Genomic DNA, 288,358 nt, shown 5'->3' with positions numbered 1-288,358 from the left:
CCCTTTTCTCCACACCCTCTCCAGCACTTAATGTTTATAGATTTTTTGATGATGGCCATTCTGACCAGTGTGAGATGATATTGCATTGTAGTTTTGATTTGCATTTCTCTAAGGATTAATGATGTTGAGCATTCTTTCATGTGTTTGTTGGCAATCTGTATATCTTCTTTGGAGAAATGTCTATTTAGATCTTCTGCCCATTTTTTGATTGGGTTGTTTGTTTTTTTGATATTAAGCTGCATGAGCTGCTTGTAATTTTTGGAGATTAATCCTTTGTCAGTTGCTTCATTTGCAAATATTTTCTCCCATTCTGTGGGTTGTCTTTTCGTCTTGTTTATGGTTTCCTTTGCTGTGCAAAAGCTTTGAAGTTTCATTAGGTCCCATTTGTTTATTTTTGTTTTTATTTCCATTTCACTAGGAGGTGGGCCAAAAAGGATCTTTCTGTGATTTATGTCATGGAGTGTTCTGCCTATGTTTTCCCCTAAGAGTTTGATAGTGCCTGGCCTTACATTTAGGTCTTTAATCCATTTTGAGTTTATTTTTGTGTATGGTGTTAGAGAGTGTTCTAATTTCATTCTTTTACATGTAGCTGTCCAGTTTTCCCAGCAGCACTTATTGAAGAGGCTGTCTTTTCTCCACTGTATATACTTGCCTCCTTTATCAAAGATAAGGTGACCATATTTGCGTGGGTTTATTTCTGGGCTTTCTCTCCTGTTCCATTGATCTATATTACTGTTTTTGTGCCAGTACCATACTCTCTTGATTACTGTAGCTTTGTAATATAGTCTGAAGTCAGGGAGCCTGATTCCTCCAGCTCTGTTTTTCTTTCTCAAGACTGCTTTGGCTATTCAGAGTCTTTTGTGTTTCCATTCAAATTGTGAAATTTTTTGTTCTTATTCTGTGAAAAATGCCAGTGGTAGTTTGAAAGGGATTACATTGAATCTGTAGAGTGCTTTGGGTAGTATAGTCATTTCCACAATGTTGATTCTTCCAATCCAAGAACATAGTATATCTCTCCATATATTTGTATCATCTATTTTCTTTCATCAGTGTCTTATAATTTTCTGCATACAGGTTTTTGTCTCCTTAGGTAGGTTTATTCCTAGGTATTTTACTCTTTTTGTTGCAGTGGTAAATGGGAGTGTTTCCTTAATTTCACTTTCAGATTTTTCATCATTAGTGTATAAGAATGCAAGAGATTTCTGTGCATTAATTTTGTATCCTGCTACTTTACCAAATTCATTGATTAGCTCTAGTAGTTTTCTGGTAGCATCTTTAGGATTCTCTATGTATAATATCATGTCATCTGCAAACAATAACAGCTTTACTTCTTCTTTTCTGATTTGTATTCCTTTTATTTCTTTTTCTTCTCTGATTGCTGGGGCTAAAACTTCCAAAACTATGTTGAATAATAGTGGTGAGAGTGGGCAACCTCGTCTTGTTCCTGATCTTAGTGGAAATGGTTTCAGTGTTTCACCATTGAAGATGATGTTGGCTGTGGGTTTGTCATATATGGCCTGTATTATGTTGAGGAAAGTTCCCTCTGTGCCTATTTCTGGAGGGTTTTTATCTTAAATGGGTGTTGAATTTTGTCAAAAGCTTTCTCTGCATCTATTGAGATGATCATATGGTTTTTCTCCTTCAATTTGTTAATATGGTATATCACATTGATTGATTTGCGTATAGTGCAGAATCCTTGCATTCCTGGGATAAACCCCAGTTGATCATGGTGTGTGATCCTTTTAATGTGCTGTTGGATTCTGTTTGCTAGTATTTTGTTGAGGATTTTTGCATCTATGTTCATCAGTGATATTGGCCTGTAGTTTTCTTTTTTTGTGACATCTTTGTCTGGTGTTGGTATCAGGGTGGTGGTGGCCTCGTAGAATGAGTTTGGGAGTGTTCCTCCCTCTGCAATGTTTTGGAAGTGTTTGAGAAGGATAGGTGTTAGCTCTTCTCTAAATGTTTGATAGAATTCACCTGTGAAGTCATCTGGTCCTGGGCTTTTGTTTGTTGGAAGATTTTTTTTTTAACATCTTTATTAGAGTGTAATTGCTTTACCATGGTGTGTCATTTTCTTCTTTATAACAAAGTGAATCAGTTATACATATACATATGTTCCCATATCTCTTCCCTCTTGCGTCTCCCTCCCTCCCACCCTCCCTATCCCACCCCTCTAGGTGGTCACAAAGCACCGAGCTGATCTCCCTGTGCTATGCGGCTGCTTCCCACTAGCTATCTATTTTACGTTTGGTAGTGTATATATGTCCGTGCCACTCTCTCACTTTGTCCCAGCTTACCCTCCCCCCTCTCCATATCCTCAAGTCCATTCTCTAGTAGGTCTGCATCTTTATTCCCGTCTTGCCCCTAGGTTTGTTGGAAGATTTTTAATCTCAATTTCAGTGCTTGTGATTGGTCTGTTCATATTTTCTATTCCTGGTTCAGTCTCGGAAGGTTGTACATTTCTAAGAATTTGTCCATTTCTTCCAGGTTGTCCATTTTATTGGCATATAGTTGCTTTTAGTAATCTCTTATGATCTTTTGTATTTCTGCTGTGTCAGTTGTTACTTCCCCTTTTTCATTTCTAATTCTATTGATTTGAGTCTTCTCCCTTCTTTTCTTGATGAGTCTGGCTAATGGTTTATCAATTTTGTTTCTCTTCTCAAAGAACCAGCTTTTAGTTTTATTGATCTTTGCTATCGTTTCCTTCATTTCTTTTTCATTTATTTCTGATCTGATATTTATGATTTCTTTCCTTCTGCCAACTTTGGGGTTTATTTGTTCTTCTTTCTCTAATTGCTTTAGGTGTAAGGTTAGGTTTTTATTTGAGGTGTTTCTTGTTTCTTAAGTTAAGATTGTATTACTATAAACTTCCCTCTTAGTACTGATTTTGCTGCATCCCATAGGTTTTGGGTCATTGTGTTTTCATTTTCATTTGTTTCTAGGTATTTTTTTAATTTCCTCTTTGATTTCTTTAGTGATCTCTTGGTTATTAAGTAGTGTATTGTTTAGCCTCCATGTGTTTGTATTTTTTACAGATTTTTTCCGGTAATTGATATCTAGTCTCATTGCGTTGTGTTCAGAAAAGATACTTGATACGATTTCAATTTACTTAAATTTACCAATGCTTGACTTGTGACCCAAGATATGGTCTATCCTGGAGAATGTTCCATGAGCACTTGAGAAGGAAATGTATCCTGTTGTTTTGGGATGGAATGTCCTATAAATATCAATTAAGTCCATCTTCTTTAATGTATCATTTAAAACTTGTGTTTCCTTATTTATTTTCATTTTGGATGATCTGTCCATTGGTGAAAGTGGGGTTTTAAAGTCCCCTACTATGATTGTGTTACTGTCGATTTTCCGTTTTATGGCTGTTCATATTCGCCTTATTGTATTGAGGTGCTCTTATGTTGGGTGAATAAATATTTACAATTGTTTTATCTTCTTCTTGGATTGATCCCTTGATCATTATGTAGTGTACTTCTTTTTCTCTTGTAATAGTCTTTGTTTTAAAGACTATTTTGTCTGATATGAGAATTGCTAGTGCAGCTTTCTTTTGATTTACCTTTGCATGGAATATCTTTTTCCATCCCCTCACTTTCAGTCTGTATGTGTCCGTTGGTCTGAAGTGGGTCTCTTGTTGACAGCATATAGACCGGTCTTGGTTTTGTGTCCACTCAGGCAGTCTATGTCTTTTGGTTGGAGCATTTAATCCATTTACATTTAAGCTAATTATCGACATGTATGTTCCTATTACCATTTTCTTAATTGTTTTGGGTTTGTTATTGTAGGTGTTTTCCTTCTCTTGTGTTTCCTGCCTAGGGAAGTTCCTTTAGCCTTTGTTGTAGAGCTGGTTTTGTTGTGCTGAATTCTCTTAGCTTTTGCTTGTCTGTAAATGTTTTAATTTCTCCATCAAATCTGAATGAGATCCTTGCTGGATAGAGTAATCTTGGTTGTTGGTTTTTCCCTTTCATCACTTTAAATATGTCCTGCCACTCCCTTCTGGCTTGCAGAGTTTCTGCTGAAAGATCAGCTGTTAACTTTATGGGGATTCCCTTGTATGTTATTTGTTGTTTTTCCCTTGCTGCTTTTAATATTTGTTCTTTGTATTTAATTTTTGATAGTTTGATTAATATGTGTCTTGACGTGTTTTTCCTTGGATTTATCCTGTATGGGACTCTCTGTGCTTCGTGGACTTGATTAACTATTTCCTTTCCCATATTAGGGAAGTTTTCAACTATAATCTCTTCAAATATTTTCTCAGTCCCTTTCTTTTTCTCTTCTTCTTCTGGGACCCCTATAATTCGAATGTTGGTGCTTTTAATATTGTCCCAGAGGTGTCTGAGAGTGTCCTCAATTGTTTTCATTCTTTTTTCTTTATTCTGCTCTACAGTAGTTATTTCCACTATTTTATCTTCCAGGTCACTTATCAATTCTTCTGCCTCAGGTATTCTGCTATTGACCCCTTCTAGAGAATTTTTAATTTCATTTATTGTGTTGTTCATGTTTGTTTGTTTGCGCTTTAGTTCTTCTAGGTCCTTGTTAAACGTTTCTTGTATTCTCTCCATTCTATTTCCAAGATTTTGGATCATCTTTACTATCATTATTTTGAATTCTTTTTCAGGTAGACTGCCTATTTCCTCTTCATTTGTTAGGTCTGGTGGGTTTTTGCCTTGCTCCTTCATCTGCTGTGTGTTTCTCTGTCTTCTCATTTTGCTTAACTTACTGTGTTTGGGGTCTTCTTTTCTCAGGTTGCATGTTCGTAATTCCCGTTGTTTTTGGTGACTGTCCACAGTGGCTAAGGTTGGCTCAGCGGGTTGTGTAGTCTTCTTGGTGCAGGGGACTATTGCCTGTGTTCTGGTGGATGAGGCTGGATCCTGCCTTTCTGGTGGTCAGGACCGAGTCTGGTGGTGTGTTTTGGGGTGTCTGTGACCTTATTATGATTTTAGGCAGCCTCTCTGCTAATGGGTGGGGCTGTGTTCCTGTCTTGCTAGTTTTTTGGCATAAGGTGTCCAGCACTGTAGCTTGCTGGTCATTGAGTGGAGCTGGGTCTTGGTGCTGAGATGGAGATCTCTGGGAGATTTTCACCATTTGATGTTACATGGAGCTGGGAGGTCTCTTGTGGACCAGCGTCCTGAACTTGGCTCTCCCACGTCAGAGGCACAGCCCTGACACCTGGCTGGAGCACCAAGAGCCTGTCATCCACACAGCTCAGAATAAAAGGGAGAAAGAAATAAAGAGAGAAAGGAAGGAAGGAAGCAAGGAAGGAAGGAAGCAAGGAAGGAAGGAAGGAAGAAAGAGAGCAAGAAGTAAAATAAAATTGAATTAAATTAAAAAGTTATTAAAATAAAAAACAAAAAATAATTATTAAAAAATTGTTTTAAATAATTAAATAGAAAGAGAGAAAGAAGAGAACAACCAAACCAAAAAACAATTCCACCAATGATAACAAGCACTGAAAACTATACTAAAAAAAAAAAAAAAGGAAAGAAAAAAACGGGCAGATAGAACCCTAGGATAAATTGTAAAAGCAAAGCTACACAGACAAAATCACACACAGAAGCATATGCATACACACTCACAAAAAGAGAAAAAGGGAAAAAATATATATATATCATTGTTCCCAATGTGTACCTCCTCAATTTGGGATGATTCGTTGTCTATTCAGGTATTCCACAGATGCAGGGTACATCATGTTGACTGTGGAGATTTAATCCGCTGCTCCTGAGGCTGCTGGGAGAGATTTCCCCTTCTCTTCTTTGTTCGCACAGGTCCTGAGGTTTAGCTTTAGATTTGGCCCCGCCTCTGTGTGTAGGTCGTCTGCGGGCCTCTGTTCTTCGCTCAGATGGGACGGGGTTAAAGGAGCAGCTGATTAGGGGGTTCTGGCTCACTCAGGCTGGGGGTGGGAGGGGTACGGAATGCAGGGTGAGCCTGCAGCGGCAGAGGCCGGAGTGATCTTGCAACAGCCTGAGGTGCGCTGTGTGTTCTCCCAGGTAAGTTGTCCCTGGATCACAGGACCCTGGCAGTGGCGGGCTGCACAGGCTCCCGGGAGGAGAGGTGTGGAGAGTGACCTGTGCTTGCACACAGGCTTCTTGGTGGCTGCAGCAGCAGCCTTAGCGTCTCATGCCCGTCCCTGGGGTCCGCGCTGATAGCTGCAGTTCGCGCCTGTCTCTGGAGCTCCTTTAAGCAGTGCTCTTAATCCCCTCTCCTCTTGAACCAGGAAACAAAGAGGCAAGAAAAAGTCTTTTACCTCTTTGGCAGTTCCACACCTTTTCCTGGACTCCCTCCCGGCTAGCTATAGCGCAATAACCCCTTCAGGCTGTGTTCACACCGCCAACCCCAGTCCTCTCCCTGAGATCCCACGGAAGCCGCAAGCTCAGCTCCCAGCCCCCACCCGTCCTGGTGGGTGAGCAGACAAGCCTCTCCAGCTGGTGAGTGCTGGTCGGCACCGATCCTCTGTGCGGGAATCTCTCCGCTTTGCCCTCCACACCCCTGTTGCTGCGCTCTCTTCCCTGGCTCCAAAGCTTCCCCCCTCAGCCACCTGCAGTCTCCCCCCACAAAGGGGCTTCCTAGTGTGTGGAAACCTTTCCTCCTTCACAGCTCCCTCCCACTGGTGCAGGTCCCGTCCCTATTCTTTTGTCTCTGTTTTTTCTTTTTTCTTTTGCCCTATCCCGGTACGTGGGAAGTTTGTTGCCTTTTGGGAGGTCTGAGGTCTTCTGCCAGCATTCAGTAGGTGTTCTGTAGGAGTTATTCCACATGTAGATGTATTTCTGTTATATTTGTGGGGAGGAAGGTGATCTTTACCTCTTACTCTTCCACCATTTTGAAGCTCCTCTCTCTTAAAAGTTTTTATGGAGTGCAGTGTGCTGACACTGTCCCTTCCTGATTTTGAAGTGCAGTCATACCCATGATTAAGTAGCTTCACCATGCTGCCAAACATCCCCTGACACATCTTCAATGTTTGGGTCTCTGTATTCAATAAAATAATCAATGATTTTATCAACTAATCTTTGATAATACGAAAAATCTAAAGGAAATCTTGGAGAATTGCATTTTTCTTTCCATATTTCACTTCTATGCTTTAGCTAGAGTTTTCTGCTGAAAATTGCCCTGTGTTTCAATATAGAGGAATTTTAGTCCACATATCAGAAACATCATTCCCGGAAGTCTAACTACAAAATGATAATAGGACTTTGGTGTTGCAAGTAATAGAAACCTTTTTAGAAATTTATAGTAAGTCTCATATACTTCCCAGACCCTAAAGGTATGAAATTCAAGGAGGAAGAAAACTGTGTGAGATACACATTTGTAGTAATTAGTGAATGTGTGGTATTTAAGGCCATGATACCGAATGAAAGAAGTCAAGAATGAGCACCAATATGGAAGAGAAGAGGTAAGAGCACTAAGCATGCCAACACTTTGAGGTTTCTGTGTACATTCATTAGAATGTGGTGTCCTCTTTACCAAGTGAGGAAGGATTTGGAAAGGGAGTGATCAACTGTGTCAAAGACCACTGAAGTTATCAGAGATATGGGAATTAATCAATTCATTTGGCAAAGTGGAGGTCATTCATGATCTTGTCCAGAAGTAGTTTCAGGTTTTGTTGAAGAGTGGGGAATCTGGTGGGGAGGAAAGCCTGATCACAGAGAGTTCAAGCGAGAATAGGAGTAAACAGGACACTGTAAAAGAGGGTCATTTGAGGTAGTTTGCTATTGGGAAGTAGCAGGAGGAGTATAGGGTATCAAGAGGGGCTTTTCTTTTTTCTTTTTTATAGTTAAGATGAAAGTTCTTATAGGATTGTTGGTATATTTGTTGGTTTGCAATCTCAGGAATTCCCCTGGTGAAATCTGAAACTGGCCCAACAAACAGAGGGCAAAGAGAGATTGAAGAAAGAGGCAGACCACTGCAGGTTGGGAGATGGCAGTTTTCATGAGCCAGGGAACTTACATACAAGGCTTGTCTTGGGCAGTCACAAGATGAGTAGATCTCTGCACCTGCCCACTGAAATCCTAAAAGTTTACATAGCGGCCTAACGGGGTTCAGTCATGCATACCGTCCAGAGGGTCTCAGTAACACATTGCTCTCTCTGAAGGCCGCGTTGTTGAAAACAGCACCTAGTGAGGGAATGGGAGGTGGAACATACATTCCAAGGACAGAGGAGGAGGTAAGGAGCTTCTGGTTGTCTGGGTCCAGCTTGCATTTCAACTGACAGGTTCTCTTGCTGACCTCCTTCAACACCCTCCCCCTCATTACTAGCTCTTACAATATTACACATGCCCTCTCTTCCACAGTGTGCCCTGAGCTGTGTAAGAAGTTTTGTTAGCATGAACATGGCTCGTTAGGTGACTTTCAGACAATGTTGAAGGCAGAGGCCACAGCAACAATGCAGGTACATGTAAGAGAAACACAGATTAAGCCAGCGATTCCCAAAATAAGTAATTTTCTTTTCACCAAGAGCCACATGATCCAAACCATTGATTTACTAAGTCCCCTATGTTGAGGGTCAGATCACCCAGGGCATTTACTCGTATGCTTATGTGATTTAATAAAGATGACACATTAGCAGACTCGTCAGGTATAAATACACAAATTCTGTTTGGAAAATGGCACAAGTACCTTTTTGTGGGTCAGTAATAATGTCTAAGGCTATCCTACTTTGGAGGACAGCTTTTCTCATTAGACATTTCAGTGTTCCGTAAAGAAAAGCTTTCCAGACTATTATGTAAGGTTTGTTGGGCAAATTTAGTGAGGACTTCTCTGTGTGCTCTAATGTCTTCCAAGCCAGTGGAGGGAAGAAAGATGGCATCCAAATGATCAAACCAATGGAAAACGGAATGTGCCCACCTGGCCTGAGGAGAGGGAGGTTAGCAGCTTTAGGAACTTGACCTGGTTGTGCATAACATTCATGTCGGCCAGGAGAGGCACCACTGTCAGGAGTGAGCGGATGGATTGGGGATATGCCAGGTCAGAACCCCCACCTTCTGCCTTCTTTTGGTGGTAAGTATTCTAGTCCAGATATAGTGCATTTCCACAGGTCCAGCTTGCAGTAGAACAAAGGGATCCCAGTGGAGATTGAGTAGTTTCCCCTCACCCAGGGGTGCAAATTCATTCACCCATCCTTGTGGGACATCCAATTGCAAATTCCAGTAGATAATGCCTTTCCCAGGACCGATGAGGCTTGGTGTTCTCAGCAGCATAGCACATTGACCCATGGTGAGAGCCAGGGCAATGTCTTTCCCCTGAGACTTCTATACCTTTATGATGTTGTGTGTCTCAGCAGGGGTCCCCAGTGTGGCATATGGGGCAACAAACCCTAATGGTTAATCATTCAAATGTATTAAATGCTGGGATAGTACCTTAGTTCACACAGTCAATCTGGTTTTAACTGTTAGTAATTCAATATGCTGCTTTGATATTCCGTTCTTCCTTTCTGTCAGCCCTGTTCCTTGTGGGTCATAGGGGAGATAGAACCTCCATTCAGTGTCATGTTCTGTTGTGCATTCTTGCATATCATGACCTTTGAAATATGGCCCTTAATCACTGTGTATTTGATGAGGGTACCTGTACATTGTACTCAGCTTCTCTAATCTCCTAACGGTGGCAGCCTGGTTTACACAGTGACACAGTAACTTGTGTTAGGCCAGACACAGTGTCCACACAAACCAAGGCATATTTAGAGCCCTCACTTGGAGGGAGGGGGCCGATATAAGTTTTTCAATTCCACACCAGCTGGGAACTCCAGTGAATGGCCCCAGACTCCTTTGGCATTTTCCCTGGGGATTGTTTGGAACACGCAGGACATGCTGTTATTGCATTAACCAAGTCACTGTATTTCACTGATTGATTTGCATATGTTGTACCATTCTTGTGACTCTGGAACAAATCCAATTTGATCATGGTGTATGATTCTTTTTATGCATTGCCAGATTCAGTTTGCTAATATATTGTTGAGGATTTTTGCATCTATATTCATTGAAGATTTGGCCTGTAATTTTTCTTTTTTTTAGTGTCTTTGTTTGGTTTTGGTATCAGGGTAATGGCTTCGTAGAATGAATTTGGGAGTGTTCCCTTCTCTTCAATTTTTTGGAATAGTTTGAGAATAATTTGGAATAATTTTGGAATAATTTGAGAAGGATAGGTGTTAGTTTGGTAGGATTCCTCTGCGAAGCTGGACTTTTGTTTGCTGGGAGTATTTTTATTACAAATTCAATTTCACTTCTAGTGATCAGTATGTGCAAATTGTCTGATTCTTCTTGACTCAGTCTTGGAAGGCTGTATGTTATAAGCCAGAAATCTGTTCAATTTGTTGGCATATAACTGCTCATAGTATTCTCTTATAATTTTCTGTATTTCTGTGGTATGTTTATTTCTCCTCATTCATTTCTTATTTTGTTTATTTGGGTCTTCTCTCTCTTTTTCTTGGTGAGCCTAGCTAAAGGTTTATCAACTTTTTAAATTTAATTTTTTATTTTGTATTGGAGTATAGTTGATTTACAATATTGTGTTTCAGGTGTACAGAAAAGTGATTCCATTGTACATATACATATATCTGTTCTTTTAAAGATTCTTTTCCCATATAGGTTATTACAGGCTATTGAGTAGAGTTCCCTGTGCTATACAGTAGGTCCTTGTTGATTATCTATTTTATATAGAGTAGTGTGTATATGTTAATTCCAAAATACTAATTTATCCCTCCCCCTTATCAACTTTTCTTCTTTTCTAAAAACAGCTTTTGGTTTTATTGATCTGTTCTGTTGGGGATTTTTATCTCTGTTTCTTCTCTGATCTTTATCATTTCCTTCCTTCTATTGAATTTCTGCTTTGTTTGTTCTTCTTTTTCTAATTCTTTTAGGTGGTAGGTTAGGTGTTATTTGAAATTTTTCTTGTTTCTTGAGTAAGGCCTGCATTGCTATGAACTTTACTCTTAGAAATGCTTTTGCTGAATCCCCTAGATTTTGGAAAGCTGTGTTTTCATCTTCCTTTGTCTGGAGGTATTTTCTGATTTCCTCTTTGATTTTGTTGACTAACTGCTTTTTAGTAAATTGTTCTTTATTCTTCACACGTTTGTTCTTTTCCCATTTTTGTTTCTGTAGTTGATTTCTAGTTTCATAACCTCATGGTTAGAAAAGATGCTTAATGTTATTTCTATCCTGTTACATTTCTTGAGGCTTGTTTTTTGACCTGGTATGTAATCTATCCTGGAGAACATTTCATGTGCACTTGAAAAAGAATGTGTATTCTGCTTTTTTGGGGTGTAATGTTCTGTAGATGTCAATTAAGTCCAACTAGTCTATTGTGTCATTGAAGACCTCTGTTGCCTTTTTGATTTTCTGTCTGGATGGTCTGTCCATTGATGTCAGTGGGATGTTAACGTCTCCTACTACTGTTGTATTATTGTCAATTTCTCCATTTATTTCTGTTAATATTTGCTTTGTATAATTAGATGCCCCTGTATTGGGTGTGTGTATGTTAATGAGTGTAATGCCCTCTACTTGTATTGATCCCTTTATTATTATATAATGTCCTCTTTTGTCTTTCATTATAGACTTTGTTTTAAATTCTATTTTGTCTAATATGAGTATTGCTCCACCTGAAAGTATTGCTACTTTCTTGTTTCCATTTGCATGAAGTATCTTTTTCTATCCTCTCACTTTCAGTCTCTGTATGCCTTTCACCCTGAAGTGAGTTGCAGCATATTGAAGGATTTTATTTTTTATTCAACCAGCTACCCTATGTCTTTTGATTGGGTTATCTAGTCCATTGATATTGAATGTAATTATTGATAGGTATATACTTATTGAAATCTTATTCCTTTCTACTCCCCTCCCCTACATTTTATATTTTTGATGTCATATTTTATACCTCTATGCTATCCCTTTACTGTTTATTGTAGTTATAATTACTTTTACAGTTTTTTCATTCTTTAATCTATGTACTGGCTTAAGTGATCTTCAATCCTTACTATATATTTGCCTTCCTTATTGGAATTTTCCCTTTTCTAAAGATTCTTCCTTTTTTTCCATTTAGAGGAGACCCTTCAACATTTCTTTTAGGGTAGGATTAGTATTGTATTCTTTTAGTTTGTGCTTGTCTGACAAGTTCTTTATCTCTCCTATTCTAAATAATAATCTTACTGGGTAGAGTATCCTAAGTTGAAGATTTTTTTTTCTTTCTGGTCTATGAATATATCATGTCACTCTCTTCTAGCCTGCAAAGTTTCTGTAGAGAAATCAGCTGATAGCCTTATCAGGATTCTCTTGTATGTGACTCTTTGTTTCTCTCTTGCTGTCTTTAGAATTCTCCCCTTATCTTTAGCTTTGCCATTTTAATTATAATGTCTTGGTGTGGGTCTGTCTGGGTTCATCTTGTTTGGGACCCTCTGTGTGTCCTGTACCTGGATATGTTTCCTTCTTTAGATTTGGGAAATTTTTATCCATAATTTATTCAAATACATTTTTGCTCCCCTTCTCTCTCTCTTCTCCTTCTGGAACCCCTATAATGTCTATGTTGGGATGTTTTGTGTTTTCCCATAAATCTTATATGTTGCTTTCATTTTTTTATATGTCTTTCTGCTGTTCTGATTGGGTGATTTCCATTATTCTATCTTCCAGGTCACTTATGCATTCTTCTGTGTCATTTAGTCTGCTATTCTTTGCTTCTAGAGTGCTTTTTATCTCAGAAATTGAATTACCTATTTTGGGGGGTCGTCTTTATTGTTTCTAGTTCCTTGTTAAAATGAGCTATGCATAGATCAATTCTCTTTCCTAATTTAGTTAGCAACTTTTTTTGTTGTTGTTGTTACCAACTCTTTGAATTCATTGTCTGGGAGACAGATTATCTCTGTTTAATTTGTTTTTTTCAGGGGTTGTCTCTTGCTCTTTTAATTGAAAAGGCAGAGGAACTACTCTCATCTTACTTAACTTTCTCTGTCTCTATGAATTTAGGTAAAACAGTAATCTATTGTGGTCTTGAAGGGGGTGTTTTTATGTGGGAGCATTCCTATGTAGACAACATGTGCCCAACCTCTTTGGTGTGAGGTATGGTAAGGATGCCATACACGTCTTTCCTCAGGGTGTGCTGGCCACTCTCACCTTAGTAGGGGGTGTGGCTAGTGTTGGAATAGCTAGAGCCTGTGCATTGTGTGAGATGGGACTTCCTTTCTGCTCAGTGGCAGTTGCCTACCTGTCAGGAATGGGTTCTGCTTCCAAGTTGCTAGAGCAGAAGCCCTGAAGGTCAAGCTCAAGCTGGCACTGTTCCCTTTAAGTGTGTGTATTACTTCTCCCTACACTGGGGCCTTTGCCCCAAAGGAGTGGAGTGTTGAATTAAGTGGATCCTGTGCCTTTACAGAGGTCTGATGTGCTGCTTGTGTAGGTGTCTGCAGCTCCACTCAGAAGCAGCCCAAGGTTGCATCTTTTCCTCTGTTGTGGTCATCCCAGATCTAGTGCTATGTTTTGACATGGTGTGTGTAGGGCTAGAGTGATTGCTCAGGTGGCACTGAGGATTGCAGCATGTTGGTTGTGGGAGTTCAAGCAGCTGAGCTACTGTCAGAAGTCTGGGCTGCTTTGGGGGAGCTATTTGAGTAAGTGCCAACAGTGGCCACTGCTGTACTACCTGGACAACTTCCCAGAACCCAGGTTGCCTCTGCATCCCTAGATCAAGTATCTTCCCAGGTCCTGGCTGCCCTAGATCCAGTGCCAGGCAGTGGTGTGGAGCGAGCAGGTCTGGGGTGTTTGCTCTGTTCAGTTTGGGGAGTGAAATGGCAGCTGCTAGGGGAGACCTCTTTCTGCCCTGACTGTGGCACACCAGCACCTGTGCACTCCTCACAACTGGAGTTTATGCTACTCCAGCCTTTCTGTCTGTCCTAGTGGTTCTCCGAGCAGCTAAGGGGGCTTATCTCCTCCATGTAGGTCCCTAGGGCTGGGACGCCCAGTCTGTGGCTCATCCTGGTCACTCCCCAGGGCAAGTGTCCACTGGTGCAATTTCCCTTTTCCTCTCAGTCCCCTCCCAGGGGCCCAGATCCTGACCCGATGCTTTTCTTCCTGTTCTACCTGATTACATGGGTATCTCTTGCAGTCTTGGTTGTATAAGAGTTCTTTTGCCAGTTTCCAGTTAGTTTTCCATGAGAACTGTTCCACATTTAGATGTATTTTTGATATGTTTGTGGGGGAAGGTAAGCTCCACGTCCTCTTACTCCTCCATCTTTTCACCCTAATATAAGTACACTATTGATATCAAAGTTTATTTTTCTTTAAGCCAATTAAGCAGAGCTCTTTTACAAATTATTTTAAAAATACCATCTGATGGTATAAAAATACCACATATATATATAACATTTATAGACACACACAAACATACAGATGCAGAGAACCTATGGCTCTCATCCCAAAATGTTAATCATGAATCAGGTACAACAATGCAAAACTAACTAGTTTATAAATAACATTTGAATCCAAATTGTGTCTGGCAGACAGAACAAGTTAAGGTTACCTGCTCACATGGCTAACGATTTTTACTAATATCTGTGGGAAAGATTTTAAGATTTGTATTTGCCTTTGAGTAATCTTATGGAGACTGTGGACTAGATTTTGGGCAAGGAAGTTTCTGTAGCAGTCTATATTTTAAAAAGCCTCTTTTTTCTTTCTCATTTTTTAAATAATCTCAAGCAGTCATAAGCAGTGTTTTAGGTATCTCCTGGGGTGTTTAGATTTCAAAGATGTAAGATTTCTTTCTTCAAGGGACATAGAAAGAATGTAAGCTTTTCCTAAGGAGTTTTGGGGTATATTTGTTTATTATCAGAAGTCTAGGGTAATTACTATTTAAATTTTTCTTCTGTATTAGTGGTTGGACAGCATGTGGTGCTTCATCTTTTTCTTTGTCAATCACTACAACATCCTCCCCTTTCTCTCCTCACTTTGCTAGGGGTTCCACATCTTAGTGACTCAATCAGGCTTTGCCAAAAGTGTCCGGGCTTTAATCTGTGGTAATTTGTGTCCTCCTAGCTTTGCAAAATGGCATGCCAAGGTCTCCAACTTATTATCCTACTCTCCCACCTCGTCTGCCAGCCCCAAAGCTAGCAGTCATGGATACTTGCACATTCTTCTCTAACCTCACCCCTTCTTTCAACTTTCTACCTCAAGCTTTAGTCTCTAGTTAGGCATCAGTGTCCAGCCAATCTGCCCACGAGGCCCATCCACTACACAACCCTTGGTCTCCTTTCTTTGCCACAGTGCACTCTGCACAGTTCATCAAGCAAGTGCATCAGACAAGTCCCCACTTGGGGGACATCCCCATATTCATTCAGTGGTCCATAAGCATCTCACATACAGCCTATCCCTCCCCACATAGAGGTCATTGGCCAATCAGGATTTCCCCCATGGATGCCTCTTTTCCAAGACCCATATTTTTTTTTCCTACTGAATGGCTCACAAGTTGCTGGTTCACAACTGCCAGAGTTTCCTGAGTGAAATCTGAAACTGCCCCCCCACTCCACCGCATACATAGAGGGCAAGGAGAGACCAAAGAAAGAGGCAGATCAATCCAGATTGGTAAGTGGCCAGTTTAAAAAACAAGGGAACATCCATGCAAGGCTTATCTTGTACCACCAAAAGGTGAGTGGATCTCTGCACCCACCCACGAGAATCCTAGAAGTTTATATAGAAACCTTAACTGGGTTAAGTCATGTATACTGTCCAGATGGTTTCAACAACACGTGCTCTCTCAAGGCTGCATCCTTGAAAATAGCTCTCACAGTGGGAATGGTGTGCAGAACAAGCATTCCAAGGACAGAGGAGGGGATGAGGAGCCCCTGATTGTCCGGGTCCAGCCCATGGGTCAACTGGCAATCATGTCCTCTTGATGGCCTCCTCTAACAATGTTGGTGATAATAAAAATGCAGAGACAGAAAAATTATAAAGCAAGGGAGAGGGGACAGTTGTCAGAACAATTTACAGATGAGGAAACTGAGATATGAAATGTTGAGAAATTTGCCCCCAGTTTCACTCTTAGTAAGTGGCAGACCTAGAATAAAATCTCAGGATGCCTCACTGCAGAGATTCTCCACTTCAGTTCTACTCTATGTTGCCTCTCCCTGTGGAGGGGAGGGAATGATTAATCACCTCACTGTAAACTGGGTGTATGCCCCAAAACACATCCTAGCAGCCTAAAAGTAAGGGAGTTCCTAACTAATAATATGTTATTTTATAAACCTCAGTGAGGAGAGAATTCCTATGTGGACTTTAGAAAACATTCTCATGTAGACCACAGAAAAAAAAATGTTTTTGAAGTTTTGTGGGAATGTATAGGCCATTATCCCCAAAGGTAGTGTGTGAAAGAAGTAAGCAACAATAGCAAAAGACCTAACCACAGGCCTTCCCCACAGGCATAAGAAAAACCCTCACTAATCACAATAATACAGAACAAGGAAACCAGAAAGTTTAAGCTTTCTGTCCAGGACAAAGCAGAACTAATTCATCAAGTTCAGCAAAAATCCAAAAACAGTGACTGTGAGGCATGTAGTTCATAATGCCATTAGGTCAGTAGGATGACTTTCATTAGATAGAAATATGTGAACAAAATATGTTCTGATTATATTAACATATAAGTAAACCTACAGAATACAAACGTATTTCACTTTCACATGAATAGTCAAGAAGCAGATCATTCAGGAGCCCACCTCTGGCAAATCTATCCAAGCAGGCAGCACCTTCAGAGTCTTGTGTGACTTCAGAGATACATGCTGGGAATCTCATGCCTTCCAGGTGATGTGGATCTATAGGACTTGACTTGGGATGTGCTAGTGTTTATCACCTATAGATCATGTTTCCTTCCACCAGGGTGTCTGCCTCCCAGATCAGCATGTGGAGGTCAGGTCTTCAGCTGTTCCCCTCCACACTATGTTTACGCACTCTCCAGCCAGAAATAGCTCCCCAGTGACTGCACAAGCAAAGCAGCCTTTCATTAGGGGACAAGGTGTCTCTCATCCAAGAAAATATAAGACTTCTAAGGAGGCACAATCTATTCTGGACATAGCTTACACTTGACAGGCCTAAACTCATTCTAGTGACTATATAAAAACGAATGCATTTTCCATCCTCATAGCTTTGGTAATAATCCAAATTATAAACCATTCTAGTCATCTAGTCTCTTCAATACAAGCATCCTGTTTTGTACCAATTTTAGTTTTATAGTTTCTCCAATACTAACTTATTGAAATTTCCATTGTTCTATCAGGTACCTCAATTCTGTGACTGGCTCCTTTACTCCTCAATATCTATTGACTATTTCTCTCCCTGTTGGCGTAACTGAAGTCCATCTCATTCTTGTGGATACCAGTTTCTCTCCATCTTCCTCAAGTGGGCACTGCTAATTCTCTATGAATACATAGCTTAAGACCCAGATAATAATAACAATTAATGTTTAATGAGCACACAATGTGATACATTTTATGACAATTTTCTCATGTAATCCTATCAGTATTTTGATTCTCAATTTTCAGATGAGAAAATGGAAGCAGACATGAAGTAAATTTGCAGAAGCCAAACAAATGGTAAATTATGGGACCAAAAGGCTCAAAGTGCCTGAGACCAATCCTAGTGTGCAGTCAGAATCTTCTTCAACATGTTCTTCCCTTTTATACAGACTACATTGGAATATATATTACATTAAAGATGCCCCTGAAAACTCAGTGCAAAGTGGATAAGACAGTGCATTTTTCTGGATAATGCTGTGTCTATCTGATATACATAACATACGTGAAAGTAAACTTTAATCAGAGTTTAACCAAATATATATATATATATCTGTATCTATCTATCTCTTTATCTATCTATCTAATTCAAAAATACCACACTAGGAAAACATCCATTTCCAAATAGGGGCTAGGTTCTTGGGCCAGGTCTCACCTCCCCCTTTTCTCTACTTTCATGATAGACTAACCCTTACATTGACTCACACATTCTTTGTTAGATACATAAAATACATTTTTTTCTTTTTTTAAATTGAAGTATAGTTGATTTACAATGTTGTTTTATTTCTGCTGTATAGCAAAGTGATTCAGTTATACATATATATACTTTTTTTTTAAATTTTATATTGGAGTATAGTTGATTAACAATGTTGTGTTAGTTTCAGGTGTACAAAAAAGTGATTCAGTTATACATGTATCTATTCTTTTTCAAACTCTTTTCCCATTTAGGTTACAGAATATTGAGCAGAGTTCCCTGTGCTATATAGTAGGTCCTTGTTGGTTATCTATTTTAAATATGGTAGTGTGTATATGTCAATCCCAAACTCCCAATTTATCCCTCCCCCACCATGTTTCCCCTTTGGTAACGATGTTTGTTTTCTAAGTCTGTGAGTCTGTTTCTGTTTTGTAAATAAGTTCATTTTTTAGATTCTGCATAAAAGCGTTATCATATGATATTTGTCTTTCTCTGTCTGACTTACATCACTTGGTATGATAATCTTCAAGTCCATCCATGTTGCTGCAAATGGCATTATTTCATTCTTTTAAATGGCTGAGTGATATTCCATTGTATATATGTACCACATCTTCTTTATCCATTCCTCTGTCGATGGACATTTAGGTTGCTTCCATGTCTTGGCTATTGTAAAACATAGCCAACACATGGCAATGAACATTGGGGTACATGTATCATTTCAAACCATGATTTTCTGCAGATATATGCCCAGGAGTGAGATTGTAGGATAATATGGTAATTATTGAGAGTTACCATTATTACCATTGGAGGATAATATGGTAACTCTACTTTTAGTTGTTTTAAGGAATCTCCACACTGTTCTCCATAGTGTCTGCCCCAACTTACATTCCCACCAATAGTGTAGGAGGGTTCCCTTTTCTCCGCACCTTCTCCAGCATTTGTTATTTGTAGACTTTTTGATGATGGTCATTCTGACCTCTATGAGGTGGTACTTCATTGTAGTTTTGATTTGCATTTCTCTAATAGTAATGTTCAGCATCTTTTCGTATACCTATTGGCCGTCTGTATGTCTTCTTTGGAGAAATACCTATTTAGGTCTTCTGCCCATTTTTCAATTGGGTTTTGGGGGGTTTTTTGTTGTTTTTGAGTTGTTTGAGCTGTTTGTATATTTTGGAAATTAATCCCTTGTTGGTCGCATCGTTTGCAAATATTTTCTCCCATTCTGTAGGTTGTCTTTTTGTTTTGTTTATGGTTTTCTTTTCTGTGCAAAAGCTTGTAAGTTTGAATAGGTCCCATTTGTTTATTTTTTTTTAATTTCTATTGCCTTGGGAGACTGACCTAAGAAAACATTGGTACGAATTATGTCAGAGAATGTTTTACCTATGACCTCTTTAGGAGTTTTATGGTGTCATGTCTTATGTTTAAGCCTTTAAGCCATTTTGAGTTTATTTTTGTGTATGGTGTGAGGGTGTGTGACTGTCCAACATTCCCAACACCATTTCCAGAAAAGACTGTCTTTTTCCTATTGTATATTTTTGATTCCTTTGTTGAGGATTAATTGACCATAGGTATGTGGGTTTATTTCTCAGCTCTCTATTCTGTTCCATTGATCCATATGTCTGTTTTTGTGCCAATACAATACTGTTTTGGTTACTGTAGCTCTGTAGTATTGTCTGAAGTCTGGGAGGGTTATGCCTCCTGCTTTGTTCTTTTTCTACAGGATTGCTTTAGCAATTCTGGGTCTTTCATGGTTATATATAAATTTTAGGATTAATTTTTCTAGGTCTGTGAAAAATGTCATGGGTAATTCAATAGGGATCACATTAAACCTGTAGATTGCTTTGCATAGTGTGGCCATTTTAACAATATTAATTCTTCCAATCCCAGAGCATGGGATATCTTTCCATTTCTTTCAATCCTTGTCAATTTCCTTTATTAATGATTTATCATTCTTAGCATATAAGTTATCTCCTTGGTCAGGTTTATTCCTAAGTACTTTATTTTTGGGGTTGTAGTTTTAAAAGGTATTGTCTTTTTACATTCCCTTTCTGATAGTTCATTGTTAAAGAAATGCAACCAATTTCTGTATGTTAATCTTATATCCTGCTACCTTGCTGAATTCGTTTATCAGTCCTAGTAGTTTTTGTGTGGAGTCTTTAGGGTTTTCTATATATAGTATCATGTCATCTGCATATAGTGACAATTTTACATCTTCCCTTCCAATTTGGATTCCTTTTATTTCTTTTTCTTGTCTGACTGCTGTGGCTATGACTTCCAAAACTATGTTGAATAGAAGAGGTGAGAGGGGGCGTCTTTGTCTTGTTCCAGATTTTAGCAGGAAGATTTTCAGTTTTTCACAGTTAAACATTAGATTGGTTGTGGGTTTGTCATAAATAGCTTTTATTATGTTGATATATATTCCCTTTATGCCCAATTTGGTAAGAGTTTTTATCATGGATGGATGTTGAATTTTGTCAAGTACTTTTTCTGCATCTATTGAGATGATCATATGGTTTTTGTCTTTTGTTGATGTGGTATATCACATTGATTGATTTGCATATTTTGAATCACCCTTGTGAACTTGGGATGAATCCCACTTGATTGTGGTGTATGATCTTTTTTATGTGTTGTTAGATTCAGTTTGCTAATATTTTGTTGAGAATTTTTGCATTTATATTCATCAAAGATATTGGTTTTAATTTTGTTTTTTGATGTTGTCTTTTTCTGGTTTTGATATCAGGGTGATGGTGACTTCATAGAATGTCTTTGGGCATGTTCCCTCCTCTTCAATCTTTTGAAAGAGTTTGAGAAGGGTCATTATAAGTTCTTCTTTGTATGTTTGGTAGAATTCACCTGTGAAGCTATCTGATCCTGGACTTTTGTTTGTAGAGGGTTTTTTTAAATTAAAGATTCTATTTCACTTCTAGTGACCGGTCTGTTCAAATTATCTATTTCTTCTTGATTCAATTTTGGTGTGCTCTATGTTTGCAGAAACTTGTCCATTTCTTCTAGGTTGTCAAATTTGTTGGCATATAATTGTTCATAGTTCCCTTATGGTTCTGTATTTTTGCGGAATTGGTTGTTATGTCTTTGTTTTCATTACTTATTTTGTTTATTTGAATTCTCTCTTTTCTTCTTGATAAACCTGGCCAGAGGGTTGTCAATTTTGTTTACCCTTTCAAAGAACCAGCTCTTGGTCTTATTGATTTTTTTTCTCTTCTTTTTTAAATCTCTATTTTATTTATTTCCTCCCTGATCTTTATTATTTCCTTCCTTCTACTGACTTTAGGTTTCATTTGTTCTTCTTTTTCTATTTCTTTTAAGTGGTAGGTTAGGTTGTTTATTTGAGATTTTTCTTGTTTTTTGAAGACCTGTATTGCTGTGAACTTCCCTGTAAGAACTGCTTTTGCTGCATCCCATAGATTTTGTATAATTGTGTTTTCATTGTCATTTGTCTCAAGGTATTTTTTAATTTCCTCTTTGATTTCATTGTTGACCAATTGTTTTTTTAGTAGCAAGTTGTTTAGTCTCCATGTAATCATTTTTTTCGCATTTCTTCTTCTGTGGTTGATTTCTAGTTTCATGCCACTGTGGTCAGAAAAGAAGCCTGAGATAATTTCTATACTGTTAAATTTGGGGGTGCTTGTTTTGTGCCCTAGTATGTGGTCCATCCTAGAGAATGTTCCATGTGCACTTGAAAAGAATGTGTATTTTGTTTGTTTTGGATGTAATGTCCTGAAAATATCAGTTAACTCTAACTGTTGTATCATTTAGGACCTCTGTTGCCTTATTGATTTTCTGTCTAGAAGATATGTCCATTGATGGGGTGTTAAAGTCTCCTCAATCTTCTGACTGAATGATTTTCATTATTCTATCTTCCAGATCACCTATTCATTCTTCTCCATTATTCATTCTGCTAGTCATTGCCTTTAGCTCAGTTTTTTTCTCAGCAAATAAGTTATCTAATTTTTCTTGGCTCCTCTTTATAGTTTGTTTCCTTTTTACAGTACTCTGCATTTCTGTTGATAGCCTTTCTTATTTCCTTCAATATTTTCATTATCTCATTTTTGAAACTAGTGTCTATTAGAGTGAAGTGGTCTGTTTCATTGTTTGTTCTTTCAGGGGAATTCTCTTGGTCTTTTAACTGGGGGTGGTTCCTCTGCTTCTTTGTTTTATTTATATTTCTCTTACTCTGTGAGTTTAGGGGAAACAGTTATCCACTGTGGTCTTTGAGGGCTATTTATATGTGGGAGCATCCCTGTGTAGCTTGTGTGAGTTTAATATTTTTGGTTCAAGGGCTGTTTTTTGTATGGATCCCTGCTGCCTCTTTCCTCAGAGTGTACTGGCCATTATCACCTTGATAGGGGGTGTGAAGATTCAGCAGCTGGTGCCTACTCCTGGGGTTCTTGGTGGTGTTAGCAGCTCACATGTGCCCCTGAAGCCCACGATGGCAGCACAGGCAGCTTGCACTCACCCCTGGAGCCCAGGAGCCTAGTGAGAGGGGCTCACAACTGCTTCTGCAGCCCAGGAGGGCAGTAATGGTGGCTCATGACCACTCCTGGAGTCTGTGATGGTGACCCAGAGCTTGTGTAGGTGATGTCCTGTCACCTCAGAGCATGCAGGGAAAACGGCTGCAATGGCAGGTCCCACCCCTCCCCTTACTCACCTCCCAAACAATGGCTCCTAGCCTCTAAGGCAGGCCAGGCTTCCTCCACGTACACCCTTAGTTGCGGTCACAGCAGACTCTAGCCTGTTCAGGCTGTTTCTGTGCCGCCAACCACAGTCCTCTCCTTGGGTCTGATCTCCAAAGCTGAAGCTTCAGCATCCAGCCCCTGCCCACACTAATGGACACACATCTCAGGCTGGGGAGCACAGGAGGGTGGAACTGATCGTCTTGCAGGTTTCCCTCCATTCTGGCTGCTGCAAACTGGTTGCTGCACTCTCCTCCAATGCTCCGAAGCTTCACCCTGTCCCAGCTGTTCTCCCTGCTAGTGAGGGGTTTGTCATGGTGCAGGAACCTTTTCCTCTTTCATAGCTCCCTCCCAGGGGCACAGGTCACATCCCAGTTTTTCTCTCTTTCTTTTTTCTTTATTTTTTATTTTGTCCTACCCAGTTATATGAAGATTTTCTTGCCCTTTTAGAAGTCTGAGGTCTTTTGCCAGTGTTCAGTAGATATTCTTGGAGAATCATTCCACATGTAGTTGTATTTTGAACATATTTGTGGGAGGAGGTGAGCTTCACGTTGTAATACTCCACCATCTTGATCCTCAGCCCTATAATACATTTTTTCATACCACAATTAAGGCTTGACAGATCTACCTCTAAAATATACCTCTAATCGTATTAATTTTTTTCACTGCCACTGCAATAATCTAATCCAACTCTGCATCATTTCTTTCCTAGATTACCATAATATGCTCCCTTTATTTTTCTCCCATCCCTATTCAATCCATTCTCCACCTAGCAGCTTCAGTAGTATATCCTGAAATGGGGTGCTCTAAATCCTTCATTGGTGTTCAGTTAACCTAGAGAAAAAATTCAAAAGCTTTAAATGTGTATGTCAGGATCCTTCATGATCTAGCCATTGCCTACCTTTGCCTCAGCTTTTGTAACGCTCATCATGGCTTCCTAGGCTTCAGACACATTGATATTTCAGATTCTCTAATGAAACAATTTCCCTTTCAGGAGGCATTAATCTTTGGGTTATGACAGCTACTATATTGGTATATGAAAAGAAAACATGCAAAACATATATCTCATCCTTTATTAGTACCTATTTTTGTTGAAATATAATATCTGTTTCATTAATAAATATATATATGAAACTAAGAAGAACAGAAGAAAAGAAAGAAAGGAAGGAAGGGAGGGGAGGGGAGGAAAGGAGAGGAATGAAGCTAGCTAGCTGTTGGCAATGTATGCTCACAAATATTTTACTGGTAGAAGTGTAAAATCAAACAAATTTGAAGGACATTATCCTAATGCTGCAAACTGTTTCCTACTTCTGAGATTTTGAACTTGTTATTCTCTACCTGGAATATGCTTTGCCTAATTTTTCATCAGGTTAACAGGTTGCTTGTGATTCTTTTATTGTCATTTACAGAAAATGGAAATAACTCCCTAATAAAATTTGGTCCCTCTGTTATATGCTTTCTATATCTTTTCTTCAAAGCATTTATCAGAGTGTATAAGTCTATTTATTTAGTGAGTATTATGTAATCTTCCTTGTTAAGCACTAAATTTCTTGACGGTTAAGAGGATCTATTTTGCTTATCACTGAATCCCAGCTGGCTAACTAGGACCTTGCTCAGTTACTCAACCCAGGTTCCGTGAATGGTGCTTTGTCCCTGTAAGATTTCTTTCTTTATCTCTCCTTTGATCCGTTATGTTTTAATTTCATAATTCTGTCTCTGTCTTATCTAACTTCTTGTGAGCCACTTCACAGACTCTCAAAACACTGAAAAATGCATAAAATAAACAGTCTACCACTGGGACAAACTGTAAGACCACACTTCGTATCACCAGCTTAACTTTAGGATCTAAAACTAGAAGTTAACTCTGGTGTACATCTTATATATTTAGTAACTGTGACCTTTAACCAGTTATCTCATTGCCTCACACTTTTTAAACATAATAAACTATATACTAGCTATTCTATTTTGCAAAAATAGTCACCTGGACACATGAGGGTAATGTCCAGAGAGAACTATGTCCAAGAAATCACAATTATAAAACACCTTGGTTTTCTTTTTAATTTTGATTGTTTGCATATTGTGTTTTTAATAGTGATAAATTAATCTTATGTTTAATTAAGACTTAGTTGACAAACAGTTTTTCCTGACTTTTCTAATATGATTAAAATGTTTGTTTTTCCAAAAAAAAATGTTTTCTATCATTCTTTAATATATTAAGTCCTTTGGAGTAAACCCCTTCATTTTTTTTTTTTTTTTTTTTTTTTTTTTTTTTTTTTTTAAACAGAAACATAGGTCAATGGAACAGGATAGAAAGCCCAGAGATAAACCCACACACATATGGTCACCTTATTATTATTTTTTTAAATCAGTCATCAATTTTATACACATCAGTGTATACATGTCAATCCCAATCGCCCAATTCAGCACACCACTATCCCCACCCCACTGCGGTTTTCCCCCCTTGGTGTCCATACGTTTGTTCTCTACATCTGTGTCTCAACTTCTGCCCTGCAAACCAGTTCATCTGTACCATTTTTCTAGGTTCCACGTACATGCATTAATATACGATATTTGTTTTTCTCTTTCTGACTTACTTCACTCTGTATGACAGTCTCTAAATCCATTCACGTCTCAACAAATGACTCAATTTCGTTCCTTTTTATGGCTGAGTAATATTCCATTGTATATATGTACCACAACTTCTTTATCCATTTATCTGTCGATGGGCATTTAGGTTGCTTCCATGTCCTGCCTATTGTAAATAGTGCTGCAGTGAACATTGGGGTGCATGTTTCTTTTTGAATTATGGTTTTCTCTGGGTATATGCCCAGTAGTGGGATTGCTGGATCATATGGTAATTCTATTTTTAGTTTTTTAAGGAACCTCCATATTGTTCTCCATAGTGGCTGTATCAGTTTACATTCCCACAAACAGTGCAAGAGGGTTCCCTTTTCTCCACACACTCTCCAGCATTTGTTGTTTGTAGATTTTCTGATGATGCCCATTCTAACTGGTGTGAGGTGATACCTCATTGTAGTTTTGATTTGCATTTCTCTAATAATTAGTGATGTTGAGCAGCTTTTCATGTGCTTCTTGGCCATCTGTATGTCTTCTTTGGAGAAATGTCTATTTAGGTCTTCTGCCCATTTTTGGATTGGGTTCTTTGTTTCTTTAATATTGAGCTAAATGAGCTGTTTATATATTTTGGAGATTAATCCTTTGTCCATTGATTCGTTTGCAAATATTTTCTCCCATTCTGAGGGTTGTCTTTTCATCTTGTTTATGGTTTCCATTGCTGTGCAAAAGCTTTGAAGTTTCATTAGGTCCCATTTGTTTATTTTTGTTTTTATTTCCATTACTCTAGGAGGTGGGTCAAAAAAGATCTTGCTGTGATTTATGTCAAAGAGTGTTCTTCCTATGTTTTCCTCTAAGAGTTTTATAGTGTCTGGTCTTACATTTAGGTCTCAAATCCATTTTGAGTTTATTTTTGTATATGGTGTTAGGGAGTATTCTAATTTCATTCTTTTACATGTAGCTGTCCAGTTTTCCCAGCACCACTTATTGAAGAAACTGTCTTTTCTCCATTGTATATCTTTGCCTCCTTTGTCATAGATTAGTTGACTATAGGTGCGTGGGTTTTTCTCCAGGCTTTCTATCCTGTTCCATTGATCTGTGTCTCTGTTTTTGTGCCAGTACCATATTGTCTTGATTACTGTAGCTTTGTACTATAGTCTGAAGTCAGGGAGTCTGATTCCTCCAGCTCCATTTTTTTGCCTCAAGACTGCTTTGGCTATTTGGGGTCTTTTGTGTCTCCATACAAATTTTAAGATGATTTGTTCTAGTTCCGTAAAAAATGCCATTGGTAATTTGATAGGGATTGCATTGAATCTGTAGATTGCTTTGGGTAGTATAGTCATTTTCACAATATTGATTCTTCCAATCCAAGAACATGGTATATCTCTCCATCTGTTGGTATCATCTTTAATTTCTTTCATCAGTGTCTTATAGTTTTGTGCATACAGGTCTTTTGTCTCCCTAGGTAGGTTTATTCCTAGGTATTTTATTCTGTTTGTTGCAGTGGTAAATGGGAGTGTTTCCTTAATTTCTCTTTCAGATTTTTCATCATTAGTGTATACGAATGCAAAAGATTTCTGTGCATTAATTTTGTATCATGCTACTTTACCAAATTCATTGATTGGCCCTAGTAGTTTTCTGGTGACATCTTTAGGATTCTCTATGTATAGTATCATGTCATCTGCAAACAGTGACAGTTTTACTTCTTCTTTTCCAATTTGTATTCCTTTTATTTCTTTTTCTTCTCTGATTGCCATGGCTAGGACTTCCAGAACTATGTTGAATAATAGTGGTGAGAGTGGACATCCTTGTCTCGTTCCTGATCTTAGAGGAAATGCTTTCAGTATTTCACCGTTGAGAATGATGTTTGCTGTGAGTTTGTCATATATGACCTTTAATATGTTGAGGTAGGTTCCCTCTATGCCCACTTTCTGGAGAGTTTTTTATCATAAATGGGTGTTGAATTTTGTCAAAAGCTTTTTCTGCATCTATTGAGATGATCATATGGTTTTTATTCTTCAATTTGTTAATATGGTGTATCACATTGATTGATCTGTGTATATTGAAGAATCCTTGCATCCCTGGGATAAATCCCACTTGATCATGGTGTATGATCCTTTTAATGTGGAGTAAACCCCTTCTGAAGAACTCTGAAGCAGTTGGCAAACTGCTATCCTTACTCTAGAAACTGCCTTCATGATCTGAATTCTAGGCCTTATGGAAAATGACTGCCACAGGCATCTAATAAGAGGTTGCCTTTGCTTCTTGTTATTAGGCCATTTTCTTGAAGAGAGCTAATAGCTGATTGTTATCGAGTTCCTACAGTTGTTTTAAGTAAGTCCCCACTTCAGAATTCACGCATTCAGCTATTTCAAAATACATTGCTTGATGGTTAAATTTTAAAATTTTGAAGTTTTCTTTGCCTCATAGATTGGTATTCAGCTCTAAATAAAATGAGATAGGATATGTGAAACTACATAATGCCTAGCCTAGTATACACTAGGAGCTCAAGAAATGTCCATTAAAGAGAGTTGAAAGGAAAAGGAAAACTCTTTTCAGTGTAAAAAAAAAAAATGGCTACAAGGAGCCAATGAACATGAAATATAATGCTTGACATTTCATTTGCATGCAGACAGATATGTGAATAAAATATCTTGACTTATTATAGAGTTTATCTTCAAAACTTTTCACACTTTTCTTAGAATTAATTATGCATAATTAAAACAAAGTTAATGGCGAGGAGATAATAGCATTTTTGGATTATATTTGAAACTGTAAGTTATTTGTTAGTTCATTTTTTTATTTAACACGGATTTATTCAGTGTGTATTTTATAAAAGCTTTAAAGGAGATGACCTGAGAGTTGTTTTCCACGCCTAGAAAGGAACCTCTTTCACTTGGTTCTGTAGATTGATAGAATTGCTATATTTTAGAAGTCCCTCACTTATAACTTTCACCACAACAATGTAATCATCCAACTGCTTTGTGTTGTGAACACATAGGACTGTGTTCACAAATGTTCTGACACAGAGTATCTGCAGCCAGACTCTAGGGATGTTGCTCCAGTCAGAAAGTCAGTACCGCATCACCTGAAACTCATGTCTGGTAATGTTTGTCAGGATTTTTTTTTCTTTTAGGTTTAGCCAACTGATATAAAATTAGTGTGAAGGTAATTTTGCAGTAGTTCTTTCTAATTCCCTCACAAAATGAGGGCACTTCCAGATGAAGCACATGAACCTAAAACAACATATGGAATATGGAATATTCCTTGTCTCTGAATAAGGATGGTATGAGTTCGCATGTGATACTCTCTCATCCTGGAATTCTCTCTTCATTCTAATCAGATGCTGCTCCATGAGCACTTACAGGTGTTTCAAGAAACAATGATTTTATTAGTTATTATTTAAGATCTGCTTATCCTCTATATTTTTCTTTAGAGGATCACAAAAAAGTAGTTCTTTATGTATTTCATTACTGAAGTGAAATCTAGAAAAACCGTAAATTGGGACACAATTGAAATATGGGTATTTTCATCCAACTGAATACTGTACCTTCTGCACTTGTTTGTTCAGATCTTCTGGCAATTTATTTTTGTCTGCCAATTAAATGCATTTATGTTTGTTTGTCATGTATTACTCCAGCCCTCTACTACAGGAAGAACAAGTCTTTGTTCAATTCTTTTTGGTTTTCATGTCTTTCACTCAAAAAAGACTTCTAAAAATTTATAATTTATGTTAGTAAAATTTTGTAAAGTACAATATTAAGTATCAAATGACTTTTAAAATCCCATTTAAAAATTGCAGCGATTTGTCTTAATTTTCTCCATGTTTAAAAAGTCTTGTTCCCATGAAGACTTTATACTATCATTAGTTAATATCTCAAGACATGAAAATTCCCTTAGGTCTAAATTCATCATTAATGGTAGTGAATATAATTTCTAATAGTCTTCTTCTTGATAACTACAGTTTTAGGTGACTTTTGGTCAGATCACTTTAGGGCATCATCTTTATTGCATAATGAGGCTCTGAAATGCTCCAATTTTGTGGTCAGGAAGATAAGTTGGTTTTGTCATTTTCTCTTATGTTCACATTATTAGTATTACTTTCATTTCACATATCATTTTTCCTTTCTTTCTTCATTTCTTGCCTGCTTTTTAAAAAATCTTTTAAACCAAGTGTCCTTGTCTAAGAGTTTTCTTAATTAAAATTAGTAAATATTTACAAATCCACGTACACAGTCAAGTATGAACTACAATATAAGACAAAGAACATAACTGCTAACTCTCCCACATTGCATATCACTCTTTCTTGAAGACCAAGTGAGCATGTCCTGGTCAATCTGTAGATTAAATATGAATAAAGTTTTTAAATAAAATTCAGGTAGTAGTTTTCATATGTTCTTTGGACACCTTCAATGAACCTAACCATTTTCTGGACCATTACCTAGTGCATCCTATTAGAACAGTTCATATCTGAAAAATAGGGCATGTTAGACTTATGAACTATGAATTTTTTAAAAAAAGTTAAATGTTGAACATCCAAGTAGAGTCATTAAACTCTTAAACAGAAATAACAAATGATAAAATCTCACATTTATTAGGAAATATATACATTTCAGTAATATGGTAATTTGAATATGAATGTAAAAATAAAATTGCCAGGAAATACAAACATTAATAGCTTTTAATTAGAACACATTGGAAAGGAAGTAGGAATGAAAGGAGCATGTGATTGAACTTATTCATAAAGAGCAAACACTAATTCTAAGTCGTTAGTGTTAATATAGTCTGCAGCAATGGACAAATCAATGTTAATTGAGTTCTAAAAGGAAAACATGCAGGAAGCAGCTTTCACTATTACGAACTGTGGGTACATATGAAAAGGCAGAATTGAAATTAAATACAATTTAATTCAGTCCCAAATACTTTTATTAACATTAAAAATGCTAGACAGAGTGAAAAATTATATGTGCCTTTTATGCTGCATTTTCCAATACTTTATTATGAAACCACATGAACATGCAGCAGAGTTGAAAAAAATGTTTCACTGAACCCCCTGAAATCTACCACCTAGATTCTACCCTTTACATTTTACTGTACTTGCTCAACTATCCTATCTGCACCTCTCTATTCATCCATTAATTCATACTAGTTTCCACCCATTTAAAGAATGTTGCAGACATCACAACAACTTCCTCAAATACTTTAGCATGCACTTTTATATAAAATTTACATAAAATGGAATGCACATATATTAAGTATATCTTCCCTGAGTTCTGATAAATGCATACGCCTGTGTGGCCCAAACCTCTATCAAGACTACCGAACATTATGATTCATCCATTCCAGAAAGTTACCTCATTATCAGTCCAGTCAATTGCTGTCCCCACCCAACACAACTACTGTAATATTATGATTTATAATAAATATATATTTGATATTTGTCCCCATTTCTGGCACAAAGCTCCTAAAACCCTTGGAGATTTTTCTGATGAAGAAATAACGGTATTTTTTGTTACGTAAAGAAGGTGACTTTTGGAAGTGCCTAAGCATGGAGATGACCATGTGATTAGAGGGTTGGAAATCTCAGTCCCATCCTTCTGACCTCTGGGGAGGAAAGAGGGGCTAGAGATTGAGTTCAGTCACCAGTAGCCAATGATTTAATCAGTCATACCTGTATAAAGAAACCTCTGTAAAAATCACAAAGGAGAGCTTCCAGGTTGGTGAACATATGCAGATTTGGGGAGAGCAGTGCTCCCAGAGAGCATGGAAGCTCTGTGCCCTTTTTCCATACCTTGTCCTAGGCATCTCTTCCATATGGATCTTCCTGGGTTATATCATTTTATAATAAACCTAATCTAGTAAATAAGTAATCTAGATTACTAGTGATTTAGTAAGTAAAATATGTCTGAGTTTGGTGAGGCACTCTAGTAAATTAATGGAACCCAGGAAAGGGGGTCATTTGAACTTTGAATCTTTAGCCCATGGTGATAACGCAGAAGCACAGGTGATAATCTGAACTTGCGACTGGCATCTGAAGCGGAGAGTGGGGAGCAGTCTTGTGGGACTCAATGTATGGGGTCTGATGATATCTTCTTTGGCTAGATAGTGTCATAATTGAGTTGAATTGCAGGACACCCAGCTGGTGTTGGAGAATTGCCTGTTGGTGTGGGGGAAAGCCCCCCAACACACACACACATTGGAAATTGGCACTCAGAACCCATTTGATTTATGATGTTTTTCCACTACAATGCTGTATATTTCTAAAACTGATCCACCAATTAAAAAGGAATTACCATACATTCAACTACCTGGGTGTCCATTTTTCAAAGACATTAACAATAGTGTCTCTCTCTTGAAAAGAAAAATATTTCAAATTTTACTCGTAAAATACTTATGCACCTTTCAAATAGTTGAGTAAAACTTGAAGACTATTTAAAGTAAAAATTATTTAAAGGGAGACTGAGTGAAGCATTAGGCAACTTCCATTAAATCTCAGAGAGCTGGCAAGTTATAAGCACTGTGGATGAACCTTGGTCCCATTTCTTGTTCTTCACCTGGTTGATTATCTTACACATTTAGATCCAATTATGAAATTGCTAACTAGCTCAATACCAGCCATAAAGAAGGTACGCAATAAATCGTTGTTAAGTGGAATAAAAGAGTGAAAGAAAACAATGAATGAGGAGGGAACTAGCATTGGCCAAGTATTTGGGAACATGACTAGCAAAATGCTACACGTTTTAAATATATTATCTTGTGTTTTCTTAAAGCAATCATGCAAGTTAGGTACACTTTGCTAATGCTTTGTACATGGTAAATGCTCAATACATCACTATAACTGCTAGTATGCATCACTGTAACTGCTGAAATGTGCAGGCTCTAATTTACTAAGGGGTTTTAATCCCCAGGAACATCAGAGCAACAACTGGATTACTCACCTGCAATAGGCTTAACACTAACCTTTTCATATTCCCAAATTCTCTTTGTCTGGACCAGAAAGGAGTAGCTCAGTAAATTGTATATCAAATGCCAGTGGTTTATATTCATAATCAGTTATTGCTCTATTATTCTAAAAACTGGAAAAATTAGCAACTTTATTTCAGGGTCAAATTTTTTCTATTACAGTTGGTAAGTAGAAAAAGCCACAGAATTTCTGATAAGTGGGAAATTTAAATACTCCATGCTAAAGGCAATTTAATCTATTTCAGAAGTACAACAGGAATTTATAAGGATATATATCTTCAAAAACCAAGCTGGAAAGTGAATTTTAATCGAAACTGAGACCAGATCTAGACTTCCAGTATAAAATGACATTTATATAAAACAAATGAAAATTTCTATTTAAATACCATTAACAAAAGGAGGAAAAAAGCAAACAAAAAGGCAAAATAAGCAAATGAATGGGCAAATAACACTAACCAAAAAATCATTACACCATTACCACAAACTGTTAGATAAACATCTAACAAAATCTGGAAATAATTTTCACCAAGTCTAAGGCTGATTACTACTCTTATCTGTGCAGTCATCCAAGAAATATTTATTAAACACTTTGTCCTGCGGCAAAATAGGAAATCTCCCAAGGGCCTATAGGCTACTTATAGGATATTTTATAATGATTGTTGATTACCGATGAGGACAGGAGTTTGTTTTGCAGTAGTAATTTAAAATGTATATTGCCAGGAATTTAGTATTCAAGTTTAATGACTTTAGCTGATTGACAGGTTATACCTTTTAAAATATGCAATAACTCCTGGTGTTGATTTTGTCGTTTGAACAGTCAACTGATATAAATGATTTAAATGTTTCTGGTATTTAAATTGTATTAATTGTATACGACCACATTCAAAATATTTAAAGTGATTGAATCCCTCTCCAGACATGAGTACAACATCTGCCACTAAATTAGTCTTATTATTCCACTAAAATCCTATAAAGAAGCCTCAATTCTGGTAATTTTGTAAGATGATTTTAAAATCTTAGGTACCTGGAATGAGTGTATAGCATTCTCTGTGTGCATGCACTATTCTTCATGAGATGGAGTAAAATAGAAGGTCATTATGTTTTGTAAAATCAGACTTATAATAACCATCACATCTTTAGAAATTTGATCTAGCATGTCAAATGTATAATTTCTAACTTGTTCTAAAATACAGTACTAGTTAGATGTCTAATTTCCTTATTCAACTGGGTAATTCTATATAGTTGAAAGATTACTGATTAAATCATTCTATTTCATTTACTTGTGTAATTTCACAGTTCTATTTCATGAGCAGACAAGAATTGGTGTATAGTTAGAATAATGCATAAGAAAACACAAGCCAGACAAATCCCTTGGAAGCAAAGGCTAGGTTCATCTGCTGAGGAAGAAATGTATCTCACTAAAGGATTCTTAGTCTTTTTATTAAGTAACTGAGCAGTTGGGCAGAAAATGATTAAGAAATATTAGGAATAATACAAATTTACTCAAGCATACTGGTTATAGGTACCATTTTCAATATAAAAATATAAATATAAAAATATTTTCATTGGTGTAACCATTTGTAGAAAGTATGTGTAGGTACAAATGCTTGCACTGGAGCCAGGGCACATTTGCAGAGCTTGACTTGTGTTGTAGTCAGCACTTGCAGGAACAAGAGCCATGGATACTCCCCCATAGGAGCTATGAGACCTGATAAAGGAGCCAACATTTAGAATGAAGTCTAAGTGGACTGCTGAATAGTGTTGCCTTATGTTGCTGGGATTTGGTAAATAAAAGGAATTCAACAGAAATGAGCTGAAGGTCCATGGTTTTGGTGATGGTTTATAGCTTTGAGTGTTGCAACAAGTCCTTTCCATTTTGGGAATGGAAATTTTCATGTTTCTGGAGTGGGAAATCATGCTTAGCCTCTAAAGGCAAGTGTGTGTTTGGGAAGAAGTGTGTGTCAACCACTGAGGTCATTGGTTATTGCAATGATGGATGATCTCAATAGTTGTTAGGTGGTAAGTCTTTTCCTCAAAAGAAGAGAGTTAATTTGCTTAATTGTTCTGTCTTTATTCAGGTGGGTCCCTAGTAAAATCTTGTATAACTGTTAGGAAAGTGTTTCTAAGACATTTTCTGTCAGTGGAGAGGTTAACAGTACAACTATTGATACTTTCTTTATCATTGTAATCTCTTGTCCTTGTTTATGAGTTGATCCAAAGAGACTTTTGTGAGAGCAAGTGCCAAGAGGAGAAAATTTGTAGACTTACTGCAGTGTCTTCAGTCATGTAACAGTTACATGCAATAGGTGTATGGAGCTCTTAGCTATCCAGATAGCACCTTCCAGGGAAATGTGATCTTGGACTGTGAACCTTGAAGATTACAAATATATGGTAGATATAAAGATTTTATTCATTTATATTCTCCTGTATAAGAAATGTCTCTTTTTATCTGAAGTAATGCTTCCTCCTTTAAAGTCAAATTTGTTCTGTATTAGTATGGGGGCACTAGCTTTCTTTGGATTAGTGTCTGCAGAGTATATTTTTTCTTCAACATTTACTTTCAGTATCTGTGTTTATATTTAAGGTGTTTCTTAGAAGCAGCATATAGGTTTTGTTGCTGTTTGCTTTTAATCAAAATTTAGTTATTTTAAATTTGAGGTAGTTACTGATATATTTGGCCTTATAGCTACCACCTTAGTATTTGTTTTTGGCTTGTTCTGTTATGCTCATTTTTCTTTTTGTTCTTTTGGATAATTTAAATAGATTTTACTTTTCTGTTTTTCTTCTCTATAAACATGAGTCATACATTCTTTTACTATTCTCTTATTAGGTACTCTAGAGATTACAACACGCATACTTAATTTATTAAAATTTATTACATTCACTTCTCTCATATGCGTGGAACTTTAAGTCCATGTAGCCCCTAACACATCTTTGGTATAGTTATTACTTATTCTACGTATATCAACCAAGACAGTATATCATTATTTTGTACAGTTGATATTGATTTATGTTTATCTGCATTTTTCCCCTTCTTTTGTTCTTTAGTTTTCCTGCATTTTGGCACTTTATCTGGGACCAACTTCTTTTTGCCTAAACTCTCTTTTGTATTCCTTTCAGTATAGATCTCTAGGGAAGCATATATATTTATCTGAAGTAGTATTTATTTTATCATCTTTTCATTTCTATTAAGGTATGGTTGATGTACAATATTGTATAAGTTTCAGGTGTACAAGAGTGATTCACAATTTTTAAAGGTTATATTCCATTTATAGTTACTATAAAATATTGGCTATATTCCCCATGTTATACAACATATCATTGTTGCTTATTTACTTTATGCATAGTAGTTTGTACCTCTTGATCCCCTACTACTATCTTGCCCCTTCCCTCCTTCCTTCTCCTCACTGGTAATCACTAGTTTGTTTTCTATATCTGTGAGTCTGTTTCTTTTTTGTTATATTCACTAGTCTGTTTTATTTTTTAGATTCCACATATAAGAGGTATCATACAGTATTTCTCTGCCTAACTTATTTCACTTAGCATAATACCCTCCAAGTCCATCCATGTTGCAAATGCCAAAATTTCATTCATTTTTATGGCTGAGTAGTATTCCATTGTGTATGAGTGTGTGTGTGTCTGTATATACATACACACACACACACACACACATATGTACATATACATACATACATCTTGATCCATTCATCTATTGGCCACTTAGATTGCTTGAATTTCTTGACTATTGTAAATGATGCTGCTATGAACATTGGGGTGCATGAATCTTTACTTTTTCTCTTTTTTTTAATTGAAGTATACTTGATTTACAATGTTGTGTTAATTTCTGCTGTACAACAAAGTGATTCAGCTATACAATATATACATTATTTTTAATTTTTCATTATGGTTTATCATAGGATATTGAATGTAGTTCTCTCTGCTATATAGTAGGACCTTGTTGTTTATCCATTCTATATATAATAGCCTACATCTCCTAAACCCAGCTTCCCACTCCATCCCTCCCCCAACACCCTCCCCACTGGCAACCACAAATCTGTTCTCTATGTCCATGAGTCAGTTTTGTAGATAGGTTCATTTGTGTCCTATTTTAGATTCCACATATAAGTGATATCATATGCTATTTGTCATTCTCTTTCTGACTTACTTCACTTAGTATGATAATCTCTAGTTGCATCCATGTTGCTACAAATGGCATTATTTCATTCTTTTTTATGGCTGAGTAGTATTCCATTGTGTATATGTACCACATCTTCTTTATCCATTCATCTGTCTATGGACATTTAGGTTGTTTCCATGTCTTGGCTATTGTGAATAGTGCTGCTATGAACATAGGGGTGTTCTTTTTGAATTACAGTTTTGTCTGGATATATGCCTAGGAGTGGGATTACTGGATCACATGGCAACTCTATTTTTTGTTTTTTGAGGAACCTCCATGCTGTTTTGCATAGTGTCTGTACCAACTTACATTCCCACCAACAATGTAGGAGGGTTCCCTTTTCTCCACACCCTCTCCAGCATTTGTTATTTGTAGACTTTTTATTGATGGCCATTCTCACTGGTGTGAGGTGGTACCTTGTTGTAGTTTTGATTTGCATTTCTCTGATAATTAGCAATGTTGAGCATCTTTTCATGTGAATATTGGCTCTCTGTCTGTATTCTTTGGAGAAATGTCTGCTTAGGTCTTCTGCCCATTTCTTGATTGGGTTGTTTGCTTTTTTTTGTTATTAAGTTGTATAAGCTGTTTATACACTTTGGAAATTAAGCCCTTGTCATTCACTTCATTTGCAAATATTTTGTCCCATTCTGTCAATTGTCTTTTTGTTTATGGTTTCCTTTGCTGTGCAAAATCTTGTAAGTTTGATTACGTTTCATTTGTTTATTTTTGTTTTTATTTCTAATGCCTCAGGAGACTGACCTAAGAAAATATTGGTACGACTTATGTCAGAGAATGTTTTGCCTATGATCTCTTCTAGGAGTTTTATGGTGTCATGTTTAAGTCTTTAAGCCATCTTGAGTTTATTTTTGTGTATGGTGAGAGGGTGTATTCTAACTTAATTGATTTACATGCAAATGTCCAAATTTCCCAGCACCACTTGAAGAGATGGTCATTTTCCTATTTTATATTCTTCCCTCCTTTGTTGAAGATTAATCACAGGCACATGGGTTTATTTCTGGACTCTCTATTCTGTTCCATTGATCCGTATGGCTGTTTTGTGTCAATACCATGCTGTTTTGATTACTGTAGCTTTGTAGAATTGTCTGAAGTCTGGGAGGGTTATGCTTCCTGCTTTGTTCATTTTCTTCCAGATTGCTTTGGAAATTCTGGGTCTTTTATGGTTCCATATAAACTTTAGGGTTATTTCTTCTAGTTCTGTGAAAAATGTCATGAGTAATTTAACACATTATTGACCAGAGACATATTAATACGTCTTTTGTTACCCAAACATTATTGACCAAAGACATATCAATACATTTTTAGAGAGTGATACAACTAACATCACTGTGTGAAGTTGTTAGAGCTTAAAATTGATCAAGGGTTCATTATACAACTTATGATTGTCATTATCATATACATTTTGCTCCATTAGGTTTTTGTTCCAAGCTTGCATATATTATAAATGCAAGTTTATTATGTAAAATTTTCAAAAATGACACATCGTGAAATTTTGAGTGAAGAAGAATTTTTGGTGAATGTTATGCAGATAATTTCTGTTATTGTCTGAGTGACATATATACTAGGGTCTCAGAAAATGATAGTTCTTCAGAATATAGTTCTGATTCAGACAATGTGAACATGAGGCCAACAAAAAGACAAAAAAGAGTAGTGATTGATTCTGATACAGAAATTGAAAATTAAACTCACAGAGCTGGAGATTGCTCCTTTGTTTCTACAGAAGAGTGGATTGAAGACAACATTTCACGAAAATGAGGACTTTACACGTGTGTCAGGTGTCATTATTGAATGTAATAACCCACAAAGTGTTTGTGAAATAACAGAATTAATTTTTGGTAATGACTTTCTTGAGTTGGTCGCTTCTCAAACAAACTTGTATCATCACCAACAGAATGAAAAATCATATAAAAAGTATGATAAGGCTTTAAAATGGACTGATGTAACCAATACTGACATGAAGAAGTTTCTTGGATTAATAACTTCGATGGGACAGATAAGAAAGTCACAGTGGAAAGAATATTGGTGGACTGATCCCTTACTTGAAACCCCTATCTTTCCAAAGGTTATGATGAGAAGAAGGTTTGAACAAATAATGATATTTCTTCACTTTAACGATAACTCAGAAACTCCACTTCCTGTAGACAGAATTTCAAAGTTCTTTTGGATTATTTTCTACCAAAATTTCAATTGATCTGTATATAAAAACGAGAGCTATCACTTGATGAGGCAATGATAAAGTGGAGAGGATGACTCGGATTCAAAACCTGTAATCCAAGAAAACTTACAAAATATGGAACTTTGGTCAGGATGGTTAGCAAAAGTGAAACTGGATATATATGCAACCTTGAGATTTACATGGGTGAAGGAAAGAAACTGCAAGAAACAATACTATCAGTCCTACCACCTTATCTTGGTTCATGGCACCATATTTACCAAGACAATTATTACAACAGTGTGTTCACATCTGAAATATTGTTGAAAAATAAAACCAGAGTTTGTGGGACTATAAGAGAGAATCGTGGTCTACCAAACCAATTAAAGGAGAAATATAAAAATCTACAGAGGGGAGAAATGGCATTCTAACAGAAGGGAGAAGTGGTTCTTCTTATATGGAAAGATAAGAAGCTAGTCCACATGGTGACAGCTATTCATGACACCACCATAGCATCTACAGGAAAGGAAGACAGGAGGACTGACCATCAGATAACTAAGCCCACTTGTATATTAGAGTATAATAAATATATGAAAGGAGTTGATCGATCCAATCAATATCTGGCAAACTTCAATATCCTTCAGAAAACTCGAAAATGGTATAAGAAAGAGGGTTTCTATTTGAGCAATTGCGGTTTATTCAATGTGTTTAAAATATATTGTAGCCTTAATGCGCAGAATAAAATGACTTATAAGCAATTTTTGTTAGCAGTAGCTAGAGAATGGGTAACTGACCATTCTGGTGAATGTAGTGGTAGTCCCACACCTGGTCCTTCTTGTGGCGTTTCTAAAAGAGCCCCCTGCAAAGATCCACCTTGTTGACCATCAGGTAAACTAAAAGAATATATTCTAGAGGAAATAATACCCACAGGACTAAACAAAAAGTGCTGTTAGAAAGTGTAGTCTGCTCTTCCAGGGGAAAGAGCGGTGAAACACAGTATAGATGTAATAGATGTTCTGTTCCCCTGCACAGAGGTGCCTGCTATACTGCCTATCACACTCTAAAAATATTAGAATGCTTTAGTAATACATGTACAAAGTTTCAAATAAATACATTAAATGAAAAAAACGGTTTTTGATATTTATTCAAATGTGGGTGTTTCAATATTCACTTACATAACAAATCGCCAACCACAGATGTTAGTTTCTGCCAAAATCCCCTGGTCAATAATGTGTTAATAAGGGTTGCATTAAATCTGTAGATTGCTTTGGATAGTTGTGGCCATCTTAACAATATTAACTCTTCCTATCCAAGAGCATGGGATATCTATCTATTTCTTTGAATCATCTTCAGTTTTCTTTATTAATGTTTTATAGTTCTCAGCATATAAGTCTTTCAACTCCTTGGTCAGGTTTATTCCTAAGTATTTTATTTTTGGGGGTGTGATTTTAAAAAGTACTTTTTATTATTTTATTTTACATTCCCTTTCAGATATTTCATTGTTAATGTAAAGAAATGCAACCAATTTTTGTATGTTAATCTTGTATCCTGCTATCTTGCTGAAATAGTTTTTCAGTTCTAGTAGTTTTTGTGTTGAATCTTAAGGATTTTCTATAAATAGTATCAAGTCTTCTGCATATAATTACAATTTTACCTCTTCCCTTCCAACTTGGATACACTTATTTCTCTTTCTTGTCTGATTGCTGTGGCTACGACTTCCAACACTATGTTGAATAGAAGAGGTGAGAGTGGGCATCCTTGTCTTGTTCCAGATTTTAGAGGTCAGGTTTTCAGCTTTTCACCATTGAGTATTATATTGGCTGTGGGTTTGTCATAAATAGCTTTTATTATGTTGAGATATGCTCCCTCTATACCCACTTTGGTAAGAGTTTTTTCATGAATGGATGTTGAATTTTGTCAGATGCTTTTTCTGCATCTATTGAGGTGATCATGTGGTTTTTGTCTTTTCTTTGGTTAATGTGGTATATTGCAGTGATTGATTTGTGTATGTTGAATGAGACATGAACTTGGGATGTATCGCACTTGGTCATGGTGTATGATCTTTTATATGTGTTGCTGAATTCAGTTTGCTAATATTTTGTTGAGAAATTTTGCATCTATATTCATCAAAGATAGTGGCCTGTAATTTTCTTTTTTGCTAGTGTCTTTGTCTGGTTTTGGTATCAGAGTGATGGTGGCTTCATAGAATGTCTTTGGGAGTGTTCCCTTCTCTTCAGTATTTTAGAAGAGTTTGAGAAGTGTTGGTATAAGTTCTTCTTTGTATGTTTAGTAGAATTCACCTGTGAAGCCATCTTGTCCTGGACTTTTGTTTGTAGGGAGCTTTTTAATTACAGATTCTATTTCATTTCTAGTGAATCAGTCTTTTCAAGTTATCTATTTCTTCTTGATTCAATTTTGTGGGCTGTGTGTTTCTAGAAAGTTGTCCATTTCTTCTAGGTTGTTGAATTTGTTAGCATATAATTGTTCATAGTATTCCCTTATGTTTTTTTGTATTTTGGTATTGGTTGTTATGTCTCCTTTTTTATATCTTATTTTGTTTATTTGGCTTCTCTCCCTCTTTTTCTTGGTGAGCCTGGCCAGAGTTTTGTCCATCTTGTTTACCCTTTCAAAGAACCAGCTCTTGGTTTTATTGATTTTTTTCTACTATTTTTTTAATCTCTATTTTATTTGTTTCCTCCCTGATCTTTATTATTTCCTTCCTTCTGCTGACTTTAGGTTTTGTTTGTTCTCCTTTTTCTAATTCTTTTAAGTGGTAGGTTAGGTTGTTTAACATTTTTCTTGTTTTTTGAAGAAGGCGGGTATCACTATGAACTTACCTCAAAGAACTGCTTTTGCTGCATTCCATATACTTTGTATGGTTGTGTTTTCATTGTCATTTGTCTCAAGGTATTTTTTAATTTCCTCTTTGATTTCATTGTTGACGCATTGGTTTTTTAGTAGCATATTGTTTAGTCTCCATGTAATCATTTTTTTCTCATTTCTTTTTCTGTGGTTGATTTCTAGTCTCATGCCATTGTGGGCAGAGAAGATGCCTGAGATAATTTCTGTACTCTTAAATTTGGGAGGCTTGTTTTGCACCCTAGTATGTGGTCCATCCTAGAGAACGTTCCATGTGCACTTGAAAAGAATGTGTATTCTGTTTGGATTTAATGTCCTGAAAATATCAATTAAGTCTAACTGTTGTATCATTTAGGATCTCTGTTGCCTTATTGATTTTCTGTCTAGAAGATCTTTCCATTGATGTGAGTGGGATGCTAAAGTCTCCTACTATTATTGTACTACTGTCAATTTCTCCCTTTATGTCTGTTAGTATTTATGTATTTGGGTGCTCCTATATTAGGTACATATATATTGACTAGTGTAAAATCCTCTTTTTGTGTTATCCTTTTATTATTATATACTGTCCTTCTTTGTCTTTCTTTATGGACTTTGTTTTAAAGTCTATTTTGTCTGAGTATTGTGAACGTGCTTTCTTGTCATTTCCATTTGCCTTAGATAATTTTTCCATGCCCTCACTTTCAATCTGTGTGTCCTTTGCCCTATTTTTTAAATCCAATCTACCACTCTGTGTCTTTTGATTGGAGCATTTAGTCCATTGACATTAAGGTAATTATTGGTTGATATGTATTTGTTGACATTTTAAACCTTGTTTTCTCATTGATTTTTACATTTTTTCTTTGTCCCATACTTTTTCTTTTTGGTTTTCCTTTTGTGGTTTGATGTTTTTCAGTTGTATTATACTTATGTTCTCTTCTTTTTGGGTTTTCTGAATCTACTGTAGGTTTTTGATTTGTGGTTACCCTGTTTTTCAAATATGTTATTCCCTTCCTATACCTATTTCCCTTAGACTGGTAGTCATATAGGCTCAAACACATTCTAAGAAATGAAAACATCTACACTTTTTTACTCTCCTCACCCACATTTTCTGATTTTGATGTCCTCTTATACATCTTCCTGTTCATCCTTTTGCTGTTCATTGTAGTTCTCATCCGTTTCACAAAAATGTTTTGATTTTTTTAAATCTGTGTACTGGTTTATTTAGGTGATTTGCTTTCCAATTGTGATTTTCTCTTTCCTATAGATTCTTACTTCTCTTCTATTTAGAGAAGACTTTTCAATATTTCTTTTAGGATAGGTTTAGTATTGTTGTATTCATTTAGTTTTTGCTTGTCTGAGAAATACTTTCTCTTTCCTTCTATTCTAAATGATAATCTTTCTGGGTAGAGTATCCTAGGTTGCACACTTTTCCCTTTCAGGACTTTGAATACATCTTGACACTGCCTTCTGGCCTGCAACATTTCTGTAGAGAAATCAGCTGAGAGTCTTACATCAGTTCCCTTGTAATTAATGCTTTGTTTTTCTCTTGCTGCCTTTAGAATCATCTCTTTAACTTTTGCCATTTTATTTATAATATGTCTTGGTGTAGGTCTGTTTGGTTTTATCTTGTTTGGGACCCTCTGTACTTCATGTACCTGGATATCTTTTGGGGAAGTTTTCAGCCGTAATTTCTTCATATACATTCTTGATCCCTTTTTCTCTTTCTTCCCCTTTTGGAATCCCTATTATGCATAGATTGACATGCTTTACATTATCCCATAGGTCTTTTATATTGCTTTTATTTGGCTTTCTGTATGCTGTCCTGATTGGGTGATTTCCATTATTGTATCTTCCAGGTCACTTATTCGTTCTTCCACATTATTCATTCTGCCATTCATTGCCTTTAGCTTGGCTTTCATCTCAACAAATGAGTTTTCTAATTTTTCTATAGTTTCTTGTTCCTTTTTATAGTACTCTGCATTTCTTTCAATCACCTTTCTTAATGCCTTCAGTATTTTCATTATATCCTTTTTGAAATCAGTGTCTATAAGACTGAAGAGGTCTGTTTCATTGTTTATTCTTTCAGGGGAATTCTCTTGGTCTTTTAACTGGGAGTGGTTCCTCTGCTTCTTCACTGTACTTATATTTCTCTTACTTTGTGAGTTTAGGAGAAAGAATTATCTACTGTGGTCTTTGAGGGCTATTTATATGTGGGAGCCTCCCTGTGTAGCTTGTGTGGGTTTAATATTTTTGGTGCAAGGGCTGTTTATAGTGTGGATGCCTATTGCCTATTTCCTCAGTGTGTGCTGGCTGTTATCCCCTTGATAGGAGGTGTGCAGATGGGGTGGCTGGTGACCGGTCCTGGGGTTCTTGGTGGTGATGGCAGCTCACGTGTTCCCCCCCAGAGCACATGATGGGAGTGGAGGTGCCTCATGACTGCTCCTGGATTTTGGGAGGGCAGCAGCAGCAGCTTGCAACTGCTCCTGGAATCCGCCAGGGTGGCTTGCAACCTCTCCTGGAGTCTGCAAGGGTGGCAGCAGCTCACGACTGCTCCCAGAATCCAGGAGGGTGGTGGTGGTGGTGGCTTGCGACCACTTCTGTAGCAGGTGCTGACAGCAGCAGTGGCAGTGGCTTGTGATTGCTCCTGGAGCTCGTGTAGTTGGTGTCCTGCCACTTGAGAGCTCACATAGGGAAAAAGACTGCAATGGAAGATCCTGCCCCCCTCCACATCCCCCAAAACAAATGGCAACTGGTTTCTAAGGCACCAGGGCTTCCTTCACGTACACCCTCAGTTGCAGTCTCACAAGATCCCAGCACATTCAGGCTGTTTTCGTGCAGCCCACCCCAGTCCTCTCCCTGGATCTGATCTCCAAAGCCACAGCCTCAGAACCCAGCCACGCCCCCCGTACTGGTGGATGCACATCTCAGGCTGGGGAATGCAGGGCAGTGGCACTGACCATCTGTGCAGGTGTCTCTCAGATCCAGCTGCTGCAAACTTGTTCATGCATTCTCTTCTGAGGCTCTGAAGCTCCTCCTTTGTCCCAGCTGATCTCCTCACTGGTGAGGGGACTTCCAGGGTGCAGGAAACTTTCTTTTTTTTTTTTTTTTTTTTAATAATATAATTCCATTTATTTGAGATACCTATAGTAGTCAAATTCATAGAGATGGAAAGTAGAATGGTGACTGTCAGGGCTGGAAGGGGGAATGGGGAGTTGTTGTTTAATTGGGGGCGGAGTTTCAGTCTGGGGGATGAAAACAGTTCTGGAGATGGATGGTAGCAACAGTGGCGCAACAGTGTGAAGATACTTAATGCTAGTGAACTGTACACTTAAAAATGGCTTAAAAGGTCTATTTTATGCATATTTTACCTTAATTAAGAAAAGATCTGAGGTGTCACTTTACGGTTTCTCCTTTCCGTGTTTCTTTTTGCAAAATAAGCAGATGCACACCCAGCCAGTCCCTCCACTCCTGCCCTCCCTCCACGTCTCACGTTCACTTAAGACAGAGCTCCCCCTCGTCACCACTCTTCCTGTAGACTTTAGGCTCCTCTAGAAACGTATCCAATGTTATACAAAGACTATGGCGACCTGGGAGTTACTTCACTGTTGGGAGGAAAATTCCCAATTTCCAAGTGTTATTTCCAAATGTTCTATAAGAGTTGAAAACATAAAATAACATCCTACAATAGGACAGCAAGGTGGCCACTGAAATGAATATGACCCAGAGGTTGTGCCTAAAAGCATTCTCAGCCTGTAACCCCTCACTCCCTTCCTACACCCTTCTTACCATTCATTTGTGGGCTGCTCCCTATTTTAGATGGAACTCTTATGTCCTCACTCAATTCCTCATCATCCCACAAATCCTACTCATTCCCCTTCCCAATGCCCATTGTCTTCCAGGAGCCAAAATGTTGTGTGCATCCCTGCTCCAGACCCCTAAGGAATGACTGGACTTTCCCTTCTGCATCGGTTTTCTCCCAGGATGCTCCTCCCAGGAATTCCTGGGAATTCCCCCAACAAATCCAAGACCAAGGCCCTTGATTCTTCATGCACCTCCTTTCTTGGGTGCAACCACTACCCTCTTAGCTTTCCCACCCCCACCCCCGGGTGCTGCCAAATTATCCTCCGAAAACGTGGCTGCAGCTCGCCATGCCTTGCCCTGCTTATCTCATCACATCCTGCATTTGCCTGGGAGCTAAGATCCTCAGACTCTTGACTCCACACAATTTCCCCTTCTCTGAGGACGGTGCTCTGGCTACTCTTGGTTCCTACTGCCTCTTCCCACATCTGCCCTCCTCTCTCAGCCCTTTCCGGTCTGCAAACACATTCCACAGACACATTCCACCGCATCCCACGTGGCGGTTACCAGAGGTAAAGGAGAAGATCTTGCGAGGGTTGGTCGCTAACAGGCATTATCACAGATCTGCTTGCTCCAGGAAGTCTTTGGCAAATCACAGCTGATGCACATAAGACTCAGTTCAGACTGGACTGTGAATTCGTCCATAAGTATGTCCTCAAATGTCATCTCCCCACTCCCTCTTCCTCCCCTACTGTGATTTCGTTCCCCACGTGGGAAACTGCTTTTGCATGCCCCCAATGTGCCGGGCACGGGGCAGGTTTCCTTCGCCTTTCTTGTGCTGGGATTCTTTTGAATCTGCACTTTAAACCTTCTTCCCGTGACATTTGTTTCCTTTCACCACTTGAAGATCTCCCATTACGTCAGACAGCCTAATCTGAGGAAAACAGTCGTCACTATCACCACTTCATGTGCTTTTTTAATGGCACTGAAGCCACGGTGTGCCCTCTCCCATACACACGTGAACACATACGTGAGTGTGCACACACGTGTTCACATAATCTCGTTTAGCCCCTCACATGCGAATTCTTTTTTTTTTTTTGGTTGGCATTATTCTTTTTTTTTTTTTTCTTTTTTCCACACACACACACACACACACACACACACTGTATTTTATTTTTACAAGAGATAAATAGACTGACACCAAGCATTGTACATGGATGACCACAACAAAAGCAACAATGATTGCAATTACCAAACATGAAACACACTCATACTATGTCATAATATTGACATTCAGTCCAGTAATCCTCCACTGTAACAGCTCCTTTACTTTGCAGTGAAAATTGATTTGTATATTCTTTGCCTCTGAGTCCTTGTGGGATTTTTTTTTTTTAATTCAGACAGAAAGTCACAAAAATTATACTCATCCTCATCAGTTCACTCAGTCCCATGTAATTAATTTTTTTTTTTCATCTTGATCTTTTGTTAGCACTTTTATGAGTTCATCAGTTTTTCATTAGAGTTCTGAAAATGCTTATTCATTCAGTTCAGCAGTACAGTCAGTTACCAGAAACCTGTACTTGTCAGAGTCTTTTCCATGAATTTCTTGAAGATGAAACCCTTTTATAGGAACATATTTGCAAAATCATCAGAGTACACCCAGAACTGTCTGTAAATGACAAAAGACTTAAAAATGACCACGGTTAAAGATTTGATGAAAGTTCATAATAATGCAGTTGACAAGAAAATTAGTTATTTCTGAGATATACATTTTAAAGTAATAACTAGGATTATTACTTATAACATTATACCAGAACATATAAGATTTTTAGAAGTTTCCTGTAATGTCTGAAACATTTATATTAACATATTTCCATACATATTTCCATACAAATACAAATATAAGATTTTTAGAAATTTCATGTAATGTCTGAAACATTTATATTAACATATTTCCATACATATTTCCATACAAATACAAATATAAGATTTTTAGAAATTTCATGTAATGTCTGAAACATTTATATTAACATATTTCCATACAAATAACCCAATGAAAGTTTAGTATTAGTTGTTTTGTTTGTTTTTTTATACTGCAGGTTCTTATTAGGCATCAGTTTTATACACATCAGTGTATACATGTCAATCCCAATCGCCCAATTCAGCACACCACCATCCCCACCTCACCACAGTTTTCCCCCCTTGGTGTCCATATGTCCATTCTCTACATCTGTGTCTCAACTTCTGCCCTGCAAACTGGCTCATCTGTACCATTTTTCTAGGTTCCACATACATGCATTAATATACGATATTTGTTATTCTCTTTCTGACTTACTTCACTCTGTATGACAGTCTCTAGATCCATCCACGTCTCAACAAATGACTCAATTTCGTTCCTTTTTATGGCTGAGTAATATTCCATTGTATATATGTACCACAACTTCTTTATCCATTCGTCTGTTGATGGGCATTTAGGTTGCTTCCATGACCTGGCTATTGTAAATAGTGCTGCAATGAACATTCGGGTGCATGTGTCTTTTTGAATTACGGTTTTCTCTGGGTATATGCCCAGTAGTGGGATTGCTGGGTCATATGGTAATTCTATTTTTAGTTTTTTAAGGAACCTCCATATTGTTCTCCATAGTGGCTGTATCAATTTACATTCCCACCAACAGTGCAAGAGGGTTCCCTTTTCTCCACACCCTCTCCAGCATTTGTTGTTTGTAGATTTTCTGATGATGCCCATTCTAACAGGAGTGAGGTGATACCTCATTGTAGTTTTGATTTGCATTTCTCTAATAATTAGTGATGTTGAGCATCTTTTCATGTGCTTCGTGGCCGTCTGTATGTCTTCTTTGGAGAAATGTCTATTTAGGTCTTCTGCCCATTTTTGGATTGGGGTGTTTGTTTCTTTGATATTGAGCTGAATGAGCTGTTTATATATTTTGGAGATTAATCCTTTGTCCGTTGATTCATTTGCAAATATTTTCTCCCATTCTGAGGGTTGTCTTTTCGTCTTGTTTATGGTTTCCTTTGCTGTGCAAAAGCTTTGAAGTTTCATTAGGTCCCATTTGTTTATTTTTGTTTTTATTTCCATTACTCTAGGAGGTGGATCAAAAAAGATCTTGCTGTGATTTATGTCAAAGAGTGTTCTTCCTATGTTTTCCTCTAAGAGTTTTATAGTGTCCAGTCTTATATTTAGGTCTCTAATCCATTTTGAGTTTATTTTTGTGTATGGTGTTAGGGAGTATTCTAATTTCATTCTTTTACATGTAGCTGTCCAGTTTTCCCAGCACCACTTATTGAAGAGACTGTCTTTTCTCCATTGTATATCTTTGCCTCCTTTGTCATAGATTAGTTGACCATAGGTGCGTGGGTTAATCTCTGGGCTTTCTATCTTATTCCATTGATCTACGTTTCTGTTTTTGTGCCAGTACCATATTGTCTTGATTACTGTAGCTTTGTAGTATAGTCTGAAGTCAGGGAGTCTGATTCCTCCAGCTCCATTTTTTTGCCTCAAGACTGCTTTGGCTATTCGGGGTCTTTTGTGTCTCCATACAAATTTTAAGATGATTTGTTCTAGTTCCGTAAAAAATGCCATTGGTAATTTGATAGGGATTGCATTGAATCTGTAGATTGCTTTGGGTAGTATACTCATTTTCACCATGTTGATTCTTCCAATCCAAGAACATGGTATATCTCTCCATCTGTTGGTATCATCTTTAATTTCTTTCATCAGTGTCTTATAGTTTTCTGCATACAGGTCTTTTGTCTCCCTAGGTAGGTTTATTCCTAGGTATTTTATTCTTTTTGTTGCAATGGTAAATGGGAGTGTTTCCATAATTTCTCTTTCAGATTTTTCATCATTAGTGTATAGGAATGCAAGAGATTTCTGTGCATTCATTTTGTAACCTGCAACTTTACCATATTCATTAATTAGCTCTAGCAGTTTTCTGGTGGCAGTTTTAGGATTCTCTATGTATAGTATCATGTCATCCGCAAACAGTGACAGTTTTACTTCTTCTTTTCCAATTTGTATTCCTTTTATTTCTTTTTCTTCTCTGATTGCCATGGCTAGGACTTCCAGAACTATGTTGAATAATAGTGGTGAGAGTGGACATCCTTGTCTCGTTCCTGATCTTAGAGGAAATGCTTTCAGTTTTTCACCATTGAGAATGATGTTTGCTGTGGGTTTGTCATATATGGCCTTTATTATGTTGAGGTAGGTTCCCTCTATGCCCACTTTCTGGAGAGTTTTTATCAGAAATGGGTGTTGAATTTTGTCAAAAGCTTTTTCTGCATCTATGAGATGATCATATGGTTTTTATTCTTCAATTTGTTAATATGGTGTATCACATTGATTGATTTGCGTATATTGAAGAATCCTTGCATCCCTGGGATAAATCCCACTTGATCGTGGTGTATGATCCTTTTAATGTGTTGTTGGATTCTGTTTGCTAGTATTTTGTTGAGGATTTTTGCATCTATATTCATCAGTGATATTGGTCTGTAATTTTCTTTTTTTGTAGTGTCTTTGTCTGGTTTTGGTATCAGGGTGATGGTGGCCTCATAGAATGAGTTTGGGAGAGTTCCTTCCTCTGCAATATTTTGGAAGAGTTTGAGAAGTATGGGTGTTAGCTCTTCTCTAAATGTTTGATAGAATTCACCTGTGAAGCCATCTGGTCCTGGACTTTTGTTTGTTGGAAGATTTTTAATCACAGTTTCAATTTCATTACTTGTGATTGGTCTGTTCATATTTTCTGTTTCTTCCTGATTCAGTCTTGGAAGGTTATACCTTTCTAAGAATTTGTCCATTTCTTCCAGGTTGTCCATTTTATTGGCATAAAGTTGCTTGTAGTAGTCTCTTAGGATGTTTTGTATTTCTGCGGTGTCTGTTGTAACTTCTCCTTTTTCATTTCTGATTTTATTGATTTGAGTCCTCTCCCTCTTTTTCTTGATGAGTCTGGCTAATGGCTTATCAATTTTGTTTATCTTCTCAAAGAACCAACTTTTAGTTTTATTGATCTTTGCTATTGTTTTCTTTGTTTCTATTTCATTTATTTCTGCTCTGATCTTTATGATTTCTTTCCTTCTGCTAACTTTGGGTTTTGTTTGTCCTTCTTTCTCTAGTTTCTTTAGGTGTAAGGTTAGATTGTTTACTTGAGATTTTTCTTGTTTCTTTAGGTAGGCTTGTATAGCTATAAACTTCCCTCTTAGAACCGCTTTTGCTGCATCCCTTAGGTTTTGGGTCGTCATGTTTTCATTGTCATTTGTCTCTAGGTATTTTTTTATTTCCTGTTTGATTTCTTCAGTGATCTCTTGGTTATTTAGTAATGTATTGTTTAGCCTCCATGTGTTTGTCTTTTTTACGTTTTTTTCCCTGTAATTCATTTCTAATCTCATAGCGTTGTGGTCAGAAAAGATGCTTGATATGATTTCAATTTTCTTAAATTTACTGAGGCTTGATTTGTGACCCAAGATGTGATCTATCCTGGAGAATGTTCCGTGCGCACTTGAGAAGAACGTGTAATCTGCCGTTTTTGGATGGAATGTCCTATATATATCAATTAAATCTATCTGGTCTATTGTGTCATTTAAAGCTTCTGTTTCCTTATTTATTTTCATTTTGGATGATCTGTCCATTGGTGTAAGTGAGGTGTTAAAGTCCCCCACTATTATTGTGTTACTGTCGATTTCCTCTTTTATAGCTGTTGGCAGTTGCCTTATGTATTGAGGTGCTCCTATGTTGGGTACATATATATTTATAATTGTTATATCTTCTTCTTGGATTGATCCCTGGATCATTATGTAGTGTCCTTCCTTGTCTCTTGTAACATTCTTTATTTTAAAGTCTATTTTATCTGATATGAGTATAGCTACTCCAGCTTTCTTTTGATTTCCATTTGCATGGAATATCTTTTTCCATCCCCTCACTTTCAGTCTGTATGTGTCCCTAGGTCTGAAGTGGGTCTCTTGTAGACAGCATATATATGGGTCTTGTTTTTGTATCCATTCAGCCAGTCTATGTCTTTTGGTTGGGGCATTTAATCCATTCACGTTTAAGGTAATTATCGATATGTATGTTCCTATGACCATTTTCTTAATTGTTTTGGGTTTGTTTTTGTAGGTCCTTTTCTTCTCTTGTGTTTCCCACTTAGAGAAGTTCCTTTAGCATTTGTTGTAGCGCTGGTTTGGTGGTGCTGAATTCTCTTAGCTTTTGCTTGTCTGTAAAGGTTTTGATTTCTCCATCAAATCTAAATGAGATCCTTGCTGGGTAGAGTAATCTTGGTTGTAGGTTCTTCCCTTTCATCACTTTAAGTATATCATGCCACTCCCTTCTGGCTTGCAGAGTTTCTGCTGAGAAATCAGCTGTTAACCTTATGGGAGTTCCCTTGTATGTTATTTGTCGTTTTTCCCTTGCTGCTTTCAGTAATTTTTCTTTGTCTTTAATTTTTGCCACTTTGATTACTATGTGTCTCGGCGTGTTTCTCCTTGGGTTTATTCTGTATGGGACTCTCTGTGCTTCCTGGACTTGGGTGGCTATTTCCTTTCCCATGTTAGGGAAGTTTTCGACTATAATCTCTTCAAATATTTTCTCTGGTCCTTTCTCTCTCTCTTCTCCTTCTGGGACCCCTATAATGCGAATGTTGTTGCGTTTAATGTTGTCCCAGAGGTCTCTTAGGCTGTCTTCATTTCTTTTCATTCTTTTTTCTTTAGTCTCTTCCGCAGCAGTGAATTCCACCATTCTGTCTTCCAGGTCACTTATCCGTTCTTCTGCCTCAGTTATTCTGCTATTGATTCCTTCTAGTGTAGTTTTCATTTCAGTTATTGTATTGGTCATCTCTGTTTGTTTGTTCTTTAATTCTTCTAGGTCTTTGTTAATCATTTCTTGCATCTTCTCAATCTTTGCCTCCATTCTTATTCCGAGGTCCTGGATCATCTTCATTATCATTATTCTGAATTCTTTTTCTGGAAGGTTGCCTATCTCCACTTCATTTAGTTGTTTTTCTGGGGTTTTTTCTTGTTCCTTCATCTGGTACACAGCCCTCTGCCTTTTCATCTTCTCTGTCTTTCTGTAACTGTGGTTTTTGGTCCACAGGCTGCAGGATTGTAGTTTTTCTTGCTTCTGTTGTCTGCCCTCTGGTGGTTGAGGCTATCTAAGAGGCTTGATGGGAGGCTCTGGTGGTGGGTAGAGCTGACTGTTGCTGTGGTGGTCAGAGCTCAGTAAAACCTTAATCCACTGGACTGTTGATGGGTGGGGCTGGGTTCCCTCCCTGTTGCGTTGTTTTGCCTGAGGCAACCTGACACTGGAGCCTACCCGTGCTCTTTGGTGGAGTTAATGGCAGACTCTGGGAGGGCTCACGCCAAGGAAAACTTCCCAGGACCTCTGCTGCCAGTGTCCTTATCCCCACGGTGAAACAGAGACACCACTTGCCTCTGCAGGACACCCCCCAACACCAGCAGGTACGTCTGGTTCAGTCTCCCCCAGGGTCACTGCTCCTTCCCCTGGGTCCCGATGCACACATTACTTTGTGTGTGCCCTCCAAGAGTGGGGTCTCTGTTTCCCCCAGTCCTGTCACAGTCCTGCAATCAATTCCCACTAGACTTCAAAGTCTGATTCTCTAGGAATTCCTCCTCCCGTTGCCAGACCCCCAGGTTGGGAAGCCTGACGTGGGGCTCAAAACCTTCACTCCAGTGGGTGGACTTCTGTGGTATAAGTGTTCTCCAGTCTGTGAGTCACCCACCCAGCAGTTATGGGATTTGATTTTACTCTGATTGCGCCCCTCCTACCGTCTCACTGTGGCTTCTCCTCTGTCCTTGGACGTGGGGTATCCTCCTTGGTGAAGTCCAGGGTCTTCCTGTCAATGATTGTCCAGCAGCCAGTTGTGATTCTGGTGCTCTCGCAAGAGGGAGTCAGGAAACTTTCCTCTTTCACAGCTCTCTCCCAGGGATGCAGGTCCATCCCAATTGCTTTCTCACTTTTTTTTTTGTTGTTGTACTACCTGGTTTCATGGGGATTTTCTTGCCCTTTCAGCTGTCTGAGGTTTTCTGCCCACATTCAGTAGGCATTCTGTGAGAATCGTTCCACATGTAGATGTATTTTTGAAGTACTTGTGGGAGAAGGTGAACTTCATGTCCTACTACTCCACCATCTTGATACTCAATTCCTATCTTTTCTAATTAGTGTTTCCATTTTTTGGACATATACTGAGGAGTGGAATTTCTGGGTCATATGGTAGTTCTATTTTTTAGTTTTTTTTTGTGGAAACTTTCATAATGCATTCCACAGTGGCTGCACCAATTACATTCCCACCAATTTACATTCCTACCATTCCCACTAGAATTCCATTTTCTCATATCCTCACCAACATTAATTATTTGTGTTCTTTTTGGTGTGAGATGATATTTCATGGATTTAATTTGCATTGCTCTGATGATTAACTATGTTGAGGATCTTTGCATGTGCCTGTTGGCAATCTGCATGTCTTCTTTGGAAAAATATCTATTTATATTTTCTGCCCATTTTAAAATTAGGTTGTGTAGGGGTTTTTTTGATGTTGAGTGTATGATCTGTTTATATATTTTGGATATTAATTCCTTACTGGTCATATCATTTGCAAATATTTTCTCCTAATCAGTAGGTTTTCCTTTTGTTTTGTCAGTGATTTCCTTTGCTGTGCAAAAGGTCCTGTTTGGGATTAACATATACACACTACTATATATGAAATATATAACAAACAAGGGCCTACTGTATAGCACAGGGTGCTATACTCAATATCTTGAAATAGCCTATAATGGAAAAATAATCTGAAAGAGAATAGTTATATATATATAGATAGATTTATCTACCTATCTCTATATATATAACTGAATTTCTTTGCTGTACACCTGAAACTAACACAACATCGTAAATCAACTATACTTCAATTTTAAAAAGTTTAATTAGGTCCCATTTGTTTATTTTTGCTTTTATTCCCTTTGCTTTAGGAGACAGATCCAAAAAATTATTGCTATGATTTACGTCAAAGACTGTTCCACCTATGTTTTTCTCCAGAAGTTTTATGATGTCCTGTCTTATATTTAGGTTTTCTATATGATGTTAGAGAAACTTCAAATTTTATTCTTTTACATGTAGTTGTCCAGTATTCCCAGCACTAGTTATTGAAGAGACTGCCTTTTCTCCATTTTATATTCTTGCTTCCTTTGTTGTAGATTAATTGACCGTAAATGTGTGGGTGTATTTCTGGGCTCTCTTTTCTGTTCCATTGACCTATATGTTTGGTTTTGTGCCAGTACCATACAGTTTGATTACTCTAGCTTTGTAATGTAGTCTGAAGTCAGGGAGCATGATTCCTCCAGTTCTGTTCTTATTTCTCAAGATCACTTTGGCTCTTTGGGGTCTTCTGTGTTTCCATACAAATTTTAAAATTATTTGTTGTAGTTCTGTGAAAAATGTAATTGGTATTTTGATAGGGATTACATTGAATCTGTAGATTACCTTGGGTAGTATGGTCATTTTAAAAATGATAATTCTTCCAATCCATGAACATAGTATATCTTTCCATCTGTTTCTGTTATATTCAATTTCTTTCATCAGTGTTATATAGATTTCCGACTACAGGTCTTTTACCTCCTTTAGTAGGTTTATTCCTAGGTTTTTTATTCTTTCTGATGCAATTGTAATTGGGATTGTTTCCTTAATTTCTCTTTCTGATAGTTCATTGTTACTGTATAGAAATGCAACACATTTGTGTATTAATGTTCTGTTCTGCAACTTTACCTAATTTATTGATTAGCTCTAGTAGTTTTTTGGTGGCATTCTTAGGATTTTCTATTTATAGTATAATGTCATCTGCAAACACTGTCAGTTTTATTCTTCCTTTCCAATTTAGATTCCTTTTATTTCTTTTTCTTGTTGGATTGCTGTCACTAGGATTTCTGATTCTATGTTAAATAATAGCAGCGTGAGTAGGCATCCTGTCTTTTTCCTAATCTTAGAGGAAATGCTTTCAGCTTTTCACCATTGAGTATAATGTTAGCTGTGGGCTTGTCATATGTGACTTTTATTATGTTAAGGTATGTTTCTGCTGTGCCCACTCTCTGGAGAGTTTTTTATCATAAAAGGTTGTTGAATTTTGTCAAAAGCTTTTTCTGCATGTATTGAGATGATCACATGGTTTTTAATATTTAATTTGTTAATGTGGTGTATCACACTGATTGATCTGTGGATATTGAAAAATTCTTGCATCCCTAGGATAAATCCCACTTGATCATGGTGTATGATCCTTTTGATGTATTACTGAATTCAGTTTGCTACTGTTTTGTTGAGGATTTCTACATCTATATTCATCAGTGATTTTGGCCTGTAATTTTTTTTCTGGAGTGTCTGTGTGTGGCCTGGGTATTAGGGTGATGCTGACCTCACAGAATGTGTTTGGAAGTGTTCCTTCCTCTGTAAATTTTTGGAATAGTTTGAGAAGAGTAGCTGTTAACTTTTCTCTAAATATTTATTAGAATTCACCTGTGAAGCCATCTGATCCTGGACTTTTGTTTGTTGGGAGTTGTTTTTTTGTTGTTGTTGTTATTAATTTATATATATTTTATTACTGTTTCATTTTCATTACTGGTAATTGGTCTATTCATATTTTCTATTTCTTCCTCGTTCAGTATTGGGAGGTTGTACATGTCTAGGAATTTGTCCATTTCTTCTAGGTTGTCAATTTATTTGGTGTATAATTGCTCTTAATAGATTTTTCTGATTCTTTGTATTTCTGTGCTGGTTGTAACTTCTCCTTTTTCATTTCTGATTATATTGATTTGGGCCCTCTCTCTCCTTTTTCTTTCTTTCTTTCTTTTTTTTTTTTTTAAAGTCTGGGTAAAGGTTTATCAATTTTGTTTATCTTTTCAAAGAACCAGCTCTTAATTTCATTGAGCTTTTCTTTTTTTTAATTTCTCTTTTTCTTTTGTAAATTTCATTTAAGTTTGCCCTGATCTTTATGATTCCTTTCCTTCTAGTAACTTTGAGTTTTGTTTGTTCTTCTTTTTCTAGCTCCTTTAGGTATAAGTTTAGGGTGTTTATTTGAGATTTTTCTTGTTTCCTGAAGTAAGCTGGTATTGCTATAAACTTCCCTCTTAAAACTGCTTTTACTGCATCCCGTATATTTTGGATCATTGTGTTTTCATTTGTCTCCAGGTACATTTTGATTTCCTTTTTGATTCTTTTCAGTGATCCATTGGTTGTTTAGTAGCACATTGTTTAGCTTCCCTGTGTTTGTGTGTTTTGCAGTTTTTCTTCTTGTAGTTGATTTCTGCTCTCACAGTGTTATAATTGAAAAAGATGCTTGATTTTATTTCAGTCTTCTTAAATTTACTGAGACTTGTTTTGTGGCCTAGCATGTGATCTATCATGGAAATGTCCTATGTGCACTTGAAAAGATTGTGTATTTTTGCTGCTTTCAGATGGAATGTTCTATGTGTGTGTGTGTGTGTGTATATATATATATATATAAAATGCATCTTGTATAATGTGTCATATAATGCCAGTGTTTCCATATTGATTTTCTGTATGGATGATCTGTCCATTGATGTAAGTGGGTGTTAAAGACCCCTAGTATTATTGTGTTACTGTTGATTTCTACCTTTATGTCTGTTAATATTTGCTTTATGTATTTATGTGCTCCATGTTGAGTGCATATATATTTACAATTGTTATATCTTCTTCTTGGATTGATCCTTTACGTTATGTAATGTCTTTCTTTGTCTCTTATAACAGTCTTTATTTTAAAGTCTAATGTAAGTATTGCTACCCCAGCTTTCTTTAGGTTTCCATATTCATGGAATAGCTTTTCCATTCCCTCACTTTCAGTCTGTGTGTGTCTTTAGATCTGAAGTGAATTTCTTGTAGGCAGCATATATATATACAGGCCTTGGTTTTTATCCATTCAGCCACTCTGTGTCTTTTGATTGGAGCTTTTAGTCCATTTACATTTAAAATAATTTAAAATACATTTAAAATAATTATTGATATGTGTATTTTTATAGCCATTTTGTTAACTATTTTTGGGTTGTTTTGTTGTAGGTGCTTTTTGTTCCTTTCTTCTTCTTTTATTCTATTCTCTTGAGGTTTGATGACTACCTTTGGTGTTATGTTTGGATTCCTTTTTCTTTTTTTGTGTGTGTATCTATTATAGATTTTTGGTTTGTGGTTACCATGAGGTTTAGCAATCTATATATACACGATTGTTTTAAGTTGCTGATCTCTTAATTTCAAATGCATTTTAAAAACCCTGCATTTGTACTCTCTTCCCTCATGATTACTCTTTTTGATATATTTTACGTCTAATTGTTTTGTGTATCCCTTACCTGCTTATTGTGGACATATATGATTTTACTGCTTTTGTCAACCTTCCTACTACCTTTGTGCATGGATGATTTTCTACCTTTACTGTAAGTTTGCCTTTACTGATAAGCTTTTAGTTTTTGTGATTGTCATGTTTCTTGTTGTGTCTTTTTCTGTTTTACTTAGTGAAGTTCCTTTAACGTTTCTTGTAAAGCTTGTTTGGTGGTATTGAACCCTTGTAGCTTTTGCTTCTCTGTGAAGCTTTTGATCTCTCCATCAAATCTGAATAAGAGCCTTGCTGGGTGGAGTATTCTTGGTTGTAGGTTTTTCCCTTTCTCACTTTGAATACATTGTGCCATTCCCTTCTGGCCTACAGAGTTTCTGCTGAAAAGTCAGCTGATAGCCTTAAGGGAGTTACCTTGTACGTTATGTGTTGGTTTTACCTTGCTGCTTTAAATATGCTGTCTTTATCCTTAATTTTTGCCATTTTAGTTACAATGTGTTTTGATCTGTCTTCTTTGGGTTAATTCTGTGTGACACTCTCTGTGCCTCCTGAACTTGGGTGTCTGCTTCCTTTCCCAGGTTAGGGATGTTTTTAGCTATTCTAGCTCTAATTATGTTCTTAGCCCCTTTACCTGTCTCTTCTCCTTCTGGGACCCCTATAATGAAAATATTAGTGGACCTGATGTTTTCCCAGTGGTCTCCTATACAGTTCTCATTTCTTTTCATTCTTTCTTTCCTTTATTAGTTCAGCATCAGTGATTTCCATGACTCTGTCTTCCAGCTCGCTGATCCATTCCTCTGGATTACTTAGTCTATCATTGATTCCTTCTAGTGTATTTTTCATTTTAGTTATTTTAGTCTTCTTGTTTGGTTATTCTTTATATTTTCTAACTCTGTTAAAAACTTTTAACTTCTTGCTCTGTGCATACATTCTTCTCCCTTGTTCTTTGATCATCTTTACAATCACTACCCTGAACTCTTTCTCAGGTACATTGTCTGTATCCACTTCACTTAGTTCTTCTGGAGTTTTATCTTGTTCCTTCCTTTGGAATATGTTCCTCTATCATTTCATTTTGCCTAACTTGCTGTTTTTATTTTTATGTATCTGGTAGGTTGGTTACGTTTCCTGACCTTGGAGAATGACATTTTAAAGGAGAAGTCCTATGCATGCCAGCAGTGCAATTCTCTCTCTTCGCCAGAGCTATATGCTCTAGGGTTTCCCCCCATGAGGGTTGTATGGATCTTTGTATTGTGGCAGGCTGACTAGCCTAGAGCAGTTCCTATCTTTTGTTGGGATCATTGTCCTTCAAGCTACTTTATTATACCATGACTTCATTTATTCAACATATCCTTCAGTAGTGACTATAGGCTATGTTGTAGGCACTGTTCTAGATACTGGGAATATAGTGGTGAACCTAAGATTCTGCACTGGCTGAGTTACATTCTGGTGTAACTAATTAGACCATTAACACATATACTAATAAATATGTAAATTGTCAGGTGTTGAGTCCTATGATGTAAAAAAAAATAAGATAAAGGGGATAGAAGGTGATGATGTCATTTTATATGAGATATTCAGAGGAAGTCTGTGGTAAGGAGACATTTGATGATGCTTTAGATATGGTATATTTGAGATGACAGTTGGACACTCAAGTGGAGATGTAAATTACTCAGTCTTGAACTCAGTGAGTAGGTACAGACTGTAGTTAAACAGATGGGATAGCTGGAAGATGTACTGTATTTAAAGCTATGAGATTGGATGAGTATCCAGTAGAGGATCAGAGAAGACTGACTAGTGAAGGAGGAAAACTACAAGATAATGGTGTCCTAGAGACCAATCCTAGAATGTATTGCACAAAGGAGGGGAGACAAACTGCATAAAGTGCTACAGATAGTGATGGGTCAAGTATGATGATTCAAAACTGACCATTTAGATTGGCAATGAGGTTGTTCTGAATTTGAGAGGAGTAGTTATGGTAGAATAATGGGAAACTAAATGTTGAATGAAGAGGGTTCAAAGAAAGAATGGGAGGGAAAAAATAGAAGGCAGGAAGTGAGACAAATTTTACCAAGAGATTTGCTACAAACAGAAGTCAAATGAAGCATTAGCTGGAGGGGAAGATGAGATTCCCTCCAATGAGATATGTCACTTTTATCTGAGCAATATCAGTGTTGATCCGATCTCAGGATCATGGTTTGGCTTATCTGGGTTGATTGAAATGACTTTTTGTGTCTCCCTAGTTTAGTGAATGCTCAGTTATTTAACTGAAGACCTCTCTGTGTTGTTCTTTGAAAGGATTAACAATATTTTCTATCAATCCAGTTTTGTGAAACATCAGCATCTTCACTCTTCTGGAATAGTGGTTCTTCATGTCATAGAACTTGGATCTTTACAAGCAGCCCCAAACTATAATTTTGCTGGGCAACAATTTTGAATTGTTTGTGCTGTATTATTTCAGTATTCAAGTTATTTAGCTAGCTGACTTCTAAGTAGTTACATCTCAAAATGCTTTCTTATCCTTCATTAATCATTATGATAGGTGTAACTCTGATGTAGTATTACAAAGTTATTCTGAGATGTGGAATAACAAGAGTGCAAGAACTAGTGCTTGAAAATACCAGGGGGCATTCTGCTCATCTGACACCTATATTAACGGATTAATATAAAAGTGTAGTAGGGCTACCATTAACAAAATTCCAGACTGGGTGGCAGAAATAATAGGAATTTATTTTCTCTCAATTTTTTTTGGAGGCTAGAAGACTGAGATCAAGATGTTGGCAGATTTGGCTTTTCTCCTTGGCTTGCAGATGGCCGCCTTCTTGCAGTGTCCTCACACGTTTTTTCCCCTGTGTGTTGTGTGTCCAAATTTCCTCTTCTTATAAGGACACCAGTCAGATTTATGAGAGCCCACCCCAAAAACCTCATTTTGACTTAATCACCTCTTTAAAGGCTCTATTTCCAAATACTCCAAATTTTGGGGTACTAGGGGTTAGGGCTTCAGCTTATGGGTTTTGGGGAAACACAATTCATCCTACCACCTGTGGTAACCTGTTCTATTAGTGTATAACATATTTTTAAAGGGATGAGAAAAAAAATAAGCAATTTGAAAAACATTAGTAAGAAGTATCAACTTATGAGAGCTAGAAAATGAGAGCTAGAAAAACTAATAAATTAATAAATAACATTTACTACACCTATACTATGGGTCAGGTATGTGATATACACACACATATAAAAATATGTATACAGTCATCTCTCAGTATCTGCAGGAGATTGGTTCCAGGACCTGCTACAGATACCAAAATCTGAGGATGCTCAAGTCCCATAGTCAGCTCTTCATACTCATGGGTTTCATATCTGTAGATTCAGCCAACCATGAATAGCGTATTAAGTTTGCAGTCACAGTTGCCTGAATCTGTGAATGTGGAATGTGTGGATACTGAAGGCCAACTGAATACTTATTGAAAAAAATCCACAGATAAGTGGACCTGTGCAGTTCTTTCCCTTGAACAATCTGGGGGTTAAGGGTGCTGACCTCTGCCCAGTTGAAAATCCTCATATAACTTAGAGTTGGTTCTCCCTATCTGTGGAATCAACCAACCGTAGATCGTGTAGTACTGTAGTATTTACTGTTGAAAAAAATCCATGTATAAGTGAACTGGCACAGTTCAAACTTGTGTTGTTCAAGGGCCAACTGTATATGAGTCATACTACAACATCAGTGTTATTCCCACTTCTTGGATGAGGACATTTAGATTCTGAACTTTAATAATTCACAAAAAGTCTTAAATCTGTACAGGTATCTCAATTTTAAAAAATGTTACATTCAACATATAGTAGCCATGGCAGAGAAGATAAGGACATACAAAATAATTTAAAACATTTAACAAAAAATTGTTAAAAATAATAACTATAAAATGTAAAGCAGATAAACTTTGGTCATCTACAAGATTCATTTCTGTGATGTCTATTTCCAAATGATTAGAAATAAATGTGATGATTGTACACATGATAGGCTATCCACATTGTTGGTAATATGAAAGTCTTGGTGCAAATTTTGATGAGATAGTGAAAGTTTACATCTTCTTCTCCCCAGAGTGATTATCAAAAGTTTGAGAAAATGTGCAAATATCTGGATACTACCATCTATCCAAATAAATTTGGTGCATTTTCAAAAATATTTCCTTTTACAATATAGTTTGTTTATTTTAGGATTAAAAATTATCAAATGTAAATGCAAATTAGCAGCTAATATAGTTATGTGCACATCATATTTTTGCTTCAATTACTTTTGCTTAGTTTTATTAACTTTAGGGCTCTAGAAATGAGAGTATCATCAATCTGTTTGTGTTATGTCTGCATATATTCATCATTTAAAAAGAACAATATTCATACTGACATGTTTGAAAAAATGACAGCTAGTTTGAAGTGTATATTAAATTCAGATTTTTTTAAAAAGGCAAAAAGGAAAGGCAATCTATTTGATTTATTTCTCTATTTTGAAAAGTTGAAAGTGGTTATTTTGAAAATCAGTCACACTCAAGTGGACTTGTAAAACAATTTTAATTTTTACTCAAAATATATGGGAGGTCATCATTAGTCCTTATCTTACACTTGAAAAATGGAGACAATTGTACAGGAAGGGAAGGGAAACAGAAGTTATTAGATTTTAAGCTCAAGTTTCAAAAGTATTCAAATAAGGCAGGTTAAAAAAAAAGATACTTTCCCATTGTCCAACATAATTTTCATGTCTCCTTATTTCATAAAACATAAATATCATTTACCAGAAATAATAGTTTATTTTAGATTTTTTCCTAAATACCTTGATTTCTTGCTTTTTAAAGGAAGGCTCCCCAGTAGTGCCACCTATAAACTGACCAGCAGTTTCTCTCTTTAAAAAAATTCCAATCTATGTGGATTTAAAGAATAAATATCACACTCCCATGGTAAACTATTTTATCACCACCAGATATAAGTGATCAGTATTTTGCAATGAAGAAATTCATAGCGTTAAACAGTGTTATACTGCACTATGATTGGACTGACTGAAGTATGGGCCTCTGTATACAAATTCTGATAAGACACCTGAAAAACAGGGGGAAAAGGAAATGGAAACATACACTGCATTGAAGAGACTGTGTGCACACGACCTCGCATGGATGCCACTTGCACTGTGTGCAAGGGGAATAAAGCTAGGAATAAAGCTTGGCTACCTAAAATAATTTTGATCAAAACTCACCAGACCTAATAAAATTCTAAAGAAACTGACAAAAAGTGCCACCCCTAATGTCACCTATAACTAGATGGTATTGTCTGTCTGAGGAAAATAACCAACTCAGTAGGTGCTCTTTATGTGGAAACAAAAATAGAGGGCTTTGTCATTATTCGTCAGGCACAGGGAAGAGACTGCTGCTTTATTAAAAAAAAAAGAAAAAAAAAGACAAGGTTAAAAGTGAACTGGTAGCCCCCACAAGTATAGTATCAATAGTTAATCTAACTCCTACCCCCAGATGGCCATATGTTGTACACTTCCAGTAAACTCTGACTCAGTCTTAATAAGAAATGAACATACAAAGAAAAACAATAACAAAAAACCAACAATAAAACCCTGTGATGATGAATGTTGCTCATACCAAAATGATAGTAAGGAACTCTAAATTAAAAAAAAAAAATTGCTTGCATACAGCAACAGTGCAAGTGTCATCCATGCCAGGTCCTGTGCACACAATCTCTTCAATGCAGTGTAAGTTTCCTCTCAGCAGCCACCTGCAAAGAACTGAAGTGTAGTGAATGGATTAGCACTGCAGCTGATTCACTGACACTGTAAGGAAGAGTGGCCAGTGCCATTATTCATGTTTAGTGGCTGAATACTAATCTTGGGAAATACTTAGTCACTAGACTTTTTTCTTAACAAGCAGTTTGTCATGAACAAGGTCTGGTCAACAACAGTGAACTAGAATGAATCTCAACCTGACCTCCTTGACTTTTAGGACATTTTCAACTCTTTGCCTCTTTTTAAAGTGTGCTTTGATAGGCAGCCACTAAAATAAATCCTCCCCCTTTGCAACTTACTTCCTTTTCTTCTCCTAAGGTGGACCCTATGTAAACCTAAAAACATATGGTAACTTTATATACAAGGTTTCTCAAAGTGCAAAATGTGTTACATATAGTTTCATAGGCTTCATTTATACAGAGCATTCTATACAATACAGTACAGTTTGTGATTTCTGTTCATAAATTTACACCACTTAGATAACTACAGTTGACCCTTGAACAATGTGGGTTTGAACCGCATGGGTCCACTTATACATGGACATCTTTTGACAGTGACTCCTACAGCACTACATGATCCACAATTAGTTCAGTCCACAAATGCAGGGGAATTTCGTATACAGGGGAGGGGGTTGACTATAAATTATGCATGGATTAACACACCAACCCTTGCCCCATGTTGTTCAAGGGTCAACTGTACTTCAAAAGGTTGGCCACTCAGTAACCCAATGCCTTCCTACACAAGGTTAATATAGCTGAACTGTACAGGCTTTGTTCAGAACAAAACACAGTGAATCTTACACTTATATATACATACATAGTTTAAAATGCTCTTTAAATGGTTAAGGATAGCTAGACAAATCTCACCAACCATGAAATATATTTTGGTTTCTGGTTTGCACACATACATTGTATACAATATTTAAAAAAATAATTTGCAAGACAAGTCATTTTATTTATTTTTGCACCATCTGCTCAGCTTGTAACTCTTTTGAAAGGGTTCTTGACCGCTGTAGAACCACACTAAGCTCTTCGATGACCTTTGGTGGTAACTTATTATTAGAGTCCAAAGTAGCTTTGCCATTCCTGTCCTCAGTCTTCCTCAATGTCTTTAGGCCTTTCTGGCCTTTCTGTTGCCCTTGAAGGACCTCAGCCTCTGTGTCCTCCAGACAGTTGAAACTCCAATGTTTTCTGGTTCGATTTCGAACTTTCTCATCCTTGTGCTCCAGGCACTGGGACACGATGGAGGCTCTCTCCTTTAAGGTGCCATCCCCAGGCTCTTGGTCACGCTTTGCACTGAGCCGTAGCCTTTCAAGTTCTGCTTTTGCACTCTAAAAATAAAACAAAACATCTCACAGGGAAGCAAGATCTGGCACACTTTGTTTAAAGAATACTCTGCACATAAAAGTTGATGCTTCTTGTATTAGAATTTATTTCTATGATTTAGGTTCTAACTAACTTGACTTTGGCACAAGCAGCATGTCTGAATTTATAGACTGATCTCAGAGCTACAAAATCAACTGAAATGGAGATCACGGAAATTCATTTTAACAAGCATTTAACATACTACTTCAAAGATGTCTTTCAAGTTAGTTATTCAAATTGACTCTCATTTCAAACTTGCCTCTTCCAATTCACTGCTGCTTAGATGTGTCGCATATTCATGCATCTGTAATTCCTACAGTGTTATACCCAAAGGACAGAGGAAAAAGGGAGTCTCCGTGGCCATGAGTCCAGGAAAGGCTCTGTACTACAGACCCCTCTTTGAGATTCACAATACATATTAGCATATTAAAGAAGCTAAGAAATATTACAGCAGAAAAATCTGTTTGACTTTTTCTATTTTCTCGTCCCCAAATATTTGACTAGTGAAATCTTTTCCCCACATAATGCCCTATTAGAATGCCACAGAAATATATACCCATAGATATACTTCTGAATATACTGAAAGGTATATATAGTCATGTAGTAAAACCCACTTTTGTATCAATGGATTAAAGTACACATTCATTCAGTGAACTTGAAGTGCCTACAGGTACCAGAATTCCATTGAGACACAACTTGCATTGGGACAGAGGTGCACTTTCTTAACTAGCATCCAAGGTGTCTTGTGACTGGGCAAGTACTGGCATCCAGAACTCTCATGAGATTCTCAAAGGTGACTACAACCTCATCAAATGTAAGATGAAAGAATGAACAACAGAGAAGCAAACATCTAGTGGATACGGAGCCACAGCAAAAGCTACCCAAAAAGCTGGGTCAGGGGAGGTGGGGGCAGGAAGGCATAGTCATTTTTCTTTTCACAAACAAGAATTGAAGGAACTTCTTCAATATTTCCCTAGTAAAAATTGCAAAGCACAGAACGGAGAAATCCAAAGAAAATTTTTTTATTATATTACAAATGTTTGAGAGAGAGAAGATGAAATGAAAGGGGTAGTATAATATTAAGAATGGGACTATTTTGCAGATGGCAGAGTAGTAGGATGTGAGCTCACCCCTTCTTAGGAAGACACCAAAATCACAACTAACTGCTGAACAACCATCAACCAAAAAAAAAAAAAAAAAAAAAAAGCCAGAACCTACCAAAAAAGATACCCTACATCCAAAGACAAAGAAGAAGCCACAATGAGATGGCAGGAGGGGCACAAGTGTGATAAAATCAAATCCCATATCTGCCAGGTGGGTGACCCACAAAACTGGAAAATAATTATACTACAGAAGTTCTCCCACAGGAGTGGAAGTCCTGAGCCCCACATGAGGCTTCCCAGCCTGGGGGTCTGGCAACAGGAGGAGGAGCCCCCAGAGAATCTGGCTTTGAAGACCAGCAGAGTTTGATCACAGGAATTCCACAGGACTGGGGGAGATAGAAACTCCACTCTGGGAGGGTACACACAAGGTCTCATGCACACCAGGACCCAGGGAAAAAAAAGGAGTGAACTCCTAAAAGACTGGGCCAGACCTACCTGCTAGTATTGGAGGGTCTCCTGCAGAGGCAGGGGGGTGGCTGTGGCTCACTGTGGGGGACAAAGACACTGGCAGCAGTAGTTCTCGGGAGTACTCATTGGTGTGAGCCTTCCTGGAGGCTGCCATTTCCTCCCCAAGACCTAGCCCCACCCAACGGCCTATAGGCTCCAGTGGTGGGACGCCTCAGGCCAAACAACCAATACGGCACCACCCATCAGCAGACAGACTGCTTAAAGTCTTCCTGAGCATGGCCCTGCCCACCAGAAGGACAAGACCTAGCTTCATGCACCATTGGGCAGGAACCAGTCCCTCCCACCAGGAAGCCTGCACAAGTCCCTTAGCCTCATCTACCAGAGGGCAGACAGCAGAAGCAAGAACTACAATCCTGCAGCCTGTGGAAATGAGATGGCAGAGGAGTATGTCCCAGATGAAGGAACAAGATGAAACCCCAGAAGAACAACTAAGTGAAGTGGAGATAGGCAATCTACCAGAAAAAGAATTCAGAGTAATGATACTGCAAGATGATCCAAGATCTCAGGAAAAGAATGGATTGAGAAGTTACAAGAAAAGTTTAACAAAGACCTAGAAGAACTAAAGAACAAACAGATGAACAACACAATAACTGAAATGAAAAATACACTAGAAGGAATCAATAGCAGAATAGCTGAGGCAGAAAAATGGATAAGTGAGCTGCAAGACAGAATGGTGGAGATCAATGCTGCAAAACAGAATAAAGAAAAAAGAATGAAAAGAAATGAAAACAGTCTAAGAGACCTCTGGGACAACATTAAATGCCCCAACATTCACATTACAGGAGTCCCGGGAGGAGAAAAGAGAGAGAAAGGATCTGAGAAAATAATTGAAGAAATAGTAGCTGAAAACGTCCCTACCATGGGAAAGGAAACAGTCACCCAAGTCCAGGAAGTGCAAAGAGTCCCAGGCAGGATAACCCCAAAAAGAACATGCTGAGACACATAGTAATCAAATTGACAAAAATTAAAGACAAAGAACATTAAAAGCAACAAGGGAAAAGAGACAAATAACATACAAGGGAACTCCCATAAGGTTAACAGCTGATTTCTCAGCAGAAACTTTACAAGCCAGAAGGGAGTGGCACGATATATTTAAAGTGATGAAAGGGAAGAACCTACAACCAAGAATACTCTGTCCAGCAAGGTGCTCATTCACATTTGAGGGAGAAATCAAAAGTTTTACAGACAAGCAAAAGCTAAGAGAATTCAGCACCACCAGACCAGCTTTGCAACAAATGCTAACGGAACTTTTCAAATCAGAAAAGAAAAGGCCATAACTAGAAACAAGAAAATTACAAAGAGAAAAGTTTTCTGGTACAGGCAAACGTACAGTAAAGGTAGGAAATCATCTGCACACAAATATGATTACCAAAACCAGCAACTGTGAGATGAGGAGAGCACAAATGCAGGATATTGGAAATGCATTTGAAATGAAAAGACCAACAACTTAAAACAATCTTGTTTGTATATAGACTGCTATATCAAAACCTCATGGTAACTGCAAACTGAAAATCTACAATAGATACACTCACAGAAAAGAAAAAGGAATCCAAACACAATACTAAAGTTAGTCATCAATTCACAAGAGAAGAGAACAAAAGAGGAAGGGAAGAAAAAAGAGCTGCAAAAACAAATCCAAAACAATTAACAAAATGGCAATAAGAACATATATATTGATAATTACCTTAAAGCTAAATGGAATGAATGCTCCCACCAAAAACAGACTGGCTGAATGGATACAAAAACAAAACCCCTATATATATTCTGTCTACAAGAGATGCATTTCAGATCTAGGGACACATACAGACTAAAAGTGAGGGGATGCAAAAAGGTGTTCCATGCAAATGGAAATCAAAAGAAAGCTGGAGTAGCAATACTCATATCAGACAAAATAGGCTTTAGAATAAAGACTGTTACAAGAGACAAAGAAGGACACCATATAATGATCAAGGGATCAATCCAAGAAGAAGATACAACAATTGTAAATATATAAGCACCCAACATAGGTGCCTCAATATATAGGGCAAATACTAACAGCCATATAAGGAGAAATCGACAGTAACACAATAATAGTGAGGGACTTTTAACACCCCATTTTCATCAATGGACAGATCATCCAGACAAAAAATCAGTAAGAAAACACACTTTAAATGACACATTAGACCAGATGGACTTAATTGAGATTTATAGAGCATTACATCCCAAAGCAGCAGAATACATATTCTTCTCATGTGCACATGGAACATTCTCCAGGCCACGTGCAGGGCCATAAAGTGAGCCTCGGTAAATTTAAGAAAATTGAAATCATTATCAAGCATCTTTTCCGACCACAACGATATGAGATTAGAAATCAACTATAAGAAAAAAACCCGTAAAAAACACAAACATGTGAAGGCTAAACAATATGCTATTAAACAACCAATGGATCACTGAAGAAATCAAAGAGGAAATCAGAAGATACCCAGAGACAAATGAAAATGAAAGCACAATGATCCAAAACCTATGGATGCAGCAAAAGCAGTTCTAAGAGGGACGTGTATAGCAATGTAATCTTACCTCAGGAAACAAGAAAAATTACAAATAAATAACCTAACCTTACACTTAAAGCAACTAGAGAAAGAAGAACAAAAACCCGAAGTTAGTAGAAGGAAAGAAATCATAAAGATCAGCGCAGAAATAAATGAAATAGAAATGAAGAAAACAACAGAATATCAATGAAACTAAAAAGCTGGTTCTTTGAAAAAATAAAATCAATAAACCTTTAGCCACACTCATCAAGAAAAAAAGGGAGAAGGCTCAAATCAATAAAATTAGAAATGAAAGAGGAGAAGTTACAGCAACACCACAGAAATACAGAGGATCATAAGAAACTACTTCAAACAACTATACGCTAATAAAGTGGAAAACCTGGAAGAAATGGACAAATTCTTAGAAAGGTATGATCTCCTAAGACTGAACCAGGAAGAAATAGAAAATATGAACAGATCAGTCAGGAGTACTGAAATTGAAACTGTGATTAAAAAACTCCCAACAAACAAAAGTCCAGGACCAGATGGCTTCACAGGTGAATTCTGTTAAACATTTAGAGAAGAGCTAACACCTATCCTTTTGAAAGTGTTCCAAAAAATTGCAGAGGAAGGAAAACTCCCAAACTCATTCTATGAGGCCATCATCATCCTGGTACCAAAACCTGACAAAGATACTACAAAAAAAGAAAATTACAGGCCAATAGCACTGGTGAACGTAGATGCAAAAATCCTCAACAAAATACTAGCAATCTGAATCCAACAATACATTAAGAGGATCATACACCATGATCAAGTGGGACTCATCCCAGGGATGCAAGGATTCTTCAGTATCTGCAAATCAATCAGTGTGATACACCACATCAACAAATTGAAGAATAAAAACCATATGATCACCTCAATACATGCAGAATAAGCTTTTGACAAAATTCAACATCCATTTATGATAAAAACTCTCCAGAAAGTGCACCTAGAGGGAACATACCTCAACATAATAAAGACCATATATGACAAACCCAAAGCTAACATTATATCCAACAGTGAAAAGCTAAAAGCATTTTCTCTAAGATCAGGGACAAGAGAAGGGTGTTCAATTGCGCCACTTTTATTCAACATAGCTTTGGAAGTCCTAGCCATGGCAATCAGAGAATAGAAAGAAATAAAAGGAATGCAAATTGGAAAAGAAGAAGTAAAACTGTCACTGTTTGCAGATGACATGATACTATACATAGAAAATCCTAAAGATGCTACCAGAAAACTACTAGAGCTCATCAATGAATTCGGTAAAGTTGCAGGATACAAAATTATTACACAGAAATCTGTTGCATTTCTACACACTAACTATGAAAGATCAGAAAGAGAAATTAAAGAAACAATCTCATTTACCATCTCATCAAAAAGAATAAAATACCTAGGAATAAACCTACCTAAGGAGGCAGAAGACTTGTACTCTGAAAACTCTAAGACACTGAGGAAAGAAATCGAAGATGACACAAACCGATGGAGAGATATACCATATTCTTGCATTGTCAGAATCCACATTGTCAGAATGACTATACTACCCAAAGCACTGCTATATTTAAAATAGATAACCAACAAGGTCCTCCTGGATAGAACAGGGAACTCTGCTCAATATTCTGTAATAACCTAATGGGAAAAGAATTTGAAAAAGAATAGATACATGTATATGTATAACTGAATCACTTTGCTGTACACCTGAAACTAACACAACATTGTTAATCAACTATACTCCAATATAAAATAAAAAATTTTTTAAATACTATTTTGAAAAACAAAGAATGAAACTGAGTAGCATAAACAGTACTGTAACTAAGGATGTCTAATATAATGTTTAAAGGGCAACACCTCACCTCTTTATTTTTCTCTATAGTGCTCATCACTTTCTAATATACTAGACAAGCTACTTATATCTCTTGTGATTATCTGAATGCCCTGCTAGAAAGTCAATGCAATGCAAGGATTCTTTTGTTTGATTTGTTCATTGATGTGCAAACCTATTACAGTGCCTGCACACAGGAAGTGGTCAATAAATATTTTCTGAATAGGAAATGAAGAAAGCTTAAAAAAATTCAGATGTTTAATATTCTGTTCTATTTTCCTAAATTTCAGCAGATCGGGACATGAAATTTTATAACAGTCAAATTCAAGCTGAATAAAAACATTTTAATCAACATAATTTATAAATAATTTTGCAATTTAGAATTTTCTGATAAGCTCATGATTATACATCTCAGATAAATATTTCTTCTTTAAAACTGATAGGAAGAAATATTTAGTTATTTAGTATCTAGTTGAATTCCAAAGTTTAATTAGAATATGTTTAAGAGAGATAGTAGTAATACTTACACAACCATGTGAATGTAATTAATGTACTATGCACTTAAAATGGTTAAAATGGAAAATTTTATGTGTATTTTATCACAGTACAAAAAAAATATGAGAGATTAGTAAAATTATGGCTATGTAGCATAGGAATGTGACTGGGAGTTTATAAATATGAATCTTATTAAAAAGTTTCATATGATATTAGGGAAAATCAAGGATCAATATAGAGTGGTTTTATATATTATACAGTTCTCATTGCTTTTCAATTATCAGCAGAAAGACTTTGGGACGCTCTTAGATGCAGAATTTAGAGGCCAAATATTCATACAGGTAATGCTAAAATTTCAAGTAAAACTATAATATTAGCCTAAATGACATAACCTTATACAAAGGTGGGGAGGCATGATGAAGTGAACTGGTAGAAATCAAGAAGAGATGGCAGTGAGTGCTTTGCATGAACAATATGGTGTGTGGAGTGCCTTTGCATGTTGTGGGGAAAGAAAGCCAAGGCATCAGTACTGTGGAAAGAAGGGCATCATTTATGTGCTGCACTATCCTTAAGGTCTTAATAATTTAAAAAGAAAGACTGATAAGGTATGAAATTAGGAGAGTAAAAGGTAGGCTGGTCCAGACGATGCCAGTTTGTGTCAGAGGGCATTTAGAGACAACTGTTTGTTTAAATGGAAATGAGGATCTGAAATGGAGTGTGTCTCCCAGCAGAGAGAACACCCCGCTATGAAGTAAGGGCTTTTATTATCCCTAGGAGCTTACAGATAAAAGCTGAGCACAATGAACATGATGAAGTAGGTACCTAAGAGGAAGTAGGAGGGCCGTAGGTAGCAGCTAGCTTGTACATTCTTATGCACTATTTGCCTCTTCTTGTATGATTTCCTTTGTCAACAACTTACTTCCCCTGGCTTATTCACTAGCTCACTACTAATTTACTCAATTAATTTTGGAAGTTACTTTCTCCAGGAAGCCTTCCCTGCCTGGAGGAGGTATTCTCATACAAGTTTCAACTGAACCTCATGAAAGCAAGACAGCTCACGGAATGGGAAGTCACCAAATTCACCAATCTGTCAACAATTTGTTTGAAAAGCAACCCTTCTTGAATATATCTGTTGATATGACTATATTTTTTCCTTATGAATCTAATCTTAGTAATACTTTGTCATTTTATTAATATATTACATATTTACATAAATCTAATTCAATAACAAATATTTCATTGGTTCATATGAAAACTTGCAATTTTGTCTTAATTCTTTTTAAGAATTAAATTTTAAAATTTGTTGCATTACCACATTTACTAGATTTACAAAAAAAGCTTGGTTTAGTTTACTACCAAATTTTCTAGCAATTACTATTTCACAAAATTGCTTTCGAAGCCTTTAACGATTTTGTTACAGTTTTTGTACAGTTTTCTGGTCTCAAGTATGCTAAAAAGAAAATTGTCTCTGAAATTCTGGATTTGGGATTAAGTAAGAAATTATTATATATTCAGTCATCACCTCAGTTCTGTACTGGATACTGGTTAATGTATTTTGAGCCTAATAATTTATTTTTTGCTTTGCTCCATAATCAATCCTGAGACACTGGTCAGGAGAAGCTGGGGTCACAGCAGGACATATCTACTCCCTATGCTTCTGTGTTCCCTCATCTGGGTTCTTGGGAAACATGACTCTTAAAATTTTAAGATTCCAGATTAGCTGAGGAATCCATAGTTCTGCAAAGCAGTTTATTAGGAAGAAAAACCTGTAAGCGCAGAATGGCAGGAGGGACAAGCTCCTGAGTTCTTGCTGTCTTATTCCTCCTTTTGATCACATAAGGACTGAACAGGCAACAAAGGGAATAAACCATTATTTCAAAGCTTTTATCTTCTAGAGAAGAAGCATATTACAGTGAGATAAATGTTCAAGGAAAGACAGTCATGGAAAAACATTTTAAAAAAATCTGATCACTAAATTAAAATGGCTTTTGTCTTTCAAAAGTTATTCCTGTTACACCTGAAACTAACACAACGTAGTAAATCAACTATACTCCAGTAAAATTAAAAAACAAAACAAAAGTTATTCCTGTTTGGAAAGCAAGAAACTCACACAGCTTAATGGCCAAACCTAGGCTCCAAGAAGAAATAACAGTATCTTTTACATGCTTTTCTTTTTGCTTTGAGGGACTCATTTAAGGCCTTGAAATGCACATTAGCTGCAAATTGTCTAATGAGTTTTGAGTGCAAACAGCCTATGTCTTTTCCTGAATCAAGACTGATGCTATTTATGGTCACCCTGCCCTTCAAGGTGAGAAGGAAAGCACACAGTTTTCATGAAAGATACCAAATCTTCTTTACTGATGCTCAGGGGTCATCTTGCAGTTCCTTATATTAACTGAGACACCCCATCGGTTCCCAGCCTCTGAAATTTGATTGTGTTACTGGAAAGTCTAGTTACCATGGCTCCAGACATTCTGCCATGGGCTCATTCTAAGGAGGTTAGAAGTGAACTTGTAAGGCTAATTTGAGACTGTGGTTTTTACCACCAGAACTTCTATATACATATTTAACATTCTTGGCCACTTTAGGAATAAAAAAAAAAAAGTGGCATTGTACATATTTAATTGAGTGGTCAATGACATTATTAAAATTGATCATTTAAGAGAAGTTAATAAAATATAAAACTTCAGAGAGTGGCATAGGGTTATTCACAAAGTTTTCTTGATGGATGTGATTTTTACTGTGCTTTTCAAAGTGCTTATTACTATGCTTTTGAAACCAATGAAGTAATTAATGCATTTAATCACACTAAGACATAAGAAAACAAATGCTATGATTAATATAAAAACAAATAAAATCCTAACCTTACCTCAATATCTCTCCAGTCTTGGGTTGCATTTTTCTCATGCTGGATGGGAATTAGAGGCAAACCTCCAATTTTGGGAGTTTTGGTTATAGAACGTTTTCGTTCCTTTCCAGCTGGTGGCCATATATCATTTTCATGCTGTGGAAACACAATTTCTTGCTGTGGGTGTGTGATTTTATTATGTGGTGCACCAAATTATATAGTCACTTGGCTCCTTTCTCATATATCCAAGTCAGATGATCTGCTTTCCATGAGAAGGCTGTTTGTAATTATGATGTTCATTCTGATGGTGGCATGGCTTGAGGATGTAAAACTCTTAAGTGAACTGAGCTTTGAGGTCTCAGTTCAATTTCTAAACTTCAAATACATGCCTTCTGTACTACTTATTCAACCAAAAGGGGAAAAATATTTAAGGAAACTGGCAAATCTCTTTGTGGAAGAAAAATAATATACGTGTCTACATGTTTAGGCCCTGTAATCAAAGCAACTGTACATTCATTTTCCCTTACCAGCAAAGACAACTTTAGTGTCAAAATAATTTGACATTATATATACCCCAAGTCAACCTAAGGCATAGCTATTGGAAAAATTATCTTTTTATGACCTTTTGAAAAATGTTACTTTTTCATCTAATTGAATTCCAAAGAAACGTTACCTTGTACACAGACATTTATACTGAAAATCATTACAACAGAGTGGTGCACATTTGTTCTCAAACTATTGACTACATATTCTGGGCACTGAGCAATTATAGATATGACTGGAGAAAAGGTAATTTTGCAAAGGGGAGAAATATCCATAGGTTAAAAATATAAGCTCTTGGATGATAAATCCTTAAGATATGCATATAAAAGAAAAATCTTTAAAGAATTTTTCTATTCTTCGGGGTAGATTAACTTTTCAGAAGTTGGGAAAAACAAATTGATTTTCAGACAACAACCTGTGAAAGAATACCAACTACACACAATGAGACGCTTACAGATGTTATGATGAAATGAAAACCATTTGGTAAACTATATAGCTAAATGCCTACTCATTCTTCTCCTCTACTCTTACGAATGAACAGATTCTTATTCTTATGTTGCAATTAGTAGTTTAACGTCGTGTTTTATAGCAAAGAACTAATTTCAACAAATGTTGACTATATACTCACTATAAAATAGCAGCTAAGTTATATTGAGGGGCAGACTGCTTGGCTTTGTGCTTATCGATATACAGATATTATCTCATTTAATCCTCAATGATCCTACAGTGCAGGTCCTATTATTACTAGATTTAGTGCAGAGGCATCAGATCTACCCTTGGATTTCAGTGAAGTGCTTACTTTGGTTCAGCAAATCTACAATGGTAAATTATACAATATTTCAATCAGAGAGAAAGTTACAAGCTTCATATTATTATTTTTATGTCATGGTCTTAAACTTGGTAAAAAAAAACTTTGATATTACATAATTGGGATGTTCCCAACATGTAAAGCTGGGAGAATTACTGGCTGGGAAGGAATTAGGTAATCCTATGAATTATGCCTACACTTTTACTCACTGATGTATAATATATGTGTTAAACGGTATTTCGAGGAATCTAAGAGCAAATGTAGTTTTCAAACACATTTTTTTTCTGACATGATATACAGTGTTGTGAATACCAGCTAATTAGTTGTCACTGGATTGATCCAAGAGGTATTTTTCCCAATAACAGAAATCTTTAGATCTAAGTAATATGTTCTGATAACATTTATAGTTATGTATAAGTGACTTCAAAAGTCATATTGCATGGAGCATATAGCTGAGGATCATACTCTCATTATTATAACCAGTGATCACATCCCCAAATCTTCATTTCTGCATCCCACTTTCTTTTTCAAATTTTTCCCCCACAGCTTTACTGAGGTATAATTGACAAAACGGTAAGATATTTAAAGTGTACAACGTGATGATTTGATACATGCATACATTGTGAAAGGATTCCCCCCATCGAGTTAATCAACATATCTATCATCTCACATATTTAACCTTTCTGGGTTTCTTTTGGTGAGAACATTTAAGTTCTACTCTCTTCGCAAATTTAAATTATATAATACAGTGTTATGAACTATAGTCACCATGTCATCTATTAGATCCTTGGACCTTATTCATCTTATACCTGAAAGTATGTACCCTTTTACCAACCTCTCACTATTTCCCCCACAGCCCCTGGCAACCAACTGTTCCATTCTGTTTCTATGAGTTTGATTTTTATATGGGATACCATGCAGTAATTGTCTTTGACTGGCTTAATTCACTTAGCAAAATGCCCTCCAAGTTCATCCATGTTGTCCCAAATGACAGATTTCCTTTTTTAGGGCTGAACAATATTCCATTGTATACATGTTTGTATATATATGTGTGTGTGTATATACACACACACTACACACATCTTATTTATCCATTCATCCATCAATAGACACTTAAGGTTGTTTCCATACCTTGCCTATGATGAATAATCCTGCAATAAACATGGTTCTGCCTCTCACATTCTGACCTTGACATCTTTCCAGGTAACCTAGTTTAGTTTCATTAACCCTAAACATTCTTTAGACTCCTTGAGACCTTCAGTCCATTCTCTACCACCATTCTACTTTTCACATTTTTTCCCACTTCCTTCACAGTCTGGCTTAGATTTCATGGTCAATCAGTATACTCACCTCCTTATAAATAAGATCAAGTCCTGTGTTGCTTCTCCTTCTATCACAGTTGCTTGGCAAAGCCCCAAGCCTAGTTAAACCCACTTCTACTTACTCCATGGGTGCCTCCAAATTGATGGAGGGGAAATAAAAAATAGAAAATCAATCTGGAGATTCATCTCACTTTAAATTTACCCTTAAATTTCAAGTGAGCACTTAGCCTTCCCTTTATATTCTAGTATAGTACAACTGGCTCCCGCACTCTCTGAAGGTAATATCTCATCTTTTATTCTGCCCCTACACTTCTAATACCCACCCCTGACTCACATGTGGCGACCTCACTGATTTAATTGAAAAATTATTAGTAATCATCCAATAATTTCATTTTCCCACCATGAAAGGTACCAGTCTCTCTGCATCTATAGCCATATAAACAAGGCTCCCTTCTCTTCCAATAAGTATTTACTCTGATTATAAATAACTCTGCCCCAATCTATCTATAATCACTCAGTGGGCCAGAATATATAGTCAATAATATGAGAACAAATATGCCCCACACTCTGTTGTACAATGATTTTTTTTTCACAATGCTGAACACATGCACTTGCTCACATTGCTTCCTGTTGGCTCAGGGCTGGTTTAATATTCTATCCTCTAATTCCTTGATAGGATTCTCTACACGTATCACCTGGTTATCCTTCCTCAAAGCTTCTTATTTCTTTTGCTCAATTTTTTGCTTCTGTTTGACCTTTAACGTTCGGAATGTCCTAGGGCTTATTTGTCTGTCTTCTCTTTCTCTCTCTCTCCCTATAGCCTCCCCTCTCCAATTTTGTGTTCGAATTCTCTCTCATTCATACAGTCTCTCTCTCATCTCACCCTATCCTCCCATGGCCTTTCAATACAATCCAAACGCTGACTTCCACAAAATTTACATTTCAGCCCCAAACTTTTGCCTGAGTTTTTGATCTATACACCTAAACTGCTGCTCATCATATCCCCTTGTATGTCTAACAGGCATCTCAAATTTCATGTGGCCAAAACAGAACTCTCAATTTTCTTCTGCATCTCTGATAATGTCACCTACACTCATCAGCTGCCCAAGGCCAAACAAACAAGTAGGACTCTTCCTTGATTTCTACTCCTCTCAAACTGCTATAGCTGATCAATCTGTAAGCCTTACTGCCTCTACCTTCAAATATTCCTGGATCTGAATATGTCTTACCAGACCCACTGTTACCACCCTAGTCTGAGCTGCCATCTTCTTCCACAGAGCTGTTCTTCCTGCTTCCATCTTTGACCTCCTACAGTGCAGTTCAACAAAGGAACCAAAATTATTATTTTCCAGTAATATAAGCTGATTATATCTTTCCCTTGTTTCCCACTGAAACTCCTAAACTGGGACTACATCATCTGTCCCCTGCCTTCCTCATCTCTTACATCCTCTCTCAGATAGGCCTTCATGATAGTCATGGAATAAGTCAAGATTATAACATGTCAGGACCTTGCTGACCCCTATCCCTGCCCTGGAATGCTCTGTCTGTCCTGCATACCTGGCTCCCTCATTTCAGACAGGTCTCAGCACACCTTTCAGATACTCAGAAAGGTATTCCCTGAGAATCCTTCTCAATGTCCTCCTTATATCAGTCACACTGGCTTTCCTTTCCCTAGCTTATTTTATTTATTGTTTTATCACACTAATATCTATTTGAAATTTTATCAGATTATCCTCTATACTATTTTAGAAATACTAATCAGGCATGTACTTTGTAAGATATATTGGGTTCTGTGATGCAGATATACAATTAGTTCTAATAAGACTGACAAGGTCCTTCCTCTCATGGAGTTTACATTTTAGTAGGAAAGACAGACATAAACCTAAAGACACAAATGCTTTTTAATTAGTATGACAGTGTTGAAGTACAGAATGCTAAGGGTTCCTACAGCCTGAAGGTCTAATTGGTCTGAAGGTCAGGGAAGGTTTCTCTGAGAATGTGACATGTAAGCCAAAGACTTTTGAGGCAGGGGTAAGGATGGGGATGGATATTAGAAAAGTATTCAGGGCACCAGAAAGAATGCATTGTAAGGGGCACTCACTGTTGGATTTTGTGTGTGTACCTTAATCCTAAGAAATGGAATGAACTTAAGAAATGTAATTGGGCTGAGTCTCTGGGGCCAACACAACGAGGGACAGGTGAGTCAGGGAGAAATAACTTGGTGGTAAGAGCAATCTCTGCTTCCTGGCTATTTACACCTTGATTTTCAACTACAGAGTCTACTGACTTCAGTTATAAAAATGAAAACAATTTAGTTGTGCCATAACCAGACACTGTAACAGTTTTAGACTCGATAGTTCCAATTTTACTAATACTTCAAGCCTACTCTTTTTACAGTAGGACTTGAATATCTGGATTTTTAAACAGTCACAAAAAAGAAGCAAAGTCTCTAAAAAGTTAGCCACTGGTCTTTTTCTGGAAATGTATTCCCAGGTAGTAATAGTAGAATCGGGCTGAGAAAAGCAGTGTTTATTAACCACTGGGAAGGTTAATAAGTTAAATGAACAGAGAAAATGGTTTTCAGAACAAATAAAGACAAGATTTGGGGGTGAATTAACTTCTCACTTGTGAGAGAAACAGGGAAGCACATCCTCAGTAATAAAAAGTGGCAACTTAATTGTTACCAGTGAATTTCAATGCTCTTGTGGGGAAGCATTGCTGGGAATTCAGCCAGACAAGGTTGGGGAAGAAACCAGTCCTATTAATGGGTCTATTTAACCCTTCACTGAAAGAGTGAGTCCTCCAATAGGGAGGAGACTAAATGGGGAACTGAGTATAGACGTTGGCCTCTGGGGCCTCTGTGTTAAACCACTAACTAAATGTATGGTCCTAAGCAAATCATGGAGCCTTTGGTAACCTTTGTTCCCTCATCTATAAGCACTGCCATGCAATTTGTTGCAAGGAATACATGAGTTAACTCTTTTGAAGTATCTAGCACACAATATGTATTTAAAGAAATGTAGGTTCCTGTCCTTGTTTCTGGAAAAAGCAGGAAGCCGTGGGGAGAACAAGAAGGAAAAGAGCACATTTTCTAAACAAAGATCAATGTGGGACTCTGGGAGGACCACAGCTTAGACAAGTCCATTTCTTACACCACCATCTTGAAGCACCTCCCCAAGCTGAGGAGCTGCTGGGCTGGCAAAAAAAAAAAAAAAAGACGCAACAAAGAGTAGACTCTCTTTCAAAGAGTAATGGGTAAATCTGGGTTCTCATATATTTAAAAAAACATGAATGAGAAAATAAAAGTATACACATAAAACTCATTAAAAATTCTTTGAAAACTACTACCACATTAGCATTTGCTATAAACAGTTGTTATACTTTACTGGATAGTTGAAACAGATATGATACCTGGGCGATAAAGACATTGGCCATCCACTCCATCTGAGTTTGTGAACTATCACAACACAGGTGCCTGCAAAACAAGGTTTATAAAATATAATATTCAAGAAGACAATGGAATTCTCCAGTGCATTTATTTGGCAAGTAAGTGATCAGAAACCTCTTGGGGTTTCTCCTCTTAATGACATTAATGTAATCAAAATGGGAGTATTTCAATACAAGTTGCTTCAGGCTTCTGTTAAGTGTACAGTATCAAAATAATAGTATAAATATGCTAGTTTAACCAAAATATAGCCAAAGGCTTTGGTAACTGCTGAAAAATGATCGGTGGTATTTTTAGAAAGGTCAATATATCTTGCTTTCTCAGGTACGTGACTGTAAAACAGCTTTTTCCCCAGAAACTCTGAGCCTAAGAAGAAAAAGTATGTGCACATAAGAGCAGATTTTTGAAAAAGGCTTAATCAGCCACCTTCATTATGATTATAAACATTAATACCCACAAGGCTTATAAAAAATGAACTAAATGAAAAACCACTGCATGTCCAATAACACTGATTCAGTAACCTTTTATTGAAAACCTACACAAGACAGAGATGTTGCCCTCTAGGTTCACATCGTCTATTAGGGGAGCCAGGAATATAAACAAATAAATTATAAGATAGTGAGAAAAAGAGAAAGTACAGTTGAACACAAACATAGAAACAGAGGGAGCTTCAAGATGGTGGAAGAGTAAGACATGGAGACCACCTTCCTCCCCACAAATACATCAGAAATACAACTACATGTGGAACAACTCCTACAGAACACCTACTGAACTCTGGCAGAAGACCACAGACTTCCCAAAAGGCAGGAAACTCCCCACGTACCTGGGTAGGGCAAAAGAAAAAACAGAGACAAAAGAATAGGGACAGAACCTGCACCAGTGGGAGGGAGCTGTGAAAGAGGAAAGGTTTCCACACACTAGGAAGCCCCTTTGTGGGCGGAGACTGTGGGTGGCGGAGGGGGGAAGCTTCAGAGCCATGGAGGACAGCGCAACAACAGGGGTGCGGAGGGCAAAGCGGAGAGATTCCTGCACAGAGGATCGGTGCCGACCAGCACTCACCAGCCCGAGAGGCTTGTCTGCTCACCCGCCGGGGCGGGCAGGGGCTGGGAGGTGAGGCTCGGGCTTCCATCAGATCCAACGGAGAGGACAGGTTGGCTGTGTGAACACAGCCTGAAGGGGGCTAGTGCACCACAGCCAGCTGCGAGGGAGTCCGGGAAAAAGTCTGGAGCTGTCTAAGAGGCAAGAGACTTTTTCTTGCCTCTTTGTTACCTGGTGCACGAGGAGAGGGGATTAAGAGCGTGGCTTAAAGGAGCTCCAGAGATGGGCGCAAGCTGTGGCTATCAGCGTGGACCACAGAGACGAGCATGAGACGCTAAGGCTGCTGCTGCAGCCACCAAGGAGCCTGTGTGCAAGCACAGGTCACTATACACAACCCCCCTCCCGGGAGCCTGTGCAGCCCGCCACTGCCAGGGTCCGGTGATACAGGGACAACTTCCCCAGGAGAACACACAGTGCGCCTAAGGCTGGTGCAACGTCACACCAACCTCTGCCGCCACAGGCTTGCCCTGAAATCCGTACCCCTCACTCCCCCAGGCCTGAGTGAGCCAGAACTCCCGAATCAGCTGCTCCTTTAACCCCGTCCTGTCTGAGCGAAGAACAGACGCCCTCAGTGACCTACACGCAGAGGTGAGGCCAAATCCAAAGCTGAACCCCAGGAGATGTGCGAACAAAGAGAAAGGGAAATCTCTCCCAGCAGCCTCAGGAGCAGCGGATTAAATCTCCACAGTCAACTTGATGTACCCTGAATCTGTGGAATACCTGAATAGACAAAGAATCATCCCAAACTGAGGACGTGGACTTTGGGAGCAATGATATATATATATTTTTTCCCTGTTTCTATTTTTGTGAGTGTGTATGTGTATGCTTCTGTGTGTGATTTTGTCTGTATAGCTTCGCTTTTACCATTTGTCCTAGGGTGCTGTCTGTCCTTTTTTTTTTTTTTTTTTAAGTATAGTTTTTAGCACTTGTTATCATTGGTGGATATGTTTTTTGGTTTGTTGCTCTCTTCTTTCTTTCTATTACTTACAAAATTGTTTTTTTAATAATTATTTTTTATTTTAATAACTTTATTTTATTTTATTTTACTTTATTGTATTTTATTTTATTTTATCTTCTTCTTTCCTTCTTTTTTTTCTACATTTTATTCTGAGCCATGTGGATGACAGGCTGTTGGTGCTCCAGCCAGGCGTAACGGCTGTGTCTCTGAGGTGGGAGAGCCAAGTTCAGGACACTGGTCCACAAGAGACCTCCCAGCTCCATGTAATGTCAAATGGTGAAAATCTCCCAGAGATCTCCATCTCAACTCCAAGACCCAGCTCCACTCAACGATTAGCAAGCTACAGTGCTGGACACCCTATACCAAACAGCTAGCAAGACAGAAACACAAACCCATCCATTAGCAGAGAGGATGCCTAAAATCATAATAAGGCCACAGAAACCCCAAAACACACCACCAGATGTGGACCTGCCCACGAGAAAGACAAGATCCAGCCTCATCCACCAGAACACAGGCACTAGACCCCTCCACCAGGAAGCCTACATAACCCACAGAACCAACCTTAGCCACTGAGGACAGACACCAAAAACAACAGGAACTACGAACCTGCAGCCTGCGAAAAGGAGACCCCCAAACACAGTAAGTTAAGCAAAATGAGAAGACAGAGAAACACACAGCAGATGAAAGAGCAAGGGAAAAACCCACCAGACCAAACAAATGAAGAGGAAATAGGTAGCCTACCTGAAAAAGAATTCAGAATAATGATAGTAAAGATGATCCAAAATCTTGGAAATAGAATGGAGAGAATACAAGAAACATTTAACAAGGACATAGAAGAACTAAAGCGCAAACAAACAAACATGAACAACACAATAAATGAAATTAAAAATTCTCTAGAAGGGGTCAATAGCAGAATACCTGAGGCAGAAGAATTGATAAGTGACCTGGAAGATAAAATAGTGGAAATAACTACTGTAGAGCAGAATAAAGAAAAAAGAATGAAAAGATTGAGGACAGTCTCAGAGACCTCTGGGACAACATTAAACGCACCAACATTCGAATTATAGGGGTCCCAGAAGAAGAAGAGAAAAAGAAAGGGACTGAGAAAATATTTGAAGAGATTATAGTTGAAAACTTCCCTAATATGGGAAAGGAAATAGTTAATCAAGTCCAGGAAGCACAGAGAGTCCCATATAGGATAAATCCAAGGAGAAACACACCAAGACACATATTAATCAAACTATCGAAAAATTATTAAAAGCAGCAAGGGAAAAACAACAAATAACACACAAGGGAATCCCCATGAGGTTAACAGCTGATCTTTCAGCATAAACTCTGCAAGCCAGAAGGGAGTGGCAGGACATATTTAAAGTGATGAAGGAGAAAAACCTACAACCAAGATTACTCTACCCAGCAAGGATCTCATTCAGATTTGATGGAGAAATTAAAACCTTTACAGACAAGCAAAAGCTAAGAGAATTCAGGACCACCAAACCAGCTTTACAACAAATGCTAAAGGAACTTCTCTAGGCAGGAAACACAAGAGAAGGAAAAGACCTACAATAACAAACCCAAAACAATTAAGAAAATGGTAATAGGAACATACATATCGATAATTACCTTAAATGTAAATGGATTAAATGCTCCAACCAAAAGACACAGACTGGCTGAATGGATACAAAAACAAGACCGATATATATGCTGTCTACAAGAGACCCACTTCAGACTTAGGGACACATACATACTGAAAGTGAGGGGATGGAAAAGATATTCCATGCAAATGGAAATCAAAAGAAAGCTGGAGTAGCAATTCTCATATCAGACAAAATAGCCTTGAAAACAAAGACTATTATAAGAGACAAAGAAGAACACTACATAATGATCAAGGGATGAATCCAAAAAGAAGATATAACAATTGTAAATAATTATGCACCCAACATAGCAGCACCTCAATACATTAGGCAACTGCTAACAGATGTAAAAGGGGAAATCAATATTAACACAATCATAGTAGGGAACATTAACACCCCACTTTTACCAATGGACAGATCATCCAAAATGAAAAAAAATAAGGGAACACAAGCTTTAAATGATACATTAAACAAGATGGACTTAATTGATATTTATAGGACAACCCATCATAAAACAACAGAATACACATTCTTCTCAAGTGCTCATGGAACATTCTCCAGGATAGATCATATCTTGGGTCACAAATCAACCCTTGGTAAATTATAGTAAACTGAAATCATATCAAGTATCTTTTCCGACCACAACACTGTGAGACTAGATATCAATTACAGGAAAAAATCTGTAAAAAATACAAACACATGGAGGCTAAACAACACACTACTTAATAACCAAGAGATCACTGAAGAAATCAAAGAGGAAATCAAAAAATACCTAGAAACAAATGAGAATGAAAACACGACGGCCCAAAAACTATGGGATGCAGAAAAAGCAGTTCTAAGAGGGAAGTTTATAGCAATACAATCCTACCTTAAGAAACAAGAAACATCTCAGATAAACAACCTAACCTTACACGTAAAGCAATTAGAGAAAGAAGAACAAAAAAATGCCAAAGTTAGCAAAAGGAAAGAAATCATAAAGATCAGATCAGAAATAAATGAAAAAGAAATGAAGGAAACGATAGCAAAGATTAGTAAAACTAAAAGCTGGTTCTCTGAGACGATAAACAAAATTGATAAACCATTAGCCAGACTCATCAAGAAAAAAAGGGAAGGAGCCTGAACCAAGATGGCGGAGTAGAAGGAAGTACTCTCACTCCCTCTTGTGAGAACACCAGAATCACAACTAGCTGCTGGACAATCATAGAGAGGAAGACACCAGAACTCACCAAAAAAGATACCCCTCATCCAAAGACAAAGGAGAAGCCACAATGAGACGGTACGAGGGGTGCTATCACAGCAAAATCAAGTCCCATAACTGCTGTGTTGGTGACTCAGAGACTGGAGAGCACTTATACCACAGAAGTCCACCCACTGGAGTGAAGGTTCTGAGCCCCACGTCAGGCTTCCCAACCTGGGGTTCTAGCAACGGGAGGAGGAATTGCTAGAGAATCAAACTTTGAAGGCTAGTGGGATTTGATTGCAGGACTTAGACAGGACTGGGGGAAACAGAGACTGTACTCTTGGAGGGCACACACAAAGCAGTGTGCGCATTGGGACCCAGGGGAAGGAGCAGTGACCCCAGGGGAGACTGAACCAGACCTACCAGCTAGTGTTGGAGGGTCTCTCACAGAGGCGGGGGGTGGCTGTGGCTCACCATGGGGACAAGGACACTGGCAGCATAAGTTCTGGGAAACACTCCTTGGCGTGAGCCCTCCCAGAGTCGGCCATTAGCCCCACCAAAGAGCCCAGGTAGGCTCAAGTGTTGGGTTGCCTCAGGCCAAACAACCAACAGGGAGGGAACCCAGCCCTGCCTGTCAGCAGTCAAGCGGATTAAAGTGTTACTGAGCTCTGCCTACCAGAGCAACACCCAGTTCTACCCACCACAAGTCCCTCCCATCAGTAAACCTGCACAAGCCTCTTAGATAGCCTCATCCACCAGAGGGCAGACAGCAGAAGCAAGAAGAACTACAATCCTGCAGCCTGTGGAACAAAAACCACATTCACAGAAAGACAGACAAGATGAAAAGGCAGAGGACTATGTACAAGATGAAGGAACAAGATAAAACCCCAGAAAAACAACTAAATGAAATGGAGATAGGCAACCTTCCAGAAAAAGAATTCAGAATAATGATAGTGAAGATGATCCAGGACCTCGGAAAAAAATGGAGGCAAAGATCGAGAAGATGCAAGAAATGTTTAACAAAGACCTAGAAGAATTAAAGAACAAATAAATAGAGATGAACAATACAATAACTGAAATGAAAACTACACTAGAAGGAATCAATAGCAGAATAATTGAGGCAGAAGAATGGATAAATGACCTGGAAGACAGAATGGTGGAATTCACTGCTGCAGAATAGAATAAAGAAAAAAGAATGAAAAGAAATGAAGACAGCCTAAGAGACCTCTGGGGTCCCAAAAGGAGAAGAGAGAGAGAAAGAACATGAGAAAATATTTGAAGAGGTTATAGTCGAAACCTTCCCTAACATGGGAAAGGGAATAGCCACCCAAGTCCAGGAAGCACAGCGAGTCCCATACAGGATAAACCCAAGGAGAAACACGCCGAGACACATAGTAAAGTGGCAAAAATTAAAGACAAAGAAAAATTATTGAAAGCAGCAAGGGAAAAATGAAAAATAACATACAAGGGAACTCCCATAAGGTTAACAGCTGATTTCTCAGCAGAAACTCTACAAGCCAGAAGGGAGTGGCATGATATACTTAAAGGGATGAAAGGGAAGAACCTACAACCAAGATTACTCTACCTGGCAAAGATCTCACTCAGATTTGATGGAGAAATCAAAAGTTTTACAGACAAGCAAAAGCTGAGAGAATTCAGGACCACCAAACCAGCTCTACAACAAATGGCAAAGGAACTTCTCTAAGTGGGAAACACAAGAGAAGAAGAGGACCTACAAAAACACACCCTGAACAATTAAGAAAACGGTCATAGGAACATACATATCGATAATTACCTTAAACGTAAATGGATTAAATGCTCCAACCAAAAGACACAGGCTTTCTGAATGGATACAAAACCAAGACCCATCTATATGCTGTCTACAAGAGACCCACTTCAGACCTAGGGACACATACAGACTGAAAGTGAGGGGATGGAAAAAGATATTCCATGCAAATGGAAATAAAAAGAAAGCTGGATTAGCAATACTCATATCAGATAAAATAGACTTTAAAATAAAGAATGTTACAAGAGACAAGGAAGGACAATACATTATGATCAAGGGATCAATCCAAGAAGAAGATATAACAATTATAAATATATATGTACCCAACATAGGAGCACCTCAATACATAAGGCAACTGCTAACAGCTGTAAAAGAGAAAATCGACAATAACAGAATAATATTGGGGGACTTTAACACCTCACTTACACCAATGGACAGGCCATCCAAAATGAAAATAAATAAGGAAAGAGAAGCTTTAAATGACATGAGAGACTAGATAGCTTTATTTGATATTTATGGGACATTCCACCCCAAAGCAGCAGATTACACTTTTTCTCAAGTGTGCACAGAACATTCTCCAGGATAGATCACACCTTGGGTCACAAATCAAACCTCAGTAAATTTAGGAAAATTGAAATCATATCAAGCATCTTTTCTGACCACAACGCTATGAGATTAGAAATGAATTACAAGGAAAAAAACGTAAAAAACACAAAAACATGGAGGCTAAACACTACATTACTAAATAACCAAGAGATCGCTGAAGAAATCAAAAAGGAAATCGAAAAATAGCTAGAGACAAATGACAAAACACGACAATCCAAAACCTATGGGATGCAGCAAAAGCAGTTCTAAGAGGGAAGTTTATAGCTATACAAGCCTATCTCAAGAAACAAGAAAAATCTCAAATAAATAATCTAACCTTACACCTAAAGGAACTGGAGAAAGAAGAATAAACCAAACCCAAAGTTAGCAGAAGGAAAGAAATCATAAAGAACAGAGCAGAAATAACTGAAATAGAAACAAAGAAAAGAATAGCAAGGATTAATAAAACTAAAAGCTGGTTCTTTGAGAAGATAAACAAAATTGATAAACCATTAGCCAGACTCATCAAGAAAAAGAGGGACAGGACTCAAATCAATAAAATTAGAAATGAAAAAGGAGAAGTTACAACAGACACTGCAGAAATACAAAGCATCCAAAGAGACTACTACATGCAACTCTATGCCAATAAAATGGACAACCTGGAAGAAATGGACAAATTCTTAGAAAGGTATAACCTTCCAAGACTGAAACAGAAAGAAACAGAAAATATGAACAGACCAATCTCAAGTAATGAAATTGAACCTGTGATTAAAAATCTTCCAACAAACAAAAGTCCAGGACCAGATGGCTTCACAGGTGAATTCTATCAAACATTTAGAGAAGAGTTAACACCCATCCTTCTCAAACTCTTCCAAAAAATTGCAGAGGAAGGAACACTCCCAAACTCATTCTATGAGGCCACCATCACCCTGATACCAAAACCAGACAAAGATACTACAAAAAAAGAAAATTACAGACCAATGTCACTGATGAACATAGATGCAAAAATCCTCAACAAAATACTAGCAAACAGAATCCAACAGCACATTTAAAGGATCATACACCATGATCAAGTGGGGTCTATCCCAGGAATGCAAGGATTCTTCAATATATGCAAATCAATCAATGTGATATACCATATTAACAAATTGAAGGAGAAAAACCATATGATCATCTCAATAGATGCAGAGAAAGCTTTCAAAAAAAGTCAACACCCATTTATGATAAAAACCCTCCAGAAAGTAGGCAGAGAGGGAACTTTCCTCAACATAATAAAGGACATATATGACAAACCCACAGACAACATCGTCCTCAATGGTGAAAAACTGAAACCAATTCCACTAAGATCAGGAACAAGACAAGGTTGCCCACTCTCACCACTATTATTCAACATAGTTTTGGAAGTTCTAGCCGCAGCAATCATAGAGGAAAAATAAATAACAGGAATACAAATTGGAAAAGAAGTAAAGCTGTCACTGTTTGCAGATGACATGATACTATACATAGAGAATCCTAAAGATGCTACCAGAAAACTACTAGAGCTCATCAATGAATTTGGTAAAGTAGCAGGATACGAAATTAATGCACAGAAATCTCTTGCATTCTTATACACTAATGATGAAAAATCTGAAAGTGAAATTAAGAAAACACTCCCATTTACCACTGCAATACAAAGAATAAAATATCTAGGAGTAAACCTACCTAGGGAGACAAAAGACCTGTATGCAGAAAATTATAAGACACTGATGAAAGAAATTAAAGATGATACAAATAGATGGAGAGATATACCATGTTCTTGGCTTGGAAGAATCTACATTGTGAAAATGATTATACTACCCAAAGCAATCTACAGATTCAATGCAATCCCTATCAAACTACCACTGGCATTTTTCACAGAACTAGAACAAAAAATTTCACAATTTGTATGGAAACACGAAAGACCCTGAATAGTCAAAGCAATCTTGAGAAAGAAAATCGGAGCTGGAGGAATCAGGCTCCCTGACTTCAGACAATACTACAAAGCTACACTAATCAAGACAGTATGGTACTGGCACAAAAACAGAAATATAGATCAATGGAACAGGATAGAAAGCTCAGAGATAAACCCACGCACATATGGTCACCTTATCTTTGATAAAGGAGGCAAGCATATTCAGTGGATAAAAGACAGCCTCTTCAATAAGTGGTGTTGGGAAAACTAGACAGCTCCATGTTAAAGAATGAAATTAGAACACTCCCTAACACCATACACAAAAATAAACTCAAAATGGATTAAAGACCTTAATGTAAGGCCGGACACTATCAAACTCTCAGAGGAAAACATAGGCAGAACACTCTATGACATATATCACAGCAAGATCCTTTTTGACCCACCTCTTAGAGAAACGGAAATAAAAACATACATAAACAAATGGGACCTAATGAAACTTAACACCTTTTAAACAGCAAAGGAAACCATAAACAAGACAAGAAGACAACCCTCAGGATGGGAGCAAATGTTTGCAAATGAAGCAACTGACAAAGGATTAATCTCCAAAATTTACAAGCAGCTCATGCAGCTCAATATCAAAAAAAGAAACAACCCAATCGAGAAATGGGCAGAAGACCTAAATAGGCATTTCTCCAAAGAATATATACAGATTGCCGACAAACACATGAAAGAATGCTCAACATCATTAATCATTAAAGAAATGCAAATCAAAACTACAATAAGCTATCATCTCATATGGGTCAGAATGGCCATAATCAAAAAATCTACAAACAATAAGTGCTGGAGAGGGTGTGGAGAAAAGGGAACCAACCCTCTTGCACTGTTGGTGGGAATATAAATTCATACAGCCACTATGGAGAACAGTATGGAGGTTCCTTAAAAAACTAAAAATAGAACTACCATACAATGCAGCAATCCCACTACTGGGCATATACTCTGAGAAAACCATAATTCAAAAAGAGTCATGTACCAAAATGTTCATTGCAGCTCTATTTACAATAGCCAGGACATGGAAGCAACCTAAGTGTCCATCAACAGATGAATGGATAAAGAAGATGTGGCACATATATACAATGGAATATTACTCAGCCATAAAAAGAAACGAAATTGAGTTATCTGTAGTGAGGTGGATGAACATAGAGTCTGTCATACAGAGTGAAGTAAGTCAGAAAGAGAAAAACAAATACCGTATGCTAACACATATATATCGAATCTAAAAAAAAAAAAAAAAAGAAAAAAGAAATGGTCATGAAGAACCTAAGGGCAAGACGGGAATAAAGACACCGACCTACCAGAGAATGGACTTGAGGATACGGGGAGGGGGAAGGGTAAGCTGGCACAAAGTGAGAGAGTGGCATGGACATATATACACTACCAAACGTAAAATAGATAGCTAGTGGGAAGCAGCTGCATAGACCAGGGAGGTCAGCCCCGTGCTTTTTGACCACCTAGAGGGGTGGGAGAGGGAGGGTGAGAGGGAGGGAGATGCAAGAAGGAAGAGATATGGGGACATATGTATATGTATAACTGATTCACTTTGTTATAAAACAGAAACTAACATACCATTGTAAAGCAATTATACTCCAATAATGATGTTTAAAGAAAAAACAGAAACAACACACTTGGGGATGAGGTGAGGTTGTTTCGTATAAGAGGAAAATTTTGTAACTGATGTTAGAATGGCATAATGGACATTTCAATGTAATTATATTTTTTTATATTCCTGTACTATAATTTTGAAGAATGTTAGAATGAAACTTCTAAAAATAATCCTTGCTTCTTTCATTAGATTCTCATGAAGACAGTGTCCCTTCCCATTACCATGTCCAAGAAAACTGTTCCCTCTACAAATCATTTAAATTTTGCATCCATGTGCACGAAATACTGAAGATGCAAAGAAGAAACAAACTATGATTAGAGGGGAGAGTTATCTGATAAGACTTTTGGAGCATTTTAGCTATGGTTTGAATAATAAATGATAGCTGAGTTTGCCAGATCAGCAGGAAGAAGATAAAAGTGATGAGGGAAGGGGGAGCACATACTATGGAAGAAGGTTCAATAAAGGGACCCCATATATTAAATATATGACATGAAGCAGCAAGGCATGTATGATGAATTAAGACAGATTATTATTTTATCATTAAGTAAACGAGGGAAAGTCGTGGGAGATGCAGTTGATGGAGCTTCATGTTAAAGGGCCTTGTGTGCTGTGCCAGCAATCCTGTACTTTATCCTGTAGGTTTAGGATTCACAGAAGAGTTTTAAAGCAGAAGAGAAACATGATACAGTTTAGAAAATCTCGTTGGTGCTGGGTGGAGAATGTACCAGAAACCAAAAGCAAAGTCAGAGGCATGAAGAGCACTTAGGACTCCTGGAATAATCCAGGCAGATGAATTAAGGCTTTAAGGATAGAGGGCAGGTCAGAGAGATAATTAAGAGGCAGGTGTGGTATGGCTTAGGGATTGATTAGACACAGGTTGGTAAGGGAGAAGGCGACATCTAGTCCAATCTCTATGGAGAGTGGCTAGATCCTGGTGACATCAATGGGAAAAAGTACCTCTATGGAAAGAACAGGTTTGAAACTAAGATTTTTTTTTTTTTAACTCTGCATTTTGGTGACTTATTATCCTTTATTTAAAACTGCGTTTTGCCTGCTTATCCCATAAAACCAGAGATTCCGCATTTACATAATAAGTAGGAAGAAATCATGTGTAGCTTCTCTTTAGAGGCATTGGCAAATAGGATACATGAGACTGAAATAGATGTAAACCCTGAAGCAAATCTACTTTCCTCTTCTTAGGCTCAAAGTATTTAGAAAAGATTTTAACTTCACTTAGAAGAAACATTTCCTGTCTCTAGATCTATCTGCCAAATAATATCGTTATTCGTTTACTAATCGTGTATCATCAATATATCAAATCCAAAACCTGCTGGCTGTTAACTTACCAGAGATGTTTTTCAGAATATGCCGTCAATCCCCAACTGCATCGCATGGGGAAAAAAAAAAATGCATACATATTAAAAATGATTCATTTTACAAGATAATACACAGGATTAGATGTTAAGGGGTAATATTTAATGGTGGGAATGCATAACAGAATTGATACCCACAAGTGATGATTCACTGGGTATGATTTATCTAGAGGTAAAGGATAGATGTTGAGGGATTTGGCTACAAATTTAAATACACTGAAGGACACAGGGGGAAAGGGTCTCGTGATGTTATGCGGCAGTGGGGGAAATCTCTCACAGGATATTTGGGGCTGAGTAAGGACAGATGTCTAGGAAAATGGCCAAAATAAGATAATATATATATTTACTTATTGATACTGTGAGAAATTTTAAAGAATGTGCCAGTCACAACACAGATATATGTGCTGGGCTTAGAAATTAAGCACAGAGGCAAATGTGAGGACATTTTCAGTGATAGAATCTGAATCATATGCAGTTCATTAAAATGACACTTCATGATATTAAAAGTATTAGTGCAAACATTAATTAGCTAATCAAAGTAATCCGTGATGAGAAAGTGTGGTATAACTCGAATGTTGGGTTGATTCAAGTGCTAATGAGAAACATAATATTTAAGAAGGGTCCACTTCCTCTCAACCATCTGTGTGCTGTGGGTTTATTACCAAACTCAGCAAAACGAAGGGGGCAAATTATAGAGCCGGGACCAAGATGTTCTAAAAGCCACGGAGGCTGGAGGGCAGCATTTGTCTTCCTTTGGGTAGACCTGTTTGGAACATTCCTTAAATTGCTAGGCTGTGACTGAGCAAGGAATGGGACGTGGAGAAACCCATGTGCTTCCCAGCAGACAGGGCCTTCTGGGGATTTCTTGTTCTACACAGAGGAGATGCAATCACCCAGGAGCTTGACTTGAGCGGGAACATCATCATCCCTCCTTATCCACCCACACAGGTTCCCTTGATCTGCCATAGGTCCCCTGACACATGTCTGTGGCAACTTACGGAATCTTTCTAAAGCTTAACTTATAACAAGTTAGACTAATGCCACTGATCCCTAAGTCCTTGAACAGACATACTTTCCTGTAACTTTTTCAACAACTCTTCCCTTCCAAGCTTTACCTTGTTGGAGGCTTCATCTTCTTTTTTACTCCAAGATAAAACTTCATTGAACTGAGAGGAAACATTTTGTCAGGTTTACTACTCTGTAAAGGAAAACAAGATAATTTGTAATTAAACAGATTTTATCAGTATCCTTCTATTTTCCTTAAGTATTAAGAATAAAGTTTAGAATGTTTACTTTCTCCAATGTTTCATGAATGTTATACCAAATTTTTAGTAAATGAAGATTGTTTTGATTACCATGTTATAAATTTAAATAAATCTGGATACATATGTATGATTACATATGTGTGTATATGTATATACAAACACACACATACAATAATTCCTTATTCAAAACACTTGGGACCAGATGTATATGAGAACTGATAATTTTTCAATTTTTCATATTTAAAAAATACATGTGCAATATATTTTGTAACTCCATGATACCACCAGTGTTGTCTGGGGCAGCACCCTATATTCAAATATATTCATATTTCTCTACAAAAATGCATGACATTTCATACAGTATGAATAAGTAAAGGTCATAAATGTTGTTATGGACTGAATGTTTGTATTCCCCCAAATTGAAATATAATCCCCAATGTGAAAGTATTTGGAGGTAGTAGCTTTGGGCGGTAATTAGGTCATGAGATTGGAGCCCTCATGAATAGGATTAGTGCCCTTTTAAAAGAGGCGAGAAAGCTAGCTCACCCTCTTTCTGCCATGGGAGGATACGAGAAGTAGGCAGTACAATTCTTCTAGTGAAGAAGATCTTCACTAGAACCTGACCACACTGGCACCCTGATCTCAGACTCCCAGCCTCCAGAAGTGTGAGAAATCAATTTCTGTTATTTATAAGCCACCCAGTCTATGGCACTTTGTTATAGCAGCCTGAATGGACTAAAATATCTTCATGTTGGTTTAGATCAGATTTTTCCACCAAATGAGTTATGATTTTCTGTACTTTTTGGATTTCAGAACTACAAAACTATATAGGGCTAGACTGAACTATCTCAAATATCCCTATTAATGAAAATTTTCACTAATCATGAAAGTAGACTATAAAAAAAGAATTTACATTTGCTCTAGATCAATTATATATTCTCCATATACATCCCAACATATTTATCTGATTAATATTAAAAAAATTTAAATCCTTGAACCATTAGGAAAGTTATCTGACAGAGGCAAAACTTAAGTATACTCTAATTTAAAATTTTAATATCAAACCATAAACATTTTATTATTTATTCCTGGATAGACTGCAATAGATTTTATAAAGATAATAGCCATGGAAATAATAATTAAAACAAGCTTTCCCCACATCCTAAAGATTTTCAAGGAAGTCTCTTTTTTTCAATCTGGTAGGCAGATAGCAGTTATAACTAAGGGGATCAGAGACCTGGGTGCAAATCTGACTTGCTACTTACCAGCTCATGACCTCACATTACTGCTCTCTGCTCTCATTTCTTGTTTGTAAATGGGGATAATAAACACATCAACTACCTCACATGGTTATTATGGAGATTAAATGAGAAAGTAAAGGGTTACTGTGAAGGGTTATTGTAGAGATTAAACAAGAAAAGTGCCTTTAAAGGGTTTAGTCCAATAATTGGCCATATACTGAGTGCACAGCAAATTACAATTATTAGTATTACAAATTTAGAGCACATTGCTTCATAGAAATAGAAAGATAGACAATTTATTAGAACTCTAGGACAATGCACAAAAGCCCATTTAGCAAATATGTAGCTCAAATAAGTCCTAAGTTCTATAAATGTTAAACTATTACAATAAGTCTTTTCTTTGTGAAAGAAGTCAAAGATGAAAAGGGTGGAAAATATGTTTATAAAATTAAAAATTGGTTTCCACGGAGAAAACAGGTTAGGAGAATATATAGAGGAAATATAGAGAAGAAAGCAAGCAGGAAGATCAGGAATCATGCTTTGGTGACCAGTGTTCTGTGTGGTGGTGATGATAAGGCCTGGAATTTACATGGTGAATTTACTACTAAATCACCCTTATCAATAATTTTGCTATTATCATGGTACATAATTTTAAAAATATTTTGGATTTTTTCCCCTGTATGGCTATATTTCTTGAAATGGAATCACTGGGTCAAAGGCTAGGAACATGATTAAGATTTTGGCAAAATGGATAGGGTACATTTACTTACAGTTAAACACATATTCCTGTATTCACTAGTGATTTTCAGTTTTGATTTGGTCAAAAATTTACTTATTTACTTATTGACATTCATTCTTTATATAGCAAATAGGCAATTGCCTTATCTTTTTAAATGAAATTGTCTACCCAAATTGCTCACTGTTTACTTTTATTATTTTTATAAAGTCAAATATATTGATCTTTCCTTTTGAACTCTCTTAGCTATTGCTTCAAGTTTAAAGGGTTCCCAGATAGCTGATAAATACTAAATTACTTGGTCATGCAGCTTGAAGGGTTGCTATTTTAAAAGTTTTAATTCTTTTATCCATCTGGAATATATATTTCACATACAGTATAGATGAGAATTTAAGTTGAAAAACTTTTGTTAACAATTATCCCAGCCCTATTTATTAAACAAATCTTTCTTTAGACATGCATTTATGATGGCATATTTATCAAAAATAAATTATGATAAACAGTTACATCTTTTACCTCACTTTATGTTGCCAATGCTATCTGTTCATTTTTATGCCAGGATATTATCTAACCTATTTTAGTTTTACTGTATGAATAAATTGTTGGATGGGAAATTCCTGACAATTATTTTACTTTTTATGTCCCCCAAAATGTTTGCAAATACTCTTATCTGTTTACCCTTTGAGGTGAGTTATCAAATCATTTTTTCCAAGTTCTAAAAATAATTCCCTTTGCGATTTTGAAAAGAATTACATTAAACCTATGGATCAATATTAGTAGACTTTGTGTTTTTTTGTGTTTTTTATATATAAATTTATTTTTTGGCTGCGTTGGGTTTTCGTTGCTGGGCGTGGGCTTTCTCTAGTTGCGGTGAGCAGGGGCTACTCCTCGTTGCTGTGCACAGGCTTCTCACTGCGGTGGCTTCTCTTGTTGCAGAGCACGGGCTCTAGGCAGGCGGGCTTCAGTAGTTGTGGCACATTGGCTCAGTAGTTGTGGCTCGAGGGCTCTAGCGCGCAGGCTCAGTAGTTGTGGCGCACGGGCTTAGTTGCTCTGCGGCATGTGGGATCTTCCTGGACCAGGGCTCGAACCTGTGTCCCCTGCATTGGCAGGTGGATTCTTAACCACTGCACCACCAGGGAAGTCCATAGATCAATATTAGTAGACTTTACATTAATTTTCTTTCATTTCTATCAGTGCAGTTCTGTAGTTTTCTTCATGTAAGCCTCTTCTTCTTAAGGTCATTTTCTGGTAGTTTATGTGTTTGGTTTTGGGGTATTGATTTTTTAGCTTGCTGCTTTACTGAATGTTAAGGAATAACACTTGAAGTCTGATATGGAACAGTGAGGTAGCTTTGTAATGCAGTAAGTTTTCCATATAGGAAAGAGTCAAGGAGAGGAGAACGTAGGAGTGTATATAGTAGCACAGACTCCTGGATACCTTTGTCAGAGGTTCAATCGGATTACAACTGAGGTTAATGTCCCTCCTCAAAGCTTAGACTGCTGGTCCCAATGGAGGCAGCAGCAGGGTCAGGTGAGAGGCTGCAATTCCAGTAGTACCGGTAGAGGGGACCTGCACATTTAAGAACGAGAAGCACTGTGCCTGATCTAAGTAGTCTTATTTATACACGGCATTGATAAGCCCAGGACTGCCTATATTTTGAAATACTGTTGGCAATACATAGAGAGCCTGAAGTAATACAACTGATTCCCAAGCCACTCTGGACATGCCAGCTCATGACTTTGTATTCTATCCTGTCCAAAGAGAACACAGATGCCATAATTTAAGATGAGTTCAGCCAAGGTGGAAAGAAACCCTTTTCAGTTTCAATCTTTAAACTGAATAAGCATAAATAGGATCTGTAAGGATCCTAATACAAAGTTCTATTAAAAGGAATCTCTTTTGGCATTATAACTTTACTGTTGGTTTATTACAACTCTTTTGGTATGTGTACTTTCTGGAGTATTTCTTCAAAAAGTTGAAATGTTATGAAGTGTATAGTATGTTGCTACAGGCAGTATATTTCAAAGTAAAATTTTTAACTGAGCCAATTAAATTAGTGTGCTTAAAAAAATTATTCTTGTTACTAAGAAGAGTTTGCTTATTAGTGCATGCAACTTTTAACGACCACTGCCTCCCCATTTGCTTTTTTCACACCATTAACAGTGTAATGATAATATTCTTTGAAACTTCTCACCTTTTATGTAAATCAAGTCTGAAAACATTTTAATTAACATTTTCTGTGCAGGGAAAACTCTCAAAACAAAATATATCTTCCCCTGTGTATTACCCTAATTTGTTGTTAATGAGCACTCATAAATTATCTCTAATTAACACACAGTCTCTTTAAATACACTTTTCAATTTGTAATTTCTACTCCCTTCTCAGTAAATCATTTTCTAAATATGTACAAGCACACATATATTAAGGGCAACTGTCAAACCAGAGCCAAATCTTTATTCAAATAAGCTAGGAGATTTTTACTATTGATTATTTACTGTAAAATCATTTGAAAAGTAAACATTGCCAGTGACTTGCCCATCAATATTAAAAGGGAAAGACCAGCAACATGAAGAAATAACCAGCAAAATAACACCATGTGTTGAAAATAACAGTAGTTTGAGTTTAAAGGAAAACCATAAGTCTCTCATCTGCTTGCCTTAATGTGCAAATTAAAATATCAGTTGCATTAATTGATTCTGACAGATGCATAAATACAACTTTCAAACACTTAGACTATAATTCCATAACCTGAGGTCACTGTGATAAAAATAAAATGTCTTCATTGTCTTTAAAGAACACTATCTTTCTGACAAACACTATATGATCTCACTTATACGCAGAATCTAAAAAAGTCAAACTCACATAGAAGCAGAGAGTAGAATGGTGGTTTCCAGGGGATGGGAGTGGGGGAAATGGGAAGGTGTTGATCAAAGGGTACTAAGTTTCAGTTATGCAAAATGAATAGGTCCTGGAAATCTAAAGTACAGCATGGTGACTACAGTTAACAGTACTGTATTGTATACTTGAAACTTGCTAAGAGAGTAGATCTTAAATGTTCTCACCACAAGTGCACACACACACAAAACTATGTGAGGTAATGAATATGTTAGCTTAGATTGTGGTAATCATGTCACAGTGTATACGTATATCAAAAGCATCACGTTGTATAACAAATAAGTACAATTTTTGTCAATTATACTTCAATAAACGTGGGGAAAAAATTTCAAATGTCAAAAAAAAGAAACTGTCTTTCAGGCAAGCTCTCGATACTATTACTGTCTACCAGTTTGTGTGAATTATTTTAGATTAAGCAGGATGATCCTTTCAAAAAGATACAAATTCTTAAAAACATTCTGTTAAGGGATGAGATTCTTTAGCTCAATTACAAAATCATTTCATCTTAAAAAAAATAACTTCTCCATGAACAGGCTTCCTTGTGGCAGGTTTTAAAATTTACATCAGCTTGGGGAAAAACATTATAAAAAACCTGAATTGTGTAAAGTGTCATATTTGAAAATATTTGGTATTATTAAAATGAAAAACACTTATCCTCTTTAAATAAAATTCCATCAGCAATAACACCAAGCCAAAATAATACAAATTATTGTTTCTTTAGTAAGTCCCTGCATAAAATCTTTGGAAATAGACACCTGGGAATGAATTCTGACTCTATCGCTTATAGGCTAAGTGATCTTGGGCAAGTTATGTAATATCTTGGTATACTACATTTCTTCATCTGTCTAGGGGGAATAACTATAGCACTAGTTTCATAGGATTATTGTAAAGATAAAGTGCGATAATCAAAGCGAAATGTATAGAACTCGCTTTTTATGGATTAACGGGTTGAATATATTAGTTGGGGCCATTATGACTGCACTTCTATTGCTACTAGTTGTTTCTAGCAACCTTCTGTTGCTACATAATGGAAGCGTAGGTTCCTTAATGGGACTAAAAAGTCCATGATGATTTTAAAATACCCTAAGCAGATATCCAACTACACAAGTGACAATTAACCAACATGTAAATGGAAGGACAAGGATGAAGGAAGTGAGTCTAATGAAGATCAACATGGGTGACACATTGAAGAAAACCAAACAAAATTAAATCAGATTCAGTTCTAGATGGCTAGAATAATCAGCTGTGAAGTTTAGCATTTCCTTTCATGAACATAAACCTACAGTTCATGAACCTTAAAATGTGATGTGTTTGGCTCTCATAATCCCAAATTCTTAAATGCCTATTTCTGCAAACTCCACTCTTCCTGCACTGAAAAAAGTGAAGAAAGAATGATATCAAATGATAATAAACGATAACAATCGTTTGATACCCACACGGATTCCCTGCTAGGCTTATCAGATGGAGTAACAAAGTGTGACTTCCAGTATATAATATAGCCCTCTGAAGAGAGGGATAAGGGCTGAGGAATTCAGTGCTGTTTTGTTAGCTCCCTGCCTGGACATTCCACTGTTCTTGAAGAACATGAACATGAAATGGATACACTAAGTAGGATGCTACTAAAATTTATTTATGCCCACCTGGAGGCTTCCCCGCTGGAGGAACATACAGGACAGTGGTCCGTGTGCGGAGAGCTCAGTAGAAGCCACAACTAAGTGGGGCTATAGAACTTTGGAAAGCTGCTTAATAATTCTTCCTTCATAACAATACAGTATTAAATAATAGATGTTACTAGTCTGGTCCTTCTTTATAGATCTCCAAAACACAACATAGTGAAGCATCACACACGTGAAATATGCAAGCAATGCTTACTCAAGCGAATATTAGAATTCAATGGAAAAAAGTATCTTTAGGTCCTGCTGTCATTCCACATTTAAAAGAATTGCTTGGATATTGCTTGAATCTCAAGGAAGTAGAAATGTTACTGTATATACCCATGTAAGCACCACCCAAAACTGGATAGAGAACATTTATTTCTGTCATCCTAGAAAGTACCCTACTGACCCTATCTCCTTGCTTCAGTAGCAAACCTTCTCCACACCACAGGCAAACACTTTCTGACTCCCATCACCATAAATGATTTTGCCTCTTCTTAGACCTTTTATAGACAGACTCATATGGTACTATTTTGTGTCAAACTTTTTTGCTCAGCAAGGATTTGAACATTCACCCATGTGGTTGCATTCATTCATTTTTATTGCTGAATATTATTCCATTGTCTGAATATATCATTCTCCTATTGATGGGCATTTAGAATGTTTACAGGTTTTAGCTTTTATAAATAAAGCTGCTTATGAATATTCTTGAACAAGTGCTTTAGTGGATATAATACCTGGGAATAGAGTTGCTGAATTATGGGGTAGATGTATGAATAACTTAATTTTAAAAACTGCCAAAAAAGTTCTAAAAGTAATTGTGTGATTTTACCCTTCCACCAGTTATTGATGAGGGTTTTAGTTAATCAACGTCCTTGTCAACATTAGATGTTGCCACTCTTATGATTTTAGTTGTACTAATGGTATATCTTGTGGTTTTAATTTGCATTTTCCCTGATAACTAATGATGCTGAGCACTTTTGGTTCAACCACTTATTGGCCATTCCTATGTCTTCCTTCCTGTAATGTCTGTCCAATACTTTGCCCCAATTTTTCTTGGGTTGTCTTTTTATTATTGATTTGGAGGAGTTCTTTATATTGTGCAAATGAGTCCCTTTTCAGATATATGTAGTATGAATATATTTTTCTCAGACTGGAACTTCCCTATTCATATTCTTAGTGGGCTGTTTTGATGAGCATGCTAATATATATATATATATGTTTCACAGTTGAAAAGGAACTTCTATATATATTCTTATTTAAGCATTACAACAATCTGCCATGCAGGACTCATACTATCATCATCATATTACAGATCTAGAAATTGAGGATGACAGTTTAAGATTCTTATTCACACAACCAACTTGGCGGTTTTGAGGTTTTCTGATGCTAAGTTCGATATTCTTATACCTACTCCCTCTTTTTCATCTCTAAGTCCTCTCTCCATTCCTCAATTCATTAATAAAAGCTGTTAGGGAATTCAAACATATTGGGATACATCAGTAAGATTCAATTAATAAATACAATATTATGAGTTTCATTCAAGAGTATAGGAAATATATTAATCAGATTTAATTTTTAATCAGATTTAACATTTGAGTTTTGCCTTTTTATTCTACATTTTATTAATTTCCATTTGCTAAACTCAAGCCACTTTTCCCTTAAGGCATGACACATTCTCTTAATTTTATTGACTGAGATGCTGATTTATATGCTAGTTTATGTAACACATATTAGACTTTTCTTTAGAACTTAAGTCAATCTCTGCCCTAAAAAATATGAGGTGCTCAGAAAGGCCATATATGGAGTTCTTTACTGTGTTACTAGGTGCATTAATGTCATATCCCAGAGGCTGAAAGTAATCATCAGCTTACTATACATTTTATTTACCAGAGGCCTTGACTTCCAAGAGAGAGGGCTGAGAGGCATGAAATAAGAATGTTAACACTCACACAAAAGTATATACATATTCAAATACTACATATATTAAATACCTTCATATCCTTGTAAAGAAAGAGATACCCATCTCGTAAAACAAAATACCGGTCTTGAAACTTATTTCCAGAGAGTATTTTAGATGGTTCTTCTTTGATTTTCAAGACTCCCTCTTTGATACTTTCCAGGGCCTTCCTCTCTGTAAAGTACAACATTTACTTTTGTAAGTTGGGTACATTTTCATTTATTTGGAATAGAATATAAAACATTTTTGTATTTTCAGTTTTGATGATATAAAGTAATAACTTGTTTCCTACCATTAAGAAGCCTCTAGTTAATTTCTGGGAACACCTTGTGTCAGGGGAGTGTTGGATAAGTCATAGATCCAGTAACCAGATCTATTTGTATCTATTTATAATACATAGGCCTGCCCATGCTGTCCAATTAGCTACTGGCTAATGAGCATCTGAAACATGGCTAGTCTCAACTGCGATGTGCTATGAGTATAAAATATATACCATATTTTGAAGATTAGTACCAAAAAAATGTAAATATATCACAATTTTATAACACTGATTACATGTTGAGATGATAATATTTTGGATATGTGAGTTTAAATAGAAGATACAAGTAAAATTAATTTCACCTATTTCTTTATATATATGTTTATATATATATTTTAAAATGTGGCTATTAGGCAATTTAAAATTACATACTCAGCTTGCATTTTATTTCTTTGAATAACACTCATATAAACAATGCAAAATACACAGGTAAAAGAGAAATCTCTTCTGGAATCCTGTCTCAGGAATCCAGGAATTCTTGAGACATTAGAGAAATTCCTATTCCTATGAAACAGGTAAGGGTAAATACGGCAAAACTGCTAATAATGCTCGTGCAATACTGCCAGTGTCCCACACTTAGAAATCATTTCAACAGTTCTATTAAAAATCACGCTTTTGGTAAAAAAAAAAAAAAAAAAATGTTGAATTTGTGTAAATTTATCACGAATAAATTTATCACTGTATCTCTAGTCTACAGCTTTCTTCTTGAAATCCCAACAGTATTCAACTGCCTACTTGAGAACTGAGGAACAGTGGAAAGAAAAGAAACCTGAAGGCAAGTAGCCACGACATGGTCATTCTGGGGTCATTTCCTGCTTTTCCTGTAAAACAGGAGTAATGACACTTATCCTGCAGATTGCTGTCCTCACATTAGATCATGTCCATAAAAGATGAAGCGTGAGACATTATATCAGGATGAGGGCTTTTAGCAATTTCCTGGTATTAAGGTGACACAATTTTTAAATATTCATGCAGAGTTTCTAAAATTTACAAATAACTTGATTTTAGAAAGAAAAACTCTTAATCTAAAACCTAGCATCCCTTGGTTTGGGGAAAACCTTTACTTATACAGCAAATACTACACAGACGTTCACAATTATAGTTAGTATAAGAAGACAAAAGTTAGAAAAAATTGAAATAGTGCCTTATAACTCAAATATGAGCATGGGATGACAACCTGGAAGCAAAAATCCCCATGATTAATCGCATCACTGATCCTAACTGCAAACAAAAGTAACTGACAAGCCCCAATAGTTTTCATGATCTGCATACTGGTCACAGATAACATTCTTTTAATTGCGATGTTATACTAAAATAGGTTCTTTTTAGGTGGTCTGTGACCTTGAAATAATTTCTGAAAAATACACTGCTAAAATTTGTCTTCTGGTATAATCTCTTAATATTTAATTCCATAGAAAAATATTTTAAAAAATATTTTATAGCTAAATAACTTCTATTTAAATTAAAAATAACACTTTTCCAATTAAAAGACTTGAAAGAAGATGTATTTTAATGCAATAGGAAGATCAAGGAAAAAATATAAAAGTAGTATTTAGCAAAATTCATATGACATCAATTCATTCTTCATGAAGTATTAAGAGTCCAGTATGCACTTGGTTCTAATAATATACAGTAACCTCAAAAGAGATGATTTCTGGACTTGCAGTGCAGTGTAAGAGACAGAGTAAACATGGACTAACAAACAATGCTTATATATCCTGATAGGAGAAATACGGTAAGCAATTTAGAAAACATTGGGTGGGCTTAGTGATTCAGCTGATTTAGAACAGAAAAGTGGAGAAAGGCATTTATAATACTATTGATTTAGAAATAGGTAAAGTATTTTAAGAGCATTAAATTACAGTCAGGTTGTGAGATAAAGATATTATATATTTCTTAAGCCAAACCAATTCCATTCACACCTTCTGATTATACTTTTTTAAGATTTTTGTTCAATTTAATAAAGCTTTCTAATTTTACCAATAAGAAATAATCATATGTCCAGTGTTAAAGTAAACCACTCACAGGTCAAATAGAAAACAGGCTTAGGAAAAAAAATATATTGTTGACACCTTTGGTTGCATATTTATTAAAATTTATTTTAAAAAATCGTATGTAATTGAGTATCTTAGCTAAATCTTGGTGTACACATTACTAAGGGACTCGGGAGGAGGCTTTGAGAGGAATATATGTTAAGGAGAAGGAAAGACCAAAAAGAACGTTGAAACACTAAGTTCCATGATAAATACTGAGAACTTAGAAGAATTTCTAAAAGCTCACACAATGTTAAAATAAGTAGGAAAAATACCCATCGCTTAAGGGCCAAGATGAAGCTATGTACTTCACACTTATATTTTCACTCCCTCTACCTCATCCTGGGGAGAAAGTTTAAGATCTAGAGATACTGTTATCTTTAGAGAATCATAAACCCCTTTCCCCCTCCAGGTGTTTGCCCAGACAAGGAAGGAAGGCTCAGTTGAGTTCAGTGAGGGTTCTTTAGAGTTAACACTGGGTAAGATAACAGATTGGTATTCTTTGTTATATTGTGCTGTAATTTTGTTATTAATTAGAAAAGCCCTTAAAAAGTACATGTATGAAACCACGCAGAATGGTCAAATTTATTTATTTAAACAGAACAGACATCATATTACTGAGACTATGAAACTGATCTCCCCACTCAAAGAAAAAAAAACATTTTCCAAATCATTTGAAAAACCTCAAGTTCTTAGACAAAAACAGTAATTCCTAACTAGTGGCCCCTAATCCCAATAAAATAACTGATCTGTGGAGGAGCTTGGAGGGTCTTGGGAAGGAGAGACAGAGATAGAGATAGGGAGAGACACAAAGAGAGAGAAGTGGGGGGGGCATAAACTGAGAATGATATTTCTAGAATACATATTCCCCCTTTATCCTTCATGTCCAGTCAGCTAGCAGTTCAGCCATTGTTCTCTCAAAGTTTCTCTATGGGGTTCAATTCCACTTCTTTTCCAATATCATCTCCCTAACCCCTGCCTTTTCTACCTAATACCTAGACTCCAGGATTCTATAATTCCATGTCCTGCTTTTCTAATGGCTCCATATAATTCCAGATTTGTGCTATGCAAATACTGTTTTATCATGTTAATCCCCTTTCCAAAACTCTATTTTTTTTTTTTTTTTTTTTTACTATTTGAAGTCTTACTTACCTAACATTAAAAGCCTAAACTTCTTTCCCTGACTTTTCAAGGACTAAATAAACTAGACTCCTCCTACTCATCTTCATAAGCTATTAAGTTAAAATATGATATTTATTTATAAGTCAGTTGATCATAATACACTGTTTGGAAAACCAATCTGTGTCTCTGTGGCATGACTGAAGTTGATCATCTGAGTGAACCTAAGGGAAATTCCATTCTCCTTGGTTCTATACAAATTCTACCCCCACTTCTGGACCCAACTCATCCTTGAAGATTTTTTCTAACTACTCCAATCCATACTTGTTATTCATGTCTTTAAAACTCTAAGATAAAATTTAGGCATTGAATACATGAAAAGTCATGTTTGTCTCATAATTTTGCTCTTAAAAATAAGAATTTCAGTCTATGGCCATACCACCCTGAATGCAACCAATCTCATCTGATCTTGAAAAAAATAATAATTTCATGTTTGCTTTTTAAAAAATTGTGGGGTTTAAATTTTCCTCCCCAACCTATGTGAGAACTAACATAGCACAGTGACTAAGAGTTTGCTCTGGAGCTAGACTACCTGGGCTTGAACGACCACCACATCCTCCACTGGATCCCAGGTAGTAATCTCTAAATCTCAGTTTCCTCACCTGCAAAATGGGGATTCATACAGTGATCACCCAGTAGATCTGGTATGTAAAGTATTTAGAAGAGTGCTTAGCACATAGCAAGCAGAATGTAATTGCTTATTTATCTAATGGAGGACAGACATCATTTTTTTCCTGTACTGCAGAGTCTGTAGTAAACAGTATAGAAAAAATTACCCTTCCAAAGGCCTGGTGATTTATAGACTGAATTTACAAGAGTTTTAAAAACTAAAATCTGCTCCTCCACTTGCCAGCAGGTCACCTTGAGGGAGTTATGTAACGTCTCCATGTCCAAGTTTCTCCATTTATAAAAGGCTTAGAGAGTACTAGTGAAAAACCCCTTAAGACTGCTAGGAAGATTAAATGACATGGTGTATGCAAATCCATCAGCCCAGCATCTGGCGCCCAGTAAATGCATAGTAACTATGAACAATTTATCTCTTATATATGATCTGAGCAATGAAAAGGGAATATAAAACAAATGGGTCTATTTTCCATGGTCTCTATGTGTCTCCCTTCCTCTTTTGCTGGCAAAGACTATTTTCTCAGGCCTGTACATTATCTGAAAAACCAAGTTCCACCCCTGTGCATGTACTCTAAGTGCTGAAGGAGACAAGCAGTTTTCATGAGACACCCTCTTGAAAATGTGCCACAACCAAGTGATATTTGGCAATATTTGCAGCCTGAAATCTAGAAATTTCTTCCAAATTAAAAATTATCCATATTTTCCTTTGTTTGATATTGATTATATAGAACACAATATTCTTTATAATTTGGTGGAAGCAGAATTTGATATAGTTCACTCACTGCATGACATTCACTCAAAATGTATTTAGTAAAATTTAGTTCTACGACTGAGTAGAAACCAAACCTGCTTGAAAGTAATCTAGGAAAAGTCAAATATTCCCCCCTCCGCCCTGATTCCCAGTATATTTCCTTTGTTACTTGTATTGAAGAAGCAATGCTTAATAGAACTAGCAGCCTGATAACATCCTTTTATAATTAGATTATCCTTAAGCAGTAAAATTGTAAATATACATACTACTGGAGGATTGACTAGAAAAGTGCCAGAGATTCCACGCCATTTTACTGACAACGCAGCAAATTGTAGAAAGTAGAACACTACTTTTCTATTCTATCATCAATTTCCGAGAAAATACTTCCACTTGAAGTGGACTGGGTCTTACCTTCAACTTTTACACATCTTTGGATTTAAAAAGATATGATGGGGAGTGGAATATAAATTATTTCAGCTAGACTATGATTTATGAACTCACACTATTTTTGCTGGAATTTTCCTTTATTTTCTTAAGTCAGTCGATAGTGGATGGCTCAGCTTTCCAGGTCTGAATTTGCTGGAAGCAGTTGCATTTTGAACTATTCTATTCTAATGTAAATTTAATTCCAAAGCATCTGTCATATGTGGCAATCTAAATTTAGAAACCCACACACATCTTCATTTGAGTTACATCTTCTATCTTAAAAGTAGTTCTTCCCCATTGAGATCACTAAAATTTGATTCTGTTGTATCACATTCTATTGGGGTAATATTAAAGAACTTTAGTGCTTAAAATAAGACTTCTGCAACAAAAAATTATGTATTCTGGAGCCTTATAGAAGCTATAAATTTATGGCTAACTTGTGATAGAGATGTTGAAACTTAATATGAGATAATGATAATATTAGATGGTCTAATATGATTAGCTATGACAAAGTCTAAATGGCAATTTAAATGAAGTTTCATTCTCCCTATCTCAATGTCTCAGCCATAATCCATGGGGTAGAAAAGAAATTCAGACTATTATTTTTCTTTTCAAGTTAGTTAACTCCTCATTACAATAATGACAATAGCCCAAAATGCTTCTCAGAAATACAATGCTGCTTTTGAAAAACACAGAATTGATTTTTAAGTAGAGGCAACAGAAAATTCATTTACTCTTACATACTTCTATAAAAGTAAAGTATGCTTCCTCATTACCTTAAATGAATGAGCAGAAATTAAGTGCTGGTTCACTCTAAAGTCTATTCCTTCTTGTGATGTCTATATTTTAAACTATTGAGATAAAATGAGCAAATTGAGAAAATTAAAACCCCTAAACAACCCCAAACCCCTAAACTTATTATTTGATAAAATTCTTGGGCTTCCCTGGTGGCGCAGTGGTTGAGAATCTGCCTGCCAATGCAGGGGACACGGGTTCGAGTCCTCGTCTGGGAGGATCCCACATGCCGCGGAGCAACTAGGCCCGTGAGCCACAATTACTGAGCCTGCGCGTCTGGAGCCTGTGCTCCGCAACGAGAGAGGCCGCGATAGTGAGAGGCCCGCGCATCGCGATGAAGAGTGGCCCCCGCTTGCCGCAACTGGAGAAAGCCCTCGCACAGAAACAAAGACCCAACACAGCCATAAATAAATAAATAAATAAATTTAAAATAAATGTGATTTGAATAAAATATAAAATCTGGTTTAAAAAAAAAAAAAGGATTCCTTCTAAAAAAAAAAATTCTTCATTAAGCAAGAAGGTGGTATCAAACAAAAGTATATGCCTATAATTTGTTGCATAAAATCAGAAATACCATCATGCAATTAATGAAATGCAAGTCGTGTGTGTGTGTGTGTGTGTGTGTGTGTGTGTGTGTGTAGATAAAGGAGAGACAGGAAGAGATAGGGATAGGTAGACAGACACTAAGATTTGTGGCAATTAGGTATCAGGTATGATGAGACAGGTGCGAAGGATGTGTCAGTGCTACTTTATGTTTTAAGAAAATATTAACACAATAGCTATTCATTACTGAGAGAAAAGTATGGTTGTAACCAACCAGCCTTGTTTCAAACTGTGCTAATTTCCACTTGGCCCCCAGGTTAGAATAAGAAAATCTTAAGAAAGGAAAAGAAATCCTTAACATTGTTGCGTCTCTGCTGTGAAGAGCCATGTGTTTCTGAAGTGATTCCAGTTTTTCTGCTAACAAATTGACAGAGAAATCACATTTGATTTACTTTCATTATTTTCCTTTTAGATCCCAATTTTAAGGAGTAGTGCATGTAACGAATGGAGCAATAATTCTGGAGTAGGTGGTCACTGTGATTGATTTAGGAGACATTTGCCAAGACAGAGACAAAGTAGACTGAATACCTAACCAACCTAAAATCTATCACACAGGGTACCCCATAAGAAGTACTTAGAATCCCCAGGTTACTGTAAGACACGACTATAAGAAAAAATCATGACTTTAGAAGTTGATTTTAAAAACAAACAATAGGCCAAACCTTCTTTAAAATGACAATCCTAAATGCACACAGATGCAGAACCAACCATAATGAAAGAGATTTTACTTTGACAATCTGAATATAAATCAAGCTCTAATGAAAAACATGTATAAAAATTTTATTGGCTAGAAAACTAAAAAAGAAAGTTAAATATTTACTTCATAGGTACTCCTATTTCTGACCAAAAGTACATAACTACTAATATGAAATGGTCTAATTAATGTATTTCCTGAGGGTGTTACTCTAAAACCTGACTTTTTTTTCATGCAGAGGGACATAATTTCCTGGTAGAAAGAACTATTGATATCATAACAAGTTGCATATTGGTTTGGCCAGCTGAGGTGGGTAGAGTGTAGGGGCAGTGATAAGTTTCACAGCTCCCACCCTGTCAGAGGAATGCAGGAGATAGGAGAGTAGCACAAGAGTTTACTGACATTTTACTCTAGAGAATATTTCATCCAAATCTCAGAAACTGTCATGTAAGCCTGCTTTCCACTGCTCGGGTTCCCCAGTTTTTGTGCAAGGTGCTTTGTCTAGACCTTACAGAAGCCTGATGCTTTCACAACAGGACACACTCACAACCCCCAAAAGGGGACGCGTACAATAGGTGACGCATCATTTTAATGCCCAATCTTCCTACCAAGTTTGTGGGTAGAGCAATTTATAGTTTGTCACTCGACCATTTCTTGTTGCCCTTAAACAACAAAGATTTTACTCAGATGTGATTGCTCTAAACCCACTCAATCTAACATCGCTGATACAGCACTTAATGCCATCCTTGCTTTGCGTTATCCCTCAGGCCCACCTGCACAAAACCTTCCTTTATATTATAGCCTTTTAAGATCTTATTCTTGTCTCGTTTTATTCACATAGCCAGTCTACTAGCATTCAAACAAGAGCTAAGTTTTTGCAACATGGAAAATTAACAGACATTTTAGAGGGATAGTAGAAAAAGGAAAATTCTCACCAAAAAAAATTCAAATTTACCTGAAAAGATGACTTATTTTCTAAAAGAAAAGAAGCCATGAGAACCTATAATGTATTTCATAATGCAGACAGGAGTTTGTTCATGAACTCAATACGTTTCCTTTATCTCAATGTTAAAATGAAAGAATAACAGAATTTAAGAGCTAGGCCAGATTTCAAAGGTTACCTAAATCAGAGATTCTCAACATGACACCATTGACATTTTGAGCCAGATTATGCTTTGTTGTAAAGAGCCTTCCTGTGTATTGTAGCATGTTTCACAGCATCTCTGGTCTCTAACCACTAAATACCAGAAGCACCACCCTACCCAGTGTGACCGTCAGAAATATCTCCAGACATTGCCAAATGCCCCCCTGGGGGACAAAAATCTCCCCCACCTGACAATCACTGCTCTATGACAGGGATGCTTGTAGCAGTCATATGATGAGAGAGAATTTCTATTGCAATCATTGAGCAGTATACAGAGGATGTGGCCAAAATCATATGTAGGAGTAAGAAAGAAGTTAAACAAGATAAAGGTGTCTAAAAGGCTAAATTTCTACAGCAAAAAGAACACATGTTCTGTTTATTTAGATGCTAGTAAGACCAGAATGACATAGAAGCTGTTAAACTGCTTGCATTTTGTAAAAATACTTTTGTGTAATTGTAAGATATGAAGGGCAGAGTTATGGACTGAATGTTTATGTTTCCCCAATTCATATGTTGAAACCTACCTACACGGTATCAGGTTTTAGGAGGTGGGGCCTTTATGAGGTAATTAGGATTAGATGAGGTCACGAGGGTGAATCCTCAGGAATGGGCTTAGTGCCCTTGTGAGAGTCACAGAGAGTGTGCTTCCTCTCTCTGCTCTCCGCGCTGGGAGGATACAAGAAGTCCCCAGTCTGCAACCTGGAAGAGGCCTCTCACCAGAACTTGGCCAGGCTGGCACTCTGATGTCAGACTTCTAGTCTCCACACTGTGAGAAATAAACTTCTGTTGTTTATGAGCCAACTAGTCTATTGTAGTCTGTCATAGTAGCCAGATTATCATGAAATCAGAAACATATCAGATTAGCCTGGTACAATTAAGAACTTGCTGACTTATGGCTACTAGCTAGAGAGTCTGCAATCATACCAAGTAGCTTTACCGCATTTAAGAACTGTACCAACCTCCCCATCTTTTTTCTTTTTTTTTTAATAATTAGAAGTAAAACCAATCTGTACTCAAATCTAGTACTTAATAAATGTGTGATCTGGAGGCAACTTACTTAATTTCTCTGAGCTTCCCTTTTCTCAGTTGTAAAATTCAAATGATAATATAACTCATGGAGAAATTTTAAAAAAAACTATAAATGAGTTTTGGTATGCAGAGAGTTCATTTCATAATACCCGATTAATAAATAGTAATGGTTATTATCAATATGAATTATAAAAGTTGTGGTAAATTTCATCTTATAAAACTTGAATCCTCTGTTTTTGGGGTTGGGTTATAGACAGTGTGGCAGGAAATCTTTTTCTAATCTGTCAGATAATGTCAACATAACAGAAAAATCTAAGTTTCAAAATGAAAGTTTTCTGATACCTCAAACAAGTTCAGAGACTGTCTTATATGGATCCCCTGTGCTAGCTAACTTCTTATTTAACCTTACATGTATACATGTCTTCTCCCAGTTGGATGGCAAATATCCTTATTGGAAGTATTTATTTTGTATTTGTTTTCCAATATTACTGCAAAATAGGTGAGAATTATAACAAGCACACAATCTCAGAGCTTGCGATTCTTGAATGCTCAGAGAACTTTCAAATGTAACTATAATTCAAGATGATTCACCATCTATCTAAAAATTAGGAAAACACTTAAGCATGGCAAATAAATAAAATAAACCCAAAATCTTAAAAAGATGAATCATTCCTGCTAAATCTTTAATTTGATATGGTCAAATTAACCAACTATTACCACAGTCCTACCCACCAGGAAAATATGACCCTGGCACTTGGTCTATATTCTTCTTTCTAACAATAATGGCAGTAGATTTTTCATTTAGCTACTCATTTTTACATTTTCAAAAAACACTTGTGTCATAATAATTATCCTTTAACCACTTGAATTTTCAATCATAGTTGCAATGTGAAATAACAGCACCTACCATTATAGTGTTTAACTGTGTCAATGGTTAAGAATCTCTTCACCACAAGATAAGCAGATCCAGGTTCAGCTAATGAACTCCACCGAAGCACCTGTTCCAACACATTTTCTGTGTAGTGAAGAGGGCGCTCTGCAAACAAAAACAAATCAAATTACAAAAAAAATCTTAACTGTTTTTAATTATAAAATTTAAAAAGTCCTTTTAGAAAGCTCTGTACAAGACAATAAGCATGACTGTATCTTACGGTACACAAGAATAGTGCTAGGACTACATACAGGAAACCCTAAGACCTGGAACAGCATTAAGCACATAATAAAATTTACTGTATAAATAAATCTGTGCAGGGACATTTGTTTGTTATGCAACTATTTAAAAAAAATTCAGAGATACTAATCTTTAAATAAAATTTCAGAAATATAGCCAGCTTTTCATACAACAAATTAGTTAATTACTCTACTTTTTAATTTAAACAACATTCTGGTTTGCTTATGGAAGCTGTGTATTTGCATATGCAAATAATAATTATAAAAGGACTAGTAAAATTAGTCTTGTCCAGTACTAAGTAATAACATAAATAAACCCTTTGTTTCTCCCAACAAGACTAGCATAATTTGTGATCAACATTAGTGAACAACTTGCAGCTGATACAGTCAAGTTACATGAAATTATAAAAGATAACTTCAACAGAGAACATAAGATAATCATTATCAAACAGTACTGAGTAATCTATGTTTAACTATTAGTGGAAATATCAATCAGAAACATTATGTAGCAATATTATACATTAATTGTTCATATAATAGGCCAACAAGCAAGAAGTTTATGACATCTTAAAGATTTCTCCTTGGTAGAAGGATGTGATCTCACTCACTCTTGTGAGAACACCAGAATCACTACTAACTGCTGAACAATCATTGACAGGAAGACACTGGAACTCACCAAAAAAGATACCCCACATCCAAAGACAAAGGAGAAGCCACAATGAGACAGTAGGAGGGGCACAATCACAATAAAATCAAATCCCATAACTGCTGGGTGGGTGACTCACAAACTGGAGAACACTTGTAACACAGAAGTCCACCCACTGGAGTGAAGGTTCTGAGCCCCACGTCAGGCTTCCCAACCTGGGGGTCCGGCAGCAGGAGGAGGAATTCCTAGAGAATCAGACTTTGAAGGCTAGCGGGATTTGAATGCAGAAATTCGACAGGACTGGGGGAAACAGAGACTGCACTCTTGGAGGGCACACACAAAGCAGTGTGTGCGTCGGGACCCAGGGGAAGGAGCAGTGATCCCAGGGGAGACTGAACCAGACCTATCAGCTAGCGTTGCAGGGTCTCCTGCAGAGGCGGGGGGTGGCTCTATCTCACCGTGAGGACAATGACACTGGCAGCAGAAGTTCTGGGAAGTACTCATTGGTGTGAGCCCTCCCAGAGTCTGGCATTAGCCCCACCAAAGAGCCCAGGTAGGCTTCAGTGTTGGTCCCCTCAGGCCAAACAACCAACAGGGAGAGGACCCAGCCCCACCCATCAGCAGGCAAGAGGATTAAAGTTTTACTGAGCTCTGCCCACCGGAGCAACAGCCAGCTCTACCCACCACCAGTCCCTCCCATCAGGATACTTGCATAAGCCTCTTAGATAGCTGCATCCACAAGAGGGCAGACAGCAGAAGCAAGAAGAACTACAATCCTGCAGCCTGTGGAACAAAAACCACATTCATAGAAAGATAGACAAGATGAAAAGGCACAAGGCTATGTACCAGATGAAGGAACAAGATAAAACCCCAGAAAAACAGCTAAATGAAGTGGAGATAGGCAACCTTCCAGAAAAAGAATTCAGAATAATGATAGTGAAGATGATCCAGGACCTTGGAAAAAGAATGGAGGCAAAGATTGAGATGTTGCAAGAAATGTTTAACAAAGACCTAGAAGAATTAAAGAACAAACAAACAGAGATGAACAATACAATAACTGAAATGAAAACTGCACTAGAAGGAATCAATAGCAGAATAACTGAGGCAGAAGAACGGATAAGTGACCTGGAAGACAGAATGGTGGAATTCACTGCTGCAGAACAGAATAAAGAAAAAAGAATGAAAAGAAATGAAGACAGGTTAAGAGACCTCTGGGATAACATTAAACACAAGAACATTCGCATTATAGGGGTCCCAGAAGGAGCAGAGAGAGAGAAAGGACCCAAGAAATATTTGAAGAGATTATAGTCGAAAACTTACCTAACATGGGAAAGTAAATAGCCACCCAAGTCCAGGAAGCACAGAGAGTCCCATACAGGATAAACCCATGGAGAAACATGCCGAGATACATAGTAATCAAATCGGCAAAAATTAAAGACAAAGAAAAATTATTGAAAGCAGCAAGGGAAAAATGACAAATAATATACAAGGGAACTCCCATAAGGTTGCTGATTTCTCAGCAGAAACTCTACAAGCCAGAAGGGAGTGGAATGATATACTTAAAGTGATGAAAGGGAAGAACCTATAACCAAGATTACTCTACCCAGCAAGGATCTCATTCAGATTCGATGGAGAAATCAAATTTTTACAGACAAGCAAAAGCTAAGAGAATTCAGCACCACCAAACCAGCTCTACAACAAATGCTAAAGGAACTTCTCTAAGTGGGGAACACAAGAGAAGAAAAGGACCTACAAAAACAAAACCAAAACAATTAAGAAAATGGTAATAGGAACATACATATTGATAATTAACTTAAACGTGAATGGATTAAATGCTCCAACCAAAAGACACAGGTTTCTTCCAAGCTAATGAAAAATTATTAAAGGTGTATTTCTGAACTGGAAGGAAAGAAATTAACATTTAGTTGCAGCTAAATCAATGTTTAGTACAAATTGAATTGACAGCCCAGGTTATACTTCTGTTACCATCTTGGGGTTAATTTAAGCATTTTTGGCTATGTCTCCCAGGAAGGGGAGAAAATATAATAATAGTCATGTTTACACCAAGCCAGATTTATTGTTATGACTATCCTGATATCCCTATAGAAGTTGTGCTGTGTTTCTTTTTTATTCTACTTTAATAGAAAGTTTAAAGCAAATATTTAATTGCTGACTCAGAAATTTTGATAGTTACACACAGATTTGGGAGTTTGTTGGTCTCATTTGGAGACTTCCTTTGGACCCTCCTTTATGTACCTTTTAAAAATAAAAATGGAAATATCTTCATTTTTTTCTCATGTTATTTATAAAAGTAATATAGAGATATAAAGACATCCTGGTACATTCTAAAGGGCAAGTATGTTGCTCAGCATACCTCTTTGAGCTAAGAGACTTAATTAAGAATGTTATTATGCCTAAGTCCATGAACAGGCTTGCTATAGCCCAAATGTCTTTTTTTCAGGATAAGTTTGTTTTTTCTGATGTTACCATCACATTTATTCAATACCATGAGATAACATCATGACTTACAAATACCATGGTTATCATTAATAATAATGCACAAAATAAAGAAACAGAATTCCCTGAAACTTAGTAGAAACAGAATATGAATTTACTGCTTCAGTGAATACTGTTTATTTTACTGTTTTTTTTTAAATAAATTTATTTGTTTAAAAAAAAAAAGACACAGGCTTGCTGAATGGATACAAGAACAAGACCCATCTATATGCTGTCTACAAGAGACCCACTTCAGACCTAGGGACACATACAGACTGAAAGTAAGGGGATGGCAAAAGATATTCCATGCAAATGGAAATAAAAAGAAAGCTGGAGTAGCAATTCTCATATCAGACAAACTAGACTTTAAAATAAAGAATGTTACAAGAGACAAGGAAGGACACTACATAATGATCATGGGATCAATCCAAAAAGAAGATATAACAATTATAAATAAATATGCACCCAACATAGGAGCACCTCAATACATAAGGCAACTGCTAACAGCTGTAAAAAGGAAATCAACAGTAACACAATAATAGTGGAGGACTTTAACACCTCACTTATACCAATGGACAGACCATCCAAAATGAAAATAAATAAGGAAACACAAGCTTTAAGTGACACAATAGACCACATAGATTTAATAGATATTTATAGGACATTCCATCTAAAAACAGCAGATTACACTTTCTTCTCAAGTGCACACGGAACATTCTCCAGGATAGATCACATCTTGGGTCACAAATCAAGCCTCAGTAAATTTAGGAAAATTGAAATCATATCAAGCATCTTTTCTGACCACAACGCTATGAGATTAGAAATGAATTACAAGGAAATAAACGTAAAAAACACAAACACATGGAGGCTAAACAATACGTTACTAAATAACCAACAGATCACTGAAGAAATCAAAGAGGAAATCAAAAAATACCTAGACACAAGTGACAATGAAAACACAATGATCCAAAACCTATGGGATGCAGCAAAAGCAGTACTAAGAGGGAAGTTTATAGCTATACAAGCCTACCTCAAAAAACAAGAAAAATCTCAAATAAACAATCTAACCTTACAACTAAAGGAACTAGGGAAAGAAGAACAAACAAAACCCAAAGTTAGCAGAAGGAAAGAAATCATAAAGATCAGAGCAGAAATAAATGAAAAAGAAACAAAGAAAACAATAGCAAAGATCAATAAAACTAAAAGCTGGTTCTTTGAGGAGATAAATAAAATTGATAAACCATTAGCCACACTCATCAAGAAAAAGAGGGAGAGGACTCAATAAAATTAGAAATGAAATAGAAGTTACAACAGACACCACAGAAATACAAAGCCTCCTAAGAGACTACTATAAGCAACTCTATGCCAATAAAATGGACAACTTGGAAGTAATGGAAAAATTCTTAGAAAGGTATAACCTTCCAAGTCTGAACCAGGAAGAAATAGAAAATATGAACAGATCAATCACAAGTAATGAAATTGAAACTGTGATTAAAAATCTTCCAACAAACAAAAGTCCAGGACCAGATGGCTTCACAGGTGAATTCTATCAAACATTTAGAGAAGAGCTAACACCCATCCTTCTCAAACTCCTCCATAAAATTGCGGAGGAAGGAACACTCCCAAACTCATTCTATGAGGCCACCATCACCCTGTTACCAAAACCAGACAAAGATAGTACAGAAAAAGACAATTACAGACCAATATCACTGATGAATATAGATGCAAAAATCCTCAAAAAAATACAAGCAAACAGAATCCAACAGCACATTAAAAGGATCATACACCATGATCAAGTGGGATTTATCCCAGGGATGCAAGGATTCTTCGATATGCGCAAATCAATCAATGTGATACACCATATTAACAAATTGAAGAAAAAGAACATATGATCATCTCAATAGATGCAGAAAAAGCTTTCGACAAAATTCAACACAAATTTATGATAAAAACTCTCCAGAAAGTGGGCATAGAGGGAACCTCCCTCAACATAATAAAGGCCATATACGAAAAACCCACAGCAAACAACATTCTCAATGGTGAAAAAATGAAAGCATTTCCTCTAAGATTAGGAACAAGACAAGGATGTCCACTCTCACCACCATTATTCAACATAGCTTTGGAAGTCCTAGCCACGGAAATCAGAGAAGAAAAAGAAATAAAAGGAATAGAAATTGGAAAAGAAGAAGTAAAACTGTCACTGTTTGCGGATGACATGATACTATACATAGATAATCTTAAAGATGCTACCAGAAAACTACTAGAGCTAATCAATGAATTTGGTAAAGTTGCAGGATATAAAATTAAGGCACAGAAATCTCTTGCATTCCTATACACTAATGATGAAAAATCTGAAAGAGAAATTAAGGAAACACTCCTAATTACCACTGCAACAAACAGAATAAAATACCTAGGAATAAACCTACCTAGGGAGACAAAAGACCTGTATGCACAAAACTATAAGACACTGATGAAAGAAATTAAAGATGATACCAACAGATGGAGAGATATCCCATGTTCTTGGATTGGAAGAATCAATATTGTGAAAACGACTATACTACCCAAAGCAATCTACAGATTCAATGCAATCCCTACCAAATTACCAATGGCCTTTTTTACGGAACTAGAACAAAAAATCTTAACATTTGTATGGAGACACAAAAGACCCCGAATAGCCAAAGCAGTTTTGAGGGAAAAAAGTAGAGCTGGAGGAATCAGACTCCCTGACTTCAGATTATACTACAAAGCTACAGTAATCTAGACAGTATGGTACTGGCACAAAAACAGAAATATAGATCAATGGAACAGGATAGAAAGCCCAGAGATAAACCCATGCACATATGGTCACCTTATCTTTGATAAATGAGACAAGACTATTCAGTGGAGAAAAGACAGCCTCTTCAATAAGTGGTGCTGGGAAAACTGGACAGGTACATGTAAAAGAATGAAATTAGAACACTCCCTAACACCATACACAAAAATAAACTCAAAATGGATTAGAGACCTAAATGTATGACCGGACACCATAAAACTCTTAGAGGAAAACATAGGAAGAACACTCTTTGACATAAATCACAGCAAGATCTTGTTTGATCCACCTCCCAGAGTAACGGAAATAAAAACGAAAATAAACAAATGGGACCTAATGAAGCTTCAAAGCTTTTCCACAGCAAAGGAAACCATAAACAAGATGAAAAGACAACCCTCAGAATGGGAGAAAATATCTGCAAACGAATCAATGGACAAAGGATTAATCTCCAAAATATATAAACAGCTCATTCAACTCAATATTAAAAAAACAAACAACCCAATCCCAAAATGGGCAGAAGACCTAAATAGACATTTCTCCAAAGAAGACATACAGATGGCCAAGAAGCACATGAAAAGCTGCTCAACATCACTAATTATTAGAGAAATGCAAACCAAAACTACAATGAGGTATCACCTCACACCGGTCAGAATGGCCATCATCAGAAAATGTACAAACAACAAATGCTGGAGAGGGTGTGGAGAAAAGGGAACCCTCTTGCACTCTTGGTGGGAATGTAAACTGATACAGCCACTGTGGAGAACAGTATGGAGGTTCCTTAAAAAACTAAAAATAGAATTACCATATGATCCAGCAATCTCACTACTGGGCTTATACCCAGAGAAAACTGTAATTCAAAGGACACATGCACTCCAATGTTCACTGTAGCACTATTTACAATAGCCAGGTCATGGAAGCAACCTAAATGCCCATCAACAGATGAATGGATAAAACAGATGTGGTACATATATACAATGGAATATTACTCAGCCATAAAAAGGAACGAAATTAGGTCATTTTTTGAGACATGGATGGATCTAGAGGCTATCATACAGAGTGAAGTAAGTCAGAAAGAGAAAAACAAATATGGTATATTAACGCATATATGTGGAACCTAGAAAAGTGGTACAGATGAACTGGTTTGCAGGGCAGAAATTGAGACACAGATGTAGAGAACAAACGTATGGACACCAAGGGGGGAAAGCCTTGGGGGGTGGGGATGGTGGTGTGATGAATTGGGTGATTGGAATTGACATGTATACACTGATGTGTATAAAATGGAGGACTAATAAGAAGCTGCTGTGTAAAAAAATAATTAAAATTAAAAAATTAAAAAAAATAAAGATTTCTCCTTGATAAATACTCATTCATATACATCTGTTTTATGTAAGCATATTTTTAAATACATCACAAGTTCTTAGCATAGAGTTAACAAAAAAATCACAGGCTTTTAAAATTACAATCAAAGTTTCATAGGAAAGTGTTTTGCTGATCAAAATATGCCAGTCAGTTAATAAAATGTTATGACAGAAGCATATGCTGAGGAAAAAAGAAATTCAAGCCTTTTCACAGTACACTGAAAATAGCATAATTGAAATAGAAGAACATACGCTCTAACATGAAGATGTTGATGTAACTTTCCTGGTACCATAGCCTTTATAAGTCAGTTCAGCTCTTTCATACCCTCCTATATGTAAAACGAATAGTACTTGGCTTTTTGTTTTTGGTTAAAGTAGTAATTAATGCTAATGACAAACAACAAAGCGTATGTCAATAGCATCACACTTGTATATGACCCATGCTATTTTAATTGGTAATAAAATCACAAGTGAAAAAGACCAAATATATCACATTCTCCTTAATACTCGTCTCCCAGAGAAGTTCAACTACTTGCCTAAAGCCAAACAGCTGGTAAGGAACAAAGATTTGACTCTCAAATGTATCTGACTTTACAGCCCCAAATCATAACTACTACACTTGGTTTTATTTTGGACAAATATGTAAACCTCCCCATGATGATTTTCACACATGTAATTTTGGGGAAAAAGTATCAACTCACCAAGATATTTCTGAGGACTAAATAAGGTAATATAAGCAAAGTGAAAAACAATTCAGTTCACACTTTCTCCTTTACTTTCCTATCCTTAGTGAGAAGATGGTAAGGAAATAAGGTAGTTTCAACATCCCATATGTAAAGAAACTGATGATATTGCAGTTGGCTTGGCAGTGGGAATGATACTCTTAACTGCAAAACTATCTGGATTGAAATAAAAGCATACTCTCCTTTATTACAAGATTAAATTTGCAATGAGACTTCCAAATATCAGAACATTTATATTAAAGAGGGTCACCATTACAAGTAGATACAGTAGTGATAGTTCTGAAGTGCTCTTAGTTATCCTGAAATATATCACAGCAGACATAGAGATAAATATAGATGTGCAAAAAATTAGCCAAGTATGTTTTTCACATCAGTCTCATAGTATGAAATACTTCAGGAGAATGAAAATCCTGAAGATCCAAGTTCCTGCTTAATGACAGAGCTGAAAAATGGGTTGAAAAGATAAATATTTTAAATCGCTAGACTGTCAAATGATACAACTATAAAAGAAAGAAGTAAGAGGCAGGAAAAATGGACTGAGTCATCAAACGTTGTTGGAATATAAATTCCTACAAATAAACAAGTTTTTATTAATAGTTACATTTACAACCATCTGTCATGATAGATTTTATGCTATGTAAGTCAGCTGGCATTAGGGCATTATTAGAAATAACTCATTTGCACACTATCTCTAGCATTAAAATTGCTGAAAATTCAGTGTAGTTATTTAACAACAGGTCTGGAGGTGGTTCTTTTGCTAGGTAAATCATGTTCTCAATAGTTTAAAATCTTGTCCACAGAATTAAACCTGGCCTACCTTGTTAAATAGAGAACTATTCATTTCCACCTGAAATAACAGGTGTTGTCCTTAAACTTCTGGCAGGAATGACACAGGATTTCCAGAGACAATTATGACTTCCTTAATAATTAAATTTTTAGTGCCAAGCCTAGAGCCATGCAAGTCTTTCTCTGCCCTATCCACATACTCAGAGGGTGACAGCACTTGTGTTAATCAAGAGAAGAGCTAGAAAGCCTGATTAAAAATGAACTGATCTTCCATTTCATAGTAGCTATGAGGAGAAGGAAGAAAACATTTTGTTATGATATTGCTGTGTAGAAAGTAACTGCTTCACAAACTTGAACCTCTCAGTGAGGAAGCCCACTTAAATGAGGTCCCGTTGGCAGTTAATTTTTTTCAGCATATGAAGAACCTAAGGGGTATGGGACTACATTGGCAGGGTACAGGTTCATTTTTAAGATGAAGCATTAAAATAACAGTGTACTTTATAAGTATGGTGAAAGTGATACCCTCTCCTAAGGTGGGCTTCAGCTTGTCCTGATGATTGCCTGGCATCTTTCAAAGAATGAAACAGAGAAAGACCTGTTCTCCATCTAGTACAAATTTCAAATGTCCCACAGACGTTCATTTAAAAGGAAAACCTACTTATAAACTAACAGCTTAGAATCTAACTCAGCTTTACATATAAATTCTCAAAATATTTTATATGGTTTTAATGTGGTGTTTTTTTCCCCATGACTCTAGCTACTATATGAGCAAAAAAAAAAAAAAAAAAAAAAAGACTGTGCTTTGTCTGTCAGAACTTTTCTAAGAGTTGTTTACCATTTGCTATGGTCTGAATGTTTGCCCCCTTCACACGCCCCCTCCCCAGTTCATATGTTGAAACTAATCCCCAATGTGATGGTATTACGAGGTGGTCCCTTTGCAAGGTGATTAAATCATGAAGGCAGAGCCCTCCTGAATGGGTTTAGTGCTCTTATAAAAGAGATCCCACAAGCTCCCTTCTATCATGTGAGGACTCAGTGAAAACATGGACATCTGTGATCCAGGAAGCAGGCCCTCACCAAACACCAAGTCTGCTGGTGCCTTGATCTTGGACTTCCCAGCCTCCAGAACTGTGAGAAGTAAATTTCTGTTGTGGAGTTCTGTTTTAGCAGGCTGAACAGACTAAGATGCCATTTCACCAATGATGGCAATTCTGCTAATGATACATGAGTCACAAACTGACATGCTTGTATCAGTCTGCATTTGTAGCTGTCACATCCATGATAATTCCATTTATAAATTTAAGAATATATTTTCATTATCTTCGACTATATAGGAATGTCTGAGCATTTATGTATTATAATACATATTTTCCTTTTACTTATCTCTATAATTAGGTTATAACATTTTTTTAATGGGTATAATAGAGTATCTCAGGAGAGTAAAGGGACCAAACAAAATATCTATTATACAAAGGGGGCACTGGAAAAGACAGGGTAGAGAGCTATTGTTTTAAAAGTTACAGGTACCTAAAATAAAATCCAGCACTTCTGGTTCACTTACTTATCCATTCATTCATTCATCCATTCATTTATTTATGGTTGCTTCAGTTACTTGGAGGATTTATATTTACATTAGAAAAAGCACCAATTCCCTGCCGACATTCTTCCTATCAACTACAATCTTGTGACTACCAATGCCTTCACTTTTATCTTCTTTTTACATTTCACTTTATCTTCCCTGCATGTTACTAGAAATAAAGCTCTTAACATTTCAGAAGGTCAGGTGGAGCACACAGGTCCCATCTGCTCCAGTAAGCCAACATAATCACAGGCCCCTTTGTTGCTTTCTTAGCTTTGTTCCTCTAAAAGCAGTGAAAATAATCTTAGTTTTCCCTTCTGGCAATTTCGACTTGAATGGTTGACCAGACATTAAAACCATGCCAAATTTGAATTCCTAACTCCATCAGATGTATTCTTTCTTGATGTACATGGGGTGTTCCTTTGATTACATATTTGGACATTCACAAGTCAAAACAGCTTGAAGTCTCCTAGTCTTTTTATATCTTCATCAAAATAACTTTTTTTTAATTAGTGAGAAGGAACCAACAACAACAACAACAAAAAAACTTGACTCCAATCTTACCATTTGTGATGTACTAACGGGCACATGCAAGTTGATAATTAGTCATTTTCAGGGTAAGCCTCCCTTCATTTTCCCAGGTGAAATTTAAAAAGACTGTTTCCAGATATATTGCAATCTCTCTTCTAGCTGTACATAATTCTTCCTATCCTCATCCATTCTGCTTACTCCTCTCAGTCCGAAAGACCAATGCCCAAAGGCACAGACCTCCAGAGCTGTGACACAGGGATATGCTTTGACTCAACCCCTGAGAGAACAAGGGTGGTAGGGAGAGGATGCTTACCCCCAAATCCATGATTCATTTTTTTGCTGTGGCTCTCCTAAAAACAAACAAACAAACAAAAAAAAACAGCAACAGAAGCATGCAGGAGACCATCAGCTGTCTAAGAGCTAACCAGGGCTTTGATATCTCCTAGTGGTTCCTAATCTATAAGCAGAAATCACTTTTTTTGTGCCTTCCGTATTTGGATACATCTATCCAAGCAGCAACAATCCCAGTCACTCAGGTTCAGAATGCACCCCTATCCTGTTCCACCTAAGTTAACAAGATATTGAAAATATGTTCCACATCATACACTATGCCAGAGGTACCAAGAGATATAAAGATCTAAAAGATATGGTAAATCCTAAAGAACATAAGGCAGAGCCAGGATATATGGGGGTATTTATGGTTTCAGGTCTTATATTTAAGTCTTTAGTCCATTTTAAGTTTATTTTTGTATACGGTGTGAGAAAATGTTCTAATTTCATTCTTTTACATGTAGCTATCCAGTTTTCCCAGTACAATGATAAGTCTGTCTTTTCTCCAATAATGAAAGTTTTTAAATGGTTTTAAAACAATATGAGAGAGTGGCATGGACTAATATAAACTACCAAATGTAAAATAGATAGCTAGTGGGAAGCAGCCACATAGCACAGGGAGATCAGCTCAGTGCTTTGTGACCACCTAGAGGGGTGGGATAGGGAGGGTGGGAGGGAGGGAGACACAAGAGGGAGGAGATATGGGGATATATGTATATGTATAGCTGATTCACTTTGTTATAAAGCAGAAACTAACACACCATTGTAAAGCAATTATACTCCAATAAAGATGTTTAAAACCACAACCACAACAACAAAAATGATGAAAATTAAAAGAAAAAAAATAAAACAATATGATCCTATTTGTGATTTAGAAAGATAATTCTGGCAGTAATGCTGACAGTTATCTTTTACTCACAAGTATGATGAAGCTGGTAACCTATCCCCTCCCCTTAAAATTAAACAAAAATCAAGACATTACCACCATTGAACCATATAGTAATACAAAAGTGTGCTTCACTTGTGCAAAAGATTTTAATTGTATGGCAGCTAGTACTAGGCACTGTGCCAGAGACACAGACTGTACTAAAGATAGAAAAAAAGAGAGTCCCTCCTTCCTTCTAAAGAGTTCTCATCAAGAAAGACAAAAATAAACCCACATATAGGCATTATAAAAAAAGATAAAGACAAAGTGCAATGGAACCCTTAGTCTGGGTTTTAAAGGAGGTAAACGGGTGGGCCAGAGGGGGAAGAATAAAGGCACACTTGGGAAACACCTGCTTGCACGTTAGTCAAGCACAAAGGGTAGAAGTGATCGTCTATAGAGAAATGTAAAATGAGAAAAGATGGTAAAAGATCAGAGCAGCAGAAACCCACTGCTTAGGGAACAGACAGAGGAAGAAGAATTGACAAATGAGATAAAACGATTTGAGCACCAGGAGGAGAATCCAGGCAGCAATGAAAATAGAGTGAACACTTTCCAAGAAAAAGGGAATGGTCATTAGCAATAAATGCCACAGTAAGGACAAGCAAAGTAAAGCCGGAAGCAAATCCACTGGACTTGGCAGTTGGGGGTCACAGGAGTCGTTTGACAAAGCACCTTCTGTGAGTGGGGCAGACTGAGCCCGACTATGGGGGAGACAGTGTCAACTGACACCGAAGGACCAGTGTCACTGAATCTTGGCAATGAATATTGGAAAGTAGTGTTTTAATACAAATTATATTTTTAAAGAATTGTGCACAATAAAAAGAAAAAAAGGAATAAAAACATCAAGATGGAATAATGAAAGACAAAGTATTTGATAATCCCATTTCATTCTAACACTGATTACAAGACTCCTAATAATACATGATGAGGTATTTTAACGTTCAGTTTTAATTTTTATCTTGAGCTTGTGGGTGGCAAGATTTTACTTTTGGCAGTTTGACATCTATACTTGAAAGGGTCCCAAGACCTTAGCAGGTATCAGCTAGACAGATGGTCAAGGTACAAAGACGTTCTGCATCTTATTTTTTTTTCCTAGAGGTCTTTAAAACCAAATGGTGTCATTACAATGTTAGGCTTATTACTCTTGGGGAAGTCAAGGTGTTTTAAAAGTTCTCTTTATCCTTCTGCATCTGAGATAAAAGATGACAAAATACCTGATTCACTCCACTAAAGATGAAAAAGAAAAAACGAAAAGTAAGCTTCTGCTAGGCTTAAAACAATATTATTTTAAAAAATAATAATAACCTTTTAAATCAGTACTCTTGTTCTTGTTAAATAAGTAGCATACAGGAATAAGGTAGAATAAGGTGGATGGTGGTGGTGACATTTAGAATATTGTTACAAATCAAATTGCTTGTTCTTATAAATAAGGCCTTATTTCCTGAGGCAGCAACATACATGCCTAATGCTTTATACTATATGTTTATGGTCAATAAAATAATCTAATTACTTTGATGAGTAAAATCATAGGAGGGCAACCTCAAGTGGCACTAACATATATCAACACAGGCAATGAGGTAGAAGGGAAGTCATAACGAGATGTTAAGCTTTAGAAAAACATAAAATGTTAGTAATGACTTGTCACAAAAATAGTATTTCTTCATACTTTAAGCAATTTAAGAATCCCTACCATGAGAACCACTTACCAAGCTCTTCATTTTCTATGACTTCAAATGTGGCCCAGATATCATCTTTTGTAGGAATTATATTTTTTATTGCTAATATGTCATTAGTTAATTCTTCTGCTTCCATCACGGGAGATATCTAAAAGAGAAGCAAAATTTCCTCAGAATATATGTCAGACACAGAAGTGGCCTTTGCTAGGGGGGTAATACTCCCCCATCTACCACCTAATGATACCCCAAATGTCCTCTTAGTATGTTTAACTAGCTTCTCTAAGCACATGGAGAAAGCCTATTCAGATCTTCTCCATATAATGTAATACATTTTAATGCATGTGTAAAAAAAAATCACCATATAGGCATAATCAGAGAGAATATTTTTTTCTCACTTAGTGAACAGTTAGATCACTCAAAAAGGGAAGAACATACCTACTCATACTAAGACCTTCCACAGACATTGGATCCAGTGGTCTACTAGGGGTAAAACTTTTCACTCAGTTCTATAATTAGGAGTTCCAAGGAGCTTGGTGTATTCAGCTTGGGCCCTAAATTATACACAGTTGACTGCTGTCTGCCATGCCAAAAAGCCCCAGGGGTTTAGTGGTCTGTGGTGTGCCCCACCATGCCAAGTGACAGATGGTGGGACACCGAAGTATGCTCGAGCCAGGTTTTCAGGGCACAGGGCAGAGTCTGCAGTGTCAGCCTGGGGGCCAGCTCTACAAGAGTCCCAATGCCTCAGGCCATTGCATAAGCATGCCACCTTCATCAGGGACTTTGGGGATTTTTGATTTGTTTCTTCCTGGTTTTGGTTTTGCCAGCCTTACAGGTATGCTGGCCAAAAGCAAGTTGGCTTTCTCCAATTAGAATTTAGTTATAATGTTAAACAAATAGAAGATGATTTAAGCATTAGAATATTGCAGCTGCAACTTAATTATACACGTTTTCAGTAAAACTATGTACCTATTCAAAAATTTCTTAGAAAATGTGCTCACTTCCCTTTCTCCTGTCCATTATTAATCATAAGCATACTGCACATATATAAATAACATACATTTTTCTTAAAGGTAATTCATATAGTCTATCTTTTGGAGTTCATGGAATTTAGAGCTTTCTTTGGAATATATTAATGATACAGTGAAGTCCATTATTTGCTATTTAGAAAAGCCTAATGTAATACAACCTTAAAAGAAAAAAAACATTAGCATGGGAAAAGTAGAGCACGTTAAGCAGCTGAAACATCAGTAGATGAGTCACTTCAGTGACACCACTCATCAGAATGGCTTTACACTTTTTTAAGAAGTGTAGCCCTTTCTTAAAATAAATAATAAAACTGAGAAACCAAACTAGTGAAATAGTCAGCAGGGAGTTCCTCAGGTTGACTTAGGAATGTAAGACTGGAACTCATTTCCTTGTCCCAGGTGACACCCAAGGCCCCTCTTAAGAACACCTAGAACTCCACGAAGCACATTTTGGGAATCATTACTCTAAGCAATATACACATCAGTATAATGATCATCAGGTTTGGAATATGATGATTAAGGTTTGCATCCTGGCCTGAATGCTATTAATTCCCAGTTTCTACTCATATAAATGTGAGACATCACCTGCTTCAACTACCTCCTTGGGTTGAGGTAATGATCAGCCGAAATAAATGTAAGAGTCGTGCAAAGTTTTAAGCATTAAACGAATGTTAATGATTATTTTTGTATAGTTTTTGTTATGTTTTTCAAGAGAATTTAGAGTTGCTGTAGGTGAAACTGGACAGTCCTTTATGTGAATATACTTAAAATAAGAACTTTGCTCAACTGTAATAACTTCTGTTATGGCTTTATTAGTCAGATAAGACTAAAACGAGCTACTAGAGTGTTTATGTGTAAGTGGAGTTAAGTCATGTGCTTTGACTACCTCTTCCAGCATTAGTGATGGACTTGTGCTGATTAATCTCTACTACTTCCTCATGTCCCCTGTGATGAACATCTCATGTTCAGCATAACAAATAGATGGGGACGAGGAGGGGCAAGGCAGCTCGTAGTAGTTCAACTGCACAACTAAGCGAGTAATCAGTGCCAAAGAGTCATAATGTGTAATCATTAAAAACATATAAAATAATAATTACAATATCTTTGACCTAAGTAAAGTCCAGAAATATCTAATGTTAAGACCCTGTTTAATCTTGGACTTTAAAAATGATAAGAAGCTAAAGCTAAATTTCTACTGTTAGATGGCATCACGTCTATTCTGCCTACAGAGAAAGTAGTCTCACTCTCGCTAAGGCAGACTAAGTACAGAATATGGTTACACGAGAAGGATCTTTTTAATTCAGAACAAATGGCTAACTAATGGTCTCAAGGAAGAAGAGAGTTATTGAATATTCAAGTACATTGAAAGACTGGAAGCTAAAGTCTAGGATACAAGGGTGGGGGATTAATAATAATAGTACTACTAGTAGTAGTTATTTATTAAACACTTATGTACCAAGCCATTTGCTAAGTGTTTCATAGGCAGGATCTTATTGAGTCCTCACATCAATGCTATGATGTAAATACTGTAATTCTCCCTCATTTTACAGATCAGAAGATTGAGACTCAGATGGAGTATATAAGTTGCCTAAAGTTAAGAAGGAAGAAAGGAGAGGAGCAGGTGATTGAGCTCATGCAGTTCTCCAGAACCTATCGTACATCCTAACCATAACCTAAAGAACATAGGATGGTCTCTTTCCAAATCATTAAAACATGGAATTCCCGGAGGATATTGGCATGAAGAGTCAAACCTGTCATGACTTGAATTGGACATGTAAAATAAGACAGAAGAAAAAATAGAAAATTCAAGATATGCAAACTAATGCTAACACTTATGACTTCCAACAGTACTCTTTACATCCATCTTTAGGGCTCACCCGAATTATAATACTGCAGTCAGCTTCCTTCCTTTCTACATATACTTCAATTAACAAATCTCCAGCCTGGGAAACCTAGAAAAGGGCAAATGTGAAGAGAGCAAATGTAAGTATCTTGCAAGAACACACACATGACACTTAAGATGGTTAGAAAACCCTAGTCATATTTCTAAAGATTTTATAATAAAGAAATGAGATCATTCCCCCTGTTAACAGCATAATGATACCCATTTTCTGGATGTGGTTGATTAAGGACAAGGAATCTACACAAATGACATAGTTAGCAAACACAATCACAATGCAGTTTTTTCTCTCTTACTCAAAAGTTTAGTGACCTCACATACCCTTAACATTCTTATTGAGATAATGAATCTGGCTACAGTGGAAATAAAGAGATGATAAGTCCAAAAATTGAAATTTGAAGATAAATTAGGTCAGAGCTGTGTTAAAATTACAAATAGAAAAAGTATATTTAGCAAATAAAATTAAAAGTGAAGTGATAGAATAAGGAGATAATAAAGTTAAGTTTTTATTTTAATTACCTTTAGCCAAGCATCAAGTGCTAGGTTATTTGGGTCACTGTTATAACCAAGAAGACACACTAAGTGAAGAATACACAAGCCAGAAAATAAAAAGCATAAGATATCACTATGTAGACTGACAGCATATGTGGAGAAGATTAACAAAGAATGAAATCAATCTGTGAAAAATATTTTGAGTTGCTTTTTTCAGAAATTCCTTTAAGTTATGTAAACACTTGGAAATAATATCCATCACTTATTTTTAAAAAAAGGTCATAATGGAAGAATGATCTTTCCACAGTTAAATCTGCCTCAGAATCAACCTGATGAGTAAATTTAGTGGAAAAACATTAAAAATGTACTTTGAAGAACTGCTCTTAGTTATTCTGACACTACAGGCTTAGAAAAGCTTATTTCCAATTTTTCTTCCTCACTTTTGGTGCTACATAAAAATTCTAGGGAAGAAAAGATACAGTTGACATTTTTACTTTTCCCTATGTTTGCATAAACAACTCTCCAGGAAGGACACATTTTAAAAATTTAAAAAGCAAATACAAAGAACTCATAGCATGCGGCCAAAAACAAGAATAGCTAAGAAATTCAAACAGGGATAAGACTTAGAGACTGTCAGAAAACTACTTCAGAGGAGTTTTGAATGGACTAGAGAAAAGCTCCAGCAAAACAACAGATTTTTTCCAAACTGTTCTACTTTTCTTTCCCAATTACTCTATTTTATAGACAATTCTTTTCTTGTTTTACTGACTTCTACTTAATCAGAAAGCATTCAAGGCTCATTTCTTTATTGTAGTATGAATATAAATGCTAAACTTGCAGAATGGTACTCATACTTTATCCAACAACGATATAGACAGTGCTGCCAAAGATTATCCCATGGGCTCACACAATCCTTTATTTCATAACTGAAACTCTCCCCGAAAAGCAAGAATCCAAGAGAACTAACTGATAAGGAGCCACTGTTTTTAGTGTTACTGCTAACTTGTCTGGAGGCTGCATTAATTACTTTGGGTCAAAATGGAGGACATACTGTCTTAGAGAATTAATGTCATAGTATTAGTACTCGGGGAGCTAGGCACTAGGATGAAAGCCTTTCCTCATCTCCTTCATATGGAATGATAACTCCGACAACTTCTCTAATTAGTTGTGTGTATTTCAGGAATGAGGTGAACTTAGGGTTTGACTAAGAAGGAAGCACTGGCCTCACCCTATGAGTGTATCTATATGGAGAATTTATTGATATTTGACCCACTTCTATTATTTGCATTGGTACCCTGAATCCACTACAATTCCTAGTTATTAGAAGACCAACTTTAAGAAAGTCCAGTGAATATTCATCAAACAAGGAAAGGTACTCTGGAAAAGTATAGTGCAACCTGAACACACAAATCCGGTATGATGCAACCAAGGAAAGCAAGAAAAGATCTAGAAAAGTCAGCTTAAGACATAAATAATATATGTTACAAAGAGCACAATAGAAACATTCCCACTAGTGCAATCATCCAAGAGCATGCAAAGCAAAAGCATATAAGAAATAACTTATTTCAAAAGGATAATGGAAAGAATCATTAGGGAGTCTGAATTTTCAATTTATTCTAGTATTTCTTTTGACTTCAAATGCTTCTTTTGAAATCCACTAGTATTTTCAATAGTGCTTTTATAAATGAAAACTGATTTTAAAAAGGACATTTTGATAAGATTAAAACTGATTTTTCCACCTATGTTTTAAAAAATTTATATTAGCATACTTTGGCATTTTGCATATGTGCAATGCTACAGAACTTCACAACTATTTTATCTAGGTTCTTTTTCCCCATTACTTTTACCTTGCTTCAAATAGGAATTTGAAAATAAACACAACAAATGTTTACTTACAATGAAAGTTTTTTGGTTTTTGTTGTATAAAAAAAATTTTTTTTTATCAGAGATCTAACTATTACTACTCACTTGAGTGTCTTTCCACTTGGTAATAAAGCTATTCTCTATGTCCATTTGTTTGACTTGGTCTTCTTTAACCTGTTTAAAATATAATTTGGGACATTCTAATAAAACACAAGGAGTGATGGTACTCATCCTCACATAACTTTCTTCAGGAATTTAAAGACCAACACATTAAAAATAAATGAGAATGGCCATCTTTAGCAGCGTGGGCCCACAAAGCTAGGGCAGAAATAAAGCCAACTAGATAGAGCCTCATAAAGTTCAGAACATCTTATGATGATATCATTTCAGGCTGCAGGTCCCATCAATGGAATCCCCTTTGCTGAGGCAATTTAATTAGCAAAGGGGCTGATGATGTGTTTGATAGAGTTTATGTAGGTTAACAGACAAGACTCATTTCTCAAACAGAAATGTTGATTAAGTGCTTATGAAATTTTCGCCATTTGGTTAAAGTTGGATTTAACAAAACTATGTAGATAAACATTTTTATTAATTTAACAGTACAAAAATAGAAAATAAAGAGAGCATGCAAAGCCACACATTTTTTTTTCTAGGTCTTTCATTTCTCAGCATCAGAACTATTGCAAAGAAGTTGCTATTGATCAAAAACAGTGGACACGTATAGGAAGAAGTAAAAAGGAGATCAAAGAGCAAAGAGGATCCAACAATTCTGGTCTATTCCTATATAAATTAAGATACAAACTCTGTTATTTTATTTTATTAAAATATAGTTTCTTTCCCTTTGCTAAGGAATCTTTTTATCAGTTATTGTAAGAATGTACGAACTCTACAAAAGGTGACCTGTTACATTAAGCTATTTGACTTCATCTGGTATATACATAGCCCTGGAAAACAAGGGGTCTTGTACAAGACTGCTTAACAGAATGCCCCAAAAGGTTAAATGGCAACCCTGAGATGGCAGAAGCAGTTAAGCAATGGAGCTGGACCTTTGACCCAGATCCCTTATATTCCACCCATATTCAAATCCTAGGCTTATTTCGTCTATTTTTACTCCTTTGAATTAAGAAATCATCCCTATTCTAACAGTTTTCTGATGAAACATGAAAATATGAACTTCATAATATAGCAAATTGAAAAGTCAAATAATTAGAACAGAGATGACTTAATAAAAACCACAGACTGTTAATTCAGAATTTTCTTTTTTTCCAGTTCATGTGCAATTAAAAGAAAACACTAAAATGCTTTCAACTGCAAAATTTATCAGCCTGATGTATATTACCGAATTTGTGAAATTCACAAATTTCATACCTCTAAGTAGACATACTTAATGCATACATATACTGAGGAAAAAAAACATAGAAACACTATAAATAGAAATATTCTGTCCAAGACACCAGATGGTAAAAAAGCTTTAGAAGCAGCCAGATTTAAATGAATGGCTATAGCTTAAAAAGCTAGTTATATCTAAAAATTTAAGGATCATATAACTATCTGTTATTTTCTTTAAATATTCATAAAGACCTGAATAAAAACATCCCAAAATACACATTTTTGTTTGCAAACAGTAACATCAAAACTATTTTTACAATGGCAGGATATAAAATATTTACCTCAAATATTTCAACATAATTATTAATTAAGTCCTCAATTACATTCACTTCTTCACTAGTTTGTCCCTTAGTTTGAAACAAACAGGAGGAAAAAGCCAAGGCCAAATTGTGGGCGTTCATGTGATTGATTTCTGAGCATTTCTGAACCCTGTGAGAGAAAAGCAGAGCTTATTACAATGTATTTCTATTTGAAAATTTCATAGAACTTATAAGTCTTCATACTCATTTATTTTTTCTCTCTCTCTCTTTTTTAATACACACATATTGAAAGTCTCTGATATAAAAGGTACAGTGGTGATTTAAAGAAAAATACACAGTTCTTTCTTCCAAGTAGCTCACAGTTTAATTAAGAACATAAGAAAGACTACTGTTAAAGATATTACTACAAGTTACAAAGCAGTACTTGATCACTGCTTTAGAAGAGGGACTCCTCACCCACCATATCCAGACAATTCCACTAATGGGACAACCTGCAGCTAAGGGATAAAGGTGTGCTTGCAGAATGGTGTCAAATGACTTGTGGGGTAGGAGCATAATAAAAGAGGAGAAAGGGGCAGTAGGTAAGCAGGAAATAAGGCAAGAATGGCAAATCGGGAGGCATATAGGAGAGAGTTCCAAATTCAAGGTTTAGGGCTAGGCTGAATTTCCCAGAAAGTACATATCGGGTGAGAAAATGCCTGGCAGCATGTGATTGGATGGTTATTCAAAATAGGATATTTTCTCTCAAAAAACAATCACTTAATTAAGAAATACCATTACATTTTTCTTGGCTAGAACTAAGAATGGCTTTTTACAATGAACAGACATGAACAGAGGAGTCAATTCTCCCAACCAGTAGGCTACAACACTTGAGTTTTACAAAGAGCATTTAAAGTACTCACGAATGTAAGTTCAAAGTGATTAAAAACAAAATACAGCCATCACCCCAATAAAAGGAAATTTACACTGATAAAAATGCTGGAGAACTCTAACTGATGCCCATGGAAGTATCTGTTAATGCTCTCTGTCACTGACTGTAGACATAGCAGCTGCTCAGTTGCCTGTCTAATTACATTTGTAAATTTCTAAAAAAAAAATACATACTAAAAAAGGGAGACCAAGTCTATCAAAGGAATAAAGCAAGACTAAGGTAAGTACACCTGACTATAAAGAGCAAAGATTCTAGTAGGTAGAGGAAAAATAAGGAAACACGACAGGAATATATATGATAGTGTAAGAAACTCACAAGGAAATGCCAAATTGCACAGCAGAGACAGAGCAAGCTTGATCATCATATATGATCTATAAGATGCCAAAGGCATTGCAAGTTAATAGAGGAAGATGTCATAATTGTGGGCATCCCTCTCAAAACCACTTCCGTACTTTTTTTTTTATCACACTGGACTGTAAACATCTGGAAAATTTATCTGCACATCTGCCTGTGTTACTAGAATCTAAGCATCTCACAGTCAGAGACTTTGTGTTAATCACACCGTAGTGTGTAATAAATACCTGGTGAATGGAATTAAGTCAAAGTTAGTCATGGAGGAAATGGTCTGTTATCTAGGGCAGGGATGGAAGTGAATGCTAAATCAACCTGACCTTATCCAAACTGACCTCTCAAACTTTTGACAACACTATCAAACATTCCCACCTCTCCTGAGACCTCCTTCTGCAATAGCCTTCTCCTCCAGCGCTCGTCACCTCTTCAGTTTCTATAGCTGCCTTAATTTCTGGCGTAAAGCATGTACACTATGTATTTTCCTTTTCTTCCTTTATTTCCCCACTCCCACACTAGCATCCCCAAGTGTCCCACATTCAGCCAGCTCACTCTCTTCCCACTCAGCCCTTCTCATCAGAAGCCCAAGGAAATTGTTTCTTAAATAGTTTCTCTGCCTCCATTCTAACCTCTTCCCAATCAATCGCAGGACATGGGTTATTATCCTAAAACAGACTGGATCAGTCACTTCTTATCACTTAAGGGAATGAAATCCAAATGTTTCTGCATGACCAACAGTGTCTTTCGCAGCCTCCTGCCAGCTAGCTACAAACCATCTCATCTCCTGGTACACCTATTTCCTAGAAAATATCCTTCACTCATGTCTCGTACTTATTTTTCTTTCATGCCCCGTTCATTTATCCATTTAAATCTGAAACATCACTTGGACCTCAACACACAATGAACCACTTAATCCCTCCTCTATAATTCCATGTCTTATGCTAAAATTCTCCATATTAAAATCTGTCCTGAGGGCGCTGTGTTTTCCTAAAAAATATAAAATGCCTTGCAGCATCCCTGTGAGTTCCCACTGTGAGGTCCCAGGGCTCCTTGGTGCTATTTAGAAACTGGAGACTTAAGACTAGTTTTGTCATTCATGTATTATTATCAACTATTTTTGTTACATGGAACCCTAATGGACATTGTATTGTACATAGTAGGAGCTAAAATATGTGTCAACTGAAGAAAAGGATTGGAAGGAACTCATCTGAAATTCAAGTGTAAAGTTTAAGAATTATGTGTAACAATGTTTAAAATGTTAATGTGATAATTGTAGCAGCCTGGGGACATATTATAACTTCTGAAGAAAAAAATTACCTGTCCCAATGTCTCATAGGCATAGAGATAGGACTATAAATATATAGACTACATTTATATGATGCAATAAGAAAATCAGATTTACAGTAGGAATGGAGTTCACAAGTATCAGAAGTGGTGGCTGGAAAAGAAAGATAAAGAGAAAAGACCAACTATGGAGGATTTAGGAATCTAAACTCCAAATAAGGTACTTTCAGTAGAATTCAGGTTCATAGAAATTTATTCAAGGGAATATTGTATCCACAAAGGAAGCTGCAAACAATATGTTCCTTAAGCAATATTTACACGGATTTAAGTTTTTGTAATGACAAAACTTGCTCATAGCAAAACAAACAAACAAACCTTAAGTTTGTTGACTTAAAATGTTATTCCCAAACATTGTCATCCTTCAGATGTCATTTCTCAAGCTACCATTTTATTCCCCTTATCCTCCCAAATGCAGGTGACTACATGCCCCAACATAGAAAATGTTTTTGATTTTTAAAATTTCCCTCATCTAATCAACTGTCTGACACCAAAATATTGGAGTCAGGTTAGATACAAACTCATAATAAAGAAATAAAGGTTTATTAAGAGTCCACCACGAGAAAATACTGTGCTCACAGATTCCTGCTATAGAATTCTGGTCCCTGTACTTCCTTCTCCGACAACCCTCTTAAATGTTTTAAAATTCTTGCTTATGTACTGGATGTATCTGATTTGCTGTGCATGATTATTTCTAATCCATTTAAGAAATTCTCCAGTGCTATTTATTTGAAATGTCTTAATTCCACTAAGAGACACTAAAGTGATAGTTCATGGGAATTCCATTTTGAAAGTATTCTTAAGATATGGTGAGAGATTCATAGTCACAAATAGAAGGTTAACCACAGTACTTTAAATTTAAGAAATAATGTCTTATTGAGTGCCACGTTTGAAATGTCTAGAAAAGTTCATGAATCCACCCACCTATAAAGGTGTTCAATCATAGCTGCCAACGTTGCTCGGTTGACCCCAGGAAGAGTACGTATAAATGCTCCATATTTTTGAATTCTTTCCTTGTCATCTTGGGTATCTAGAGGTTAAACACACACACGTAAAACTTGAGGCCTAACTAATCGTCTGTATTACCAATTTGCCTTTTATCAGTATTTTAAAACAATATTCACAATTGTTATTTCACTGACACAATCAAGTTTCAATAGAAAAACATTCAAACTTCTATAATTCTGGAAAAGTATTTACAAAAACATTCCAGGGCTATATGTCATAGTTCTTATACTTTGTAATTAAAAATGAAGCACTTTCAAAACCCAGGATTGTATTTTATCTTCAACTTTACAGACTACTGAATGTCAACTAAGAGGAATCTTTTCAATTAATAACAAATTAGAGTACAAATTGAAAAGATAAGCCAAAAGTATTTTAACTGTAGCTATGGAAAGATTTCACTATTTGTTATTTGAAAATGACATTTCTGACCTTTTTCCCTTGTGGAATCATAAAAATCTTCCCCAAACTATGAACCATCCCAGAACTATGAACTGTACCTTACCCCATAGATCCATGTAAGGGGGCTTTCACCAGCCCTGGAACCTTCAACTCTTTGGAGAAGGTAAGGGGACAGTGGAAGAAGTCATGTGTAGGCCCTAGAAACGATGATACAGACTGAGAGGAGGATGGACCCTCTGCCTTAGTCATGGAGAGAAGGATGAGAAGGGATTACTCTCCTCCACCCTCCTAACCCCAAGAAGTCAAATACTTAGAGCAACTACACAGGAACCTCCAAAGTTCTGGAGTCTAGAAGATGTGCAGTGGTGGTCTGGTCTAACCTACTCCCTCACAGGGGAAATAGGAGACCTCTTTTCAAATAAATAACTTGTGCTGACTCTGTAACTCAAGGGGATTGCACTTATATATCCCCTCTCAATTCCCAACTGCCTTTGGAAACAAGGCTTTTTCATTTTCTGCTTAGCCCTACACATTCTATTAACAGAAAGCCAGCAGCACTTTATGATTCTTTGAAAGTACACAGTCACTTGTAAAGGGCATTCCGATCCCTGGGGAGGTAAGAGACTCTGTGACACATTTTTGAAGTATGCTCCTATTCAAAACTGCAACTGATAGCTCTTTAGTACTGACTTTGCCTGCACATGAGATCTATAAAAGTAAACATGGTCATATTGACTTAACTGTGCTGGTAGATGACTCTCTAAAAGCAAGAGGGGATGACACCCAAATGACATTCAGAGATGATACCAGAAGTGAATTAAGAACTTTCTGTCATCCCTGGTATAATCCAAACATTTTCCCTTGTGTCATCCAGTTTCTAACTGTAGAGGTAATTGTATTTATTCAACAAAATGCAATTAATACTACTACGCTTATAACAAGTCATGCTAATACAGCATATTTTCACAAATCTTATAAGAATAAAAGAGATGATATTTTCAAAATAAAGCTTAAGTAATTGGAAAGGAAAACTGAAGATAAATTTTAGGTCATACAGGAAACACAACGATCTATTCAACTAGCCACAGACTTCAGACAGTTTAATAGCATTCTTAGAAGAAGAGGTCATATATCATATAAATAGGTGCTATGCCACTGTAGGGCATTCTTCACCTTGGGCTCACAGGACCCAAGAGAGCTCTCCTGTGAGGTCACCCAGAGAGTTCTAGTTTATTCTTGTCAGATCCAACAAAGGGCACTTTTCTGACAGGTCAGGGTGAGCTACACTGGGTCTACATTGGATCTAAAAGCAAAGTAGAAGCCTCCAAGTAAATGCTCAAGGATTCACATCCAAATGAAAGGTGAACAGACTTCTTTCTGATACATGCTAATACTTCCCAACTACCTCCTCCTGGTAGATTGACAACAATGAAGACTTCTCTGTCATGAAATTTGACAACTTCAGCAAAAGCATATTTGTTACAGATTTTTGATAAATGATTTTATAATGAAGACAAATTGTAATTCTTTATAAAATAGAGATACTATAAATAACTTCATGGTTATAAATTATAATAAAATCTTAAAACAAAAAATGAGGATGGCAGGGTAACTGGGCTTAAAAGATGTATCATCTAATTCCATATTTTATATTCCAGAAAATTATACAATCAACTTTTCTTGTGATTAGAGTTAAACCTATTGATTTTAGAAGTATCAGGAAGTAACTATAAGAATTCTGAATTAGGCAGTTAAATTGTGAAAAGCTTTATTTTAATAACAATACTACTCTCTTCTTGCTGACACAAATAAGGGTCATTCTTGGAATAATTTTTCAAACTGTGGATGTTTTATGACACTTCAAAATTAATCCCTTCAAATGTCATAGTTATGTTTTAGATTAAACAAATGCTTTCAATGAAAAAAACTATTTCTCAACAGAGGGACGTCATATAGTTAAACTCAAAGGTCATTTTATAAAAAAATTTCTCAAAACACATTAAATGTACAAGAGAGAAATATATTAGTAAATGATGGTATAATTCAATGATACATTTTAAAAACTGTGGAAAAAATGAAGATTCAAAATTGTCATTTTGAAAGCATTGTAGATATATGGGAAATATTTTTGGTTTATTAATAAAATAAAGATTATATGTAAATCATAGGCATGGGGACAAAGACTATAAAATAATGTGAAAAATGAAAATAGCTCTATTAGAAATCTGGGATTAAAGGCAATGTTTATATTTAAAAGTATTTATCATAATCTTTCTATAAAAAGTTATTTTGAGTTAATGGATGTAAATATAGGTTTTACTAAAATCAATGTGACCCATTAACTTTTCTAGGGTCATTTCTTAAATAAGTTCTCTTACAGTGCAGCAAAGCTTTTTTGCTTCATTAGACAGAATCTAGAAAAAATAAAGAGTAAAAAAAAAATTGTTATGTAACTCTAAAGAGGCAGAATAAATGAAAAAGGAAAGCCAAACAGCCATATGGCAAAACCGTGTAAAACCAATCTTATATTAAAACTTTCATTTTAATCTTAATGAGAAAATTAACAGCCTACATGGACTTGACTATAACACTTCCAAAGTTAAGGCAAAGTAAGCACTAAGAAATCTACCAAAAACTAAGTATTACCGTAAAACACTGTTTAGCAATTATCACCATAAATTTCTTTTGAGGCAGATATGAACAACTATTGATATTTGCACAATTTCTGTTCTGAACCATTATGTATATTGTTCCTTTCAATTAAATGTTCAGATTATCAAAGGAGATTTTAAAAATCTATTGTCAAATGAGAAGGCAAGCCTTTATTATTCTGTTCTTTATTATATGTGTTACCTAAGGCAGAGATCCAATATGGATAGAGCTCCTTAGTAAGAAGTGCGTCGTCAATGTCAGAGAGAAAACTCTTCACTACGCCCGTCACATCTTCAAGCTGATGTTTTCCAGCCCTCAATTTAAAGCTTCTTGCATCCTTTTTGAAACTCTCCAGGAGTTCACTTACATGTAAAGGATCACCATTCTTTTGATAGATATATTTGCACCCTAAACCTTTGTTAAAAAAAAAAGAAAATGGTTATATGAAAAAAGTCTCAGGTCAAAATCCACTTTGATATCTTAAAAATAGAGCCAATTTTTGTGTTGGAACAATGCACAAGACAAAATCATTATCCAAGAGCTGATATAAACATGCATGAGAAAAAAAGAGCCCCTCCCCCCACAACTTTAATATTTAAAATGTAAACCTGATGAACAACTATTTCATCCTCAGCTTTTAGTAAGTCTCTGGACAGCCCTTCCCCCAGTCCTTCATAGCATCTTTTTCAAATGTTCTTTTACCACAAGTACCCTTCGCTTAGTCTCCCAGATTACAAATTTGCCTCCAGTTTCACCAACAAAAGTGAGGCTCTCTGGTATAAATTTCCTCAAGTCTCTGCACTCACAGAGTGAGTATATTAATTCTGTCTGTTCCCACCTTTACCTTCTTCTACATGAAGAGTTGGGTCATGTCCTTTTCAAAGTTACAGATTCATCAAGTTTCCCATATAAAATAAGAGGAGTAGCAGTGGTTAACTGGAGGAAGAGGAGTGATGATGATGATATACACACACAAAAAATTTTTTAAATCCTTTTTTGCCCCTCCCCCCAGGTCTCTTGTCTCTCTTCCTTCCAAAACTAATCTGAGTTTCCTATATTTATTCTTTCTCCCATCTCACATCCCTGTTAATCCTTCAACCACATAATCTTGCTTCTGTGCCCAATTTCCACTCTATCAGGACCATCTTCATCAAGAATATCTATTTTCTAGATGCTTTGCAGTATTTATGTAATAAGAATCCCTTGCAGTGTCTGACAATCCAATGAATCCCTATTAAAATTCTGTTAATCTCAAGGTTTTCGTGATGTTATGATCTCATCTTTTTTGCCCCTTCCTCTATGACTGCTCTTCTAGTCTTCTATTTATTCTGCTACCTAGTATTTACTGATGATCCCAGCAATCCATCCTCAACTCTCTTCTCTGCTCCCCTACAAAATTCTCTGGATGAACTCATCCATCTTCATCACTTCAACTACTACATGTACATTTCCATTCAGGTTTTAATTCCTAAAATTTCAAATGCACACATGCACTTTAATAGAGATATACTATATACATAATACATGCAACAGACACTATACTTATACATATGAACAAATTAATTCTCCTGCCCCACTCACTACTTCACCTCCCAATCCCAACATGTTCTTTATTTATCTTCTTCCTATACCTCAGAATTTGGCATTGCTTTCTCACTTACCACACCAAACAAAAATGTCACATATATTTTTCATCATGATTTCTCTCTCAAAAGTGTCCCCTTTTTCCATCCCATGTGCGATTATTATTTTGTGCACCCAGTTCCTCACTATGTTATCACAACTCCCTGTCCTATTCCTGTGCAGCCCTCCAGTCTGTCTCAAAAATGACAGCAGCATGGTCTGAGACACAGGTTGGCTAGTGTTACCAACATGCTTAAAAATATGGATACAGCCCTCCCACTGCTTTGAGAGCAAGTTTGAGGATTTTATTATGATACGTAAGATCCTACATGAATTTCCCTAACTAACCCTCCTGCCTCTTGTATTTGTCCGCTCTTCTCACACTGAGTTCTGGCCACATTTAACTACCCCCAAGTTCCCTGAACAGACAACCTCCTTCATGACGCTGCACCTAGGCATACATTGTTTCCTCTTCCGGGAATTCCTATTCCCTCTTTCTCTTAACTAGTTCCCATTTTCTCTTAAGACTTGTAGTAGGTTCCATGCCTCACCCATGAAGCCATCCATGACCACCTCTACACTGGGTGAAATTCACCCCTAAACCATGGACACCTGTACCAACCCCTGAACCTCTCTACCATAGAATTTTGTACACTTGAGATGTAATTGCCCACTTGTTTGCCTTTGATCCACAATCTGTAAACTCCTAGAAGGCAAAGATCATGTCTTATTTTCTGTACACTGCAGCTACACAGTTCCTAGAAGAACTCAGTAGGTACTTAGTAAATGACCACAACAGAATAATAAGCAAATTCTACAAAAAAACAAAAAAAAAAGACTAAGTTTCTGAGAGATTATGTTGCTGGTTGAGTGAATTTCTAATAGCTGGTACACAAGGTAACTGAATGTGAATTTGAAGGTAATTTTGTTTACATAAATTAAATATATTCCCCCAAGAACTAACTACTGTAACTCATTAAAAAAATTAAAACTCTAAGAATTATACTGTGAACTTGGTCAGATTCGGATCTTGACACCATGAGCACAAAAAATTGGCCTTAGATTTTAACCCAAAGATTAGGAAATTCAAAATAATTATGACCATAAAGGCTCTGAGCCAACCACTTGCATCCTATAATCATTGGGCATTTTCTAAGTTCATATCAAATCTTCCCTTGTATACATGCTGGTAATATTGGGGTTTTCTCCATGTCCTGCTCATTAAAAAAAAAAAAGCTAAAAATACATGAAGTCTTTTATTGGCTTTATTATTTTAATATGCAAGTTAATGTACCTTATGCTAGAGCTACAAAGTAGTTATAATGTATGAAATTTAGTTGAAAACAATCTAATGCTTAATGATTTTAAATTCAAATAAACACCACAAAGAAACTTCTGATTTCCCCAGAGAAACATTAAATTGGATATGCTGAAGCTAGTCAAGTTATTTTAATCATTTGTCAGCTTATGAAACACTTTATGCCATTATGAAATTAACATGATTTGAAAATTCCCAATGAGGTTATGCTCTTGCTAAAACAGAATATATGTGCAATTCATTTATACCTACAAAATGTAAATGCACTAATACTGAATTACTAATAAATGAAGATGATAACCTTCTTCTTCCCCCATTTTCAAATAAACAGATGATGACAGTTGATAAGAAAAATATAAACATACTATCAAGGGAAGGAACTTCATAGAGTAATCCCACATAATGTGATTACATACATATTTACAATAGATATATAATTCAAATACAATAAATCTGAATACTAATGATAATTGTACTTGGATTACATATGAAATAACTAAAATACTTAAAATGGCACTCTCCCTAGGAGAAAATATATTAATATACACATATTCTAAACTTAATTTCCCAAAATTATTTTCTTCATAGCCTTTGTTATTTTTGACATTTTGTTTCACATCAGCTCTTTTAGTTCTCAGACTGGAAGGCATGATTTATGGCTCTGTGTTTCACTCTTTACTCCCACTGTTCAATTTCCAGTATCAAACTCAGCAGCTAGCACACAACAGACACTTGATAAATAAGTAAAAAAAAAACTCATAACACAATGTTTTACTACAGCTCTTTCAATGATAACATTTTCTTTTCAAATTAAAAACACCCAAAGATACTTTTAATGTTAGGAGAACAATGAAAGGTTAATATATCAATAGCTTCCAAAATACCAGATAATCATTTTACTCTTTTCTGCACGTACAATCTAAATCAATGGCATTTATCAACAGGTTAAAAGAAAAAACATATTTTTATATTAAAAATATAAACAATTTACTCTACCTTTTAGAGTATTAAGGAAATATGTAACAGAAGGAATTTTAAGAATGAATAGTAATTTGAAAATAAACATGAATAATAAAGGCATACTTTATTTAATTTTAGGCATATCTAAAATACTACCATAGCATATTAAATTAAAATGAAGCTGCACATGTGGGTATAAATCAAATTGGTTTTAACCTGCAAACTATTAATAAAAATATTTGTTACAATTAAGTCAAACTATCACAGTTAATGACCATGATTCTTAATATAAACATATGACCAATAGCACATTGAATGGAATAAATACACATACACTTTGTATACAGGCCAACAAAAAGTAAATTCTTTTACACATTGTCCCATAGTATACCACTTCTAAAAACACACTGAGGCACCTCTGCATTCCCCTAGACTTTACTATAAAGTTATAACCTCTGAAAAGTACAATGGTAATCAATTTTTAATATACATTTTATAATATAGATTCTTCTATTATGTCATTTAAAATTTTTATGCATGTAAAGGAAGAAGGAAATGGTAAAGGCACATGATATAATTTAAATAAGCTTTATTGTGAGAAAGAATGGCATTTAGGCTGAAGAGTGACGACAATTTTATTTTTCACTGATGTACTTACAAAGGGCTCTAATTCAGTCCAATGGAGGTACCACTTAAAAACTGTAAATATGTTACTATGAGTTCTGTGGGTTGAATAAAAACTTTGTGATACTTACCATACTGTGTAACAAATGCTATACAGCTGTTCACGATAATGGGAACGTCATTTTTGCTGAGCTGCTGATCTTGTAATGCATTCCCATCTGTACCTGCTGCTTTTTCAATTGCAGTATGCCAGACTGTGAAATCCAACTTGGTATGCCCATGGATGTATAATGTTCTGTAAGGTTTCAAAAATATTTCAAATTATAATTTTGCCTTTTAAAAAATTCTTACTTCTACACAGATTATCCTTAGATCCATATAAATGGGATCTTGTCTCATCCATCAGAAGAAAACCCCTCTGGGGATGTCCCTGGTGGTCCAGTGGTTAAAAATCCATCTTGCAATGTGGGGAAAGCTGGTTTGATCCCTGGTCAGGGAACTAGGACCCCACATGCCACAGGGCAACTAAGCCTGCGCGCCGCAACTACTGAGCCCCCACACCACAACTAGAGAGCCCATGCGCCACAATGAAAGATCCCGCATGCCGCAACTAAGACCTGACACAGCCAAAGATAAATAAATAAATAATAATAAATAAATATATTTTAAAAAAGAGAAAGAAAACCCCTCTGTCTACCACCAGCTTCCACTCACTCAATCCCTCTTTGCATATACAGTCACGTCTCTCTCTACATAGAGTCCAGGAAGTTCCCTGAACTTGTAGTCTCGCCTCCTTGCCTCCTTTCATTTCCCCTTTCTTTCTGTTTCTGAATAACTGAAGAGAAACCCTTCTAGCAAGCATCACCTAAGACTTCTCATGGATATTTGGGGCTATATTTTTCAAGATTTTAGAACTGTTTGATGACTTTATTCCTTTAAAAAAAAAAAAGAGGAAAAAAAAATACCACCCAATTCGGCTTTTGTAGCACAATCCTTCCTGGCTTGTTCTCCTATCTTTCTGGTGCCTCAATTTCTTTCCCAAGCTCACTTCCTGTTTCTGAAAATGAAGTTGTAACCTCAGTGCACTCACATGAACTCCAAGGACTCTCCAGGGACATGTCATTCAGGCCAGTGGTTTCATCCCCCATATATAAGCTGGTAACTCCCAAATCCCTATCTCCAGGCGGTAACTGTCTCACAAATCAGATCTCTATGTGATTGAAAAGCAAGAGCATAAAGCAGCTAAGAGAGTGGGAAATCCAATCAATTCCCAAACTCAAGTTTTAGCTCTGCACTCACTTCCTTTATGACTTTGGACAAGTTATCAACCTTCTTTGGTTCTCAGTTTCATCACTGGCAAAATGAGGATAATAATATTATCCACCTCAACACTCAGTAAATGTAATATTAGTAAATAATAAAACATAATACTAATTAATGTTGATTTTTGGACATCTTCACCTTAAGGTGCCACAAGCATCTCAAATCTTTATCCCTCCTCATACCAAACCAGTACTACTTCCTCCACTTATCTCAGCAGAAATTTAGGATTCATTAACTGTATATTGGTCCACCCCACTCCCACCCAATCACTGCCACATGAATTCAGTCACAAAATTCTGTTCATTCCAGTTCCCTGACATATATGTTCTGCCTCCTCTTTATTTGAACATTGGTTTCTTTCAGGTCTTTGTACTGCTCCTTGATGTCACTAAAACCCCTCCAAACAAAATTCATTTCCCAATTCTCCACCTCTCTAGTCCCTGTTCCCCAAGACTGCCACAATGATCTTTCTAAAATACGAAGCTAATGACATCACCTCCTAAGCACTGTCCTTCCACAGCAGCTCTGGAGTTTTCAAGATTAAAAGGCCCTCAAGATCTGGCCCGTATTTTCCCCTCCAATTTTGCCATTCGAGGAAGGAAGGAAGGAAGGAAGGGAGGGAGAGAGGAAGGGAAGAAAGGGAGGGAAGAGAGGGGAGGGAAGGGAGGGGAGGGAGGGCGGGAAGGAAGGAAGGAAGGGAGGGAGGGAGGGAGGGAGGAAGGAAGGAAGGAAGAATTAACATGTTCTTGTCTTCATAATAAATACTTCCGGCTCTTTGGCTGTTACTCCAGCTCCTCCCCCATCGGTGTATTCCAGGTAACCCTCGCTGACACTCCATCCCCATCTCTCTCCATCCAATGCTTATTGTGTACAAGGCGTCCCTTCTTAATCCTGAACATCCACTCTACCCGCCATCATATCGCCTGCTCTACCTGTGTGAATGTTTTAGCCGCTACACCCCAAACTTTGTACAAGCAAACAAAGAAAGCATTTCAGCATCAATAGCCTTTAGCATAGCACGAGGTATTTAGTGGGTAAATAAGTTTTAATGTTCTATCACTAGATATAAAATTTGACTTGAAACACAAAGTAATCGTTGATGTATTTAAGTATAAAACTATTTAACTTTCATTTCAGACTATGAGACAGCTACTTTGGATTCAACCCAAAGAGAAAGGAATGAGCTGCTTGAACCCTGGATTGTTTTGGTTTCTTTTGGGGGGGGGGGGCGGGTAATGTTTCACATTCCTGATAATTCACTGACCCTAATTTAAAAAGAAAACAGGGCTTCCCTGGTGGCGCAGTGGTTGAGAATCTGCCTGCTAATGCAGGGGACACGGGTTCGAGCCCTGGTCTGGGAAGATCCCACATGCCGCGGAGCAGCTGGGCCCGTGAGCCACAATTACTGAGCCTGCGCGTCTGGAGCCTGTGCTCCGCAACAAGAGAGGCCGCGATAGCGAGAGGCCTGCGCACCGCGATGCAGAGTGGCCCCTGCTCGCCGCAGCTAGAGAAAGCCCTCACACAGAAACGAAGACCCAACACGGCCAAAAATAATAAATAAATTAAAATAAATTAAAAAAAAAAAACACAGTTCGAGTACTTTCTAAAAAAATAAAAAGAAAACAAAAGTACTCCTTTCTGTCCTTCGGTTTCTTTTCTTGAAATGCTCCTCTAACAAGACAAAGCTACTGGCACCCCACTCCACTCACTTCTAACATCTTCTGAACTTGCTGTAACTTCTTCAGTGACACTGGTGCCCGTAATCTTCATATCTTTTCTCCCAGCATCTCTATCTATTGTTTTTATTTTCCACACCACCACAACAGCCTTGACCTCCAGGTCTTGTAATTTTCTTTTTGAAGAATTCTGATACTTGCTCTAATACTCCTGACATACTTTAGCCTTACATCATCTTTAGCTCAAAAACATTCTACTGCTGGGCATATTTGTCTAAATGAAACTATATAACTCGGGTAATTTCCTTGAGGAATATCAAGCCCCTACATTATGTAGACTTAATCAAAATTACCTCTTGCTAAATTAAGGAGTTTAGGTAAAGAAAAAATTTTAACTTTTTTTGAGTCTTGGTTTTTTAATCTGATAATTAAGCTCTGAATATGAGACAAAAATCTTTGAAAAGGTGTGCTTATAAACAAACGACAATGAGTATTTGAGCAAGCAGTAAAAGAAATCCAAAAGGGAATGGCCCTCTATGATAGCAGTATAATTCTGCCATTAACTGTAAATGTTTCCAACTTCAAATTTTCTTTCTAACTAGAAGAAATCCTTTGATGACAAGTTTAGCTGTCTGCTTGTGAACTAGTGAAGGGTAGAATGAGTAATAAGTTAACTCCTGAGTCCACTTGTCAAAGGCTGAATCCTAAAATACATCATCTTGTGCAGTAGATGTCTGACATTTAATAGCATCAGTTCAACAACTTTCCTCTCTGATGTTATCTAAACTCTGTGCACATTGAATAAAGCATCAAAAGATATTTTTAACACAAATGCTGGTCAACTTTGTGATTTCAAGTGTTATCGAACAACAATTTTACATTTCTGGATAATGATTCCAAAGAAATAGGAATTTATATCTTGAAAATCTGGAAGTTCTTTTAAAGAACTCTAATTATAGAAAAATAAATTTTCCTAACTGTTCATTCCCCAAGCCTAAATTTTAAACGGTACTTCAAAGCCATATAAAAAAAAATCCCTATATCCTATAATGAGTTAAGACAGTTCAATAAGACCTAGAAACCAAGTCCCAAGACTAATAAAAACAACTTTCTCAAAACTGTAATATAATAACCACAAAGTATAGACTATCATATTTGAGCTTGGTCTACTGACAAGAACCAGAACAAATGACAGGATCTATAGATATGGCTGTATGAAAAATAAATTCACCTTTATAAAGAACATTTTAAACACAACTAAAAAACAAAGACAACACATTCCAAAAACATGACTGAAGAAGATAATATCCTAGGCATTTATACAGAAATAAAAAAAACTGAATCTTGTAGTATAAGTCAGCATGTTTAACCAAAACATACTTATTTTGCTTTCATTTCTGGAAGATCTTTTTGCTGGATAGAGTATTTTAGGCTAATAGCTGCTGGTTTGGTTATTTTGTTTCCCCCCTGCCCCCAGCACATTAAAAGATTTCATTATACTATCTCCTGGCTTGCACTGCTTCTGACAAGACATTCTCATCTTTGTCCCCTATTTTTAATGTGTCTTTTTTCCTCTGGTACTTAAAAATTTTTTTTTGTCTTCACACTGGTTTTCAGGAATTTGATTACGATATGTCTTAATGTGGTTTGTCTTTATCATGCATGAGGTATGTTGATCTTAGTACATCTGTGGGTTTACAGTTTTTATCAAATTTGAAAAAAGTCTGGCCACATTTCTTCAAATATATATATATTTTTTTACTCCATCCTTCTCTTATTTTGGAATTCTAATTATACTTACATAAGAATGATATTGTCTCACAGGTCACTAAGGCTCTGCTAATTTTATTCAGTCTTTTCCCTCTGTGCTTAAGTTTTGATAATTTCTATTGTCATGCCTTCAAGTTCAAGTTTTTTTTTTTTAATGTAGAGTCTATTCTTGCATTTAGCTGATCTAGTGAGATTTTCTTTTCAGATAGTGTATTCTTCAGCTTTAGAAGTTCCATCTGGTTCCTTCTTTAGATCCATTTTTCTATGTTTATGTTTTCCTTTACATCTTTTTTTCTCTGTGTAAATAATTGTCTTTTTACTTTTTTTATTGGAGTATAATTGCTTTACAATGTTGTGTTAGTTTCTGCAGTACACTGAACTGAATCAGCTATATGTATACACATATCCCCTCCCTCTTAGACCTCACCCCCCATCCCACCCATCTAGGTCTTCACAGAGCACCGAGCTGAGCTCCCTGTGCTATACAGCAGGTTCCCACTAGCTATCTATTTTACACATGGTAGTGTATTTATGTCAAACCTAATCTCTCAATTCATCCCACCCTCCCTTTCCCCCACTGTGTCCACACGTCCGTTCTCTATTTCTGTGTCTATACCTGCCCTGCAAATAGTTTCATCTGTACCATTTTTCTAGATTCCACATATATGCGTTAATATACGATATTTGTTTTTCCCTTTCTGATTTACTTCACTCTGTATGACAGACTCTAGGTCCATCCACATCTCTACAAATGACCCAATTTCTTTTTATGGCTGAGTAATATTCCATTATATATATGTACCACATCTTCTTTATTCATTCATCTGTCGATGGACATTTAGGTTGTTTCCATGTCCTGATTATTGTAAACAGTGCTGCAATGAACATTGGGGTACATGTGTCTTTTTGAATTATGGTTTTCTCAGAGTACATGCCCAGTAGTGGGATTGCTGGGTCATATGGTAGTTCTGTTTTTAGTTTTTTAAGGATCCTCCATACTGTTCTCCACAGTGGCTGTATCAATTTACATTCCCACCAACAGTGCAAGAGGGTTCCCTTTTCTCTGCACTCTCTCCAGCATTTATTGCTTGTAGATTTTCTGATGATGGCCATTCTGACCGGTGTGAGGTGATACCTCATTGTAGTTTTGACTTGCATTTCTCTAATAATTGGTGCTGTTGAGCATCTTTTCATGTGCCTCTTGGCCACCTGTATATCTTCTTTGCTGAAATGTCTAGTTAGGTCTTCCACCCATTTTTTGATCGGGTTGTTTGTTTTTTTGATATTGAGTTGCATGAGCTGTTTGTACATTTTGGAGATTAATCCTTTGTCCATTGGTTCGTTTGCAAATATTTTCTCCCATTCTGTGAGTTGTCTTTTCGGCTTGTTTATGGTTTCCTTTGCTATGCAAAAGATTTTAAGTTTAATTAGGTCCAATTCGCTTATTTTTGTTTTTATTTTCATTACTCTAGGAGGTGGATCATAAAAGATCTTGCTGTGATTTATGTCAAAGAGTGTTATCTTTTACAATATTTATAATATTTTAAAATTACTGTCTACATTCTTTGCTAATTCCATTATCTTTCTCATTTCTGGGTCTGTTCTTATCAACTGATTCACAGCTTTTTCACTTTGCTAGTAACTTTTACTGTATGCTAGACTTCATTCAGTGCCAGGATTGTGTCTTCCTTTAAAGGGTGTTGATGTTTGTTTTGGGATCTTTTGCCTATTTGACCCCAGGTAACTAAGCGACTTGTGGAGAGGTCTGTTTTTAAGCTTAGTAAGGTAAAAATGGAGCAGCCTTTACCTGAGGGCTGGTTTAGCCTTAATACTCTGGAATTACCTTTCTGGAGTCTTTACAAATGCTCTGTGTGTTAATGAAGTCTGTCTAACTTGGCTAGATAAAATTTGAACCCACTCCAGCAGTGTCTAAACTCTGGGAATTGTTCAACTCATAGCACACCCTGGGAATATTTCTACCTGGAGTTTCGACCTGCAAATACGCAGGTTCGTATTGAGCTGAAGATGGAAAGGAACTCCTTTGAAGATTTTTTTTTTTAAACATGTTTATTGGAGGATAATTGCTTTACAATGGTGTGTTAGTTTCTGCTTTATAACAAAGTGAATCAGTTATACATAGACATATGTTCCCATCTCTCTTCCCTCTTGCATCTCCCTCCCTCCCACCCTCCCTATCCCACCCCTCTAGGTGGTCACAAAGCATCGAGCTGATCTCCCTGTGCTACGCGGTTGCTTCCCACTAGCTATCTATTTTACATTTGGTAGTGTATATATGTCCATGCCACTCTCTCACCGTGTCACATCTCACCTCTCCCCTTCCCCATATCCTCAAGTCCATTCTCTAGTAGGTCTGTGTCTTTATTCCCGTCTTGCCACTAGTTTCTTCATGACCTTTTTTTTTTTTTTTCCTTAGATTTCATATATATGTGTTAGCATACTGTATTTGTTTTTCTCTTTCTGACTTACTTCACTCTGTATGACAGACTCTAGGTCCATCCACCTCACTACAAATAACTCAATTTCATTTCTTTTTATGGCTGAGTAATATTCCATTGTATATACGTGCCACATCTTCCTTATCCATTCATCCGATGATGGACACTTAGGTTGCTTCCATGTCCTGGCTATTGTAAATAGAGCTGCAATGAACATTTTGGTACATGACTCTTTTTGAATTATGGTTTTCTCAGGTATATGCCCAGTAGTGGGATTGCTGGGTCGTATGGTAGTTCTATTTGTAGTTTTTTAAGGAAGCTCCATACTGTTCTCCATAGTGGCTGTATCAATTTACATTCCCACCAACAGTGCAAGAGGGTTCCCTTTTCTCCACACCCTCTCCAGCATTTACTGTTTCTAGATTTTTTGATGATGGCCATTCTGACCGGTGTGAGGTGATACCTCATTGTAGTTTTGATTTGCATTTCTCTAATGATTAATGATGTTGAGCATTCTGTCATGTGTTTGTTGGCAATCTGTATATCTTCTTTGGAGAAATGTGTATTTAGGTCTTCTGCCCATTTTTGGATTGGGTTGTTTGTTTTTTTGTTATTGAGCTGCATGAGCTGCTTGTAAATTTTGGAGATTAATCCTTTGTCAGTTGCTTCATTTGCAAATATTTTCTCCGATTCTGAGGGTTGTCTTTTGGTCTTGTTTATGGTTTCCTTTGCTGCGTAAAAGCTTTTAAGTTTCATTAGGTCCCATTTGTTTATTTTTGTTTTTATTTCCAAAGCTCTTGCTCTGCACATCTCCCCGTCTGCTCTGTACTGTATCCTGCAGTGTTTAGCTACCACAGATTCCCCTATCTCTATAGGGAAAATCAATATAGCAAAACCACCACATTCTGCTTGGGTTCCCGCATTCCGTGTGCCAGGGACTGATAAGAAGCCAAGTTGATCTTAACCCTTATGTCACTTGTTTCCCTTCTCTCCATGATCACAATCCTGGGATACCTATTGTCCTAAAGTCTGAAAATAGTTCATCTCATATGTTTTGTCCAGTTTTCTAGTTGTTTAAAGTGAGAGGGCATGTTCCATACCAGTTATTTCTTCACGGACAGAAATGGGAGTCCAGAACATTTTATTTAGTCATTGCATCCATAAATCACCCTCATCTTAGTTTATAGAGAAACAGTATTTTTTTCCCCATACCTTCAGATAAGAAACTGCTGCACAGTGATGGAATTTTAGCCAGAAAGAGGCAAACAATTATTAAGAAAATCTGCAGATGCAGAGACTGTATCACAAGAATAATGAAGAAAGAAATATTAGCTTAAATAGCTTGTTTCCTGTGAAGCGAACAGTTTAGTAAAAAGTGTCAAGGCACACGATTCCCTGAGAAAGACAAAGTCTCCAAGTTTTCAACTTCATCTATGTATAGTATTAGGCAATCACCTATAGGAATGTGAGAAACAGCCCTGTTTCAAGTCTGCTTAAAAAAAAAAAAGCTGTCTTTACCCTTGTAAAGAGCCTGCAGTCCTTTCCAGAACAAGGCAAGTTATTAATTACATTTAATTGATAATACTAATATGGTATCGATCTATCTCTCCAGGCCCACTCTTTCATCCTTCCTCCTTAAGAACTGAAGGTTAAGGCTGAGCTGGACTAAAGATGTACCCTAGCCCATCCTATTTCTCTGAAACTATCGTTTCCACCTCTTTGAAGATCTTAGTGTCTCAACCCCTCATTTTTTTCCTACTCTAATCCTACCTAGGATTCCAGAGCCACTTAAATATAAATTTTCTTAAAAAATAGAAATGATTATCTTGATCCCATTTATCTAGAAGGGATCTTCTCATTCTTTTGTATTTTTTCACACCATATTGCATTTATTTGTTCATAAGCTTACATTCTACTATATGGGAGGTGTCTTGAACTGAATGAAATACATTTTTGAAGAAAATAATATATACTTTAAAATCCACCTTTTATTAAATAGGCACACATTCCCTTTATCGTGGTTCTCTTTAACAAACAAACAAAAAATCACCTTATAATGTAAGTTTGAATAGTCCCTTTCTTTCTGCAAAACCTGTGGGGGTGGTGAGAGAAGAGTGTCTGGTTTGCTTTGGCAACATTCAGATTAAACCATCTCTGCAAATTAAATCATCAGAAAGTTACAAAAGCAGTCAAGCTGATATTGTGGGCAATCAGCTACTGTTTAATTTGCAATTAAATGCACAATTTAGAATCCACTTTAAGATAATTCACCCTGGAGGGTATTGCTAGCATATCAGCTGCTATAAAACACAATTCAAGGAGGGAAAAAAAAAATCACATGCAATAAGTTGATATGAAATAAGAATCTTCAACTTAGGGTATTAATCACCCAAATTGAGAAAAGTAGTCTGTCCCATAATTGTGAAACATATCGATAAAATGTTTATTCCCCAGTGTCGGCTTCTTTAGGTCTGGAATTTGCAGTTAAAACTGAATGTCGGGGGTCAGAGAGAAGATGGCGGAAGAGTAAGACGCGGAGATCACATTCCTTCCCACAGATACAGTAGAAATACACCTACACGTGGAACTGCTCCTACAGAACACCCACTGAACGCTGGCAGAAAACGTCCGACCTCCAAAAAGGCAAGAAACTCCCCCCGTACTTGGGTAGGGCAAAAGAAAAAAGAAATAACAGAGACAAAAGAATAGGGACGGCACCTGCACCAGTGGGAGGGAGCTGTGAAGGAGGAAAGGTTTCCACGCACTAGGAGCCCATTCGCGGGCGGAGACTGCGGGGGGCGGAGGGGGGAAGCTTCAGAGCCACGGAGGAGAGCGCAGCCACAGAGGTGCGGAGGGCAAAGCGGAGAGGTTCCCGCACAGAGGCTCGGCGCCGAGCAGCACTCACCAGCCCGAGAGGCTTGTCTGCTTAGCCGCCGGGGCGGGCGGGGCTGGGAGCTGAGGCTCGGCTTCAGTCGGATCGCAGGGAGAGGACTGGGGCTGGCAGCGTGAACACAGCCTGAAGGGGTTAGCGCACCACAGCTAGCCCGGAGGGAGTCCGGGAAAAAGTCTGCAGCTGCCGAAGAGGCAAGAGACTTTTTCTTGCCTCTTTGATTCGCGGCGGGCAAGGAGAGGGGATTCAGAGCGCCGCCTAAACGAACTCCAGAGAAGGGCGCGAGCCGCGGCTATCAGCGCGGATCCCACAGCAACAGGGGCGCAGAGGGAAAATCGGAGAGACTCTCGCACAGAGGCTCGGCGCCGAGCGGCGCTCACCAGCCCGAGAGGCTTGTCTGCTCCCCCGCCGGGGCGGGCAGGGCTGGGAGCTGAGGCTCGGGCTGCGGTCGGATCGCAGGGAGAGGACTGGGGCTGGCGGCGTGAACACAGCCTGAAGGGGTTGGCGCACCACAGCTAGCCGGGAGGGAGACCGGGAAAAGGTCTGCAGCTGCCGAAGAGGCAAGAGACTTTTTCTTGCCTCTTTGTTTCGCTGCGCGCAAGGAGAGGGGATTCAGAGCGCCGCCTAAACGAACTCCAGAGAAGGGCGCAAGCCACGGCGATCAGCGCGGACCCCAGAGACGGGCGTGAGACGCTGGGGCTGCTGCTGCCGCCTCCAAAAAGCCTGTGTGTGAGCACAGGTCACTCGCCACACCTCCCCTCCCGGGAGCCTGTGCAGCCCGCCACTGCCAGGGTCCCGGGATCCGGGGAAAACATCCCCGGGAGAACGCACTGCGCGCCTCGAGCTGGTGCAACGTCACGCCGGCCTCGGCCGCCGCAGGCTCGCCCCGCCTCCTCTGTACCCCTCCCTCCCCGCGGCCTGGGTGAGCCAGAGCCCCCGAAGCAGCTGCTCCTTTAACCCCGTCCTGTCTGGGCGGGGAACAGACGCCCTCAGGCGACCTACACGCAGAGGCGGGTCCAAATCCAAAGCTGAACCCCAGGAGCTGTGCGAACAGGGAAGAGAAGGGGAAATCTCTCCCAGCAGCCTCAGGAGCAGCGGATTAAAGCTCCACAAACAACTTGAAGTGCCTGCAACTGTTGAATACCTGAATAGACAACGAATCATCCCAAATTCAGGAGGTGGACTCTGGGAGCAGGAGATATTAATTTTTCCCCTTTTCCTTTTTTTTTGTGAGTGTATATGTATATGCTTCTGGGTGAGATTTTGTCTGTATAGCTTTGCTTTACAATAGCTTTATTTTACTTCACTATATTATAGCCTCTTTCTTTCTTTCTATTTTTTCTCCCTTTTACTCTGAGCCGTGTGGACGAAAGGCTCTTGGTGCTCCAGCCAGGCATCAGGGCCGTGCCTCTGAGGTGGGAGAGCCAACTTCAGAACACTGGTCCACAAGAGACCTCCCAGCTCCACGTAATACCAAACGGCAAAAATCTCCCAGAGATCTCCATCTCAACATCAAGACCCAGCTTCACTCAACGACCAGCAAGCTACAGTGCTGGACATCCTATGCCAAACAACTAGCTAGACAGGAACACAACCCCATCCATTGGCAGAGAGGCTGCCTAAAATCATAATAAGGCCACAGACACCACAAAATACACCACCAGACGTGGACGTGCCCACCAGAAAGACAAGATCTAGCCTCATCCACCAGAACTCAGGCACTAGTTCCCTCCACCAGGAAGCCTACACAACCCACTGAACCAACCTTAGCCGCTGGGGACAGATACCAAAAACAACGGGAACTACGAACCTGCAGCCTGTGAAAAGGAGACCCCAAACACAGTAAGACAGGCAAAATGAGACGACAGAAAAACACACAGCAGATGAAGGAGCAGGCTCAAAACACACTGGACTTAACAAATGAAGAGGAAATAGGTAGTCTACCTGAAAAAGAATTCAGAATAATGATAGTAAGGATGATCCAAAATCTTGGAAATAGAATAGACAAAATGCAAGAAACATTTAACAAGGATGTAGAAGAACTAAAGAGGAACCAAGCAATGATGAAAAACACAATAAATGAAATTAAAAATACTCTAGATGGGATCAATAGTAGAATAACTGAGGCAGAAGAAAGGATAAGTGACCTGGAAGATAAAATGGTGGAAATAACTACTACAGAGCAGGATAAAGAAAAAAGAATGAAAAGAACTGAGGACAGTCTCAGGGACCTCTGGGACAACATTAAACGTGCCAACATTCGAATTATAGGGGTACCAGAAGAAGAAGAGAAAAAGAAAGGGACTGAGAAAATTTTTGAAGAGATTATAGTTGAAAACTTCCCTAATATGGGAAAGGAAATAGTTAATCAAGTCCTGGAAGCACAGAGAGTCCCATACAGGATAAACCCAAGGAGGAACACGCCAAGACACATATTAATCAAACTGTCAAAAATTAAATATAAGGAAAACATATTAAAGGCAGCAAGGGAAAAAAAACAAATAACACACAAGGGAATCCCCATAAGGTTAACATCTGATCTCTCAGCAGAAACTCTGCAAGCCAGAAGGGAGTGGCAGGATATACTTAAAGTCATGAAGGAGAAAAACCTACAACCAAGATTACTCTACCCAGCAAGGATCTCATTCAGATTCGATGGAGAAATTAAAACCTTTACAGACAAGCAAAAGCTGAGAGAGTTCAGCACCACCAAACCAGCTTTACAACAAATGCTAAAGGAAATTCTCTAGGCAAGAAACACAAGAGAAGGAAAACACCTACAATAACAAACCCAATACATTTAAGAAAATGGGAATAGGAACATACATATCGATAATTACCTTGAATGTAAATGGATTAAATGCTCCCACCAAAAGACACAGGCTGGCTGAATGGATACAAAAACAAGACCCATACATATGCTGTCTACAAGAGACCCACTTCAGACCTAGGGACACATACAGACTGAAAGTGAGGGGATGGAAAAAGATATTCCATGCAAATGGAAATCAAAAGAAAGCTGGAGTAGCAATTCTCATATCAGACAAAATAGACTTTAAAATAAAGACTATTACAAGAGACAAAGAAGGACACTATATAATGATCAAGGGATCGATCCAAGAGGAAGGTATAACAATTGTAAATATTTATGCACCCAACATAGGAGCACCTCAATACATAAGGCAAATACTAACAGCCATGAAAGGGGAAATTGACAGCAACACAATCATAGTAGGGGACTTTAACACCCCACTTTCACCAATGGACAGATCATCCAAAATGAAAATAAATAAGGAAACACAAGCTTTAAATGATACATTAAACAATATGGACTTAATTGATATTTATAGGACATTCCACCCAAAAACAACAGAATACACATTTTTCTCAAGTGCTCATGGAACATTCTCCAGGATAGATCATATCTTGGGTCACAAATCAAGCCTTGGTAAATTTAAGAAAATTGAAATCGTATCAAGTATCTTTTCCGACCACAATGCTATGAGACTAGATATCAATTACAGGAAAAGATCTGTAAAAAATACAAACACATGGAGGCTACACAATACATTACTTAATAACGAAGTGATTACTGAAGAAATCAAAGGGGAAATCAAAAAATACCTAGAAACAAATGACAATGGAGACACGACGACCCAAAACCTATGGGACACAGCAAAAGCAGTGCTAAGAGGGAAGTTTATAGCAATACAAGCCTACCTCAAGAAACAGGAAACATCTCGAATAAACAACCTAACCTTGCACCTAAAGCAATTAGAGAAAGAAGAACAAAAAAACCCCAAAGCCAGCAGAAGGAAAGAAATTATAAAGATCAGGTCAGAAATAAATGAAAAAGAAATGAAGGAAACAATAGCAAAAATCAATGAAACTAAAAGCTGGTTCTTTGAGAAGATAAACAAAATTGATAAACCATTAGCCAGACTCATCAAGAGAAAAAGGGAGAAGACTCAGATCAATAGAATTAGAAATGAAAAAGGAGAAGTAACCACTGACACTGCAGAAATACAAAAGATCATGAGAGATTACTACAAGCAACTATATGCCAATAAAATGGACAACCTGGAAGAAATGGACAGATTCTTAGAAATGCACAAACTGCCGAGACTGAACCAGGAAGAAATAGAAAATATGAACAGACCAATCACAAGCACTGAAATTGAAACTGTGATTAAAAACCTTCCAACAAACAAAAGCCCAGGACCAGATGGCTTCACAGGCGAATTCTATCAAACTTTTAGAGAAGAGCTAACACCTATCCTTCTCAAACTCTTCCAAAATATTGCAGAGGGAGGAACACTCCCAAACTCATTCTACGAGGCCACCATCACCCTGATACCAAAACCAGACAAAGATGTCACAAAGAAAGAAAACTACAGGCCAATATCACTGATGAACATAGATGCAAAAATCCTCAACAAAATACTAGCAAACAGAATCCAACAGCACATTAAAAGGATCATACACCATGATCAAGTGGGGTTTATCCCAGGAATGCAAGGATTCTTCAATATACACAAATCAATCAATGTGATACACCATATTAACAAATTGAAGGAGAAAAACCATATGATCATCTCAATAGATGCAGAGAAAGCTTTTGACAAAATTCAACACCCATTTATGATAAAAGCCCTGCAGAAAGTAGGCATAGAGGGAACTTTCCTCAACATAATAAAGGCCATATATGACAAACCCACAGCCAACATTGTCCTCAATGGTGAAAAACTGAAACCATTTCCACTAAGATCAGGAACAAGACAAGGTTGCCCACTCTCACCACTATTATTCAACATAGTTCTGGAAGTCCTAGCCACAGCAATCAGAGAAGACAAAGAAATAAAAGGAATCCAAATCGGAAAAGAAGAAGTAAAGCTGTCACTATTTGCAGATGACATGATACTATACATAGAGAATCCTAAAGATGCTACCAGAAAACTCCTAGAGCTAATCAATGAATTTGGTAAAGTAGCAGGATACAAAATTAATGCACAGAAATCTCTTGCATTTCTATACACTAATGACGAAAAATCTGAAAGTGAAATTAAGAAAACACTCCCATTTACCATTGCAACAAAAAGAATAAAATATCTAGGAATAAACCTACCTAAGGAGACAAAAGACCTGTATGCAGAAAATTATAAGACACTGATGAAAGAAATTAAAGATGATACAAATAGATGGAGAGATATACCATGTTCCTGGATTGGAAGAATCAACATTGTGAAAATGTCTCTACTACCCAAAGCAATCTACAGATTCAATGCAATCCCTATCAAACTACCACTGGCATTTTTCACAGAACTAGAACAAAAAATTTCACAATTTGTATGGAAACACAAAAGACCCCGAATAGCCAAAGCAATCTTGAGAACGAAAAATGGAGCTGGGGGAATCAGGCTCCCTGACTTCAGACTATATTACAAAGCTTCAGTAATCAAGACAGTTTGGTATTGGCACAAAAACAGAAATATAGATCAATGGAACAGGATAGAAAGCCCAGAGATAAACCCACACACATATGGTCAACTTATCTTTGATAAAGGAGGCAAGCATATACAGTGGAGAAAAGACAGCCTCTTCAATAAGTGGTGCTGGGAAAATTGGACAGGAACATGTAAAAGTATGAAATTAGAACACTCCCTGACACCATGCACAAAAATAAACTCAAAATGGATTAAAGACCTAAGTGTAAGGGCAGACACTATCAAACTCTTAGAGGAAAACATAGGCAGAACACTCTATGACATACATCACAGCAAGATTCTTTTTGACCCAGCTCCCAGAGAAATGGAAATAAGTACACAAATAAACAAATGGGACCTAATGAAACTGAAAAGCTTTTGCACAGCAAAGGAAACCATAAACAAGACCAAAAGACAACCCTCAGAATGGGAGAAAATATTTGCAAATGAAGCAACTGACAAAGGATTAATCTCCAAGATTTACAAGCAGCTCATGCAGCTCAATAACAAAAAAACGAACAACCCAATCCAAAAATGGGCAGAAGATCTAAATAGACATTTCTCCAAAGAAGATATACAGATGGCCTACAGACACATGAAAGAATGCTCAACATCATTAATCATTAGAGAAATGCAAATCAAAACTACAATGAGATATCATCTCACACCGGTCAGAATGGCCATCATCAAAAAATCTAGAAACAATAAATGCTGGAGAGGGTGTGGAGGAAAGGGAACACTCTTGCACTGTTGGTGGGAATGTAAATTGATACAGCCACTATGGAGAACAGTATGGAGGTTCCTTAAAAAACTACAAATAGAACTACCATACGACCCAGCAATCCCACTACTGGGCATATACCCTGAGGAAACCATAGGTCAAAAAGAGTCATGTACCAAAATGTTCATTGCAGCTCTGTTTACAATAGCCAGGACATGGAAGCAACCTAAATGTCCATCGACAGATGAATGGATAAAGAAGATGTGGCACATATATACAATGGAATATTACTCAGCCATAAAAAGAAATGAAATGGAGGTATTTGTAATGAGGTGGATGGAGTTAGAGTCTGTCATACAGAGTGAAGTAAGTCAGAAAGAGAAAAACAAATACAGTATGCTAACACATATATACGGAATCTAAGGGAAAAAAAAAAAAAAAAAAAAAAGGCCATGAAGAACCTAGTGGCAAGACGGGAATAAAGACACAGACCTACTAGAGAATGGACTTGAGGATATGGGGAGGGGGTGGGGTGAGATGTGACAGGGTAAGAGAGTGTCATGGACATATATACACTACCAAATGTAAAATAGATAGCTAGTGGGAAGCAGCCGCATAGCACAGGGAGATCAGCTCGGTGCTTTGTGACCACCTAGAGGGGTGGGATGGGGAGGGTGGGAGGGAGGGAGATGCAAGAGGGAAGAGAAATGGGAACATATTGTATATGTATAACAGATTCACTTTGTTATAAAGCAGATGCTAACACACTATTGTAAGGCAATTATACTTCAATAAAGATGTTTGAAAAAAAAAAAAAAAAAAAACTGAATGTCGTCAGGCTTGGGAGCCATCAAGTGCTTTATGCTTTACTATAGGTCAACTAAACAATCTTAAAAAAATTAAAACAAAAACCAAACAAACAACAACAAAAGAAAGCTAGGCTGTTCTGTTTCTGATTAACACAGCTGAGTTATTCATACTGTGTTTATTACAACTAACAGCCTTTCTGTAAAAGCTTAATAATAGGTGTCTTTGACAAACGAGCATGAAGCTACAGAATGTGAGATGGTGCACACAGTAACTTATTTGTCAGAAAGAGATACACAGAGAATGTGGGCCAAGTGCAGAAATAGTTTTTAAATTTTATGAAAAGGATGCTGTAATCTATTGAATACTTCAGTCACAGTGGATATATAACCTACTGTCCAGAAAAGTGCCTTCTGACCTCAGCAGGGTCCAGGACATTCACTGACTAACAATGGGTATTCAAAAACATGATTTCTTTCTTTCTTTTTTTTTTTTTTCTGCACCAAGAAAAGCACAGAATCTAAGTCCCAATGACAGCATCAAATATCATGGCAGAAAGCCTTAAGTGTAATCAAGAAAGCTTCATTTTCCAAAATAATAATTTTTAAAGTATACAAAGAATACACATTAAAGCGACACCATCTGGAGCACATTCTGCTTAGAGCTTTTCAGAGCAAAAATGCTCTGTGTGTGGAAAATATTATTGCAATATTTTTCTGTCTAAAGACACTCATGCTATGTATATAGAGAAAATTACCATGAAGATTAAAATATATATCTAGTGACTATATTCAGTGGATGGTTATCAAGTTATGAACTAGTTCATGGGGTTTATTCTCTTGCCTTTAAGAAACATTAATATATTTTAACATTTTAATCAAGGGTAGACAAGGGCAGAGAAAATATGTGAAATTAATTCATTAAGTTTATTTATGATTTGCAGCGCTGGTTCAAGCTGTTATTAGCAAAAAAATAAAGGTTAAAACTTACAGCTAGTTGGTTTCTCTTTCTTTCAATTATTCTCACTATCTTTATATGCCACCAACATGAATAATTAGAAGTTGTTTTATTTCTTAAAGCCACAATTTTATCTGTCATTGACAAGTCTACCGCAATCGACTGTACTTTACAGTCATTATTTCCCAAGGGGCTAACAGGTCAAAAGACAGATGAAAAATAGGGCAATGCAATGAAATTCTCTTATTTTTACATGATATTAAAACAGCTCTTAAACCATTACATCTATAACTAACTGGCTTTGTTTGAGTACTGGGAGAGAAGTACAGTACATATTCTCTACTTTGGTAAATGATAAAACCATTCATAAAGTCACCCAGGCCAAAAGCTCAGGACTCATCCTTATTTCCTACTTCACAAAACAACTGAAAACCAGCAGATTGATTGAAAACCAACAGATTGGTCTCTCTCTCAACATCCCACCACCAAATCTAGAAAGCTACCAACATCCAAAACCATCCATCAATTCCTCTTTTCTTCCTGTTAGAATTGAGGGACTTGTCCTGTTGTCCTCTCTCTTATACCTTCATTCTTCTCCTTTTTTTTTTTTTTTTAATCTCTGCTCCATCAAAATGTTTTAGATGGCACAAGTTCAAGCCATCTAAAACAAAATTGCACATACATTCCCTTCCTGGGTCAAATCCCTTTTACCTCATTAATCCTATTAACCTCCAGACATCCTTCACCAACTGGTTAACTAATCTGATCCCGTTCCCAACCTGACTCTAATCCAGTTTCTGCTTTATCACTTCTGTTCTCCACAGAGTCCCCAGATGGACTCCCCATCACTTACCAATGGAGTATCTGTCCTCATCAGATAGCATCTGACAGTTTTGACTATTCCTTCCTTCTTGAAACACTCTCTTCCCGGGCTTGGTGCCGCATTCTCTCTTGGTCTCCTGCTTCACTCTCTGGATAAACTAGCTTTACACCCCACGATAGCTATTCCTCTCTGACAACCATCCCCACCTCCAACTGACCTGTATTTACCAAGGCTCCCACACGTTACTTCTTCCCTTCTCACTCTGTAGATTCTCCCTAGGTGATTTCACTTTCTTTCTTCTATATGCAGGTAACTCCAAAATCTATATCCCCACCCCATTAACCAATCAGGACTGTCAGATCCATAAATATAACTCCCTCCGAGCAACTTCTCCTTAGCTGTTTATAAGCATTTCATGTTCAACATGTTGAAAATCAAACTCATTATCTCCCCAGCTCTCTCCCAGACCTGCTCTTTTTCCATTTTTCCTTATCTCAAGTCCCTTTATTTACATATGTATATACATATCCACATATATGTACACACACGTGTGAATGTGTGTATAAATATATAGACGTATGGGTCCCTGTTCAGCACCACACAAGGTGCTCTGGACACCTGCAGGCTCTTTGCTCCATCAAAGATTACAACCTAGTGCACTAACCATCTCCCAGGTTGATTCTTTATTCACACTTCTAACCTCTCTTCTTTCTGCTTCATCTTTAATTATGTAAGCATTGTATGGATACATTTTTCTAATAAAATAACTTTTTAAGTTTTCTAATAAAAATTTTATTTTCTAATAAAATGTTGAAATTTTAAGTTCTAGTGACTTATATTATCTATCCAGGCTTCTAGCCCATTTGCTGACAACTCTTGAGAGTGATCTACACAAAAGTATTGGTAAATTAATACTTAACACTTGTTTTAAAAAGAAGAAATATTTAGGTTGTTAAGCTAAAAAATGACCTTACCTTGATGTCAAAATGGATTACTGTCCTCAAATATCATATAGGTACTGGAAGGCTAAGTGCTTAAAATAGTGGCTAGTATATGGTAAGCTCTATACATTGGCGTCATTGTATTACTGTTATCTGAATATTATTGACTTGAAGAAAACAGGGAAAGCAAATGAAACCAAGATATAAGCATGTGATAAACATAGTTGTTTTCAAATGGTGCCTTTGTATGGCAGCTATTCAAAGAGATCCAAGGAAGATACCTTAGTTTTATATTTGTCCCTGTGTTTCTCCTACTCTCCTCCTGACACATTCTCTGTTCTTTCCTTTCATAAAAATGCTTTCAGCATAACTAGGTGATAACACATGTAGATTAAAAACTTTAAATTATTATCAAAAACAAAATTACACAGCTTTGACCATTATTTTGGAATTCTATTAGTTTTTAACTATTCCATGAACTCAGAGTGTATCTGAATTCACCTGCTGATTCCTGTTGCCCAGGGGAAAGGTCAAGATGTCACAAAGTAACAAAACATTTAGTCTTCTGGCTTCCTTATCTAGCATTCATGAGGGAGTGCACTGCATGCAGTAAGCACTAAAGAAAAATTAAAATCGAATATCACTAACCCACATTTGGTACATTTTAATTAAAATCTATGTACAACTGGTCAAATCCTTTATAGACTAAAAATGATAGAAAACTACCTTGGCTATAGTAACCTGATTTAGAAAAAATTATGTATACATATAATAAATACAATAAATTCCACTAGCAAGTTTCTGCTTGCTTATTTGTTTAAGAACATAAGCTCTGTGAGCTCAGACACGCAATGTGTATTGCTGACCATTTTTTCCTGCCATGTTTATAACAGGCAGCAGGCATTCCATAAACATTAATAGATGACTATAAAAAGTACATTTGTGCTAGTACATTAATGCCATAATACTATCCACTATCTCATTATCATTTCTGAACATGTACGTAACAGTATTCTGAGAGAACAGTATAACTATCATCTGGTACTGAAAATCAGAATCTAAAGCATCATTGACCATTGTAAGTCCAGATATAAATAAGCAAAAACATAAAATCCTAATTATGTTTGTAAGTTAAAAAACATACTCTGACATAAGTATCTAATCAGCAATATGTTTGCTGTCTAAAGCTGCTGATATTCCCCTATGAAGTTCAAGAAAAGACAGGTTCAGATAACTACTCAACGTCATTATCCTTGTCACCAGCATGTAAATTCACCAGAGGGAAGGCTGATTTAGCTATATTTTTATATTATCATTACATATATTTTTACAAATGATCCTGTACTCTTGTGGAACTAAACATTCTGAATTAATATAATTAAGGGATTTGAAAGCAAATAATGAAACATCAAGAGAAAACAATTTGTTCTTCCTAATTGTTGTGATATGACTCTAGCTGCTCCTTCTCAGGCTCTTTTGCTAGATCATTCCTCCTCTAAAATTGGAGGCCCTGGGGCTACATCCTTGTCTCTTTTCTATCTACAGTCCTTCTCTAGGTGAATCTGTCCAGTTCCTTGGCTAAATAAATAAGTCAAAATGCTGATGACTCAAATCTTTATCTCCAGCTGCAACCTCTCCACTTAATTCCAGGCTTGTATATCCAAATGCCCACTCACCAGCTCCACTTTGCTTTCAAATAGACATCTCAAAATTATCATTTCCAAAACCAAATTCTTGATCTACTACTCTAAACCTACTAGTATCCTGCCTCTACTCTCCATGTACTTTTTATCTCAAAAAAACAGCACCATTCATCATTTATGTAAATGCTCAGGCCAAAAACTTTGGGGTCATCCTTGACTCTCAGAGTCATTGAATCCATCAACAGACTTGCTCACCTCCACCCTCCCAGTAGATCCTACACTCAACACTATGTCATTAGGAAGTCACGTTTTGCCTGGCCTCTGCTGCATCACCCTACCTGGATGCTCAGTTTCACTCCTGTCCGCCAAAAGCTATTCATCTGAATCACAGTAGTCATTTAAAAACATAAGGGCTTCCCTGGTGGCGCAGTGGTTGAGAGTCTGCCTGCTAATGCAGGGGACACGAGTTCGAGCCCTGGTCTGGGAAGATCCCACATGCCACGGAGCAACTAGGCCCGTGAGCCACAGCTACTGAGCCTGCGCGTCTAGAGCCTGTGCTCCGCAACAAGAGAGGCCGTGATAGTGAGGGGCCCGCGCACCGCGATGAAGAGGGGCCCCCGCTCGCCGCAACTAGAGAAAGCCCTCGCACAGAAACGAAGACCCAACACAGCCAAAAATAAATAAATAAATTAATTAATTAAAAAAAAAAAAAAACATAAGTCAGATGATTCCACTTCCTGGCTATCAAATCAAGCAGCTTCCCATCACGCTTAGAATAAAATTCAAATCATTTTTTACATATCATGTCCTATAAGGCTCTATATGTTCTGGCCCAGGGATATCTCCGCAATCATTTCCTCCCACTGTCACTCATGCAAATTTCCCCAGCCACAGCAGCTTCCTTGAAGACCCTGAACATTCCAAGCACAACACAGCCTTGGGGTCTTCAAAATACCCTTGACTTTGTGCCTGGTACGTTCTATTCAGACGGCTGTATGGTTTGTTTCTTCACTTTATACAAATCTCTGATCAAAGATACCTTCTCTTACCACCCTATTGAGAACAGAATACTGCTCCGTCAGGCGCACTCTCTTTACCTTATTTATTTATATATTTTAAATTAATTAATTAATTTATTTTTGGCTGCGTTGGGTCTTTGTTTCTGCGTGCGGGCTTTCTCTAGTTGTGGCAAGCGGGGGTTATTCCTCATCGCGGTGCGCGGGCCTCTCACTATCGCAGCCTCTCTTGTTGCGGAGCACAGGCTCCAGACGCGCAGGCTCAGTAGTTGCGGCTCATGGGCCTAGCTGCTCTGCGGCATGTGGGATCTTCCCAGACCAGGGCTCGAACCCGTGTCCCCTGCACCGGCAGGCAGATTCTCAACCACTGCGCCACCAGGAAAGCCCTCTTTACCTTATTTTTTTTCAAGCATTTAAAATTAAGGGACACAATACTATGCCATTTTTTTTTGGTCTGCTTATATTGTGTTTCCCCCACTAGTGTAGATGCTTCATAAGGGCAGAGACCATATCTGTTTTATTCATCACTGTATCCCCAATACCTATAACAGTTCCTGATATACAGTAGAAGCTTAATATTTATTGAAAAACTGAATAAATTCGAGAAATCAGGTTTTAGTTATGCATGATTCAGGGTATTATTTATAGCCATCATATAACTACACTGAAAACATATTTACAACTGCCAAAGTGCTTCCAAATACTTATATGTGAATGTTGCAAAGGGATCAAGGTCTGTAGAAAACTCTAATAACTGATCACACTCAGTTTCTCCTAATGAATACAAAAATATGCAAGCTTCATTGGTGTACTCTTTCTACTAAAGAGAACATACACACACACACACACACACACACACACACACACACACACACGTATGATTCGGAAAATCCCCAACAGGCTACGAAATAATGGGTTCTCCTCCAAGAGGATAACCAGAATATCCAACTCCCTAGAGCTGTAGAGATAAAGAGTAAAAATCAAAAATGCACTTACCTCCCTTTTTCTACCAAGAGCAAGACATCCAATTTTTCCCCATTTTGAAGTATTGTGCTAATTGCTGAAGGGAAAGAAGAAAAGCATGAACATATTTTTTAAAAAAACATTACACTAAATACCCTTAAAGACTACTGAGTCAGTCATATGATGTTTGGGAGTGAGCCATCATAATTTTATGTGAAATCTACTACTTCCACGTACAATAAAGAATTGTGTGCAGAATATAAAGTGAGAGAGAGTAAAAAAAAAAAAACTTACTTAGTTCTTGCAGTCTTCTTAAGTGCATTCTATCCTCCTGACCTTCTTGCATTTGAAGGCAAAAATGCAAACTAGATTTGTCGATAGCAAACCAGCCTTTTCTCCACTGATCCAGGGTGTGGCAGTCTTTGTAGTAGAGTTGACCAATCAAATCATAGTCAGCTTCTGTTAAGTTTTCAGCAACAAAGGGAACAAAATGCTGTTAAAACAAATACAAAAAAGTAATAAAGACAGTGGAAATAGGAAATCCCTTACATAGCTACAGATATGAGGGAAACTGGAAAAATTTGTTTTTCTATTTTAAAGATTTAGAAGGAGTCCAGATTGCAAAACAATTATTTAAACCTGCTATCAGTCTTAAAACTGAAGAGCTATAATGCAATTTCAAATGGCAGCATCTTAAGCCATTTTTCTTATACATAGATTTGAAATAGGAAGACATTCTCTTTGTTGATTTGTGGCATTTTTCAAAATGTCAACCTTCAATGTTTGTCTTCGTTTGTATCTTTTACTGAATCTGTTCTTTTCCCCTTTGTGTATACCATGAATAAGATATCTACCTATAAAAAGACATACATAAAAATGACATTACAACATTGAAAAGATCTCCATCATCAAAGCACGGCCTTAATTTGAAGAATGATTTGTCCAAGATCCTACATTAATTTCTTCTCTGCTTAAGGCTCTAGGAAGGTAGCTCTTAACCTCTTTTGACTACAAGATATGAAAACCTAATGAAGTATGGACATTCTTCCCAGAATCCTGTATAAAATTTTCATGGACCTCTGAAGGTTAAGAATCTTCTCTGGATTTAGGTAATAAAACAATATTTAAATACCTTGGCTATTGCTTCTGTCCATTTTCTTTGAGCTTGAGATGTTTCAGCTCCAAATAAAAATGCACGTTCTGAGGGTAAATAGATCTCGAAGGTAAAGATGGGCCTACAGCACACAAGAATAAAACAATACCACTGGTTATGTTTGGCTTTTATGAGAAAAATAACACAAAGGTCCAGTTTTTAATTAAATTCATTTTGAAAACGGAATAATGGTGTGAAATCTATCTACCCCCTACCTACCATATTTTTCTGTTGATGGTTTATATTTTATTCAGATGAGTTAAATGGAACACACTGGATCAGACAAAAGGAATATTATTCTAACTAATCACTCTACAGCATGACATTGTCGATGTCCTGATGTGACAAAGGCTGTCTTCTGTCTCCTCTTCCCTCTCAGACCACTCCTTCTTGATTTACTCTGACCCCCTATTCAACGCAAACATTGTCCCAACAGTTCTCTAATTAGTTCTCTTCTTGTCTTACTTCACAAATTTTCCTTCCATCATCTTGTCTTATGCCAAAATTTCATCTCCTTACCATAGATAAAATTAGGGTAACATCCCAAGCCCTGAATTTTTCCTTCTGTTCCTCATCCACAGCTCCAAGTATTTCTTGGAACATACTAAGTATATCTTCTGCCATTACTCAAAATACCTTACACCAAACTCATCTTCCTTCTTCCTCTTTCTCACCCCCAACCTACTGTATCTCCTTCATATTCCAATTTAGAGGCATCTCCATCTACCTCATCAACAAGATCAAAACTTTGGAGTCTAATTTATTCTTCCCCTTGACATCAGCTCTTCATCCATTCAGTCAGACATTTAATGTTATCAGTTCAATCTTAAGAGTCTCTCAACCCACTGTTTTTCTTTTTAATTATTTCTTCCTCTAGCTAAACTTTCAGTAATTACAGTCTCTCTCCCTCCAACCTCTTCTTTATCACTTCAGTCAGCTCTCTTCCTAAAATACAAATCCGTATGATTTTTCAGTGGCTACATTACTGATTTAAAATTCTGTAATATGCTATTGAAGGCGATTAAGAATCTGGCTGTAGCAATTATTTTTTTAACCACATCTCATTATAGATGCTTTCTCCTGCATATCTACTTGTATCAGTAACATTCCATCAAGAATATTTTATTCTTGAATATGATTATATGCTAATATAAAATTATTTAAGCAACTTAATAAATAGAATGCACTTAATATTCCATGGTAAGCCATGTTAAACTGATCATTCATTTAGAATAAAAGCACTATTAAGATTAAAACAAAAACAAATCAACTAATAACCAGTTTTGTTCACATAAAAGAATCAAATCAGATTTACTAGAAAACAACAGTCATTTCAACTAGTATATATTGGTCATTATGTGATAATAGTAATATGTTTCATGCAATTTTATATAAATAACATAGCTTTACAAATCTCTTCCTTTTCTCACATAAACTTTTTATTAAAATACTATTCTCCTATAAAACTGATTTTTGCAGATTTTAGTATTCATACTTTTTTATTAATTACATGACAAAATGTGATAAGAAACTTTCACACCAAACATTTTAGAGGGTCAATTTCCAAAAGTCCTCACAGAGTCCTATTAAACTATTTTGTAAGTCAAACATATGAAATAAAAAATGCTTACTCTTTTAATTAAAACTTTTTTGAGACCATAAAAATGCCAAAGTAGATCTTTAAGGAATTTAGTATTTCAATATGCTGTTAAATATGCTTAATAGTTTATTTTATTGTGAACAAACCACTGAATTTTTTGTCATCTCTTTTAACCATGATACATTTAATGAAAGCATAAATTTTGTCATTAGTCCACTATTTTAAATAATGAATAAGTCATAAAAATTATGGGACCACATGTTCAAGAATGGAATGACATAAACTTACTTAAAATTAGATGCAAACATGTCAGCCTTTCATATTACCTAATATAATATTTAAATTTTTCCACTTTTAGTGCATTCCCTAAGGAACTTTCAGAAGCTGAAAAATGAGTAGGCTTCAAGAAACCATTAAACTCTTCTACAAGAAGCAACTGAAGTGAAATGATAATAAAATCCTTATTACCTGGTATGATACATACCAGAAAATACTTTCAACTCCTATCCATTTAATGATAGACCTACCCGGTATTTAAACAGAAGTCTTCTTTGTGTACAGCCAGGCAGATAACTTCATTGATATTAATGGTGCCATTAGGTGTGGTAGACTTATCATTTTCATAGTAACTCAAGAAGCCTCCTTCCAGAACACACCACTTTTTATTTGTCTCTAGGAATTGAAAACGAAACAAATAATAAATTGAGCTATACCATACATCAAATTTTAAAATATGTGGTTTTAAATAATGACTGCATTCAAATAAATAAATGTATTAATTTCCTATTTTGTGTAAAGAGCATGATATTGCTGCATGGGATAAAAAGTTGTCACACTCCCTTCTCTCAAAAAATTTACAATCTAGTAGCCAGGGACATACAAGACAAAAACAGCTATGACACTGATGACCAGAGAAACAAGCAGATCCATAAAGAGACCGCTGCAAAACAACTCTGAAATGGCAAAGACTGATGTCTGTACAGAGTATTAGGAGGGAAAAACGTAGGGTTAAAAAGTAAGACTGTGGCTGATGTGAGGTAGGTGAGCAAAGAAAGAAGGAGTCAGACCCTACAATGCCCTTAATGCCCTGTGTAGGGGATTTGAAATTCATCTTGTTAAGAATTCAGCACACTATGGCCTGCAGGCAAAATCCAGATCAACATCTGTTTTTGTAAATAAAGTTTTATTGAAAAAGAGCCACACCTATTCATTTATGGATTTTCTGGGGCTGCTTTCCTGCTACAAGGGCAGAGATGACTTGTGGCAGAGACCATCTGGCCTGCAAAGCTTGAAATATTTACTATCTGGCCCTTTTCAGAAAAGTTTGCTGAGCTTTGATTTTACACTTGATGGTGAGCCACTGAAATGGTTTCAGCAGAAGAAAATTCCAGATTTAAATTTTACACACTTCCTTTCTGTGGAAAATGGATGTGAGAAGGTGAGGCTGGAGGCAGGAAACCAGTTAGGACACTGTCAAAAGAAGTCTAAGTGAAAGATGAAGATCATCCAAAGCAGGACAGTGGTAGTAAGGATAATGGAGGCGGGGAGGGGGGAGACGGAATAACGGGAAAGAATGGGGGACAATAGAGAGAGACAGGAGACAGAGGGAGGAAAGGGAGAGAGAAATGCATACATGCACCTGTGTGTTTTAAAGGGATACAACATGTATTGATGGGATGTAGGGAGTAAGGGAGAATTTATTAATGGTTGTATCATTTTTAGCTTTGATTACAAGGTGGGCAGAAATGTTTACTTTTTTCTACAAGAAAATAAAATAGAAACAGTTTTAGTGCATGTAATCTGAGTTTCCTTTGATATATACTAAATGAGAGCTATCCCCTGGAAATCCAAGTAGGAACACCTATTAGGCAGATCACCCTATGAATTTGCATCTTCAGGGCAAGGAAAGGCCTCAATGACCAGAAAGTCTTTAGCATACAGCTAGTGGCTGAAAATACACAGTAACCAAGGATAAAATCTTAGGGAACTTAGGGAACAATGGATATAGAAGGGTCCACGAAAGCAATGAAGCAAATGAGAAGAGACGGTGTATAAAACAGGAAAGGGGTGAGCATTTCAGAAAGGAATGATTACCAACATTAAATATAGAAAGAGATCCAATAAAACAAGGGCAGAAAATAGCAGTTGGTCTTCAGAATAAGGATGTAACTGCCTATACTTTAGTGAGAGTTCTGTCTCTCTCAGCATCATCATGAGGTAGACCCTTCAAAGGTTAGACCCATTCTTGGAGGGAAGCTACCTTCAAATTGGAGTGGTAAGAAAAAATTTCAAACAAAAATACAGCTTTTGAAATAGTCACTTATGACTGAAAAGGATGTTTCTAAAGCAGCAAAAAATGCTTTCTGAGCTACAATCATTCCATAATTCTGAGAAAGAACTGTGGGAGGAAAGTCACAGAAAGGGGAAACTGCCAAAAACCTACCTGGCCAAAGAAAGAGATTACATGTGAAGTTAGGACTTGGGAAACGAGACTGAGGCCAGGCAGAGGCCAGGCCCCGGGAGTCTTACATGACAGGTGTTCAGGAGTTTGTACCTGTAGACAAGTGGGAGCCATTGGAAGGTCTTAAACAAAAAGTGCCAAATGCATGATGCATAAAATAAATGTAAATGCAGAATCTAATTATGTTAATTCTAATGGGAAACAAATGACAGATCCCTTTTAAAAGGTGAGTACAGGCTCACTGTAAATTAGAAATATGGGCTTGAGGAGATTTAATCCTGTAGCATCATCACCATAACCCTTGATGAGCTTCATTTTTATAAGTGAAAACAGGCCAGAAGTCAAACAAAGCAGGCACAGATATTACCTTTGAGGATTTATAATAACAAAGCTGTGATAGTAAATCCTGACATTTCTATTCATCTGGGAAGCAACGAAAAGCTTTAACAAAATTACGTTGGATGGCATTGGTCTGCTTGGGCAAATTCAGACAGGACACCCTCTCTGCTACAGAAGTCTTACTTCTTAGTCAGTTACCAGAAGATGTCCACCAGATGGTACACAGAATGGTCAACTCTGAGGACACAAGGTATTTACTAGACAAAAGCTTGTGTGTATGGTGGTTGGACTGGCCGGAGGGGTTGTTCTTTGTTTCTATTCAACCTTGACGTTTAGATCAGGGAAGAAAAACACTACTGGAATTTACTCACACACAACTAAAGAACTCCAGAGGTGACCTACTGAAATACTCCTATGAAGTGATATAGATACTATAACAGAGCTAGGTAACGTGGTTGTCAGCTACCACCTGTAGGATATACCTAAACTCAAAGGCTCACTGGAAACCAGAAGCAGCTGTGTACATGGATAGCCTCTCTGCTACTCTTCCTCCTCCTCCTCATCCCCTTATCATCATATGCATGTGGCATGCACTGTTCTGCACATCTTATGTACAATAACTCACTGAATCCTCAGAACAACCCAGTTGGGTCAGTTGTATTACTACATGCCCCTTTCCTTATACCCTGCCCACAGGCACAAGCTGGTTGACTGACCTTCCCAACATCACACAAGTACTTAGCATCAGAGCTGGGGGTAAAACCCAGGCACTCAACTAGGGAAGCTTCCCTTCTATCTACTTCACAAACTGCCTCTCTGTGCCTGTTACATGCTTGAAGCATGTATGTCCATTTTTTAAATGTATCAGCGTACAGCAGAGGTCATACCTTCAAATAGATATATGCACAATAAATGTATGATAGTTAAGGCGAAACTATTATTTTTTGAAACCATAAAGTTGTTTCCTGATGAAGAATTTCCTCACCTGATGGCATTCAGTGCTCACAGAAAATAGGAATACACACTAGGAATCCTTTCGATTTAAAATAAATGTATTACAGCCTTGGAGAAACATTTTTAAACTATATGAGTTAGGTATTCATAGAACAAAAGACCTTCAAAATTCCTCACTGCTAATCTATAAAATAAAATATAAACAGATAATAGAGAATTTCTAGTAAACCGTATCAACCACTTTCTTTTTAAAAATCAAACACTGTGTCTACAAATCAAGGTAAGATACCAAGGGAAAATAATACAGTTGAGGGGAGAAAACAGAAAACAAAATCAGGATGCTATTATTCAGCTCTACACTTAGGTTTAACAAGAGCTATCAATCTTTCCTTTCATGAACACTAAATTGGGAAGAAAAAGAAAAATACAGATCAGTCTTCATAACCAGAGGCTAGAAGAACTTCAAATCCTAAAAACCTGAACTGACAATTTGAAGCCTCTGTAACTCTCTGAAGGACTGGCATGCATTTTATTCCCTGACTTTTTTCTGTTTTTAATCAGTCTATTCTATGGCCGTCCTGACAAGCCCTGATGGAGTTATGCAGTCCAGATGCTTTCAGAGGCAAAGGTGACAACCACACTTTAGTCTCTAAATCTTTCAAATAATTCAATTTTTCCATAAAGCTGGTGCTCAACAGGAGTACTACCACTGCAGAATCTTGACATAAAAGAAAAACAAAAAAACAAAAAAACCCACCAGAACTCTATGTTTCTTGGTAGTTCGACTTTTTCTTCTTCATTTTTAAGTAGGCTTTTTCTGAACAAAATGTGTTTTGTTCAGGATATTAACTAATAACTATAAATGGAATATAACCTTTAAAAATTGTGAATCACTATATGGTACACCTGTAACTTATACAATGTTGTACAGAAACTATACTTCAATAAAAATTATATTAAGTCAGCTGTGCTTTTACACTGGTAGTAATGTGATTAGAGAAATGCCTATTTATTCAACAAATATTTATCACATGACTACTATGTGTGGACACTGTTTTAGGCACCAGAGATTTGATAATCCTGAATAAACCAGAAAATGCTGATGCCTCAATGAGTTTCACTCCAGAGGGGGAGAGAAACAAATCAAAGAAGGAGGGATCATTTTCATGCGATGAGTGCTATGATAGAAATAAGCAGCACACTATGAAAGAGAAGAGCTGACAGTGGGTGCACTCTTTAGTGGGCTGCCAAAGAGGTCTCTCCAGCCAGGTAGCACTGAATTGATCCCCCGAGAGATGAGAAGCAGTCAGGCTGGGGGAAGTGCGCTCCTTGCAGAGTGAACGGCAATCACAAAGGTCCAGAGGAGGCAGAAAAGAACATGGCATGTTGCAGGAACAGACAGGAAACGAGTGTGGCCAGGCATTGCAGAATAGGAAGGAAGGATGTGAGATGAAAGGGAGAAGGCACGAGAAGGTCTTTAAGGTCTTAATAAGGAAGAGAGTTATCCTCTGTAATGGGAAGCCATTAAATGTATTTGAATGATGGAAATACATGATCTGATTTACATTTTCAACAATCACTAAGCCTGTTTTGGGGAATGGTTTGGAGGGAAGCTAGGGCAGATATCGGCAAGTAAGCGGGGTTGGGGCATGGGATGGGGGTGGGCGTATTACAGCCCAGGCAGGACAGGATGATGGCTGGAGCTAGGATGATGTTAGTGAAGATGGAGGGTAGCCAACTGATTCATGGTCTATCCTGAGTTTGAAATGAGAGACATACTGGATGGAAGAAATGAAGACCATCAAAGAATACCTTGTCATTAGATTATTTTCCAATGAAATCATTTCTGCATGCTGCATGGTCAAAGTACAAAAGTTCAGTTTCCCATTACTTAAAACCGAATGCTCCAAAATGATAGAACATCCCCAATTAAATTACATATATGGAGAATGCACTGGTTTCTGTTTTTTGAAATAAATTTTAACAACAAAAATCCATAGTTAACTTATAAAAGATAAAAAGGAAAGAATGATTTAGTTACAAGTTTAAAACATCAATTCAGTCCTCAAGTGATTAAGAAAAACAATCTATTTCAATGAAATATTAAAACAAACTGGTAAGTCTATAAATATTATAACCAGAATTGCCAAAAAACAAATAAAAGCTTATTTTTAGCCTGCAGAGCACTTATGATATATTGAGAAGCTTTAGGAAGAAAAGCTTATATTTCAAATTCCCTATTTCATCTTTGTATAAGTGGTTTGAAGGGTGGATCTAAGATATCCTACAATTTAGAAGAAACATTCTAGAAAGCTTGTACACTTATTAACAAGTACATTAATTGCCTTGTTATTCAATTATTTTAATAATTACTATCGTCAATTCACAGATTGTTGATACTTTTTCCCTCCTGATCACTCAACTTTCGACTACTTAAGGGTTAAATACAGATAAGGAGCAATGGAAGATGAGAAAATCTCTGTAAAATTCGTTATTTATTATTGGTTAGACTGAGTAAAGGAAGACATTAAAAACCATTTGCTGAAAGAACCACAAAAAACCTAAACTCAAAGAATAAAAATGCTCTGCCATCTAGTGTCACCCAGCCATCACACTCACCAAAGCCAAAGTTTTACAATAACAATTATAACACAAATCAGATGTAAAACTCCACTTCATGTCGAGTTCCTCCACTGTTCATGTGAAATCAGCATAATATCAACTATCTTGCAGAGCTTTTATGAGGATTACAATGAACATAAAAAAGCGATGCCTTACACATAGTACATGCTCACTAAAGGAGAGGTACTGTTTACAGGAAAATCTAATAAAGTATACTTAATCCCAGTACAATTCTGCTTAGGGTTACAATTTTTTTTTGGAAATAAAGCCTTTAACTGAAATAATCACTTCAAATGCACGAGGATCAGGATTAACATTCTAAAGTGAGTTTTTCATCCTATTGTTCCTTTGATCGAGCAATATAGCTGGATTTTATCACCTAGGGAATTACTAACCCGGCTCCCAAGCCTCTGAACATCCATCATCAACTGGCCTGTACAGCTTAATCTCTCTTAAATTCTCTTTGCTCCAGTGAGACAGAGATCATTATATTTTCATGCTTACATTTCTAAAATTAGTTCAAATGTATGTAACAAGAGCATGAGACCTCTTTCTTACTCATTTTCGTATGCCTAATGCCCAGCACATGCCTGATTCAAGGAGCTGAATGGATAGATGGATAAATACCTACTATGATTCTGCTAAGATTAATGCCACAAACCTAGAATAGGTTGTTAAATCAAATTAATTCACATCATTTTTTTGAAACCATGCTTAAGCTTTATTTTACTTACACAGACACACACACACACTAATCATCAGAACAAACTGAACTACTGATAGAATATGCTCATAGAATACTGACAGAATATGTACTGAAAACTTGTCAGTTCTTCCTACATGTTGACATTTATCTATATTATCTCCCCAGTTAGGGTTTCTGTCCCGAATGGAAGGGGCTAAGTTTCACATTTCTTTGGAATAACCCTTAAATCCTGAAACAGAATTGGTTGGCCCTGAGGTAGATGTCACTGAATTCTGCTGAGAAGTCACTCAGCATTCCAAACCAGTGGTAAATCTTTGCTGCAGTGCATGAAATAATATCTGTGCCTGGAAGCATTTATAAAACCTCAAAAAAATATTTCTCTACCTCAAGATCAAATCTAACATCTTAAGGGGAAAAAACAATCAAAATTTAAACCTAATTGTTTTGATAATGAAATAAAGTTTTCCCAGTAACAAATCTAAAAGGAGCAAGAAAAGATACCTTCCAGCAGTTTTTTTTCTGAAGAGAGTTTGGAAGCTGCAGCAGGAGCCTGATACAAAAAATCACAGAGGAACATGGACTGGGAAGACTCCTGACTTAATCCACCTTCAGAATGTATGTCATGTTGAGGGAAATCTAGAAAAGTTACAGAAATAACACAGCTGAAATCTGAAGTGTAAACAATTTTCCCTTTGCTTATAAATATGTAGGTGAGTTTTGAGGTAGAAGAAAAACTACTTCAAATATACCACAGAATAAATATACAGAGGTATTTATTTTACTTTGCAAAAATTTGCAAATAAGCACTTCAGTTGTATTTATTATTCATGCATGAAAATCAGATTTAATTTTGGTGAAAATGATTATGTGGGATTAACTATTTTAATCTCCCATTTATAAAATTAAAAACACATAAAAGATTTATTTCCTAAACCTTCCCCTTAAATGAAATAAAACATGGGTCTTAATAAGCATCGTCCATCTTTTTGGTAATTACATTTTCTTTTCATTCTGATGGTTTTTCTGATTTGGGAAACAAACAGATTCATGCTTCAGTTCTCTCAGGGATATATAAGGAGAGATCAGGCCAGTGAAGGGATAGGGACTCACCTGAGAATTTGTTATGGTAGAGAAATTCCATTTGCAGACTCTGCCCCGCCTTCTTGGCCAGCAGATAGGGGGTGCTATGCTCAGGGTCGCCTGTTGCACACATGACATCTGCTCCACTGAACAGCAAAGCCATTGTCTCCAGAACATCTGGTTTCACCACAGCAGCACACAGAGCCTGGTCAATAAAAGAAAATACAATTTTTAAGTGAAGAAAATATGATTCTAGCTATTAAAATGTGTGAAAGTCTGCCAATTCATTTATGAGAGGAAGTCTGTATTCCTTTTTTTTTTTTTTTTTTTTATTTATTATTTTTGGCTGTGTTGAGTCTTCGTTGCTGCGCGTGGGCTTTCTTTAGTTGCAGCGAGCGGGGGCTACTCTTCGTTGTGGTGCGCGGCCTTCTCATTGCGGTGGCTTCTTTTGCTGTGGAGCACGGGCTCTAGGCGCATGGGCTTCATTAGTTGCGGCACGCGGGCTCAAGCTGCTCCGTGGCATGTGGGATCTTCCAGGTGCAAGGCTCGAACCCGTGTCCCCTGCATTGGCAGGTGGATTCTTAATCACTGTGCCACCAGGGAAGCCCCCTGTATTCCTTTTTAACTAATAAATCTAATAATCATTATGCCCTGAATTAACCAACAGACAAAAATGGCCTGCTTTGCATGAATTTAAATTTCAACCGAAGATGTCCAAATCTCAATTCATTGTTTTGTTCCTGTGATGTTCCAAATCTTCAAATCCGTCATATTTGCCATGGAAGATATTTTGTATGTTTACATACTATGACAATGGCTGATGCTCAGAAAATTCAAAATATTTCAAATGTAGTAATAAAGTATCCACTAAATGTTTTGTTATGTCATATGAATGTTGTATGCATATATGTCTATATTTTCCAGAGCAATTGGGATGTGAGGAATCTTTAAATTACTGTTATGCTTTGGGAATTTGAAAGATGTGTACAAATTCAGGATTTGTGTACAAATTTCCTTTTGGAAGGGGGTATAGGTAGGGAGGAGGAACAGCAAGCAAGACACAATAAGACATGATTGACATGATATACATCATCATTGTACAAACAGTAAAACTCCTGGAACCTGATTTTTTTTCCTTTGAAATAATAAGCTCCCTTCACAACTTTTCCCATCCCCTCTTCTTGCTTCCTCACTTTACTGGCTTTCCATTTGCTTCTGAACTCTCTGATTTGGCACCCTGATTCCGTCTGACTTCTTAGCCTTGGGTTCACCATATTCCTCCTTCCTGACATGGTGCACCTGGACAGATGCTCTCTGTAATGCAACTTCAGGACAATCACTCGTTGATTATCCCAATGGGCAGCTCAGAGAACAGTGTATAACCAAGAAGTCCCAGGACACATTCACATCTCCAGCCTAGAGGGTCTACTACTAAAAGAGTACTTATCTTTTCTACCATGGTCTAGCTAACCTCTCCAATTTCCTTCACATCAGAATCAAGAAGCCTAAATTCTTGTACCTGACTGTACTAATTTGCTAGGTGATTTTGGGCAATTCCTTCTCATCTCCAGGTCTTAGTTTTTCTGCACCTGCAAAATGAGGATATTGGAAAGTGAAACAGCTAACATCCCTCCACTGGGATATAGCCTCTGACTGCTCTCACAATCTAATCCCGTGTATTTCCTCTTATTCTCTCTCTCATTACCCTATTCTTTTCCTTCACAGTGTGCTGCATTTGCTATGGTATATTTATTGGCATGCAGCTGTTTATGGTCAGTCTCCCCTGCGTGCAGATCACTCTCATGAATAAAAGAATCACATCTACTGTTTACTACAACTGTACCCCAGAACCTAAAAATGAATTCAGCAATGAGTGAGTGTGCAATAAATATCTATTCACCACGAACACTCAATGGAGAAAGGATAGTCTCTTCAACAAATGATGGGAAACTGAGTAACTAGGTGTGAAAAACAAAAAAATGAAATTGGACCCCTACCTTACACCACTCTAATTTGAAATGTATTAAAGACTTAAACATAAGACCTGATACCATAAAACTTCTAGAAGAAAACATAAGTGGTAAGCTCTCTGACAGCAGTATTGGCAATGATGTTTTGGATATGACACCAAAAGCACAAGCAACAAACACAAAAATCAATAAAGGAAAGGGGGGCAGGATGCTTAACAAATTCTTTGCCAAAAGGGCAACATAAAATGGTCACAAGAAGACCTGGAATGACTCAACCAAAGGCAAACGACACTTCAAATCAATGGCACTAAACAAACTACTGCTTTTAAAAATAAATTAATTGAGTAAATGAAGTTAATTTTGGTGATACCAAGTCAACAATGTACCGGCTGAAGTTATGTTCAGTATCCTGTCCCTAAAATGGGGAAAGTTGTCAAAGTTTTAAATGGTGTGGGCCTATGTCAGATAGAAACTTCAGTTAGGGACAGAAGTTTATTCGCTATTGATAACGAATCCTCAAGTGAAATGAAGGGAAAAAACCCAATGGCACAATCTCACAAGAGGAAATAAAATTAAACAATAATTTTATGCAATAGCGAAAAAATTTTTAAACTTTTTTTCAAAACTCTTGGCATATATTTAAATAGACCTTAACATCCATGTCTTTTGTTACATTTCATTGGTTACCTTATTTAATTCTTCCTTGGTAAGAGATGCCCAAAGGGTTTTTCTGAATCTTCCTTCTTTGTATTTCTGAGTGATAAAGTTTTTTCTCTTTTCTACTGGAGAGTCCACATGTAATTCTTCATCTTTTTGAAGACTACCAGCCCAAAAGTCATTAGCTCTTTTGTTTCCAATGACAATAAAAAGCTGAATTATCAAAAAGAAATTATAAAACATATCAATTCACAAAATGTATTTGAATCTGCAGAAAACTGACTCACATGACAAATTAAAGCATAGCTTGGTATAAAATATGCAAAATACAAGACCCAACTTTTTCCAGAAGATGGAGTGTGAAAGCAGATACTATTTCTATTTTAAATAGTCTAGCTGCTCGTAATAATGGTAAAAGATTAGCTAGAAAAGAAACTGCAAGCAACGCAAATTGCAGCAAAAGCATTATTACTTTTTTTTTTTAACATCTTTATTGGAGTATAATTGCTTTTCAATGGTGTGTTAGTTTCTGCTTTATAACAAAGTAAATCGGCTATACATATACGTATATCCCCATATCCCCTCCCTCTTGCGTCTCCCTCCCTCCCTATCCCACCCCTCTAGGTGGTCACAAAGCACCGAGCTGATCTCCCTGTGCTATGCGGCTGCTTCCCACTAGCTATCTATTTTACATTTGGTAGTATATATGTTACTTTTTGAAGGTAGCTCACATTGAGACAGATTCATTTAAAATGGCTGAGTAGGTGGGCTAACATGGTTGAGAGTGGTACAGACACCTGAGCAGAGAATGGATACAGGAGACAGCAAGTTAGACATGATCTCAGTTAGTGACAGAGCATGGCCAAGATAAAGAATAGTCGATTTTGCCAAATGTTTTCATTCACTTTTCTGATATTTTATCCATGCTGGGTTAAAAAGAAAGAATGTCAATTCTGGCTTAAGAAAAAGCTGCCAAGCCTTTAAGAGTAGTTATTACTATTAAAGCTCCTTGTATTTTTTATTCTTAAAATAACTGTCTCATTTAGGAAGCATTCGGAAAGTTAAAGTAGAAAGTTACTACTATCAAACAGGCTATAAGCCATTTTTATAATGTGGTGAGAACTTGATCAGAGAGCTCTTAAAGCAACCACACCACCCCACTGCACACCTCCTCCTGGACCTCTGCTGACCACCACCACAGTCAAGTCGGACTCACCTCAATGAGTTCATTGCTCCAAATGCTGGCATCCATTTTCAGACTTCTAACCTTGGAATCTTTTGGTCCTAAAGATCTATGTTGCCCTGAAGTCAAAAAACAATTTATTTCTATTTGAGTTTGTATGTAAACGTATTTTACCTTTAAAAAGAAAAGTATATATGTACGTGTATAGGCATGTGTGGATTAATATATCTTTTGAACTTAAACCAATACCTACTTTCCACCCTACAGTAGTGGTGGTAATCATACAGGAATCATAACCAACCACAATGAAGATAACAGAAATCACCATCACCACCCTGTACTGGTATAAAATTACACTTTTAAAAAGTGTGTATACATGTACATGTGTGTATATGTGTGCATGCATATGCATGTATGTGTGCATGTATGTATGTACGTATATATATTTTTTTCATTGGTAATTAACTAGAAATTGTAGGTCACTGAAAACATTTTATAATGGGTCTGTGTAAATTACACATATGTGAGTGAATACAGATATCATCCCTTTACTCTTAAAAAAAACTAGCTACAACTGTAATAAATGCCTACTTAAAAATCTAAAGTCGATTCTTTATTCTACTATTATGCCTGGAAGAGAATGCCCAGCATTCTATCATAATCAATTTAATTCTGCTGTATAAATCATCATTCAGCCATTACTGGGCATTCAGGCGTATGTCAGACTCTTTCTAAGCTGAGATAGAAAAAAGGTATATAAGACATCATCCTTGATCTTAAGGACCTTTTGCCTAATGCGCATGAGAAAGCTCATTCCTCTCATTCCTCTCTCTACATTACATAGGTTCCTTTCCTCCATTCTTTGAGAAGGAAACTACTCAGAGCACAAAGCCCTAGAATTCCCATGGCAAGAATCTGCATAGGTTTGCACTTATGGAGACTACAGAAAGGCAATACCAAAAGGAGTCAAGCTCGAAAGCATGCAGGAAGAAGGGATGCTGGAGTAGCCTAGGAAAGAATCTGAGTTGAGGCAGCAGGAAAAGAAACAATGTGGAGAACAGATTTAGAGATATTCAGAAGATAAAACTGATGGGACCTGGTGGGCTTTAAGGAAAGAGGAAGGGTCAAGAGGGTCTCTCAAGGTTTAGGCTTCAGTGTAGGGTAGATAGTATTGCTTCTGACTAAGATTTGGAATATAGGAGAATATACAGTTTAATGTAATGAGCTGGGCAGCAATGAGAGCTCCATTTTATCATGTTAATTTTGAGGTATCTTGGGCAAATCCAAGTTGAGAATCTAGCAGGAGCTATAAGAGTAGAGTTTCCAACAGAGTGAGAATCCCCTGCTTAAAAATGAGTATTGAATTCAAATGACAACCTCACTGAGGAACATCAGAGTGAAAGACAGCTTAGGATATAATCCAAGGGAACACACATATTTTAGGAGCAGGCAAAGGAAAAGTAACCTGGAAAAGGATGACCAGAGTAGTAAGAGCACACTAAGAGGAAATGGTGTGTCAGAAGTTGTGGGAGGATGGAAAGTCACTGAGAGACAGATTGGTCAAGAGTGTCAAATACTGCAGAGAAGGCAGTGAAGATAGGAACTGACCACACAGAAACTGAGAGGTAAAATACACTGCTAAAATATTTTTACTGGAGGTGAGAGAAACAAAGACTGATTACAGGATGCTGAAGATACACTAGGAAGTTAAAGAAATGAAGAAAACCTGTGCAGACCACTACGCTTGAAAGTATCTTGTCTATGAAAGGAAAAAGGAAGAGAGAATGACACGTAAGAGAATAGTAAGTTTTCAGAAAGCTGGTGTTAACAGAATTATGCAAGTTTATATGCTGAACCAAATAAACCATAGTTGAATACAGTTGCCCCTCGGTATCTCGGATTGGTACCAGGACCACCCACAGATACCAAAATCCGAGGATGTTCAAATCCCTTGTATAAAATGGCCATAGTATCTGCATATAACCCACACACATCCTCGTATACTTTAATTCATGTCTAGATTACTTTTAATACCTAATACAATAAAATGTTATGTAATAGTTGCTGGTAAATGCAAATTCAAATTTTGCTTTTTTGAACTTCCTGTAAATTTTTTTTTTCAAATATTATTGATCCCCAGTTGTTTGATGTAGAACCGTGAATATGGAGGACCAACTGTACTTACACAGAGAGTGAATAAGTGACAGGGTGAGGATCCTGAGAAGAGAGGAAAGGAAGAGAACATACGTAGACAGAGCAGCCTTAGACAACACAAACGCTATCTCTTCCAATGAGACTGGAGAGGAGAAGAGGTGAGGAAAAAATACAAAGTCAAGGAGGGTTAAATGATGCTTTTTATTGTTGCTATTGATGTAGGTGATTAGCTCATGAGGACATCTACCTCAGTGTGATGAGAAATGTGGTAGCGCAGAGCTCTAGAAAAGTCTGAAGGGCTTGAAGCAGCTGTCCTGTCTTTGCTCTGAGGTGCTCTTCCTCTGCATTCTCTCAATGAAACCTGTGCTCAACTCTATTCCTGCCCTTATCACACTCTATTGAAATTACTATTTATATATTTGTGCAGGAAATGTCATGTCTTGTCTTACAGATCATTTTAATTCCCAGGACCAGCACAGTACCTGGTAGAGCTGAAAAGCTGAAGGAATGTTTAGGTTGTAGCTAACTTTTTCCAAGACCTCCATGGTCGCATACCTAAGCTAGGGTCCATTCCCTCTACTCACTTGGACAGCTGTCTTACCTCCCAAATACAAGGAGCTGTCAAATAGTTTGTAAGGTATAAGATCACAAGACAAAAATGAGTCACAGTACTGGTTACTTTCATAAACTTCAATACACCTGGAAAATGCTTCTATATAAAAATTCTCATTATAAGAGATACCAGATCTGGTGAACCAAGATTAGAGCGCAGAGCAGATTGATGTGAAAAATAGATCTTACAAAATATGACTGAGGAAAAAGGGACAAATCATACGAAGAGCAAGCGTGTTCAGGGTGCATTCTGAAACACATTCATCCAAAACCTAAAAATTTCAGCATTGTCTTTTTAAAATCCATACATGGGCCAGTAGGCACAAAAAAATGATTACATGCTTAAAAATCAATTTTTATATCTAAGTCATGCATAAGAGAAGTTTAGAATGATATTTCTAAATTTGATTTAAATGTAATAAGTTTTCTCTGTTTTTATTTTTCATAGCCGTTAGCTGGGACACAGTATATACGACACTAAAGAACATTCAGTGCCAATCTGCCACCAAACAGTGATGCGCGTAACTTATCACTAATTACCTGCACACTTCTTACAGATGACAACACAGAGATTGATGGATGCCCAGTCAGGATTTGGGGCTTTACAATCTGCACAGCTCCTGTTGGACTCATTGAACCAAATCTTCTCAGCTACTTCATAATCAGAGAGAGTTTCTGCTATCGATTGCTGCACAGCTTCAATCCACTCTTGTTTCTCTTTTTCAGACTCGGCTGTAAAGCTGAAACAATTAACGTTTCTGCATTATCGATCTCCCTTGTAAAGGCCAATTAAGCAGTATGTTCAGTTTGCATATTCATTTCACTCATAAATTAAACAGCTGGTGAAAAATATGCCTTCCAGGCGGCTGGAGTCTTTTCTGTTAAAAATCATCTCATTGAGAAACCTATTTTTTTTCCTTTAACTGTCCACATTGCTTATGACTTGGTTTACCTATCTTGAACCAAAATTAACATACACATTTTTCTGACCAGGATATAAAAATCACCTTGTTAGGTCAAAAGCTTAAAAGAGAAGTCATGCTTCCTAAGCAGTGGTTACATAATAATCAATAAGAGGCTGGCAGAGTTTCAGGACTATTGGCTTATTTTGCCAAGAAAATAAGCCATAGTCTGAAACTAAGTTATCAAAAACACCCACGAGAAATTTTGATTTTTTTGTCTTAAAAATAGATTCTTGTTTTTAAAATAGAAGAATGTCCAGATGGCTTTAAGAAACTGAGAAATCGAAAAAGTTTTAAGTGATTACTATTCTAACAGAATTCTAACTCAGTTTTAGCCATGTAATTCTTAGTGTTTACTGGGTGCCTGAGTGAAGGAATAAAACATTAAAACATCAGTTCACTCTTTCAAGAAATATTTACTGAGTACTTATAATGTGCCAGAAAATGTGCTGCATATAGTGCTCCAAACTCAGTCAATGACCCCAAAATGATGCTTTACACTGAAACTGTCTGTTCTGAAGATGAAACTGCTTTGAGATACAATGAAAACAACAGAGGATTAACATTTTCTACATAATCTATAAAGAAATTGAGTGGCCTACATGGATTATATTTTTTGAATCACTTCATGGTTCCATCATCACTATAATATTTATAAATTCCTTAGTGGTTTCTGCTTCTCTATAGAGATTGGTCAGAGCCCATATGGTACAATGGAAAATAGATATTTGGTCTTAGTCCCTGGTTCCTGGTATATAGTTCCCCAAACCCTTGGAATACCCTGAGTGATAAAAGTCCTTTATACGCTAATGAGATAGCTTGTGGCTGAAGGCTAGACAGCTTCAGGATGGGAGCTGGTCAGCAGAAGACCAAGATGTGACTAGAGACTTGGAACTTTCAACCAGCCCTACCCCGTGACCTCTGGGAAGGAGAGAGAGGCTGGTGGAGTTAATCACCAATGGCCCAGGATTTCATCAATCTTGCCTATGAAATGAAACCTCCATAAAATCCCCCAAACCACAGGGTTCGAAGAGCTTTCAGGGTGATGAACACCTTGAGGTGCTGGGAGAGTGGTGCACCCAGAGAGTCATTACAGATTATTAACACATATTAAGAACACACATTAAGTTTTCTGTTTCATTGTCATAATAAAGCAATTACCAGAGTGTCATAATACAAGACATGTATCAAAATGCTAAGATATTTGATCATACATGCTATGAGATCCATTAAATTCAGCAACATTTTGAGCTGAGGTTCCTTTTAGGAAATCATGGAGCAATTGTAATTAGGGATTGTTCTTAAAGGACAGACTGTATTTGGTTAGGCTAAAAGAGGCAAAATAACAATACAGCTTAAAGACAATGTAATATCTCTTTTTATTTTATACCTTCAAAATAAAGTAATTTTTCACATATTTGTGGATCAAAAATCACCAAGCCTTCTAAGAAAAGAGGTATTACAAAAAGAAACTACACAAATCTCATGAAGTTAGTATCTTTCAGGTTGTATGATTATTCAAATCACTTTTGCAAGGTGTTATTATACACTGGCTAATAAATTACACGATATGAAAAAGTAAAAACATAATTTTTTTCTTTGTTTCAGGTGTACAGCAGAGTGATTCAGTTTTATATATATCTTTTTTTTCATATTCTTTTCCATTATAAGTTATTACAAAATATTGAATATAGTTTCCTGTGCTATACCGTAGGTACTTGAATATAGTTTCCTGTGCTATACAGTAGGTACTTGTTGTTTATCCATTCTGTATATAGTAGTGTGTATATGTTAATCCCAAATTCCGAATTTACCTCCCTACCATCCCCTTTGGTAACCATAAGTCTGTCTTCTATGTCTGTGAGTCTGTTTCTGTTTTGTAAGTAAGTTCATTTGTATCATTTTTTTAAGATTCCACATATAAGTGATATCATATGATATTTGTCTTTGTTTGTCTTCACTTAGTATGATAATCTCTAGGTCCATCTACTTTACTGCAAATGGCAAGATTTCATTATTTTTATGGCTGAGTAATATTCCATTGTATATATATATACCACATCTTCTTTACCCACTCATCTGTCCATGGACATTTAGGTTGCTTCCATGTCTTGGTTATTGTAAATAGTGCTGCAGTGAACACCGGGGTGCATGTATCTTTTCAAATTAGAGTTTTCTCCAGATATATGCCCAGGAGTGAGATTGTAGGATCATGTGGTAACTCTATTTTCAGTTTTTTAAGGAACTTCCATGATCTTTTCCATAGTGGCTGCACCAATTTACATTCCTACAACAGTGCAGGAGGGTTCCCTTTTCTCCACACCCTCTCCAGCATTTATTATTTGTAGACTTTTTAATGATGACCATTCTGACTGGTGTGAGGTGATACCTCACTGTAGTTTTGATTTGTGTACCTCTAATAATCAGTGATATTGAGCATCTTTTCATGTGCCTATTGGCACATTTTTATATACTGGCTAATAAATTATACAATATGAAAAAGTAAGAACATAATTTTATTAAGTGTCCTATAAGAAGTAAAATCACCACTGGCAATGTAAAAGGGGATCACTCAAGCTTTCCTGTAGTAGTACAAACAAAAAATGTTTAAATATAACTTACCTAAAACTCCTATAGGGAGTGATTATTTCAAAAGACTGTTTCACAGTTCGGTCCACTTGCTTTACATTTGCTACATTCATAGGAATTATGGTAATACCAAGTCCACTCTTAAAATCCTAGTTTGGAGAAAAACAAAAAATTATAAAGAAACAAAAATATGGATTTTGAAAGTACATTTATATTCTCTAAAATTTAATAAACCTCATCAAATTTTACAACATATAAAGATGGAATTAATTCATTAAAAATGGATTGAGAGTGGTTTTATTTTAGGTAGTCACTTTCAATACATGGTAACACGATAGCATTTGAAGCTTGACAGGCTATTAATAAAGCAAGGGTCTTTTCACATGAAACACAAGTTGACTAGGACATAGATCTTGAACTACATATGCCTTCCTGTTAACAGTCAGGCACTTTTTCACCTTTAGCCATTTAGTAAAGGGAACTAACAGTGAACTAACCCTTACCATGTGCCCAGCCGTTTTCCAGTTGGGGGAGCCAGATGATACTATGAGGTTGGTATAATTACTAATTAGATAAAAAGAAGGGAAAACCGAGGCTCAAAAAGTAAAGTGACGCGGAAAGCGCGGCTGGCTGTACCTGGTAGAAAGGGACTGAAATCCAAGCCATCTGACTGCTCACTCTTTGTTCTGCTGTACGTTGTTACCTCTGCTCTGTCACATTTTCCTCATTTGCTCTCAACCAAAAGCATTACTTATATTACAATTTTATCTCATTTCCAATATTTCATTACTTTCTTCTTCCTTCAATTAGATTCTTTAAAGGCTCCTCTAATGCTATTTTCGTATGAAAACTGCCATTGGTTCAGCACCTACAGCCACTATGTTCAGCTTGATCTACCAAAATTAGAAACTGTTCAAAAGGCTACAAAGTCTGCCTTCTAAAAGCATTAAAGTTTGCAATATATTATCTAGCCATAAGGGTTCTGGAATTTGATTTCTCAAACCATCTCACACCTTAAAAATACAATTAATCTGTACCTCGAAAAATGAATTATCTATGTGAACAGGTTCAGATTAAATGTGCTCTGAATTCCTAAATTAAATTATGACTAGGAAAAAGTAGCCATACTAAAGACGACTGCAGAAAATATTGGTCCACTTTCAGGAAGGACACTTCTGGCAGAGACCGTGAAAGAAACAATTCACAGGTCTTCTCTTTGTCTCTCCTGTTGTACAAGCTAAAAGCAAAAGTACTATTTTCCCATCTCCCTTGCAGCTAGGAGTGAACATATGTCATACTTATGGTCAATAAAATATAAATAATTCCTGGCCTGGGGGGCAAGAGGAGGGGGGTGGAAAGACAAATCTTCAAAGAAAAGAATTTCATTCCTTTCCTTTCCATCTTCTCGGGAAACAACATCTAGAAGCACAAAGCCATTTTAGAATGTAAGCATCCTTGAGATGAAAAGCCTGAGGACAAATTCTTGTACTGTAAGGATGCCAGAGTGGGGAAAAAAAAATAGGAAGAATCTTGTTCTCTGATGGCATTAGCAAGAGATTTGTTAAAACAAATCCCTGTCTATTTAAACTATCCTTCAGGTTTTTGTCATCTGATACTAATACATTCCTGGTTGATAAAATAAGTGGAATAAAACAACATTATAACAAATTTCCCCCATTCGTAGAGGGTTTCCATTCACAAACTGCAGAAAAGTTTCACTTCATATTTTTTAAAATGTACAAGTTTTTAGTGAGAATGAAGAAATGACCCATTTGTAAATTGAGTATGATTTTTTCTGATGAAAGAACAATGGTTCATTTTGTTGGGAGAAACAAGCCAGAAATTGAGTCAGAAATATAAAAGATGCAGAGACATGCTAGGTGTTGTGAAATACTTAGAAGGTGATATACTTCCACTTTGTATCATAAGCCCACCTAACAAAAAAACAGTACTATAGGGAGGAGGGGAATCAAACTTTTCCAATCTGCCCCATTTTAATAAGTTTTAGCATATTGGTATAGAGTTAAACTTATAATTATCAAATTAAACAAAACAGATTCTCAGTTATCTATACCAATGCTCCTGCTGGATAATGTAACTATTGGAGAAACTCCCAGGGCGTGTGATTAGAAATTCAAACTCTCTTTTATAAATCAGAAAATAAAGTAGGGGTAGCCAGGTAAGATATTTTAGAAACAGCTTTCTGATGGCTCAGCTTGATACGGGGGTACCTCTAGAATAAAACAGTCAGGCTGCATCTTCTTCAAACAATTCTCTGTGATGCAGCTTTTGACAAGACCTGGCTATCAGACTACTCCCGCTTATTATTCTCTGATGGGGGCCTGGCCTGCAGGTACTGTGTGTTACTAAGGGCAGAGATACAGACTCAGACCATCAGACTAGCAGATGGTAAGACTGACAACCTTGGATGGAAACTGATGAGCCTCATCAAGGCTCCAGCCTGAAGAGACGGTGCCTCATTTCGACAAGCAAGTCGTGAAGTATCTACATATAAAGCTGCGACTTCTGTTAAAAATAAAACAAGTGAGGGTTGGCTCAAGGCCCCAGATTTCTCCCAAGCAAGGCAAAGATGATTTTTTCGCCTGGAAAGAAACTGTAACCCATTTATCAGCTGCTTGCCATGGCCATATGGTTTTGAGTAATTAGAGTATCCACTGAACTCACCAGCACAAATGGACTGTAAAATGTACAGCAGAATAACAAAATAAATGTCAGTGCTCTTGAAAGCTATTAAATATGAAACAACTGCATTTCTTACTAAAAATATTTGTGGTGACATTAAGCCATCTTTTCACACAGTCTTTAGAACATGTTTAGAACATATCTCATTCCTAGATGCTCATCAGAATTACCTGTGTTGATCTCTTCCTCCCACCCTGAGATTCTGATCCCACGAATCAGAGGGCTTGCCTAAGGATTTTCAGTTAAAAAAAGGCAAAACAAAACTACCACCATATGATTCTCATACGTAGCAAATACTGAGAAACAATGAATTAGACAGCAGAACCAGTTGTAGGATCTAGACAGTATGAGTCTACAGCACTTAAATATCAGGATACAAACATTTCTCTCTGCCTTCTGCAGAGCAAAAAAAAAAGCATGCAGTCAGATTATACAAAAACCATTTGAAATTATTAAGACTAGTGGTTAAAAATAGGCTGGTCAGAACACAGTGACACGTTGGATTGTCAAGAACCTATTTGTCCTGGATTCCAACCCTTCTGCTAATGTCCAAAGGCTTTAAAAGCATTGGTCTTCATTAAGCATATACACTCCATAACTGATTTAATATCTGTTAGTGCAGTGCTCTGAAGCTTACAAACAGCTATGAACTCTTATTTGATTTTCTTAACAATTCTGCGAAGAAGGCAGAGCAGATACAGCCATTTTTAAATGAAAACATTTGTCCTGGCAAAACCGTGTTTGGTAAGAACCTAGCATCTGCCAGAAATGTGCAAAGCTGTGGGTCTGCACAAAAGCATAAGACAGGGTACTCACCTCGGGGAAGCTTAGAGTCTAAGGAGGGAATGAGAGAGAATTGTAATAAGTGCAAAAAAAAAAAAAAAAAACGATCCATGGCTGTAGGGTAAGCACTGAATCCAACCCAGACAAGAGAGAGCTGTGTTCGTATTTTTTCCAAAGGAGGTGACACTTGACTGGGCAAACAACAAAATCCAAACCAGCTTGATCAAGCGTACCTCTCTCGCTTCAGTTCACTTGTTTGCAAAATGGGGCTAACAGTAGTACCTATTGCATCAGTGTGTGAGGATTAACACATAAAAAATGCTTAGAAGAATGCCTGGCACAAAACGTGCTATCTACTCCCAGTTAACTAATTGTTATTATTATTGTTATTTTATACCTCTTGAATGTGAAGGCAACCGAACATATTACCTATTAAAAAGTTAATTACAAGAAAATGCATGCTTAAAAATAACTAGCAGGCATATATAAATTTTGTAAAATGGGATGGAATGTGAGTGTTAAACTTTCAAGAAAATTAAAACTAAATTACCCATTAACTGCAATCTGATTGTGAGCACTATTCTCATTTTGGAAAATAGGCACGAGTCGGTAACATGCCAGACTTCAACCTTTAAAACCCTATAAACTGCATTGAAAAAAAACAATAGCATAGAAATTCAATAGGTAGAAATATATTGTTACAGAAAGCATAAAGCTAAAAACAGATTCTGGAGTAAACTATATTTTACAGTTAATTTGCTGTCATACAATGTAGGATCTCAAAGAGCATGAATGGCCACACTTGGCAGAGCAGGTCTGATGTTGCAAAGGTGATAACGATGATGTGGGCACCAAGAGTCAGAATTGGGGGAGAATCTTGGCTGATCCATTTATTGGCTGTATGACTACTGGCAAGGTCCTTAATTCATCTAGACCTCCATTTCCTCATTTATGAAAAGATAGTACTATCTACCTTATATAGCATTGCTATAAAAACTGAATAAAGAAATACACATTGGGCTTCCCTGGTGGCGCAGTGGTTGGGAGTCCACCTGCCAATGCAGGGGACACGGGTTCGTGTCCCGGTCCGGGAAGACCCCACATGCCGCGGAGCGGCTAGGCCCGTGAGCCACAACTACTGAGCCTGCGCGTCTGGAGCCTGTGCTCCGCAGCGGGAGAGGCCGCGATGGTGAGAGGCCCGCGCACCGCGATGAAGAGTGGCCCCCGCTCGCCGCAACTGGAGAAAGCCCTCGCACAGAAACGAAGACCCAACACATTAAATAAATAAATAAATATATTTAAAAAAAAAAAAAAAAAAAAAAAAAAGAAATACACATTGGGGGTCTGATACATCCAGACAGTCCCCTGATTTGAGGGTTCTAAATACAGAATTTGTCTTCAATGAGAATATATCCATTTTATTTACAGTGACTGAAAGTATCCACACCAATGATTCCATATTCAACATTCAGATTAGAACTAATGGCAAATATTTACCACGACACTGAAATGGGTTATTTGTACAAATGCGTAGCAACAGAACCTGGCTCAAACTACCTTTTAAAACTACAAAGTGAAAGAGGAAAGCAACAGTTTGATTCCTAAACAGAAAAATTAAAGAAGGGTTTGTTAACCCCAAATTCGCTGAAATCTCAAACTTATTTTTGGAAACACCAGATGCCAGGTTTCCATGCCAGGAATTTAAGAACTCGGTGCTTAGACATTTGTGGGAAACAGATGTGGCATTGTATGACATTGGCACCAGATTTCCAGGGAAACACCAGATGCAGAGTTTGGCCAAATATAGAACCAGAGAACCAGCAGGCCACCACCTCCATCCTGCTGCTTCTTTCTGCACCACACAAGCCAGAGCCCTGTGAGGTCTATTTAAATTCTGTTAGAGTTTCATTTCCATGCAAGACACGAGGGAACATTATGTTGGGGGAATGAGTCTCTTGCTATACCCCAATTTGCGAATGTTTAACCAAATGAATGTAGTTAAAGCCTCAATGCCACAATTATCATTAAATGGATATACAAACCCACCAAGCAAGACATCTGGTTGTAATGAATTCCCTAATATTAACATGATATTCAAAAACTCATCAGGAAAAGATGGGAGACTGGCTGTCAGGACAACATAACAAATGGAAACCAAAGTCAATTATCTTAAATTCACCTCATATCTATTTGCAGAAATTCCGTTCAAGTAGCAGTACCATATATATAACACTACATATATATACCTGAGGGTATGTTCATATTTCATTACCTATCTAAAATTTTAAAAATACTGGCTTATATACTACACCCACATCATTTCAAGATAAATAAATGTATAAAAATAATTATTTTTCAGAATACAGAAAGTCTATTAGCTTTGACTGGAAAAAAACACACAATTTATTTCTATAAACAAAATTTCTATGCAACAAAAATTAACTGAAAAGGCTTCCCTGGTGGCGCAGTGGTTAAGAATCTGCCTGCCAATGCAAGGGACACGGGTTCGAGCCCTGGCCCAGGAAGATCCCACATGCCGGAGCAAGTAAGCCCGTGTGCCACAACTACTGAGCCTGAGCTCTAGAGCCAGCAAGCCACAACTACTGAGCCCACATGCCACAACTACTGAAACCTGCGCACCTAGAACCCGTGCTCCGCAACAAGATAAGCCACAACAATGAGAAGCCCGCACACAGCAACAAAGACCCAACACAGCCAAAAATAAATAAATAAGTAAATAAAAATTAACTGAAAAGTGAAAAATAAGCAACAGCTTAGAAAAACAGTTGCAGAAAATATGACACGAAGATAAATATCTATATTATATGAAGAGCTTAAAGAAATTGTCAGAAGTGACAATATAATTCCAGTAAACAGGAAAAAATGAAAAGAGAATTCATAAAGAAGAAAATAATATTAAAAGAAAAATTTTTTTCAAATATAAACTCTCTAGTCATGAAAACAGCTGTAAATGACTATTAATTCAACCATTTCATTCTACAAATGTTTACTGAGTGTCAGCTACTTGCCTGGAACTCCTAAGGGCACAACAGTGAATAAAGTAAATTGTCACAGCCTTAATTTGGGAATATAAAAATTATAACACTTTTAAAGTTAAAATCAAACTGGTACCTATTCATGTACCTAACAGCATTTTAAATATAAACAATTCTTTAGAAAAGGGTCATAGGAATTCTTGTCCAAAAAGCAAATCTAAAAGAAAGAAAAGGCTACAAACAGAAGGCTCTCAGAAATCTCATTTATTTATCACGATGTGTTACCCCCATCAGAAGGTAAGATCCTAAAGAGCAGGGAGGGACCTTGTGGGTTACCAGTGAGCCCCTAGTGCCTGGAGCAGCACCCAGGAATGAAGAGGTACCCAATAAACTTCTGTAAAACAGATGAATAAATACAGAAACACAGTGAACTGTAATCAAACTCTATTACACAACTCATTTTATACAGAGTTGAAGTAACAATGTGGAAAAACTGTCATAATTATAATATACGGCAGGCATATAAACATAAGCAGAAACAAGGAATAGAAGAAAATATGCAAAAATTAAACACATGGGGAGTGGGCTGTGAGATGGTGTAAGCATTTAAAGGGATAACATTTAATTTATATAATAGCACCACACTGTTCTTCAACTGGGTAATTAGGTAAAGAATTTTAGTGTCTATTTTTACTTTGCCATCTTCCTCTCTAACAAATGTTTTTACATATCTCTTCATAGTTCTATTCTGCCTCTTATAGCCCATCTGGAAAAACAAAAAAACAAAAAACAAAAACCTCTAACATTCCCTAAGGCATTTCTCCTGCTCAGAAGCTACTTCAAGTTAGTTTCAACAATCCGCTAATAAATGAAAGGGAAAGAAAGAGATTTAAAACAAGTAAATCTTTGAACTGGGCAACTGAGAAAATGAAAAGTCCATGTTAATTGCATAGAGTTTAGACCTGGCAGTGTACTGTTGATGAGAACGTGCAGACTGGCATCTTCCTTGCTGTTATCATGCCACTTTTCTTAAAAAATAAAGAATTTCAAAAATAAGACCACAGTTATGATAGTCTATGCTAATAGCTATTTTAACTTAGAAAATAAAAGTTCTTGATTTAGTAGAAGGGATAGATCCAGAAAAAAATGAAAGAATTACTGCAAATATATCAGTACAGATGCTTGACATGGAATATTAAGGACACCTATTGGAAGTAGAGGAAAAGCACTAGAAAAGATAAACAATAATCCACAAAGTTAGAGTAAATTTCCAGACATACACACAGAGTTAAAGGAACTTATGGGAAATAACATTTTCAAATTGTTTTTCAAACACTTTCCTGTATGCCGATTTTGCAAATGGAGTTTTAATTTTTCCAATAGATCACGCTCTGGTCACAAAAGTTTGTATGCAGAAAAAGGAATTAAGCAGTTATCATATAATTTATAAGCTGAAAAATTTAAATTTTATATAAAAATTGAGATTGTAGGAAAAAACCCCAAAACAGTAGCTATAGTTTAGAACCATATACAAGTTATTAGTAATAGTTTTTCAAAACTATTTTAAAAGTTATTACCACTAAAAAATGATTTTCTTAAATTTCCACTTAAACATTTGCACATTTCAAAGTGATCAGGAAAAAGACACACTTCCAAGTGAAAGTTAACCTCAAAAAGAGGTATAGCAACCCCAAGATTAGGGATGATGAACTAAAAGCAGCACTCAGTGCTGTCACAGGAGATCTTCACACATTTTCCATCTCCAGAAATATCTCGTTTCTTTAGCTGGATGCTTATCATTTTTAAAGAAGAAAAACCCATAAAGCAGTGATTTACTGTGTATGGTTTTTGCATCAGCAGTCACTGAGTCAACTGGGATGCTTTTTTATAGGAATACAGATTCAAACCTCTGTCCCCAGAAATAAGTCAATGGGTCTGGAATGAGCCCAGATATCTGGAATTTTAACATGCAACTTAAATAATGGCCTTAGAGATAGTAATCCAACTCTCTTCTTCACATGATGCCATTCAAACCAGAAGAGATTAGCTTAATTATCTGAGCCAATCAGTAGCAGAGCAAGAAGGAAAACCCAGAATGGCTACAGCCCAGTCCAATCTTCTTTGCTCTAAATAAGCTTCCAATCTTCCATTTTAATAACTCTTCAACACATGCTGCAGCAGTTACCCTTCCACCTCTATCCACTGTTTGTTTACTTCCTCTGGAGAAACTTCCAAAGTAAATTAGTAAAACTATGTATAAATAGAGGCAAGAAAAATGAAAATAGTTCATATGTGAGGGGGATGTAGGTCAGTTTTATTTTTTATTTTATTTATACTGTAAGTTATGTGGGCAATAAAAATCATTATTTTAATTTTTTTTAAACTAAGCTTTGATTCTTGGACTTAAATTAGATGCAATACAAATTAGGATACAGAGATTCAAATCTAACACCTCTTACATTTTTACGATTAGTTTTTTTTTCTATCATTTAAAAAAACCATAAGATTACTTCATGTGTTGTGTGTATAAAACTTTTAGAAGTTACATCTAACTATTTTACTATCTTTTAGTGCTTTTCCTAAAACACTAGCTTAAAGCCCTCTGTATTCAGAAGGACTCCTTATTTAGCCTGTCACCCAAGTTCTTTCCACAGTCTGCTCAACCACGTAAGAAAACCCATGAGCAACTTTTCTCTGGAGAGAAAGACATATACAAGGATGTAAAAATAGATGAAACTGGAATGGTATGTCAGGGCCTAAACATGAAGGGCCTTCCTTAATTTATCCGTCTGGTCTTGAGCCAACTAATTCTTTAAGACTTGACTCAAGACCAAGTGCCTTAAGACCTGGCTCTATATAATACGATGCAATTTTTTTTTTAAGACCACATATACAAACAATAGTATGCACTTTTTAAGGGTGCACATACGGGCATGTTAAAGCATTGAAAACAGACTTGAAATATACATTCATCAAACATAGGTTTACTTCTCAAAAGATGAGGAGGGGTCCAGCATAAATGCTTTAATTTTTAAGGAGATAATATTGATTAGTTGTATATGGAAGTGTTTCTAATTCCCAGACTACATTAGATGCCCTTTTTGCCCTTCTCTGTAACTTCTGCACAAGTCTAATAAAGCACGGAGCTCACCATCCACCATAAATGCTGACTTGTCTGACTTTTCCTCCTGGAAGGTAAGACTTGTGTTCTCCTCAGTAAACACATCATTTTTAGAGTGCCTGACATGGTATACAATGTTTACTGAATGCACACTCTGAACCTCCTAGGCAACTAAGTTATTCAAGGAAAGAATTCTTAGTCTATTTCTAAAAGGTCACAAGCCAGAAATTTTCTTTTCAACATACACTTTAAAAAGACACTTTGATATAGTGGCTAAGAAGCTAGGCTTAGAGTTATAAAGATCTTGTTTTAAATTAAACTCTGCAGGATGAACTGTAATCCTTAAACAAGTTACTTAATTGCCATTCTCCTCATCTATAAAACATGGATGAGAATATCTTCCTCCTACATTTGTGGGGAAGATTAAAAGGGAATGTTTATAAATGAATTAGCACAGTACCTGGTACCCAACATATGGTGGTCATTATTATGCTCTTCATGCTCAATTATTATTAAAGCAAGAATTTCTTATAATTTTTTGCTAACCAGAAAGTAGTAATAAAACTTTAAAAACATATACTTTTAGAGGATAACATAAACCCAGACAATCTAGCTAATGTAAATAATGAAACTAGTAATTGGAAGTCCATCAGGTCTGAGCAAGTAAAAAATGAATACCTCAATTAATTTGGCAGAGTAACTTCCATTCTGATACAAGCAAATTTTGCATTTTTAACCTTATTCCAATTTTTTTTTAAGTTTTAAGCATCTTCACAGACTGAAAATGTTCATATTCAATTCATACACATTATTAAGCTGTACATCACCACCCTTCTTGAGGAATATGCTAACTCTCTCCACGTTATTAATATACCAACAGTGCTCAATGATGCCTTCCACAGTTAATTGGCTAAGAAATCTTATCCTTAAAAATGTAATTAATAAATCCACACTGAAGTTCAGAGGATGACTTGGATAAAGATCTATAGTTAATTTTTTTGAAACTACTGTTTGTTTTGAGTTGCTGTCTCTATCTTCTGTTATGAAAAATGTCAGCATTTATATTTCACTTTATCGTAACCCATTATAATTTATCACAAAATAAGTTCATGTTAGATTGGATATCCAAAACACACTGCTTAATTCCACAAATAATGACTAAGTATCTAATACATTCGAGGCTGAAAGATTAAAAATTCATTCCTAAAAAGCGGTAAGAAAATAATTTTCTTATACATATTAAAAACCAGGTATGTTAGAGAAAAAGAAGTCTACAGAATCAAATGTAGTTAACAGAATTTGTTAAAACTAACATCAGTCTCCTCAAAACATTTAAATTCTCTACTGAGTCCTTTGATGTCAACAAATTTAATATCCCAACAATCTATCTTATTTATATATGTGATATGTGTGTGTATGCATGCATGTGTATGTGTGTATATCAATCACTTGCCTCTTGTCAATTATCTCCTCGGCAAGCAACATATCTACTCCAAAAAAACCAACAAAAACAAAACCAAAAAAAACCCCAAATCCTGTAAACTCAAGAAAATATGTTACCTGTGCCTACTCTATAATTTTCTGTCACAAAACAAAAGAAATAACAACAGGTGCAGAACGAGGTCTATTCAACAACGGCTGTAATGGTTAATTGGTTCTTAATTATTCTCTCATGTAGTTTGTAATGTTACTTCAGCTAAGAATACTTTTCAAAAATTAATTTTCATGATTCTATTTCCTCAGTTCCTTCAAAGGGTGATGTCCAGTCTCAAATTTTGTGTAGATTACCTTCCTGATGCTGGTGGAACTGAGAAAATTCAGTCTAACAAACAAAGCACTGTTGTTAATGTAGTTTTGTCATGTTTGTAGTGTAAGGAACCACAATTTGCAATCACTGTAACATAGCTCACCTGTTCATTTTTGCAAAGCCACACACTGTTTCCACTTAACACAGTAAAAATTTTCGCTTTATAGCCTCTCAGTTCAAGATATCCACATTTCTCAGGTGCAACAGCTCCTTGAGACTGCGAGGAAAGGGCCTGTAACTTCAGTGCATTTAACAGTACGCTGATCCAGTCATTTCTCTCCTCTGAAAACAGACAGGAGAAAATACATATGCTTAGTAAGTTATAAACACATACAAATGTGGAAAGAGATTGACTTTCTCTGGAACAGATCATTTACAGATTCTTTCCCAGAACCACAATCTAAATGCTACTGTCGGCGGGGCAAACGGCCCAATTTTGTTAGGGAAAAGAAATAACACTTATTAGTCATTCCTTGGCATCCACAGGAGATTGGTCCCAGGACCCACAGCGGATACCAAACTCTGCAGATGCTGAAGTCCCTTACAGTCAGTCAGCCCTCTGCATCCTCAGGTTCATCAACTGAGGGTTCCACCAACCAGGGATCAAAAATGTCCTCAGATGTGGAAATCAAGGATATGGAGGGCCGACTGTACTCAGATGTCCTGTAACCAATATCACTGGCTTCACCTGGCAGCTAATAGAAATGCAAGATCCTAGACCCCCCTCCAGACTTGATGAATCAGAATCTTTTTAAGAAGATCTCCAGATGATGTGTATCCATGTTAACATCTAAGTAGCATTCTGTTAGATTATTCATGAGATTGGATTGTCTCTTTTAATATAAGAAAGTAATATGGCTACTGAACAGGTAACAGATTGTACCCAGCAATGCAGTTACTAAAATATCCAGAAAAGCTTACTTTCTAACAGGCACTTGGAATCTACTCAAGAGTGTGCTTGCCTTGATATTCACTCACCCATTCCATTCACTAACAATAGCATCTTGATCTGTTGAATTAAAACTTAGTTCTCTCACTCTTTCCACAAAGTGACCTTCAACTATGTACAACACATTGTGTTACAGGCATAGGAATTCGATCCAGTCCCCAAAGAGCAATCAAAGCTATAAGTCAAGTTTGATATGAACACATAATGGAACACAGATTACTATAAATGTCATGCAAAAGGTATCAAATAATGTATGAGTCAATTCAATGGAGGTAAGTGATTTGCTGAAGGTCATATAGCACGTTAGTATTAAAATTAGAAGAATCAAATGTTTTAATTCTCAGATAATTGTCCTCGGCACTATGAGAAAAAAAAAAAAAAAGGATATTTGTGCGAGCTCTTGAGGATGAGGAGCAATTTAAAAGACAAAACTGGAGTTTGGGAGGAGGATGAGCAAAACAGAATTCTAAACAGAGGAAACACAAGACCAAAGGCGGAAACAACAAACATCTGCTCAGGGACTAATTTATGAATGAGCATATTTATAATTTTGAACTCACAAAGAAATAATGGGAAATATGGCTGGAGATCCTACAGTGCCTAGGTGAGGAATTTGGTCTTTATTATGGAGGCAAAAGAAAACCATTTCAAAATTCTTGGCAAGAAAGGGACATGATTCAGATGACAGACCAAACTGGAAGCTTGGAGGCCAGGAACAAGGCAATAGAGACTTAAAGTATACAGTGAAAAGGGAAACATATGAAGAGTCAAGATATTAAGGAGAGTAAAAAATAGCTGTGGTTTTGAATATGTTTGACAGGTGCTCACCAAAAAATGAATTAATTACTCAGAATAAAAGGTAGCTGGGTATCATGAATCGACCAAAGAAGGTAGAAGGTTGTATTAACAGAACCACCTGAGGTTTTCAGCTCCCTGGCATGAGCATCCAGGCAGACTGATAGCAATATGTGAATGAAGGTAATCTATACAAGGGAAGACGCATGACAGTGGATAAATGTTTAATGTAAAAGGAGAAGAAATGGTATACACCTGAGGTATAACTGATTCTAGGAGGCTAGAAAATGGGCCAGCAAAAAACAAATGGAAAAGTGATTATTAAGGTAAAAAGGAAAAAACAAACAAAACAGACTAAATTCCAGGTAGGAAACTTTTTTGAGAAGGAAAGAGTAAGCAGGACCCAAGCTTGGGAAATTGCCTGGTATCTCAGATCCTTCTAAGACAGGTCTGGTTAGAGGTAACGTCATTGTGGATTGAAATAAGTCTCCATATTAGACTTGCTTACATTCCAGCATGGATCCAGAGTTATTTTACAATACAAGTCTTAATTTTTAAAGTATCTTCATTCTTTCTCACCTTGAAAACTACTAAAACCAGTTAGTTGTGTCTTTAATGACCTAGGCCAAAGTATTTATTAAAAATTCATTCAACAATATTTTATTGCAGGGATTATATAATCCTCAATAACAGTGTTTGTTCCTACATATCAGGATGAAATATTTCTCAAGTTTCCCCAGCATCATTATAAAGTAAAAGACATGAAAGTATTCAGGTAACTAAGCCTATGTCAATACACAGTAGCCACTCTACATTTTACATCTACACAGACTGCACTGTAATAATTTATTACATTTTCAGTAACAGCAAAAGACCTTCCACTCTACTTGGTGATTACTTGTGATCATTAAGTACACACAAGATATTCCTGCCAAGTAAATGGTATATAATGTTTTCTGTTTGTTTATGTTAATCCATATAAATCACTGACTTTGAAATGTAGGTCATAATTTAATGAACGGGGCCAAAGTGATTGTGGTTTCCAGACTACTATTAGCGTATATCTCAGTTTGTCAGGAAATAATTTGAAACTGGCAATTGCGTTAACTGTTGGACTTAAGTATATTATGGCTGCATCTCAACAAATAGTGCCCTTATAGCCTAGAAGAATTCTCTAGCTCCTGAGGGCCTCATTTACTAATAGGAAGTAAACAGTCATGAAGAAGAACAGGATTGAATAGTAACATTCGGTTTATAATTACCCATACCAATGGAGATAAACCGTGATACAGACAATTCAAACACAATGAAAGAGATTACAAGTGTCACTGGTATTTGGCTTTGCAAAGTGTGCATACTTGAACATGGGGAACATGCTCTGACAAGTCACAATATTCCAAAACAAATAATGATTTCCCCTTGGGCAAAGGCAAAGCTGGATACTAAGCTGGCTTTTGCCTGCTCTTCACACCAAGACACTTTTATTCTTTCCAATAACAAGTGTTTATTGAGCATCTATTTTTTGATCTTAGCACTGTGCTAAGCACTATTCCCTCTGAGAATATGCTCTGATGTTGATATATCTTTGCTCAGAGTAGAGCATTCCAGGTTGGAAAAAGAAAAAAAGGAGCTAGCAATCCCCTCAAACCTCAAATTATTTCTTAAGGTTTTCAGGAATGCCAACTCAGAGTGTACAAATCAAAAAAGAGAGGTTAAAAAAAATGAACAGGAGAGACTTAACATCCTCTGGACTACTGGATTTAGCACTAGGCAAATTCATTAGTAAAAAAGGATTGATTATAGGAGGGGTTACTACACAAGTGCCATGTAAAACATTAATAAAAGAATCTAACAAAGTTTGGATGTACTCTTAACTTTTGATATAATATAACCTAACTAAAGATTCCTCAGTGTAACCCATGATCAATATTAGAGAAGGAATTGTTACACACCAGTGTTGTTCTTGAAATTGATAATGATTCATTCATACAAATGTCTACTGAGAGCCTACTATGTTCTAAGCCCTATTCTGAATACCAGGAATGAAGCAGTGAGCAAGACAGATCATGGCCTTACTCTCCAGAAAGTTACACTCTTGTGAAAGGAGAAAGGCAATAAAATGTAGACATATATTATACGGTGACAAGTGCAATGGGATAAAATAAAGCACAGGATGAGGGGCACAGAAAATGCTATTTTATATAGGGTAATAGAAAAAGGCTCAGAAAGAAGGTGATGGTTAAGCAAAAGCCTAAAGGAAGTGGAAGTGATGGAGCAAGTTAGGAGGAGGACTGGAGGAAGAGCCTTCCGGGATACAGAAAGCAGAAAGTGCCAAGGCCAAGGCAACAGCAGATTTGGCATGCTCACGGGACAAGAGACCCCTGTAGCTGCAATGCAGTGAATGAGGTAGAGCACAGAAGGAAACAAGGACAGAGAGACCAGGGCCAGATCATGCATGGAATCTGGACATCACAGTACTTCACTCTCAGTGAGCTGGAAACATGACAGAGCATCTGAAATAAACTGACAGGACCTGACTTTCTTGTTGAAGGATCGCTCTGACAACCGTACTGAAAATATGCCTGCAGTCGATCAAGGGAGGTTGTGACAATCATAAAGATAGAAATGGTGGCTTGTAGGAGAGAGACGGCGGTGGAGGTGCTGACAGTTTGTCAGAACCCCGACATATTTCCAAAGTCAAACTGGTAAGATTTGCTGACGGCCTGGATGTGAGCGAGGTAGGAAAAGATTCGATGATGATGCCAAAGTTTGTGGCCTATTAAATTATGATAGGCAATCAAGGTACACAACAGAGAACTTGCAACTCCCCTGGCTCTTCCTCCAGATAGCAAATGTTCCATGCCTTGCTCCTTTTTTTTTTTTAATAAATTTATTTATTTTATTTATTTATCTTTGGCTGCATTGGGTCTTCCTTGCTGCGTGCAGGCTTTCTCTAGTTGGGGCGAGCAGGGGCTACTCTTCGTTGTGGTGCATGGGCTTCTCATTGCAGTGGCTTCTCTTGTTGCGGAGCACGGGCTCTAGGCATGCAGGCTTCAGTAGTTGTGGCACGTGGGCTCAACAGTTGTGGCGCACAGGCTTAGCTGCTCCACAGCATGTGGGATCTTCCCGGGCCAGGGATCGAACCCGTGTCTCCTGCACTGGCAGGCGGATTCTTAACCACTGTACCACCAGGGAAGTCCCCTAGCTTCTAAAAACAAGGAAGATTTCAAAACAGGCAAGTCTGTTTGCCCAAAACAAGTAAGGGAGTAAGGGGAATTTATGTTTCTTATCCCAAATTCCCAAGCGTTCTTAAAAAAAAAAAAAAAGAAAAAAGCTTTGCAGTTTCATAGCTGTCACTGGAGGGCTGTATGATGTTGTACAGAAACAAAATTAAGAGAATAACTCACTTGCCTATCTCCCAGGTTCTAGAACTAGCAAGGTGGACAGAAACATGGGATCTGCAGCTGAGGGCTGGTACTGAAAATGGCCCTCGAAAGGGAATGACCACTCAGAATTCTTTTTTTTTTTTTTAATTGAAGTATAGTTGATTTACAATGCTGTGCCAATCTCTGCTGTACAGCAAAGTGATTCAGTTATACATATATATACATTCTTTTTTTAATATTCTTTTCCATTATGGTTTATCCCAGGAGATTAGATATAGTTCCCTGTTCTATACAGTAGGACCTTGTTGTTCATCCATACTATATATAATAGTTTGCAGTTGCTAATTCCAAACTCCTAATCCTTCCCTCCCTCAACCCCCTCACCCTTGGCAACCACAAGTTTGATCTCTATGTCTGTCTGTTTCTGTTTCATAGATAGGTTCATTTGGGCCATATTTTAGATTCCACAGATAAGTGATATCATATGGTATTTGTCTTTCTCTTTCTGACTTACTTCACTTAGTATGATAATCTCTAGTTGCATTCATGTTGCTGCAAATGGCATTATTTTGTTAATTTTTATGGCCGAGTAGTATTACATTGTATATTTGTACCACATCTTTTTATGCATTCATTGGTTGATGGACATTTAGGTTGTTCCCGTGTTTTGGCCATTGTGAATAGTGCTGCTATGAACATTAGGGTGCATGTATCTCTTTGAATTATAGTTTTGTCCAGGTATATGCCCAGGAGTGGGATTGTTGCATCATACGGTAATTCTATTTTTAGTTTTCTGAGGAACCTCCATACTGTTTTGCATACTGTCTACACCAACTTACATTCCCACCAACAGTGTAGAAGGGTACCCTTTTCTCCACACCCTCGCCAGAATTTGTTATCTATAGACTTTTTAATGATGGCCATTCGGACCAATGTGAGGTGTACCTCATTATAGTTTTGACTTGCATTTCTCTAATAATTAGTGATGTTGAGCATCTTTTCATGTGCCTACTGGCCATCTGTATGTCTTCTTTGGAAAAATGTCTATCAAGGTCTTCTGCCCATTTTTTGAATGGGTTTTTTTTGTTTTTTGTCATTGAGTTGTATCAGCTGTTTGTGTATTTTGGAGATTAAGCCTTTGTCAGTTGCATCATTTGCAAATATTTTCTCCCATTCTGTAGGGGTTTTTTTTGGTTTGGTTTGGTTTGGTTTGTTTTATGGTTTCCTTTGCTCTGCTTGCAGGTTTGAATAGGTGCCATTTGCTTTTTTTTGTTTTTATTTCTATTGCCTTGGGAGACTGACCTAAGAAAACATTGGTACAATTTATGTCAGAGAATGTTTTGCTTATGTTCTCTTCTAGGAGTTTTATGGTGTCATGCCTTATGTTTAAGTCTTTAAGCCATTTTGAGTTTATTTTTGGACCACTCAGAATTCGTAAGCCTTCTAACTATGAGAACTGCCCACTGAAAATGTGACATCACCTGTTTTTTAAAGTAACACAACACCTGTGTGACTACAGGTGCCAAGGGCATACAGACTAACTGAAGGATCATTGGCTGTTACAACCCTCTGAGCAATTCCAGCAATTCTGCTTGAGGACAAAAGGAATCAGATTAAATTTTCAAGTTGAGGAAGAGAATTTTAAAGATGTTATTATTTCAATAAAATTAACTTTCAAGTAAGAAAATAACAATATTTTCACAAGGAAATCCAGGGGAATTGAAGCCTTAGAAAATTTGTGGGGAAAAGACGCCAAATTGTAATCTTCTTTTAGCAACACCAGTGGACAATGCAGCATTTTTGAAATCTTGACACTGGTTTCAGGGGAGACAAAGGGAGCTGTGTATTTAGGTCACTCAGAACCTTTTCACCAAAAATGAAGAATTCATCTCTGTTACGATGTCAAACTACTGCCCCTTTCTGTTCTAAACTTTGATTTTGCTTCTTGATTAGATTGAAGCAAAGTTTAATTAGGCTTAAAGTTCATTAAGTCAAGTTTTTCATAAGCCACTATGGTTGATTTCTCAGTGTCCACCAAATAAAAATTAACCAACCATTTGTATACATGGAAGGAGGAATAAAATAAAAACTTAATAAAATACATATAGTATCTTGTTGAAGGTTCCATACTAAATATATAGACACGTGCCATTTACATATAAATACATATACACATACATACACACACACATACACCCTTATACACTTATCTTTAAAAATGTGAGTTGTTACTGTGTAAAAATGACTTTCAATGAGAACAACATATTCATTAATTCTATGTTAACAGTCTCAGTTTTCAATGAAGCAGTATTTTCATGGTTTCAAAAATTAAAGACCTAAGACTTATTTAACAAACAATAATTCATACTAAGGTTCATGAAATTCTTATACTAAGTTTTTTTTTTTTTGTTTAATAGATCTTTATTGGAGTATAATTGCTTCACAATACTGTTAGTTTCTGTTGTACACCAAAGTGAATCAGCTATATGCATACACATGTTCCCGTATCCCCTCCCTCTCGAGCCTCCCTCTCATCCTCCCTGTCCCACCCCTCTAGGTCACCACAAAGCACTGACCTGACCTCCCTGCGCTATGCTGCTGCTTCCCACCAGTCAACTATTTTACACTCAGTAGTGTATATATGTCAATGCTACTCTCACTTCGCCTCAGCTTTGCCCTCCCACCCTATGTCATCAAGTCCATTCTCTATGTCTACCTCTTTATTCCTGCCTTGCAACTAGGTTCATCAGTACCATTTTTTTTTCTTAGATTCCATATATATGTGTTAGCACATGGTATTTGTTTTTCTCTTTCTGACTTACTTCACTCTGTATAACAGACTCTAGGTCCTTCCACCTCACTACAAATAACTCAATTTCATTTCTTTTTATGGCTGAGTAATATTCCATTGTATATATGTGCCACATTTTCTTTATCCATTCATCTGTCAATGGACATTTAGGTTGCTTCCACGTCCTGGCTATTGTAAACAGTGTTGCAATGAACACTGTGGTATGTGTCTCTTTTTGAATTATGGTTTTCTCAGGGCATATGCCCAGTAGTGGGATTGCTGGGTCATATGGTAGTTCTATTTTTAGTTTTTTAAGGAACCTCCATACTGTTTTCCATAGTGGTTGCATCAATTTACATTCCCACCAACAGTGCAGGGGGGTTTTCTTTCCACCACACCCTTTCTTGTATTTATTGTTTCTAGATTTTCTGATAATGGCCATTCTCACCAGCATGAGGTGATACCTCATTGTAGTTTTGATTTGCATTTCTCTAATAATTAGTGATGTTGAGCATCTTTTCATGTGCCTCTTGGCCATCTGTATGTCTTCCTTGGTGAAATGTCTTTAGGTCTTCTGCCCATTTTTTAACTGGATTGTTTGTTCTTTTGCTATTGAGCTCCATGAGCTATTTGTATATTTTGGAGATTAATCCTTTGTCTGTTGATTCGTTTGCAAATAGTTTCTCCCATTCTGAGGGTTGTCTTTTTGTCTTGTTTATGGTTTCTTTGCTGTGCAAAAGCTTTTAAGTTTAATTAGGTCCCATTTGTTTATTTTTGTTTTTATTTCCATTTCTCTAGGAGGTGGGTAAAAAAAGATCTTGCCGTGGTTTATGTCAAAGAGTGTTTTTCCTATGTTTTCCTCTAAGACTTTTATAGTGTCTGGTCTTATATTTAGGTCTTTAATCCACTTGGAGTTTATTTTTGTGTATGGTGTTAGGTAGTGTTCTAATTTCATTCTTTTACATGTAGCTATCCAGTTTTCCCAGCACCACTTACTGAAGAGGCTGTCTTTTCTGCATTGTATGTTCTATCCTCCTTTGTCATAAATTTGGTGACAATATGTGCATGGGTTTATCTCTGGGCAGTCTATCCTGTACCATTGATCTATATTTCTGTTTTTGTCCCAGTACCATACTGTCTGGATTACTGTAGCTTTGAGGTGTAGTTTGAAGTTGGGGAGCCTGATTCCTCCAACTCCGTTTTTCTTTTTCAGGATTGCTTTGGTTATTCGGGGTCTTTTGTGTTTCCATACGAATTGCAAAATTTTTTGTTCTAATTCTGTGAAGAATGCCATTGGTAGTTTGACAGGGATTGTATTGAATCTGTAGATTGCTTTGAGTAATATAGTCATTTTCTCAATATTGATTCTTCCAATCCAAGAACATGGTATATTTCTTCATCTGTTTATGTCATCTTTGATTTCTTTCATCAGTATTTTATAATTTTCTGAGTACAAGACTTTTGTCTCCTTATGGAGGTTTATTCCTAGGTATTTTATTCTTTTTGTTGCAGTGGTAAACAGGAGTGTGTCCTTGATTTCTCTTTCTGATTTTTCATTTTTGGTGTATAGGAATGACAGAGATTTCTGTGCATTAATTTTATATCCTGCAACCTTACCAAATTCATTGATTAGTTCGAGTAGTTTTCTGGTGGCATCTTTAGGATTTTCTATGTATAGTATCATGTCATCTGCAAACAGTGACAGTTTTATTTCTTTTCCTATTTGTATTCCTTTTATTTCTTTTTCTTCTCTGATTGTCATGGCTAGGACTTCCAAAACTATGTTGAATAAGAGTGGCGAGAGTGGACATCCTTGTCTTGTTCCTGATCTTAGTGGAAATGCTTTCAGTTTTTCACTGCTGTGTATGGTGCTTGCTGTGGGTTTGTCATATATGGTCTTTATTATGTTGAGGTAGCTTCCCTCTGTGCCCATTTTCTGGAGAGTTTTCATCCATCATAAATGGATGTTGAATTTTGTCAGAAGCTTTTTCTGCATCTATTGAGATGATCATATGGTATTTATTCCTTAATTTGTTAATGTGGTGTATCACATTGTTTGATTTGCGTATATTGAAGGATGCTTGCATCCCTGGGATAAGTTCACTTGATTATGGTGTGTGATCCTTTTAATGTATTGTTGGATTCTGTTTGCTAGTATTTTGTTCAGGATTTTTGTATCTATGTTCATCAGTGATATTGGTCTATAATTTTCTTTTTTCATGATATCTTTTTCTGGTTTTGTATCAGGGTGATAGTGCCTTCATAGAATGAATTTAGGAGTGTTTCTCCCTCTGTAATTTTTTGGAAGAGTTTGAGAAGGATGGGTGTTAGCTCTTCTCTAAATGTTTGATAGAATTCGCCTGTGAAGCCATCTGGTCCTGGACTTTTGTTTGTTGGAAGATTTTTAATTACGGTTTCAATTTCATTGTGATAGGTGTGTTTATATTTTCTAATTCTTTCTGGTTCAGTCTTGGAAAATTGTACCTTTCTAAGAATTTGTCCATTTCTTCATGGTTGTCCATTTTATTGGCATATAGTTTTTTGCAGTATTCTCTTATAATCCTTTGTATTTCTGTGGTGTCAGTTGTGATTTCTCCTTTTCATTTCTAATTTTATTGATTTGCATCCTCTCCTATTTTTTTCTTGATGAGTCTGTGCAAGGGTTTATTAATTTTGTTTATCTTCTCAAAGAACCAGCTTTTAGTTTTATTGATCTTTGCTACTGTTTTCTTTGTTTCTATTTCATTTATTTCTGATCTGATCTTGATCATGATTTCCTTCCTTCTACCGAATTTGGGTTTTCTTTGTTTCTATTTCATTTATTTCTGATCTGATCTTGATCATGATTTCCTTCCTTCTACCGACTTTGGGTTTTCTTTGTTCTTCTTTCTCTAGCTGTTTTAAGTGTTGGGTTAGATTGTTTATTTGAGATTTTTCTTGTTTCTTCAGGTGAGATTGAATTGCTATAAACTTCCCCCTTAGAACTGCTTTTGCTGCATACCATAGGTTTTGGGTTGTCGTGTTTTCATTGTCATTTGTTCCTATGTATTTTCTAACTTTTTTGATTTCTTCAGTGATCTCTTCGTTATTTAGTAGCGCAATGTTTAGTCTCCATGTATTTATGTTTTTTAGTTTTTTCCCTGTAATTGATCTCCAGTCTCATAGCGTTGTGGTCAGAAAAGAGGCTTGATACGATTTCAATTTTCTTAAATTTTCCGAGGCTTTATTTGTGACACAAGATGTGATCTATCCTGGAGAATGTTCCATGTGCACTTGAGAAGAAAGTGTATTCTGCTGCTTTTGGGTGGAATGTTCTATAAATATCAATTAAATCTATGTGGTCTATTGTATCATTTAAAGCTTGTGTTTCCTTATTTATTTTCTGTTTGGATGATCTGTCCATTAGTATAAGTGGGGTGTTAAAAGTCCCCTACTATTATTGTGTTACTGTCGATTTCTCCTTTCATGGTTGTTAGCATTTGCCTTATGTATTGAGGTGCTCCTATGTTGGGTGCATAAACATTTATAATTGTTATATCTTCTTCTTGGATTGATCCTTTGATCATTATGTAGTGTCCTTCCTTATCCCTTGTAACAGTCTTTATTTTAAAGTCTATTTTTTCAGACACAAGTATTGCTACTCCAGCTTTCTTTTGATTTCCATTTGCATGGAATATCTTTTCCCATCCCTTCACTTTTAGTCTGTATGTGTCCCTAAGTCTGAAGTGGGTCTCCCTGGGATCGAGTGGGCCAGGTGATCGTCCTTGGCTCCTGTCTTGCTCCTCCTGGAGGGCCCCTCCTGCCTGCGTCTCCTGATCTCTGCGGCCTCAGGGGTGCCGATCTTGTCTGGCCTCCACTTCTCCTCCCCCCTCACTCACCCCACATCCTACCGGTTCACTTGGGGGTTCCTCCCATCTCCTTGGGCATCAGGGTCCCCCACCAGCGGCTGGCAGGCACCCTAGTTGTGGGGAGATGCTAACTCCATGTCTTCCCACACCGCCATCTTGATTCCACCCCCTCCATATACTAAGTTTACATCATAAAGATGAACTATATACCCCCGAGGGACTTACTGGTCCGTTGCAGACATGTAACTTTTAAACATGTGTGGGTTGATACATTTTATTTAAATAAAATGTGTCTGTTTAATTTGTAACTGCCACAAGTAAATATGGCTAAACAGATTTTCACACAAGTCGAAGCTTTATTATGTCTATCCTAAAATGCAGACTCTGTGGCATATGTGAATTTCCCTATGAGAAGCCAACAGGAAGAGGATAAGCACCTCAAAGAAATAGGCAATCAGCTCGGGCAGTGGAGACCAGAGCATAAGGACTGACCATTCTGATAGCCAGTCGAGAGGAGCAATGCCGTGTGTTTTAAGAAAATACAGAAAAAGAGAAACTGTGATTTCAAAAAAGAGTCTCATATTGAGTATCACAACTGTGGATAATTTTCTGAATTTCAGGCATTTGATTCATAATACATATGTCTATATCAAATACTCTAGGACAGGGGTTGGCAAACTTTTCTGTAAAGGGCCAGAGAGTAAATATCCCAGGCTTTCCTGGCCATACAGTCTGCAGCAACTACTCAGCACTGCCACTGAGGCACAGAAGCAGCCATAAGGCAACATAAATGAATGAGAGTGGCTGGGGTCTAATAAGATTGTACTTAGAAAACAAGCAGTGGGCCAGATTCAGGTTACAGGCCAGTTTACCAACCCCAGCTCTAGGCTACAGTTCTTGACATTTGTTTTTAAATAGCAAGTCAAGTGAGAAACACTTTTTACGTTACACCTGGGCAGTATATACATAGGTATGTTTCACACTATGAGACTTACACTTACTGTAGGCAGTGCACTTTGATATTCCTTATTCTACTGTATTTTATATTTGTTTGGTTTTTGTTTTGCGGGACTTTGGGGGAACCATCAGAAACCACTACGCTGATCTCACAAATTGACAGTGAGTGACTCACAGTTTGAAAAAAATTTGCTGCAGTGTGAGCAGCAGTTGGGACTTATCCATTTACTGATTATACCAAGTAATAATGGAAGTTTTTCAGTGACATACAGTATTTATTGAATGCTTTCCATGTGCCATGCATTGGCATATGTTCCAGGAATCCAGCAATTAAAAAAAAAAAATTGCCCCATAATACCTAATATTGTTGTAATTTATAAAAGGTAAATACTTACATGTGTAAAATAGGATAATAACTGTACTACCTACAAACCTCATGAGACTATTGGGAAAATGAAGCATTTAGCAAATATCACATATTCAGTAATTTTTCCATACCACTATTATTCAAATAATTAAGTACCAAGAAGTACTTTTTAAAATCAAGTTATCATCTTTACTAAAATAAAAGATGCTTTAAGTTAAAATTCTAATTCTTTAGTTAATGAAGATGGCCTTATTTACATTATTTAAAAGTAGTACTGATATACTGAGAGTCAATCGAAGTTACAACAGAGAATTTTAATTTGTCTGTCTCTCCCTCCCCCATCTCCCCAACCCCCCAAAAAAAGAGTCAGAGAAGATTTAAAGGTTTAGACTCCATCCACAAACCATGTGCCATCTTTAGATCAATTTTCACCATCAAGTGACCCACAGCAGATGATACAGGTGAAAAAAACTCAAGAAATATAAAAGATACTCCAAAATCTATCTTAAAATGATTACCATGCCTGCTTGATCATAAAAATAGGCCACACATAAACTTCATAAAACCAATGTTTTAATTGTTAGAAAAATTATTTTTCCACATTGAATACTATTTTGCATTATCAACAGCTAAAAGTGAGCTCCATAAGAGCAGAGATTTTTGTCTACTTTTCTTCACTGCTATATTCCCCAAATTTAGAAGAGTCCTTGGCACTTAGTAGATTTGCACTAAATATTTGTTGCATGAAAGAACAGTGAACAAACAACAATGACCTGTCAATTTGTTTATGTTTTAATATAATGGCATTCAAAAAATTAATATAAAATGTAAATCATTTAAAAGTAACATATTTAAAGATTGCCTGACATTTCTAGCTTAACTGGTTTATTAAATCTTAAGATTGGTCAGAAATTAATGTCTCTCTTTTTATAGGGATAAAGAAAGGATCTTACCTTCTTTTTCTACTCTAAAAACAAAAGTTCTTTGTGTTGTAACAACTTCAAATTTGTTGTCTCCTTGAACTCGTACCGTAGATATAGCAGAAAGGGGAATTATTCCTTTTGAATACTTCTCCTGTATTGGTCAGAGAAAAAGATCCATAAAGAAGAAACATTAAAATAAAATTCCCATAATCAAAAATAAAATGGCAAGATATTTATAAGTGCTTCTCTTTCATAATTTCAATCTAAAATTTTAAAATCACATATAAATAGCATATATCCTTATATACACTTAATTCCCCAGAAAGGAAAATATTAAGTGCCCCTTCCAAGTGAGATGTCTTTTCACTTTTCTCTTCATCTGCAATTAAGAGACAATGACTCACATACAAACAACATAGCAGACCAGCAATACATAGTTCCAAAAAACAGCGGTATGTTCTTTGAAACAATCTGGTCAAAATGATTTGATGGTGTTTGCAGGCATCTGCTGGCCATTACAGGTACTGTAACTACACCATTTCAAAACCACTGTAACATATTGTGAACAAGAATATTATCTAAGAAACCAGACTGTTGGATTGTATCAATTAACCCATATTACTCAATGCTCTGGTAATGAAGATCTTAATCTCACACTGCATCACTTTTTATTCTCCAGTGACTAAACAGTGAAAAAACATGGATTCGGCTGTTTGCAATTGGCATATGCCTATTACAATTTTGCTCAAGAAAGTCATTCTTAAGACTCCTGATAACTTTCTCTGTCTGCATTTTCCTGGACCCTCCTAAACCAATTGGCATAATCATCGCCCCCATAATTTCAACTATTTACTAAGAGTGTAACATTTACTGGGCCCTGTGTGGAAAGAAAATTCCAAGAGTATTTATACATTCAAGTGGCCTCAAAATGAAAAACCAACTAACCAAATGAGAGAAAAGTTTAAAAATGAGTACAAAACATGGGAAGTAAGAGTATGAAGATGAGAATTCTCAATTCTGCTTACAAGAGGTCAGAGGTATTTTCACAGAAATAGTGACATTTGAACCTGACTTTAAGAAACCTTAAGTTAACCAAAAAATAAGTGAGGGGGCAGGGGGTATCCTGGCCAGAAAGATTGAATAACAGAGGTGTAAAGTAGAGAAGTAAGAGGAGCTGCAGTGTCGAGTCAAAAGAGATGAGGCTAAAAACATAAATCAAGGCCACATCATGAAAGGTCTTAGTGTCAAAAGAGTTTAGACACAACTTTATGGGGTTTCTTCTACAATTCCTTTCCATCATCCATGGAACCATCACTTTTGACCCGGGTCCCAAGTATCTGAAACAACTGGTTAGGAGAAGAATGCACTAAACCATTCCATGCAGATCACAAGTGTCAAGTTCACATTCCTCCCAGCGGCAAACCCCAGCCATACATAGGAAATAAGTAAAAGACAGTTGCTGCGAGCAACATGGCAGTCTACTGGGAAGTTTCTCCTCTGCCAGTTGAAGAGATACACTATACTCTCATGGTATTCCCTCTCAGTTATTTGACAGTTTCTTCTACTCTAAACCCCATTCCTGCCTTTATGTATCCATCAAAATCCTATCCATTCTTTAATGCCATCTTCAATAACAACACCATGAAGGCTTTCCTTTATCCTTTCAAGCAGCCAAAATCAAGTAAGATACTTGAACTGTGATTTAGGAAGATGAGGTGGCAACTTCCTGGAAAAAGGGGAGGGAGGTCAAGGAATAAGTACTAACAAAGTAACTTTTTCTCCCCCTTATTTTCCATTTTTTTGGTTTTATCTTCTGTCCCTAAGGAAAAAAAAAATCCCTTCTTACTATTTCAACTACCAACTTTATGTGGAGAATTCTAAAATCTGTCCCTTCCTTCCTTCCTTGTCCATTTCTGTCAACTCCATTCCCATATTTTGAATCATCAATGGGACATATAACTGTCCCATAACCACCTCAAACTTTAAAACTGAATTACCTCCTGGAAACATACCCTCCCTCTATATCTGTCCAAAAAAATATCACTCTTCTGGTCAATCAGTCTTCAAAAGAGTAGCCTTTGACTTGTGCTTCTCTTTTGTACCCACATAACCTGGGACTCTTCCGACATCTACATGGTCAACTCGCTCCATACCACTTCCTGATTCTTTCTAGTCACATTAGCTTTCTTGAAGTTCCATGAATACATTGTGGTTCTGCTCAGTCCCATGACTCTAAATACTCTGTTCTGCAAGGAAACATTTTTCATACCCATTTTCACGTACTTACTGCCTCTACATCTTTCCTATTTCAGCATGAATATATGCTCTGAAGAAAGCCCTCTGACCAGTCTCTTCTCTCAGGCCCTTCATCCTCACCCAGCCAGATAACCCTAAATTAACAGTAACCTGTACTTTTCCTCTATAGCAATTACTAATTCTAATTTAAATGATAATTCTTTATATTTACCGTGGGATCATCTGATCAGTACAGTCTTTCCAAACTGACTGTGCATCTTACATCTATTTTCTCCATTACCTTTCACATAATCAGTATTGCATATTTTCTGAATGAATGAATCCTATGTCCAATCAAGTACAATTATACAAACTCCAACAGCTCATTTTTAGTATTTTTTGAAATTCATTTTTTTAAACACCTCCACTGGCCTATACAGCCTACACCCTGATAAATTAATGCCTGATTTACTACACACTCTCCTGATTTCCCTCCCTACTTTCAGCTTGTTTTCCCTCTCACCTTTCCCACATATTATTGTTCAAATGTCATAGTTGAAGAGAATAAAGGAAACATTCATGGAGGAGGAGAACAGGATCGGTCTTGAAGTTTGCACAGGATTTTCATGGATGGTAATGGCTAATGAGATTCAGAGGGAAGAGCAAAACCATGGAGGTGAAAATACAGGAAAAGACACACAAGTTCTCCACAGTTGTACCAAGACACTGTTGAAAAAGGTCACTGCAAAGAAACACATGACATGATTGGCTTAACAAAGAAAACCCAATAAATGCAAGTGGGTTACAATGGCAATATTAGGCAACACCAGACCAGGAAGTGCTCTAGGAATTGACAGGAAGGAGAGAATGTCTCCCCATTGTCAGGCAACCTGAGAGATTCAAAGGGGCACAGCACCTTTGGGGACAGTGATACAGTCTCTCTGGCTGTAAGTTTGTAGTGGCTGAGTCCAGATAGTGAAAAATCCAGAATATCCAGAAACATTTATTTTCTTTATCCCCCAGGTGATCCACTGTCAAACTGTAGTTTGCCTAAGAATTAGAGGACCTTACAAAAATACATCTCTAGTGAGATAATTAACTATATGTTGAATAAAACGTTACCATTAACCCATTTTTCAGTAGAGAAAAAAATGAAGCAGCATTGTAGAGAAAGACACAGGAATTTTAAAAAGGAGATTTTTCCTTCTTCTAGATCTCTTCAAAGAGATTAAAAAAAAAATTCCTTAAAAACATAACAACTCACCAACATGCCTACAATAATAATGTTGTTTAACGTTAGTACTTATGGAGGAGTAATAGAAAAATAAATTCCCCAGAAGTGATAAAAATGTACTTAAGAAGCGGAATACTCTGCTACTTTAACCTCAGGAAGTTGTAGTTTCTCTAATGACTCATCTATAATCTTTTCTGAGATTCTAAGATAAATCTCAAAATTTTTAACACTGTAGAGTTGATTTTACATTTCTATTCTAACACACAATAAAGACAAAACAGGAAAAGAAAAAAACCAAACTAAATGACACTAGGCTCAAAATGACTGCATTTTTCAGCGTGTGAAATTTTCCTTAAGGAAAGAAATTCTAAAGCATCCCTTGAGCCTATAATACCCAGATATCTAGGTCGAGTTTGCCATTTATCTACCACTTTCAGACAATGAAATGACCACAGGGCAATTCTGCCCACAGCTGAGTGAGAATGGGGGTGAGTGAGATCTCTTGGCAGGTGACGAGGTATCAAGGCTGTTGGGATGATGTCATTTTCAGTAATACAATGAAATGGCCTTGCTGAGACATGATTGAGCAGCACTGAGGAAAGCAGAAGATAACTAGGGGAACAGGCAACTCTGCAAACTACCTCCTGAAAGCCCAAGCACAGACTTCTCAAGTGCACATTTAAACACTGAAAGACACAACTCCTTGGTGCACAGGACCACGAAAACTGCACACCCAGCTGAGACAGAAGCTATGGCCACACTTATGCTCTCTGTTCACTGGCCTTGAAATCCCCTCTTCCCAGTCCACCAATCCATCCCTTTTGCCAGAAGGGTCACAACAGAAACCACGTCTCCTTTTAGGAAACACCCATCCTAGTGTTTTTGGTTTTATTTGCCAACATGAAACCACTCATCTGAGTAGTAAAGGAACGAAATGCCATAGGAAACAAAAATTTGATTTTTTTTTTTTAATTTTAATGTCAAGGTAAAGAATTTGTAATAATTCATCTTAACAAACTTTTTATCTCAACTTAAAACCAAGGCTGCATCGTTTTTATTGCATCAGTGTGGATAGGTGCTCAGCTCCTCACTACAGTTGAGATGAGCTTTTAAAGGACAAACAGAGTGAGTCTGGTTGGACAGAGACGCTAGAAATTCTCTCTCCTGAATGGTAATGATATCAACACCAGCAGAGCCTGATGGCACAGAAGCCTGTCTCACTCCTGAATAGTTTTCTTCCTCATTTCAAGCAAACCAGAGAAGGGCACAGGTGCTAAAGAAAACCAGGGGTCAGATTGCATCAGATACAGAGACTACATTTTACCCACCCTAGGTCACAGAAATTGTCTCAAGATTCAAATGAACAAGCAAACTAAAAACAATAGCTATGGCAGAAAACTAGCTCTTAAAAATGTTCATCCCATATCTTGCAAATGTCAAAGGGGTGTGTTTAAACCTATCTGATGCTTTAGTGGGATCACTGCAAAGTGAAAGCAATTAATACTTCTCTAAACTTTCTATTATTCTTAGTGTTGTAGCATGCAGTGTGTATTACTTTCTGTCTAAAAGCATACGCTCTTCTTCCTTGTAGCACTGATCAATACATGAAAGGGAATCTAAATCTCTGTTTGAGCCACAAATAATACCAATATTAGGCAGTGAAAAATCGCTAAACAATGAGAAGATAATATTAGATTATAAACTATAAATAAGAGGATGTGGTTAAGTGTTAAATCAATATACTAAAAGAATGTATATAGTTAAGATTGTAAAATTTTATGATTTTAACTAACAAAAAATACGGTCTATTTATTAGTTGCAACTTTTTAATTAAGGAAATTTTCAAACACATAGAAGTTGAAAGATTAGTACAACGAACACTCATAACCTCAATTGGACAGTTGTTAACATTGCTATTTTTTGTTCTACCTAGCTATGCATGTGTGCATATATATATATACACACACATATGTATAAATATACACATATAGAGGGTATATATAGATAGGTAACATCTGAAAGACATTTGCTTATATAATGACACTTCACCCCTAAATATTTCAGCCTACATCTCCTAAGAATAAAGACATTCTCATCCCTAAGGTGAAGGACATGATCAAAATAGTATCATGTCCGTTAAGACTCAACTGCCTAAAGAATATATTGTAGCCACTTGCACATCAAGATATTCGGTGTGCTCTAACTCCAAACACAACCTTCTCAGCTTCATCTCCCACTAGTCTCCTGAACATACTCTATTTTCCAATCAGAGAATCTGGGCATCTCATTGTTCTCTCTGCTATCAAGTCCTGTTCTTTCTAGTTTCTTTACGTACAAACATTCTTCTTTCTTCAAAATTCATGGCCATTAGAAATCTCATGCAAGAAGCATTCCTTGGTTCTTCCACACCCCTTCCAGAGGACAAAATAACCTCTCCTTGCTTTGCCATTTTCTACTTGTGGCATCATTTTGTAAACATTTTTGAGCACTCTCTAGGATAAAGGCAATTTCTTATGTATCTGCATATCACTTATAGCAAATCCTGTAGTTTGCAGGAGATATTCCATAAATAATTGTTAGATATGTAAGTTTTAAAAAATCCCAATTTTGTATGTCTGGGAAAAGTTAAACTATGGAAAGAGTTAAGTGTTTTATCCTATGCAAATTCTTTTCATGCTCTTAATCCAACTCCTATTCTTACAGACCAAATCACGTGCTTAGTTTATTGAAGTACACTCAACATGCATAGGACAATCTTTGAAAACTGTAAAACGTACTTACCTTATCGTTATTGTAATAAGAAATGCTAAGGCCATCAAATTTCACCCATCTCTTCTGAAACATGCGTTTTCTGTAAAACGTATGAAATTGTCATTTTACATTTAAGAACCATGCACTTGGATTTTAAATACATTTGTAATATAGAACTGTGTTGAGTACATTCCAATTTGCTAGTAAGCAGTGAAGAAAACAGTAGGCTATGACAACGTACAGTTTTGGCAATGGTACAAAGGAAAGGAAATACGTACAATGACACTTTCTAATCAGTTGACCTAGGTGTTTTTAAAAAAGGATACTGCTAACAGTGTCATCATTTTTTAAAATGTAACTTGCAGTGTCATTATCCACATCGGTAACGTTGAGTGGAAAACAAAGTGTGGTCAGAAACACTATCATGGCACCCATATCCCTTACAGGAGATAATTCCTCAATGAAGTTAACATAAATTTTTATCCTTCATTAAGCTTATAACATTTTATCTTATTTTTTAAAATTTTTGCTTCGGGGCATGCATAATATTTTGCTAAAATAACAAAGCTTTGTCAATTGGATTTACATAGATATATTATTTAATTCTGATCAAATAAGCTGAAAAGGCCCTGACTAAATATGGAGAATCATTTGCAATCATCCAAAATTCATTGAAACATTAACATTTTGAGAAAAAGAATCATATGAAAGGCAAATGCAGTTTAAAATGGTTACTGACATGAGAAACAAAGCAAAATAATGTCATCATATGTTCCCTATTTAGGCATAAAGGAGAAAAAGATTTTCTGACTATATAAGGGAAAAGTGAAGACCCATTTCTAGTTGGGCTTGTTTTTGTTTTTTGTTTCAGTCCCCTTCCCCGAAGTCAGACAATCCTGAAGGTTGTGAATGTCTTATTCTCTATACGACTCTCAGTGTGAACTGATGCAGTCTAGATACTTTTAGCCTTTATCACAGATAATATATGAAAACTAACTTCCCGTTTAAAAAACCAGTCATCTCTAAACAAATAGGTAGATAACCGCGTCTACCTCTTCCTTTTGCAGTTTTCTAACATGTTTAAGATAAGGAAATGGTATAGCTTTCTGTGGTTTTCAGAAGACTTAAAGGTAGAAAAAGCACCTCAGAAAGTGTGGAGAACTTGTCTTCTGGGCTCTTTCCTGGGCCACACACACCTATTATTACTCTAGTGAAATACAGCGAGCTGCCCACATTGATCATTAGCCGAATTATTCTGCTTAAGATAAAATTAGAGCAAACCTGATCAAACTGAGAAAAGTTTCAAAATTCATTGGTATGGACAACACTTTCACATATAAGCACTGAATTAATCATGAAGTAATAAGAACATAAGACCTTACAATTATATAACTACAACTAACGATCCAGCCCTCTTTCCATCTTACTCCCTCATCCTTCTGCTTCTTTTTAACTTCCCTTGGCCTGTCATGTGTTCTCTTAACCTTGCAACATCCAACAGTGCCGGTTTTCATTTCCTTCACTGACTCAAAGGTTCTTCAAGTTGCCAGCGTTAAGAGTTACAAGGTAAAGAAATACTAAGCAAACACACAGTCATTATACATTGAATAAAATCACTTAGCACTCATTTCATACTGATCTCTGTCACACTTAAAGGCAGGTGAGCAGACATCTTCCCACACAATCTCAACAGTAATTCTATAAATCAAGATTTTGCTTTAGGCCCACCTTACATGGTGAACAGCAGTAAGCTAGAGCTCAGTAGTACATATAATTGTCCATTTTAGAATAAAAATAATCAACGTCTGTGGGAGATAACGGCCTTAGGACCTTCCATTACCCCTCTAACTCCTTTGCTAACTACTGCTTACCTTTCAGAGTTCCACCTAAACCACCTTTACAGACACTCCTTCCCTGATGAGCCAATCCAAAGCAAGTCACAAAGCTGTCCTCTCAAAGCACCCTCTCCTTTTCCTCATGGCACTTAACACAATCTCTAATTACATGTTTGTTTAGTTGCTTGATGTCTCCCACACCAAGGATGTTTCACTCTCTACTCTATGATCAGCAACTAACACAGAGACACACATGGCACTAAAAAAGAATCTGTTCAATGAAAGAGTGACGTGATTAAGCACATATCCCCTTAGCAAAAAACAGCCAGATGACAGACAGATAAAACCTCAAATGACCAGCACTCAAATAACCAGCATATTTTAAAAGAAAGGCTGCCAGAAGGCGAGAAAACTTCCGAAACCTCAGAGTTAGATTCGAAGTTTCAAAATGTGCCAAAGCTGGAAGTGAAAACAAGTTTAGAACCTACTTTTTTTTTTTTTTTTTTTGGCTGTGTTTGGTCTTCATTGTGGGCTTTCTCTAGTTGTGGCGAGCGGGGGCTGCTCTTTGTTGTGGTGCGCGGGCTTCTCATTGGGGTGGCTTCTCTTGTTGCAGATCAAGGGCTCTAGGCGCGCGGGCTTCAGTAGTTGTGGCTCGCAGGCTCAGTAGTTGTGGCGCGCAGGCTCAGTAGCTGTGGCGCACGGGCTTAGTTGCTCTGTGGCATGTGGGATCTTCCCAGACCAGGGCTCGAACCCATGGTCCCCTGCATTGGCAGGCGGATTCTTACCACTGCATCACCTGGGAGGTCCCTAGAACCTACTTTAACATGTCTTACTTAAGATGGTTTAGTTGCGGCCACTTGGACTCAAAGTTTTCTTAGAATTCCATCACCATCTAGATAGACAATTTGAGGTCTGAGGCATCATCCAGGAACTTAACATTCATGTCCACAGGAAAATGAGAAGGAGAGGAGAGAGGGCAGACAGCTCAGAGATCAGTCAGAGATGCTACCATGTGACAAGCTACATTTCTCAGGCACTGACTAGAAACCACACACTGGATGCTTGGCTTTCTGAAGAAAGCCAACCAAAACGTCAGCCTCTGAGAGACTCAACTCCTAAGATATTCCCACAACTATTTTTTAATTTTCTCAGCTACCACGTGACTCTTAGATGTGTTCAGCCATTTTAACTGAATATTTTGAAAGGTTAAATCTGTTTAATAATCTATGGAAGGACAGGTAAATAAGACAAATCCCAGCCCACGCTGAAATGGAATGAGAGTGTGGCAACTGAAAAATCAAATGTTCTGTAGTTGGAGAGAGCCACTTTGCTATCCTGCCGTTAAAACATTACTTCTGCTACCATTCATTCATCCAGTCGGCCATCAAATCTGTGGGTAACTATTCTGTGGACACTATCCTCCAGCCATACTGCCCCTTCTGTCTAGATGCTTTCGTGCCTCGTGGCCTTCCCATATGCCATTTTCTTCATTGGAATGCTCCCTGCCTGCTCCTGACCTGGCTGGCTCCTTATCCTTGAGATCTTGGCTCAAAAGTCATTCCCCCAAGTGGCAACCATTGAGTAACACATAGATCCTTCAGGTTCCTTTGGTCTCTTGCTCCATTTCTTTACTTAATGACACTTAGCAGAATTTGCAATTATATATTTGTTTTGTGTCCTCCACCTCCCATACTAGATATTGAGATCCTTGAGTGCAGAAACCATTTGTTTTTTTCATCAATGTAAAACCAACAACTACCACAGTTTCTAGCATATAAAATATGCTGAATATCTAGTGAATAAACTAACAAATACATATATTTCTCACTGCAAGATGCTTCCTCAAATTTTCATGTTATGTATAGAGAAAACAAATACTAACAAAACCACTTCACCATTAATTTCATTTTTTGCTTCTTCAAGTACAAAGATCAGAATTTTTATATGACAAAAGCTTTGTAATTCATCATTAGTGTCCATGTAATTTTAAAATACATTTTATAGTTAAATATTTTTTAAATGTATTCTTTAAGATGTATGCATTTTGTACCTCCCTATTTAAAAATTCAAATTAATAAATTAAATGTTTCTAAAACTAAATTTATATAAACATGTTTAATCTATTTTGCTCATTAAATGTGTCAACATTCAGTTAGTTATTTTCTGCATGTGAACTTCAATACTGAATTCTAATAATTGGTTAATTAAAGATAAGAACTTATACTTAGATCCTTTCTCACAATTCCTCTTTCTAGCAAATGGAAACTTGAATTTAAATTGTTAAACTCAATAAATTAATCAAAATTTCAACTATTGATATATAAAAGGGAAAGCTTAAGAAGCACTGTTTCTAAATTCCAATAAAATTTTAAATTAAAGTATTGGTGAATAGTAAATTTTTAAGAATTATCTTTTCTGTACCAGAGTTAGATATTTTTCTCATATATTTATAAAAATCTACTTGATACCAGGCAACTAAATCCAGTGTAATTCTGTAAAATTAATCTATTACACACAATTAGAGGTTTCTAAAGTACTTTTAACGCTTTCTCTGACATAAGTTATATCTTTCCCTTAAATTTCAATTAACAATTTATTTAGTAAATGTTAAAAAAAAAGACAAAGTATAAAATACAGTGTCACTCTAGTCTGTGTTCCTACTATCACATGACACAAATTAGAACTGACTAATGGATTATTATACAGAGAAGAGATTTTAAAGCCTGTCAATAAAGAACTTACTTGGCCCAATAATCTTGATAATAAAAACAACACTTATATAGTGCTTTGTTCTAGGCACTGTTGCAAGCCATATACAAACATTAATTCATTCAATCCTCCAAACAATCATATGAGGCAAGTAATATTATTATTCCCATTTTACAGATGAAGCCACAGAGGAGCTGGCAGGTTAAATAATTTGCCCAAGTCACACAACTGATAAAGATCATTTCTGTGAGTCAAATCCAGGCAGTCTGGTCCCAAAGTCTATGCTCTTAACAACTACACAAAACAGACTCTGGTACATTTCATGGCAAAGCACCCTCAATATCCCTTTAGGTAGCAATAACATTTGACCTTTACCCATTTAATATGTGAGTTCAGTTCTGCAAAGTGCTTCAGAATTCCTTCGGGAAAAAAAGGTAAAGTAGACATGAAAAATATTAGCCTAGGTTTTATCCTATTTTGTTTTTAGGGTTCTAAAGGAAAACATTTCTTTGAGAAGCTTTTCTTAGAATAATTCATAAGGCATGTGTGGTGTTATTGAATGGATTTCTGTAAGCACTTCCCTTGAGCTCTAGTAGGGCAGGTTGTGTAAAGTTTCAACTGCTATCATAAATGCAGCCTCGCCATCTGGTGTCAGTTTTTTGTTGTCTCAAAAACTGTGTCTTAAAAATTCTTTTTTAACAACAGTGTATATACAAACAATTACATCTCTATTTATGAAGTATATACATGAAGGCACTCCTGTTTAATTTCAATCCTAAGTGCCAGAAGGGTTTTTTTTTTAAAAGATTACATCTTTTAGCTTTAAAAAAACTACAAAATTGGATAAGCATGCTAACCAATGATATTAATTTAAAGTGGCAGAGGCTACCAAACTGTCATCTTCAAACATCACATAACCGAAATGAACCTAAGTAACTAAGTCAAATTTATGGCTTTTATTAATCATGGTATTTTAATCATCAAAAAATACTTCTCAATTATTCTAAACAATATCTAAGAAAAACGATATCGTAGACATGCTGTTCCAGATTCACCTGCCTTGTTTACATAATCCTGAAGAATTATATGCATATTTTATCTTATTTTCTGCTCTAACACTAACTAGACTCAATATTTTTTAGAACTACTACAATTTCCAAAAGTATAGATTTTTGTTTGTTTATCTAATTACTCATTTTTTATTTAGTTATTTTATCTCATTACTCTTAAGTATGAGGCTTTTAAATGCTGCAGTATTATATGACCCAGCAATCCCACTACTGGGCATATACCCAGAGAAAACCATAATTCAAAAAGACACATGCACCCCCATGTTCATTGCAGCACTATTTACAATAGCCAGGACATGGAAGCAACCTAAATGTCCATCAACAGACAAATGGATAAAGAAGATGTGGTAAATATATACAATGGAGTATTACTCAGCCATAAAAAAGAATGAAATTGGGTCATTTGTAGAGACGTGGATGGACCTAGAGACTGTCACACAGAGTGAAGTAAGTCAGAAAGAGAAAAACAATGCATATTATATGTATATGTATATTATATGTATAAAATAAATAATAAGAACCTGCTGTATAAAAAATAAATTTAATTTAATTTAAAAAAATAGTAAATGCTGCAGTATTAGTTATGAAGTATTTTATAGACACATATCCAAGGAATTATAATATTTCTAGAAAATATCAGCCCTTTTTTCTAGACTGTATTTCCTCACTTCTAAGTAAACCAAAATGACTGTTTCCAAGATTATATGAACCAAAATGAGTTGGGGCCAAAAAATAAAAACAAAACAAAAATTTTCTGAAATCCCAGCTTCCATTTCTGCTTTAAATGAGAAAAAACAAATTTTAAGATAAAATCTCAAGTGCTAAAAGGAGTTTTAGAAGCCAATGATAAAGCACAAATTTTAATGTGTGACTTCCAACTTTTACAATATTCACAAAGAGCTTTGTGCTTATATGACATGGTATATGAAAAACCACGTTAAAAGACTCAGACCTCTTTATTTTATGGAGTTATACTCTGTTAAAAAACAAAAAATCTAACATGAAACCAGCTTCTAGTTAAGACGACCAATGAAAAGTTTGCATTTATCTCTACTCCTCCTAAAACCTCAAAGGATTAAAAAGCAAATAAAAATAAATAACTACAAGCCAACACTGACTGAAAAAGTAAATGATAGCATCAGTATCAAGAAATCAGGAAAGCCTAAGAAGGGATAGGACCTAACTCAGGAGGTTTCAGAGAACTGATTGCTAAGCCTCCAAGAGATCAAATTGAGAGGAAAACCAATTTACTCACAAAATTTCAGAAGGTCTCAGGAGATACAGGCACAAGTAACTCTGGAAGTGACTATGAAGGAGAGGGGGTGCTGAGAACAGAAGAGTTGTGGAAAGGCAATTAAAGAGATAAACTTGCACCCCTCACCACTCCATCCCAGAATCCCTCCCTTACTTCTCACCTGGAAAACTGCCCCTCCTCTTCCTCAACAGGATAATAGGGTTTTATTCACTGGAGAAGATCAAACAGGGGTCTCTGGACTGGGAGACTCAGAAAAGGCTAAAGGTAGGGGACAGCACTAAAAACAGTAGAATCACGTCTATATCATAAATATTTATACTCAAAGTCCATGTTCCCCACTGAGCTCCCAAAAAGCCGTTAACCACTCTTACCACCCTCAATAAGGAGATTCATTTAAAAGATACTGGCATGAGGAGTCTCCAAGGAAACACATTAGGAAAGCCTAGCAAGATCATCTTACAAGAAATAGACAGAGAGACCCATCAGGGCCTGATCCAATCAGCTCTGTAGGATCTCATTTTAAATGAACAGCCCAAACAGAGAATCATTCATGAAAGGAAGAGGCAATAGATAGGGCAAACTTCACTGTTGTCTTATTCTAAGAAACAGCCACAACAGCCCCAGCATTCAGCAACTACCACCCTGATCAGCGAGGAGTCATCAACACTGAGGCAAGACTCTCCACTAGCAAAAAGGTTATGACTTGTTGAAGGCTCAGATGATGGTTAGCATTTTTTGGCAATACATTTTTTTTTAATTAAAAAAATTAAAAGCCCAGGATTAACAAAACATTTGAGGAAAACATCTCTAAGGTAAAAGATGGGGAAGAAACCCTCTTCCAAAAAATTGAAAGAAACAGACACTACAGGAAAAGAAAGCTTCAAAACACTTATTAATATCCATAGAAAGATAAGAGAATATATTATGTCCATGGAACAATAACAGTACATTATAAGACGAACAGTCAAAAGAAAGAAAGTGCTTTCTACATTAAATATAGGACAACAAAAAACAAAAGTGGGTTAGAAAATACAAGCTAAATAAGCTTTCTTAGGGGGCTGTATGATGGTGAAATTGATATGTGTATGTATTTTGATTACTTCACAAATTCATAGTCCTGAGGAAGAATTTGTGGATAAATGAATTTTAAGTACATAAAAAACTAAGCAAACCAAAAAAAATCAATAATTATTAACTCCAAGGAAAACTAAAGGTTGCAAATGAAAGAAAAATTAACAATATGTTGCAAAGCTCAAATATGAGTAGCATTTATATAGATATTAAGAGTATAAAACTAAATACAGGTATAACATAGACATTTTATATGGCTACTTTAAAAGAATGATTACATGGGAACTGTGTCTATGCAGGGGGGACAGTGGGTGAAAATGAATAAACATTATATTCCACGGTAGTGTCTCAACAGCTAATTACTAACGCTGAAGAGTCAGAAAGAAACAGTATGAAAAAATTATTAAGATAAACAAAGTAACCCCCAGAATGGGAGAAAATATTTGCAAATGAAACAACAGACAAAGGATTAATCTCCAAAACATACAAACAGCTCATGAAGCTCAATGTCAAAAAAACAAACAACCCAATTTAAAAATGGGCAGAAGACCTAAATAGACATTTTACCAAGGAAGACATACAGATGGCCAAGAGGCACATGAAAAGATGCTCAACATCACTAATTATTAGAGAAATGCAAATCAAAACTACAATGAGGTATCACCTCACGCCAATCAGAATGGCCATTATCAAAAAATCTAGAAACTAATGCTGGAAAGGGTGTGGTGAAAAGCAAACCCTCCTGCACTGTTGGTGGGAATGTAAATTGATACAACCACTATGGAGGACAGTATGGAGGTTCCTTAAAAAACTAAAAATAGAACTACCATACGACCCAGCAATCCCACTACTGGGCATATACCCTGAGAAAACCATAATTCAAAAAGAGACATGGACCACAATGTTCACTGCAGCACTATTTACAATAGCCAGGACATGGAAACAACCTAAGTGGCCATCAACAGATGAATGGATAAAGAAGATGTGGCACATATATACAATGGAATATTACTCAGCCATAAAAAGAAACAAAATTGAGTTATTTGTAGTGAGGTGGATGGACCTAGAGTCTGTCACACAGAGTGAAGTAAGTCAGAAAGAGAAAAACAAATACCGTATGCTAACGCATATATATGGAATCTAAAAAAAAAAAAAAAAATGGTACTGATGAACCTAGTGGCTGGGCAGGAATAAAGACGCAGACGTAGAGAATGGATTTGAGGACACAGGTGGGAGGCGGAAGCTGGGGCGAAGTGAGAGTAGCATCGACATATATACACTACCAAATGTAAAATAGTTGGCTGGTTGGAAGGAGCAGCATAGGACAGGGAGACCAGCTTGGCGCTTTGTGATGACCTGGAGGGGTGGGATAGAGAGGGTGGGAAGGAGGCTCAAGAGGGAGGGGATATGGGGATGTGTATGCATATGGCTGATTCACTTTGGTGTACAACAGAAACTAACACAGCATTGTGAAGCCATTATACTCCAATAAAGATGTATTAAAAAAGAAAAAGATAAAGTAAGTACCAAAAGAAACTACTAAAGAAAGCAGAAAGTGGCTGCCTCTTGTGATAAAGTGGGAGAAGAGGAAAACTGCTTTTTTTCCTCCAGTTTTATTGAGATATAATTGACATACAGCACCATATAAGTTTAAGGTGCACAGCATAATGATCTGACTTACATACATCATGAAATGATTATCACAGTAAGTTTCGTGATCATCCATCATCTCATACAGATGCGACATTAAATATAAAAAAAATCTCCTTGTGATGGGAACTCAGGTTTTACTCTCTTAACAACTTTCGTATAGAACATACAGCAGTATTCATTATATCTATCATGTTATATATTACAAGTACTTATTTATCTTATAAACTGGAAGTTTGGACCTTTTGACAGTCTTTATCCAACTTCCCCTCTCCCCAGCTATTTTTTCTTAATAAGCCATGCAGAACTTTCAGACGCTTTAAACCATGTGCTTTTATAACCACTAAAAAACTTAATTTTGCAAGTTTAATGTGAACACATGATTTCTTTACCTTATAATTGCCAAGGTGAGAACTGACTAGAACTTACTTTTGGTAACATTATCAAAGGTCACCTGAAATGAAATGATGCTCTTCTGAAAAGAAAGCAAGCTGAGGTTTACTGAGTCCTGCTTAAGGGGCTCTGTAGTCAGACCCAATATTACCTACTTTTCCAACTGATCCCACAGAGGAAGCCTTGACCTTACACTTTTATGTGTGGGAAACAGCGGTTCTGAGACATTGAGTCACACAGCAAATGAGCGATAGCTTGACAATTCTAATTTCTGTCTGATTCCAATACCCTCATTCACTTCTCTGCAGCTAGACTGACTGAAATTAGCCATGTTATTTTAATAAACACTAAAACTAAGAATTTTTTCCTCAAATTACAAATAAAATATGGAAGCTTTTTATTTGCTTGGCATGGTCTTCACAAGTTATGTGTGATTTGAGAGAAAAGGCCAACTAGTTCACCAGTATAAAAAAGATACTTTTTATCAGAGATTTAAGATTCAACTTCAAGTTCAACATGGTGATTGATATAGAACACCCTGGTCAGATAGAGAGACTTGTCAACTTTCCACTACATCTGCTTTTCACTGAAAGGCTGGCCGCAGGACAGCTCTCCCAGGAGGCTTGAGGCCCTCACACACTTATGGAGCAGGTGGGAAACTGCCCCACTAAAGCGGCCTTGGAGATTCTGGGCACAGACTGGAAAGTCAGCCACTGACAAAGTTACCAATAGTATAAGTCCTGATCTCCCTCCAAGTCATGGGTGGCTTCTAAGTGATCTCTCAATCACTGTTTGTGAATTTGACCCTCTTTTTGGTAGTTGATCACTGGCTTTTTCATTTTCCCTAGTTCTGTGTTCAACCTGGACATGTAATTCTCTGGCAGTTTCTCCCTCCTGGTCCTAGAGCCTAACTTGCGTCTTCCATAAAATAACCTCAACTAACCCCTCTACTTATCTCATAGACTTCAGGACATCCAGATATCACCGACATCAGTGCCTTTTCACTCCCTCTAGCCTGAAAAGTATTTCATCTAAAAACGCCAGTTGAAACAGTATCCATTTTCCAAAGGTCAGTCGAGCTGCTATTCCTCCTTAGAAGATCTCTGAAGAAATGTTTTCTCAACCCCTCTGTAACCTCATGATTCTGTACTCTGTGGACCTTTCTGTACCAATTATTATATGTTGTCTTTCAAATTTATTTTTATTTGTATTTTTTTCTGCCCAAAGTGGAAGATACAAAAAAGGCCAGGAACACATCTTGCTTATCCTTGTATTTGTCCAGAAATTCTTGAGCATATTATATACACAAATTTCTAAGTTAACCTTGAGTGTTCAGCTCCTGCTGTCCCGGACTCACATTACCACACGATGCTTCTCTACGGTTAAAAACATTAATTTTTTAAAAGAGGAATTTAGCTGAGTAAGAAAAAAAGTTCTAAAACATCTTGTCAAGTAAAAATATGAATTCCTCAAGATATATTGCAGTTTTTATAACTATGCTCAGTGCATGATACCAAACACACAAACATCTTTAGAAAACAGCAGGTGAAAGAGTCAAAAGCATTTCCTAGTTGCAGATATTCTTGGATATTTCAATACGTGGTTCTCTAGAAGGGGTGCGGCACATTCAACCACGTTCTCTTTGATTTACAGAAACTCACAGGATTCTTCCTCTGAGTTGCATATTCAGGAAATTCTGGAATAAATTCTATCCAGTCTTCCATATTTGCATCTACTCAGACTTGCTGAAAAGCTTGAGCTCATTAGTTGCAGATAGGAAAGGGGAAGGAAAGAGACTTGTTTTTTTTATCTTCAAAACCCAGTGAGGTTTTTTTAACACAAGACCATTTATTAAGTTTCTCATCTGCCTCACCTATTTGAAACACTAACAACAAATCCAAGTTCAACATTTTATCAAGTTTTTTCCATACAATTTTTTAAACCAATAGTATAAGGCTATATTATAATTAGATCATTCGAATAGTTAAATAAATGTTCATACTTTAAGCTCAGCTGGAAATGTTTCCATATTTCTCTAGTTGCATGGTGTTATACAATTATTTTCTTACTAAATATTGGGCAGTTTTCACATACTGTGCATTGATTCAGAACTGGCATTTCCATTTCAAAGCGAACAGACACTCAATCACATGAAATAAATCCAGATTATGAATTTGATTACTTTGTTTAATGTCACTCATGACTGAGGACAGTTTCCAACACTATTTGGAGAAGGATAACCAAGTTTGGCTTTTTTTTTTTTTTTTTTTTTTGGTGTATCTTGTGGGATCTTAGTTTCCTGACCAGGGATTGAACCCGGGCCCACAGCAGTGAGAGCACAGAGTCCTAAATACTGGACAGAGCAGGGAATTCCCACTATTTGTTTTTAAACTGTGTTTTGACAACACATGTACTCACATACAGAAAACAGCAGGTTAAAAAGTCAAAAGGGTTTCCTATATGACTATAGGGGGGAACAGAATTTAACTAAACGCACTGAGAGTTCACTGCTCTGTTAATGTACACCAGCACTATCAACAGCACCAGCAGATTTCCAACCAATACAGTGTCTGGAGTTTAGTTTTTACTACAAGATCCCTATAAATTAAAAAATTGCTGTTTTAGAAAGATTGAAAGAAAAAACGATGTCTAATACTAGGTTTTTATAATAATTCATTCAACAACAAACACTAAGAATATCTACCACATGCTAGGCAACCTTCTAGTTGCCGAGGATACCACAGTAAACAAAAACCAATATAGATGACTGTCCCCATGGAGCATATATGCAACAAATAAATCATCAAGCGTATAAGCTATGAGAAAAATAATTAAGGGAGTGATGGGGTGGTGAGGGAGGGGCAGTGATAATATTAACTTTGGTGTTCAGGGATTCGTGCAAAGGAGACTTTAGAGCAAGAACTTGAGGGAGGTAAGGTACAAGTCATGCTGCTCTCTGGGTACGAGCATTCAGGGCAGAAAGAAGAACAAGTTCAAAGGTACCCGAAGAGAGATTCTGCTTCTTATTATGTCTAGATTTGATAGAATAATAAAGTAGTTTCCTTTTTCTGTAATCTATCAGGTTATAATTTTTGATGTGGGGCCCAAAGGAGATGGAGGAAGCTGGTATAAGATTTCAGCCAACCCTCAAGTCTGTTTTATGCTACTATGGCCCACAAGCCAAACCTGGCCCATTAAATGTGTTTATAAATAAAGTTTTATTGAAACACAGCCTCATTCATCAGTTTACACATTCTCTGTGGCAGCTTTCATGCTACAACTGCAGAGTTGCTGAGCTCCCACAGACACCATATGGCTGTAAAGATTAAAGTATTTATTATCTGACCCTTTACAGAAAAAGTGTGCTAATACTTTCTCTATGGAATTCAGAATGCCATCAACATCAGTGCTACCTGCACCAAAGAGACATGTGACCATGAGTTAAACAAAGCTCAGTAACCTCTGCATAAGGAATGGGTAGGCATCATTTTGTCTAATTAATGAGCATCTTAAACACCCTCACCATAGCCTACAGAGTCTAACTAGAAAAAGGAAAAATGGAGATTCCATTTGTGGTCTAATAAATACATGCTTCTTGGTCAGTTACACATATTTCTTTTAAGTCATGGCAACATAATCATGGAGAAGAGCTTTTTAATTTCTTGGTGATATAACAAGCTCCTTTGTTTACTTTCCTAGCTGCATCCTGGTAATCTGGAAAAAGACTCTGAAGTCAGAAAACTCAATTATTTTCTCTAAAATGGAAAAATAAAAATCTCAAAAAATTACAGCCTCTAACCTTAGGCAGGTTCAGAATAGAAAGGATGGAAAGTCAGAGTTCTGATAAAAAGAGAGAGAAAATGTTCTAACTATCCCAGAGGTGGCCAGTAATGGTGAAGCTTTCTCAGTGTGCCTGCAACATAAACATACTAATCCTGTCAAGATCGAGGTACCACCCACCAGAGATCATTCAGGAAACCACAGAATCTGCTAAATCTTCCAGTGATACTTTGAGAGAGCACTGGGATCTCCCTAATCATTTAAATTCTACAGAAATGAAAGACCTGAGACTATTCCCGCACAATGTTTCATTCCACCAGTGTGTATGTTTGAGTAATGACTCATACCGTTGCAATTTGACTATGCATTTACCAATAATACCGATGACTGATGAAAAGCAGACACAGTTAACTACTTTGTCATCCTAATGGAACCAGAAAGGAGTGAGACAAAATACATGATGCTTAGAAGTTCTCTGCTTCAGTTTAGTCAACATCTAATTTGCTAAAGGGATGCAATCCTATAAAGTATTAACCATGTAATTACTAACCACAAAAGGGTTCAGCTTTTTTTTTTTCTCGATTTCTTAAGAAATATCATTCCTTCTCCCACTAGTCAACTGATACTTCTTCTGGCAATTTTTTTGCTAATAAAATTTATTTTAGGAGAAAACAAGGCTTTCTAGAAATGATGCACCTTTTCAGGGGAAGAGTAGAGAAAACCAGCACAACATAGAGACTCACCACAACAACTACTTAAACATAAGAGATTTAATCCCTAAATAATTTAATAATTCATGAGGAACATTTCCAGTAAGTATTTCAAAAGGACATTCAAAATTCAGGATGTCAGAAAATAATTCTAATTAAACATAATCCCTCCCCAAAGATTTCTCAGTACTGCAAAATGCTTAAGGACAGAAGTTTCTTTGTCAACAACTGAAATGATAAATCTGCTTTTAAAGTATAATATTCAAGGAACTCTGACCTTTTGTGCAACATTCAAAACTCAAAACAATATATCAATAACAGTGAAGCCTAAAATGTAACAGTGACATACTTTCCCCTAACTACAATAAGCCTTGTATTCCCAAACAGAACACTGTTATAATAGGAGCGAAGGCCAAACAGTGTGGGTTGAGTAATACAAACCCAATCAGTGTTGTTTTCCTTTGCTACAAATTGAGACACAAGATATTGCATTTTGGTGCAAAGTTAGAAACTAACATTAAGGATCTAGATGTGAAATCAAACTTCCAGTTTTAATTTGCTATGCAGAACCTTAACCCAGAATTCCATTCAGCACATGGCCCATGCCCCACATTACGTCTAAAGAACAGCATTTGCAAAAGTGTATTGAAAGTCCCTATGAACTGTCTCTGTATGCTTGGGGGGTGGGGAGGCGCAACAGCAACCTAGCAGGTTTAGAAATGGATACGCTTGAATTTTTAAAAATATGCCACTTAGGAAAAAAAAACAAAGACGAATAAATACATACCCTTGGGGACAGAGTTTGTCAAGCCATCCCGATTTAACCTTTCTTGCAGATGATCCATAAAAACAGGCATAGGGAGATATTACATTTGAGGAAATGATTGATGAATCAGCCTTTCCACTTGTTGAGCTTAGTGGATAACTGTGCCTATTAACAGAGGCCAAATTCACTGCTTTTTGAGTCCTAGATTTAGATGGCTTTGAATGTTTTCTTCTTAAACTCTGAAAGCATTCTTCTACTGTTGAATATTCTGATTCCGAAGCAGAGTCTATAGGAAGATTGTTTTTGTCCTCTCGAGGTATCCAAATATCTTCTACTTTGTCTTCACTTACATTCTCCATCCTGTTATCATATAAGCTAAATGGAAAAAGAATGGTTTTAATATTTCCCACAGCTCTATGTGACTTAAGCCATTGGTTACTTTTTCTATTTATAAACAACCAATCACAGAAATTTAAGGCCAGGAAAAATCTTGGAATTCAATTAACGCATCTGATAATTTTTAAAACTTCCTGAAAAATAGAAATCTCTCATTATACTAACACATATTTGAATACTACTAGAAGCAGTGTATTTTTTCTTATGTATCATTTAATCTGACCTGTTTATTTTGGGGGTTGGGTGAGAGTGGTGAGGATGGAGACTGCCATATTCTCTGCATCACAATTTAAACGTCTTCACCAGCACCAGTAAGTGGCCAGCCACTTAATGGGCCAGATCATGAACCACTACCTCGTGGAGAGAGGTACTGGAGATCTTATTTCCACATGTTGCCCCTTCTCTGACTCTCCACTAATTGACTTCAATGACCCTATGTTCCATCATAATGTAATAAAACAAAGAGTACACCTGACTGGTGAGAACTTTAGTATTATTTTGTATCACTAATGAGAAAAAAACTGCACCACATTGCTAACTAGAAAACAACAAAGGGCCAGGGTACATTCAGAAGGTAAAAGCTGTATAACATATAATATTTACTGGAACACATAGTTGCTAAGTATATTCCTATAGATTTAAGGAATGACAAAACAGATTGGCTCAGCCCTTTATGTATAATAAAACTCATTACAAAGAAGTTTTTGCTAATCAATGAAACAGATATGCCTAGGAGTCAAATTACATCCTTCTGGACGTGGTATTCTAAAAATCATTGCCACCTTAAAGGACTTAACTTGGCCCCTTCCACACTCTGCACTGTAGTAAGTTCATATCAAATGCCTACTGAAGATTCTCAATTATTTAGTCTCATCTTAAGGAAACCCTCAACAGTGTTAGCCTTGGAGAATAAAGGTTAAAATAGACAAATGTTAGGTAATGATGCACTACATCAAGTGCTAATAAAGCTGAGAGAAAAATAAAATTTAAGTTGGTACCTTACAAACTCTATTCAATCTCATGTGTGATCCAAATAACTGGATAATTTTCAAGCTGCTTGTCAATGCTGAACTTCTAATAAAAGGATATATTACATTTGTAAAAATTCTGCACCTCACATAGTGACATTTTTGGCACTGCCCCTTTCTTCTTCATAGTAAGGTAACTTCCTATCTTTAAAGTGTAAACATGGTCACCACATATTTGCCACTTTGGGAAAGGGAGAACGGTTTCAATCAGGAAAAGACAAAAATAATGTGCTACAGACTATAGAATCGATTTACAGGCTCTAAATTCAATTACTGAAATGAGTGCTGTTGTCAAAAGAAAGGATTTGAACTTACCAATGTAAACTATTTTCTTAGAAATATAATATGAGCAAGAATTCAACATTGTATATTATATAACATTTTATTCAAAAGAATTAACCATCATCAATCATGTCCTCATACCTTGATTTGACAAAAAATGAGTTTCTTTCAGTAGTTGTTACCCTTTTGAGTGTTTCTTCCTGGGTCCAAAATTCATTCCTTATGGATCTCTTCTATAAAAAAAAAAATACACGTTTTTTTAGGGGAGCAATATTCTACAAAGATTCACAGTATCCGGGTTTAGCTTTATTAAACAAACGTCTGTTTAGATCAATTTTCAATAAAAACAATTTAATTAGGGTGACTACATTAAATGGTAGCCTTTTGATCTCTTTTTCAATATTTTATTTAAATCATTAATAACTCATCATTTCAACTAAGAAGAACAAAAGGTGCTAAGAATAAAATTTATTTACTTTTACTTTCCCACTTACTTTTTGTCTTCCAACTTCTCTTTCGTCATGACCAAGAAATAAAATACCAAAAGAGCACAAATAGTGGAGAGGAAAGACTAAGTGATAAACTGAATAATTAAGATTTGTAAATAGTTAGAAGTCTGTCTATATTTGGGTATAAGGCAAAGTAAAATCTAGTGGCTTTTGTCAGTTTGCCTTTCCTTTTTACAGGGGTTTGTCTTATTCTTTTTTTTTTTTTAAGTAACTTGTGGTGAATTTTGAAAACCCACTGATCTGTATTCCTAAAATCAAATTGAAATGTATTTCTGTGATATATTTTTAAAGATATAAATCTGCCATGATTTTACTGAGCAGAATTTCGCTGAATGGAAATTTCTTTCTTCAATATAACACATTCTTCAAACAGCTTAAAGGAAAATGAAGAGGCATATATAGGCAGAAAAGCAAAGAATTGAATATGGAAAAAAATTAAAATGTATGGGACTAACCTTGGAATTTTCTAGTCTCTGGAAGAGAAAGGTCTCTCCATAAGGGAAAATGGAAGATGAATTCTCCTCATTCGTATCTTTTGGGGGAATTATAGGATGAGAATGGAAAGATGTGAATAATGTGAAATATTGTTTTAAAAAGGCATGTGTTTAATTATTTTATAGCAATATCACAACTTAAGCTTTATTCTCTGAGAGTCCAAAATTCTGCTCATAATTCTTACCCTCAAATCAACTCTAAGCATGATTTTCTCAATGTATACACCCCTCACTTCACAACCAAAACACATTACTCACTGTTTCTCGAAGTGTGATGTGTCACATTTGTCCTTGCTAACCTATAGGATCCACATTAATATAAGTAAGCACATTTCCCCATACAATGGAAATTGTCATGGTGTGTTTATAATGTTAATTCCTAAATAAGAGGTTAGTTTTAATGGCAGAAAATTAATCTTAATTCTATTGGAATTTTAAACAAATGATCATTAAAAGTTCACTAACATAACAGCTAGATGTTATAGCATTCAAAATGCCAGAATCCACTTAATATAATCCCTCTAATACCATAACTACTAATGCACCTGTAAGTAAATTATTTCAAGAGAATTTCCACAATCCCTGAATTACACTGATCTACAAGAAAGAATTCTCAACACTTGCATTTTCTGCTGTGGCAAATTTTTTTAAAGGTTCAGTAGTCAAGTGTTTGCTAACAGCATTGAGAAGAATGTTCCTGAACTTGTACAAGCAGAATTTTCAAAAAGAAAAGCCTCTGTCAATGAGCAGTTGACCAGAGCAATGTCAGCCCTTTCCTGTTACCATGGCAAAATTACTTTCCATAAATCTACGCCCTGTAGTTCAGACTGTCAGAAACCACATAATTTAGTTAAATGCTTTCGACTGTGGTTAATGATAAATGAAGCCTGGGTAAAAAAATCTTTTTACATTAGCATGTGCAAATTTCCAGGAGTCTGCGTATATATTACTGTCTTTCAGTCACTCACCTTTAAAAGTGTCTGGAGTACTATGAACCTGGCAGACAGTTATTCCCACTATTCCCTATTCCACAGGTAGGCTGCCTTCTTGACCATGATTTTAACACATGTAAGAGTATCAAATGAGTACTAACTAATTTACAGACTTTAAAAGCTGAGACTCACTTTGCTGTGTCATAGATTTTCCAGTTGAGGTAGGAACATTTCTTCTCTCACGGAAATAGCTTAAGGCAAAGGGAAAAATAGATAAAATACGTAAAAATAGATGTTATCATCCTAAGTAAAGGATTAATTGTAGGCACATATATTCTTTTTGTTAGAAAAACCAATATTCAAAAATAAGTTTGATTTTAATGAACAAATACAATGGCCAAATTCCATAAATGTGTCTTTTTAAATAGCCTTAAAGGAAGAGATTTTATTGGATTTTACAAGTGTTTGCTTTTTACATTTATAATTCACAAAAGTAAATGAACATATTTGCCCAAGTATTTATGATTTTTTTTGTCTTTAGCTTTACAATATTGAATAAAAAATCTGTCTGGCTCTAAGAACATAATTTGAAAATACATAAGACCTTTTCTCAAAGATCTCAAAGCCTTGAGAGAGAAATACTACAGGTAATTAATTAGAATACAACATAACAGCAATGCCAGAGGAAAACACTGTGGAAACAGAAGGTAATGAATACCTACCATCATATGAAAGAGTTCTATTTTTCCATTTAAATATAAGGATCAGGACAGTGTCCTTAACTTCTCTTAAATATAAATATGCCCAAGTAACTATAGGAAAGACTATATATATGTAGTTGTAGTTATTTATTTATTTATATCTATATAAAAGAACAGAAACCAATGAAATAGAATATAAACAAAATTTAAAAATAATGGTAACCAAAAGCTGGTTCTTTGAAAAGATCAATAAAATTTATAAACCTCAGGGAAGGAAAATAAGAATGAGAGACAGAAGAGACAAATTACCAATATCGGGAATGAAAGAGAGGACATCACTACAAATCCTACAAACATTAAAGGGATAATTACAGATTATTAAGAAAAACTTTATGCCAATATATCCAACAATTTAGATGAAATGGAAAAATTCCTTGAGATACAAATGATCAAATAGGACACGAGAATAAATAGAAAATCTTAATATCCCTGTATCTATTAGAAAAATTGAATTCAGTAATTAATCACCTACCCACAAAAAGCTCCAGGCCCAAATACTGCACTGGTGAGCTCCACCAAACATTTAAGGAAGGAATAATACCAATTCTATGCAAACCTTTTCAGAAAATAGGTAAGGAAGGACTACTTCTAGTTCATTCAGCAAGGCCAGTATTACTAATACACAACCAGTCAAAAACAAAACAACAGATAAATGTTAGACAAATATTCCTCATAAACTTAACATGCAAAAATCGTTAACAAAATATTAACAAATCAAATCCAACAATACATAAAAATGATAATATATTATGACCAGGTGAGATTTACCACAAGAAAGCAAAGTTGGTTTAACATGGAAAAATTAATAATTCACCAAATTAAGAAAATAAAGGAGAAAAATCACATTCTCACAGCAATAGATTCAGAAAAAACACTTGACAAAATTCAAAATCCATTCATGACAAAAACTCTCAGCAAACTAGGAATAGAAAAAAAACTTCCTCAACCTAATAAAGGGCATTTATGAAAAACCAACATCATAATCAAAGATTAAAGACTGAATCATTTTCCCTAAGACTGGAAATAAGGCAAGGAGGTGGGTGCTCACTAGTTATATACACATTAGTTCATAGGTTGCAGTCAGTGCAACAAGCGAAAGAAATAAAAAACATTCAGATTGGAAAGGAAGGCCTCTTATAAGCAGAAGTCTGTATCTTATCAACAGGCAATCCTTAAAAATCTACCTAAAAGCTTCTCAAACTGCTAAGTCAGTCTAGCAAGGTACCAGGATGGGGGAAATATTTTTAAAAATCAATAGTATTTCTAAATACTAGCAATGAACAATTGGAAAAATAGTTTGAAAATATAACTTTTACAATAGCATAAAGAAACATGAAATACTAAGGGGTAAATTTATCAAAATATGGGCAAGATCTGCACACTGAAAATTCTAAAACATTGCTGAGAAAAATTAAAGAAGACCTAAATAAGTAGATATATCATGTTCATGGATTGGAAGACTCAATATTGTTAAGATGTGAATTCTCCACATATTGATATATAGCGTCAACATAATCCCAAACAAAATTCCAGTGATCTTTTTTATAGAAATTAACAAGGTGATGCTAAAATTTACATGCAAATAAGAACAATTTAGAATGGTCAGAATATTTAAAAGAAAGACAAAATTGGAAGATTTATAGTATATGATTTCAATATTTAGACTAAAACTACAGCAATCAAATTTGTGCGGTACTGGTGAAAGGGCAGACATATAAATCAGTGGAATTAAACAGAAAGTCCACATATACTCCCACACATCTACGGTCCAGTGATTTTTGAAAAATTATGTCATGGCAATTCAATGGGGAAAGGATAGTCTTTTCAACAAGTGTTGCTGGAATAACTGGATAGCTCAATTTAAAAAAAGAAATGAATATCAACCATTACTTCATACCATATACAAAAATTAACTTGAAATGCAGTTTAGGCCTAAATGTTAATACTAAAACTCTAAACCTTCTGGAAACCAACAGAAGAAAAATTTTGCAACCTTTAAGTATGCAAAGATGTCTTAAATAAGATACAAAAACCACCACCCCCCCAAAAAAGTTGGACCTTTATGCTGTCACATATTTCTGATAAATGACTTGTTTCCAAAATATAAAAAGAATACTTACAATCTATTAATAGGAATGATTCAATTTAAAAATGGACAAAAATTTAAATAGACACTTTATAAGAGGATACACAAATGTGATAATAAATACAGACTTATTAGAATGGATAAACTTAAGGCTGTAAATACCAAGTGTTAGAGAGTATGTTGAATAAATAGAAGGTTTAAATACTGCCAGCAGGAATGTAAAAGGGTACATCCATTTTGGAATACTGCTTGACATTTTCTGATAAAGTTAACTTAAGCTCCCAGCTATCCAATCCTAGAAACTCAAAAGAATTGAAAACATATTTCCAGGGAAATAAATTTTTCTGGTCTTTCTTCATAGCAGTTTTACCCTCAGTAATCAATAACTTAAAACAAACTAAATGTACATCAACAGGTGAATGATAAACAAATGGTGGTATAAAGACCTCAGGGATTACTACCAAGCTTGGGGAGGGCGGAGAACTAATAAAAGGATACAAATTAATACTAAACATAATAATATGAATAACTCTCAAAATCATCATGCTGAGCGAAAGAAGCCTGGCACAAAGATGTATATCCTATATGATTCTATAAGGGAGTGTGAAAGACGGATGGACTGTAGAAGGACACTAAGAAATGCTTAGGGATGATGGAACTGCCACTTCTTAATTGTGGTGATAATTTAATAGGTTTGCACATCTTTCAAAACTCATCAAATTATATGCTTTGAATTGGTACAGTTTATTATGCAAATATTATACCTCAAAGAGTTGTTTAAAAATGAATTTAGCAAACCTACTGTTCATAGGGTTGATAAATAAAATATAAACTATATTCCCAAATATCAGCAAACAAAATGAAATATTAAAAGTGATACCACATACAAGAGTATCAGAAAAATATAAAAACCCAGTATTAAATCTAACAAAAGATTTGTAAGAACTCAGTCCTGAGAAATCATTCCTGAGAAAATTAAAGAAAATCTAATTAAATGGAGGAATATATGGAGGACTGAATACTGCAAAGATGTCAACACTGCCTATGTTCATTTGTAGAATCAATGCAATCCCAATCAAAAGAGTTACAGGGGTGGGTATCTATGTGGAATTTAACAAGTTGATTTTAAAATTTATATGAAAAAGCAAAAGACCAAGAATAACTAAGACACTTGAAGAATAAAGTGAGAAGACTTGCTCTGCTAGGTATCAGGATTTATTTTTAAAGCTGTGGTAATGAAGATACTACATTACTGATAAAAGGACAGATATATAGATTAGTGAAGTAGAATGGGCATAAAGGCACTCAGTATTCATTTAAGTTAAAACAAACATGTCAATCTTGAGCAATGAGCAAAGCATGTCTTTAATAAGAAGATGACTTGGATATCCACTTGGTATTAAAAAAAAAAAATGTACTCCTACCTCAAACTATACCTAGAAATCAATTCAAGGTGGATTATAAATCCCAACATGATAGGCCAAACAATAAAGCTAGAAGAAGATAAAACAGAATATCTTCTGTGTCTTAAGATATGAAAAATTCTAACTCTAAAGGAAAGTAATGGTAAATTTGACTAAATTAAAGAACTTTCATTCATTAAAAGTCACCATCAAAGAATAAAAAAGCAGTATGTAGAAGAGGAAAATATATATTCGACAAAGGGCTCATACCCATGGTGCATCAATAACTCTTAAAAATCATTATAAAACACAGAAAATGCAATTCAAAACAACAACCCCCCTCCCCCAAAATGGGTAAATGACTCCAAAAAGCACCACATAAAAGAAGATAGAAACATGGTCAATGACCAATAAATGCATTAAAATGTGCTCAATATCGTTAGTCATCAGAAAATACAAATTAAAAACTCAATGAAATATAACTATCCGCCCACCTGTATGGCTAAATTTTTTTTAAATAACGAAATGCTGTTGAGGCTATGAGACAAAAGAAATGCACATACACTGCTAGTGTTAACATAAGTGAGCATAACCACTCAACGATGAGAACCACTTTGCATTACCTACCAAAGTGGAAGATAAGCATATACTATGACAGCAACTCTACTCCTAAGTATATATTCAACAGACATACATGTAGATGAAAAGAAAAACCACCCAAATGTATGTCAACATGCAAAAGTTAAAGAAGCTGTGGGAGAATCACACAAAAGAATAACATTCAACAGACAAAACAACAAACTGACATGCAGCCACATGGACGCATCTCATAAACATCAGGTTGAATAAAAGATATCGGACACAAAATGTTACTTGCTGTATGATTCCATTTATATGAAATTCTAGAATAGGCAAAACTAATTCAGTGAGATCAGTGGTTCCCCAATGCAGGTGATAGGATAATTTACTGCCAATGTGCAAAGGCGAATTTTGAGGGATGATAGAAATGTTCTATATCTTGATTGTGGTCACATGGCTGTATATATTTGTCAAAACTCATCAACCTGTCTATTGAACATCAGTCTTTCTTCTTACATGTAAGTTTGATATAAATAAAGCTGGTTTACACATGTGTGTAAACATATATCACTTACATGTAAAATACTAGATGATGTTGAGAATGTGAACTATAACAGTAGAATGGATATCATGATATATCCATACGGTGAAGTATTATACAGCAGTGAAAATGAACAGTCTACAACCATAGGTACCAACATAGATTAAGTCTCAAAGTTAAGCAAAATGAGCTTAACTAAAAGATTTACTATATGGCTGCATTTTTAAATCCACAAGACAGTCAAAACTACAGTATAGAGAGGGGATTCAAGATGGCAGAAGAGTAAGATGTGGATATCACCTTCCTCCCCACAAATACATCAGAAATACACCTACACGTGGAACAACCCCTAAAGAACATCTACTGAAGGCTGGCAGAAGACCTCAGACCTCCAAAAAGGCAAGAAACTCCCCATGTACCTGGGTAGGGCAAAAGAAAAAAGAAAAAACAGAGACAAAAGAATAGGGACGGGACCTGCACCAGTGGGAGAGAGCTGTGAAGGAGGAAAGGTTTTCACACACTAGGAAGACCCTTCGTGGGAGGAGACTGCAGGTGGCGGAGCGGGGAAGCTTCAGAGCCACGGAGGAGAGCACAGCAACAGGGATGCAGAGGGCAAAGCGGAGAGATTCGCGCACAGGGGATCAGTGCCGACCAGCACTGCCCAGCCCAAGAGGTTTGTATGCTCAAACGCTGGAGCGGGAGGGGCTGGGGGCTGAGGCCAGCTTCAGTCGGATCCCAGGGAGAGGACTGGGGCTGGCTGCATGAACAGAGCCTGAAGAGGGCTAATGAGCCACAGCTAGCCGGGAGGGAGTCCAGGAAAAGGTCTGGAGATGCCGAAGAGGCATGACACTTTTTCTTGCCACTTTGTTTCAGGGCGCGCAAGGAGAGGGGATTAAGAGCGACACTTAAAGGAGCTCCAGAGACGGGCGTGAGCCACAGCTATCAGCGCGGACCCCAGAGACGGGCATGAGACGCTAAGGCTGCTGTTGCAGCCACCAAGAAGCCTGTGTGCAAGCACAGGTCACTATCCACACCTCCCCTCCCAGGAGCCTGTGCAGCCCGCCACTGCCAGGGTCCCGTGATCCATGGACAACTTCCCCAGGAGAACACAAGGCACGCCTCAGGCTGGTGAAACGTCATGCCGGCCTCTGCCGCCACAGGCTTGCCCCGCATTCTGTACCCCTCCCTACCCCTGGCCTCAGTGAGCCAGAGCCCCCGAATAGCTGCTCCTTTAACCCCGTCCTGTCTGAGTGAAGAACAGATGCCCTCAGGCGACCTACATGCAGAGGCGGGGCCAAATCCAAAGCTGAACCCCAGGAGCAGTGCGAACAAAGAAGAGAAAGGGAAATCTCTCCGAGCAGCCTCAGGAGCAGCGGATTATATTTCCACAATCAACTTGATGTACCCTGCATCTGTGGAATACCTGAAGAGACAACAAATCATCCCAAATTGAGGAGGTGGACTTTGGAAGCAACGATATGTATATACTTTTTCTCCTTTTTCTCTTTTTGTGAGTGTGTATGTGTATGCTTCTGTGTGCGATTTTGTCTGTACAGATATGCTTTTACCAGTTGTCCTAGGGTTCTATCTGTCCGTTTTTATTTCTTTTTTTTCATTTTTTAGTATAGTTTTTAGTGCTTCTTATCATTGGTGGATTTGTTTTTTGGTTTGGTTGCTCTCTTTTTCTTTCTTTCTTTTTTTCTTACTTTAAAAATTTTTTATAATAATTATTTTTTATTTTAATAACGTTATTTTATTTCATTTCATTCATTTTATATTTTTCTTTCTTTCTTTCTTTTTTTCTCCCTATAATTCTGAGCCGTGTGGATAACAGGCTGTTGGTGCTTTGGCCAGGCATCACGGCTATGCCTCTGAGGTGGGAGAGCCAAGTTCAGGACGTTGGTCCACCAGAGACCTCCCAGCTCCATGTAATATCAAATGGCGAAAATCTCCCAGAGATCTCCATCTCAACACCAAGACCCAGCTCCACTCAAAGACCAGCAAGCTACAGTGCTGGACAACCTACGCCAAACAAATAGCAAGACAGGAACACAACCCCACGCATTAGCAGAGAGGCTGCCTAAAATCATAATAAGGTCACAGACACCCCAAAACACACTACCAGATGTGGACCTGCCCACCAGAAAGACAAGAACCAGCCTCATCCACCAGAACACAGGCACTAGTTCCCTCCAGCAGGAAGCCTACACAACCCACTGAACCAACCTTAGCCACTTGGGGCAGACACCAAAAACAACAGGAACTACGAACCGGCAGCCTGCAAAAAGGAGACCCCAAATACAGTAAGTTAAGCACAATGAGAAGACACAGAAACACACAGCAGATGAAGAAGCAAGGTAAAAACCCAACAGACCTAAAAAATGAAGAGGAAATAGGCAGTCTACCGGAAAAAGAATTCAGAATAATGATAGTAAAGATGATCCAAAATCTTGGAAATAGAATGGAGAAAATACAAGAAACGTTTAACAAGGACCTAGAAGAACTAAAGAGCAAACAAACAATGATGAAGAACACAATAAATGAAATTAAAAATTCTCTAGAAAGGATCAGTAGCAGAATAACTGAGGCAGAAGAACAGATAAGTGACCTGGAACATAAAATAGTGGAAATAACTGCTGTAGAGCAGAATAAAGAAAAAAGAATGAAAAGAATTGAGGACGGTCTCAGAGACTTCTGGGACAACATTAAATGCACCAACATGCGAAATATAGAGGTCCCAGAGGAAGAAGAGAAAAAGAAAGGGACTGAGAAAATATTTGAAGAGATTATAGTTGAAAACTTCCCTAATATGGGAAAGGAAATAGTTAATCAAGTCCAGGAAGCACAGAGAGTCCCATACAGGATAAATTCAAGGGGAAACACGCCAAGACACATATTGATCAAACTATCAAAAATTAAATACAAAGAAAAAATATTAAAAGCAGCAAGGGAAAAACAACAAATAACATACAAGGGAATCCCCATACGGTTAACAGCTGATCTTTCAGCAGAAACTCTGCAAGCCAGAAGGGAGTGACAGGACACATTTAAAGGGATGAAAGGCAAAAACCTACAACCAAGATTACTCTACCCAGCAAGGATCTCATTCAGATTTGATGGAGAAATTAAAACCTTTACAGACAAGCAAAAGCTAAGAGAATTCAGCACCACCACACCAGCTTTACAGCAAATGCTAAAGGAACTTCTCTAGGCAGGAAACGCGAGAGAAGGAAAAGACCTACAAGAACAAACCCAAAACAATTAAGAAAATGGTAATAGGAACATACATATCAATAATTACCTTAAGTGTAAATGGATTAAATGCTCCAACCAAAAGACATAGACTGGCTGAATAGAGACAAAAACAAGACCGATATATATGCTGTCGACAAGAGACCCACTTCAGACACAGGGACACATACAGGCTGAAAGTGAGGGTATGGAAAACGATATTCCATGCAAATGGAAATCAAAAGAAAGCTGGAGTAGCACTTCTCACATCAGACAAAATAGACTTTAAAACAAAGACTATTACAAGAGACAAAGAAGGACACTATATAATGATCAAGGGATCAATCCAGGAAGAAGATATAACAATTGTAAATACTTATGCACCCAACATAGGAGCACCTCAATACAATAAGGCAAATACTAACAGCCATAAAAGGGGAAATCGACAGTAACACAATCATAGTAGGGCACTTTAACACCCCACTTTCACCAATGGACAGATCATCCAAAATGAAAATAAATAAGGAAACACAAGCTTTAAATGATACATTAAACAAGATGGACTTAATTGATATTTATAGGACATTCCATCCAAAAACAACAGAATACACATTCTTCTCAAGTGCTCAAGGAACATTCTTCAGGAGAGATCATATCTTGGGTCACAAATCTAGCCTTGGCAAATTTAAGAAAACTGAAATCATATCAAGTATCTTTTCCGACCACAACGCTATGAGACTAGATATCAATTACAGGAAAATATCTGTATAAAATACAAACACATGGAGGCTACACAATACACTACTTAATAACGAAGTGATCACTGAAGAAATCAAAGAGGAAATCAAAAAATACCTAGAAACAAATGACAATGAAAACACGATGACCCAAAACATAAGGGATGCAGCAAAAGCAGTTCTAATAGGGAAGATTATAGCAATACAACCCTACCTTAGGAAACAAGAAACATCTGAAATAAATAAATAAACTTACACCTAACACAATTAGAGAAAGAAGAACAAAAAAACCACAAAGTTACCAGAAGGAAAGTAATCATAAAGATCAGATCAGAAATAAAAGGAAAAGAAATGAAGGAAACAATAGCAAAGATCAATAAAACTAAAAGCTGGTTCTTTGAGAAGATAAACAAAACTGATAAACCATTAGCCAGAATCATAAAGAAAAAAAGGGAGAAGACTCAAATCAATAGAATTAGAAATGAAAAAGGAGAAGTAACAACTGACACTGCAGAAATACAAAGGATCATGAGAGATTACTACAAGCAACTATATGCCAATAAAATGGACAACCTTGAAGAAATGGACAAATTCTTAGAAACACACAACCTTCCAAGACTGAACCAGGAAGAAATAGAAAATATGAAGAGGCCAATCACAAGCACTGAAATTGAAACTGTGATTAAAAATCTTCCAATAAACAAAAGCCCAAGACCAGATGGCTTCAGAGGTGAATTCTCTCAAACATTTAGAGAAGAGTTAACACCTATCCTTCTCAAACTCTTCCAAAATATTGCAGAGGGAGGAACACTCCCAAACTCATTCTACGAGGCCACCATCACCCTGATACCAAAACCAGACAAAGATGTCACAAAGAAAGAAAACTACAGGCCAATATCACTGATGAACATAGATGCAAAAATCCTCAACAAAATACTAACAAACAGAATCCAAAAGCACATTAAAAGGATCACACACCATGATCAAGTGGTGTTTATTCCAGGAATGCAAGGATTCTTCAATATACTCAAATCAATCAATGTGATACACCATATTAACAAACTGAAGGAGAAAATCCACATGATCATTTGAATCGTTGCAGAGAAAGCTTTTGACAAATTCAACACCCATTTATGATAAAAACCCTCCAGAAAGTAGGCAGAGAGGGAAGTTACCTCAACATAATAAAGGCCATATATGACAAACCCACAGCCAGCATCGTCCTCAATGGTGAAAAACTGAAACCATTTCCACTAAAATCAGGAAAAAGACAAGGTTGCCCACTCTCACCACTATTATTCAACACAGTTTTGGAAGTTTTAGCTGCAGCAATCAGAGAAGAAAAAGAAATAAAAGGAAGCCAAATTGGAAAAGAAGACGTAAAGCTGTCACTGTTTGCAGATGACATGATACTATACATAGGGAATTCTAAAGATGCTACCAAAAAACTACTAGAGCTAATCAATGAATTTGGTAAAGTAGCAGGATACAAAATTAATGCACAGAAGTCGCTTGCATTCCTATACACTAATGATGAAAAATCTGAAAGCGAAATTAAGAAAACATTCCCATTTACCATTGCAACAAAAAGAATAAAATATCTAGGAATGAACCTACCTAAGGAGACAAAAGACCTGTATGCAGAAAATTATAAGACACTGATGAAAGAAATTAAAAATGATACAAATAGATGGAGAGATATACCATGTTCCTGGATTGGAAGAATCAACATTTTGAAAATGACTCTACTACCCAAAGCAATCTACAGATTCAATGCAATCCCTATCAAACTACCACTGGCATTTTTCACAGAACTAGAACAAAAAATTTCACAGTTTGTGTGGAAACACAAAAGACCCCGAATAGTCAAAGTTTCTCTCTTGAGAAAGAGAAACAGAGCTGGAGGATTCAAGCTCCCTGACTTCAGACTATACTACAAAACTACAGTAATCAAGACAGTATGGCACTGGCACAAAAACAGAAATATAGATCAATGGAACAAGATAGAAAGCCCAGAAATAAACCCACGCCAATATGGTCACCTTACCTGTGATAAAGGAGACAAGAATATACAATGGAGAAAAGACAGGCTCTTCAATAAGTGCTGCTGGGAAAACTGGACAGTTACATGTAAAAGAAAGAAATTAGAACACTCCCTAACACCATACACAAAAATAAACTCAAAATGGATTAAAGACCTAAATGTAAGGCCAGACACTATCAAACTCTTAGAGGAAAACACAGGCAGAACACTCTATGACATAAATCACAGCAAGATCCTTTTTGACCCACTCCTAGGGAAATGGAAATAAAAACAAAAATAAACAAATGGGACCTAATGAAACTTAAAAGCTTTTGCACAGCAAAGGAAACCGTAAAGAAGATGAAAAGACAACCTTCAGAATGGGAGAAAATATTTGCAAATGAAGCAACTCACAAGGGATCAATGTCCAAAATTAACAAGCAGCTCATGCAGCTCAATATCAAAAAAACAAACAACCCAATCCAAAAATGGGCAGGAGACCTAAATAGACATTTCTCCAAAGAAGATATACAGATTGCCAACAAACACATGAAAGAATGCTCAACATCATTAATCATTAGAGAAATGCAAATCAAAACTACAGTGAGATATCATCTCACATCGGTCAGAATGGCCATCATCAAAAAATCAACAAAGAATAAATGCTGGAGAGGGTGTGGAGAAAAGGGAACCCTCTTGCACTGTTGGTGGGAATGTACATTGATACAGCCACTATGGAGAACAGTATGGAGGTTCCTTAAAAAACTAAAACTAGAAGTACCATATGACCCAGCAATCCCACTACTGGGCATATACCCTGAGAAAACCATAATTCAAAAGAGTCATGTACCACAATGTTCATTGCAGCTCTATTTACAATAGCCAGGACATGGAAGCAACCTAAGTGTCCATCGACAGATGAATGGATAAAGAAGATGTGGCACATATATACAGTGCAATATTATTCAGACATAAAAAGAAACGAAATTGAGTTATTTGTAGTGAGGTGGATGGACCTAGAGTCTGTCATACAGAGTGAGGTAAGTCAGAAAGAGAAAAACAAATACTGAGATCAGCTCGGTGCTTTGCGACCACCTAGAGGGGTGGGATAGGGAGGGTGGGAGGGAGACACAAGAGGGAAGAGATATGGGGATAGATGTATATGTATAGCTGATTCACTTTGTTATAAAGCAGAAACTAACACACCATTGTAAAGCAATTACACTCCAATAAAGATGTTAAAAAAAAAAACTACAGTATATTGTTTGGGACATCCTTAAGAGATAAAACATTTTTAAAATCATAAGAGTAATCATCATTATTTAAAGTCAGGATAGAAGTTGTCTTTGGCAGGGGAGGGCACACAAGTTTACCAAAGTGTTACAAAATAATTCACCCTTTGTGCATTATCTCCAGATTCTTGACACTGTTACATGGCTATAATCATTTCCTCAAATTTGTATGTCACTGACACAAATACATATTAATAATCTGAACCCCTGAGTAGAGCAGCACTCAAATTTTCTACATCTTTGGTAACTTGTGCTAATAATATATATTGCTAATTCTTATTAAGCATTTACTATATGTCAGACACAGGTCTCAAAATTTTATAAATACCCACACATTCATAATGTGTGGTATGTGTAGTCACAAACACCAAAAGAAGTAAGAAATATCATTATCTGCATTTTTTTAAGAAGAAAATTGGCACACAAAGCAGTTAACTTACTTTTCCACAGTCACACAGCTCATAAGTAACTAACCTGGGATTCAAACTCAGACAGTCTAGCTCCATGAGCCCTTTTCTAAGCCACCATGTGTAATAAAAAAAACTCAACCTTAACTTACTAAAAAAAAAAAAGGAAATTTAAAAAAAAAAGATTTTTGAATTATTTTAAGTACATCCATTAGTGGTATTTTTAAAGCATATTTTGTTGGTTTTACTTTTAGTCTGATAAATGTAAAGAAAAAAGTTTGCGATGACTTTCACTGATAGAGCTATTCAATATCCACCTGCAAGCAATTACCAAATCTATCAACCAAGTTCATTTGATCTACTGTAGATGAAAATTAGGTCAATACAGGAAACAAGCTGTTTCGAAAACTGGTGATTAGCAACTTAGATTCTCATTTATCTATGAATAAATTATCACAAGCTATTTTATATTCTAATATCTATTATGCCCAAAGCATTTTGTTAGGGGTTTATATATCTACATCTCATATTTCATCCCCTTAATAGCCCACTGAGGTAGGACCTAGTGTCCTAATCCTACCAATAAGGAAAGGAGGTTCTCCCAGCCCTAGTCGCACAGCTAATAGGAGACAAAACCAACATTCAAGGTCAATTCCGTCTTGAGTGCAAAGCGCACGTTCTTTCCTTTCTCCCTCTTTCTGCCCTATTATTTCCCCATCAATTATCCTAAAAACTGCGGATTGCTTTTAAATTTGAAATATAAATCATGGTTGATTAGCAAAAATTTTAAACCCATTAAGAAAAGCAGTAGCTATTATCATTTTTTGTTATTATGCTTTGGTGTTCTTGGTCAAGTTACTCAACAGCCCTGAGCCTACTTTTCCTCATTTATTGAAGGGGAATAAAAAAAAGGGTCTGCTGCCTATGAATATTATGAGGATTAATGAGATGATGTTTTTAAAGAGCATACGGTGTGCCCTACACAATGTAAACACTCAGGTAGAACGAGCCAACTGTTATTTTTTTTATTAGTGAAAAGAATGGTTGGTCTTCCTGGTACACTGAATATGCACAATTGTTTCTTAAAGTTCTTAAAAGTATGAGAACTCTTCATCTGTAATAGTGAAAAAAAATAGCCAATGACCTAGTAGGGGAATAAACTGTGTTTTCCGTCATTTAATAAAATACTATACAGCAATTATTGCTAAAATACGTGCATGGATGTGAACAAATCTCAAAAATAATATTAAAGGAAACACCCAGTTGCAAAAAAATAACTCTGATTATCAAAGTGAATCTTCAACATGCTTACAGATGTTATGTGTTCACATATTTTTTAATCACTAAAATTGCCAAGAAAAGCAGAGGCATAAAGGTAAATTAACGTTAAAGATCTCTCTTTATGATCTACACCTACCTATTACTTAAGCAAGGCAGCCGTGCTTATCATTACACAGAATGTTTTAAAAAAATGCAATTCTTACAATTCATAACAGAAGAACTACGGGTCATTATAGGATTGAATTCAAAAGAAAAACACCACAGTCATTAGGCGGCAGTTGAAAACTGCCTTGAGGTTACATAATGTCTAACTAAAACACACAAATCTGAATTCAGAAAACACAAGAGTGCATTAATTACAGCACAGACTACAAATATGAAATGTATAATGCACAGATAATTAAGTTTCAATCTACAAAGTTCCAAAAAATGTCCTTAGGATAAGAATAAATAATTACAGAAGGATTACAGCACAGAAGTCTACATCATTATCATGAAACTTTTTTCATCAACTAGCAGAAGCTTCAGTTCAAAATATATTTTTTCAAACAAAGGGCTTTTCAAATTATGAATAAAGAGTACAAATGTTAATGTCTTTTCACTTGTAAAAAGGATCACACAGATACCTTTATCCTCTAACAATAAATCAAACGGTAACTATTAATTTTGATTCATTATTTAGATATTCAAGTCAAAATTTGCAAATACTGAAATAATCAACCCATTTTATAAAAAGTCATTTTAAAGGAAAAAGTCTGAATTTTAGAATGCTAACCATTTTTCTGCTGTAACGTGAAATGTAAAGTTTTCCTTGAACATGGAAAGGACAGGATGAGTTTCTGTATTTTTCTAATTCAATGTAGCAAACAATTGCTTACCATTTTTCTGTACGTTTTTGGTTCATATGTATTTCAACATTAAAGTCTAAAATAGTTGCATCCATTTTTAATATCTATGTATTAATACATCTAGAGAAAAATATCTAAGATTTTTACTTTTAATAAAAAGTTCACAGGAGGCTGGAGACTTCAGGTTTAGAATTCAAATTTTTGAAAAGCCCTCAGTCACTATAGTACCTCAGTCTTATAACAAGTTATAACAGATACTCCAGTCACCGTGCAGCCTTGCATACCACCCTCCTCCCGTTTACCTCTGTTTCCTTATTTTTCCGTCCCCCCAAACATTCAAAGGCATGACACCTAAAAGACAGGGCTTTGACTGTGCCAAGGATAAAACAGTTACATGAAAGATGGATGAAGATCATTAAACTGGGGAGGAAGATAAGACAGGTAGCTCTTCAGTAGCTAAAGATACCTGTTCCTTCCTGCTTTGAGCACTAAGGAGGATCCTCCTGGAAGGATCACAAGACACACCTACGACTCCCAGGGAAGGGCAGCTGGTGAGACTTGCTTTCTGCTTGGAGACCTCTGTGGGAGACCTCCAGATGAGCTGATAAGGAAGAAGCTGGCTCTTCAAGCCTAGATCTGACCTGGCCCTCAAGAGATAGGACTTAAAAAAAGAGATCCTGAGGTCCAGTGTCCAGCATAGCCCCACCCAGCCCAGCCTTCCCAAAAGGAGCAGACAGGAATTCAGGGAAGAAGCCCAAGGCAAGGACAAAGATAACCCATTTGACTGGCAAGTTAATTGCATCAGATAAATTGGCAGGGGGTGGGGGGGTGAGGGTACATGTCCAGGGAGATAGAAACAAAGCACCTCACACATCAGGAATACACATCCAGCATCATGTTCCTGTCAACACTTCTATGAAATCTTTAAGGAGTAAAGAAATTATGTCCAAATCACTGACCACAAAGAAATACATTTATATGGTACAGCAAGAAATGTACTAAATATCGTTTAGATGTTATTTGATTAGAGAGGATCTCGGATTACATAAGCCACGGTTTCATTTTCTAAAAGTCATATTATAACACTGTAATTAGTTTGCAATTACTGTTTGCAGTTCAGGCAAGGACCACAAAGAAAAACAGACAGTGAAGTCTGAAAATAATTTAATTTACTTTCTCATTTTATAATTTCATCACCAGAAATGCCTAGTTACCATTTACTGCCATAATCAAAGAAGAAAAGAGAGGTGACAGTGGGTTCTCTGGCAGTGCTATGATGCAGCTCCTGCTAAGCTCTTTACTACTAATTTCAACATTATTTTAATTCTCATTTTCAAAGACTCAGTCACAATGTGAATAACAAGTCTTTCACATGGTGCAAAGCTTACACTTACAAGTAAATGAACATCAAAAGATTCTCAAAAATTTATGAAAAATAGCACAACTTATTTAAAACTTGAGCCAAATGTTTCTTATCTGAAGTTATCCTTATGGCTCGCAAAAGGATTCTGTTCCTGCAAAGACATAGCAGACCCTTCTCATTTACTTTCTTTTAATTGTTTAAAATTAGCAAAATATGCTAAAGCTACGGTGTCATACAAAAATTGGTGATCTTCTACTTTCCTAAGAAATACTCCATTTCTTATATATGCAATCAACACTTTTAAGAATATTTACTAAATGAGTGGTTAAGAAAGTGTGTTATAGAGTCAGATGTACTGGAATGAAATCCCAGTTCACTACCCATGTGATCCTAGAAAAATTAACCTAAGGCTCAGTTACCTCATAAGAAAATGGAGGAATAATACCTATTTCAGAGGGCCAATGTGAGAATTAGACAACCCATGGAAAATTATAAACCAAACCAGCTTCTAGGTGTTTAATAAATGATACTGCCAATTGATTTCTCAGTAAATACTCAATATTGCCATTGGCACCAGGGATGCCATGATAAAGACAAATTAATTAGGGCCTCTGCCCTCAAAGAGTTTACACTCTAATGGGAGGTACTTAACATGGTCTTGTAAATTGCCATGTTTTCTCTTGCATATACTAAATTTCCATATTTTTCTCTTGTAAATACACCCAAGATCCAGCACCAGGGACAGAGTGGATACACAGGGAGACAAAGGGGGAAGGAGAATCTCGCAGAAATGCCAGCCTAGAGCCTGTTTACAGGAATCTGTAATTGCATTTAGTGCCATAGCAGTAAGGGTTGAACTTAAACAACCTCATGACTACCAACAGAGACAAGTGTTAGCTTTTAGTGAATTAAAAAAAAAAAAAAAAAAAAAAATCCCACCGCAACCCTGAAGAAAACCACATCTTAGGTGTAACTTTGAGAAATGGTTGAAAGCTCTCCCTGCTGTAAGTCAGCTCCTCTTAGACTCCACAGTTACCTCAGGGTACCAATGACCCAACAGGCCGGTAGGCCCCCTCTTTAGAGTTCTGGTCTCCAGCTGAAGTGGTCTCATATTGTACTGCTACTACTTTTTACATGTCTTCTACACTACACTAAAGCCCCTTTTTATCTCTCTACCTCCTCCGCATCTAGTGCCGTGACCAGTACCAAGCAAGTGCTCACTAGATGCATGGTGAATGATTAATTCGTGCCAATCGTGTCAGGTAGTAGAGATACAGTCATTAGGAACATGGCCCCTGCCAAAAAGCACATAACCTAGTGGGGAGATAGAGTCAGCAATTCAAATATAAAGGGCACTCACGGAAGAATATAATACCAGGCACGGAGGAAGATACAGGAAGGAATGTCCAGGCAGAATTAGGGGAAATGAAGTCCCCCAATTAAATAGGAGAAAGCTGAAGTCATAAGTTGGAAACAGACTCTGGGCAGTGGTGTACAAGAGAGATGGCATGACAAAAAATTTTAGAAGAAAGAAAAGGTTGGTTGAATGGGTCAAATTTAGAAATGAACACTGAAAATAAAATTGTTAAAAAATAACTAAATTCCCCCAAATTGAATACACAAAAGTTATCATAAAAATTCTTACCTCCCTGAAATTCCTTTTGCTGACCCTGGAAGCTCTGGTACAGGCCGATGTCTTAGCAGAAAAGATCGAGATGGTCTTGAAACCAACTTGCTACGACTTCTCATAGGTGTTAGGACAGGCGATGACGGAACATACAAATCATTTACAACCATTTCTCCTTGAAATTGAAAGAATGGGGATGGTGGGGAGCTTTCTAATAAACGATTAGTTCCATTTCCAAAATTTGCTTCTGGTACTGAACAGTCAGGGGAAGAAAGGAATTCAGGGTCTTCACTAGGAAGCTTGCTCACATTTTCTGAGATCAAATCAACTTTTTTTGTTTGTTCTTCTCCGGTTGTAGAGTCGATAGTCTTTTGTGCAGTCAAAGATTCTACGTCAGTAATTTCACTACCAAATAAAGAACCTTGAAAAGAATCTGAATTCAGGTGTGGTTCTTCTTCCGGAATGGGAAAGTTGTATGTAGGAAGAGTCAGCTTATCATCTGATTTAAAAGACTGGCTATTTTCCACACTAACCTCATTTTGATCAAGACTTCTTGTAACAGTCTCCAACTGCGTTGGGGGTGTCTGAACACTGTGTGAATCTGAAAGTTCTAGGCAGGTGTTCTGAACAGAAGACGGAGCATGGTGATCCTCTGAAGTCTCATCATTCTTCTTTGTTTTATGAACATTTGCATATATTGAGATATCTTGCATTTTTGACAGGATTATCTGTAACTGTTTAAGTATCCTCCTCCGGTGTCCTGTAGGTGATATTCCAACTTTGAGGAGCACGCTGTCATTTATTTCTGCACAGTCCCTTACATTATTAAAACCAAACTCGCGGAAGCGTAAGAGGTACTGCTCCAAATTAATGCTCATTAGGAAATCTTTGATATCAACATTCACTTCACTGACTGAGGACATAATGGTGGCTTCATTACTAGGCAATGTGATACAAGCGGTACAATGCAATACGCACACAAGAGGGTGCACTTCTGTATTGGATTTTCCTCTATCACTTATCTCAAAATGTTATTTTCTGCACAGTGAATGCTTTATGCGCTTAAGCCTAGAAAAAAAGAAAAGCAATTTATTAGGACATTTTTGGTATTAAAACTAGTTTTACATTATAAACGTTCTCTGAAGAAAAACAATAGAAATGAGGATCATTACTTGTGCTCGCTGAGAGTTTGGAATCTTTGTGCATTACTTTGTATGCCTTAGAAAGTCAATTCCTAGGTAGAGTGTGAAGGGACAGGACAGAAATGTTATGCTAGTATCAAATGATGATTTTCAAAAAGGTAAAAAAAATGATTCTCAAATATAAAATGAACATGTATCCAAAAAAATTCATTCACTAATTAATGAGGGAACCAGTAAGGTGGTAGGGCTAGTTCCAAGAGCATTTGTGGAAGAGATTTATACAATCCATCAGAAAAGGCTTTTTTTTTTCTTTTTTTTTTCAGTGCTCGAATAAAATGGGTAGGTTAGATAAAAAACTGGTTAGTGCCCTACAGGGCAATAAAACCATAACCTTTGGAGATATCTTTCTACTAGACAAAAATCTATAAGCTAACAGGTAACTTCTCAGTCCGGGGCTCTAACCAAATAGTAAATGGAAAGTGGAGCACAAGAATTAGAATTAAATATCCCTGATGTGAGCCTGTTAAACAATACCCCCAACAAGGCATCGAAGGAACATGCTGTACATTCTTTTGATTTCCAAATTTTAGATAATTTTTCTTAATAGAACCTAACTAGATATGAATGACTCCCCCTTTAGTACACCTTCTTCAAAGACTCTCTCCAAAAGCACAGTTAGAACATACTTCTTAGGTTAATAATTTTCACTTCAAAATTGCAGCAGCATTGTATGTAAATACTGTTATACAAGATAAGACTAGTTGAGCAACTGTACAGTAGATAACAGGAAGTTAATATGAAAGGAAAAGGAAAAAGTTTGAAGGTCACATTTTCCTTCATACACAGCATATACACATAGGTTCATTTTTCTCATAAACAACATTAATTTTTTAAAAAGTTGATTTATCAGGTGCTGTTTACATGGCTGCATTCAGTTTGTAAAAATGTATGGTATGCAAAAATGTCTGTATATTATGCATCAGGAAAAAGAAACAAATACAGAATATGCATAACAACCACACACTGAAGTAATAAAACGAGACACAGCCAAACAAGGTATATTTATCTGAGCAAGCAAGGATACAATATTTCTGGAAATCACATCTCAAAGTAGCTCCTCAAAAGACATAACTCAGAGTCTCTATGTGTTACATGCCCATAAGCTCTTGCTTTAACTATTCAAAAACATCAGCCAACATTGACAAGTGAGTATACGAAAAAAGGGAAAGCACATATCGTATTCAGGCAGCACTGCAGAAACAGAGAAATAAAAGTACAAACAAGAGATGAAAGGCAGGAAATGCCTTTGTCAAACACGTATCCCTCCGTCACACTCAAAATGACAAAATGTCAGGGAAAAAAAGTAGAAAGTTAAACCTCAACACCACGTATGAGCCTAATTCTCAGATATATTATTCTCGTTCACAAAATTATTTTGTTTAAAAAAAACGCATTCGCTAATTTTGTTTGCCCATCACAAAATGGAAATAGTTATAGCCAAATCGGCTGGAACTTTGATCTCGGACTCCCCAGCCTCCAGAACTGTGAAAACAAACGTGAACTAATACACTCCTCCACCCCCCTCAAGACAGTTCAGACCCTCATTACATCTCCTGCCTGAATTACCGCAACCATCTCAACAAGCCCCTCAGCCCGGTCTCCATGTACCACTGAACTACTGAAAATCCAGATTTGGCCTGTCACTCCACATCTGAACAAGACAGTCTAAGCTCCTTGGGATGCCATACAACAGTCTGGTCTCAGTCTAACCATAAAAACAGCAGCAGCTACTACTGATGTAAACGGCAATGGTGTTCCAGATACCGTACCTCATACACATTTCCTGCAAGGTGGGTGTTCCCATGTACTAACTTCAGGCTCAGGTTTAACCTGTGCCACGTCACTGACTTTAGCACATTATTGTTAATTACCATTTCCCCCAGGCAGCAAACTGTTAAATGGTCCCACACCTTTTGCGTATGCTGCAACTGCTTGCAAATCTACACACTTTGCAAAATCCTCGGCACTATTTTAAATTCTGAGTAGGCAGGTATTACTTCCTCTCTGAAGGCTTCCTATCAACCCCCTGAAATAGAATGAATCACTCCCTTCTCCATATACATCTCTAACTAGGTTTCTAGAAATTTGCAAAGTGCTTGGGACATGTTTAAAAGATGGGAGGCCGGCAGGGAAGGATGGTAGCAGTGGTTCGGAAGCCCATTTTGTGAATTTTTTGGGGGTGTGTGTGTGCGTGTGGGAGCCTTCGTGTTTTCATACACAAGTCCTTTTTGTCTCTTACACATAAACTTCCTGAGTGGCTGACTCAGGGATGGCTATACCAAATGTTCTAAGCAAAACCACCTCTCTCTGCTATCGGTGGACATGCTGAATAGGGCTAATGAACCAGATTCCTTTTCGTGACCCAGAGAAGCTCCCTGCCACAGGCCTTACAATCCTCTCTGCACTTTTGTGTCGGCTGCATCCTCCAATCATCTGACTTTTTAACAGTCTGACCACCCAAGGGTGTTCACAGATCCACTTCAGAGGCTTCAAGCCCCCAGGCACGTCACCAGATGCAAATAGATGGGCACGCCTAACCATAAAAGTCTACCAGGTGCAAACTCCTTAACATGAAATCAAAGCCCTCCATGTTTTGACCTCCACTTGGGCACCAGGCACACATGCCATGCTCTTAAGTTTGTGGCTCTCCAGGTGCCGGTCAGTGGATCTGCTGTACAGCAACAACTGATGATAACACGCCCGAGAATCTATATTTGTAACACATTCCAAAGATGACTGGGATGCACAACAAAATTTGGTTCGGTTTTAAATTCCTCATACCTGAGCCTAAGCCCATCACTCTCCCCCCTTAGGATGGATGCCCTTCCAAACACAGCCCAGGAGTCTGGAGTCATATTCAATTCCCACCCTCCTCCGCTCTCATAGGCACGTGTGTATGTGTCTGGTTCCTTACCCATAAAATGGAAATGCTCAAAGGTACCTCAGTGCTGGTGAAGATTAAATGAGATAATCCACCTTAAGTGTTAAAATGGTGTTTAGTCCTCGGTGAGTGTTTAGTACATATTCACGTCCCTCATTATAATTATTTTCATCACTAAGCCATTATCTTCCCACAGTTGAAATCTTTCCCATTCTTTGAAGTCTAACTCAAATGCTATTTCCTTCACAAGGTCTCTAGTGAACAAGAAACACTCTCTTCTCTGTGTTCCAACCACATTTACTTCTTAGCATTGAATCACATTCTATTCATTCCATAGTAACCTATAGAAGTGGGATAGTGCAGTGCAAAAGCCAGGATTTTGGAGCTGGACAATCTTGGTCAAATCCCAGTATTTAACCTCTCTGTGCCTCAGTTTCTTCATCAGGAAAGTAGGAGTGATAATAGTTCCTATTTCATAAAGCTTTTGTAAAGCATCAAGAACACCAATGGCACACAGCAAATGTTAAACAAGTATTTGTCATTATAATTATTTTTATTATCCCATAATAAACTATTAAATCTGCCAAGATGATGACCAGCCCATATAAGCTGTCAATAAATGCCAGTCAAATTATTTGTTTATACATAGTATATGATGTATATGCAGTACATATTTAGAGAACGTACAAACAGCATTACAGATGTGAATGTACATTTGCCTGTGCTATCCTGACCCATTTCCAAGAGAAAGTATAAGTAAAAGGGAAGTAACATTTAGGAGCACCTGCTATATGTCTGGCTTTCAGTATCACTTAATAACCATAATCTTATTATCTTCTTGAGCTCCACCTTAAAGGTACAACTGCTTTCACCACCTCTCCTACTCACATCCTAGCCCAAGCCACTATCTTGTCTATCTTAGACCACTGCAACAGCCTCCTGACTGATATCCCAGATTCTGTCCTGGCCCCCTGCCCCCACAAGCAGCATGTTCTCAGTACGGCAGCCAGAATGATTCACTTTATAACGAAAGTCACACCACATCACTCCCTGCAACTTCCCCACTTCATCTTCCCTGGCTTCCCCTGACTGCCCCCTGACACCCCATCAGTCAATCACCACTAAGCTGGCTTCAGTCCTATTCCCACCTCATGACCCTACCTCTCACCCTTCCATCTCTTTCAAATCTACTTTCCCAACATATACCCATGGTTCATGGCTCACTCCATCACTTGAGTAGGTCTCTGCTGAAATGTGTCCTATTCAGAGAGGCCCTCCCTAATGCCCCTATGCATACAAGCATGCCTTGTGCCTCAGTATTCCTTACCCTTGCTTTCTCTGTCTTCATGGCATTTGTCACTACCTGACATCGGTGGACTTTTACAAGAGGGTAGGGATCTTGTCTATTGTTCACTGCTCTAGGCCTTAAGTTTGAACACTGTCAGGCATATAAAAGGTGCTCAATAAATGTTTGCTGAATGACCCCTTCCCATCTTTGAGATGATTTAAGATAACAAGTGGAAAGTAAACAAAGTTTTAAAGTTTTGTCTATTTAGGTCACCAGGCTTCTAAGGAGCAGGAACAGGACTCAAATACAGATTTCTCCAATCCATCTAACCACTACAAGAGATCTTCAAATCAAAAATCGGGGAGAGGAGAAGGTTGGCAGTAGGACAACTGGAAGCATTCCAAACCACTTATGGGACTTTTAAAAATTCATCAAAAAGAAAAAAATACCTAAGAATAAACTTAACCAAGAAGGTGAAAGACCTATACTCTGAGAACTATAAAACACTGATGAAGGAAAATGAAGATGATACAAAAAAATCCTGTGCACATGGATTGGAAGAATTACTATTGTTAAAATGGCCATACTACCAAAAGCAATATACAGATTTAATGCAACCCCTATCAAAATACCCATGTCATCTTTCACAGAACTAGAACAAATAATCCTAAAGTTCACATGGAACCACAAAAGCAAACTCAAATTCCCAAAGCAATCTTCAGAAAAATGAACAAAGCTGGAGGTATCACACTTTTTGACTTCAGACTATACTACAAAGTTACAGTAATCAAAACAGCATGAGACTGACACAAAAACAGACACAGGCCAATGGAATAGAATAGAGAGCCCAGAAATAAACCCACACACTTATGGCCAATTAATCTATGACAAAGGAGGCAAAAATTTACAATGGAGGAAAGACAGTCTCTTCTTCAATAAGTGGTGCTGGGAAAACTGGACAGTCTCATGTAAATCAATGAAATTACAACATTTTTTCACACCATATACAAAAACAAACTCAAAATAGATTAAAGACCCAAATGTAAGACCAGAAACCATATAACTCTTGAAAAGAACACAGGCAGAACACTCTTTGACATAAATCGTAGCAATATTTTTTTTGAATCTGTTTCAAGGCAAATGAAACAAAAGCAAAAACAAACAAATGGGACTACATCCAACTTAAGCTTTTGCACAGCAAAGGAAACCATCCACAAAACAAAAACACAACCTACTGAATGGGAGAAAATATTTGCAAATGATATGACCAATAAGGTCACAGCTCACATATTCAGTATCAAACTTAATATTAAAAAAACAAACAACTCAGTTAAAAAGTGGGAAGAAGACCTGAATAGACATTTTACCAAAGAAGACATACAGATGGCCAACAGGAACATGAAAAGATGCTCAACACTGCAAATCATCAGAGAAATGCAAATCAAAACCGCAATGAGATATCACCTCACACCTATCAGAATGACTATCATCAAAAAGAACCCAAATAACAAATGTTGGCGAGGATGTGGAGAAAAGGGAACTCTCATACACTGTTGGTGGGAATGTAAATTGGTGCAGTCACTGTGGAAAATAGAATGGAGGTTTCTCAGAAAACTAAAAATAGAACTAGCATATGATCCAGCAATTCCACTCCTGGGTATATATCAGAAAAAAACTAAAACACTAATTTGAAAAGATACATGCACCCCAATGTTCACAGCAGCATTATTTACAATAGCCAAGATAAGGAAGCAACCTAAGTGTCCATCAACAGATGATGAACAAAGAAGATGTGATACATATACACACGGAATACAATGGAATGTTGTTCGGCCATAAAAAAGAATGAAATTCTGTTATTTGCCACAATGTGGATGGACCTAGAGATATTATGCTTAGTGAAATAAGACAGAGAAAGACAAATACTCTATGTTATCACTTATATTTGGAATCTAAAAAATGAATGTAACAAAACAGAAACAGATTCACAGATATAGAGAACAAACTAGTGGTGAGGAGAGGGAAGCAAGGAGGGGCAAGATAGGGGTTGGAGATTAAGAAATACAAATATATACGTATAAAATAAGCACCAAGGATATATTAAACAGCATAGCCAGTAGATTGTAATAACTTTAAATGGAGTATAATCTATAAAATATTGAACCACTATGTTGTACAACTGAAACCAATATTGTAAATCCATTATATTTCAATAAAAAAAATTTATGGGTTGGGATAGCCCTCCCCCTCCAAATGCCTCAAGTATGAAAAACCACCACAGTAAACCACTCCCCACTACCCATCCCCCCACCCATTACCAGTATAACTTTGTCATATTCCCTAGTTGAACTAGGAAAGAAAATAACTGAAAACCTTGGGTCACTCCAGTAAACCATAAAGTCATTAAGTGTTCAGTGCTGACAACTTTTGGAATCACCTTTGCCTGATTTTCATATCTTATGGGAGGTAAAAAGTAGCATAGTGCAACTGAACTCACTCATAAGTTTAATCCATTGTTTTTTAAATGGCACACCATTTTAAAATCATAAACATAACCTTGGGGCTTCCCTGGTGGCGCAGTGGTTGAGAATCTGCCTGCCAATGCAGGGGACACGGGTTCGAGCCCTGGTCTGGGAAGATCCCACACGCCGCGGAACAGCTGGGTCCGTGAGCCACAATTACTGAGCCTGCGCGTCTGGAGCCTGTGCTCCGCGACAAGAGAGGCCGCGATGGTGAGAGGCCCGCGCACTGCGATGAAGAGTGGCCCCCGCTCGCCGCAACTGGAGAAAGCCCTCGCACAGAAACGAAGACCCAACACATCCAAAAGTAAATAAATAAATAAATAAAAGAACGTGAATTTCTAAAAAAAATAAAAAATAAAAAATAAACATAACCTTACAGTATTTAGAAGCCTGCAAATATGTCAAAATAATGGCTTAACAATCATAGGATCCCAGGACTGAAAGGAACCTTAGAAGATGTGTACCAAATACAAGAAATTAGGCTGCCACATGAGTAGTAAAACTTTTCAGTGTCATCAGTACAAGTCTTACACATTCTAAAAACAAGGGAAGTTTATTGTATTCCAGAATGGTGGTCCCCAATTGAGGGGAACTATCTCCCAAGGGGAAATCAAGAAATGTGTAAGAAATTTCTTTTGCTGGTCATAATGACTGAGTGGCAGTAGATAAGAAAAATGACTTAGGACATCCTACAATGATACCCAAGGTAGAAACCTCAGGTACAATTTTTACTCGTCCAAATCTTTACAGCTAATCAGCTATCCCTAAAGGATACCTGGCACTATAGATAATTAAAAGAAGTGTCCCTGGGCTTCCCTGGTGGCGCAGTGGTTGAGAATCCGCCTGCCAATGCAGGGGACACGGGTTCGAGCCCTGGTCTGGGAAGATCCCACATGCCACGGAGCAAATGGGCCCGTGAGCCACAACTACTGAGCCTGCGCATCTGGAGCCCGTGCTCCGCAACAGGAGAGGCCGCGATAGTGAGAGGCCCGCGCACCGCGATGAAGAGTGGCCCCCGCTTGCCGCAACTAGAGAAAGCCCTCGCACAGAAACGAAGACCCAACACAGCCATAATTAAATATAAAAATAAATAAATAAATAAATAAATAAAAAGATTATAAAAAAAAAAAAAAAAAAAAAAAAAGAAGTGTCCCTGACTTCAAATTACTAACGTGGAGAAACAGCTAATCTCTTAAAAACTTAGGGCGCTCCATATAAATAATACACTGAGCTAGTTAGTTCAGGCTACAGGTCTTACAGAATTCCACCTTTGTTTCAGTACAGAATATAGTCACGAGAAATAGGTATCGCTGTATTTGCATATCAAGCAAATTCACTGTTTAACACCAAGATGTTAACTCCACATATTCATAAAGACAAATCTTCCACCGTGTTCCCTACAACCATGCAGAAGAGGAAGTGGTTTTGAGAAAGCACCCTTGTTGTTGTATTACTCCATCCTACAGTACAGAGCAGATTACAAAAGGTCAGAGGTCAAGAATCCTATTGTTCTAGTCTGAGTACTTTCACCTCAGAAGCTGTAAACTTGGTCATTTAGTATGCCTCTCCCCTACCATCGGTCACCTACCTTAGCCTGTGGCAACACTACCCCCATTTAAGCCCTTACAGGAAACCCAGTTCCCTCAACCTGGCCATCTCTCTGAACTGTGGTCACCCACAGGCTCTGACCTTCACTGCCCCATGTTCTCTACCTTAAGCATTCTCTTTCCCATTCATCAAAACACATCCTTCGTCTTTCATTCTCCCTCAGACTTACATTGCTAATAGTAATAGCCAATATCTGTGGAGTGTTTACAAACCATCTGTATAGGATCTCATTCAATCCTCACAGCTGCCTTGAAAGACCCATGCCCAAAGCCACACAGAAGATAAACAGCGGAGAAATTCCAGAATTCTAAGAGTCGGACTCCACAATCTGTGCTGTTAACTGTGATGCCTCCTAAAAGCTACGCAATTGATTTCACAGTAGAGGGATGTTGAGGAGGTCATATTTTCCCTCTCATTTGACTGTCTAGTTATGCATAAGGACTTAGAGTCACTAGGGAAATGCTACTGAAATATACCATGCCTTGCAAACTAAGTTGTATATACCTTTGCAGCTGTGAGTATATGTGTCCATGTAAGTGGGTAAATATGGAAGCCTACAAGTCACTTACAGTTAATTCTTATTCAGGCCATAGTACACAAAGCACAATGCTCTAGAGTCAGGCTGCCTGCAATTCCAACCCTGTCTTTCCCAGTTGTTTACTGTGTCCCTGGAGTTACTTAACTTCCCTGAAGCTCAGTTTCCTTGTCTGTAAAATGAAGACAACATGTCTGATAGGATTCCTGTTAGAATTAAACAAGTAAAATATATAAAGTATATAGAACAGTACCTGACATGAATTATAAGTGTGCAAAAAATGTTGGCTGATTATTAACTCATACACTGTATACAATATTGCACTTGGTCATACATGGTGTGACTGGCATTCTTCTGCCAGCCTAATAAAACTGCATTCCTTTCAATTAGCACTGTAAATTATTCTTCTAATAAACCTACAAAGCACTTCACACGGCAGTAAACATAGTTTTATTAATTTAGTAAAATATAGATGTGGTTATAGTAGCGAGAATGATGATTTTACCTGAAGACTTTTGACTTGGGACACAGCACAGTGATGACCAGTGATCCCAGCTCTGCCATGTGACGCTTGCATGAACTTGGGAAAGTTCCTTGATTTTTCTGAGTCTCACTGTTGTCACTGTTGTCATCTGGAAGCAGTGATCTGTAAGCAATAACGCCTACCCCACAGGACTGTTTTGAGGATGAAATGAGTAAATATGCATAAAGGTCTTAGTGCCTGACAAGCAATAAGCATGTAATTATTGGCTGCTAGATGAAGAATAACTGAGGTCTGAGCTGAAAATAGCTAGGCTCCAGGCAGAAACATTCTGCAGTTTGGATCAGGGAGAAAAGACTAAGTCATGTTTGGATTACTTTTTTCTGGGCAATCTGAAAGACAACTCTTTCAAAATCTAGAACTTAATATCCATTTCCACATCCAGTGAAGGCCAGTAGTCATCATTCCTTTACTTATTATGAGAAGTTATTACTAGCATAAGTAGTACCTGGGTTTAGGTGTTTTCAGTAACATCCTACTAGTTACGTGGCTTGAAAATCTTCTCAGCTTCAGTAAGTCTTTTCTCTTTCAAACTGTCCTTCCAGATTTTAAGTTAATTGCCTAATGCTTGAGACTTACTTTCAATTCTAATTCAGAGACCTTTAATGTGGGCCCATTAATTCTTGGTCAAGGATCTTCCTGAGTTCCTACAAGAGCAGGAGTGGGGATGATGAAAAGTCATAATAAGCCAAAGCCGGCACCACTGCAGAGGACTCCCACCTGGGTGCCCCGAAAACCTGGGCAGCTGCCTCTGCTTGGTGCCAGCCCCCTCCTACGCCCCCTACAGTTTAGCCACATCTGTTTCCTGACAGCTGAAAGGAAAAGCAGACCCTTTAGAATTCTTGATATGAGCACGGTACATACATATTCTTCAGGAGTCTGTTCTATTTCATGCTACACTGAACACAGCTTTAACGTTTAATTGGCTGAGACAAAAACTAGCTTGACGTTATACTTCAATAAAAAGATTATAAAATGTATACTTATGATATATGCACTTTTATATATATCAATTTTACAATTTTAGTACAAATGTACATTCCACTATTTCTCTGAATTTGAGTCACATTTTTTTGACTAACAATCAGATGTTTCAAAATAGCCTACTGTGAATGGTTTCCTCTCTTAGCATTTATAAATAGCACCCTGACCTCTTTTCCAAGTGAATTTGAGGGCTTACTCCTATTGGTTCTGTAATTATCAAAGTCTCTTTTTCTTAGGTAGAGGGTATCTCGGCAAATGTCTCTCACCTTATTGACTCACTTATTTACATTTATTCATTCAATAAATATTTAAGGAACGCTAACTACTCTCTCCAAAATAACAGGGGGAAATATTTGCAGTTCAAGATAACACCTATTATCTCATTTGAGAACAGTGCTAAGTCCTATAAAGAAAGTGAAAATGCAATGTATTCTCTCCAAGAGTTTAAAATCTAAAGGGATAGATTAGACATGGCTGTAAGCAAGGGAAAATGGCATGCATATGATCAGTTCTTTACTAGACAGTAAGTGCCAGTAAAGGAGGAACACCAAAATTGAAAGACTCAAATGTACTGAATAAAAGCACTTAAAGAATAATGATGAGCAAACTCAAGTTTTGTGACCTTGACTTACACATGGTTTATATTTTAAGTATTGTTTTATGTTTAATTACATACAGAAGTAGCACCACCATCTTTCAAGAATGCCAAGGAACTCCAAAAATCTCAAATCAACTCCATGAATATAAGTGAAATATGCAGCAATTCACAACTCTGAGGATGGAGTGATCAGTGAAGGAGCTCTGGAGGGGAATTTCAAGATGTATGGGAAGAAATGTAGCAGGTGGAGACAGCAGTATCTCAAGTGGAAGGAATGACACAAAGGGGGCCATGAGGGAGCTGTCTTCAGGCAATCAAGGAGACGAGAATAGCTGGGAAGGACCTAGGGTTCAACAGGTAATGAAAGGTGATGACAGAAAAGGAAGCTGGAAGTGGCCATGGATGGGCTTAAATATTGTGAACTTCATCAAGATACTGTGCAAGTGTCTTGGCAACTACTTTCACCACGACCACCCCCAGGAGCCCGTCACCTGATAATCAGCATGGAGATCACACTTCTCTTCTACCTTTCCCTGATCATCTTTCCAACTCCAAACTGATGAAACCATTCTCTCCTCTTCCTAAAGCTATGTAATGTAACCAAAAGTCCTTTTTTTTTATCCTACATTTTTTGCATCCTACTTTTATCTTCTTTGCTCCTTCCTGAGTATTCCCTCACCTACTCATCCACCTTGGACACAAATAGTATAACAGAGAAAAATAATTCTCCCCACCTCTTCACTAGTAGTTTTTACCCCTGAAGCTGCTCAAAATGATTACTCCAATCCATGTCCGAACTCCTTTGTTCCCTCTATAACATGGGTAAGGAAGTAAGTTTGTTCTGAATCAAAACTGTAACAAAATTTCACAGGTCAAATTTCTAATTAGAAAGGATCATGCAAAGAGAATACCATTGACCACTATTTCAATTAAGGAAATAGTGAGCAAAAGGTTTAGCTATAATATGTATTTAATCTGGCCAATACTTTAAAAAACCTAAAATGATAAACTACAGTGGTCTAGGACTTCACAGAAAAGATGGAGAAGACATCTCATAGCCTCTAGTCTCTCACCAATCACATTTGGTCAAAGATAAGAAATATTTCCAACATTAATAAGACGTTCTTTACCTAACTAATATTTTACAGAAAATTCCCAAAATCCCTCCGTTTAGAAAGTCCAAAAACTGGATTCAATGAATGAGTCAACAAACAAGGGGAAAAAACCCCCAAAACACTTGTTAAAAGAAAACATTAAAAGAACCACTTGTTAAAAGCAATGGTTGTCATTTATAAGTAGCATTTTTATAGCATCTTTCATCAAACTTTCTCAAAGTTGCAAGGAGGTGGGATAGAAAGAAACAAAGCAAAAAGAAATAACTTCTCAAATATCATGAAGTTCACAACCCGGAGTCCTAAGTGAGTTTTTAAAACTTCATAGTCTTATGGCGCTAATGTAAGAGGTTCCAAGAAAACTGCAATTCATTATAATCTTAGTCCTATACTTAATGACAGGAAGTAGTTGAATTGAAAAGTACTCACTGAATATCTATGAGCCTCAAACACTGCTAGAAAGTTGTAGTGATGCTAGATGATTAAGAATTTGTTTTTAGAAGCAGATTCACAGATAATATAGAGAACAAACTAGTGGTTACCAGTGGGGAGAGGGACAGGGGAAGGGGTAATACAGGAGTAGGTGGGGGGAAAAAAGGGCTATTATGGGATTATATGAAATCATGTGTGTGAATCTTTTGAACACTGTGAAGCACTATAGAAGTCAAAGAATCTTTCATTCAAAAAAAAATTTAATATTCAAGAGACTCAGGAAAAATACATATATATATATATATATATATATATATATATATATATATATATATATATGTGTGTGTGTGTGTGTGTTTTTAAATGTACCATCCGTTTCTCCTTTCAGGGACAATCCATATAAAATCTGACAGGCTTACAGAGGAAGGAAAAAATACAAACACACACATGACCAGATAAATAAGTTTTAACAAGTCATTTGACTTCCCCTCTAGGTACATTTTAATTTAAATAAATCTTTTAGTACTGACAAATCAAGTCTATATAAAACACTCTTGGTGTCAAGACCCACCTTAAGTGTGTATGTGTTAAATATCTGTTTGAAAAGGAGCCAGGGAGATATTTCCACTTTAGGCTCTAGCCTAGTTCCATGACCCATTTTACTTTTTTCTTTCTTTTTTAAACATAGTTAAACAGTGGAATGCCATGAGGATTTTCCCCTCAATATTTCTCTTGTAAGGGCATAAAAGTCACAACTAAGAGTTCAAAAATATTTTTCTTTTTTTTTCCCCCCTTAAAAAAGTTAGCTTCCTTTTTAAAACAGCCATAACTTCATCTTCCAATTATTTATGGGCAATGTTCCATAGACTCGTCTGGGTGTAGAGTGCTTAAGTGCGGGGGGAAATCAATACTGAGCTTGTAAGTACAATATTGTTATTGGTAATCACAGTGACATCCGATTAAACGTACTTTTAAAAATAGCTTACTTTTCAGTACACTTTTTTTTTTTTAACCAAAAGAGTATATTCCACTGAGCAGCCTACTTCAAGGACAAGCTTGCAAAAAAAAAAAAAAAGTTGCTGTCACCATACAAACTTGCGACAGCCTAAAATGTCACTATTCCACACAAACTAGCTTCTAACTTGCCTGTAATTATCAAAGGTTATAGTTCACAATATGATTTCACGAAGCCTTCCCCAATATCAAAATTGCTCCAGATCGCCGCAAGGTGAGGGAAACGTTTAAGAAAACAAGCGAGGATGAATTTACTTTACTTAATGAGATGGGCACCCATTCTCCCAGGAGACTCTGTCTCCAAAAGTAAACGAGATCAATCTGGTAAACTCACTGTCGACAGCTCTCGAGTATAAGGTTGGGTTCAGGCAAGTGGAGGGCAAATGATTGTAATTAAAGTTAATTAACAGGCCTGCCGTCTCAAAGTGTAGAACAAGCAGGGTGCGGGGGAGCACGGAGATCCGAGCAAACTCATTATCTCTACCGAGAAAATGGTACCTGAAACTCAAGAAAGGGCAGCTCCTTTTCGAGGAAGGGGTCTAGTTGTCTAACCGGATTGTCACCCTCCCGAGTCAACTCCCATTCGCAAGCGGAGTTTTTGTGTCACTTACCCACTTCTGGTTTCCTTTTAGACGCCCACATGCGGGAGCGAAATCCAAGGGGCAGAAACCGGAGCCGAACACTTGGCGCTCTGGAAATTTACCCGGAAAGGTGCCGGAAAGCCCCGGCTCAGTCCGAGACGGTCCTCCCGCCCCGGTCGCGGCCCCGCCGACCAGCCCACCGCGGCCCTCGAGACTCGCCCTGCGCGCGGGCAGCGGACCTGGGAGGCGCGACGAAGCGCCGGCTTCTCTCCCGGCCGGTTCGATCGACCCTCACCCGTCTGCCCCAGGCGCGGGGCCTCCTCCTTCCCGGTCCCCGCCAGCTGCCCGCACGGCGTCTGCTTCCAGGAGGCGGCCGCGCGGGCGGCGCTGTCACTCCCGCCGGCACGCCGCGGCCGCCGCACCTGGAGGCGGGGAGCGCGGACCTGCGCGCAGCTCCGGAAGCGCCGCGCCCGCCGCCTGCGCCCTGCCCAGGTGCTTCGGCGCCGCGCCTCGGCCGCTTCCTCCCGGCCAGCGGGGGCGGGGAGAGGCGCCTGGCGTGGGGGCAGCGGGGCTCAGTGATCCGGGCAGCCGAGCCGGCCTCCCGGGTTCCACAGCATAGTTGGGTGGCTGACTCAGTCCGCCGCGACTTGGCCGCGCCTGGCACTCTCGCCACCTGGCGCACCTTGGCCCCGAGGCTCCCGGCGGGGTTGGACAAGCTGCGAGGACGCGTCCCGGAGCCCAAAGCGGCGAGGTCATGACCCTCCTGGAACGGAGATGCCCGTGACCCTACCCTGGCTCCGGCCAGCCGGCCAGTTGGTTGGTCGGTACGCACTGATGGGTGGGTTGTCAACTGGGCGGAACCTCACCACCACTGGTTATTCGTATTACTCTACTAAGTACTTTCCAGGTTGCCTCAGCGTTTCCCAAACTTAAGACTCATCTAGGGCGCTAATTTTCCCAGGCTGCTTCTGCGTAAAGTTGCATTCGATGGGCCCGGGAATCTATTTACCAAGCCCCGTGCTGATTAGGCTGAATGCATTATGTCGGATCCTCCTTCACGTTGTCTCTGTGAGGAGGGGATTAATATTCCCATTTTCTAGTTGAGGAGTCTGCGGGGCAGAACAACTTGCCCAAGCAGACAGAGCTTTAAGGGGTGGAGGTGATTTTCCATTTAGATCTGAACTAACACAGCCTCCTCATTGATTTTTTAAATTCCCCTTTCTGGTCTCCACGCCCCCCCCCCCCACCGCCCCACCTCCGAGGGAAGGGATAACCTTGCCCTGGTCCTTCTGGCACCTGAGATTGTTAGATCCGGGAAAGACATTTCCCCTTGGACTTGGACCTTGACACTCTGCCCTTGGAAGTAAAAATAAGACAGCAAGAAAATACGGGAATCCAAAAAGAAAATCCCTTGTGCGCCCCGGAATACCTAAGTGTCCATAAAATCCACTTGTCTGCCGGTGAGTTCAAGGGCCAGCTCCTTATTTTTTAGTTAACACCTTTTTACAGGCTGTGCCTGAAATTCTCTCCCTTAAAAGATGAAATGTCCTTATCTTTCCCCTAGACCTGTTGATAGAAGTAAAGCAATTAGGGAAAGCGCTGAGCTTATTATGAAAATGAAATAATTGGTGAAGCCCGAAGTGTGAGAGGCTTCCCAGGAGCCCAGGCCCTTGGGAGGCCTCATCTTCACCAAAACACCTGCCCATCAAAAAGCACCCTCCTGCCCCCGGGGAGACTCCGAGACAGCTGTGGCAAGCATGCTCCAGAGACACCAAATCTCCAGTTTCTTTTGAACTAAATACTTTATAGCAAGCCCTAGTTCCACCAGGAAAGTTTTCTTGACATTTTCCAAACCTCGAGAATTGTCTTTTTTTTTTTTTTTAAATTCCTGTAGAATTTTATTTTTGTGGCTCTTTCTTGACTTCATGTTAAGTCCATACTCTGTGTTTTTTTTATTTTTTTCCTCTCCCTCGGAGTTCTCACATACTTGTCATTTATTTTTATCTTTGTAAGCCATCTTAAATCCTTTTCTGAACAAGGTGGGTTATAAATAAACGAAAATTCTTACATCAGTTATGGTATGTCTCAGAACGTCAAGCATCGTTACTTGAATGCTGCTGAGTCCTCAAGTTACTTCTCTTGGTAGATTTTATAAAATAACTGAGAATTTGTGCCTCTTTGCAGCAATATCTTAGTCCCTTGATTATTATTCTGTCATTTATTGTTTGAAAATTCTATTGAACATTTACTTTTTAATAGTTTGAAAATACAGTGGTTAGCAAATACAACATGACCCCTAGGTTTACAGTCTTCTCTGAGGGGAAATAAAGTTAAGCACTGTTAAGGCACACCAATGATTTAATAATAGCTCCGGGAAGCGAAAGAAAAACAATGCTCCCTCATTGAAAGTACTCATTGGTTATAAGATGTATGCTGATCTTAAGAACCTTCATATATGAAGGAAAATAAAAGACGTCTGAGGCACTAATCATACCAGGTTCTAGCCAAACACCTAAGATATATGTTGTACAACAACTCCATGAGTTGGAATTCTTTTTCCAGTTTTATAAACATAGGCTTAATTGAGACTTAAAGAGATTAAATAGTAAATAGTGGATAAATTGAACACATCTAGGCTGTATTCGTAGGCTATACATTATTTATTTAGCAGCCCTCAGAGTGAGGCATTTCAGGGAGAAAAGGAGGCAGGAAAAACATCTTTATAAGAATTGATGTGTGGAAATCTGTTTACTGCCAAGGCCATTGGAGTATATAGTCCCAGTTAATTTCCACCTATTTATTTATTCCAGATATGTATTTGGAACATATATTTTTATTTCTGGATTTATTCCAAAATGACCCACTTCAACCCTTATTTCCTCCATTTTTAGTGAGAGAGCACGGATAGCTCTGTCCTTGTCAAATTATGTCTTTGCTCCGCCCATCTCTCCTACGCAGAATGCACTCTGCTTCTGAAAGAGGCAATTTGAGTGGAAACCATCCTCCTCTCCTCCCCTCTCCATCCTTTTCCTCCTTCCCTTTTCCTTACATCATCAAGGTGAACACCCATAGAGCATTTATGTGCCAGTTGCTATTCCCAGCAATTTACTTGTAAAAGCTCATATAATAATCTCAGCAGCTCCTTGAAAAGATAGAGTTATTATCCCCACTATGAGAAACTTAGGAAAAAGATGTTGCATGATTTACACCAAATATTCCATAAGACAGAGAGAATTCCAACCCAGTCTTCTCCAGGAACCATCCTCTGCACTTGATTGCCTATTAGGGAAAGCACACAGTGCTGGAATTGCAAAGGCCTGTGCTCAAAACGAAGCCTGATCAGTGTAGGCTGTGGCATTTTGAGCAAATTCAACTTATCTGAGCCTCAAGTTCTCCATCTGTAAGCTGGGAATAATAATACCTGTGAGAATTTAATGTGATTACATATCTAAGGCACCTAGAAAATAGTCTCTCAATACATCTAATTCTATTCTCTTTTGTCGAATTATTCTTCAAAACTAGGTTCAAATCCCACCTCCCTCTCAAGCCTTTCCAAATCTCTGACACCCAGAATTATTACAGAACAGAATTTAAAGTAATCCCTCCATTTTTCTATAAAGGAAAATCCAATATTACTTTTGCCAAACATAAAATTTTAGGAATGTAGATAAAATAGGCATATGTCTACTTATAATAGACTTATAGTTCATCATTTTAGATAAACTATTCATAAAAGTAAAATTATATATCAATGTGTAAATACTGCCTTTTCCATGCATATTTTATAAAATAATTTTATTCAAATTTTAACTTGCAACTTTGACATCAATGACTTCATCATTGGAGCCTCACTCTGAATCACAGGTGTTTTGTTTTGTTTTCAGAGTATATTATTTTCACTTCCGTCTAAATTTTTGAAGGCACCTAATTTTCTGAAACCTTTTATGATTCTGTCATTGGGAATTTTATTACAAACCACAAGTTCCTGCTTGCTTTATATTAAGAAGTTGTTTTTTTCTCATTCATCCCAAATATGTACACTAACGATTCACCGATTTTTAAAATGGTTTTTAAAAGGATGCTTGCAATAATATGGTACACTTAAAATTGTGAGGTCACACCCCATAAATAATTGCTTAATCAGTTTTAAGTATCTTCATCTCCTTTTAACCAATTTCATGAGATGGCTTCTGTATGTATCCTAAACTAGGATTGATTGAGGATGATTTAGGCTACACTCCCCACTCCCACAGTTCTGTAGTTTGCAGTTCAGATTGATGTACAATAATTACAGGCAGGTAGAGATCCTATGATACATAGGTTCTATGTTCCAGGCATTGTTACACTCTATGAACTCAATTCTCTCAACAGGGTTGACAGGTAGATACTATCATTATCTCTTTTTTTAGCCAGTGAGGAAACCAAGACACAGAAAGATTATTCCATCTAAGAACTCACAAGTAGTAAATAAGGAAGAAAGGATTTGAACTCAGCTAATGTAGATTCAAAGCCTATGCCTTAAGCATTCTGCTATGATGCCTCAGAGAGGACTTTTAAAGTTTTGACCATAAGGACCTTTTTATCTGATGCCTAATTTTGGGGGGGAAATTATGTACAGTATATTCAGGCACATACAACACTCTCTCTTGGATTTTCCCATTACCCTTTCTTTTTACTGCTATTGGAGCACTTTGTCAGTGGGCTTTGCATTATGGATATTGAGACATTTTTCTTATTACTAAATATTTGTATAACTGAAGTACTATTACCTCTATTATAGTATTCTTGTCAGTCTGCCTTGCATTATGGATACCTGGAATCATATTTGAATTATCTGAAGTACTTACCATAAGGCCTTAGATAAATGTTTGTTTTATTAAACTGAAATGCTATATATTCATTAGGTTGACTCTTTTCAGTACTTTGTTACAGGTTTTAAGAGTTGCTTTGAAAGTTTTTTTTTTAACTCTTTCTCACCACAAGGGAATAGCTTAGTGGATATCTACTGTAAGGTAGACAAAAGAGCAGTGTAAAATATTCAATCAATTCAATTATTGACTAAAAGTTGATGGTATTATGGAAATAATTTATTTTAAAATATAAGTTTTTCAGAAACCACTAATAATATCAAGAAAAAAGTGAACATAAATTTTCCTATGAAACTAATATTTCAGAAACTCATTTAGACTCTAGAGATTAGAGTATTTCATTGATACAGATACACATATTTTAACACTTTACTACTTCTGAAATGGAAATTCATCTTAAAATGAATTGCTGTTGACCAGGCAGCAGTCATAGCATAGTTGTCATCGCCTACACGTTCATGAACTTGATCATAGATGTTTATGTTGTCAACACTTCATTGAAGTTACTCGCACTGACAGTGCTACACATTTTGAGTTTGTCATTTGCAATGTCTTCAAAAAGATTATACTAGATTTCTTTGCAGAAAGGCAAAGAAACAGGGCTGTGTAAGATTTGATAAAAATCTATGTCTAAATAATTCTCAAAGAGCATTTTCATATGTATACATAATAAAAATTCTAAATGAATAGTGTTATATCATAGTTTAATAGTGAATTTTTTTTCTCATAGTATAGAAAATAATCATGTATCCAAAGGTAGATTGCATTTCAGAGTTGCGGACACCCAGTACTTTCTACCTCTGCTAACATAAAAATCTAATTTTATTTTTATATGGAAAAAAGTTTCTTAAGGAAAAATCAGTGTTAAGAGAAGTCCAGAAATCCTAACTATCACTCAGTGGATTTGCACATGAAATACATCAGCTGAGTGTAACATAATTGCTTTCACTTTGTTGTGTCAATTTTTCTCAAATATTTCTAAAATTGAGTTGACTAAATACATCACAAAATTCCATTTCTTTCTGCTATAGCTTGAAAATACTGTATCGTTTCATTTTTTTCCTTTGTGCTATAAATGCTGCCCTTAAAATAAATAAATAATATAAATAAGATAATTAACCTTGAGAGTTCTTCTGACATCAAGGAAAAAAGAAGTGGGGAGGGATTCAGAGAAGCAAAGTAGAGAGGTAGAAGTACACAAGCAACAGCTAGAAATAGATCCCTTATAAAATAATGAAATTAAACTGTTACAAGACCAATTTGAAAAGCACAGACTAATATTCATGTAAAAGGTAAATGAAAAACAAGAAAAGGATTGATAAAACCTCACCACAAGACAACTACCATAAAAGCAGAGGTCACAAACTAGCTGCCCACAGGCAGCATGAAGTCTGAGTATCTTTCTGACTACATAGAGTTTAGCAATTTTTAATTAGTTTCTCAAATTTAGAAGGTTTTACATTAAAATATGGATTTTCAGCTTCTTTTGAAAAATCAGAATGTCTGATAACACTGAATTCACATTCCCACAAAGCAAGTGTGAACAGATTGGAAAACTGACTGCCATTTTTGGACAGGAATACACTCTCTAATTTGTTATAGTCTCTCCTCACCCTAGTTCTGCTTGTTTAAAACTTAGGAGCTGTAGAAGTTGCGACTATGGGATATTGCCTGAAATCATGACCAGTGAAAGACAAGCTATATGAGCGACCCTTGGAGGCAAGCTTATGGATTTCTGAGGTGGAAGTCTTAGAAATACAGAGCCCAGATCAAAAGTCACACATCAAGAATGTTTTATCAGCAAAAGCAGTAACAGGTGTGATCATCAGAATAGCTAGCATCTACTGAGTTCTTAAAATAAGTTAAATAACATGTTAAACACCCTGCAACTATTATTCATTCAACAAATTTTTGCATTTATTATAAGATGTGATGAGTCACAGAGATGCAGAGATAAAGTAGACCTACTTCACTATCTTTTTGGAGGTTATATGATAGCAGAGGCAGATATTACCCAAAGAATCATACAAATATATATAGTATAATGTATGTATACATATATATTTATAACATATAGTACAGTACACTACATGTGTAGTATACATATACATAGATATATATATTACATATCCTACTAGTATATCTACACATTTATATACTGTATTTATACATTTACATGTGTATACAATTTATACATGTATGATTTTCTTTAAACCATATGAATTTGCTGATATTTGTCTGTATTTAACTTCAGAAATGGTCATTGCCTATGGGTCAAATTAATACATTTTAACTGAGAAGGCAGGCACTGCTTTTCCCCTATTCCCAGTCTTTCCTTCTTGTGTAGTGAGTTTCTAACCCTCTTAGTTCCCTACCTCCACCCACATACACACCCTGCCCTGCAATAGTGTTGTGACTTATTTATTTGGTGTTTTTGGAAGGGGGAAATGGCCACATGAGCCCTGCTCTTTCATTCCCTCTTTCTCACAGGGAGCCAGAATTCTGTGTTGCTCTTCCAAGCTGTAAAACCTGTGGGAGGTTTGAATGTATCCATAGCTTCCAGAGCCTGGCATGTTGTCAAAAGCTAAGAAGAGTAATGTTTGATTCCTTCTCTGCCTGATTTCTGTCTATCTTTCCATTCATTTCAAACAAAGTACCCCAACATTTGTGGTTTTAGGAACGAATGAGATTCTATGCAAGAGAATAATAAGGGGAAGGAATAGTTTTGTATGGTAAATCAGAAGATTCTTCTTTACAAGTGACGTTTAAACTGAGAAGTACAGGCTGAGTGGGAGTGAGCTTGTGTGCTGTGTGTGTGAGTGGGAGGACAGAGGTGTGTTCTAGGCAAAGAAGAACATTTGTAAAACCTCAGAGTTAGCAAAAATCGGGAATTTTTGAGGAACTGAAAGAGGGTCTTTCAGCTAGACAGTGAAGAAAGAACAAGATGAAGTTGAAGGAACAGGCAGGTACATTATGTACAACTGTATAGGCCGCGTCTAGATTTGGGGATTTTATCAGAAGGGTGATTGGAAGTCATCAAAGGGATTGAAGCAGGAGAGAATGTAATCATTTCCTTATCTTACATAATCTTCAAAATAACCCCTTGATGGAATGTATTATTATTATGCTCTTACGTCAGCTGTATAAACTAAGATGCAGAGAGCTTAAGTTGCAAATGTATTATATGATAGCTAGCACATTTACATGATTCCAGGGACCATGTTTTTTTTTTTTTTTTTTTCTAATGCAGCCTCCCCATGTTTAGAGAACTGCCTTGTTCAGAACCATGGTAGAGGGATGACGTGAAGAGCCAACTCTCCTGAAGAGATGAAAACAATGCTTCGTAAGAAAAGCCAAAGTGAAAAAAGAGTCTTTTCAGTAAAACAGACTTCTAACAGGGACCATCCTTTTAATCACTCTTCTATTCCACCTATCCAAAAGAAGTACACAGTCTAATCTGTAGAGATTTCAAGGGTATATGTCTATTTGTAGACTGCAACTTACAAATAATAGATATGACTGAGTCACAGGTTTCTGAGGGATTTACAAAAATTATTTGATACTTGTTATTTGATATCTCTGTGTTTAGGGACAATAAAATGGACAATCAAGTTGATTCATCCTTCTTGTCTCTACAGTAGAATCCTAATGTTAGGGAAAAATTAAGTTTTTAACTATGAGGTGCCTCTTTTGTGTTATATAAACAAATTTAATAATTTCCCCCAAACCAGGTAATTAAAAATAGATTGGCTGAAGGGGAACAGAGGTTAAAAATGTCCCAGCCCTTCATAAAAAAGTGTTGGTAAATTTGAGAATGAAGCTGCTAACCACTTTACTCTCTCTGTCTCTAACAGTGCCAGACATGGACACATGAGTTAAAAGTTCTTTCACAGGCTTCCCTGGTGGCGCAGTGGTTGAGAATCTGCCTGCCAATGCAGGGGACACGGGTTCGAGCCCTGGTCTGGGAAGATCCCACATGCCGCGGAGCGACTACGCCTGTGAGCCACAATTACTGAGCCTGCGCATCTGGAGCCTGTGCTCCGCAACAAGAGAGGCCGCGATAGTGAGAGGACCGCGCACCGCGATGTAGAGTGGCCCCCGCTTGCCGCAACTGGAGAAAGCCCTCGCGCAGAAACGAAGACCCAACACAGCCATAAATAAATAAATAAATAATTTTTTTTTTAAAAAAAGGTCCACATCAAAAAAATCTTAAAAAAAAAAAAAAAGTTCTTTCACCATTGACCTCATGTGCAGTTTGTACATTGCTTACTAAAACTTCCGTGCCATCCACGTCTGTTGTTCTTACTTTAGAAAACAAAGATCCATATATCCTGTTTATCTGTCTGAAAAGGTAGTGTTCTCAGTTTCTTTAAAACACATTTTTAGAAAAGATATCTATCTGCCATTTGATCATTTTCTATGTGTGAAATATGACATACCATCTCACTTATGCTCCACAGCAGGTGCACAGACCTTCAAAGACACAGCTCTCAAGTTTGCATTTCCTTCACTCCACATGGTTTCTGTAGCATCCTGTGTAATGGTTTTATATTTTTTCCTGTGGAAACACTCATACCCACACTACTGCAACTTCAGCCTGGTTTAGCAATCAGAATACATTGTGTCTATCCAGTACATTTTGCAAGCATATAAAGGAGACTGGGGCAGTCATGCTTGAATAAACTTTGCTTTCTTTCACTTGTAAAGGAACTACTGCTCATGCATTCATTCAGCCATGAATGCTTGGCTTTTTCATTACAGTTACTAGGACACTATAAAAGGAAGGTTTCTTGGTTTTTTATTCATCTTCAGAAAAACAAGAAAATAAAACAGCACTGGATGCAGTCACTTGCCTTGGGTAGGGACAAGTTTTTGCCCTGGGTAGGGACAACTTTTTACTAAAGTAATATTTAAAAAAAGACACCAAGTTAATTCATTAGATTAGCTTCATAAGTGCAGAGTGCACTTTTAAATAAAAAAAACAAAACATTTATACAATCCTCAGATAGGTAAATATTTTATCGAACCAGATGAATTCAACAGGGAACACTAAATACAAAGAACTTTAGTCTTTCTTCCACTGTCCCTTTCAAACTCTGCTTTTGGACTTACTCTCTCCTGCCCCTGAATGAAATATGAAAATCCTTAGATTTTATTAACTGTGTCAATGACAAGAACAGTCTAGTGTATGTAATAAAAAAGTCCAGTCTCATCTAACATAACAGACTAATTCCAGTATTATTCATTCAATACAAAACGTACTGTCCTTGGTCAACACTCCCTTTCCCACAAGTTTGCTTCATGTTTGGAAGCCTTCCTTGGAGTGGTGGATAGGACCAGAAGGGTAGACTTTTTTTCCTCACTTCACTAGCTGCTGCATCAGACCCCTCAAGGTTCACATCAATGGGAAAAGGAGATGGAGAGGAAGGGTTATCTCTTAAATGATAGGTGCAGCTGTAATTTTCTGGCTCTCTCTCTCTCTCCTAGCTCTCGCCAACTCTATCCCCACTTCACCCCTTGCCCCTCAACCACTGCTGGAGTCTGGACTCTACCTGTTGCTCCTGAGATGTTGGAAATTCTTCCTCTCAGCCAACGGCTTTTGACACCCTCTCCTCAGTCCCTTTTGGGTAACTAAATTTCTCTCTTTCAAAAGACTGAGTATCTACCTCAAACTTCTCTCAGATGCTCCACAGCCTTCAGCAAGGTTCATAGACAGCTGACATTTACTGCAGATGTGTGGACTGTTGTCCTACCTTCTTCAAAGCTGAAACTCAAACTACATTATGTACTACAACTAACATGACGAGAATAGTGGATAAGAGCCTATGGCCAAGTATATCATTTGGTAGAACAAATGACAAAAGGAACATGCTACTACATTAACAAGGCTGGGGTCTTGCATTTTTGCAGGAGTGCATGCATGTGAGCATGTGTGGGTGGTCATATTTATTAAATATTACCTGTATGTATTAATATGGGGGTCATATTTATCAACCCACAGGCAAGCTCAGTATAAAAACCCTCTCAATCCTCACACCAACTCTATGAATTAGATTCCACTATTAGCCTCATTTTATAGATGAGGTACTTAGGGGTTTAAGAGTTTAAGTAACTTACTCAAAGTCACACACTTTGAAAAAGTTACAGCTGGAGTGCAAGCTTAGTATCACTGTCAGATGTATAGGCCTAGCTCACTGTAATTACTACATTGGGCCACCTCCCCTTGGGCCTAGAGTATTATTAAGTAATGACTGGAACTAGGCTATTAAAATGGATTCTTGCATCTTTAGCCAAAGGTTTGCCCAGATAACAGACTTTAACAGCAGCTTTCATCTCTGTGTTATTGATGGAAATCTTTCACTGAGTGAAGTGTGTCTTGGGTACAGGCCTGTACAAGACTGCAATCATCCCATTAAACAATACAAAACAATAACAACCCAAGTCTTCAAAGTAGACTACCCATTCCCTCACACACTTTCTTGCATATTGTATCAATAATACAGCCAACAATGTCCTGATTCAAATTTCTTCTGACTGTTAATGAAATTTGTAGTTTATTTAGTTATAATATCTAGGATGCATGCATTTCGAATCCTAGTTTTCAGGTTCCTTGTGGCAACTTTGAACATTGAAGAGAATCTGAATACTCATGATAACTTGTGAGGAAAAAAATGGGTTCAGTCAATAAAATTACCAGGCAGGTCATCCACAAGCCACATTAGTAACATGATGAATTCAGAGCAAGTGGATAAGCCCTGAAGAAAATTAAGGTTCTTGGCTATTAGGCCTAGAGGGACCTCAGTGGCAAGATTCAGCAGAGAAAGAGAAAGCTTAAGTCGGGACTGAGGACAGGCCCTAGAAATAGTCAATATTTTAATGCGTAGTGTCTAAAGCAGTTAAAGGAGGAAGGTATAGGGGCAAGAAAGCATTTGACTAATGATTTAATCTGATGGGATGGTTATGCCAACAGAGAACCCATTCAGCTCTCCAAGGCCCTGCTTAAGTCAATCACAGAATTAACATTTTCAGACTAGAGTTTCATAAAAGGTCTACATAATGCTTTATGAGAACAAGAGCTACTTTACCAAGTAAGTTTGGAAAATGCTTCAATCAATGCTCTCTCCTAGAGATTTATGACAGACGTTATCATATTAAAGTCTTCACGGGACTCCTGCAGAAAAGAAACCTGCTTAACCGTGTTTAACTTAGCATTTCCTAAATTTATTTGATCAGGAAAACATCCTTTTGTGTAACACCTTTAGTTTTTGGACCCACTTTCAGAACTTTTAGAAAAGCTAATCCAGTGTAATTAGGGAACCCTGAGAACCCTGTATCTGATAGGTATGCTCAAAGATTACTGACTATTGCTTCTTGCAGCAAAACTATTGAGAATTTTTTGGTGGGCATGGTTTAGAGAAATAATCTTTAAAATGTCACTAGCATGCATACACTCTAGACATCTGTTCCAGGTCCATAGAATTCAAGCTGGGAAGAGGGTTGACAAATTTGAATGAATATTATAGAGCCTCCAGGACACAGGCTTCAATATAAGGTCTACCTACCTTTTAATGGAAATGAAATAAGATGTCCCTATGGATAAAGTTAAGGTTTTTACTTAAAAATCAATTCTGGGAGGAGCAAGATGGCGGAAGAGTAAGACGTGGAGATCACCTTCCTTCCCACAGATACAGTAGAAACACATCTACACGTGGAACTGCTCCTACAGAACACCTACTGAACGCTGGCAGAAGACGTCAGACCTCCCAAAAGGCAAGAAAATCCCCACGTACTTGGGTAGGGCAAAAGAAAAAAGAAATAACAGAGACAAAAGAATAGGGACGGGACCTGCGCCAGTGAGAGGGAGCCGTGAAGGAGGAAAGGTTTCCACACACTAGGAGCCCCTTCGTGGGCAGAGACTGCGGGTGGCAGAGGGGGTAAGCTTCAGAGCCACGGAGGAGAGCGCAGCCACAGGGGTGCGGAGGGCAAAGCGGAGAGATTCCCGCATGGAGGAGCGGTGCTGAGTAGCACTCACCAGCCCGAGAGGCTTGTCTGCTCACCCACCGGGGCGGGCGGGGCTGGGAGCTGAGGCTCGGGCTTTGGTGCTAGCCAGGAGGGAGTCCGGGAAAAAGTCTGCAGCTGCCGAAGAGGCAAGAGACTTTTTCTTCCCTCTTTGTTTCCTGGTGCGCGAGGAGAGGGGATTCAGAGCGCCGCCTTAACGAACTCCAGAGACGGGTGCGAGCCGCGGCTATCAGCGCGGATCTCACAGCAACAGGGGCACAGAGGGAGAAACGGAGAGATTCCCGCACAGAGGCTCAGCGCCGAGCAGCGCTCACCAGCCCGAGAGGCTTGTTTGCTCACCCGCCAGGGCGGGCGGGGGCTGGGACCTGAGGCTTGGGCTTCGGTCGGATTGCAGGGAGAGGACTGGGGCTGGTGGTGTGACACAGCCTGAGGGGGGCTAGTGCGCCACAGCTAGCCGGGAGGGAGCCCGAGAAAAAGTCTGCAGCCGCCAAAGAGGCAAGAGACTTTTTCTTGCCTCTTTGTTTCGCGGCGCGCAAGGAAACGGGATTCAGAGTGCCGCCTAAATGAACTCCAGAGACTGGCGCGAGCCGCGGCTATCAGCGTGGACCCCAGAGACGGGCAGGAGACGCTAGGGCTGCTGCTGCCGCCACCAAGAAGCCTGTGTGTGAGCTCAGGTCACTCTCCACACCGCCCCTCCCGGGAGCCTGTGCCGCCCGCCACTGCCAGGGTCCCGTGATCCAGGGACAACTTCCCTGGGAGAACGCATGGCGCGCCACAGGCTGCTGCAACGTCACGCCGGCCTCTGCGGCCTCAGGCTCACCCCGCCTCCTCCGTACCCCTCCCTCCCTGCGGCCTGAGTGAGCCAGAGCCCCCGAAGCAACTGCTCCTTTAACCCCGTCCTGTCTGGGCGGGGAACAGACGCCCTCTGGCGACCTACATGCAGAGGCGGGTCCACATCCAAAGCTGAACCCCGGGAGCTGTGTGAACAAAGAAGAGAAAGGGAAATCTCTCCGAGCAGCCTCAGAAGCAGCGGATTAAAGCTCCACAAACAACTTGATGTGCCTGCATCCGTTGACTACCTGAATAGACAACGAATCATCCCAAATTCAAGAGGTGGACTTTGGGAGCAGGATATATTAATTTTTCCCCTTTTCCTTTTTTTGTGAGTGGATATGTGTATGCTTCTCGGTGAGATTTTTGTCTGTATAGCTTTGCTTTCACCATTAGTCCTAGGGTTAGGTCCGTCCGTGTTTTTTTGTTTTTTTTTTTACTTAAAAAAGTTTTTTTTCCTAATAAATGTTTTCTTAATAATTTTTTCCTTATTTTCTATTTTTAGAAATTAAAAAAAAATTTTAAATAAGTTTTCCATATTTTTTATTTTAAAAAATTAAAATTTTTTTTCTTAATAAATTTTTTCTTAATAATTTTTTTCTTATTTTTTATTATAAAAAATTAATGAATCTATCTTTAAAAATTAAAAAAAATTTTTTCTGAATACATTTACTCTTAATAATTTTTTTTCTTATTTTTTATTATAATAGCTTTATTTTATTTTATTTTATCCTCTTTCTTTCTTTCTTTCTATTTTTTTCTCCCTTATACTCTGAGCTGTGTGGATGAAAGGCTCTTGGTGCTCCAGCCAGGCATCAGGGCTGTGCCTCTGAGGTGGGAGAGCCAACTTCAGGACACTGGTCCACAAGAGACCTCCCAGCTCCACGTAATACCAAATGGCGAAAATCTCTCAGAGATCTCCATCTCAACATCAAGACCCAGCTTCACTCAATGACCAGCAAGCTACAGTGCTGGACACCCTATGCCAAACAACTAGCAAGACAGGAACATAGCCCCATCCATTAGCAGAGAGGCTGCCTAAAATCATAATAAGGCCACAGACACCCCAAAACACACCACCAGACGTGGATGTGCCCACCAGAAAGACAAGATCCAACCTCATCCACCAGAACACAGGCACCAGTCCCCTCCACCAGGAAGCCTACACAACCCACTGAACCAACCTTAGTCACTGGGGACAGATACCAAAAACAACGGGAACTAAGAACCTGCAGCCTGTGAAAAGGAGACCCCAAAGACAGTAAGATAAGCAAAATGAGAACACAAAAAACACACAGCAGGT

At 37.1% G+C, this 288,358-nt stretch overlaps 1 protein-coding gene across 10 annotated transcripts; it reads right to left on the bottom strand.

Moving 5' to 3' along the window:
• Positions 1-61,758: 61,758 nt before the first annotated feature.
• ARAP2 (ArfGAP with RhoGAP domain, ankyrin repeat and PH domain 2) lies at positions 61,759-273,717 on the bottom strand. Of its 10 annotated transcripts, none has more exons than XM_057547413.1 (33): positions 273,633-273,717; positions 258,058-259,107; positions 240,053-240,111; positions 238,890-238,966; positions 238,067-238,158; positions 236,241-236,594; positions 221,011-221,080; positions 214,791-214,911; positions 200,848-201,026; positions 189,368-189,483; positions 186,324-186,523; positions 183,051-183,136; positions 181,865-182,047; positions 179,238-179,412; positions 178,629-178,763; positions 171,573-171,717; positions 169,425-169,527; positions 168,587-168,785; positions 168,326-168,389; positions 144,955-145,118; positions 140,500-140,712; positions 137,164-137,269; positions 133,641-133,788; positions 132,076-132,144; positions 129,593-129,667; positions 126,721-126,838; positions 112,546-112,674; positions 102,076-102,215; positions 93,405-93,487; positions 92,263-92,298; positions 80,055-80,118; positions 73,992-74,126; positions 61,759-64,597 (listed from the first exon to the last, which is right to left on the bottom strand). In XM_057547413.1, the coding sequence occupies exons 2-33, from the start codon at positions 258,960-258,962 to the stop codon at positions 64,223-64,225; spliced, it is 5,118 nt and encodes a 1,705-aa protein (XP_057403396.1). In that variant the 5' UTR covers positions 258,963-259,107; positions 273,633-273,717; the 3' UTR covers positions 61,759-64,222. The 10 variants fall into 10 exon arrangements, with proteins under 10 accessions (XP_057403396.1, XP_028021408.2, XP_028021409.2 ...); XM_028165607.2 differs by having other exon boundaries at positions 273,368-273,715; XM_028165608.2 differs by lacking the exon at positions 273,633-273,717 and adding an exon at positions 273,255-273,285.
• Positions 273,718-288,358: the final 14,641 nt, after the last annotated feature.

This window comes from Balaenoptera acutorostrata, chromosome 5 (genome assembly GCF_949987535.1).
Source record: "Balaenoptera acutorostrata chromosome 5, mBalAcu1.1, whole genome shotgun sequence".
Lineage (NCBI taxonomy): Eukaryota > Metazoa > Chordata > Mammalia > Artiodactyla > Balaenopteridae > Balaenoptera > Balaenoptera acutorostrata.
The sequence above is the reverse complement of the archived record's forward strand: the minus strand, read 5'-3'. Positions and strand labels throughout refer to the sequence as shown.

What these genes read in the sequence shown, in the direction of transcription:
- ARAP2 (XM_057547413.1), bottom strand. Translation starts at nt 258,962, where the DNA reads ATGTCCTCAGTCAGTGAAGTGAATGTTGATATCAAAGATTTCCTAATG. An exon ending in CCAAGGAAGAATTAAATAAG is followed by an intron (nt 179,413 to 181,864) that starts GTAACCAATGAA and finishes TTTATTGACCAG; the next exon opens with GCTCTGTGTGCTGCTGTGGT. An exon ending in TTCTTTACAAGGATATGAAG is followed by an intron (nt 93,488 to 102,075) that starts GTATTTAATATA and finishes TTTCCTTTACAG; the next exon opens with AGTAGTAAACCTGACAAAAT.